The sequence below is a fragment of the Polypterus senegalus genome, chromosome 17 (genome assembly GCF_016835505.1).
Source record: "Polypterus senegalus isolate Bchr_013 chromosome 17, ASM1683550v1, whole genome shotgun sequence".
Classification (NCBI taxonomy): domain Eukaryota; kingdom Metazoa; phylum Chordata; class Cladistia; order Polypteriformes; family Polypteridae; genus Polypterus; species Polypterus senegalus.
Window position 1 is genome coordinate 29,987,997 of NC_053170.1, and position 272,756 is coordinate 30,260,752.

At 39.5% G+C, this 272,756-nt stretch overlaps 4 protein-coding genes across 10 annotated transcripts; all 4 read left to right on the top strand.

Moving 5' to 3' along the window:
* The first annotated feature begins 49,766 nt into the window (after positions 1-49,766).
* On the top strand, positions 49,767-119,448 carry cd164l2 (CD164 sialomucin-like 2). Of its 3 annotated transcripts, XR_005631077.1 has the most exons (7): positions 49,767-50,169; positions 51,019-51,111; positions 79,787-79,861; positions 83,496-83,537; positions 101,058-101,214; positions 111,759-112,145; positions 114,869-119,448. XR_005631077.1 is itself a non-coding variant. In XM_039740092.1 (6 exons), the coding sequence occupies exons 1-6, from the start codon at positions 50,094-50,096 to the stop codon at positions 114,873-114,875; spliced, it is 450 nt and encodes a 149-aa protein (XP_039596026.1). In that variant the 5' UTR covers positions 49,767-50,093; the 3' UTR covers positions 114,876-119,448. The 3 variants fall into 3 exon arrangements, 2 of the variants coding, with proteins under 2 accessions (XP_039596026.1, XP_039596025.1); XM_039740092.1 differs by lacking the exon at positions 111,759-112,145; XM_039740091.1 differs by lacking the exons at positions 111,759-112,145; positions 114,869-119,448 and adding an exon at positions 109,898-109,961.
* A 2,605-nt stretch (positions 119,449-122,053) lies between these two features.
* LOC120517280 (protein FAM76A-like) lies at positions 122,054-154,045 on the top strand. 2 transcript variants are annotated; one of them, XR_005631011.1, is made up of 11 exons: positions 122,054-122,263; positions 134,623-134,687; positions 135,340-135,394; positions 135,641-135,793; positions 136,858-137,015; positions 137,870-137,956; positions 139,372-139,507; positions 139,754-139,855; positions 140,991-141,137; positions 153,308-153,412; positions 153,685-154,045. XR_005631011.1 is itself a non-coding variant. In XM_039739487.1 (9 exons), the coding sequence occupies exons 1-9, from the start codon at positions 122,183-122,185 to the stop codon at positions 141,075-141,077; spliced, it is 924 nt and encodes a 307-aa protein (XP_039595421.1). In that variant the 5' UTR covers positions 122,054-122,182; the 3' UTR covers positions 141,078-141,659. The 2 variants fall into 2 exon arrangements, 1 of the variants encoding a protein (XP_039595421.1); XM_039739487.1 differs by lacking the exons at positions 153,308-153,412; positions 153,685-154,045 and having other exon boundaries at positions 140,991-141,659.
* Positions 154,046-197,208: 43,163 nt separating this feature from the next.
* On the top strand, positions 197,209-216,557 carry LOC120517770 (E3 ubiquitin-protein ligase TRIM63-like). 3 transcript variants are annotated; one of them, XM_039740248.1, is made up of 9 exons: positions 197,209-197,791; positions 200,071-200,249; positions 202,422-202,587; positions 207,644-207,739; positions 211,235-211,468; positions 213,091-213,113; positions 213,209-213,333; positions 214,173-214,327; positions 215,773-216,557. In XM_039740248.1, exons 1-8 carry the CDS (start codon positions 197,633-197,635, stop codon positions 214,313-214,315), a joined length of 1,125 nt encoding a protein of 374 aa, XP_039596182.1. In that variant the 5' UTR covers positions 197,209-197,632; the 3' UTR covers positions 214,316-214,327; positions 215,773-216,557. The 3 variants fall into 3 exon arrangements, with proteins under 3 accessions (XP_039596182.1, XP_039596181.1, XP_039596183.1); XM_039740247.1 differs by having other exon boundaries at positions 197,220-197,791; positions 202,419-202,587; XM_039740249.1 differs by having other exon boundaries at positions 197,244-197,791; positions 202,419-202,587; positions 214,173-214,262.
* Positions 216,558-225,579: 9,022 nt separating this feature from the next.
* Positions 225,580-255,330, top strand: LOC120517768 (zinc transporter 2-like). Of its 2 annotated transcripts, XM_039740245.1 has the most exons (9): positions 225,580-226,147; positions 226,233-226,362; positions 230,329-230,513; positions 234,301-234,447; positions 243,852-244,005; positions 246,482-246,668; positions 249,470-249,575; positions 251,300-251,434; positions 254,917-255,330. In XM_039740245.1, the coding sequence occupies exons 2-9, from the start codon at positions 226,292-226,294 to the stop codon at positions 255,060-255,062; spliced, it is 1,131 nt and encodes a 376-aa protein (XP_039596179.1). In that variant the 5' UTR covers positions 225,580-226,147; positions 226,233-226,291; the 3' UTR covers positions 255,063-255,330. The 2 variants fall into 2 exon arrangements, with proteins under 2 accessions (XP_039596179.1, XP_039596180.1); XM_039740246.1 differs by having other exon boundaries at positions 225,580-226,362.
* The last annotated feature ends 17,426 nt before the right edge of the window (positions 255,331-272,756 follow it).

A 272,756-nucleotide genomic window follows, 5' to 3' on the forward strand; every position in this document is an offset into this window, starting at 1 on the left:
GTGTTCACCCTGTGATGGATGGGCACCATGTTGAGGTGCTGGGATTGGAAAATGGATGGATGAAAGGATATTAGATTATATAACAGCCAGTTTGTAAGAACATGCTACCACATCAGGGATCTCGGCTCAGCACAAGTTGCTACAGCTTTTAATCGATTTTTATTTATTTCTCTCAGAATGAACTGTAATTTGAAAAATGTACGAGTGAATGTTGCTTGCTGCTCCATACAGTGCTAATCTCACTGGGTGTTCTGGTTAATGAGATGCACTCATTGGATTCTGCTTTTTCTCATTTAACAAGCTCATTCCATAAATTATTCACTCTGCGAATACCCAGCTGCTGTCTTCAAACACACAAAGTGTCAGAATTCCCTGGCTTTACATCAAAGCACATGCTGTAATACAATATTCTCCCTCTTTTTTTTTCTCTCCCTATCTACTTTCATTTGCCATCTTCAAGTTGTCTAAGCCCTTAAAAACATGACATGAATATTATGTAAGGTGGGAGGTAAGGTGGTGCAGTGCATAGCTTTACAATTTCCCTCGTTAATGGGCATCTCTGAAGTGCATGTTTTCCCTTTGTCTGCATGTGTGTCCCTCTGGCTAATCCAGTTTTATTCTCCAAAACATGTATGTTTGGGTTAATTGATGATTCTAAAACTGGGCACACATGGGGTGTGTGTGACTAAATCCCCCCCCCACACACACTTATATCTGGCACCACATCCTGAGTTTTTATCTGTCCTGCCCTTGATGCTGCTAGGCTGTGTGCCAGACCCTTTGCATTGTATTGGTTTAAGCTCATTTTAAAATTTTATGTTATTTTTTGATTTCTTATGCTATTTTTATTACTTTGCCAAATTATGCAAAACATTTTCATATTATGTATTGTTGTGAAGTACTTTGAAATGTCTTTATCATTTAATAACACTACATAAATCAGATCTATTATTGCAATCCATTCATCTACCTATGCATCCATCCATTTCTTCAACCCATTTATTTTAATTCTTAATTTCATCAGTATTATATTATATAATTAAATTATATATTATTATATTATATATTATACAAGTCAGGAACTAAACATGAATGGGGCACTAAGCTGCTAATGTATTCTGCATTATGACAGTAGTCAATGAGAAATAAGTCTCATCAAAAAATACAATGACATACTGATAAAGGATGAGGAACAGAAACAGTTTATTCTTTGACTGGGTGCAAATGTGAATGTTACTATGAAATGTACCACATACCAAAAAATTGTTGCAGACCACATACACCCGTTCTTAGCAAAGGTATTCCTTCATAGCAGTGGCATCTTTCAACAGGAACATTTTAGGAACACAATTGAAGGTGTTGACTTGCCCTCCAAATTCCCCAGATTTCAGTCTGATTGAGTATCTGTGGGATGTGCTGGAAAAAAAAAATCTGATTCATGGAGGACTTAAAAGGATCTGCTGCCAGATACCACAGGGCACCTTCAGTGGAGTCCATGCCTTGATGGATTAGAGCTGTTTTGGTGGCACGAGGTGGACCTACACAATATTAGGTGGTTGATTATTTGATTTTAATGTTGTGTCTGATTAGTGCATATATCCATTCAGGAAAGAATATTGGTTCATATATATATATATATATATATATATATATATATACCTACTATACTATACTATATATAGAGAGAGAGTGGTGTCCAGCAGGGGTCAGTATATATAAATGATTTGAATAGGAACATCACCAACATGCTGATTAAGTTTGCAGATGATACCAAGGTAGGTGGACTAGCAGATAATCTCAGATCTTTTGAATCATTACACAGGGACTTGGATAGCATACAGGCTTGTGGCAGATGAGATTTAATGTCAGTAAGTGTCATGTATTACACATAGGAAGTAAAAATGTTAAGTTTGAATACACAGTGGGATGTCTGACAATCGAAGGTACAGCTTATGAGAAAGATCTAGGAGTTGTATTGGACTCATCACTAGCAACATACAGACAATGTGTTCAGAAAGCTAATAGAATGTCAGGTTATACAGTATATCATGATGAGTGGAGCACAAAACATGAAAGGTTATGCTTATGTTAAGACCTTACTTGGTGTACTGACATAGCAGCACTGGAGAAAGTCCAGAGAAGAGCGACTAGGCTGATTCTGTGACTGACAGCTATGAGGAGGGTTTTGACATAATTGACTCTACACTTCTAGAGAGTGTTCAGAAGCCATTATGAAGGAAACAGAATTTTAGGTTATGTAGCGCCTTGACGTGTAGAGTACAAGGAGGTTATGCTCAAGCTTTATAACATACTGGTTAGACCTCATCTGGAGTACTGTGTGCAGTTTTGATCTCAGTGCTACAGAAAAGGATATAGCAGCGCTAGAAAAGTTCCAGAGAAGAGCAACTAGGCTGAGTCCAGGGCTAAAGGGGATGAATTCTGGTGAAAGATTCAAAGAGCTGAGCCTTTTCAGTTTAAGGAAAAGAAGATGAAGATGTGACATGATTGAAGCGTTTAAAATTATGAAGGGAATTAGTAGAGTGGATCAAGACTGTCATTTTAAAATGAGGTCATCAAGAACAAGGGGACACAGTTGGAAACTTGTTAAGGGTAAATTTCAGAGAAACATTAGGAAGTTTTTTTTTACACAAAGAACGATGGACACTTGAAATAAGCTCCCAAGTAGTGTGGCAGACAGTAGGACTTTACTGACTTTCAAAACTAGACTTGATGTTTCTTTAGAGGAATTAAGTACAGGGTGGTCCAGATCTAATTATGCAGATCCAGATCGTCTGGATGACTTTGACATATGCGGGGACGATTCCAGTTTGGCGCAAAGACAATTCTTCATGTCGTCAGTTTGCACACTTCTCAATGGTCCGGGATTTTTCGGGTGATTTTCTATGTAATAAACTTAATAAGTTATAGCGTGATGAAAATTGCATAATTAGATCTGGACCACCCTATAGATAGGATTGGTGAGGTTTCCTGGATTGAATGGCAGTTCTCGTCTAGATTGTTCTGATGTTCTAATGTACTGTATGTATATATCTGTTAGATACATTGGTTTGAATACATTGGTTCTGATACATATATTGTATACATATATACAATATACAGTATATATATTGATTTGTAAAGGTTCATTCTGATATATGCACATTGGCTAAGATATACAGTATATATATTGGTTGATATACATTGGTGTAGCTCCATATATTGGTCTAAATAGATCATTTCTTATTAGATATGTTTTATGCATGATCATATTTGTTATTTGTTAATTATATTTAATTAATTTATGATTTCATTTCTACTGCATGTATGTGACTGTGTTCGGCTGTCTTTCTTGTATTTTGTTGGTGTACCCCTAAGAAACTGGACCACCCTTAACTGTCCCGTAAAGATCCACCGCTTCTCACAGCTTCAAAAGCAAGCTGAGAAAGTGACTTCCTTGCATCTCTCCAGCACTTTGAAGGAGGGCTGCGTCAGTATTTGTTTCTGTTTATTAGATTGGTCTTCTGGACTTGTTTGTTCAGGACTGGTTTTCAGGCAACTAGTTTTTGCACCTTTCTTGAGCCTTGCTTTTTCTTTTTGTTGTAAATCAATATTTTCATTGATAAAGATTTCTTTTTGGGACTTGTGTGTTCAAGTCAGACTTTTTCAGTTCTCCCTCTTGTGAAGCATATTAAATAACATTTCTGGTATTCTTGAAATTTCCTGGGGCATTGCAAATTTTTTGCCAGTTCCCCTGATCTGGGGCCTTGTAGGCTGAAGCCTCCTGGTTTCCTAAGCAGGGCCATCTTAACAGCATTATAGGCCCTCGGGCAAAGCAGTGCACTGGGGTCCCTACCTACACAACCACTCAGCAAGTCACAGCATACATAGATTAACATTTGGCCCCTATACTCGTGGAGCCTCGTTGGCAACTGCCCAGCCTGCCCATGTGTTAAGATGGCCCTGTTCCTGAGGTCAGGTTCCCCTGGGGTCAAATCTGTTTTTGGACAGGCCAGTTTGTTTTTTTATTTTTTTGCTTGTTGTGGATATTTTTTAAGGCCTCACTTGTTTTGCTCTCATGTGGTGCTAGAATAACAACAGCAAGCTCCCCATTGTCAGACCTGTATAGGCCAAAGCCTATAGGTGCCAGTTGTGGACTGGCTGGTTTAGCATGAGCCTCTTCTGGGTTGCCCAGTAAAAAATCCTGGCCAGTTCTTGTGGCTTATTTTAGAGGCACCACACCCTTGTCCACCAAGTGTGAGTCTCCTTCTCACAACACTGCCCAGAAAGAACCAGGAGACAAGTGGGAATGTATGAGAGCAGAAGTTGAAACATACTCAAAAAGCCAAGTCAAAATTCCAAACCTAAGATCTGTCCAATCATTCACCAAAGCCCAAACAGAAACCACAATTCATTGTCAACAGTCAAAGCCCAAGAGCAATGTACTAAAAGTCAAACAAAGAAACAAACTCATTAAGACTCAGGTTTTGTCTGTAATCTCAGATAGCCAGGAGGTGCTCTATACCATTACACTAGTGAGTCACAAGTCAGCAACGGGTCACTGTATTATGACAACAAAGGCACTCATTATATATAAAATGGCATGAGAAAAGACGTGAAAATCATTTAAAAACCTTAAAACTATCTCAAAACAAAATATGAATAATGAATTCAAAGTCCCTGGGCATCAAAACACCGGGAATGATGTAAGGTATATATACATATATAATGTATATATATATATATATATATATATATATATATATATATATATATATATATATATATATATATATATATATATATATATATGTATAATCCCAAGGAGACACCAGAAAAGTTAAATTATATTATTATATCCTAACAATAATTTTAACATGAAAAAGTTTGATATACTGACTATAGAAATGGCCAAAAAACTTTGTTCACAGAAAATAAATAAAGAGCCGTAACTTCAAAAGAGATGAGTTACCCTTGCTACCCACTTTAATGAATCACTTAGAAAATCAAAAACATAAAATAAATGAACTTTACACTGACCTTAATGCAAAGCAAGTGGACAAGTCTGACACTGGTCATCTCATTTCTTTCTGGCAATTGATGGACTAGTATCAACTTTCAGTTTGGTCACATTCTCCACAGGCTTTCTTTAATCATCTGAATGCAGGGTTCCTTCTGTTCTCTTCTTCTTCTCTCTCACTCTTTTCTTTCAATACAGGTCTCACATACAAATTCAATCAACCGCCAAACTAGAACCTGCCATAGCTGGACGAGGGGGTCCACTTGGTAGGCAGAGTTAAAGCTTTCTGCCAAAATTTCACTTTCCTTCATTGACAGGTGCTGTCTGTGCCAGCCAGAGGCATTATTAATCATCACAAAAGAACATGTGGCTTGACGCTGCTTTAAAGGTACAAAACGTACTCTCAGAGGCTATTAAGGGCAATGAGCTGTTTAACAGACTCCATTAAAGAGGTCAATGAGTTTGTTTAACAAGAACAGGACATTGCTTCTCAAATCCATCAGAAATATTTTGGAAGCAGCAGGAATTCGAAAGGGTGACTCTGCATTCTGCTTTAGTCTGAATCTCTCTGGAAATGTCATTGTCATTAGGTGTATGTGTCAAGTTAAGAGGAGTACAAAGTGGACAGAAACATTGTGTTTATTCCATGAGCTCCTCACACAGGGGAGGGCTGTGGCAGGGGCAGCAGAAATGACCACCTGTGGTCACACAGAAACAGTCTTAGCAAGGCATGAGTGGACTACAACAAATCGGACGCCAAGCCACAAATTTATGGTCTAGCTAGGGTTGTTGCCATGGTTCAAAATAATTTGTTGTTTATTTAGTCTTTTTTGTTATTATTTAAATATAATTTTTCATATTATGTTATTAATTCTGCTTTTGTTTTATATTTATGCCATATTATGATTTTGTTAATATGGCATTTATTCATTTTGTTATGTTAAAGTCAACTATGTACTTAATGTTTTATGTTATCTATTCCTTCTGCTTATAGCCTAAGGAGGCAGAGCCACTTAATTAGACACCTAAGATGCTGGCCCAGCAGCATTAAGCTGAGGGAGGGAGGATCACTCAAAAGCTCCACCATTGTGAGTTTGATTCTTTGCTTTGGATTTTGTGCTTGTTTTTGAATTATCTAGCTTTTGTCCCCTGCATTCGGCTTAAGGTACTCTTTCTGATTGCTGGATACGCTTGCTTTATAATGATTACTGTAGTCCCCTTTATGTAGGTGTGAGAAAGATGGCTCTGCCACAATTACAGTTGCTTCAGAAAGTGGCTGTATGGTAGCTGATTGGCACTACAAAGAGGGAGCACGTCACTCTAGTGTTAGCTTCATTGCACTGGTTTCCAAATCATTTTTGGATGCAGTTCAGTCCTATTGATGGTTTTTAAAGCTTTTAATGGCTTGATTAATAGATAGATAGATAGATAGATAGATAGATAGATAGATAGATAGATAGATAGATAGATAGATAGATAGATAGATCATATGAAGAAACAAACACACTTTGCTTGTCCCCACATGGAAATTTCGCTTTTTACAGAAACTTAATAATAAATAAATAATATTATTACTTTACATCTGCATTACATATACACCATTGTCTGTAAATAAAATAAAAAAAACATACTTGGTCATTACAGTTCCAGTGAGGCATTATTTACATTGGTATAAAGTACCCCCCAGTCATGTTTCTTGACACACTTCTGCTGAATGATTCGTTGGCTGAAAGTCCTCTGTGTTGGTGTGTCAGAGAGAAGATGTGCAGCATTGATCATAATGGCACTCAGTTTTGTTTTAATTTTATTTGCTACGACCTCCAAGGGGTAGAGAGTGCGTCCTGTAACTGAGCTTGACCTTTAAATTAGCTTGTTGATTTGGTGGGTTTTTCTTGAAGTGATGTTAAAACTGCACTGGCCAACATAGAGCTATGAAGATATAAAGGATGTCGCTTCCCACATTAAAGGAACACAGTTTCCAATGAATAAACAGCTTGCTCTGCCATTTCTTCTATAGCTCCACTGTGTTACAACTCCAGTCCAGCCTGTTATTGATGTGGACCCCCAGGTTCTTGCAGCAACGCACCTCCTCTTATCCACTGTCTAAACAGTGACCGAACATAGAGACTCTTTGATGTGGTGAAAGTCAATAAGCAGTTCCTCGATTTAGTTGATGTTAAGTTGCAGACAAGTTTTTCTCTACCAATAAACAAGCTATTCCTCCTGAATCCCATCCATTCTCCCCCGACTTATCAATAAAGCCCCATAAGTGTAGAATCATGGGACAATTTCAGCCAGTGACGCGAGCTGGTGTTATATTTATAGTCGGAGTTGTTGTAGGAGTTGTTCACCTCTATGTCACTATCAGTGGACTCCATGATATTAAGAGTTTCTTGACTATCTTCAAGGTCACTCACATTAGTCTCAACTGCAGTGTTTGCTTGCTCAAATCATCATTTTGGTTTACATTTGAAAATGTAGGATTGTCTTCAGCAAAACAGTGTCTTCAGGTTCTATATTTTTTTTTCATTTTTTCATTTTCACATCATTTCATTTTGAATAACCATCCGTGTCAACTTTTTCCTTTTTGCAGCACAGTAACACATCCAATGTCCAATCTCATAAAAGTAATCCATGAAACACCTACTCTGATCGTAACCCACCCATATCAACCAAGTCATATTTTTCTTTAAAAAGCTTTCAATGCATTTAGACTGTTGAGATGAATAGGATGGGCAAGCTTGTTTGGCTGAATGGCCTGTTTTCATCCTAATTGCTCTAATGTTCTAATGTCTGGTTTATAATCATGAGGACTGAAGTGATGTAGGGGTGTGTGTGGTGATATGGGTCCACAGCTCGTTGAGTAAAGGCCATTTTTAAATAAATAATCAATGTGCTCGCGGCTTAGCGAGGGGACGTTGGGCCATAGTGAGCCTCGGGGCGATCCATAGGGTGTGGGCGTTTCTCACCTTGTGCACAGGTGAGGAACTGCCCACATTCATGATTGTCTCGCGGCTAATGCTGCAGCTGCTGTGGCCCTCGTCATTTTAAAAAGAAGCGCGAGTCGGTTAAAGAGGAAGAAAGAAACGTTCGGAGGAAAAAAGAAATGGAGAGAGAAAGAAGGAAAGGAGAGGACGGAGGTTACCGGGAGCAGGAGAGGAAGCAGACGGTGCGTGAGTGTGGTGAGCGCGCGATCGAGCGCTCGTGGACAGCTGCATGGAAGCTGGGTGTTAGGCCGACACCCTCGTGTTGGTGTTGATGTCGCTCCCGCTGAGCGATCAGGTAGTGGGAGTGACCAGGGAAGGCGACTGGCCGCATGAAGGCCATGGAAAGGCAGCGGAAGTCGGGAGACTTGGTGGTGGGAATCCCCAACGTGAGCGACCTGGCCGTTGTGGGAAACCAAGTTCTCCGGGACTGGGATGAGTGCCATACCGAAGCCAGGGATCGGGAGGTCTCCAGTCTCGTGCGTGTGTTTCAGGAGGGCAGCTGCAGAGAGCGTCTTGCCTGCTGCGATGCCCAAACGGGATAAGCAGGTGAGACGCTAACAGAAGAGCACCAGATTTGTTGATTGGTTTTAAGACTGCTTCCTAAAAAGATTTTAACCTCTCGTTTTTAAGGATTGTTTTTCTATATATTGGTTTTACTCCCACGTTCTTTTATGGGTTATTTATTTAATGAACTATGAAGATCTGCACTATTTATGAACACTGTTTTTGTTTTGTTGACTGATTTTAAATAAAAACACTTTTGCACTTTTTACCTTCCCCTTGCTCAGATGCTTAATTTGCCTCCATTGACTAGCTCACTCGGCAACATTATCGACGGTGTTGGGTTCAAGGGTTCCCAAACATCAAAGGGAGTGTGGAGCCAGAACCCACATCGTCACAGTGTGATGGATAATTATTTGGTGGCAATGAATGAACTGATCGTAAAAACATTTTCTTGTTATTAGGCTTTCTCTCTCTCTCTCTCTCTCATATATGTGAAGGCCTCTTTGCTACCAGGGCCCCAGGGTGTGCACCAAAGTCACTGAGATTCCCGCCATGTACTTACGGATGTGTGCTCCAAAGTGCTCCTTCTACAACAACTTGAATGCTGGTGTGTAAATGAACTTAGACATGACACATGTTTAAAACAGAGGGGCAAAAAATAAATCAGAACACACAAATTGGCCAAGAAATACATGACTGCCCCAGAAAATTCCTAATCACCAATGGACAATTTATCTTCACTAGTTAACCTAACATGCTCAACCTTTGGAACACGGGAGGAAAATCAGACTCTCCTGAGATAAGACCCACAAAGACATGGAGAGAAACTCCACATAGACATGGATCAACATTTAAACCCAGGACCTTGGTTCTGTAAAGCAGCAGCTGCTACCACTGCAGTGGAACATTCGAGTTAGTTCTGACTGAAACCATAAAAGAATCTCGTATCTGACCTTCAGCTTGTCTTTCTTAAGCTGCTGTATTCTTTACACTTGAAAATGGCCTTCTCTTTGGTTTCTTTTCATGCATTGGGCCCGAATTTAAAGGCTTTTCTAGCACAAAGCTAGACATTTCTATGCAAATGAATGCAAGCTAAATTTGTATCGTAAGGTGTAGAAAAAAGCATAAAATACTGAATACATAACATAGTTGTTTTGATATGTTTGAAAGAAAATTTCTGAAAGGATAGAAGATGTTCTTATTTATTAACTTGGGAAAGACAGACTTTCATAGGGAAAAACGAAAAGAACAGTCAGTTATAAGTATGAACAAATCTGATTAACAAATCACAAAAGCCAAAATCGAACCAAAACGTATAGTCAAAAAGAAAACATTTCCTTAACTTAAGCTGTCATTTGCTTGTTATTATTTCTTTGTTCCAAACTTTGGACAAATCAACATGTAGAACACCATTTTATATAATGGCTGCATGATGACATCACACTTAAGTTGGCATCATGTCACAAGACTGGCAATGGATATCATTATACAGAACATTATGGGGGAACTTGTGAGATGATGTCATAACAATAATAAAAATAAAAATACTAACAATAACCTGTTCATAGAAAAAATTACAAAGACACCATTTGACTTCTTCAGTAAAGCCATTTAAAGCACAGATCTCAGCGATATATTAGCTATTGATAATTTCTTGTTCTTGCCCATAGGGCATATTTAAATAGAAATTCTTATTAGGATTTCAGGGTCGTTCCATGGACCTCAGCGGTTCTGAGGTGAGGAGAATATCCAGTGAGGCATCCATAATTCTTAAACATCTCCTCCAGAGTGTCACCTGTATTCTTGTGGCCACCTAATCTTATAAGATGCTGAGCAGTAGTCACTGGCTATCGTATGAAATGAGTGACAATACTGTTAAAAACCTGCACATTGAAAAGTGGTTGTGGTGACGCATTGAGAATAAAAGAGCAACCTTGAACTTTCTTATGGATGTATTCAAGTTATAACTAATAATGAATTGTTTTCTGTATACTCAATACTAAACATTAACTGTTCAGGCACATTGATAATCTACAACTCTTTCTTTCTTACAAAATGAGTTGCTTTTTTGATGATATGATTCATTTCAGTTTAAATTCATTTGAATTGCTGTTAAGTGAAACAGCAGCTCAGTCAATAATATTCCTGCCGTGCAGTTCGTGAATTTGATTTTGAGTCTTAGCCAGGTTACCATCTGTGTGGTTTCTACATGAAGACCCTGCACCCTTGTGGCTTTTCTCTGGGTATTCTGATTTCCTTTCACATCTCAAAGCCATTCAAATAAGCCTTTTCTCTAAGTATTGTATTTGCATTAAGTTGTAGTTAGTTATTGCCAAATGGCCTGTTTGGACCACATTTATGAATGACCATGACCTCTGATTGACTGATGTTATGTCTGTGGGTGCTTAGATCTTTGTGGCTGATGCTCATGGGAGAGCTACTCTCTCCTTGGGACCATGTCATGGAAGACGGGAGCTGAGAAAATGGATGAATGAATGAAATGATACTCTATTTAATATACAGGTATATATTCTATTTTATTATTTTAACCAATATATTTAATTGTAAAATTAAAATGGCAAATGTATCCATTTAAAATTAAATCTACTGCACAATAAAGTGTGCAGAAAGCGTAGGGGTCTGAATACTCTGTGGATCCATTGTACCATGCCAGTCTATTTCTGGGCACAGTCACACACCAAGGCTCATTCATTAGAGTCATCAACTGACCTTATAAATGTCTCCTTTGTCATAAGTCACTGGGATATGGTACCAAATAAAACATAACATAGGGTGCTGTGAACAGACTGGTCAGACATACAGTAGATTCAAGATTTGAGGTACCACCCTGATAACTCCATTTAAATGCCACAAAACAAAGAAAAAAGGTGTAAAGCATAAGAATCAGTCACATTATGCACTATGGCTGTGTAATGCTGGAGAGGGTCTCGTCCTATCACTTTGTTGCTTGAGGATCAAATAATAATAAATAAATATATCTGTTGTGGAGGCTCGAGTATATTGCTGAGCCTGAAAGGGGCGTGGCTTGGGATGTCTGCAGGGGCGTGGTCATGGATTGTCTGGCTGCGGCTGGAAAGACAAGGCTGTGAGCAACAGCGCCCCCTCTTGTCCCAGGGTGGTAGCGCTTACCTTATCAGAGCCTTGAAGGAGCCTCCTATAAATACATCATTTAATTCAATTCAAGGTTTCACCAGAGACAGAGCTTATCCTGAAATCATCAGATAAGATAAGACAGGAACCAGTGCTGGATGGGGTGCCAGTTCATTGCAGGGCACACACATCCACATTTATTCACACCAGGCCAATTTAGAGTCACTACTTAACTTAACACACACACACACACACTTCTTGTCCATCATTTAAGGTCCACTAGTATGTACAACCAAATGCGCAAAACTGATTAATTCTTCATAAAACATAATCAGAGATAACAATGGGATGCATTTAATTGTATTGTATCCTTAATAAATAAGAATGGTAAATGCATTTATTTTTTTTAAATTGAGAGTTGACTTGAACAAAACAGCTAGAGTGAGAAAAAGCTGAATAATGAAGTGAATATATCACCGCAGAGCCAAGCAGACTACCAAGTGACAGCCATGGCTTCATCACTGGCCCTTGTTAGTTAACATCCTCGTGAACAACTGCAGCATTTCAGTCATTTCCAAGACTCAAACCCCTGGCGCCGAGCTTTAATCACCCACACAGCGGTTTCCTCACTCTATTATGCTAATAACTGGAATATAAATATCCCAGTGAAGATGTTTATTTGAAACCTAAATTGACGCGCCTTATTAATTTACTTGCCTTTTATTTTTGGAACTTGAGAGTTTAGTCTTGAGAGTTTGTGAACCCTTAATAAAAGCATATAACAGATCATATGATTAAAATAATATAAATAGAGAGACAAACTGAGTTGTGCCAGTCAATGTGGCTTATACTGACTCAATAATGCTGGGAAAACATGGAGGAAACGTCTTGCTGTCAGACGCTGTGACTTGATGTTTGTGTGTATTAATTAATGTGTGAATTTTGCTAGACTGGATTAGTGGGTGCTATATCAAATACATTATTTGGCTTGTTCATCTCCCATCTCTGACTCCATGTTTATCCTGCAGGAAGTCATTTCATCTTCTCATGCTCATATTATTGGGGCAGCAGGGGGTGAAAATCCCACCTAGTCAGATGTAAAACATGCCAGCTCCTAGCAGATGATGATGGATTAAGGATTCACCCACAAGCTTCAAAGCAGCAGTGCTAACCACTCTCTCCTCATCTTTAACAAAGTTATTGCCTTTAAAAATGTAAAGTATGGCATTTGGGTAATATGACATCTCTAAATCATTAAGAGTGTGTCGGACTGCTGGTGAGTTTGTGATTGTGAAGATCTGGTCTTGGTTACAAAGATATTCTACAAAGTACCATGTGTCAAATTTTGCAGTAAGGGAGTCTAACTTTGTACTGGGATTGGTATTTGTAGTGTCTGACTGAGGTGAGGCGAAAAGATGATATCGAAAAAGATCAGGAGACGGAAGAGGCAGAAACTGTACTGCCAGCACTAACAGACTGAGCAGTCTGAATTATGGAAAGACAAAGAGATGAAAGGAAGTCTTTAAACAGAGTTAAAGTCAAAATCAGGAGATCGAGAACTCAGTTGCCGAAACCAACACGCTAATCCAAACTTGTAGTCTTCATTGCGATGAAGAAGAGTTTGAAACCAAGCACACAGCTATCTCTTGCACAAATTTGTTTTGCTCATGTCCACAATGTTATATGCATAAACATACACAGTGCCCGTTATTTATGACTTCCATACAAACTCCTGTGCGGTGGGCTGGTGCCCTGCCTGGGGTTTGTTTCCTGCCTTACGCCCTTTGTTGGCTGGGATTGGCTCCAGCAGACCCCCGTGACGCTGTAGTTAGGATATAGTTGAATAATGGATGGGTGGATACACACTCCTCTCACATCCCTGCGATTATTGTGAGAAATTAAAAGTTAATCAGGTGCTGTTTAACAAAGACAAGGCCGAAGTCAAATCAAAAGCAGAATCAAGCGACCAGGATCAAAAGGGTGAGACGTAATCCAAAAAACAAAAGAAAGTTAATGCAGAAATTCAAACTTGGCACTTGCTACGCAAGGAGAACTTTGAGCATGTTGAGTATCTACTGAGGGACAATTTGTGTTGTGACCATTGTGAATTAACAGTGTCACTCTCATAATGTCACTGGTATTTTAAATTTGGTCATGTAATATCACATAAAAAAAGAAAAACATGACATGAATGAAAATAAATCAAAAAACAAAATTAATCTCAGAAACACAATTCTCACATAGAAAAACACAAAAAGGCATACATTGAAAAGTTTTAACATAACACATCAGACAGACCGTAGCAAGGGTTCCACAAAGTAGTGGCTCCCATCAGAAAATTAATACATAATAATGGAAACATTTAGTAAATTCCAGAAGCTTTATAGGAACTATGTAATCATACCTAAATGATCTCTGATGAAGGAAACCTTCAAAAATAATAATGAACCTACTAGACAAAAGGCAAATTATAAAGCATTCTGAAACACAACAGTGTTATTTGAAGCTGAATATCCTGACAGTAACTTATAGGTTTGGATGTAAACACACTGAAGGCTGATGTCACATTATATAACATCTAGTAGTAGGATGTCGTCCACAGACCATGTCAGATTACATGATTAAAAATCGCCGGCCATATCACATTTAGCGACTACCTGTACATGCTGAACCTTCAGACACAGTTCTGATTGCCCCTTGCATTAAGGGCCAAAAATGCACTGCCTGACAGAGCCGGTTTGTACAAAGGGTTAACAGGTATGGTGAGTTCAGTGGCATACTCTGCCTTTTTATATTTTGTTTTTTCCATTCTGTTTTGGTATGTAGAACATGGGACATGAGACCGATGAGCTTATCTTGTGATTGTGAGGTCCAACACACCTGTGTTCCTTATTCCTCATCGCTGTATTATATACAAGCAGGCAGTGTGATATAGTGATTAAGGCTTTGGAACTCAAACCTGGAGGTGGTGGGTTCAAATCCCACCACTGCCACTTTGTGGCCCTTTGCAAGTCACTTCACCTGCCTGTGATCCAAGTGGTAAAAAAAAAGAACTGCAATTATATCTCAAACGTTGTAAGTCACTTGGGGAAAAAAGTGTCAGCCAAATAAATAAATGTACATTGTATTTCCTGATGAGTGTTCACAGATTGTCAGCTCTCGTGCTCACTCTTACAGCTAAAGATTTTGATTTTGTTGGGCGGAATCATTGTCTAATTGGAGAAAGTCACTCTGGATGACACATTACACAACCGACTTCATGGGCGCGCACCACCGACTTCAGACTCGCTAAGATTATGTAAATAAATGCTATAACAGAAAATCACTGGAAAAGTCATCAAATGTGACAAGATAAGGGTGTCACAAAGTCTGGCACATGACAAAAAAAATTGAAAATATAGTGTCTTAATTTCTCTAATCTGTATGTCCCACTCTGCTTTTTAAAATATAAACACTGGATTCACAGGTTTATTATGAATTTTGAATTGTGCCTTTTGGAGGCTCCTCTTGTATTTCAGTCAGAATATACTGTAGATTGAATTAACTGGTGACTTGCCAGTGTTATGCATTCTGTTCACTCTGATGACACTGCACACGCTTACATTAAGATGCCCCTTAAACCACGTGAATTCTTGCCAATTAAGACCTAGAAACTGTGAATGATGGGCGTGGCTAAGGCCAGAAAATGCACATGGGTGTGTTTAAAAGAGGCAGGTTGATGAGGGGCGGAGTCTAAGAGGTGGCTTCTTTTAGTGTGGAAGTTTAGTGAGCCGTGTGATGGACTTACGATTTTCCTGAGCTGCTGCTTGTGTTGTACTCATTTCTACAACATTCTTTCCTGAGCTTTACCAAAAAGAGAAGGTAATGAAAATGAAATAATGAATGGATTAAAATGCAATATAAATAAAGTAGTATATATAAACAAAGTAGTGTGGGAGAATGGATTAAACTTGCAGTGATTTGATTGACAGTAAGAATAGCTACAGTAGGTGTTTCCAACCTAGTAAATTTTATGAAAATGGTTTATTTTTTTTTTTTGTAATTTGGAATTTATTTGAAGAAAATAACATTCTATACAATCATGTCAAACTTAACAAATCAGAATTCAACCACCGTCCGAGAGAATGAGGGGAGAGCCCAGAGCACAAGCATATTTTTAAAAACAAAGGAAGGAGATTGCCCTTTTCCTCTGATATAAATGTTTATTCCAAAATTTGATTAATTAAATCTTGCCATATTTAAAAAAAAAGTTTAGGACAGATCCTTAAAGTGAGAATTGAAAGTTTTCCAGTTTCAAATAATAGTACAGAACATCAGTTACCCATTGACTTACAACACGTGGGCTGGGATTCTGCTAGTCGAGCAAAATAAACTGGTTTCAAAGAAATAAAAAAGCAGTTTTCAAATTTATGAGAAGAGTGGGGTTTACAAAAAGAAAAGACATCAGAGGTCTGTGACAGTTTACAGCACAGCTCAGAAAGGCTTATATCATATTAGGTCAAACCTCATTATTCAAGCTGATAACATTACAAAATCCAGGTTGTTACCATCATACTAATAATTACATTAATGGGGTAAAATTAGGAACATTGAGAAAATGGCTTTGAACTTAAGGTGGGCAAGCTTATTGACTTCATTTATCTGATCTGGTCTTTTTACTGAATGTAACATGTTATTTTTGGAAATGAATGTACTTAATGCAAAAACCTTGTAGCTTGTAAAATAGACTTTGGATTTATTGCATGGAGTAATTGCATACTGATTGAAGGCAGGCAACACCTGGACCCTGTCCCAATTCACAAAACTGCAGCCAATGCCAGATTGTTAATGGCAGAGACAGAATTGAAGTGTCAGGGTGACCATATAAAGCAGCCTATAAGCCAGGGGTAAAAACCGCTTTCTCTAGGTTGCAACTATCTTTATAAAAAGGGAGTATTAAGTGGAACAATAAATCAAACTGCTGGCACAGGAAAACAACAAAAATAACTAAAAACCTCCAAGCCATATTCTGAACTCACATACTGCTATGTGGAATGGGTGCCTATTCATATTGGGCACAATTGACCCCAAACAGAACATCAGTCCATCTTAGGGTTAATATCTTATTAGGGGCATGGATGAGGAATATGTTTAGAGGAACAAGCATGAACATTTGCTTTTCATACTTATTTTTTATACTTTATCTGACATCTCAGATATTGCCTTAAAAGATGGTAATTGTAAAAGGGGACGTTTGCACTTTTTTGGCAAATAAACACATTATAACATCTGCCAGGCCTATTGTTTTATTATTCTATTCTTTGGAGTATTAAAAAATTATATTTTTCCTCCAAAACAAACTTCATATGTGGAAGATGATTTACAGAAATGTCTCAACCTGTTCACCATCATGTTCAACACACAAAAACCAACGAGCAACAGTACCATTTAAAGCCACACATTTCGCAGGGAATAGATGATACCACAGCCCGTATTCTGTCCTTCAGGTCATTGATTTCATCAACTTTTCTGCTATACTCGGGCTCCTTCACCATACTCCATAACCAGAAATCACAGGCTGTCATATCAGGGGAGTGTGGAGGCCATGGCAATGGACCTGGAAAGGTGTGATCGAGATAAAAAGAATCCTTTAGTGTTAACATAATTTTGACTCACCCTGTATGTATATGTATATAAATATATATATATATATATATATATATATATATATATATATATATATATATAGTAAATATATTGTCACACACGTGAGAGTAGAAGGCAGCTAAAGGGTCTGAGTAATTGTACTAAAACATCTGACCAAGGGACGACGGAGTGCGCTGACTGTCTTTCTCAGTTCTCTACAGACCTTTACCAGGAAATCCTGAAAGGTTCCAGCGCCTCAGAAGACATCACTTCCAGAGCCGGCCCCTTTGCTGACGTCACTTCCGGCACTGGCCCCTTTGCTGACGTCACTTCCGGCACTGGCCCCTTTGCTGACATTAGTTCCGGTCCAGACTACATCACTTCTGATTCTGGCCCTTTTGGTGATATCACTTCCTATATGGGCCTTTAAAGCCTCCATCTTTGTCTATTGTGATCAGTTCTGTTTTGGATTCTGTTCATTGCACATCGTGCTACTTATTTCAACTTTTGCAGTCGGGAAAAACAATAAATGGGTGACTGCCCCAAACCTTTATGATGTCTTGGACTCTTACTTGTTACTATATATATATATATATATATATATATATATATATATATATTAATGGTGAGCAGGTTGGACGATGACTGACTGCCTGACTGACTGACTATATATATGGTAGCAAAACATTTGGAGCTCCGGTCACATGCATTTGTTCTTACATTCTGTATCTTCAACTTAATGCTCAATAGATGGCACTGCTTTTCTTTCTATTATGGTGTTCTTTGTCACATCAGCAGCCTCTGTGATTTGTTTGATGCTCAGCAGATGTTGCTGACAGTGGTTGATATGGAACCAAATTACTGATGATACTCTTTTAATGGCAATATAGTAACATTCAATCAAAGAGTTTCTTGGGGACATTCTCCTGTAAAAATACATTAAGAAAAGGTGCCAGTATGGTGAAACTTTGATTGTTTAGATACACTGACAGTTAATCAAAATGTTGGGGCCCCCAGTGACACTCTGAGCTTTGGGATAACTGTACGTCTAGATTTGATTGGAGATGCCGGTACTCAGTTTGCCAAGTTAACACTACTTCAATTTTTTTTTTAATTTCCAGAACGTATCAGGTCATAAACTTAGTAGGTCATGAGCCGTCATGTGACAGAAGGACAGACCTTAGCCATCCATCCATCCTCTTCCACTTATCCGGGGTCGGGTTGCGGGGGCAGCAGTTTAAGCAGAGAGGCCCAGACTTCCTTCTCCCCGGCCACTTCTTCCAGCTCTTCCGGGAGAATCCCAAAGCATTCCCAGGCCAGCCAGGAGACATAGTCCCTCCAGCGTGTCCTGGGTCTTCCCCAGGGCCTCCTCCCGGTTGGGCGTGCCCAGAACACCTCACCAACGAGGCGTCCAGGAGGCATCCTGATCAGATGCCCGAGCCACCTCATCTGTCTCCTCTCGATTCAGAGGAGTAGCGCCTCTACTCTGAGCTCCTCCCAGATGACTGAACTTCTCACCCTATCTTGAGACCTTAGCATTTTATATAAATAGACCAGTGAAACATGGCGATGTACAGTCCTGAAATGAAGGTGGTTCATGCAAAGCAAGCTGAATTTTGTCATGTTGGCAAGAAAATCTTTTGTTTTCACCATTAAAAAAACAGCTTCATGGTGGTCGCATTGCTGATCTAACTTCATAAGTAGTGCTCTTCAAACAAACATTGATCTAAGAATGTAAAAGCAATGTCTGCATATGGTTGGAGGTTTTGAGTATTTGACGATCAATCTCTTCTTTTGGGAACACATGCTTCTGTTTTCAGCATTAAAATTGTCAGTGTGATCAGATCACTGATATAACTTTGCTAAGTAGTGGTCTTCAAAGAGAGATTGATGGAAGGATGTAAAAACAATGTTTTCATATGGTCAGAAGTTCTGACTACTATTTGATATTGTTCTCGATTGTTGCTGTACGTATGTCAATTTAAAGCTGAGCATGTTGTTTTAAGATGGTAAAGTAAAGAGCCTTTCGTGTTAGGGGTGGGTTGTGTGACACATTAAAAGGTTTGATATAAATAGCAGTAAACTCTACCCCACTTGTGTACACACATGCGAATACATGCTTCCTTCCAGATTCAAATCATGTATGTGATGATTGCATGCACTTCTCCATCTTTGTCATTCTTGCTTTCTGAATCTCACACTTGATGTTTTGATGACTGTACACATTTCTCTGTGTTTGTCATTCCTCCTTTCTGTATCCCACACTTGATGTTCAGCAGATGGTGCTGTTCTTCTTCTTCTTCTTTTTCCTACTATGGTGCTCTTCATCATGCCATTGGCCATCCACAATCTACTTGATACTCAGCAGATGTCACTGGTGTTCTTTTTCTTTCCACAGTGTCACTTTATTTGACAATCACTTTGCTGTAATAAACCCACAAGCAGAGGTCACTTTCCAAAGTTGCCATTCCTTCAGATGTTTTGTATTTCCAGTATGTATTGGGACATAAACTTTTAATCAAGACCAAGTTCAAGGGTTTAGCCCCAATAGTAATCATATGATAGATGGACAATCCTATAAAAAATTCTGTTAACAGTGTTTCAAACGCCCACATTATATTCCAAAACTAATGTTTTTAAATGTTAGCATATCAATAAAATTACAAAGACCATCTTTTTACCTTACAAGTCTGCCATGTCTTGGTTCCCCATCCTATTTGAGGCTCCCGGGGGAAGGATAACATAGCTTCTTTGAATTTAGATCTTCATACAAGACATGAGAAGGAAACTGTTACTGTGAAACACAATGAATTGGACTATGTGAGTTTGGCCAAACTTGTCTTCAGCCACCATAAGAGTTGAAAATCATGCAGGATACTGCATCTAAAATGATACCTACTATCAAATCTACAATGGCATTGCATCATATTTAAATATTCTTGAATACCTTTGTAATTAGAGATGAGCAAAACAAATCACATGAAACTGAATTCACAACAAAATTTATTAAATTAATTATACTTCCCCTTCAAGTGAAACGTGTGCCATTCTGGAGGGATTTTCAATAGTCCTGCATGGATCTGACTGTCATTTAGTATTTAAGTAAAGATCTCTAGTGAAAAAAAAATCATCAGTGTTTTGTCTTGGTAGAGTAATATATTATTCTACTTTCCCCTTTTGTATAATTAATAAGTAGCCTTTGTCAGAATGCCTCAAATCTCCCAGACTTGCCACTGTTTATAAGGCATTGCACTACATAACTTCTCTCCATCTTCCCTTCTACATTTATAACCTCAGGCAATTAGGTGTAGTAAAAGACAAGCAGAAGTTAAGTTACACTTTAAATAATGTATTATTAATGATATTAATAAATAATAATAAGCAAAGTAAAAGTGAATATTGGCAACCATACAACCTGAAATGTTGATGTGTAGTTTCAGGCGGCACACAGACTTGTTAGTTACTTAAAATGTCTCTAGTTATGGCATCATTTTGTGTTCTTCAGAACAGGCCGCATGCCTGTCTCAATATGGCTGCCGAGCTCTGCTCTTCATTGTGTGATCTTTTTCAGTTCATGGTGTGAGATGGTCTTTCATCATTTGGTAAGAGAGAGAGTAAGGGAGTGAGCAAATGTATAGGTTTTCTGTCCAACCACCCCTACAGCCAATAGGACGTCATGGTACTTAAAGGCTTCTGATACAAGCCAGTTCCAAACAGCCATACTTCAGACCAATGGGGGAATAGAACATCTTCACACCTGCCACCAAAGCATATGTTAAGGTAAAGCTTGGCAGTTAGGCAGCCTGGCTTTGTGTGGGGGTTGAGAGACAGTCTTTAGCAGAGAAACACTTGCCAAACTGGTCTGAGGCACTTCCTCCCCAACCCTATCATAAAATTCAAAGAAACCCATTCCTAAAAGTTGGGAGGTAAACATGAATGCTTCTCACTAATGTAACACTAACATTACATTGCTTTGCCTAAGTTGCAAATAAAAGACATACACAATATTTATTAAGTTGTATGCAAAATTTCACATCACAACAATCGGACTCATTTTTTATCATATGTAGACATTTTCTAGGACTATGATCCCCAGTTTGTCAAATATGATCTCAATCATAAAGAAAAGGAACTCAATGCTTGAAGTGGGCATGTCGTCAATGTCTTCTGCAGGAGTCAAGAAACAAGGAAGGGCAGATGGTGTCTAATGAAGCGACAGGTCTGTGTTAGGGATTAGGGTGCAGCTTCCTCTGTAGTGAAATTTTCCTGTGTAGAAAATGCAGTGTTTTTCACAATGGGACATTACGGTGTGTCTTTGTGTGGAAAAAATGCATCAGGTCACATTTTAAAAACTGCACTGCGTGTTGATGTGATAGAATGTGATAGAATTAACTGTCAGGCGTTCAAGAGATTAAATGCATTGTAGAGCTGCAGAAAACACCACAGGTAAACACAGAAGGATGAATGAGGCTTTACAGAGCAATAGTCCTTGTTATCTACCACAAAAAAAAACTTTTAAAACCATCAGAAATTTTAGTAAATTTCATATTTTGCAGCTTTGACTTTGCCTGCAAAACTGTATACAAGTTGAAATTTGCCTGTCTGGCTCATCACTGTTTGTCATATTTAAGGATTGTAGAATGCCCTCTTGTCTGTCAGTGTTTTGGCCTTGTAACCACCAGATGTGACCTGCTGTGGCAACCGCTAACGGAAGAAGAAGAAGATCATCATCCATGCCAGCTGGAAATAGTTTTACTCTCGTCCCTAGTTATTGATCTTTGTTACTGTAACCTTTACAGACTTTTGTCTTTCTATTGTTATTTGTAAAGCACGCTGAAATACACATCTGTATGATAATTTGTTTTATAAATAAATGTTGCTCTTCTTTTTTGGTTGTAGATGGTGTTACACATGCATGAGTAGGTGGTATCGTCATGGTTTTTACTCTAGTTGTAATTCCACCCCGAGTTGCAGGTTGTGCTGTCATGTACGTTTTTCTGTCTTTTGCAATCAGAAATGAAGAGTGGAGGCTCGATGAACAATGGCGTCACCTCCACTTCTACAAGGAACTCCAGCGCTCCCTTTCCCAGGGTATTTATCATCCAGCCTTACTGAAAGTCACCAGTCACTCCAATACTCATGTCTAAAAAGACAACATTACCTCCAGTATGCTGGCTGAAAACCTTTTTTTTCCTACTTTTTATTTATTTTGTGGCTTTTCCATCTTGCCAGTTAAATGGGGTTCACTGGGTGGTGCCCCAACTCTTTATCTTTGATTTCTCTAATTATTACAATGGTGTAGTTGGCAGAACCTGGACTGGAAATGAGCAATCCAGTGGCAATGCTGAGTGAACAACTCCGGATCCTTCATGTTTTGTTCGCAAAACAGCAACATCTTGCAGAAGCAGAAGTGACACCATTGTTCTCAAGTCTTTATTTCTGAGGGCAAAAGAGAAAAAGGTGTAAACGACAGTGCCAGCCAGTGTCTCGGGTGGCATTAAAACTAGCATAACAGCACTGAGGATGCACCCTACTCATTTGTGTGACAATGGATAAATTATTGATGTGAAAATTATTCCCAGATAACATGGCCACACTTGTAGTTATTCATTCAGATGTTGCTTCTTCATGTGTTTCAAATTTTAAATGACTGAAGATGTAATTAACTTTTGAACTACTAAAATAATTTATTAGAAGAAATCTGCCAACACTTTACTGAAAAGAACTACTAGTGCTATGGGACGGAGAAGGGTGTTATATTGTATAGTAAGGGAGAACTTTAAGCTTATTAAAGTAAATAATTTTGTGCAAGCAACACACGTGAAAATGGTGAAGACATTCACACTGGCCCTAGCATGTTTTGTGAGCTCATAAATGTAAAAGAGGGTAACAATTAGGTCACTTAAAAGTCTGGAAATAAACTTTTGTATTTTTCATATCCTCTGCAGAGGTTTCATTTGTGGTCTACTTTGTGGCACAGAAAATGAATGGACCTCTGCTAAAGATAATGATGACGATGATTTACTTTATTAATTTCCGAGTGGAAATGTACAGTAATATTGTCATATCTGCTTAAATCAATTCAAAGGTATGGGGGTTGGATCACATTTTGGCTGGAGTTCCAGGCCATCAAGCACATAGCATGAGGTCAATGTACACACATATTTGAGATGTAAGAGGAATTGATAGCTGGAGAATAGCCAGTCAGACACAGAGAGAACATGCAAACTCCATATAGACAGCAACTGGGTGTACGATCCAAACTCAGGGTACTAAATCCACGAGACAGCAGCAATTGAAACTTTTCCACCCCTAAAACTGACTAGAAAAATTTGTTTATATGCTAAGTAACCTTTAAGCATCAGGCACTGAAGGGACTGTGAGATTTCAGAATCTCTCTCCCTGGGTGACTATTCTTAATTCTTTTTGCTTAACTTCCTCTTCCATATTGTGACATGTTGAGAAGAACATATGTGGCTTGATTTGCTGCTCCCACTTCATTTCTGCTTTTGTATTTTATGATTATAATAGATACGGACATTAATTTTTAAGCATGCCAAACATGGTCCCAAAAGAGGCAGTCCTGTCACTTGCTGGCTAGTAAGGCATTGTAAAAATAATATGGTTTATATGCGATTCTGAATTGGCCCTAGTGTGTGATTGGTGTGTGGGTGTGTTTGTGTGTGTCCTGCGGTGGGTTGGCACCCTGCCCAGGATTGGTTCCTGCCTTGTTCCCTGTGTTGGCTGGGATTGGCTCCGGCAGACCCCCGTGACCCTATTTGGATTCAGCGGGTTAGAAAATGGATAGATGGATATGGAGTGCCTTTCACATGCTCAAATAACTTTATAAATATTAAAAGTAATGCAATAGGAATAGAAGCACAGAAAAACCCCAAGGTATAACAATGGATTGAAACTATTATGAAAGTGTTAACTCCAAATAAAAGAAAATTAATGAAACATAAAATTCTTGGTTAGAACAAGGCATTGGTGAACATGAATAATAGTTTGAGTAAAGCCTCGTTTATACTTACCACGTGAAGCCCGCGTGCAGACCGCACCACCAAACAGTGAGCGACCAAAACACATTTCTACTTGCTGCGGACCGTTCGAGCGGCGCTTGCTATTCTCCTTGTCAATAAGTGACAGTGTGTCACAAAGCTAAGAATGTCACAGCAGAGAATGTGAGATTTATGCTACCAGCAGAAGATGTGTGCTTGCTGAGTTTAAGAGACAGAGAAGGAAAAGGTGGAGTGTCAAACCTATGGATGGGGTTGCCAGATGTCCCTTATATACGAGAAATGTCCCATTATTGATAATTTTGTCCCCAGTCCCGTACTGGTTTTTCAGGGACACACAATTGTCTCATTTTTAGCTCATTTTCAAATTTCGTAATAAAAATATATTTTTACTACCTTCTTACGGTACTTAGTTGTTACTTTATAAGTAATTATACTTTTTTTCTCAGATTCACTTGATGAAAACAACCCAAATGTAACAAGGAAACTAGTGTTTGCTGCCTGTTTGTAACGTGTTCAGTTGCTATGGTTGGCTGAGGACAGTGACGCTCTCACCGTTTTGTTCTCCAGCCGCGCTGCTGTGCAGTTCTGTATCAGCATCGCAATATACAGCGTCAACAAAGTGTGTTGTTACTACTTGCCACGGCCTACTTTTTATAGCTGCCTATATAAAATAATAATATTTCTCTGTTTTTACAGATTTTTTTTTTAGCTTGTATTAAATCATTCTCAAATGATTTTACTTTGGTTTTCCTCATAACCCTTTAAAATCCTTGCTTTGTGTTTTTAACTTATGTCTCTACTTTTATATAATACAGAATATTGGCCTGGGTGTGTAGAGGCTTGTATAAATGTATATACAGTGTATAGTAATATAGAAAGAGATTTTAAGAGTTTCCAGTATTTTTAATTTTCTAATCTGGCAACCCTACCTGGACCAAATGCGGTGAAGGACTGGCGAGTGAATGGGAGTCCTACATGCTGAGCAGATGCATTTCAAATGTTTTTGCATGTTGTCCTTGCATTTTGATGACCAGTTACGTCCCATTCTGCCCATTCCGGCACCCGCCTAACCAGCCCCGAAATTCACCATTTGCTATACACAGCTGCCGCGCGGAAATTAATGCGCGTGATTGGGGTGGGGGATAGAGTGTGTCTTCAGATCTTCAGATCAGCCCTCGCGCCCATCGCGGTACAATTCAATCAAAACAATTCCATCTTCAGGCATTGATGTAAAAAAAAAATTAAATAACTTAAATCACTTGCACAGTTCATTGCGTTAATAATTCGCAGTTTAAGTGACATGTTTGCACCATCGCCAGGCAAGTTCAATCCCATCCGTGATATTACGTATTACGAATTTAGACTTCGGGAGTTCGGAGGCTCGGTGCCAAATCGGAGGCACAACACGTCCTAATCCACTTTACAGAGAAGTGCACATTCCCCAATTTGGCGGCGTTTGGCGTGCTATAGCGGACGTGAACGGAAGACGTTTTGAAGGACGTCACACGAATAATGTTAAAATACATTATTATTGTAAATAATTGTCACTTTTGTACTTTGATTTCATGTCAACAATGGTCGAAATTCGAGCTCGTAAACGGTTAATCATAGCAATTCTGTTAAGTTATGGTCCCCGTTAGTCGGCAAACGCTGAATATTAGAACAATATGACGCTTTTTATACTCTCGCCAAACGACACAATGTCTGCCAGTAGCAGCGGATCCGGCAAACATTATAAGAGTGGTGCTGCTAAACGTATATGGGACGCCAGCAACAGGAACTGAAGAACGCTAAATTTACCAAGATTTCTAACCTTATCAAAACTGAGCAAGGGCCAGCGGTGGTAACTGAGAATACTAATGCTGGCGATCGGCGCAATGGCCGCAGACAGTGCAGGGAGTGAAATGGTTGCAAGTACCGAGTATGGAAGTATAGCTACAACTGCTTCAGATGTGGTGCTATCTGCTAAAACCGTTAAAAATAGAGAAACTACTGAAGACAAACAAGCAATATATATGACCAAGTAATTTCCTACCGACAAGGCAAATTTCTTGGAACAATTGACACCTCATTTTATGATGTCCATTTTCTTAGAACTTGTGTAAAACGGATTGATTGTGTAGTAGTATCCTGTCAGCTGGTGCTGTCGTTTTAAGTTGTAACAAATTGAAATTGTTTCATTTTATAGCACAGAACAGATTCTACTTTCTAGCTTACGTTACATTTTAATCATCTTCCTTCACGAAGTTGTCCACATCTTCCATATATTTATGTATTACTACTACCCACACCTCCCACATTCCATTCCCACAATTTATTTTATTTTTGCTAACTAACAGCTGCCATAATAAAAGGTTTAAAAAACAAATTTCATTTAGAGAGCCGGTTTGTTTGTCACCAGCACACCACTGCCCAGCCGGACCCTCGGGTCTAGTTGCGAATAAATTACTAAGCGTTATGCTAGACAGGAGGGGCACACCTCAGGGTGCTGCACAGGGTTCCTTCAGCAGGCTAGCTACTCCACTGCTCAGACTGTTAGAGATGGTAAAAATGTCAGCGTTAATTAAATGCCTTCTTGAGCAGTTGGATTTTAAGTTGCTTTTTAAAAGATTGGATTGGAATCAGTAGATCTAATCATTTTAGGGAGGCCATTGCAAAGTCTGGGTACAATAAAGCTGAAAGCCCAGATACCAACAAAGCCTATGTTAGAGTAGTTTGGGGTTCAGTAACATTTCCAATATAGAAGTGGATTAACAATGCAGGAAGCTACTTACTGTATGTAGTTCAGTCCATGGCCATTTTTGGGTTAGCAACAGGATCAATGGTGTAACTGTATAGCTAGGCCCAAATAAAGGCCATGTCACATGATGTGAGCTTCCTAGTGATTTTCAGTCATAGACTTCATCTACATGAGGTGGTGGCACGCTCCTGTGAAGGTTAGATAATAAATGTGAAGTGCCCAGTAACTCACTCCAAACTAATCCTCTACTCACCCTAACTAAATTACACTTATTTGATTTTGTCTTTAGTCACAGAGGAGCAGGTTCTGTTTGCATGAGAGCTCACAACCTATAAATGTTCATCTGGAAGAACGATGCATAGAATGCAGTGACGAGAAATAAGAAACTCAGGTATTTTGAACCTTACAAAAATAAGGTAAGCTTGTCTGTCTTATGTCTAGTGTTATATGTACCGTAACAGATTGTTAACTCTTTGTACAGCACTGTCTCTGCCAGGCAGCACTTTACTGGCTGACACAAAAAAGGGGCGGACACAACTGAGGTGGAAGGTCGGCATGCAGTCCCTAAATCTGACAAGCCGAGCAATTTTCAGTCGTGTAAACTCACATGGTCTGACAACAAGATCTGTAACTGCAGTGACCTACCCTAGGGCTAGATGTTGACTTATGTAACTTCAACACCCTCTGTTCCTTATAAAATGTGATGATGTGAAAGAAGTATAAATAAATATTGGGTGTTACTTGCTTCTATTGATTGATAGATAAAATTGCCCTTTTTTAAAAGTTATAGCTGAGCACATTTAATTGAATGTTTTTGTTTGCTCTCAAATGCATCATTCATCTCTCCATCCACTCTCTAGTCCATCCATTTGTCCTGTTCCTGGTTATGTAATGTTCAGTGCAATTCCCAATTAGGCGAAAGCAGAGAGCAGTCACTTGCTCGTGGTCACACAGCGCAGTCAAGGTGTCTTTCACCTGAGGACCACCCAGCACATAAGTCACTCTACCACTCTGCTGCCAGTTTATTACGCTAGCTCTCAAACACATCAGGTAATCATCATCAACCAAGCATTAATCCGTATGGCATGCTTAATGGAGCCGTGAAGAGCAATATCTAACTGGAAAGAATTTTAACTTGCATGTTTTCATCATGCCTCGAAGGTTGTGCATTACTGTCTGAAAAGCGCTACAGATTCTATAAAGCAGCAGGCTTGCATAACCCTGAGTTTCTGCCTGTTAAAACGTCCTTTGCCTTTTTTTCTGGATGAATATTGCATGCTGCTGAAGGCTATAGGATGAAAAATTGATTTTTCTTTTTCTTTTCGTTTTATCGTCTGGCTTGAAAGGACTTGGACTCTGAGTTTAGCAGAGGGATGACGTCACCTACATTTATTTTTAGCTTACTAATTTAAGTGACTTGAAAGCAGGAGCCAGATGCTGTATTCGGGATTCAGAATGCATACTTCTTGACTGTTCCTTCACATTCCAGAATTTGGCCACTGTAGAGTTTCTCTCTTTTGGTGTGTTCAATTCAGTTAATCTTTGTGTAATACTAATAATTAATTTCAGGCTCAGAGGGCTTTCTTAGATATGTAAATGTGACCATACCAGAGCAAAGTATATAGTTTCTCTATTATAAAAGAAAATCTTGAGACAAGACTATTGCCAAGATATTTTTTCAAGTCCTGCCCTCCTCTCAACCATATTCAACCATGCCCCCAGTCCTCTCACCTCTCATTCGTGTGAATGCTTTTGTCAGACACAGTTCCTGAACTCTCAGCTCTTATAAATTTTTTACATCTTTCTCACTTTAAGTTCCCAATAAAAGAACTTATGATGTCTAAATCTTAATGAAGAATTTTATCCTGAAGGGTTATCAAAAGAAGAAATGAGTACATGGGCAATCGTAGCACCGAGAAACGATGAAGTCAAACGAATTAATGCGAAAATCGTCAATCGGTTACACAGCAATGACATGTAAAAGTTTAACAGGCAACAAGAAAGGTAGTGTAGTACATCTTCCGCAGATAACATTAGACACCAAAGAAGCTCTTGATATGCCATTCATATTAAAACATTAACAGTTTCCCTTTAGAATAGCTTTTGCAAAGACAATTAACAAATTACAGAGAAAAACATTCAAAAAAGTTTATTTATTAGAGAGAAAGAAATGAAATTCACTCGCGGGCAGTTATACGTTACATTGTCACGATGTAAGTCCAAACACAGAATCAAAATTCAATGCGATATTGATGAAAATTTAATTCAAAAAATTGTTTTTACTGAAGCTTTACAGTAAAAGTGTTTAAAAAGTATTTGTGTGTTAATTTCAAAACCAAATGGAATGAAATCGTATAACACAACGAATAACTGTAACGCAACATGAAATATAATTTGCTTTCAATTATTATGTTTTACTGTTTTTTAATATTGTTAATTACTCGCTGTAATGTAAAATAGTTAGTTCTATTATGCATATGTTACAATTCCCATGAAATTGTACATCTGCATCCCCATACGTGACTGGCTGAACCGCAAAGTAGCTAGCGTGTAGCACCAGCCCCGGGGGTTGGTGAACGAAGCAAGCAGGGGGCAAAGCCCCCTAGTATTGTAAAATCACCAAAGGAGATCTTGATATGCCATTCATATTAAAACGTTTGCAGTTTCCAGTTAGAATAGCTTTTGCTATGACGATTAACAAGTCACAGGGACAAACATTCCAAAAAGTCGGTTTATTTATTAGAGAGAAAGAAACGATATTCACTCACTGGCAGTGATATTGACGAAAGCATAATTCAAAAAATTGTTTTTACTGAAGTTTTACAGTGAAAGTGTAAGTTTAAAAAGTATTTGCATGTTAATTTCAAAGCCAAACAGAACAAAAACATATAATGCAACAAATACCTGTAACGCAACATGAAACATAATTTTCTTTCAATTTATTACTATTTTTTACTATGATCAATTACTCACTGCAATGTAAAATACTTCATTCTATTATGCGTAAGTAACAATTACCATGCAAATAACTATCTGTTTAAATTGTACATCTGCTTCCCCATACTTGAGCGGCAGAGCCGCGAAGTGGCTAGCTCGTAGCACCACCCGGGGGCTGGTGAGCGAAGCGAGCAGGGGGCACAGCCCCCTAGTCATACAAAATATAAGTACATATGATAAGAACTGGACATGTTCATCCAACTTATGCAGTCCTGATTTATCTGGTCATCCATTTTCAAAATTGACTTTATCTTGTTCAATGCATCTATTCTTTGTCCTGCTTAGCTAATTTAGAACTAATGGGAGCAGGAGCCTCCACAGAACCAATATGCACCATGGGGCAAACTGCTCTGTACAGCTTAAAAGTCAAAAATCCATAAGGAGCCACTTTTTATGCTATATCCACACTACTGTGTTTTTATTTAAATGTTGTGTTTTTAAATAAAAGCAATCTCCACCCATGCTGGCATTTTCACATCATTTATGAAAGTATTTCCAAACACACTAGAATGGATGAAAATGCACTTGATGTAGATATTCACCTACAATGGGCATGCACACATTGGTGGAAAAATTATTTAAGGGATAGTAATGCTGTCAGCCATGGGATTTATCACAAAACTGTATGAACTGGTAAATGATGTGCCTTTTGCACATGTATGCAGCATTCAAATGGTACAAAACGCAATTTAGAAGCATACAGGTGAGCAACACAACAATTCCCACAGATGCAACTCTTCTATGTCCTCTATGTGGGAATATGATCTTCTTCTGCGGAGGGTGAACAGTCCAGTCCAGGCCAGGATCCAATCAGGCAAGGGCTACATAATAAGCATGGACCAATCAGAGCGCAATTAGTTTGCATTATTAAAAGTTTACACTTTCCTCTGTCCACACTGCAATGCAGAGTCAACATTTTCAGGTGTATAAAGCTCTGTGAAATGTTTTCAAAAGTCTCCATTTTCAAGGGTTAACAATGCCGGGGTAGTGTTGAGAAAAGGTGAAAATCGAGAGTAATGTCTGTGCTTTTAAATGAAAATCTAATAGTGTGGACATAGCCTTGGAACACAGTTTCTTTTTTTTTTTTACAATTAAATTTTCATTAATGAAATACAAATCATGAAGGATCATGGCAGACCACATTCTAATATGACAAAAAGATACCCACCCACCCCATGACAACTGAGAATAGAATTTTTGAATTAAACATCATTATTGTTACATTACAGTCAAGTGTGTATTTTCCTTTTTATTGTATTTGTCATGTTTTTTTAATGTCATTTTTGTTGTCTTTATTTATTATTGAGATTAATCTGCTGTGTCTTTAAGTGTTCAACACAATATTTGCATCTCTACAAAGTTGAAAATTTGCAGAGCTGTTGTTAGCCCCTCTCTCCCATATGGAAGTGGGTCTCGGGTTCTGTATCAGTGATAAATCAAATATCCGTAGTATTTACTGGCAAGACTGTATCTCCAATCTGGAAGTCTTGACTCGTGCAAAGTCCTCCATCATTGAGTCCTTGATTATCAATGTCCAAATGTGGAGAGTAGGACATGACATCAGAATGGGTGACCACTATATGCCTCGCCAGTTGATCTATGGTAAACAGGAGACTCGGAGGAGACTTTAAGGTCATCCACGTAAGTGCTATTAAAGTTGTGTTGTCTATGCTACTGTGACATCCAGACAAGGGAAACTGAAGCTGTGGCTGCTGATGGAACTCTCTGGCGAGCCTTGTGCTACAAAGATATAGATGGAAAACTGTGAGGAGCACCATAGAATAACACCCACAGCTGCTATAACAACAAATTTCTATTGCCCCTATTGTGATAGATTACTCTGAACTTCCAGACTGGGACTGCACAGTCATCATTATGTCCACAGATGAACTGCAAAAGAAAGTGTCTTCTTCAAATCCAAAGGACTACTGACTATTTCTAATGTTTTGTGGGTGAAACGAACCAAGGATGGGCCCATGTGATGTCAATGCTGAAGGATCACCCTCAGTCTATATATCGTTTGGAGGAGGAGGAGTCCCTCTGTGGTTCATTGATGTTCAAACAGTGTAGTATTGTAAGTACTGAGTTTCTGTTTTCTGGATTTTTGTTGTTCTTGTCTTAGTTTTTCGAGTATTGAATTTAATTTGTTGTCTGTTTGCTTTGGATTCTCTTTTTAGGAAAAACCTTGTTGCTTTGTTTTTGCCCTTTTTGCTTTACCAATAAATATTTCTTCATTTTTAAATATTTTTTGCACTGAACTTGTCACTCAGGCTATAGGTTGTATGGTTCCTCTACCTTGTGGGACAATTTTGGTGTTTTTGAGACATTTAAAGGTATATTTTGAAGTTTAAGAGCCAGGACCCCATTTTTAGGCCAAAGCATGCTTGTGGAGTTTAGGGACTGGATGTCTGGGGAGAGGCTGCATCTGAGCAAGTTGGTGGAGGTCCTAGCCTGCTTTGTTGGACCTTTATGAAGCCTCATAACAATTGTTGCCAGTTTTTTAAAATCATTTTACAAATCAATTACCAGCAGCAGTACTGTTACTGTTACATGTATTTGGGGAGACTTCAGCCCTGTAATGACCTTCAGCAAGTACCATATTGTAATATACCTTAGTTAACAGTGGGTTATGGAAAAGGACCATTGAGGTTTACGGATTCTCACAAAGTTATTAACAGGAGTTCTTACTTTCCTCTTCTCTTGTGCCAACTTTCCATATCCTACCTTAGCCTTCCCTTCAGTTAGTGGAATTTATTCATGTAAATGTAAGTAAAATGTCTCATACATTTGCAAATTTCTAGTCCATCTTCATAAAAGAATAAGTGTCTGTGTGTCTGTCCAGTTGCTCAGTCTCTATCATTTCAACAGATGACCCATCACAAACATTTTTAGCAATAAAATGATTGAATTTGTCATTCCAATAAATGGCACATCATAAACATTCGTGGTAATAATATGCATTGTTTTTTTTATTCCGACAGTTGACACATCTCATACTTTAACACTTCTTTTACGAATGCCATAGTAAATGGCATGTAACAGAGACACAAGCATTGCTTATGTTATTCCAACAGATGGTGCATCACAAACATTTGTGGTAATGCACATCATTTCTAAAAACATTTGTGATGAGTCATCTGTTGGAATGACAAATGCAATACATTTTATTACCAATAAGTGCATTACAAATGCTAATGCTGAGGTCTGTGTTGATTACTTACATTTCAACCCTTCCTAGATGGGTAGCACAGCTAGTACCTTTTAATATTTTTATAACTGTGAGCCTGCCTTCATTGAAATGCACTATATAACTATTAGCTAAACTGATTACCCATCAATTGTCTCATCATATTAATTAGACAAGAGTCTGACAGGAAAATAGGGTGTATGCTGACAGCTCTAGGAGCAAGGCAGGAACAACACTAGATATGATATTAGTGTATTGAATATTATTTTACTGTATATACAGCCTTTCAAGTTGCTGGATATCATGGCCGGTCTGTACACTGGACTGTGAGTGCTGTACAGATTGGAGGCTGAACCCTTGCATTTTTCCCAGTTGATTTCTGAGATTCATCAGGGGTGTATTCTGCTCCTACTCTGTTCAATGCTTGCATGGACTGGGTGTTGGCCAAGGTTTTGGGGTCCAGTGGCTGAGGGGAATCTGTTGGTGAAGAGAGATTCACTGATCTTGGCTTTGCTGACGATTCTCTAGAGACTGAGCAAGGGTTGTCTGTGCTTGTGAGTGTCCTGGACAAAAACCAAGACCCAGGCCCTTAATGACCTCTTAGGCGCAGCCATTAGCAGTGTGTCTGTCTGCAGAGAGAATGTCAACCTCGGCAAGAGGTTTACTTAACACGGCAATGACGTTCATGTCTCTGGTGGCTCTTCCTTTGAAGTCAATAGACGGATTGGGAGAGCATGGGGGAGCATGGGGGTCATGAGGCCACTGGAAAGAAGTGTGTGGCGCTTCCAATATCTATGAAAAAGGATGAAGGTCCAAGTCTTTAGAGATCTGGTGCTCCCTGTTTTGTTATCTGGTTGCAAGATCCAGTGACCTGAAATGAAGATTTGGACTCCTTTGGTACTGTGGCTGCTTGGAGAATCCTTGGGTACCGCTGGTTTGACTTTGTGTCAAATGAGAGGTTGCTCATGGAGTCCTGAATGAGGCACATTACCTGCATTGTAAGGGAGCATCAGTTATGGCACTACGGCTATGTGGTGTGATTCCCTGAGGGTGATCCTGCTTACAGGATGTTCATTTTTGAGGACCCGAGTGGCTGGACCAGGCCAAAGGGGCTCAGAGAACACAGAAAGAACAAACCTACATGAGGCTCCAGTCCATTGCTGGGCCCACTTATGTCGTGTTCATGTCCTCTCAGAGTATTCTGAGCTCCAAGTTGTAATAGTTCACTTTCCCACTTAAGTGCATTCATGCAATTTTCCAGTCAGGCTATTCAGAGGTTGCTGTTGATTTGTTACTTGGTCTGAAAAAAATGCAATTAAAGTTAAATTTGTTTTTGTTTTTCATTAAAACTAAGAGCAAACTTAATGTATTAAAAGTGCATCACTTCACTCCAAAATGCAAATTAGCATCTATCCGATAGCATGTGAAGGCAACATCACTTAATTCAGAATGACCAATTAAGCAATATGTATGTCGTTAAGATGTATAAGTAAAATTTAATCCAGAGAAAAAGTGCAAATATAGACTGTAGCGGACAGCCAGGACCCATGCCCGTCCAGGATGCCCCTTTGTCACTAGATCCAGGGGAGCAGTCATGGGAGCCACGCTACATCCCTCGGAATCTTTGTTGGCAGCCCCCCTGGGTTGCGTCTGGGCTACTTTTGTGGAACACCGGAGCTCATCTTGGTTGGGCTCCTTGGCCTCCACCAGGGGCAGCTGCATAGAGCTGCACGGCTTAACAAGCCCGTTTGGGCGTTAGTGCAGCTACACCCAGAAGTGCAGCCAGAAGTAGGTCAACGAGCACCTGCAGCACTTCCGGGTGGGCTATAAGAGGAGCCTGCAGCCACTACTCAGGGAGCCAGAGTCAGAAGGAGGAGGAGGAGGAGGCGGCGACGACGGCGGCGGCTTTGCAACGGCGGCGGCGCGATGAGAAGAGTGGAAGACAAAGAGTGTGATTTGGGGTGATTTTTCTTTCTTTGTATTTTGGGACTGTGTTGTGCCTGTGGGGTTCACAGGGAAGACGTGCCCCTCAGGTGAAGAAAAAAGAAGTCTTTTTGTTTATTTTACACGTGCCTCCATTGTGAGTCTGTGTCGGGTCGGCGCCAACCAAGCGCCTATATCACAAGACTCAATCAGACAATGCAGATTTCAGCACAGTGCAGTGGGCTGGGATAACAATCAGGCAGTGACATCTCTTATTTACAAAGAAAACTGGGCAGCACCATAAAGTGTGAGGTGGACAACACAAAAGTACAGTATACATGTGTGGAAGTTCTGCATATGCGTGACACAATTCGGCAAATATTGGTGAGTGGCTAGTGACATCGCCATCTGACATTGGCTGCTACAGCTCTGTGATGTCACATTGGCCTTGGAAAGCATCATGGGGTGCTGGGAAAAAAGTAGCCCACAAAATTTTAGGGAAAAAAAATTCACAAAGGAAGTCATAGGCTATGAAAAATGCTTTTGTGAATTTTCACCGATCAGCCCTACTCAGGAGTATAAAATTTTATGGTCCAATGTATAACTATGGTTTTAATTCAGGAAAACAGGCTGAGGTGCTCTCATTCTCATTTTGTTTTCCGTCATCCCTTGAATGCTGTTCCATATGTATTGTCTATGTTGAGTGTATGGAGTCGAATCTGTAATTGAGCTCAACAATATTTCGTATCTATCTTTGCACTGTTCTTTATCCTTCTGAAGACATGTGTGTCAATTTAAATGGCAACTCTAAACTGGCTTAGTGTTTGTGTAGGTGTACCCAGTGTCTGAAGGCCACCAGGCTGAATCACACTCTGCTTCTGGCAGTCATATTTCTTTTCATGAAACCAAATCACCTCTCACAAATCCTTTTTTTCCTGGTTATGTCTTCGTTTCAGGGTCCTTCCTGTAGTTTGCAATAATATAACAAAAATTCTTGACAATCTTTAATACTCCTGTCCCATAAGGTCCAGGAGCCAGGAATCAAATTCCCGCCTGGTCATCATTTGTGTGGAGTTTATATGTCCTCCCTATGTGTGAGGTAATCCAATTTGTCACTAACATCTCCAAAAGTACTTGTGTTAGGTTAACCACTGACACTTAACTGGCCCCATATGAGTGAAAGTTTGTACTTAACGTAAGAAAGATGAGAAAAATCTGAAAGTTTTTCATTTTTACTTTTCCTTTTTAAACAATTCACAGAGCTGAATTTTAAAACTCTCAGTGCAACAAGTGGTGTATTGGTTAGCCCAGTTGTCTCACAGCTTCAAGACTCCATCGTTAATTACTGGCACCCTCACATCTAGGGCAGGGTTTGCATGTTTTCTGTGTGTCTATGTGGACTTTTAGTTATAGTGGGCTAATATATATGTGAGTGAATAAGTGAGTGAGTGCAGGGTAAGTGAAGGAGTAAGTGAGTGCAAGAGTTTGAGTGAGTGAGTGAAGGAGTAAGTGAGTGCAAGAGTTTGAGTGAGTGAGTGTGGGCTAATGTGCCAGTGAGTGAGGACTAATGAGTCAAGGAGTGAGGGAGTGAGCTCCCCAAGGCACTGATTGAATATCTGAAAATTTGTTTTCAGAATGTGATTGACATGAACAAATGGAATGGAAGGGAAAGGGAAATTATAGTGGTAAATTGATGTGCACCATACCCAAGCTGTACCACCCAAAAAGGAAAAACAGCAAACTGTCAAACTAGAAAGAAAGAAAGTGGTGGGCATAGATAATCCACTAGTCAGGTGAAAATCTGACATTACATTTCTGCATCAGAAGCAGGAAGTTATGGCATTATTGGATTTTTTGTCAAAATCAAAGTGAATATCATTCAGTTTCTAATCTGCTTAAACCTGAATAGGGTTGCAGGGGTTGCTGGAGCTAACCCGGCTAGCATAGGGCATAAGGCAGGAACAATTCTCTGGACAGGGTGCTAGACCAACACAGGGCAAACACACAGACACACACACACTCACTCACTCACACATAAACACACCAGGTCCAAATTAGTATCACCAATGCACCTAACCTGCATGTCTTTGGACTGTGGGAGGTTGACAGGGAGAATGCAGGATGCAAACCCTGGCTTCCCTACTGCAAGATAGCAGCATTAACACTGTGCCACCATGCCACCCCAAGGCGAATGCATCCCTTAATAAACCACCCAAATCATTACTAACTCAAATGCTCTCAGACTATGGGTTTTTAAAATTCTTTATTGGAAAACTAGTTTCAGAAAATGGATGGGTGGATATATTTGAAAGAAAGAGAAAGAAAGACATCCTTGGCTTTTGTAAGCCATCTGCAGACTGAGACTGAGGAGGAGGCTTAGATATGTGCAGCCTGGAAAAGCCTCACTGACAGATGGTGGCAATTAATGCCCTCTGCCAAGTGGTGTAGTTACCACACTTATGCAGTCTCACCTTTTCAGATTGGAAGGGAGACAGTGAAACATATTGAAAGTTACAAAAATGGCTGGAGGATCTTACAAAAATAAAATGCTGATCAGAAAATGTACACTCTGAACTTACAGATCAGCCCTGTGATGGATTGGCTGCCCGTCCAGCCCTCGTCCCCACTTTGCACGTGAAGCGGCCACAATCAACTATGGCCCCCCCACGACACTAAACTGGGTTAAGCAGGTTTGAGAATGTTAAGTTCTGCTCCCATTACTGTTTACTGCCGTTGTTATTATTAGAAGCTCTAAGAATCAAATTAAGGGATGGTGTTTTCAAAAGAATATCTGAGAAATGCTAACAGATAATGGAAGTGTGCACACTGCTCAGCCGTCATGATTTAAAGTCCGTTATATGCTGTTCTTCAGGCAGTGCCAAAATGATGACAAAATTGTTAAAGGAGAGGATCCAGTAGAGACGTGCTTGACTGCCCTGCGGAGTCATATAATCATACATTACAGTAACGTGACAGCACTAATGAAGCCAATTAGAATGTTTCTGCTTTGGTGCGCCGCATTTGTTTTGCAGCCTCACACTCCATTTGCGATCGCCTCTGAACATTTTGAAAAGCAGCCTGCCACGTCACGTGTTACCTCCTGTGATGTGAATTCTGCAGTGACTTGCTTGGCTTTTTTAGTAGGCAGAGGGGTGGGGGGATGGGGGACCACGTTGGGTGAAGTGTGCACGTCCACGTGAGCTACTGCAAGAAATCCTGAGTGAAATCTTAAAGAACAACGTCGCTGGAGCAGAGCAAGTAGAGGATGACAGGTGAATAAAAAGCACGAGTTTAAGGACCCTGTAAACACTGAGACTGACCTTACTCCTCGGGCACAGTGAAGGGCACCTTCTTTTTTTCCACCAAGTGTTGTCCCCACCTCCTACCTGCTATTGGAGGTTTGAAAACATTTCAGCTACAGCAGCCCCAGATGAAACATTTCAAAGCGCACATTCATCACCACATCATGAGAGAGTCATGCTTGACCTCCATTCTAGCTAGTGAGGGGGCCTCAGATTTGACTCACAAATTACAAGAGCATGTACAGGTGACCATATAAGGGCCAGCTAAAGGTGCAACGTGAATTACTCAGGTACGTGCTAAGCACAACAAAATTACAAGACAAGCAGAGGGCTTTCATTTGAATAGAATTTCAAGAAAAGAGTCCAAGGGTTTAACCTCAGACACGGTTAGGAGGTTCAAGCCATGGATGGCTGAACAAACAGCAGCCAAAGAGCTGGACTTTCAAAAATTACACTGGGGTGCTGTTATTACCAGCAACAGTATCAAGCAATCTGCAGTGAAGTCCATCTTGAAAAGATAATGGCTGTGATCTAATGAGACCCCTTTAAAGATGTAATGGCCATGACTTACTAAGTATTTGAAAGGGTCACGGGCAGGCATTTAATGCTGCCTTTTAAGAGGGAATGACACAACGGAGGAGAGAAGATGGGAACAGCATTTTTATTTTTTTAATTTTACCATAGCATGGCACTCTGATGAGTGATTAATTACGATTGATATTACAAATCCTTTTTTCTAAAGTCATTGTCCCAAGTCTTTTCCTAAAGGGCAGGTTAGGTACAGCTGGGGATCTTGCACCAGTACAGCACGTTGCTGCGCCCACCACATGACGAAACAGCTCAGGATCCTGGTTAGCAACCCCCCAAGGCAAACACACGGTCCAGTCCCACACCCTGGAAATAACCCTCTATCTGCCGCAGGCCTGGTCCAGCCACTCTGGTCTTCAACAATAAGGATCCTGTGAGCCGGGGAACGCGTCACATGGCCGTAGTGTCATAACTGACGCTCCCTCACAATGCAGGTAATGTGTGTCATTCGGGACTCCATGAGCAACCCTAAAGGCCCAGCTATAAAGATAGTCACAAAAAATCTACAGTGCAGGTAAAATTTAGGGCTTTACAGAAATTTGGGGATTTGTTTCCAGGAGGAGACTCAACTATTCTATTTGTAATGAGTATGTTATTCAGTTATTCTATCCATGGATCCATTTTCAAATCCTGTTTTGTCAGTTGTGGGTGGCGCAGTGGTTAACACTGCCACCTCTGACACCCAAGGCCTTGGTTTCAAATTCCAAACCCAGTTGTCGTCTATGTGGAGTTGCCTTGTCATCCGCATGATTATATGGTTTTCTTCACTCATCTCCAAACACACTGTGCTAAACTGACCCTGTGTGAGTAGCTGAGTGGGCCTTGTGATGGACTGCTGTCCTTTTCAGGCTTGCTTCGTCTTGTGGCTGGGATTGTTGGGATAGGCTTTGTCCATCCACAACCCTCAACTTGATTAAGCAACTCTGAGAAATGTGACTCTAGATCAAGTGCCATACTAATAAAGCTCATGTCTACTTAACATCCAACACCCTATGCACTATTATAAGTAAACACAAAATGGCATAAAAATGAAAAGGGGTAAACATTCAGATTAGTGGCATCTCAGCAAAGGCAACATTAAGTGACCACAGAGACTAATTGTTGAGGCCCAGCTGGTTTCTCTGGAGTGTCAGATCTCTGAAGGCTAGTAAGACCAGTTAGCCAGCACATGGATTTTGAGTGTGATGTGTTTTGTTTCTGTTAGTCAGTGTGGGGAAATCAGGAAGCGTTTAGCATTTTATAGAAAAAGCAACGGCTGCTTTATGAATGCTGCCAAGAGGGAATTACAGCAGTCCAGCCGAGACTCAGCCATTGCATGGCATTCAAGCTGCTCTACGGCTCCGCTTAGGCATAAGCAAATCATCCAGATAAAGGGAAACTGCACAATGTTCATCATTAATGATAATGCGTACATTTTTCAAAATCTACAAGAGTGCAGTTATATCTATATTCATGGAGAGGCTGTAGAGCAGTTCAGGCTTTAAGGGGCAAGCTGGAGGAGATATTCAAGTTCAAATTTATTGTCATATATGCTGTAAGAGTGTATATACATATTATTAAGAACACCTGCTTATCTGTGCAATTTCCAAATCAGCCAGTTACGGGGCAGCAGCAAAATACATAAAAATCATGCAATTACAGGTCTGGAGTTTCAGTTAATGTTTACATCAAACACCAGAATAGGAGGATCTCAGTGACTTCGACCTTGACATGATTGTTGGTGCCAGATGAGCTGCTTAGAGTATTTCTGTAACTGCTGATGTCCTAACAATTTTCTCCTACATCAGTCTCTAGAATTAACACAGAATTGTGCAAAAACACATCCAATGAGCATCAGTTCTGCAGATAGAAATGCCTTGTTGATCGAGATCAGAGGGGAATGGCCAGACTGGTTCAAGCTGACAGAAAGTGTACAGTAACTCAGATAACCACTCTGTACAACTGTGGTGAGCAGAAAAGCATCTCATTGTACACATTAAACATTGAGGTGGACGAGCTACAACAGCAGGAGACCGAGAACAAAAAGCTGAGGCTGCAGTGGACACAGGCTCACCAAGCTGGACAGCAGGAGACTGGAAAAACATAGCCTGCTCTGATGGATCTCAGCTTCTGCTGAAACACTCAGATGGTAGGGTCAGAATTTGGCATCAACAGCATGAATCCATGCACCTAAACTGCCTTGTGACAACAGTCCAAGCTGGTAGTGGTCTAATAATGTGGAGAATGTCTTCTTGGCACACTTCATGCCCATTAATACCAATCACCTATCTGAGTATTGTTGCTGACCATCTACATCCCTTCATGACCACAATTTACACATCTTCTAATGGCTTTTCAGCATGAAAAAGTGATGATCATTTCAAACTGGTTTCATCAGTATGCCAATGTGTTCAGTGGTCTTCAGGGGCTACCAGGTCACCAGATCTGAATCCAAAACAACAGCTTTGGGATGTGGTAGAACAGGAGATTAACAGCATGAATTGTCTGAAAAAAACAGCATCATGCAATGATGTCAACATAGACCAGAATCTGATAGGAATGTCTCACACATCTAATGGAATTCATGCCGTGAAGAATTGAAGCTGATTTGAAAGCCAAAGGAATGACTGTCCATAGGCATATATAATACACTCACTGGCTACTTTATTAGGCACACCATGCTAGTCCTTTTGCTTCAGAACTCCCATAATTCTTTATGGCACAAATTCAACAAGGTGCTGGAAACATTCCTCAAAGTTTTTGGTCCATATTAACATGATGACATCATGCAGTCACTGCTTATTTGTCAGCTGCACTTCCATGATGTGAATCTCCTGTTCCACCACATCCCAAAGGTGCTCTAATAGATTGAGATTGGGGCCATTTGGGGGCCTTTTGAGTACCATGAACTCATTGTCATGTTCAAGAAACCAGTTTGAGATGATTTGAGCTGTGTGACATGGCACACTATGCTGCTGGAAGGAGCCATCAGAAGATGGTACACTGTGGTCATAAAGGAAAGGACATGGTCAGCAACACGACTATGGTAAGCTGTGATATTTAAATGATGCTCAGTTGGTACTAAAGGGCCCAAAGTGTGCCAAGAAAATATCCCCCACACGATTACATCACCACCAACAGCCTGAACCACTGATACATGCTTTCATGTTGTTGACACCAAATTCTGACCCTACCATCTGAAAGTTGTATCAGAAATCAAGACTCATCAAACCAGGCAATGTTTTCCAGTTTTCTATTGTCCAATTTTGGTGAGCCTGTGCAAATTGCAGCCTCAGTTACTTGTTCTTAGCTGCCATCTGCTTTACGTTTCGATATGTTGTTCTTTCAGAGATGCTCTTCTGCACACCTTGGTTGGAACGAGTGGTTATTTGAATTACTGTTGCCTTTCTATCACCTTGAGCCAGTCTGACAATTCTCCTCTGACCTCTGGCATCAATAAAGCATTTTCGCTCTGAGAACTGCTACTCATTGGATATTTTTCCTTTTTCAGACCATTCTTTGTAAACACTAGAGATAATTGTGCATGAAAATCCCAGTAGATTAGCAGTTTCAGAAATACTAAGACCCGCCTGTCTGGCATCAACAACCATGCCATATTTAGAGTCACTTAAATCACCTTTCTTCTGATACTTTGAGCTTCAGCAGGTCATCTTGACTAAAGCATTGAGCTGATTGAACTGATTGGCTGATTAGATATTTGCATTAACAAGCAGTTGAACAGGCATACCTAATAAACTGGCTAGTGAGTGTATATATGTTTTTATTTATTTTTATATATGTATATACATAAAATACAATGAAATTATTACGTTCATGTCTTCAACAAAATAGTACAATAGATTACAAGATAGTAGATACAACATCATACATTAAATTAAACATCATAAGATATATACTGTACAGTTTCATGATATACTGTATACAATGTCTCTGAATGTAATGGTGAAAGTGCTAACGGTCCTGTACCATTTGCAGGAATGGAAGAGAAAGGTCTTTAATAATGCTGTTGGTCTTCTACAGTAGTAAATGTTATACATGACCCAGACAGAAGGGGGCAGTGTGCCAGTAATACTGCTGAGTTGGATTCACCACCCTGGTGCTTAGCAGGTGTTTGTTATGCAGATGGTGTGTTGGCACTGTGCTGCGCACGTGTACAAACTGGTGGGCATAGATAGAGGATCCACCAGTCAAACAAAAATCTGAGAGGTTGCATTTCTGCATCAGGGGGAGGAATTTTGAACATATTAACAACAAGTGCATTTACTCCAAATAATAGTCCAAATAGACGAGTCCAAATCATTCTTTCCCCAAACGCTCTCAGTAGCGAACACTTTAAAAGTCTGTATTGGAAAACTAGGATCAGAAAATAGGACTTTTAACTTTTAAGTTTAATTTATCTTCACATTATAGAACAAACAGCACATCTAATAATTTTCTAAGCTGTTTTTTTCCATTGCAGAGTTTCCAGTCAGAGCTGCAAAGGGGGTGATACGCAGGTTTCCCGAATGACAGTTATAAGATGCGGACATGCACATCTACCAATCTATTCTCACCCAAGATGCACACTAGATAATTTTAAAAATCCTAAATGCAAATCTTTAATGCTTGGCAATTGGGAACCTTATTTTCTTAAACTCTTGCTAAATGTTTCAGATTAGCAGATGGCCGTGGTATTCGTCGCTTAAATGTACGTCCTTTTTTACATCAAATCCATTATTGTTTATTACCTGCTGCTAAAAAAAAATCTTTTTCTTTTTTTAACCATCAAATCTAGAAAAAGTGCGACGCCAGGCCCGCGGAGCCCAGTCTGAGCGCTGGCGGACTGAAGCAGCGCAGCTTGGTTGCCGTAGCAACAAGCAATACGCTCCGCTGGCTCGTGTCTCTCTCTCTCTCTCTCTCTCTCTCTGTCTCTCTCTCTCTCTCTCCCACTCCGCCGCTCGCTCTTTGCCAGCTTGCAATTTGTATTTTCCGAATGCTTTTCGCTTACTGCTATTACTCATTCTTTTTCCAGCAAAAGTCTTTATCTGATGCCTACTTTGATGGTCTTTTTTAGGTTTCTCCCTCTCTCTTTTTGATCTCCAAATGAGTCTGATGAAAGGATTTGTGCTTTTGAGAAAATAAAAGCATTCAGACTGGACCAATATTTCTCAGTACCCACACTGAGCATTAAGCGCTCTACGCAGACCCACACGTGAACCTTTCAGGAGCAATGTGACAATATTTCACAACAGCACATCTTACTGGAATTGTGTCATTTTCTTTTCCTTTTTGAACCTTATATATTATACGTATAATTCATCCACTAAAACACATTTAGATAATGTACAGTAGATAGATAGATAGATTTGCATCAGCTTTGTTAAACGACAGTATGAATACTATAGTCCACATCAACCCATTTCACGATTGCAGACCAATATTAAAGGAAATCATTTTAATAAGAAAACATTCGTGGGTTTATTACATGTAGGTGTTTATTATGATACGAGTATAAAATCATCGCGCTGAAAGATTTTGATTGTATATGCCGTTCGATTGCAACAAATGCTCGTTTTCCTTGCTTTTTTTAAACAAGCGGTGCTTTGGCGCCCTCATGTGGTAGCTGCCAAGATTCAAAGGAAAGTGGAAAGTATTCTCAACCTTTCCTATCCTTAAATCTTTGAGTCCAAAAATAATTCTGGAAAAAATAAAATTGACCATGTTCTTCCTTGAGTTGAATGATGAGTTAGTTGAAAATTCATGAAAATAAAGCACTAGCCTGTATGTAAATTAAAGCAACTGAGTGAAAAAGTATTCTTCCAGAATGCATAGTGATCCCTGATATTAATAAATCACCCCCATTTTCCAATAGATTCTTCAGTCTGTTAATGTGAAATTGAATATATCTGCCTCATAGAACTTATCTTGCTATTTGTATGTGCTTAAAGCCTTTCTGTGGTGTCTTAACCAATAAGCTCCAATAATATGTTGCAGAGGGTGTCCATCCTTTCATTTCCTGAGCCTCTTTTTTCAATTAGTGCATGAGATCCAAGTAAATTAAAAGGAGCCCTAATTGAATGTCATTTATTTTGTGTATACTGGTATATACAAATATGGTGGCTTGGTGATACAGTCCTTACTTCTGCTGCATCGGTGCTGTAGAAGATGTCGACAGAACTTGTTGCCTGTATCGAGTTTGTTCTTTCTCTTCATGTCTTTTGTTTGGTGTTTCTAAAGATGGCATTAGGCTCATTGGCACCCTAAACTACGCTGTGATGTGCGTGTGTGTGTGGATGCTGTCTTAGTGTTAGTCTACTCTGCCTGAAACAAAAATAAAAGGTTTTGAGCTTTGATGGGTGAATAATTTGTGTTACATAAATCTCAGAGTCACCTGTACCGAATTATCTGTGCATACGTAGCTTCTTACAAGTTTCCCGGGCAAGGCCAAATCTTCTGTCCTCCTGTCGAAGTAAAATGTTTTGTCCTTCCATTTTCTGAATCCACTTTTTCATGGGTAACAGTAATGTATTGAAACGGCAGTACAGGCAGGGTACAAACCAACTCTATGACATGGTGGACTCTCACGCAAACACACCACAGGCAGGTTAGGAGATGCAAAGAAGCGTAACTGTACATTTTAAGACATCAGGATGATAGTTAAATCTCCAGATAAAATTCATGTGAAGAACACTCCTAAAAATAAAAGTGCCAGAGAAGTTCTTCAGCTTGATTTTATCATGGAACTAAAAGGAACCATCCATATGAGGTACCAGAAAGAATCTTTATTTATTTAGAACCATAACAGGCCCCATAAATAACATGAATAGACGATAAGAGATTTGTGAGAAACCTGAAATTTAAAGGGGCTCAGCATATATAATATCACAGGCTAACTACAGGTTTTCTCAATTCTTGGTAGCCTTTTACACCTTAAAGCTTTCTCTTTTGTCCAATTTTAGGAACTTTTTCAAAGCCTAAAGACTAAAGCCTTTCCCATAATTAATTGTTTTGTTTGTTTTTTTTTTAATCAAGCAACAGTTCTATGAGGAACCACAGAAACCAGCAAAGTGCCATTTTAGAGCAATTAATTTTAAGAGCAAAGGGGTAAAATATAAAAATTCACCACAATCATTATTAATTAGAATAGGGCATTTTTATTGTACTGTATATAGCACTATCAACAGCATGCTCCATCACAACACACTATACAGAGCCAACAAAACTATAACCAACAACATGAGGAGGAAGACAGAAAAGAGATGACATCAAGAAGAGAGGACAAAGCACCACATCTGACCAGCAACAGAACCTTCTTGATCTGCTTTTTAAAGATTAAGGGAAATCTAGAACCTACCCAGGTAGCTTTTGGTTCAAAGTAACAACCCACCCTGAATGGGATGTCATTTTCTCACAACAATGTACTACATATGAATTATTCAAAACAAGAGCTAGTGTCACACAATAATATTAATGTGAGCCCAGTGAGGAAGGCCAGTTTTAAAATACAACAAAGAAGATTCAGGTCTTCATACTCAATAATCATTAACAAAAGCAGAACTAAAGAAAGTAGTTTCATGGGAATGAAACAAAAATCTAAAATATCACGACTGTTGTTTTACTAATTTCATCATCCATTTACTGAAATACAATCACTGTGTCCTATTTGACTGATTGTGTTTTATCTTTGTGTTTTGAGGTTTAATTTTGAGTTACCTTCGGAAATAACAGGCGCCAGAGTTAGTGGTAACCATGCCGACCGCACGGATTGAGGGTTTGGAAAGTGTGAGCTGCCTTCGGCTATAAACCCAGAGACACTGCACCAAGTGGCACTTTAGCTGTAATATCGAGCAGCCTGTTCTAGTGCAAGTGCTCTGCCATTACCAAAGGCCTGCAAAGAGCACACATGAGATTTTGGACTGCACTTACTAAATAAACCGCTTTGAAAAATGTGGAACCAGTGGCGGCAGTATGCTTTTATTCATCTGTTCAGTTCTAAAGCCAAACAAGCTCTGTGGATATCAATCTATGGACAATATGGACATGTGAAAAATACTGAATGCTTTATTAATCTATTGTGACATGATAAATACATGCAACATACTCGTACAATACAGATAGATAGATAGGTAGATAGATATAACACACGCTATATAAAAGATAGATACATACATAGATATGAAAGGCACTATATAATATATATAAAATGAACTGTAACATATATATGAAAGGAACTATATGATAGATACAGGGAGGTCCAGATCTAATTATGCAGGTCCAGATCGTCTGGATGACTTTGATTTATGCGGGGACGATTCCAGTTCAGCACAAAGACGATTCTTCATGTCGTCAGTTTGCACACTTCTCGATGGTCCGGGATTTTTCGGATGATTTTCTATATAATAAACTTAATAAGTTATAGCGTAATGGAAATTGCATAATTAGATCTGGACCACCCTAGATAGATATGGCACACACTATATAAGAGATAGATACACAGATATGAAAGACACTATATAATATATGAAATGAACTATAAGATAGATATGAAAGCAACTATATGATAGATAGATAGATAGATAGAAAAAAGGAAAGCTAAAAAAGAATGAAAAATGTCTGACTTGACAATCTCAACCCCGGTAAGTCATTATGCTACTGGTATAAAGGAACCTTCATAGTGTTTCTTAACACAGTTCTCCTGTGTAATTCTTTGGCTGAAAGTCCTCAGTGTTGGTGTGTTAAAGAGAGGATGTGCAGCATTGTTTATAAAGGCAGTCATTTTTCTCTCCATTCTCTCTATTGCTACAACCTCCTGAGGGTCCCGAGTGTGTCTTATAACTGAGCCTACCTACCCTTTTAATTAGCTTGCTGATTTGGTGGGCCTCTCTTGAACTTCTTTTACCCAATACATCACAGCATAGAAAATTGCACTGCCCATCAAAGAGTTGTAGAAGATATAAAGGATGTCATTACCTACATTAAAGGAATGTAGTCTCCTAAAAAAAGAGTCTGCTGTGTCCTTTCTTATATAGTTCATCTGTGTGATGAGATCAGTTGAACCTGCCATTGACGTGAATCCCCAGGTTCTTGTAGGAGCACACCACCTCTACATTCACTCCCCAAACAGTGGCCGGAAATACAGTTCAGGCTGTATGAGGTCATTCTACATAACATAAATGATCTAAATCAGTCCTCATGGTTGTCAGGCTTCATGTGGAAGAATTAGATGATGTTGGTCATGTGGACATCTGGCCTTCAATCCATCATTGTAGGGACTGCATGGTGCTTTGATCAAGTGGTGATGGCGCAGTTCACCACCACAGAAAACCAGAAAAAGAACAGCAGAGAAAGTAGGGGTTAGTACAGATTGCAGAGCCATGGTAAAATGATAATTAAATGTCTATACAGAATATCAGGGTTATACTAAAATGAAGCTATAAGAAAGCCATATTAAAATAATGGGTTTTTAGCAGTTTTGTAAAATGCTCCACCATATTAGCCTGGCAAATTTCTATTGGTAAGCTATTCCAGATTTTAGGTGCATAACAGCAGAAGGCCGCCTCACCACTTCTTTTAAGTTTAGCTCTTGGAATTCTAAACAGACACTCATTTGAAGATCTAAGGTTACGATTTGGAGTGTAAGGTGAGAGGCATTCCGAAATATAGGATATATTATATAATATAAATACATTAGTTTACAAGTCTGACTTGCTCCTCCTTATTTAACTGGGTGTTTAAAATTTCCATTCCAGTTCATATGTATGTCATTAGTATTCTATACAGTAAATGTCTATACTGTATGTATTATTACTCACATGATAACTGTGAAATGGCTTGCTAAGAGACAGCTTCTTCTCACTTGACACATCAGGCTTTTGTTCCTGCATCTTTAGGGTACTCCTGTTAAGACTGACCTGACTGAACACATTGACAGACTCAGGGATCTCTCTTACAGGCAACAGTGCTTGAACCCTCAAGTGTCCATTTGAAGTATCATGTTGTCTTTATCAGACCTGTAGCCTGACTTGTTTTGGATCTCTGGTCTTAATCTTTGAGTGAATTGTGGCCACTCCAATTAGACATTCTGCTCAATTTGAGATTGCAATAAGAAATTAAACACAAGCTTTGAAGGATCTCATTACACTTTAGATCAACAAAGAAAACGATTTCCCCCCTTTGTGGTTTAGCGGTAGAGATTTTGGGGATCATGTTTTTTGGGGGCAGTTCCCCCTTTGGGTTCTGCGCCAGGTGAAGGGGTTCGGGGGTCTTCCATGGGTTTTTGCGCCAGTCCATGAGAGGAGGGGGAGGTCACCCGTGGGGTTTATTAAAATAAAGAACAATATATTGAGGGGCCCCTTAACCTCTCATAGTCGGCACTGAGGTTTCTGCAGACGTAATGGACAATTTGAGGCGCTTGCGCTTTGTTCCTCCTACGATACATAACATTTTTAAAAATGCTGTAAAAATGGTAAGCTCAGCTCTGCTCTGTCTGATCATGTCTGGCGCGATTTATTTAGACAACACGACGCTATCATACCTTACCTATCCGATAGCTTATTAAGACGCACTGCGTGTTTTTCATAAATACACTTTTGAAGAAACATGGAAATCCATTCTTGAGAATTCCGAGTAGATGAACAGCAGCCCATTCAGCGACGTAGACAAGGTTGCAATTGCTAAGTCTCCTAAAGAATCACTTTGCGCATGTGCCAGATGAGGGTTGCAGCGTCAGGAGGAGTGGTGTGTGTGTTTGTGTGTGTGTGTGTGTGTGTGTGCGCGAGCGCGTGTGTGTGTGGCAAGGCCCCCTGTTCGCTTTCTTCACTTGATACACACAGATAGATCACGTTGGACCTCCGTTTCGGTTGACCGATCAGCTATCAATTACAGGCTGGTGTGACGGCCAGTCCCGTAGAACAGCCAATAAAGAGACAGTGCACGCCTAGACTTTTCGGTCATTTTCTTCCGCATGTCTCTCTAGTTCTATTCATTTGAAAAACTTGTAGTAAGAGCCTCTTTAAACTCTTTCACTGCTCTTGTAGCCGTCGCTTGCACTATTGCTGATAACCTGACGGCATATACTGTAATTGCTTATCCTGCGCAACTGTGTGGAAAAGATGAGTTCTTTGAGAATCGTCTTTGGAGCTGCTGTAATCGCGACGGTGATGCAGGGCAGTTATTGCCAATCGACAGGTAAGTCGTTAGTTGTGGAATAGCGTGAGCCAGTTGACATTTTCAGCAGCGCCTTCAGCTGCATGCACAGCTGCCTTCAGCTGATGTGCGCTTTTTTCATCAGGATGTACCTGATGTTATCTAAACATCGCATTTAAGAAAATGTCCATTTACTAAGGGTCAATTTAGCAACGCCAATCCAACTAACCTCAAAGTCTTTGGAATGTTTTAAGAATATCTTAATCTGATCTAGCATCTTTTCAAGTCTTGGACAGTCACTTTCTATCCTGAAGCTCAGGAGTCGGATACTTTCGCCTTTAAATTTCAAAAACGGTGAAAATGCAAAACTGATGTCAGGGTGAAATTCTTCAACTTGAAAGGGACTATTTTAAAGAGTCTGTAGTCATTATGACAGTCGGTTATATTTATTTGGACCGACATATCTAGCTTTTGGACTTTGTAAACGTTGTTGAGGTAAAAGAAAAATATAGACGTTTTAGTTTACCCAGACAACTCTTTACAATCTGTCGTATAATTTTGCATTGTAAAGTGAGGGAGGATTTACTATTCAGTGGAATCTTGTTTCATTAGTAGATTCAGCTATTAATCCCCCATATAAACCATTAAAACCAGGCTTAAACAGCTGACTAAATAGATGGTGGCAGTATGTCTGTGTTTAAATGTTAATCAAGATGGCTAATTTTACTTCCACAAATCTACTTGCCAGTGCTCAATTGCTCCTCAAAGTAATCTGATTTTTTTAAGTTATTTTGAGGAATATCAAGCATCATCTTATCAGTTGGATCCAATTCACAATGTTCGATGGTCTCATGCTAAGAGTTTGAAATCTTTATAACTTGTGTCCCACAGGGAGCTGTGTGCAGCTGAACACGTGCGACAAGTGCATTTCAGGGGATGCCTCTCTGAACATTACCAAGTGTCTGTGGCTTCAGTGTGATTCAGGTAAGACATTCTGTGGAATCATTTGAAATGAAGGGACACAAGAGGCCTTTGTGACATTTATATTTGTGTCAGCATTGTACATTAATAGCTGTGTTGTATAGTGGCAATGTGGTTAGCACTATTCTCCAGCAATTCCGGTTCAAATACAAACCAGAACGCTTCCTGTGTTCAGGTTTGGTTATCTGACAAACAGGTCACATATGAATAAGCATGTCCAGCAGCTGGCGGCTCCAACCAAGCTTGGCTCCCAGAACACGATTTGTCTCCTTCTAACTGTGAGTGGGATTAAACTAAATCAAAAACTGGAAGGGCTGATGTTCTTTTACTGGTGGGTGCTGAACCTGTCCTGGTTTAGAAATTTAGTTGATCTGAGCCCAAATTAAATTCATCATTACTTGTTCCTGTATTTAGTGTACTAGAACCTGTCAGGCTGAACGCTGTTCACTTCTTTTTTTCTACAAACATCGCTTCATATTGGTATTGTTTTTGAGATCACATGGAGTTCATTGTGCTTATTTTTCATCTGATCACTTATTTTCTAAAATAGGTTGAATTTGACAAGTGCAGACTAGTGGGAATGACAGGTGCTAATCAATAATTTATCGCCCAGTGCTTTGTGGTCAGCTCTTTAAATTATGCTTCTTTATTGGAACATATTTTATAAAAAAAAAAAAAATGGTCTGATTAAAGTGGCAGAGAGTAAACGCAAACAAGTAGCCTCATCAATAAGTATATATTAAAAATAGACAATTAACATAAATAGAAAAAAACACAGCTAACAAGGAGCCAAGTAAGAAATAGGGGCTCACCTACAACTGAAGTTTAGCATCCATCCATTCATCCATGTTTCAAAGCTACCATTCTAGAGCAGGGTTATGCGGAACCTGGAGCCTATCCCAGCAAACATGGAGCACAAGGCAGGAACTATCAGGCACCAGTCCATCACAGGGTGAACAAAAACACACACTAGAGCCAATGTAGCATCGCCAACCCAGCTAACCTGCATGTCTTTGGACTGTGGGAAGAAACCCTCATAGATGTGGGGAGAACATGCAAACTCCATACAGGCAGTATGCAGGACAAGAGGCATGGTCTCCTTCTTGTCAGGCAGCAGTGGCACCGCTGTACCACTTCAAATTTAAAAATTAATCAATGATTGTGCCAGATGGAGAATTTGCACCTAATGTCACCCATCTGAGACATATTTTTGCACTTTTTAAAATATAAAGTGAATCATATCATTAGCATTAGTATCCATTAATACTTTTATTTATGCATTTATTTATTTTTAAAGAGAGGGTCATCTCATCTTTGGCTTCAAAATTTTCAGATTTATTCTAGTTGGTTTTTTTTAGTTACTTAGTCAATACTTAAATAAGATGAATAAATTCTAAGAAAAAAAAATGCAAATTAGTTCTTCCCATAAATTCTTGAGGGAAATAGGAACCAATTCTTCAGCAACATCATTTTTTACCTGGATCAATTATTAGGAAAATCAAGTTGACTCAGTAATTCGTGAATATTCTCACTTTTAGTTTGTCAGACTCCATAAAGTGTGCTTTACAAGTGTTTGTGCTCTGCTACTTTAATCATTCATTTTGTGGTCTTGGCTGCTCTAATACTGGGTCACCATGGGCCTTCACCTGAGAACAAAGTATACAGTTTAAAAAGTAACATTTACTTCAGTAAAACAGCAGGTATGAATTATGAGGCAGGAACTCTTCCCCTTTATTGAAGACTCGTTTTCTTGTGTCCCAAATTAACGAAGCGTCCTAATTAAAATGCAGTTTTTTTCTTTGTTAATGAGGTCATGTTAAGTCATATTTCCTCATGACTTAAGTTTCAGTCCAGTAAACTGTGTTCAGAGCTGCATCACCAGCAAAACCAAAGAACTGGTTATTGACTTTCACCTTACCAAAGAGCCTCTGTGTCCTGTTAGTGTTCAAGGAGTGGATGTAGAAGTGGTCCACTTATATAAGAATTTGGGAGTCCATATCAACTACATGTTGGACTGGTCTCAGAACACAGAGGAATTATATAAGAAAGGGTAAAGCAGTTTCCTTTTTCTTAGGAGACTGCATTCCTTTAATGTGGAAAGTGACATCCTTCAAATCTTCCGCAACTCTCTGATGAACAGTGCAATCCTGGTCTGGTTACATCACTTCAAGAGAGGCTAGCAAAATCAACTAGCTAATTAAAAGGGCAAACTCTGTTTTGGGACACACTCTGGACCCCCTGGAAGTCATAGCAAAAGAGATAATTTAAACAAAACTGAGTGCCATTATGAACAATGCTGCACATCCTCTCTGTGACACACCAGCACTGAGGCCTTTCAGCTGACAAATCATTGAACAGAAATGTATCAGAAAATCCTACAGGGGCTCCTTAATGCCAACAGCAGTATGTCTGCATAATGCCTCACTGCGACCATATCTGACAAGTTAGATGTGTGTGTTCAGACCATAATGTGTCTATCTATCTATCTATCTATCTATCTATCTATCTATCTATCTATCTATCTATCTATCTATCTATCTATCTATCTATCTATCTATCTGTGTGTGTTCAGACCATAATGTGTCTATCTGTCTGTCTGTCTACATCAAAAAGATTGTAAGACTACCCAGGTTTTATTCCTGCATTGTGCCAAACAGGCAGAACCCCATAGAAGACTCTGAACTGCATAAGCAGGTTAGAAAATAAACAAACTGATGGAAGATATTTATCTTAGCAGAAAAGATGAATTTGCTGCCTCAAAGTTCTGTTCATCTTCCATTGACATTCAGTTGCAGTTTTAAATGGGGTGGTGAGTGGAAGTAATGTCCCTTTACAAGTGCAGTATTTGAGGATCCACATAGTTCCCAGATCCCTTCAGTTTATTTAAAGTTGCACATTGCTGATTTTCTTGAACAGGGTGGACATTCCTGTTTATTTTCCTCATGTCTAAATGTGACTGCATGTGACTCGGTTGCCTAATCGTATTATTTCCCATGTGACCTGCATTGGCCTGGCACATAATTTAATCTTCTATTTTTCCCCATTTTAAATGGTTTGTGATTCAGTAGCACTATTTGAACATGTGACCCTCGGGACCACCTCTGTGACTCTAAGAAAGTCACTTCATTGTCTAAAGCTCCAAATAAAAGCCATGTGTTACTATTTATTGGTATATTCTGCGGGAGAAAAGCTGCTCTTTCTGATAGGTGCTACATACAATAAAGTGAAAAAGATAATTTTGCATAAACAAACCATGTTTTCTTTGTAACTCATTTGACAAGCCTTCTCCTACTTTCAGTTCCTTTGCTCCTTCATCATCTCGATTATCCTTGAAACAAACACATTCCTGCATTTTTTTATGACTTGCCATACTACCACTTCATTCTCCCTAGTTGTCTTGCTTTTTGTGTGCTGTTTCTACTTTTGCTTCTACTGATCTCCTATCATTGTTTACCTAATGTAATTCATACTGTAGCAGCTATTATTATAAAGAGTTCATATACGCATTCATTAAATTACAACTGTCAGCGTTTGGAAAGGTCACACATGACTTTTTTAATCACTTTTGGTGCATGAATTCTTTAAGTCTGCTGGGACTTTTAGTCACCACAGATGTCCCTGACTGGACTCCATCTTGTTCACAGTGTTATCCTCCTCCTTTCATTCTGTGCAGCTTCTCGTAACAGTTAAGCCAAGACGCAGAGGTTGTCAGTCTTTCCATATCTTCTCCTTCATCTGTTATGGTCACTCAATGGCTAACTTTCACTTCTTTCTTCTTAGAACACTTTTCCTGGCTGGCTGCAGTGGGTGCTGTTTTTATTCCTCCTTATCATCTACTTATTGATTATAACTCTGTTATAATGACAACAGGATTGTTTTCATTAGGCGGACATATGTCAACTCAAATCAAGCTTATTGTCTTGTGTAGTCAGTACAATGAAATTCTTCCTTACATGTCTCTTCGGAAGGTTGGCAAAGTACAATAATTAAATAAGCAAGTAAGCAAATTTTATTTATAAGCCAATTTTAAAACCACATTATGTTGACCAAAATGCTGTACATATAAGAGATAAAAGGCAAGGAAAAGGACAGCAAAGTTACAAATCACATAATCACTAGCACAGACACTTAAAGACATAAAATAAAGGCCAGCTGTATAAACATGTATCCAGATGGACTCAAAAGCCAACAAAAATGTGTTTAGAGTCTACATTTAAAATCAATAATGAAGGGAGCAGTTCAGACATCGAGGGGTGGGCTGTTCTACAGTCTTGCAGCAGCTATTGCAAAGGTACAGTCCCCTTCGAGTTTTAATCAGGATCGAGGCACAACTAACAACAGCTGACACAATTTCCTTTCCTTGGCAATATAAGATGGGACCAAACCATTTAAAGGTTTAAAAAGAGAAAATCGTACTGTACTTCAAAATGAATCCTAAACCAAAATGGGAACCAATGATGGGAAGCTAAAACTAAACTGAATCTAAAACTAGCACCTTAGCGCTAGCTAATAATCCCACCTCAGCATTCTGTACCAATTGCAGATGTAACAAATGCAATTGATTAACTGATACCCTTATAAATCAATAAAGAAATAAAATGTATACATAGCTTGCAAAATATATACAATATTTCAGTTGTTATGATTGAGTGTCGGCAGCCATACCACATGCACTTCAGAACAGGTCATCCACCTGAAGCTAAGTATATTCAGACCCAGCCAGTACTTGGATGGGAGACCCTCTAGGAAAAGCTTGGATTGCTGCTGGCAAGGCCAGCAGGGGGCGCCTACCCTGTGCTCTGAATGTGGATCCCAATGCACCAGCTGTAAAAATAGCGCCATCCTTTGAATGAGACATAAAACTGAGGTCCTCACTCTCTGTGGGCATTAAAGATCTCTGGGCATCCTTTGTAAAAAGTGGGGTGTACACCAATGTCCTACCCACCATGGCCTGGTCATTCTGGCCCCCTGGTCATCATCTGTCTCTATTTAGCTAACTACTTCTCAACCCTAACAGTTAGCATGTGGTGAGTGTGCTGGCATAATAATGGCTGCCATTGCATCATCTAAGTGGGTGCTGCACATTAATGGTGGTTGAGGTGCTTCCCCACTCACTGTGTAAAGCATATTAAGTAGTGAGAAAAGAGCGATATAAATGTAAAGATTATTAGTATTATTATTAATCCTATGACTGAACATAATTGCATGTGACTTTGCTCTCATCAAAACCGAGTGGCATATACTGAGGCCAGAGAGCAAAGTGAGGTGCCATGCTTTTGAAAATGACACTAAGTGCAGAATAGACTAAGTCATGAGAAAGAAATTAGTTTTTCATGGATGTAAAGCCACTGTCTGTAGATAAAACAGACAAAAGGATGTGGCAGTTGTCAGACAAAACTCGACCACAGACAGTTCCAAGTTCAATTAAACTGTCGTTTTTTAACAACGGTTCCTTTTCAGGCTTTAATGCACCAAACAGCACACCAGCATCTTCCGTCCTCTTCCTGTCCTTCTCTTTGAGCATCGTCTATCTTTCTCCCAACTCTGGCTCTCCAATGCTCCCTTTCATCTTGAGCCAGGGAATGAATGCCTCTGGAATTGAGATGTTAACTTCTAGAAACATTTCTGGGTCACATGGAAGCTGCATGATATCCACAAGGTCTTTTCCATGGCAGCCTCTGGTGGCACTCAAGGACCCCTACAGGGTCACCCCTCTGGACTCCAACTCCCAGGAAACCCATCAGGTGTCCAAATTGGGAGCCAGCCAAAAGGAACATACTCATCTCTCGTGTGGGGGTTTGGTAAATTGTCCATAAAAAGCTATTTCATCCGGTCCTTCCATTACTTGTCCCTGATACTAATTGCGTCACCACTCCAGTGGTCCTTCTATTACATCAACTCGGCCAGGTAAGGAATCCTCGTCAACTACTGTCTGTATGCTACACCATCCTCTTTGGTATTTACAAGAGGTAATGTGAAAAGGTTAAGGTAGCACACATAACTGTGGTTAATAGATGTTTGTTAGGCTGAGCTGATGAAGTCAAAAGCACAAAATAGTAGGGCTAACATTGTTGCTTCCTTCCTGTGTCAGTCAGCACAGGAGGTGTGAGAAAAGACATGGTCAGAAGTGGAGTCAGTGGTCTTTGTCCAGGTCTTTTTCTTCTAATTTGTGCAATAAAGTCTAGCCACAGACATCCAGAGCTCTGCTCCATTGATAAGCCAATTAATTTCATATTTTGTTTCATATATGTTTAACTGCCTTCAAATTATATGTCAGTCATGTTACATGACACACCCAATATTTTGCATCTTTCTCAACATATCCATTTCAAGATGTACCTTTCCCATCATCCTTACTAAACATCCTTACACTATGGTTAAATTAGAGTTGTGGAAGGGTTACCTTAATGATGACTGTTGAGCAGGAGTGTCTTATTGTGAACATGTTGTGTAGCTGGAATGGTGTGTAGTGCTGTGGACCATAGTCAGACCATTCTTGTGCGAATCATGTGACATAAGCATGCACTCTCATTGGCTGTTGAGCAGAGCTTCTGAATCTCTGAGCTCTGCAGGTCTGCAGCTAGATCCTTTCCTTCCCCTGTGCACTCTTCTGATCAGTCCCTAAAGGCCAAACTGTTGCATGGGACCCTGTATAACCATTAATTTCTGCACATCTTAAACTGTGTGTCTGAAACATTGTGAAAATGGTAACTGAAGGTTCTTAAGTGTGTCACATTTAGTTCCACATTTCTTCTATCTAAGTTCTACATACCTACTCTTACCCTTGTGAAAAAACATGCCTTCAAACATTTTCATTATGTTTACTCTTAACTAGAGTCCATCTGTGCTACAGAGTATTTACAAAAGACTTTATTGTAATGTCTGACGTCAGCCGAGCTCAACCATCTATTTTTGGAACCTACGTTTTCCATTACAAGGTCACGGATAACTAGAGCCTATCCTTAGATGAAAAGGTAAAATCAACATTGGGTGGGTCACCTGTAAGTCACAAACACTCACTCATACCAGGCAAATGTGCCTCTGTCGTGTGAGAGAATAACCCCTTTGAGATGAGGAGAACATTCAAACTCCAATCATATAGTAACTGTTTTGAAGCTGAATAAATTTTGTGAAGATATCAGGCAGCAGCTTTAACCACTGAGTTCTACGCCATACTTGCTTCCTTTCAAAAGTCACAGACTTCTGTGTTATCTCCTTTTAGTGTTTACACTGCTTTAAGATAAACAGATTGACTGCCTTCCACTTCAAACTATTTAACCTGCATGTTATTTATAATGCTGCCTGCCCTTTTTATAATATGGAGACACAAACTGCATATGCAGTATTTCAAAGATGTTGTCCTTAGTGTGTTATGTAAATAAGTATTACTATTCTAAATGGTGACCATTATATACTATATCACAGCATCCTATTAGTATTTTAATTGATTCGGGACTGTCTGAAAGTGGACAATGACATATCCTCTATGACCACCAGTTCTTTTTCATGTGGTCTACTTTCCATCTTTAGACCATGTATTTTTGTCTACTCGGCCTGTCTCACTTTTAGAGCACCCTGCCTAGACCTGCTGGGTTTATTATAGCTTTAAGTAAGAGGCCAGTTCCATCCATTCATTTTATCTTAACTTTTAATATGAAGTGAGACACAAAAATAACTGGATTGGTAAAAAAAGAAATATTTATTGATGAATTACAGCAATCTAAAAATTGTCACCTTCTATATACTCCCCCTCCCGATCTCTACACCACTCCATACGTGTCTTCCATTGATTGAAACAGTGCTGGAAGTCTTCTTGCTTGAGGGTCAACAGGCTTGCCGTTTTTGTCTTCACTTCATTGAAGAAAAATCACAGGCAGCTAAATTGGGTGAATAGGGAGGATGATCAAGGATAGGAATGTTTTTGTCAGTCAAAAACTGTTTTACGGAAAAAGTGGAAATTTGTGAGAAGTTGGTTGTTGATTTGCTGTTCGATGTTTTCACCCGACATTATCACGGCAACTCATGTGCAAATACTTACTGGGCTATTGGCAGGATATACTTTGCTGTTCGGCGGTTTGAGAGGTCATGTAGGAGGAGATTCCTATGATTCTATGATTCATGTCCAGCCGACCTCCAGATGGTTACCAGGAAAGCCACAAGTCTAGTCTGGTTATTTTTGTGTCTCACCTCATACTCCACCAAAAAATGATATTTTTTCTTATATGTTACTTACCTCATGTAGTTTTTAGTGGCAGCTGAGAACATTTTTTAATCTCATGTTTTTGCTGAGAAAGGACATAACAAAGATTCAAACAGAAAAGAAGCCAGTAGCTTTTGAAATGAAGATCCACCTGTTCCTCTCACTGGTTAAGAACCCTGTCTTCAGTTCAAAAGCACAGTATGATGGGAATGTAACTTTCCTTTTTATAGTTTTCTGGATGTAAACATTAAAAATAATTTAGCAAAAAATGCATTCATTTTGCATGTTTTAAGCATGCCATTGGATAACAGACATGTGGATTATGCAACACAAGTTACATGAGAATTTATTTTTTCCTGTGGATGTTTTTCATATTTTTTGTTGTTGTCCAATGTTGGTGATTATTTGGTCCTTTTCTGTTAGAAGTTTTGTTATTTACTTTCTCCATGAAGCACAAAATTAAAAATTTTGGTAACACTTTAGTTTAGGTACTGTAGAAAAGCATGTATTGCATATTTACTCAAAAGTAGTAAGACCCAAACTAAGGATTCATTTGGTTTTAATTACCCGTATAAAACCCAAATAAACAGGGTATTAATCTTTGTGCAGTGTGGCATATTAGGAGCCTTTGATACACCAGAAAAATGACTTATGAATGTGAAGGATTAATGATCTCATGTTGAAATTTTACAATACTAGGGGGCTTTGCCCCCTGCTTGCTTCGCTCATCAACCCCCAGGCTGGTGCTACAAGCTAGCCACTTTGCGGTTCAGCCAGTCACGTATGGGGATGCAGATGTACAATTTAAACAGATTATTATTTTCATGGGAATTGTTACATATGCATAATAGAACTAACTATTTTACATTACAGCGAGTAATTAACAATATTAAAAAACAGTAAAACATAATAATTGAAAGCAAATTATACTTCATGTTGCGTTACAGTTATTCGTTGTGTTATACGATTTCATTCTATTTGGTTTTGAAATTAACACACAAATACTTTTTAAACACTTTTACTGTAAAACTTCAGTAAAAACAATTTTTTGAATAAAATTTTCATCAATATCGCATTGAATTTTGATTCTGTGTTTGGACTTACATCGTGACAATGCAACGTATAACTGCCCGTGAGTGAATTTCATTTCTTTCTCTCTAATAAATAAAATTTTTTGAATGTTTTTCTCTCTAATTTGTTAATTGTCTTTGCAAAAGCTATTCTAAAGGGAAACTGTTAATGTTTTAATATGAATGGCATATCAAGAGCTTTTTTGGTGTCTAACGTTATCCGCAGGAGATGTACTACATTACCTTTCTTGGATACATCCTTCTTTCAATTTGGGTGGTGGAAGACTGTAGGGTGTTAATGGTTGTAGATATTCTTCAAGATATTATAAGCTGATGTTTTCGTCTTCCACACGATCACCACCAACTGTTTCAGCATAGTCTATTGATACGCATTTAACCAATTTGCCATATAACTGATCATCAATTTTAGCGTTAATTCATTTGACTTCATCGTTTCTCAGTGTTAGGATTGCCCGTGTACTTATTTCTTCTGCTGATAACCCTTTGGGATGAAATTCTTCAATAAGATTTGGACATCATAAGTCTTCTTTTATTGGGAACTTAAAGTGAGGAAAACGTAAAAATTTATAAGAGCTAAGAGAGCAGGAACTGTGTCTGTCAAAAGCATTCACACGAATGAGAAGTGGTTGGACTGTGAGTGTGGCTGAATGTGGTTGAGAGGAGGGCCTGACTTGAAAAAAAATCTCATGGCCAAAGTCTTGTCTTGCAGGACTTGAAATTATCTCTTTGAAAAAGTCTCATCTCAGAATTTCCTTTTATAATAGAGAGATTTAAAAAAATATGTATTTCTTAAGCCCCTTCTGACCATTCTAAAGTGAAGTTATTTTACTCCTCCACATTGCACAGATGAAAAATCATTAACGCCAAAAGATGCCTTTTCTAAGGTCTTGTTTCTTAGCAGTAAATGAGTAAAATGCAGTACCTCAACTCCAACACAAACGACAAGGGGTAAGTAATATATAAAAAAATGTAATTTTTGGGTGGAGTATTCCTTTAATCCAGTTCAGGGTGTTGGGGACTGCAGCCTAACCTTGCAGCTGTGGGTATAAAGTTGGTGTGTCAGAGGGCACACTCTACCACAAAGTCACACATTGCACAACGGTTCAGAGATACCAGTTAACATAACACAGATATCAAATTCAAACTACATAATAAAAAGGTCATGCAGACATAAGGCGGGGTGTGGATTGAACACAGCCTACTGGAGCTGCCAGGCAGCCGAAGTAACCATTGTGGTTATAGGTCAGCATCACCTTTGAATTGAAGTCATTGTATTCCTCTAGAGTAAGACAAACGCCTCCTAACTAGATCAAAGCTGGGGTTTTGCAGTCGCTTGTGCATTTGATCGTGCGTGCGGGATGACCAGTGTGTTTGAAGAGAAGAGATCTCAGACTGGCCGCCCTGTATATCAATCAAGTGGCAAACGCCATAGGGAGGATATATAGACTAGTGTTTAAAAATTTTTTTTTGGAATCCAACGTGAACTACCTGCACTACCTTTGCGATCTACCGGTCGATCGCGATTGACGCATTGGGCACCCCTGCTTTAGAGTCACAGGTTCAAATCCCACATATTCTCGCCATATACCCCACTTATTGTCCATCTACTCCAGTTTCCTCCCACTTGCCAAAGTTATTTAAATTAAGATAATTGGTGTCTCTGAATTGGCTCTTGTTTAAGAGATTATGGACATGTGTACCCTGCAATCAAATGGCTTGTTGTCCACCACAGGATGCATGTATATACACATTTAAATATCACTTTTACCGGGTCAGTTTAGAGTTCCAAATCAACTGAATCTGCATGTGTTCATGATGTGGGAGAAAGGTGGAGACACATAGAGGACTCCTCACAGGCTGTGACCAAGCTGGAATTCAAAATTGAGGCTACAGCATACTAGTGCATTTTCATTTAAAAATGGTGTCTTTAAAAGGAAAGCAATGTCCGTCCTCAATAGCATTTTCACATTGTTTATGAAAGTATCCTTGCCTACCATAAAACCATTGAAATGCACATGATGTAGCCATTCACTGGCACTGGGCATACATGCATCAGCGAAACAGGAAGAGAAAGTGTCCTCCTTGAAGAAACAGTTATGCCATTATTGCAGAATTGTACTGACTGGTAACTTACTTGCATTTCTATATTAATAAGGCATTCAAACTGTACAAAGCATTATTATGAAGCATACAGGAAAGCAACAAAACAATCACCATGTATAGCAACTCCTCTACAGTATGTCTGTTATGGTGGAATATGGTTTTCTATAATGAAGGGTGACCAATTGGGGTATGAGACATTGTCTTTTAAAATATGTACTGGTCCCAAAGCAACGTCACCCACATGAGATTGATTCACCCAACCCACAGACAGGGCACATATAGGTATTCATAATGGTTAATATTCTATAAATGAATTGATTTGAATCCTAGATTTTTAATTGGCTTTCTCCACCATTCCAGCAATTTTAGTGCTTCCTTTGTCCCCTGAACTGATCTGGTGAATGCTGGCTATTAATATAACTGCACACATTAATAAAGACCTAGATATCACACCAGATATTGTAGTAGATTTAAACTTTATGGTGAAACCAAACTTTTATGTTTTCTTAATTCAATCCTTTACAATTTATCTTTTGTAACCCATAGGCTGGTTATGGTGGCCTTGATGCACACTTGAACGGCTGGTTGATTACCCCTTAATGTTTGAATGTGTAAGCTCTATGACTGGACTGCTGTATTCAGAGAGATTGCTACCCTTAGTCTAAAGATGTTTGGTTAGATTGATTAACCTCTCCAAAAAGACCCAGGCCTGGCATTCCATCTTGAGGGAGATCCAACCTAAGACCTGGTCACTCAGATATTAAAATGGTCCTAAACAGCAAATTGGGACTTAAATATGGATTTAGGGTTTTTTTTTTTTTGCACTGTATTATAAATTAATTTCATGTTTAAACTATGGAACACTTATACCGACTAACTGCATAGTCCATATAACATACAGTGCATCCGGAAAGTATTCACAGCGCATCACTTTTTCCACATTTTGTTATGTTACAGCCTTATTCCAAAATGGATTAAATTAATTTTTTTCCTCAGAATTCTACGCACAACACCCCATAATGACAACATGAAAAAAGTTTACATGAGGTTTTTGCAAATTTATTAAAAATAAAAAACTGAGAAAGCACTTGTACATAAGTATTCAGAGCCTTTGCCATTAAGCTCCGGTGCATCCTGTTTCTCCTGATCATCCTTGAGATGTTTCTGCAGCTTAATTGGAGTCCACCTGTGGTAAATTCAGTTGATTGGACTTGGCACACACCTGTCTATATAAGGTTGACAGTTGACAGTTCATGTCAGAGCACAAACCAAGTATGAAGTCAAAGGAATTGTCTGTAGACCTCCAAGACAGGATTGTCTCGAGGCACAAATCTGGGGAAAGTTACAAAACAATTTCTGCTGCCTTTAAGGTCCCAATGAGCACAGTGGCCTCCATCATCCGTAAGTGGAAGAAGTTAGAAACCACCAGGACTCTTCCTAGAGCTGGCCGGCCATCTAAACTGAGCGATCGGAGGAGAAGGGCCTTAGTCAGGGAAGTGACCAAGAACCCGATGTCAGAGCTCCAGAGGTCCTCTGTGGAGAGAGGAGAACCTTCCAGAAGGACACCCATCTCTGTAGCAATCCACCAATCAGGCCTGTATGGTAGAGTGGCCAGACGGAAGCCACTCCTTAGTAAAAGGCACATGGCAGCCCGCCTGGAGTTTGCCAAAAGGCACCTGAAGAACTTTCAGAGCATGAGAAACAAAATTCTCTGGTCTGATGAAACAAAGATTGAACTCTTTGGTGTGAATGCCAGGAGTCACGTTTGGAGGAAACCAGGCACCGCTCATCACCAGGCCAATACCATCCCTACAGTGAAGCATGGTGGTGGCATCATCATGCTGTGGGGATGTTTTTCAGTGGCAGGAACTGGGAGACTAGTCAGAATAAAGGGAAAGATGACTGCAACAATGTACAGAGACTTCCTGGATGAAAACCTGCTCCAACGCGCTCTTGACCACAGACTGGGGCGACGGCATCTCTGGAGAGATCTTAAAATGGCTGTGCACTGACGCTTCCCATCCAACCTGATGGAGCTTGAGAGGTGCTGCAAAGAGGAATGGGCGAAACAGGCCAAGGATAGGTGTGCCAAGCTTGTGGCATAATATTCAAAAAGACTTGAGGCTGTAATTGCTACCAAAGGTGCATCGACAAAGTATTGAGCAAAGGCTGTGAATACTTATGTACATGTGCTTTCTCAGTTTTTTTTATTTTTAATAAATTTGCAAAAACCTCAAGTAAACTTTTTTCACGTTGTCAATATGGGGCGTTGTGTGTAGAATTCTAAGGAAAAAAATGAATTTAATCCATTTTGGAATAAGGCTGTAACATAACAAAATGTAGAAAAAGTGATGCGCTGTGAATACTTTCCAGATGCACTGTATATGACAAATAAAAACCATTACCTAGCTGGTAGTTTTGGAATGAGCAGCTGATTGTTATCATGCCATACTAAATCTTGTTCTTTGCCACAGCCTCATCTGATCCCTTAGTGCTGGGAAATAGGGAATATGGGTAGATGTTTAATGGAGAATAGGATGAAATGCGTAATGATTCTCCATAGAGACTTCTTTTAGTCATGGTGCAAACTGGGAATCTTTCTCACAGACTGCATTGCAGCAACCTGATACGTTGAGGTTTCTATCTAATTTTCCCTAGAAACTTTAGAGCCACTGAATAATTCACTATGGCAGTGCGGCTTAGGAGGTGCCTTTTTGGGAGGTGAAACTTCAGTTCAGTGTTTGTGCTGGTGGCTTTTAAATTTCATTCATTCATTAATTTTCCACCACTTATCCAAAACCGTGTCGTGGGGGCAACAGTCTTAGCAGTGAGGCCCAAACGTCCTTTTCCCCAGCTACACTTGACAACTCATACTGTGGGATCCCAATGCATTCTAAGGCCATCTGGGAGATGTAATTCTTCCGGTGAGCCTTGAATCTTCCCTGGGGTCTCCTTCCAGCTGCCCGTGCCCATAAAATCTCTGCAGGGAGGCATCCGAATCAGATGTCCAAACCACCTCAATCAGCAACTCTTGATGTAGAGAGTCAGTGATTCTACTCCGAGCTTCTCACCCTATCTCTAAGGGAAAGCCCAGCCACTCTGCAGAGAAAGCTCATTTCGGCCTTTTGTACCCACAATCTCAATCTTTAGGTCATTACACAAAGCTCATGACCATAGTTGAGTGTAGGGATGTAAACTGACTGATAAATCAAGAACTTTGCTTTCTGACTCAGCTATTTCTTCCCCATTATAGACTGGTATAGCATTTGATTTCCAGCTAGGGCCACTCTCCGCTTAGAATTTGCATGTTCTTCCTGTGTTCATGTGGCCATTTTCCCTCATTCTCAAAGATGCATGGGTTGGTGTTTTATCATGAAAATGTGTTTGTGAAAGGCACTTTTACCCCTAAGATTCTTTTTTTATTGTCACACAAATGAATGCTGGAAATGCCTAAATTATTAGTCTTGATTTACATGTACACCTCAGAATACTTATCTAATTAAAATTCATACACCATTCAGTTCCCAGCTCAACATACTGCCCTTTGTGCTAAATACTCATGAATGGAGAAGCCACTCCACTCACGAGTAGCACTCCTGCCAGAATTCACAGATATGTTGGTCCACCTTTGGATCTCTACACCTGAAGGGGCTAAACTTAATAATAGCTAAACAAAGATGCTTCAAGACCCACAGTCCTGCTGGGAATCATGGATGTGACACTGTGTGCTTAGACGGCTACCTTTGACAAAGCTGCCCAAACTAACTAACTACACCTGAAAGAACTTAACCTAAACGAACAGAGCTTGTTAGAGTGTATTAACATTCACCAATGTCAAAATGCACCAACGTCTGTGAAGTAATACCAAAGCTTTATTTCAGTCATTACTTATGATTATTTGCATAAATTATAATATGAAAAACATACAATCTGAATAGTTCAAATCAGGGTTACTCGGGAACCTCATATCAGGTGGCTACAGTTTTAGTTGCTGCACTCCTTTTTCTTCTTAAGTCAGACGTAATGCAGGTGACTAACTCTGACAGAGGTGCTATTTCTTTCTGGCAGCTGCGATGTCTCTGAAAATGCTTTTAAAGTCTTTTCTTTTAATAGTGTGCCTTTGACTGCTATTTTATGTATGATTTTGCATCAGCTGAAATCAGACCACTGATAAATTCTCATGGTCTGGTTAGTTGTCAGTAAGGTTACTTTAAGCTAACTATGAGGAACATGTTCACTTGCAAAGTCCCAAACCCCTGTTTTACATCTTCATAAAAGCATATACACACTGGTTAGTTTTTCTGAGCTTAAACATATACATAGATAAAGTAAGAACAACACTCTCAATATATTTACTTTTACATTTGTCTTCCCAGAATTCTTTAAAATATTTGCCTGCATTTCAAACTCCTATCCTATCATCTGACAAACATCATATGAGTCATTCTCATGTGCCAGCCTGTTAGGTTCCTGTAAAATATCATGTTAGTTTTAGTCAGTGTATTCATTTACAAGCTACATGTAAGTTTTCCTAAAATAAAAAAAAACTAAAAAAAAACACAAATCAAATATTACGATTCATATTTAGCAAACCATATGTTTTTATCCTTGTTGCACTTGGTTGTCCTGGCCTGGTATTAGTTGGTTTATTTTCGTTGTATGGGAGATGAGTCTAGAGTTACACCCGTTAATAGCAGTATCAACTCCCACCCCATGCAGCCCTTATATGGAATCAGAAGACGAATGGATGGCAGGTTGAAAGACTTTGAGGGAAACATGCTTCATTGTACATCTCCTTTATAGAGTGACATTCACTTTTTAACCAGTGCTCAACTAACTTAATATTGAAGTTTTAATTAACAGTAGAAACCACCCCCACATATTCCCACATACTCAGACCATGGAAGTAATCATTTCCAGTTGACCGCTTGCCAAGGTGTATGTGCTTAAGCGGTTACATAGTGCCACACCATGAGGAAATCAGGCTCTTCTGATTTTGTACTTATCTATCCTTGTGCACCTCTCTAGCATCTGATGTACACCTTAAAGGAAAACATCCATCCCAGTTTAGGGTGGGGGGCACTTCCTCACTTTACCTCGCATTTGATTGATGCGTAGCTGTTCTAAATCAAGCTGCATTATCTCCCGACGATGCACTCCGCTGAACTGAGTTGGCAGGTGGCTGGCAGTGTTGCCCAGGTAACCAACCTTGTGCTCCAGTTTCCCTGCTTGAACTAGTTGCTAAGTGACATTGACGGGAGTCTGTGAGACAAAGCCTTTTGAAGACTGGCAGGGCTGCTTGGTTAATCATTCTGGATTATATATAGCTCCTTTCAACACCAGCACTATCATAAAATGCTTTGAAAATCATACAACAAATACGGAGTAAATTGTATATGTACCATGAGTAGATTTCAATAAAAGAAGGAACACGCCATACATCTGAGGCTCTTCAGAGTTTTCTTGCTGGAATTGCCCAACCTCATCTTAAATTTAGCCTCAGTGGTATTTGTGCTAATTGGATGTCTGCTTTTAAAAAATCCATTTAAATTGGTCACCGTAGCTGCAGTAGAGTCACACAATAGTTAGTCATACAAGTAGTGAGGCTACTTCATGGATCCATTAACTTTGGATTGAACCGCACACCCAGTCACTGTCTGTGTGCAGTTTCTGTAGTTTTTTTTTCCAGATGTCCCACTTTTCCCTCAACATCCCAAAGACAGGCATCTTATGTTTACTGACAATTATAAATTGACCCTTAGGAGTGGGTTCATCATTGGGCCTTACAATGAGCTGGAACTCCATACATGAGTAGCCTCAACCTTGTATCTAATGCCAGTCAGATCATTTTAGCTCCAAACCCTAAGTCCGCTTAAGTAGATTTGATAATGTTGTGTTACTGATATGTGGAAGTTGACCTCAGGCAGTAAATTAGGTCTGTGGCCTAATCAAAAGTCATCAGCTACCAAACAACGAGTGCAAACATAATACATTTAGAAGACATTACATGCTGTTGATATAATATTTAGAGTTCAAAGCAGACACCATGAATCGATTCATCAGTAATTTGAGCTCTTCTCTAATGTGAGGGGTAGGGCACTGCATTGTGTAAGGTTCATCTAAGTCAGAAGAAACATTTTATCAGGTGAGTAAACCTGTTTTTCTGTCCAGCAGGCCCCAGTTGTACAAGTTACAGCAGTACTCAATAGGTTCCTTGGTTTGTTGATTTGGAGAGAGCCAGCTTATCAGAGTGGGATGGTGTCACCAGGCTTCAGCAGGCCAGTTCTTGTAATATAAACAAAGCACAGAATTGTTTTATATTAGGTATGCTGTGCCTTCATAAACTATTTAGACCCTTTTACGTGTTCACATTTTGTTGTGTTGCAGCCTTCTGAAATCATTTCGATTAATTTCTTCTCTCATCAAGAAACACTCAATACCCCAGATTTATAAAAGAAAAACAGGATTTTGGAAATTTTTGTAAATTTATTAAGAATATAAAATTAAAATGGCTCAGTGACACAAGTATTCAGACCCTTAACTCAGTACTTTGTTGAAGCCCTTTGTCAGCGATTACAGCCTGGAGTCTTCTTGTGACTGAAGACTGTAATAAACAAGCTTTGCATGCCTAGAGCTGGGAATTTTTTCCCAGTCTTCTCTGCAGAGCCTCTGAAGCTCTGTCAGATTGGATGGTAACTGTTGGTGGACAGCTACTTTCAGGTCTCTCTTAAGATTTTTAATTGGGTTGAAGTCCTTGATTTGATTGGACCACTCAAGGACACTCCCAGAGTTGTCCCTAAGCCACTCCTCTGTTGTCTTTACTTTGTGTTTAGGGTCATTGTCCAGTTGGAAGGTGAACCTTTGGCCCAGTCTGTGGTCCAAAGTGCTCTGGAGCAGGCTTTCATTATGGATATTTCTGTAATTTGTGACTAATTTCTAAGTGCCCACCACTGAAAAGCAATCCACTGCATGATGCTGCCATAACCATTCTTCACTGTTGGAATGGTATTGTGCAGATCACGAGCAGTGCCTGGTTTCCTCCAGACATAATACTTAAAATTTATGCCAAACAGTTCAATCCTGGCTTCTTCAGATGAGAAAATTTTTTTCCTCCATAGTCTTAAAGTTCTTTATGTTCCTTTTTACAACATTCAAAGAAGCTTTAATGTATCATCTGGCCATTTTGCCATACAGCTTAGGTTAGTGGAGTATTGCAGTGATGGTTGTCCATCTGGAAGCTTTTCCCATCGTCAGACAGGTTTTCTGGAGCTCATGCAGAGTGACCTTTGTGTTCTTGTTCACCACTCTTGCCAAGGCTCTTCTCCACAGATTGCTCAGTCTGGCCAGCAGCCATCTCTAGAAAGTGTCATACCCGTTCTGAACTTCTTCTATTTAAGAATAATGGAGGCCACTGCACTCTTTAGAACTTTAAATGCTGCAGAATGTTTTGCACCGCCTTCCCCAGCACAATCCTGTCTCTAAGCCCTGCAGACAATGCGTTTGACCTCATGGCTTGGTTTTGCTCTGATACACATTGTCAGCTTTGGAACTTTCTAGTGACAGGTGTGTGCCTTTCCTAATTATGCCCAATCAATTGAATTGACCACAGGTGGACTCCTTTGGGAAAACATCTTGATGATGGGCACTAGGATGGGATCCACCTGAGCCAAAGTGTCATAGCAAATGTTCTGAATATTTGTGTCAATGTGATGTTCCAGTTTTTATTTATAATATATTTTCAGAAATTCCTAAAATCCTGTTTTCACTTAGTCGTTCTGGAGTACTGAGTGTTGCTTGATGTGGGAAAAAAATTAAATAACTGTAATATAACAGAATGTGAACAAAGTGAAGGGGTCTGAATTCTTTCCAAAGGCACTACTCCACAGATTGCAGTAAATCATTAGAAATCTAATTTATCAGAAAACCTTTTTCAACTCTCATTCAAGTTGTTCCTTTACTTCACTAACATATTTCAAACCTGAGGCCTTGGATTATCCTGATGTCCTGTGCAGTCTGAATATGAACATTTAGCTCAATAAGTTAATAGATGTTTTCAGTCACATACAGCTGTTCACAAATACTGAAGGACACTCGTATCCATTATTAAGCTAGCTTTTTTGTTTAGTCTGAGTCAGGAGGAATTGCAGCTTTTTCAGGTACAAGGCAGTAATCAACAACAACATTTATTTCTGCAGCACATTTTCATTCAAATGTTGTAGCTCAGAGTACTTTACAAGATATCAAAGAAGCAGTTACTGTACATAAAAAGAAAAGCAAATAAAAATAAGAATAATAATGCATACATACTATACTAAACAAATACACGCTTATATAAGATATATATGCCCTGTGATGGACTGGAGCCCTGTTAAGGGTTTGTTGTTGCCTTGTGCCCTGTAATAGATGGGATAGGCCCCAGCACCCTGCCACAACCCTGTTCATGACTAATCGGGTTAGAAAATGACATGACATAAGATAGATATATAATTAAGAGAAATTGAGCTCTTAAATATAGAAGTTTCTGAATGACACTCTGGTCAAGGAGGTCTATTGGGCAGGGTGGACGAGATGCCAGTCTATCACAGGTGCACATTCACAACCTTTTCCAGAATGAAAATGTCCAGGATACATAATGTACAATTCAATGCATAATGCAAATGCAATTTGACTAACATCCAAAGAATTTAATTTTAAAAAGAGGACAGTGTTTCAAAGGTTGACCGAATCACAATGTCATTGACAAGCTTAAGGGTCTTAGTTTTAGCTGATTATTCATCTTGACTGGGCCATTTATTTAAACTTACAGTATAATACAAGTTCATATAACTACAGAATACATATCAGAGTGGTTAAAATCTTAGATCTTTTTGCAACCTTAGAGAGTGAGCATACCCAATAGTCTCATAACTCCAGGAAGGACACCTGCAGTATGGGAGTGGTTGACCCAAATGACAGTAGACTAGAAGATGGCCCAGCACAGATAGACCCATCTCTAGACATAAAGAGTATCTATACTGGGCCTGAAAGTGAGAGAAACCGGAAACATTTACCATCATAATAAGACCTCTCCCTAGATAACAGCAGCAAAATGTTACCAGTGTCTTTCATGTGTAAACTGGATGAAACAACCATCATCTCTAGCCTGGTGCACCCATAAAAGAACATATATGGACTTTGTTGTATAAACTGAAATGCTGAACTGACATTAGTGGAATTACTTGACTTGGTTAAGGTTTAACAGTTTATCTTTGTTTTAGCATTGTCATTTAATTTAGTTAGGGTATGGATTGCTTTTTTATTTAACGAACGGCTTAATGAGAAATCTATTCGAATGGTGCATTTGCTTAGCTCACATGATTATTTATTGAGTGCTTTTAAGGAAATGAAGGAGGGATCGCTTCACATTCACATGATGGACATGCCAATAAAGATATAAACCAGACAATAACCTAGTTTGGGTTTTTTTACTTCTTTAAATCAGAGAATGACATAAGCTGCTGTCAGTCTGCGTCTAGAGAGGTTTTGTAACAAAGAATTGTGCCACCTGGAGTGAAAGACCATCTTAAAGCTACTGCGGCTACAAGAGCACAGGTTGCATATTTTATTGTATTTCTGCCTGTGCTTCTTATGGTATAAGGTCAGGTCGGGTCAGGTTAGGGAGCATACACTGATACAGCGTGTTGGCAACACCCAAGGCAGACACAAAGTCCAGTCCCACCCTCCGGAAATGACCATTTATCTCCTGCAGCCAGTTGTTATGTGGGCATCCCCTTAGCCTGCTCCAGCCACTTGGGCCCTCAACAATGAGGATCCTGCAAGTCGGATCACCCTCGGGAAAAGTGCCACATGGCCGTAGTGCCGTACCTGATACTCCTTCACAGTGCAGGTAATGTGCCTCATTCAGGACTCCGACACAAAGTCAAACTAGTGTTACCCAAGGATTCTCCAAAGACACACAGTACCGAAGGCGTCTAGTCTTCATCTCAGGTCACATATACTATATTGAATAAATGAACAGTTGCCTGCACTGCTAATCTGCCTGTCAGATAAAGGTGTTATGCTCCCACATAGCAAAAAAACATAAAGTTTAGGGCTGGTGTGAAAAGAAAAGGGTTTTCCACAATAATGCAAGCAGCAACTAAATCCAAGACCAATAACACATAGCAGAGTAGCTAATTGGAACATGGTTGAACTTGGAGAGCCCTGATCATAAACAGACATCTCCCTAGGTATAAGAATGGACCACATCAGTTGTCCCATAACCACAGTATAAAGTGGAAGCAGTTGAGCTGAAAGTAGGTTATGTACAAGAGGACCCATCACAGTCGGATCACCCCCCAGACACACATAGAAAGCATACTGAATTGCTTTAAAACCACAAGTATGTGTAAAAACGTCTGGCTCAATGTGGAGGAGCACTATCAAGCCAAACCCATTTCTAGGCATAACTAGCAGTGACTGAGCAGAACATGGATGGACTAGAAGTGATGCTCATGATAGACAGAATACCTTCAATGCATAAAGAGAGCCGAGGAAAAACAGAAAATGAATGGAAAGGAAGGAGTTTTCTTCACAGGCAGAAAGATCCTTAAATACAAAGCTTTTCCTCAACAGCAGAATCCCAAGAGGCAAGTCATCTTATTTGTTTCTCAATGCAATTGTGTGATTACATCTCTAGATGCTGAAACATTCATTTAAAATCTGAAGATGTTACAAAAAACTAATTTCAGCTTGCCTGACCATCATCCTAAGTTGAAATATTTAAACATTGGTGGAACCGCCTTCTGCCATCAGCATTGTGTCCCTGGTTCATCATTACAACTTAATGTCAGATTTCCAAATATTACATTCTCTGCCTTGGTATTTTTATTATAACCTGTCAAATGAATGTTTTCAAAGGCAGAACCATACAATAATACATGATATACCTTACAAAAAAACACTGAAACTGTATTGTATAACATATTCTTTAATATCTAGATTTACACACTTAGGATGCAGTAACAGAATGAGTTAACCAGTGTTTTAAAATGCTCCCAACATTACTAATATGAATCCTTCAGTTGGCTCCACTGTACCGGCTACCTGTGCATATTTCGGTAAATATTTAATTTGTAAAGGCTATGAAATACTGCTATACAGCCAAAATATAATATCATGGAGCAAGGTCCCTGTTTCAGCTCCTTACTGTACAAAACCAAAGAGAGACGTCTTAGTTATTTTTAGGGCCCCGGGAAAAATTGTGTTGACTTTTTTCTGCTTTGATAGGATATGATCAAAGTGTCATAGCTACGTAGTTAATTATACTTGCTACTGTGAATGCGTCAGGAATCTATAAAAAACTGAAATTAAAACAGTAATTAGAACAGGAAAGGAAGTGCATCATTACCTGCATTGTGTTTGATTGATTTTATTTTTATGTTATCTCACCATTTACATTTAAAATAAATAATGTAATGAGATAGTGATACAGAATGATGTGAGGCTACATTTAGTGTTGTTTCATCCATTGCTTTGCTATGCCTGTGATAAAGAATGTAGGTATCAATATCAGTTATCCTTATGAGCTTATAAGCACTATTTTTGGCTTTACAGCAATTCTCTATTACTCTCTACCAATATCCCTACAACCCATTGCTCCTTAACATTCTGAACTTCAATCAGAAGGATGGCGTTAACACTTTATGGGATGTTAGACTACATTCCCAAAGTTGGCTAGTGCCCATGAGGTAGACCAGGTTGGAACTATTAGATACAGAATGTGTTGTCTATTGGCATGGCATGTTAAAATATCATGATTCAGAGGGCAAAGAATTTGAAGCTAACCGACACTATAGTTTGACTTCTGCAATTCTTTAGAACAGTGGTTCTCAATCTTTTTAACATTTGGTTTTCACACTTGTCGCAAATCTGTTAGTGTGTTGACTGCTGACTTGTCTGGAATGTTGGCAAGATGAGCTCTTCTGCACTTGGGTCCTCTTTTTTATATTTCTCAGTTCGGTGTGCAATGAGACATTGTCCTGAATGCCCGCTGGCTTGTTATACGTACAAACACACTAAAATATTTGTTTTATCATTTTTATAGTTTTTTCATTTAAAAAGTCGGATGACATACTCCTTTTAAGCCTTATTATGATGGGATTAATGTTACATCTTGAGGTAGGGTAAAGTAATTATGACCAGTGGACCTCTGTAATTTTAGTAACATCCAAATCATTCAAATAATGTCGATTTGCACAGTAAAGGGTAATTTTGTTATGGATTTTTATAAGAGGTAAAAGGCTCTGTAACCTCTTCTGAGACATGAACATGCAGTTCAAGTTACTAACATGAGCGACTCGAATGGGCCTAAAATTACAGAGATCCTCCAGTAATAATTACTTTGCCCCACCAACTGGTGTAAAACTAATTAAGTAGCAAGCTATGTTTCCAAATGTCTTTACAGCTGAGGCTTCATGCTTTTCATTTTGTAGTACCTTACCACAGATGACACATAATGGCCGTTGCTCGGCCCGCTTCACAGTTAACGTAATGTCTAACCCTCAGAAAATCTGAGTTGTATGTTCTTTAACAACCCTGATTCATGTTTTTGGGATAAATCTTGTCAGGTTGTTATGGATTCAGAAGAGGTCAGAGTAGGTGATGCTACTGTGCATGTTAGGAACTTGTCCATGGACGAGGGTTTTCAAAATGAATCTCATAGAGTACAACAGGCTGTCATCTGCTCATAACTGGACTTATTTCAGTCATTTCAGTTCCTCAGGAGCCAAATGTCCCTTTCATTGGGTGTAGAACTGAAATCTACAATCAGAACCCCACTAAAACTAAGCAATGGGTGATTTTTTTTTTATTAACTTAAAGTGACAACCCATCTAGAGCAACATTTCAGTTAAAAAATACTACTTTAAAGGATCGTCCCTCACCACCGTAATAATTCTCAAGATTTCAAGGAAGTGAATCTCAGTTAAGGATTTAAATTTGTTGACTCTGTCAGACTGTTCGGAGAAAGGAGATTATGTCTGGAACCCAGCGGTGATGCAGTTCCTGTACTTTTTGAAAGCAGGGGAGTTGAAAAGCATGAATCAAAAGCAAGTCTAGTGAACTGAACACCATTAGTAAATAGAATTTGTATGTGCATTGTACTTTTCCAGCAATGTTTTTGTCTCTTCTTATTAAAAAGCCACATTTCCAAGAATATTGCACTGCGGATGAGCAAGATGAATGAATCTTTTCAAGTGGTCATGCACTTATAGAGTGAAGGGCACTAATAACCCTGTAATTAATGCTATTGTAGAAGCACGAAAACAACCTACTGGTAGCAAAGGCTGAACCATCATGTGTAGCTGTCTGGTTTCTAATGAAATTGCTAACTTCCACCCATATACATAGTGTAAATCTATTTAATTTGAAGAAAAATTTCCTTACTATATTTTTGGCCTTAAGGGCAGGCATAACGTTAAATTATTTTAGCAATTTAATTGTTAATGGAGTATTGGATTTATACCATTTACTTATTATATACTGTACTGTATATGTATATGCAGTACATGGAAATTAAGGTCTGTGATACAGTTTGCATATTTGTAGCTGGAAATCCACAAAGGGAGAAAATTTGCATATCTTAAAATATATTTTTTTCCTAAGCTTTTGACTTACAGTATATTAGGACTCATCATCAGAGAAAAATGATTAGATGTTTAGGAATCCAAGGCAATATATTGCAAATAAGGAGTGGAGGGGAGATGGATGTGTGTGGGGGGAATTAATGAGGTGGGGTTCAGAGGGTGTTGGTCATAAAGTCTTATTCATTATGTGTATGTTCTTCCTTTCAAGCCAGCATACGCTGGGTTCATGTCCAAATGTCTGTTAATACCTTTTCATTGGATAGCCATGTTTTAGACAGTTTTCTGGCACTTTTAGTATTAAGTCTTGAATTTTACTTGCATTTAACTGTGTGTCTGTATATATTATAAAAGAAAATCTTCAGACGAGACTATTGGCAAGAGATTTTTTCAATTCCTGCGAGGCAAGACTGTTGCCAGGAGATTTTTTCAAGTTCCGCCCTCCTCTCAATCATTTTCAACCCCACCCACAGTCCTCTCACCTCTCATTCATGTGAAAGCTTTTGTCAGACACAGTTCCTGCGCTCTCAGCTCTTATAAATTTTTACATTTTCCTCACTTTAAGTTCCCAATAAACGTAGACTTATTATATCCAAATCTTATTGAAGATTTCATCCCGAAGGGTTATCAGCAGAAGAAATGAATACACGAGCAATCCTAGCACAAAGTCAAATGAATTAATGCAAAAATTGTTGATCGGTTACACAGGAAATTGGTTAAATGTATATCAATAGACTATGCTGAAACATTTGGTGGTGGTGGTGATGTTGCAGAAGATGAAAAAAATCAACTTACAATATCCTGTAGAATATGTACAACCGTTAACACCATCCGGTCTTCCAAAGGCCGAATTACTGTTGAAAGAAGGATGTATCGTAATGTTATTGCGTAATTTATGTTTGAATCATGGGCTATGCAATAGGACAAAATTAGTTGTATTCAAAATTGGTTGAACAATTCTGACATGTAAAATTTTTAACAGGCAACAGGAAAGGTAATGTAGTACATCTTCCGCGGATAACATTAGTCACCAAAGGAAATCTTGATATGCCATTTGTATTAAAACATTTACAGTTTCCCATTAGAATAGTTTTTGCTATGATAATTAACAAATCGTACGCACAAACATTCAAGAAAGAAACGATATTCACTCACGGGCAGTTATATGTTGTCTTGTCACGATGTAAATCCAAACATGAAATCAAAATTCAATGTGATACTGATGAAAAGTTAATTTAAAAAAATTGGTTTTACTGAAGTTTTACAGTAAAAGTGTACATTTAAAAAGTATTTGCATTTTAATTTCAAAGCCAAACAGAACGAAAATGTATAATGCAATAAATACCTCTGATGCAACATGAAACATAATTTTCTTTCAATTTATTACATTTTACTATTTTTTAATATGGTTAATTACTCACTGTAATGTAAAATAGTTAGTTCTATTATGCATATGTAACAATTCCCATGAAAATAACGATCTGTTTAAATTGTACATCCGCTTTCCCATACGCGATCAACAGTGCCGCAAACAGGCTAGTGCGTAGCACCACCCGGGGGTTGGCGAGTGAAGCGAGCAGGGGGCAGAGCCCCCTAGTAGTATATATATTACTATGTCTCTTTGTTAATGTATTTTGCCTTTACATTGCACTTCATTTTTCAAGCTTTACTTGTGATTATAGTATAGTGTGTTGGTTTCATACAAGGAACAATACATTGAATGGAAAGAATTGAATGGAGTGGATAAGTTTGCTTTCAAAATTATGCCACCAAAGGGATGAGCCTGTATGCAAACTAGGTGTCATGTCTGTAAGACTAATGTTATTTCACAATGCACAGTCTTAGAGGTAACAAAAACATTTACATGGCTTTAATCAAATATTCCATCCATCCATCCATTATCCAACCCGCTATATCTTAACTACAGGGTCACAGGGATCTGCTGGAGCCAATCCCAGCCAACACAGGGCGCAAGGCAGGAAACAAACCCCGGGCAGGGCACCAGCCCACCGCAGTAATCAAATATTTATTATAAAAATTCCAAAGATTAGGGTCATAGAAAAACATTCTCAAACTGTGGGGGACCAGAGTGGGTACACCACAGGAAACAGCCCTTGACAGGGCACGAGTCCATCATAAGGCCTAACATAACACATCTATAGATAGGGGACTTGAACTGAGGACACTGGATTCATGAGACTGCAGTGCTACCATGCCATCCAAATTAGGCTAATTTTATCAGTTATTCTTACAAAAATACCTCAAATTTATCTTTTTTCATTTCTTTTTTCCAGAATGAAAACTGTCACTAGGCAATTGATTGAGTTTGTTGATCTGAATTATTAAGACCAGCAGTGTTTGTCCCCAGGGTGGCATGGTGGCGCAGTGGGTAGCGCTGCTGCCTCACAGTAAGAAGACCTGGGTTCGTTTCCTGGGTCCTCCCTGCGTGGAGTTTGCATGTTCTCCCCATGTCTGCGTGGGTTTCTTCCCACAGTCCAAAGACATGCAGGTTAGGTGCATTGGTGATTCTAAATTGTCCCTAGTGTGTGCTTGTTGTGTGTGTGTGTGTACGCCCTGCCCGGGGTTTGTTTCCTGCCTTGCGCCTTGTGTTGGCTGGGATTGGCTCCAGCAGACCCCCGTGACCATGTAGTTAGGATATAGTGGGTTGAATAATGGATGGCTGGATGACAAATTGGACTGGACTGCCAATACTGATGCTCTATGTAAGAAAGGTCAGAGCAGACTATACTTTCTGAGAAGGTTGGCATCCTTCAACATCTGCAGTAAGATGCTGCAGATGTTCTACCAGACGGTTGTGGCGAGTGCCCTCTTCTACGCGGTGGTGTGCTGGGGAGGCAGCATAAAGATGAAAGACGCCGCACGTCTGGACAAACTTGTTAAGAAGGCAGGCTCTATTGTAGGAGTAACGTTGGACAGTTTAACATCTGTGGCAGAGCGACGGGCACTAAGCAAACTCCTGTCAATCATGAAGAATCCACTGCATCCACTTAACAGTGTCATCTCCAGACAGAGGAGCAGCTTCAGTGACAGACTTTTGTCACTGTCCTGCTCCACTGACAGACTGAGGAGATCGTTCCTCCCCCACATTATGCGACTCTTCAATTCCACCCGGGGGAATAAATCTAACATTACTCAGTTATTGTCTGCTTTTTTATTTTTATTTTTTTCATTTTTTTTTTTTTTTTCATTTTTATTACTATTTAATTTAATATTGTTTCTTTGTATGAGTATACTGCTGCTGGATTATGTGAATTTCCCCTTGGGATTAATAAAGTATCTATCTATCTGAATGGATGTTTGTCCCCATGGGCTTGGATTAGATTATGTGGATCTGAGAATGTTACGCTTATGTTTGTGTTGTTTGTACAGTGTATACTGAATACTTTTAAAGTATGATTAAAATAATGTTGGACATATTTACAATTTAATTCTAAGCCCTTGTTAAATTAACAATACCTAACAAAAGCTGGTAAAAATATCTGGGTCCTTACTGCAGGCTTTGAGGCCACTGACACAGGTAAGACCCCATAATGGGGTCAAACATATGAACATATTTATGAGAATGGGCAGGGAGACTTGTGATTTTTGAAAATACTGTATGACATGCTTCATTTTTAGTTTACTTGCTCATTTCCTTGCAGGGAACTCCAGCTGTGTGGAAAAAAGCGAGGCACCTGAAGGCTGTTCTCTCTTCAACGATACAGGCAAATGCTCCGGTAAGAACAGGTGGAAAGCCTTCCCTGATATGCTAGACTCTGTGGTTTGATTACTTAGTTGATTTGACTGCACTGCAATGGAGTTGTTCAGCAAAGACATGATTAGAGTTCTATCTCTAAAGCAGCAGCCTTCTTTTAAATCTTGAGAAGAAATGGAAGTTTTGTGGTGATAGGTTTAAATGCTACAGAGCAAGTCAAGTGAACTCCTGTCAGTGATGATGCAATGAGGATCATAGTGGTTTCACTACAAACAGAAGAACATAAAACAATTGACTAACAAGGGGAGGCTATTCAGTCCATCAAGCTCATTTGTTCAGCTACTAGCTAAGCTCCCAATGTCTCATCCAGATACTTCTTAAACATTAAGTTTTTTGCTTCAGCTACTTGACTCTTTAATTTGTTTCAGATTCCCACAACGTTTTGCATAAAGAAGTTCTTCCTGCCTTCAGTCTTAAGTCCATTTACCCTTAATTATCACTTAAGTACTGGGATGCACTTGGTTGTCTTAGCTCATAGCACAACATCAAGTACTGCTGTCTTTCTTGTATCGTAGTGACCAGAACGACCCCCAGCACCCCAGATGTGGTCTCACTAATGTGTAATATAGTCTGAGCATAACATCTCTTGATTTGTATTCAACAGCTTTTACAATATAACCTTTTATTTTAACTGCTTCTTTAATTGTTTCTGAACATTGCTTAGATGATGAGAACATTGAGTCAACATAACCCCCTAAATCCTTTTCAGAGGTCTCTTCCTTTAGGACAGTGTCTCCCATCTTGTATTTACAGTACAATTTGCATTTCTGTTTCCCACGTATAGCACTTTGCACTTTTCTACATTAAGCTGCATTTTCCAAATTTTGCTTAGTTCAAGCTCCTTTTTAATTATTTTTGCTGCCCCCTCAGTGTCTGCCATTTCTTCAGTTTTAGTATTAACTGCAAATTTCACAAGCTTACTAAACAGATAGATAGATAGTGATCATTTGTGTGATTATTTTCTTTAAAATAAAATTCCTATTCCCAACTGTTTCCATTTTTTTACAGTAAGAGCATTGACCAAATAACTAACTTGCTCAGAGTGACACAGTGAGCAAATTGTAGAGGTTGAACCAGCAGCTTTGCAACTGACATCTCATTACTTTAATTACTAAACTCCATAACACACTGATTCTACTAACTGAATTTAACTTCAAGCCATAGAAGATGTTTCCTCAGTCAAATGCTGACTCCTTGCTGGGAATTAACTTGGCAGCCCTCTCAAATTATGCACTTGGCCTGAGATGGTAGAATTAACTTGTACTGTGAGCCTGATCTCAGTGTCATATTCAAGTTTTGTCCTACTGGTCCATGATAGGGTGTTCTGTGTTTTTTTATGGATTTCCTAACTCAATGATTTGTAAATACTGTACATAAGTTAGTTAGTCTATACTGTGCAAGTGTAAGGAAAATGCATCTGTTCAGTGGAGCCTAATATTTTTACTGGCATCACACATCCTTTTTAATTAAAGGACGACAAAGTGCTTGTTGTGTGGTTATTCAGTATCCACCATATAAGTAAAGAAACTGTCAGAAAAGCAGCCTTATCGAACAAGATTTTCAGGAAGGCCTCCAGTTAGCTCGTGAGTAAGATATTAATGGCTTTCTATACTGTTTATCATCCCAAGACACTTTAAAGTAAACAACTCTGGTACGATTGCTTTAAATATATTTTTTTCAATTAGAGCACAGGAACATGCAGACACTAAGAATTGCATGATTGATTACACTCAATGCAACCTGTGTACAATAAACACTAAAAGTAAATTATCTATCCATTCACTAATGAACCCACTTTCTCTACTTGTACTCATCCAGGTAGCATCAAGTGCTTGGAAATGACCAACTCTGGAGAGAACATCAGGCCATGACCAGGCACACTCATGTACTGTACACACCTGGTCTCACACATACAGGGTCAACGTTGACTCGTCATTCATCCTAACAGCCTCGTCTTGTGGAAGGAAAACCAAACCTTCTGGAAGAAACCCACTACAGACATAGGGAGACACACACATTACTCACAGTGGTGACCACATCTAGGTGTTGAACCCATTGTTGCAAATCTATGAGGCCACCCAATGAAGCAGATTACTTGTTTTCATGTCTTTGTGATCTGCTTGCCAAACTTTTGAGATTGTTTCTTTCACCCCAACATTATTATGAGAAAAACAAACATCATTTAATAGTGGCTATGGCCTGAAAGCTCTTTAATTCTATGATGTGATAGTGAAAAATGCTGACCCATGGTCCTAAAGTAAAGGGGGTTCTTATAAAGTGAGCTGAACTTCTCCATATTAATAACACAATCTTTTGTTTTCACCATTAAAAAATACAGCTTCACAGTGGTCACATTGGTGATCTAACTTTCCTACGTAGTGTTTCTCAAACAAAACATTGATCTAAATATGTAAAAGCAATTCCCCATATGGTCGGACATATCGAACATTCAGACTTTTCTATTTTGACAACACATGGTGTTGGTTTCAACATTAAAAAATGCAGCAAAGCATTGATCACATATTGATATTGCCGATGGTACTTTGTTGTGTACTGGTCATCAAAGACGTGTTGATGTAAGGATGTAAAAGCAATTCATTTGTATAGTGAGAAGCTTTAATTATTTGATGATTTTCTCAATTGCCACCCAAGTTAAAGCTGTTCTCAAGTTAAAGCTAAGCACACTGTTTTAAGACTGTAACGTAAGGGAGCAGGTTGTGTGATGCCATAAAAGGCTTGATATAAACAACGATAAACTCTCCACCAGTTGGTTACACATATAACTCACACTTCCTTCTAGGTTCTGAACACATATATGTAATGATCACATGCATTTCCCTCTGTTTTTGTCGTATATGTATGTTATAATCTGTACTTGACATACAGCAGATGACACTGCATTTCTTCTTCTTCTTTTAATGGTGTTCTTTGTCATGTCACAAGCCTCTGTGATGTGCTTGACACTTTGCCACTTACTTTGTTGGCCAATCACTTTGCTGTAATAAATCCACAAGCAGAGGTCAGCTCCTGAGGTTGTTGCAACTTCAGATATTTTTGCATTTCCAGAATGCATTGGCTCATAAGCTTTAAATCAAGGCAAAGAACAAGGTGCGAGCACCAGTAGTCTGCTAGTAATTGTGTGACAGGTGAACAGTCCTTAGCATTTTATATATAGAGATTAAATAAAGATTACTTGATAATAAAAAATATAAAACCTTTTAACTCATTCAGAAATTTTTACTATACAATACACCAAATGGCATGATGGAGAAGTGGTTAATGCTAGTGCCTCACACTTACTGATCAATGTCTTTGTGGAATCTGTCTGTGTCCATGTAAGTCTCCTCCAGTTACTTTGTGCTCCTTTCACTTTCTGTGCCTCTGTGATGTTATGACCTGTTTTGCGTATTCATTTCAACTGTTGTGGAACAAATAATTAATATTACTATGTGTATTCTAATGAGCTTGTGTTGATGTATGCAGTGTAAAAAAGTACAGTATATATTATTGATGGACTGGTGATCATTAAATGTCATTGCAACTTGGCACTTTCCATTTTTCCATCATTAACACTGTCCAATGATCTGTCTCCTTAGGTGAACCATCTCCAACTTCAGGCGGCTTGAGCCCCAGCTCAGGTAAAACCAAATTGGTCTTCAGAGTGCTGTCACCCAAAATACTGAAATAGTCTTCTCTACTAAAGTTTTTGCAAGTGATGAGAAGCATATCTGTGCAAAAGATTTTGTCCTTGCAGAAAGTAGGTAACAGTATGTATGTATAGGCTTGTGCAATCATGGATAGTCCAAATCCATGTACTACAACATACCAAGCCTTTTAAATGGTTATTAAATAAAACCTGATCATTATTTTTAAATCCGCTTTCATAATGATTGAGTGTGTCTGCATGTGTATGTATATATGGATGCATTTACTATATATATATATACAGTATTATATATACACTGACTAAAGTCATCCCTGAACTCAGAACAGACACCAATGCAGATCAGCTTAGGATCAGGAAGGACAGTTTAATACAAAACCAATAAAAACGCAACAGAGAGAATAAAAGAAAGATCAGATAATACAACACAAAGTAGCTTCATCAACAATACTTTAATAATGCTTTATTCCACTGGGCTGCCCATATTATCACAGTGAATACAGTAAACATTGCATTTGGCAGAGGTCTCTGCAGGAGTTGAATTATAAAAGCAGGTCAAAGACTGGTGGTTTGGTGGAACACAAGTCCTGTAGAGCTTGGCCCAGGTAAACAGTTCACAGTATCTACAGTATATATATATATATATATATATATATATATATATATATTGTCACGCACACGCGGGTAGGAGACTGCGGATGGATTTGAACGCACCTGGGAACACATTCGCCGGCAGGGAATGGCGGGGTACTAACTTTCTCCCTCTGCTTCCTCATAGGGAAAAAGGACCCTCCGCCACCATAAGCGGGTTTTGACGCAGTGCACGGTACTTCCGCCCTTCCTCCGCCATCTTGTCCTGACGTCATCAATCCCATCCTCCCTCACGGTCCTTCCCAGCATCCCTCCACTTCCGGCTCCTCCCTAATAAAATGGCCGCCGACGCCATGATACGGCGTTGCGCATATGAACAGTTTTTGTTTATGTCTTGACCTTCTTTTGGTTTTTTTGAACCTTCACAGCTCCCCCTGGTGGCACCAACAGAAACTGACAGGGCTGCAGTGAACTCCAACTCCCAGTGTGTCCTGTGTGAATTTGTGATGCCTAAGCAACCCCTGGGGCTGCCCTCTAACATCCTGGGAAAGATACAGTAATGCCCTGAGCATGCTTTCTCCCCTGGCCCTTCCATCTAGCTGGTTTCCCAGTCAGGCAAGTCTCCTGGGCATCCACGACAATATATATGTGTCTGTGTGTGTGTCTTCTGGTGAAGTGCGCATGCGTGGTGCACGAGAGAGAGAGAGAGAGAGACATAGAGAGAGATACAGACAGACAGACAGACAGACACACGCACACACACATGAGAGAGAGAGACACACACACACACAGGAGCCCGAGAGAGAGACACACACACAGGCGTGGAAGAGAGACACACACACACACACACACACACACAGAGAGGCACGCGAGAGACACACACACTTACACACACGCACGCACACAGGCACACGAGAGAGAGACACACACACAGGCGCACGCGTGCATTGTTGCAATGTTACTTTTCTTGGTTGTTTATTAAATTACGGATTTTTCAAATGTTCATTTTTTCCCTGTGCTTAAAACATAAAAAATGTGTTTTTAGCGAGTGGTTCGTAAGGCTATAGCGCAAACTCTTGCAGTGTTAGTTTTCTCTGTTGTTCAAGGTTTTCTCAGAGTTATTCAATGTTTTTACATTTAGTTTACTATTATGCTGTGCATTCTATGGTATAATTAACTATATTTGTGCTTAAAAACATAAAAAATATATATTTACATACAGTTCATACGGTCTGGAATGGATTAATTGTATTTACATACAATCCTATGGGGAAAATTACTTCGGTTCATGACCAAATTGGGTTTCGACCAGGGTTTTGGATCGAATTATGGTCGTGAACCGAGGTTCCACTGTATTACTGTCAGACAAAATTACAGGCATTTTACGGAAATACAAACCAGTATTACTGAGAGAGAAAATTAAAAGAACACAATACAGTGACGCATATTACAGCTACATACAAGGTCCCTTGCCATTTAATATAGACTGTTCCTACTAATGTTTATGCACTACTGTTCTAGCACCCGTTATTGTAACAGGCTTAATGTCTAGTGTGTATTGTAAAGGACCGAGAGAGACAGTAGCAAGGGTTGGGGTTTTTCCGGCCCCGTATATTGTACAGACAAAAAAAAACAGGTCAAAATCATAAACTAAACAGTTCATAATGCGCGACGCCGACTCCTGGCGTCGCGGCCATTTTATTGGGGAGGAGCGGAAGTGGAGGAATGTCGGGAAGGACCGCAAGGGAGGATGGGAAGGATGACGTCAGGGCAAGATGGCGGAGGAAGGGCGGAAGTAACGCACTGCGGTCATCCATGCCTATGGTGCAGGACGGTCTTTTTTCCTATGAGGAAGCAGAGGGAGAAAGTTAATACCCCACCACTCCCTGGCGGCGAGTGGTTTCCCAGGTGCTGTCGAATCAATCCGCGGCCTCCTACTCGCGCGTGCGTGACACGATCCCCCCCTTAGCCCAGGACCGTCAGGTCGGGCGGACCTAACCGAGAGGTCGTGAATACGAGAGAGGGCATCGGCATTGGCCTGAAGGGTGCCCGCCGATAAGTGACAGTGAACTTATACGGCTGTAAGTCCAGGAACCACCTGGTGACCCGCGGATTCGACTCTTTGTGCAGGGACATCCACTGAAGTGCAGCGTGATCAGTCACCAGAGCGAACTCGCGACCCAGCAGGTAGTACGGAGGTGGGTCACTGCCCACTTAATGGCCAAGGCCTCCCTCTCCACTGCCGCGTACCGGGTCTCCCGGTCCATCAGTTTCCGGCTAAGGTACATCACAGGGTGCTCGACACCATCGACGCTTTGGCTCAGCACGGCACCCAGGCCTGTGTCCGAAGCGTCGGTCTGGAGAATAAACGGAGCCCAAAATCGGGCGTCCGTAACACAGGTGCCGGCGTTAGGGCCTTCTTTAGGTCACTGAGCGCGTGTTCTGCTTTGTCGGTCCACACCACGTATAGGGGCGCCCTTTTGTCAGGTCAGTCAAGGGTGCTGCTCTTTCGAGAAACGGGAACAAACCGGCGGTAGTAACCGCAAGCCCCAAGAAAGCCTGCACCTGTTTCTTGGTACTCGGACGGGCCATTCTAAGATGTCTTTAACTTTGGAGCTCTGTGGCGCACCTGTCCTTGTCCCACGAGGTAGCCTAAATATTTGGCCTCCTTTAATCCAAAAACACTTCCGGGGTTTATGCGGAGGCGGCTTTAGCCAGTGTTAGGAGGACAGCTGCGACCTGCAGTAGATGCTCCTCCCAGGTGCGGAATAGATGACAACGTCATCCAGGTAAGCGGCACTATAGGACTGGTGGGCTTCAGCACTCTATCTACCAGGCGTTGGAAGGTCGCGGGCCCGTGCAGCCCAAATGGGAGGACCTTGTACTGCCAGTGCCCGCTAGGGGTGCTAAAGGCCGTTTTCTCCTTTGCGGATGCCGTTAAAGGAATTTGCCAATACCCTTTTGTCATGTCAAGGGTAGTCAGATATCGAGCCGCACTCCAGCCGCTCAAGGAGGTCGTCAATGCGGGGCATGGGGTAGGCATCGAACTTGGAGATCTGATTCAGACGTCTAAAGTCATTACAGAACCTCCAGGAGCCGCCTGGCTTGGAGGCGAGGACAATAGGGCTGGACCAGGGACTATGGCTCTCTTCAATTATGTCCATGTCCAACATACGTTTCACCTCCAGTTCGACCTCTGCGCGTTTTGCCTCCGGGAGTCGGTAGGGCCTCTCCCGGACGATTACCCCGGGCTCCGTGACTATATCGTGCTCAATCAGCGCGGTCCGGCCGGGTGACTCGCTCACTACCTCGGGATGGCTCGGAGTGTTTGGGCTAACTCCTGCCGCTGCTTGGGGTCAGCTCTTCACGAGGTTAAGGGCAGTTGTGCTTGCGAAAGGGAGAGTGACCTACGGGAGCTGGGAGCTCCTCTCTATCTCCAGGGCTTTAACAGGTTGACATGATAGATCCTCTCACTTTCGGTCGACGGTTGGGCTGTTTTACCAAATAGTCGGCAGTCCTTTCTCTCCTTAACCTCGTAAGGCCCTTGCCAGTGAGCGAGCAGCTTCGAGTGGGAGGTCGGGACGAGCACCATAACTCGGTCCCCCGGGCGGAACTCCCTGAGGACGGAGTTGCGGTTGTAACACCGGGCCTGCGCTGCTTGCGCACGAGTCACGTGCTCTTTTAGGAGGGGCCTGATCTTTGTGAGTCGGTCGCAGTTGCGCTCACGTACTCAAAATATTAGAGGAGGGAAGAGCCTCGGCCTCCCAGCCTTCTTTTAGGATGTCGAGGATTCCCGGGGTTGTCGCCCGTATAGTAATTCAAAGGGGAGAAGCCGTAGAGGCCTGGGGTACCTCCCGGTAGGCAAAAGCACGGCGGGAGGAGCTGGTCCCAGTTCCTGCCGTCGCGCTGACTACCTTGCGGAGCATCTGCTTAAGCGTCTGATTAAATCGCTCAACCAACCCGTCAGTTTGCGGGTGATAGACTGACGCTTTCAGGTGCTTTATCTGCAGTAATTTGGCCACCTCCTTGAACGTATCCGAAGTGAAGGGCGTACCCTGGTCCGTGAGGACCTCCTTGGGTATGCCCAGCGTGAAAACAAGTTAACCAGTTCCCGCGATGCTTTTAGTATTAGCGGGCGCAGGGGAACCGCCTCTGGGTACCGGGTGGCATAGTCCACCATGACTAGGATATACTTGTGGCCACGGGTTGAGGGCTCCAGGGTCCCACCAAATCGACCCCTATCCTTTCAAAGGGGATGTCCACGAGGGGAATAGGGACTAGAGGAGCACGGTCCCTCCTAGGAATCTGGCGGGTCTGGCACTCGGACAGGATTGACAGAACCGCCGGACCTCCTCATTGATCCCAGGCCAGTAAAAGCGGGCTTAATCCTCTCCAGTGTTTTTCGCCCGAGGTGGGCCTAGGAGGTGAGCATGTGCCAACTCGCATATCTCCCGCCCGGAAGGTACGCGGAATTAGCAACAACTTCCGCACCTCGCCCTCATGGGTAGCCACTTTCGGTACAACAGATCATTTCAAGGACAAAGAAGGGTTCCCGGTGTGGATCCGTCCGCTGTCGAGCTGTTAGGCAGAACAATCGCGTTCGGGCAAAGCGCAGGGAGTCATCATTCCACTGCTCCCTCTTAAAGGAGGCGGCGTGGACGAAATTGATGGTCCAGGCGCCGAGAGGGTCTTGGGGCCTGGGCCCGGGAGAGTTCCTGGCTAGTCCCTTCTCCGCGGAATCTTCGGGTCAAGGTCCGTAGCCACGGAAAGGTCCCCGAGACACCAGCGCCCATAGGGCCTGCCCTTGTGCGGCGTGGAGGCGCGGGAGGGTGCCTTTTCCCCTCATGACAAGATCCAACGAGGCCCGGGAGCGCGAATGGCTTACCGCTGATTCTTTTAGACCAGTCTTGTCCCAGGATCACTGGGAAGGGGGGGGCAGGTAACACAGCGACCGTCATTTGGATTGGTTCCCCTTCCAGGTAAGATAGCAGTGGCGGAACGATATGACCTAGTCCCCCATGTACACAGGTAACCAACAAATGTTGCTTTAACCACTGTTGCGGTAAGACAAGCGGCGAGCAACAATGGTAATGTTGCTGCGGAATCAAACAAAGCCACCACGGCGTGCCCATTTAGCAACACCACTCCCGTGTTCGGACTCGCCAAGGGATGCGGCGGGTACAATACCTCTCCGTGATGTCCAGCTGCAGTCCATAGGCTCCGGGCGATGTGATGGGGCAGTTTGGCAGCAGGTGGCGGTCTCGCCACACTTGAAACAGCGCGGCGGACCCGGCCTCTCTTTGGCTCTGGCTGGCGCTTCTGCAGCGCGTCGAGGGCTCGGGGTGGCCGCCCGTCCCTGCGGTTCCCGCGAGCAGGCTTTTCTGACCCCCAAGTCGGAGGACCGCCAACTGGCGCTCCAGGGCGTCGAGGAGGCCCGACATGTTTTGATAGGCGTGCCCCCGGACCTGCTGGGCGAGGGAACTGGGCATTGCATTGACCAGGCCTTCACAGGCCACCCGCTCGACGACTTTCCGCCCGTCGGGGCTCTCTGGCCGTAGCCAGCGGCCCATCTTGCCCCAGAACTTCGAGCGCCTGGGCGCGGCTTTTCGGGTCAAAGACCCAGTTCCGCCATTCGCCGCCTGCTGGCCGGGCTAATGCCGTAGCGGGCCAATATTTCGGGCTTGAGGAGGTCGTAATTAGCGGCCTCCTCCTCAGGGAGGTCATAATAGGCCAGCGCTGGTCCCTTTAGGTATGGCGCCAAGATGGACGCCCACTCGGACCGCTGCCACTCGTTCCGGGTGGCCGTCCTCTCAAACATGCCCAGGTAGGCATCGGCGTCCTCGAAGGGCCCATCGGTACCATAGGAGGCGGCTGCCTGGGCGGGTCTGGTCTCGCCCGTTGGGCTTCCACTAACCTGGCCTCGTGGCCTCCAGCTCCCGGTTGGTAGCGGCTTGCGCTTGCTGCAGGGCCTGGAGCTGGGCGTTCATTCCCTGCAGCACGGTGTTCAGGTCCTGTCCCTCCGTCATTCCGGGATCTCTTATCCTGCCGCTACGCCACTTGTAAAGGACCGAGAGACAGTAGCAAGGGTTGGGGTTTTTCCGGCCCCGTATATTGTACAGACAAACAAAAAACAGGTCAAAATCATAAACTAAACAGTTCATAATGCGCGACGCCGACTCCTGGCGTCGCGGCCATTTTATTGGGGAGGAGCCGGAAGTGGAGGAATGTCGGGAAGGACCGCAAGGGAGGATGGGAAGGATGGCGTCAGGGCAAGATGGCGGAGGAAGGGCGGAAGTATGCGCACTGCGGTCATCCATGCCTATGGTGCAGGGCGGTCTTTTTCCTATGAGGAAGCAGAGGGAGAAAGTTAATACCCCACCACTCCCTGGGGCGAGTGGTTTCCCAGGTGCTGTCGAATCAATCCGCGGCCTCCTACTCGCGCGTGCGTGACAGTATATATACAGTGGTGTGAAAAACTATTTGCCCCCTTCCTGATTTCTTATTCTTTTGCATGTTTGTCACACAAAATGTTTCTGATCATCAAACACATTTAACCATTAGTCAAATATAACACACGTAAACACAAAATGCAGTTTTTAAATGATGGTTTTTATTATTTAGGGAGAAAAAAAAATCCAAACCTACATGGCCCTGTGTGAAAAAGTAATTGCCCCTGAACCTAATAACTGGTTGGGCCACCCTTAGCAGCAATAACTGCAATCAAGCGTTTGCGATAACTTGCAATGAGTCTTTTACAGCGCTCTGGAGGAATTTTGGCCCACTCATCTTTGCAGAATTGTTGTAATTCAGCTTTATTTGAGGGTTTTCTAGCATGAACCGCCTTTTAAGGTCATGCCATAGCATCTCAATTGGATTCAGGTCAGGACTTTGACTAGGCCACTCCAAAGTCTTCATTTTGTTTTTCTTCAGCCATTCAAAGGTGGATTTGCTGGTGTGTTTTGGGTCATTGTCCTGTTGCAGCACCAAGATCGCTTCAGCTTGAGTTAATGAACAGATGGCGGACATTCTCCTTCAGGATTTTTGGTAGACAGTAGAATTCATGGTTCCATCTATCACAGCAAGCCTTCCAGGTCCTGAAGCAGCAAAACAACCCCAGACCATCACACTACCACCACCATATTTTACTGTTGGTATGATGTTCTTTTTCTGAAATGCTGTGTTCCTTTTACGCCAGATGTAACGGACATTTGCCTTCAAAAAGTTCAACTTTTGTCTCATCAGTCCACAAGGTATTTTCCCAAAAGTCTTGGCAATCATTGAGATGTTTCTTAGCAAAACTGAGACGAACCCTAATGTTCTTTTGCTTAACAGTGGTTTGCATCTTGGAAATCTGCCATGCAGGCCGTTTTTGCCCAGTCTCTTTCTTATGGTGGAGTCGTGAACCCTGACCTTAATTGAGGCAAGTGAGGCCTGCAGTTCTTTAGACGTTGTCCTGGGGTCTTTTGTGACCTCTCGGATGAGTCGTTTCTGCGCTTTTGGGGTAATTTTGGTTGGCCGGCCACTCCTGGGAAGGTTCACCACATTTCCATGTTTTTGCCATTTGTGGATAATGGCTCTCACTGTGGTTCGCTGGAGTCCCAAAGCTTTAGAAATGGCTTTATAACCTTTACCAGACTGATAGATCTCAATTACTTCTGTTCTCATTTGTTCCTGAATTTCTTTGGATCTTGGCATGATGTCTAGCTTTTGAGGTGCTTTTGGTCTACTTCTCTGTGTCAGGCAGCTCCCATTTAAGTGATTTCTTGATTGAAACAGGTGTGGCAGTAATCAGGCCTGGGGGTGGCTACGGAAATTGAACTCAGGTGTGATACACCACAGTTAGGTTATTTTTTAACAAGGGGGCAATTACTTTTTCACACAGGGCTTGTAGGTTTGGATTTTTTTCTCCTAAATAATAAAAACCATCATTTAAAAACTGCATTTTGTGTTTACTTGTGTTATATTTGACAAATGGTTAAATGTATTTGATGATCAGAAACATTTTGTGTGACAAACATGCAAAAGAATAAGAAATCAGGAAGGGGGCAAATAGTTTTTCACACCACTGTATATATATACTGTATATGTTCTGATGGCAAAAAGAAACACCATATTTTCTGTAATAGGTATACTGTAGATATGTATTTCCACAACTAGTGACAAGCCATATTTTACCCTTTGAGATTGAGGGTGAACAATGTCTAATGAGGTCACATTTAAAAAAGTCATTATTCAAACCTCAGGTCACAGCGAGACAAAGATCACACTCAGTCACTGTTCTGTGCATTCTGTAATGCCTTAAATATCACCAGAAGCAAGAGAGGGAGCCATTGGAAAGCTACAGGCAGGCTTGTCATGCTCCACTGATGACAAACACTAAGGATTAAGCTGCTGTGCTGCGTCAGGACTGCAGACAAGGTTTCAGCAGGCTGACAGAACAGATGACATCTGCTTACTTCACCAGAGCAAGACTGACACCTCAGACTGATCCATCTGAGAGATCAAATAAGATCTGTCACCCATACTGCTGTTGAAACTGCTGGTATGTGCAATGCCATCGTCAGTGGCAGAATAGATCCATGATGCTGGTCGTTGAGAATACCTGTCAGAGGTCCTTTGTTCCACCTTCTACTTGATCTGACCCTACAGTAGGATATTGTTAGGACACCCTCTGCTCTAATATTATTAACCTCATAGAGCACCTTTGGGATGCCCTGGATTGCAACATCCAGAGACATGACCCTGTGTCAGCCAATGACCAGCAGCTTGGTCTGGCCCTTCTGCAGGAGTGAAATGGTATCCTACAAGCCACAATTCAATGGCTCATTGACCCTATGCACCAAAGGTGTCTAGCAGTGGTGACTGAAAGAGGCAGTCACATAAGATACTGAAGGACTTCAAGTCAACTGGTGTTAATGTTCACAGCTGATATTGTCTTCCTTCTTGTTGTTGTACTCATTTGTCTATTATTCCCATTTGCTTATTGTTATTTCAGCAATGAAGGTTGAAATTCAGCAATGAAGGTTGATATACTGTAGATTTCATTTTAGAGTGATGAATTTGCTGTTTTTGCTCATCAATCTTGATTAAATAAACAAAGGATGGGCAAACTATGTCATGTGATGTCAATTTCTGTGGCCTACACACAAATTTTAAACCTTTGTGATTATGATAGCAAAAATGACAAATACATTAACAGTGCACGTTTTGGAACATGAGAGCAAATGAGCAAGCTTGTTTATAATGTTACTTGTGAACAAGCAGAAGATAGTGTTTATGGAAGTGGTCTTTGTACTGCATGTAACCATACGTGTACACTGACGTTTCAATCACACGTAGTTGGAAGACTGGTTGCTATGTTTTGGCTTCTCATAAGAGATTGGTTGGAGTGAGATTTGTTTGGAGTTTGAAATACCAATTTAGCAGGTCATCTGTTGACTCGTTTCACATCTCATTTCCGTTTGGCTTTGATTTAATGAAGAAAGGAATGAATTCAGAGGACTGAATCCTTAAAAACAAGGCTGTTAAAATGAAGGGAAAAGGGTGAGAATGAAAATCTGTAGCCACTACGGCCCTTCAGGCCTGGAGTTCAACACTCCTGACCTAAAGCATACATTTAAGGTACCACTGGAATGGCCCCGCGACAAGTCTCTGACTGTCCTTGAGTGGCCCGGCCAATGCCCAGACTTAAACCCCACAGAACATCTCCTGTGAGACCCAAATATGTCAGTTTACAGACACTTTGCATCCAATTTAATAGCACTTGAAAGGAACCTCCAGGAAGAATGGGAAAAACTGACCAAATCTAGGTGTGCAAAACTTATAGATACTTACCCAAGAGGACTCAAAGCTGGAATTTCTGCCAAAAGGGCTTCTAAAAATACTGAATTAAGGGTCTAAATACTCATATGAATGAGAGATTTCTGTTCCTTTGACTTTGTCATTATGGGTTATTGACTGAAGATTGATTTTGTGAAAATGACAAATGTATTAATTTAAAAGTATATTTATAATAGAATAAAATTTGTAGAAACTGAAGGAGACTAAATACTTTCTAAATCTCCTGCATTTATTTCTGTTGTCTCTGATAAACATACAACAACAAAACACTTATTGGGACAAAGGCATAGTGCAATAGGCACAGATAAATAAACAGAATAATAACAATACAATGACAAATATTATCAATAAACGTGTCACCAGAATTAAAAGATAAAGGTCAGCATAGATGTACAATTTATTCCAATCAGAAAAAGTAAAAAAACAGGTGGCACAAGCAAACAGTATAACATTAACTGCAAAATGGTCAATAGTTTCAAATTATGGCTTAAATTTGCTTGTACAAGCTGAACGTCACTAGTGATGTCACAGTGGGGTTGTTATTTACAGATCAGGCTCATCAGTAGAATTGTTTTCAATCTGGGTGATTCAGCAGGGAATAATTCATTATCACAAAGTTTCAGTTAATGAGAGCATAGCAACATGAATAAGTAATTCAGGTGAACTGAATTGTGTTTTTTATTAGGTAAGATGAAGTTTTGTATTTTAAATTAAAATGAAGTTGTGTATTTCCGTACTTTCTTGTTTATCATGTTGATAAGTGGCGTCAGGGTGTGCATGCTGGCTGAATATGCAAGTAAGAATTTCACTGTAATCTGTACACGTGACAACCTGCTGTTACTGCTAAAACCACTTAGAGCAGGAGGTGGGGTGTGTTGGTCTAGTGTAATGCAGGGTGCCATTCTCAGACATAGTCTGACATAAATATTCCTCTTGTGTGTGGGAGTGTGTCCTTGTTTTGTTGTATTAGGGTCCTAGGATGACCCCATTTCCCATTATACTCTTTATTACGTAGACCTTAACAGAATGCCGCAAATTGCTTACTATTACCACACTGTCAGGTACTGTGGTGCAGCACTTCACACTTCTCTTTTACATTCTATAATCTTAGGCAAGTAGATAGAATAAAAGAATGAACAGGAGAAACTTACAGATTTAGATTAGATTAGAGTTTATTAATTCCATGGTGAGAATTAGATGCAATACAATCAAACAATTGATAGATAGTTTATTAAATAAATTATATATAAATAAGTGAATGTATATTGTGCAAAACAACAACATGAACTTAAAGAATATAAACATTTAGTCTGTGACATCAGAAGAAATCACTGAATTGCCTGATATCAGGGAGCAGAAAAATTCCCCCAAGGTGCTTCTTAGCACACCATGGAGGAATGAGCCTGTAGGTAAAGTGTTCCAAGAAAGCGCCACCTGGAGGAGGTTTTTAATGATAACATCCAGTTTCGTCACCATTTTCTTTTCTGCAACAGCTTCCAGTGTGTCGATTCTTCTTCGTTTCTAGCCATCATCTTATAGGGCCAAGTCTCAGAATGCCTGCCGAGATGGTGCAGGCTTTCTTCAGGATGGAGAAATGGCAAGAGAGATATAGCTCTTCGTTAGCTCTGTGTTTATCTTCATCCAACTTCCTTGATGTACCATCAGACCAATGTTGATAAGCCATCTCCCTACTTCCTACCGATCCCAGCCAGCCACAACTCTATTCCAATGACCAGTAGAATAAGTCTACTTGTCCCTTCACCAATGAAACAGTTCAGGCACAATCCGTCTCCGTGTTGTGTTGGCCTGCTCATCTCCTAGCCACTTATATTTGCTCAGGCTAACTAGACTGGCCAGTAAAGTCCTGCTTTGAAATTTCAGCTGTGGACTCCCTGATGTTAAATGGGCTGGCTTAACAACTAGACATTGTTAGACATCAGTAAATATTCCAAAGATTGTTTTTTCATTTGTTTCTGTACATAGTTTTCCGGTGGACCATCTTGTCATTTATAGTAACAAGTTACCATTAAAATGTTCTCAGCAAATTCACAATGTGGTTTGGGTCATGTATGACAACACAGTTGTGTGGAATCAAAAATCACAGCGGTGCTCAGGGCACCCAACCTTGTGGTTTACTAGTTTTGACTTGTGTTCTCCAAGACTGATAATTGGACAGATTAACTGTCCGAAAGTCCAGGATTATGTTTCTCAGAATGCTGTTAATTCTGAAGGTCTGGAGCTTTGTGACCAGTGCCATGGAGGTGATGGTGTTGAACAACAAACTGAAGTGTGTAAAGCACACTCTTATGTAACTGTTACTTCTTGGCAAACTTATTGGAAACCAATATATTGGTATTGGCATAGAAGATGCCTGCCATTAGACCAGCACATTGTTTGAGTGCACAGTTGGGATGCCATCTCGCTCTACAGTTTTTCAGGTATTCATTCTCATTAAAGCTGGGACACCGGGAATTTTTCTCTCTGTTTCTGTATTGGTGGATCCCAAATGAATATAAAAGGTGCTAAACTAATTGAACCATGAGGCATCTCTGATAAGACTTAGGTGACCTTGCTCCTATAATCTGTGACTGCCCCATGCTTCTAACGTCTGTGCTGCTACTGGTTTTGCTCTCTGTTAGTATTTTGTAATTTTTCTTTGTAGTTTTCATTCCACTTCTGCATAGTGGGGTAGCTTACTCACTTGTCCACTCCCAAAGTAGGACCGAGCACTCTCCTTATGCCCAAAATCTTGACACATTCGCCCCTCTATCTGTTAGGCAACTTAATAGCCTCAGTTGTGGTCTGTAATCAAATGTAGATTTAAGGTCAATACCACGTTTGCTATTGGGAAACCAAGCTAGGATCACCTTGTGTGTCTGCACACTTGAGTCTTCATTTTGTCTTAAAGAGTTGGGCCTTTCAATCAACTTCTATGCTGTTTGCCTTAAAGAAGCAACTTGATTAAAATCCTTCTAGTCTGGGATGGTATTCTGCTACCAAGTCTCCTACTAGTCTTCACCTTTAAAAGGGCAACACAGTCACATGTCTCCTCAACTCAGACTGTGTGCTTCCATTTTTGTTTTTGAGTGGATGTTCCCGTCTCCGCCAACTCTTATGCAGCCTTCTTCTATCAGGGTCATTATTCTTAACACCTGTAGGACTGCCTGCCCATTTTACTTTCCCACCCAGGTCATAGCTCCCTCTTACTTTGACCGATGTGCCTGTCTATTACTGTTCCAATGATCCAACACACTTGCAGTAGCTGAAGCATTCCCACACCAAATTAGTGGACTTCTCTCTGTTCCTCATGAAAGTCTTAAGTAGGACATTGTCCTGCCTTGTGTCAACTTGTTAGTGGTCCAACATCCTCTTGTCAGATGGGCACCCTTTCACCATGGCTTCAAATTATACATGGTGTGCAGCAACTGTAGTCTGTAGGGAGGGAAAGCTGGCACATGTTTGCTGCCGCTTTTCTCTGCAAAAAATAAAAAAGTAAAAAAAGCAAGTTTCTGTTAATCCTTATTCTTTTTGGACCACTTTTCACTGAATGTTTTATTCATGATCAGAAATTTCTATTTTTCATCTTGAATTTGTATTTTTTATGGATTATAGCTCAGTCATATTCACAATTTCTGGGACAACTGAATTGAATCTTCTTGTGGTTCACTCAATGAAACTTTTTCAATTGCCCACTGCTGCTTGATTTATGGGCATTTTTCCTTTTATAAGGTGGAGACCTGATTTTAGAGTCCTTACACAAACCAGCAACATCGAGAACCACATACACCCATCCGGCTCTGCTTTCATTGTTTCATTGGAAGGCATTTAACTGACCCTGACATTCTGACCCTTCTCTCAGTTTATTTGGTCTGTCCAGGTGCTCAGGATGATATGACTTTGTGTCACAAATGGTTAATTGTTCAGCATTTTCTTGTATTGTTTTGTATTTTTGTCTTTTCATTAGAGTTTATTGTCTCTTATTCTAATTAAAGGTTTTATGTTTCCTGTATTTATATTTTATTTGGTGTTTTATGGTAATATAATTTTGTATTCATTGTATATTTGATCTTTTTCTGCTTTTTGCCTGTTGTTCATTTTGAAATCTCTGTAAATTGCTTTGAGCATAGCAAAGATATTATATAAATACAATTTATTATTATCATTATTATTACAGCATACGTCAAAATAGTTTGCTAAAGCCTAATTTAATTAATATGATGACATGATTTCTATCATTTATGCTTTGCCACAGAAGTCTCCTGTTAATGCTTTAGGATTTGTGGTCCTTCATTTAGAAGCACTAGGCTGTTAAACATCCATCGCTGAACACGGACTCCATTTACTGGAGCATGCAGTCTTCGAAAACCTTTTATTCAAGAGCTCTCTTCTTAATATGTGCTATAAGCAGCCTGTGGAGAGAGGATATAATTAATTGAGACCTGTAATTTAAGAAGCCAGTAAATGTATATTTAATTAGCTAACCTAATAGCTATGCCACTAACACAAATGTGTGCCCTCTTGTGCTCTTGGGGGCACAGTCTCCAACTGCTTAAGGTGGCACATGACTCCAACAAGCTGTGTGATGTGCAACTTATTTATAGTACTATTCTGAAAAGTCCTCTGAAAAAATACTTGCCCCTCATGTATTTTTCTGCATTACTGCATATTTCTCATGTGAAAGAAATGTAATTTGCCACCAGTACCTAATAGTAGATAAAAGGTTAACCAAATGAACAAATAAAAAAATCCTGAAACATGATATAACACCTGTGGAAAATTACTAGAAAAGTTGGAAACTCAAAGAGTACAACTTAGCACATAATCCAAGCTATGCCAAGTTTTAGGTGAGGCTGAAGGAAGTCCTTTGCCCTATAATAGTAATAGACTGTATATAAGTATGCATATCATTTCCATGCTGAAAAGAAGGTAAAAAACACAATGTTTCAGCTGTATAGCCTTCATCAGGTAGCAGGTACCATATATAGGAGGGAGGGATATATAGGGTACAAAGTCAGAACAGATAAATCGAGGAAAGGTAAGAGTAGATGAGAAAAAGCTACCATTAAAGATGATGAAGGGAGATATTAGAAAGTTAGTCAGTCATTATGACCCAGAGAAATATGTGACTGCAGTGTGGGAATGAACTTAGCTTCTTCTGTTTTTCTTTGAAAGTGTCTTTGAATCCCTGTGAAAGAACACAAATAAAGAGATCAGTGTGGCTATGAAGAAGAGATGTGAAGTGTTCTAAAATAGACTCTCTAAGATCTTTATTTTAACAGCTAAAATGTGCTTTTTGAAATGATTTGCAAGCCGTCTCCCTGTTTCACCTAGGTAGATGGCTGGACACTTTTTACAGTTAATGCTTTACATAAGATTTTTCAACTGGCAAGAGGCTCATACTTTAATGCTAAATTTACCAGAGGGTTCAGATACTATTGTTATAGGTATAGGTATAGGTATAGGTATTGTTGGTGAGAAATTTTCAAGTGACACAGCATCACCCCTGACAGCTTAAAGTGCCTAATGGGGAATGTGGCTCTCCCATGTGAAGAGAGCTGCAAACGAGAAATTTGTGTAGGTTAGGTAATGGACAGAGATCAAGAGAGGGTTAGGAAAAAAAGGCTCATGTGAAAGGATCAGTTTAAAAAATTGGGAAATTTTGTTTAATGACCCATGGGAGAAATAAAGTGTTACAGTTGAATGAGAGGACCAACAGCATGCAGGTTTCATTACTGGAGTTCCTCTTAGAGTGGATGTTATGAGGTCTACTCTTGGCTTGATTGAGGGTCCTGTTCACAATAGGGTATCATCTGTCAGTGAAGAAACTCCTTATTCTGAGTCTAAAGCTGCCAAACAAATTGAGAGCATGGTTAGGGTTCTACAACCAGTGGTCTTATAAGACTATCAAAGAAAGCCGAAATTTGAGTAGTTGCATGTAGAAACAATAGGGTGTCCAGGATTGTCCAATTTGTGGATTTTAGAGAGAAGTGAGAATGAATACAATATATCTGTGTGTTTTCTACAAGGAGGCACTTCATTGGGAGATCTCCATTAGCAAGCTGCAAGTCAGATTTTGCTAGTTTTTGACATGGCCTTCCTGGGCAGCGGCTTTCTCTATCAGCTTCATTGCACAAGCCAAAATCTAATTAATTTATACCACTTTGCAGAGATACGCTTTCACTTTGACATTAAACAGTGTTTTTTTCTATTGCTCAATGTCAAAAAAAGCCAAATTATATACATTTTTATTCAATGTTGTATAATAATAAAACGTGAAAACCTCCATGGGCATGAATAATTTTTATAGGCATTGTAAACATCAAAAGAATAATATGGTGCTGGGAGCCTCCTAGATGGCAATGTTTTGTCCCTAGCAATGTTAATTTGCATACAACCCTTCCATTGTACTCTTCCAGTTTATGCAGAATTGGATTTACAAAATCCTTTTCTACTTTGTGGGTCTTGTTAGAACAGATTGCCCTCTAGTCCCTCCTGATCATGTCTTATCTGGCACACATCAAGCTCCCTATTGACAAGTAAGCAGAATGGCCCTGAAGCATCCATATTTTTCAGACTCATTCATTCCCAGTCCTTTCTCTGGGGTTGACAAACTGTAAAAGCTTGGAGTGGATTTTGTTTACTCCTCTCTTGCTCATGTGGATTTTACCCAACAACTCATCCACTATGCTATTAGGTCTCTTGGCAAATGTAAGATTCACTGTGAGGTTTGCCCACAACCTTGAAATCAATTAAACAAGACTGCTAATGGATGGGGTTGATAAGGGGCTCTGTAATGAGCCTGGCATTGATCCTCCTGCCTTGAATCTGTTTGTGCTAAAAGAGGATCTGACATCCTCTCAACCCTGCCTTGAAAAAAGCAGCTTTTCCTAATAAATGAATGGACTGTAAAAAGTGTTTAAAAATTTTAAAGACCTCAGTTTTTTTAGTACTATGTTTTCTTTTCTCCCTGAACATTTTATGTCATAGAGCTGCCAGCATGATTAATGTTTTGCTCTTTGCTGCTCATGTGTTCTTTTGTTGTTTTCTCTTTAATGCATATCAGATGCACCTGCTCCTACAGAACCCGAGCCGGTATACTCTCAGCCGAACTTCAACCTGGCAAGCTTCATTGGGGGAATCATCCTGGTGCTTGGAATTCAGTCAGCCATCTTCTTTGTAATGAGGTTTTTCAAGTCCAGAGACAGCACCTACCAGACTCTGTAGGTTCACTCTTCTTCGTTTTGTTATAATGTTAACTTAGACTGTTTAATGAGGTAGTGCGTGAAGTGACTGGGTCTCTGCATGTGCTAAATGTAATAAAGCTGTGGGCTGTGAAGGACTCAAATGTGAAATGGGAAAGCTTCCTGTCATAGTATGGACATGAAGTTCAGTTTAGAAAATTATATAAAGTAGTTGCTTGGGTTCTGAGTTTTACCTCCTCTGCTTGGGGTGCATACGTTCTCTGTGTGATTGACTGGGGACTCAATGAGCACTGAATTACCCAAGGATTGTCTGTGTGTTCCCATGGGCTGTGCAGACTTTTTCTATCTTTTGTCAGCTTTTGCTGTGACCCTAAATAAAATAAAGCAGGGGATTTTTCTAATTCTATACTTTTGAACCCAAAGAATGCTATCCACCTTAATAAAAGGATAAGTGTCAGTGTGTCCATCTGAATGCTATGTCTCTGTCATTCCAACATATGGCACATCACAAACATTTTAAATAAAAAAAATAATAAAATGCATTGCATTTTCCATTGCAACAGATGGTGCACACAAACATTAACACTGCTTTTACGAATCCCATAGCAAATGCCATATAAAAGAGACATATGCGTTAATGCTGAGGTCTAGCATTGATTACTTAGATTTCAACCCATCTTAGATTGATAGTACAGCTAGTATGGAAATGAACTGAATTGAAAGACATCACATAATGTCATGAGATGCCATGTCATAATGGCTCTTCTCATTTGTCAGATTTTTTTGTTTTTTTGTGAGTGTATCCTCCAGAAGACAGAGTTCAAATCTTTGCCATTGTCATTTTCCCCATATGTGTATGGGTTCCTCTAGATTATCTGGTTTTCCACCCACTTACCAAAGACATGTAGTTCACAGCTACATGAAATGACATCTCAGAACTATTCATCCATGCCTTGTTCTTAACAAGCTTATTCCAGATCAGGGCCACAGGAATCCAAGGTTATTCCAGCTGATGTAACACAGCAACCCTAGATGATGTACATAAATCTATACCTCTATATCTATAATCTATATCTGTACAATATTATAATTCACATCAAAGTAGTTTAGAGTTCCCAGTTAACCCTGTGTAACACACATGACTTTATGATGAGAAAGAACATCAGAACACCAAGAAAAAAACTCCACCAACACTGGGAAAACACAGAAACTTCACATAGGCAGTGACTGAGTTGGAAAAGACATCAGCCATTTATTCTTTAGTTAAACTTCTATATTTTAATGTGGGATTATTGGGAACCAAAGACCAACGGAAACCACTCTTTAACTTTCTACATTGTATATATATATATATATATATATATATATATATGTACACACAGTCATATGAAAAAGTTTGGGAACCCCTCTGAGTACTGGGGTGTTTACCGAAGAAAGATTTTTAGTGAAGCAGTATTTAGTTGCACGAAATTAAATCAAATGTGAAAAACTGTCTGTGCAAAAATTTGGGTCCCCTTGTAATTTTGCTGATTTGAATACATGTAACTGCTCAATGCTGATTACTTGCAACACCAAATTGGTTGGATTAGCTAATTAAGCCTTGACCTTCGTAGGCAGGTGTGTACAATCATGATAAAAAGTATTTAAGGTGGTCAATTGCAAGTTGTGCTTCCCTTTGACTCTCCTCTGAAGAGTGACAGCATGGGATCCTCAAAGCAGCTCTCAAAATATCTGAAATAAAAGATTGTTCAGTATCATGGTTTAGGGGAAGGCTAAAAAAAGCTATCTCAGAAGATAAAACTGTCAGTTTCAACTGTAAGGAATGTAATCAGGAAATGGAAGGCCACAGGCACAGCTGCTGTTAAACCCAGGTCTGGCAGGCTAAGAAAAATACAGGAGCGGCAGGATTGTGAGAATGGTTACAGACAACCCACAGATCACCTCCAAAGACCTGCAAGAACATCAGATGGTGTATCTGTACATCGTTCTACAATTCAGCACAATTTGCACAAAGAACATTTGTATGGCAGGGTGATAAGAAAGAAACCCTTTCTGCACTCATCACACAACAAATACTTCATGATAATGTTCAAGCATCAGTCACAAAGTTGAAGTTACACAGGAGTTGGATATTCCAACAAGACATTGACCTAAAACACAGTTCTAAATCTAGAAAGGCATTCATGCAGTGGGAGAAGTACAATGTTCTGGAATGGCTATCACAGTCCCCTGACTTGAAATCTATGGGATGATTTGAAGCAGGCTGTCCATGCTCGGCAGCCATTAAATTTAACTAAACTGGAGAGATTTTGTATGGAAGAATGGTCAAAAATACCTCCATCCAGAATCCAGACACTCATCAAAGGCTATAGGAGGCGTCAAGAGGCTGTTATATTTGCAAAATTAGGCTCAACTAAGCATTGATGTAATATATCTGTTGGGGTGTCCAAATTTATGCACCTGTCTAATTTTGTTATGATGCATATTGCATATTTTCTGTCGATCCAATAAAGTTAATGTCACTGCTGAAATACTACTGTTTCCATATGGCATGTCATATATTAAAAGGAAGTTGCTACTTTGAAAGCTCAGCCAATGATAAACAAAAATCCAAAGAATTAAGAGGAGTTCCCAAACTTTTTCATATGACTACATATATATATATATATATATATATATATACATATATATATATATATATATATATATATATATATATATATATATACACACATAGTGGACCCTTGACTTACGAACTCAATTCGTTCGCATGGGCTGGTTGTAACTCAAGTTGGTTGTAAGTCAAGACTATTTTTCCCATAAGAAATAATAGAAATACCCATAATGCGCTCACAACCTCCCACAGCAACACTTAACTTAACATTTTCATAATAAAAAAGGGTTGTATAATGTGCATAATTTACCAAAACACCAATAATTTTTCTAATGTACTAACCAAAAAGTTATAAAAAGTCCGTAGCCTACCAGAAACAACAATTTCATACTGTACTCACCATTTAATTTGACATCTTTGGGCTGCAGGAAGGGAGGAGGAGGAGAATGAAAAGGAATGTGGTTATTGTTTAGAAGGAGCCTCCTTATGCAAATCTTTTCTTTGTAAAATTGTCGAGATGGTGGATTTCGACATGCTGTACATATTAGTGAGATCAGTCACACGAACACCACTCTCATATTTCCGCACAATTTCCTTCTTCGTTTCGATTGTGATCGCTGTTTCTCAAGTTAATAATGACAATAGTCGAGCACTCAGTTCAAAGCTGGTCATGTTGTGAACTGCTGTAATAATACACTCCAAAGCAAGCTGGTGCTGATTCAGCCTGATGACATCATCATGTGCCGCGCCAGCCCGCTAGCTAACATCCCTTAACAATCGCTTTCTTTACCTTCATAACCTTCTCTTCTTTCCTTACCAATTATGCGTCTTGCTTGTCATGGTCTTAGTGAATTATATATATAGATAAATCACTGCACTGACCGAAATTACGTCCACAAACACATGTATCTGGGCTCCGACTGACGCTTACGAACACTCTCGTCTATTTGTTTACAATCGCACAAGCAGATACACGTGACCGCATTCGGGTCATAATGCAAGATGTTGGTCGTAAATCAAAACAAAAATTTTGGTCGTAAATCAAGTTGTTCGGATGTCAGGCCGGTTGTATATCAAGGGTCGACTGTATATATATATATTAAAACTTTAACTATATGGTTAACAGTAATGTTTTCTTAGTAATTAACACAGAATATCACTTAAACAAAATATTGTTAGTAATGCCTTCCTATAGTGAACGCCAATGCAAGGATGCAGTATGCCTTAAATGTATAAAACTACAAGACAGTCGCTAGCAGACACACATTTTGCCATTAAAGTGCACACTAGTTGTCTGCCTTTATTTTATACAGTATATTTCATAATAAGTAATGCCACAAAATGCTTAGCAGTAATAGGTAAAATTCCTTTTATAAAATATGATCCCTTTCTGATTAATAGTCCTAGATGCTTTAGATGGATGGTCAAGACTGGGAGTGTAGATATTTGCCACCACTACTTGCAGTATTTAGATAATAAAACACCCTGGTGAAGAGCACAATTAGATTGGTCACTTGTGTGACCATGTCACTACTTGAACCATCGCTGCAAGGGGATATTGGAGCCCTAGAGTTAAGCACTCTGAAAGTAGTTGTATAATGGATGCACAGTGACAGATGCTAGGAAATGAAGCAGGAATGTTCAAACACAACATATGGAAACAGAGATATCCTATAGGCTATGTGTAGTTCCTTCTTCCCCAAAGCATTGGGCTGTCGAGTTGTACAACTTGGGGAGGTCTATCAGGACAGCCTTGGGAGTTGCAAGGGTCCTGAGTTTGGCATTTAACAGCCCCAGGCGAGCCTGGATTCAGGGGCTAAGTTTCTAGTAAGGGTTCAACTGATGGTAGTTAGAGAGAGCAGAATACGTAAAGGAGTGTCTTTTCCATATACAGTAGTCCCCTATATAGTAGTCAGTGTCCAGGACTAATGCAGGTAGGCCGACTATGCCCATTGGTGTGTTGTTTTACGTTTTATTTTTAGTTTTGTGTTCTCTCTATGTTAACCTCTCACTTCTGTAATGCATAAATGTTTTGCTTTTTTATTTTTGGCCTCTTGGTCTTCTTGGTGGCACAGTGATGGCTCATGAGCACCCCCTAGAGTTCAACGGGTTTAAAACTGTATTTCTATGGATTACAGATTGTTTATAGGCATACAGTACTTTGCAATTAGAGATGTTACTCTTTGTAAGTCTTTATTTTTTATAAAGTGCATTTCCATAACCCATAATACAAATATACCGGGGCAATGCTGAGTACATCAACTAGTAAAAAATTATTTAAACTAACTAAAGGTATTGGAAAGGAATACACGAACCAAGTGGCAAATCTATGTGTAAGTCACAGGATAGAAAATAGACTCAAGATGCAGTGGCATTAGAGGTTGGTTAGTTCAATAACACTACACAACAGGAAGCTCTACCATTGACATTTATCTCATCATTTATTTTTGAAATTGTATATAAAATAGGTAAGGTGTCTCAAAGGATTATATATCTTTAATAAAGAATGCCTATTCAGAGCTTGTGCACCGCCCTACATTAGCAATAGAAGCAGTTTCAGAAAGTGGATAAAAGATTTTCTGTAACAAGCTGAAAACCGACCATGGACTGCATGGTGGTGCAGTGGTGAGCAGCACCATGCATGTCTATTCTTTGACTGTGCAAGTTTTCCTCCAGTTACTCAGGTATTCCACCATGCTTTAAAGATGTACATTAGGTCAGTGGGTAATTCTGAATTGGCCCAGTATGAGTGTGTGTGTGTGTGTGTGTGTGTGCATGTGTGTATTGCTTGATCCAGAGCAGGTTCATAAATTTTGCCCAATGGTGCTGCAGGAAAACATCACAGTATCCCACAACTCAGACCTGGATAAGTGGGTTAAACAAATGGATGAATGGATGGATGGATGGATGAAATTTCAGCTCTGAAGTTGATGATAGTGACGTGTTAGCTACATTTTAAGCCATATCTGTAGCTTTCCAATCAATATTATGTCTTCATTATTGCCTATAATCATGAAATATCATTAGTGCATTAGGAAATAAAATGACTGGCTTGGTGTAAGTGGCAAAAATGAGGTTCCTCCATTAAATTATTGGGCTTACACTGTTAACGAATGAGCAGCTCAGCCATCCAAACAGTCATAACTTAGTAGAGCCTGCTGTGGTTGTTTGTCTGAATGCCTTCTGTTTGAGGTGTACTTGGAGGCGACTCTATCTGGAATCTGGTCTGGCATGTTCAGCTATCTGAGGAGGACAGAATCTAGGATCTGCAGCAATGCACATGGATTATCCAAAATGAGCATCTTCAGTATAGTGGTATTCATTTAATAGAATGTGTTTTATGTATTTGATGCTTTAAAGTATAGACCTAAGAGGATTCTGCATGGGGCTGAGTTACTGTGAGGAGACACAAAATGCAAGAGTGATGTGCCCTGCGGTGTGGATTTATTTTTACTTGAGCATCCATTTTCAAACTGGCTTAGTCCAGTTCAGGGTGGTTGAAGGCCTGAAAGGATTCTGCAAGTTGAAGGCAGCCCATTGTTGTGTGCTCGTCCACTATGAAGCACACATTTATTATCCAGGTTTGTTTAATGTAGATTTGTCACATGTGAGTAAAGTGGGCTGTGGATGACTGACCCAACCAGGCAGTATGATGCTGCAAGGATTGGCTCAGGCCCCCCCAATGAAAATGAAAGGGATTAACATGCAGTGCCTTCAGAACTTTTCACTTATTTTAACATTATGTTAAGCTGAAGCCTTATGCTAAAATCTTTTTTTTTTCCTAAATCCACAAAAACTCATTGCCCCACAACAACAAAGCAAAAACATTTCAGAAATTTTTACACATTTATTTAAATATATATAAATTTGAAATATCTTCTTGTCAGAAGTTTTCAGACCCTTTCCTCAGTACATCATTGAAGCCCCTTTGGCAGCAATTATAGCCTGAAGACTCCTTGGGTCTGATGTAACAAACTTTGCACACCTGGATTTGGGAAGTTTCTGCCTATCCTCTCTGCAGATCCTCTCAAGCTCTGTCAGACTGGATGGTTGGTGAAAAGTTACTTCCAGGTTTCTCCAGAGATATTCAATTGGGTTCAAGTCCATGATTCTGGCTGGACCGCTAAAGAACATTTACAGAGCTGTCCCTAAGCCACTCCTGGTGGGGCCTTTGCTTTGCACTTAGGATCATTGTCCTTTTGGAAGGTGAACTTTGGCCCAGTCAGAGGTCCAGAATCCTCTGCAGCAGGGTTGGTTTTCATTAAGGATATCTCTGTACTTTATTCCATTCTGAGTTCTGTTAACCCTGAGTAGTTTTCCAGTCCCTGCTGCTGAAAAACAACCCCACAGCATGATATTGCCACCACCATGCTTCACCACTGGAATGGTATTACACAGGTGATGAGTGGTGCCTGGTTTCAAGCAGGCGTGAACTGAAGTCAAGGTGTTCAGCCTTGGTTTCGTCAGACGAGAGAATCCGGTTTCTCATAGTCATTAGAGTCCTTTACCTGTTTTTTTTGCAAACTTCAAACAGCCTTCATGTTTCATCTGGCCACTCTGCCTTAAAGCTCAGATTAGTGGAGAGCTGCAGTGGCAGTTGCCCTTCTGGAAGTCTCTCTCGTCTCTACACGGGATCTGTGGAGCTTATACCAAAGTGACCATCGAGTTTTTGGTCACCTCCCTTACCAAGATCCTTGTCCCCTGATTGTTCAGTTTGACCAGGCAGCAAGTTCTAAGAAGAGTTTTTCCAAGCTTCTTCCATTTAAGAATTTTTGGAGGCTTTTCGGAAGCTTCAATGCTGCAGGTATTTTCTGTAGCCTTCCCCAAATCTGTGCCACGACACAATCCTATCCCTAAGCTCTGAAGGCAATTCATTCAACCAGATAGATAGATAGATAGATAGATAGAGTAGATGATAGAATGAACTTTATTTGACCCCAGGGGGAAATTTAGCTTTTTACCTTGGTCATTGTCACCCCACCTTCTGTAGACAATAGTGTGTCTTTCCTAATCATCTCCAATCAATTAAATTTACCAAAGGTGGACTCTACACAAGGTTGACAATGATCAATAGAATGGGATATACCTGTGCCACATTTCAAATGTCACGGCAAAGGGTCTGAATACTTGTGACAATGTGATATTTCAGTTTTTTATTTTTAATAAATTTTGCAGAAAATCTAAATATCCTGATTTTACTTTGTCATTCTGGAGTATTTAGTGTTGTATGATGAGGAAAAAATTCACAAACAGCAAAGCAAAATGTGAAGAAAGTGAAGGCTTATTTTCTGTGAGACTGTGGGGGTGCCAGTGAATATTTCAGCAGCACTTGACACATGGTAAGAAACATCCACAGACAGAGTGCCAGTCCTCACAGGGCCCAGTCATGCATACCAGTGCTCACATTCACATAACTGCCAATTTAGAATTACCATTTAACCTAAACTCAATGTCTCTTAGGATGTGGGAGGAAAATGGGAGCACCGAGAGGAAATCCCACAGAGACACAGGCAGGGCCTGAAAACTCCACAATGACAATGTTCTGTGGAGGGATTTGTGAGGTGGCAGTGCTAACCACTCTGACACCATGCCACCCTGAACTGGATTAAAGCAATTTAATAATGAATGGATAGATTTGAAATGAACAAGTTCCATATTCCTGACTCAGTCACACATTCTCTCCATTGCTATGTGTGTCATCCTCCAAGTACTCTAGCATACCAACAGCATCCCGAAGATACTGTATGCAAGCCACATGAGCTGGTTAAACTAAACTGGTCACCATTGTATGAATGCTGGGGTGCGCAAGGGATGGTTGTAAAATGAATGGATGGATTTGCTACTTAATTTTATTTTAGTTTTTATTGGGTATAATTTTATATACAAATTATATAATTTATGAGACACCTTCATATGTTTTCATTTAAGAATGTTTTTACAGTATATGCATATAAGAATTGCTAAATGAAACTGTCACTTTTTGATGCTCAAGGCATTCACTTTGACTGTTAAAACTGTTAAGTTGGGGCACTTTCTTATATATTTATGTTTTGTTCAATTTTATTTATCTTTCATGCTGACAACCAGCGAGGAGTCTCAGTAGGTCACGTGAAGTCTGTGCTCAAACTGAAAGTTTTGTTTTTACAGGCTGCTGCCTTCCTTTTTCTAGACCTTCAATTGACCTGAATTTACTTATTCTTATTTATTTATTTTATATTTTCAGCTTTTTTTTTCTGTGTGATGCTTGATTGTGCTGAACTCACTTTTCCAGCAGAATGTTTGCCTCAACTCTTCTTCCTTCTTGAAAAGATGCTGTCTTTCACTGACTGACTGACACATGGCAAATAAGCACACACGTTAAAATGCCTGGAGATGAACAGTAGGGCTACCCCAAGGGAGGCGTATTCCTTGAACCAGCTTTTTTTTATAGAGAGCTCAGTTTTTCTTTGATTGTGCTGCTGGCAGGCCTGTGTCAGTCACTGGTGCTGGACAATACTCGGGCTATCTTGGTGCATGTGTCATCTTCTTCCTCTGTTTGAGTATAACAAAGGTTTAACCTGCAGCAACTGTTTAGTTATTGAAGTTCATGGATTGAGGGGCAAATTACCTGTGTGGGTAACTAAATGATTTTATTAATTGAGCCTCATGCAGTAATGGATCCTAGTGTTTTGCATGAACCTATTCAGTGTTATACACAAATACCATTTAGAAGTAACTGCAGTTGTTCTTTCTATTTGATTAAAATAACTTAAAGGAATACTCATTTCAAAAATGATAGCTTTTTTATATGAGGTGGAGTCAAGATAAAGTTAGAAAATGGGATTTATTAGAAAATGGAACGAACCTTAACAAAACTGATAATGTAATTTCTCAATGTAGTCTCCACTCTTCTCAGTGCCAGAATTTCAAGGTTTTGTCTCGCCCTTGCAACCACCCGTGCACTGCTTTTGTCACATCGTCATCTATCTTGAATCGACAACCACCAAGATGTTTTTTAAGCAGTCCAAGAAGGTGGAAATCACACAGTGCCAAATCTGGTTAATAAGGAGGATGTGGCAAAACCTCAAACTTCAGTTTCTCCAGACAAGCCTTGGTGCTCTTAGCGGTGTGTGGGCAGGTGGGCATTGTCTTGCAGTAAAAGGACTCCTTGAGAGAGCAGTCCCCGTCGCTTGGATCGAATAGCAGGCTTCACATTGGTCTCCAGCAAGTCACAGTAACTTGCACTAGTGACAATAGTACCCCTTGGCATGTAGTGTTTAACAATAACGCCGATGCACAAGTGCTTGTGAGGACAAGGCAAAACCTTTTATTCTGCTGGAATCCAGGCACTTCCAGGCAGGTGGCGCAAGTGCAACGATAAGGGTGGAGACTACATTGAGAAATAACAGCAGTTTTGTTAAGGTTCATTCCATTTTTCTAATAAATCCCATTTTCTAACTTTAGCTTGACTCCCCCTCATATGTCACTTACTTACACTTTGCATTGAAGACTGAGAAAAATCTGTAATCCCATACTGATGCTATGGTAACTGAAATGTGGATTATGTGACACAAGTAATGTGAGATTTGTTTTTTCCACTGACGTTTTTCATATCATTTGCCATTGAACCGCATTGGTCATTCTTAGCTTGTATTATCTCATAAAAATTTTTCTCTCCATTCTGCGTGAAAATATGGAATTCAAATTTTTTGTCAGTCATTACCAAGAGATACATGAGGTAAATAACATATAAACAATATATATAATTTTTGGGTGAAGTATTCCTTTAAATTGATAACATATAAATGTGTTCATTTCCAAATGAATCTACTTTTATTGTACAGTAGATTGACAGCTATCTCACGCATCCACATAGAAGACAGCTTAAGGGCTCTGCTGATTGTAATTACCTGCAGCTTCCAGGGGTTGGCACTGTGTTCTAATGTCTTTTCTCTTCCTTCATCTGCAGACCAGATGACTGACAGCTGTAACATCTCTGTCGTCACTCCGGGGTAAACCCTCCTGGACCCATCTCATCCTGCTGACTATGCCATTGTAAGAGATCAGACAGACCACAATAAAGAGTTGGGGCATCATCCTGGTAACTCTGTATAACAGGAATGCAGCAAAAACAAGAAAATGAACAATAACTGCAAAAATGCCATTTCAGACACGACTTTGAACTGTTTTCAAAATGGGCAAACTTCTGGTCTTATGCCCTTCCAGCAGGAAGAGGTGACTCCAGGCGAACGGACACCAGAAGTGATTTCTGAGATTTTACAGCAGTCAATCAGCTGGTCTGCAGAAGGAGAAAGAGCAAAAGCATTAGAACACAGTACCAACCCTGGAGTGGCAGGTAATTACAATCGCCACAGCCTTTAAGCTATCCCCTTTGCACATACGCGTGACAGTGCATTGTATTTAGATAAGTAAAAGCTGTATTACATGTATGTGACTACATAGTGCTGCTGCAGTGGGTAGTCTGGCTGGCTGTTAGACCCAGTGGCAATGCATTGATTCCCACCCAGACATTTTCTGATTAAAATGTATAGGTCCTCCATGTATCCCTCTTTTCTGTATGGTAGGGCTCCCCAAGTTCAATACTGGAGGATCACTGTGACTTCAGTCTTTTATTTCAGCCAGTTTCACAAATGAGTGGTCACTCTTATGTCTTATCTCTCTAATTGTTTAGTTGCTTGTTTTTCATTTCTTATTCTACATAGAGAAAACTATTTTAAATGATACTTACTAGGAGAAATTCAGAATTGTTTTCTTTTTCATCTTTGTCATCATCATCTTTTTTACCATTTTTATTTCAATTCACCTAATTTCTGTGGAGTTTGTACTTTATATTGTATCTATATACTGACAATGTGTGATGAGCAATGCAGACATGGGTGCACATGACACTCAATATTAAAGCAGAGGAGCTACTTCAATGTTACAATTATTTTTGTACTACTCTACTACTTAATAAAACATTAAGGTCTCTGTATGTGTGTGTCCTTTCCCTTGGAGCAGTATGATTGGTCAGTATGGCTTTGCTGTGATTGGCGACTTTGGATTTGATGACACAATTGACAGGGCGAGTGCAAGTGTTAGACACATGAAGAGAAGAAGCAGTATAGGAGGCTCACTGACAGAGCCACCTTCAAAGATGGGATATATAAAAGCAGACAGGAGGTGAGAAAGGCACCTTAAAAATAATGACTAGAGAAGCAGAATTTACAAGAACCCACTAGAAAGGCAGAGTGCCGGTGAAGACAGGGTCAGACACACACGGACACAGAGGAAAGGTGCTGAAGTTACACATAGAGCAAGAGATAGCAAATATTTATACATTATTCTGTTACCAGGTAGTGTGGCTGATTAGTAGTAAAAGGCCTTACTATGTGGTTTTCTTGCTTTTGAAGATCTTGATCTTTTTTATGTTCTGGCTATTTAAGCATGTTTCTTATTAATTAGCTGGGAAGTGAATTTTATACTGATGTAGGTGCTTTCCTTTAGCATCCAGTGTCATTTGCATTTGTGTCTGCACTAATCATCACTATTTGGATACAATTCAGGGAGTAAACTCCACTGGAAAAGGTGAATTTAAAACAATATGGGTAAAGAAAGTTAACATTTATAGATAAGGCAAAAAATGCAAATTTATGATACATACTAGCACGTATTTCTGAATACAGTGAAACAGGTTGGAATGAAAACTTGCAGTCACAGTTCCAGGACACTTGGGAACCCCTGTTAAATTGTGTTGTTTAGAGTTAATTGGAAATGTACAGATGGAGTGCAGTTTCCTGCCAGTGATCACTCGAACTCTATACCTTTAGGAGTGTACAAGTATGTTCTTTTATTGACTGCCTTCTCATGCAGTGCAGGTTAAAGAGCTGTGGTCCGTACCTCTGGGATAAGCAATTGACCTCCGTCAGCTTATAAAAAAATAATCACAAATACAAGAAGATTATGTAAAGTTCACAGATTCAGTGAAAAGGTCTGGATTTGAACCCGAAACTATTTAGGTATGAGACAGTAGCACCGACCGCCTAAAATACAACGGCTGTTAAAACACTCATATGAAAACGACCCAGATCAGCAGCAGCAGCACGCTTACGGAAAACTGAAAACGTCACGAAGGACCGTCAACCAAAGGGAGAATTTACTACAAGCAATTTTCAATTTCAGGAGCTACCATATTACATACAAATCATCCGAATTTGACGTTATGACAATATGTACAGCAGTGCGGGTGAACAAAACATAAACTTTATAGTTATGTAAATCACGCATGACGTCACTGCGTCCTCACGTACATACGCACGCACGCTGACGTTCAGGAGCGTCATAAGAGACTCGGTAGGTCGAATTGCCAATGAGATTAGTGAGGCTTTCTGGAAACCGTTTTTAAAAAGTAACGACATACTTGTTTATGTATTCGAGCTATTGTCGCTGGATCTAGTTGTTAGTACTGTATTTCTGTCCAAGTGTCATGTATGTCTCGGAAACGTCTTTGTGATTTATTTTTAATTAAATACTGTGGAATAAATCACTCGAGAAATACAGTTTAGCAATGTGTCCTGAAGAGAATGGTAGAAAACCGTCTGAGTTTAACATACCTGCCATCCCCTTTCATCGGATGAAACTTTAATGTATGGGAACTCCGGTAACACGGGAAATTACTGCATTGTTTTGGCAGATGACACCGTATTCCTGTGTCAAAGAAGCAGTGCAGCACCGTCTCTTGATTCAGTGATCAAAGTAAATCACTCAAAAATCCTGACGTAAGACGTGGGTATTAATTAAGCTGAAAAAGTAGATACTGGCGTTCATTTGCAAACGCAGAGCATCCGCGTAGCCTCTGGCTTGATGAACAAACCGCTTCCACTTCCCACACCATGCTGCCATGGAAAACTTCACACTGCAGTGATGATGGAGTGGATCCTTCTGTGAACTAGTAATTGGCGTCACTATAAATGAAACAATGGATATGTAGCAGTGGGGGATCACCATAATGGCGTTTAAGACCATCCTTCCTTGTCTGTTACTTTCTGTCTACCTCTTCCTCCTTTCTTTCTCTTTTAGGATCTGAAGAAAGAATTCTGGTATGACAACGAATTGACTGGTTGGGTGAATTATTTTCAGAACTTTTCAGACTTTACTTTTAGTCAGATAACCTGATCATTGGAATGTGGTATGGTGGTTTTAGTCCACGCTGTCTCAAGACGACCAGTAATGTTTCCAGATCAACCCTCAAGAGAGAATGAAAGTGAACCAAAAGAAAGGATATCAAACAAGACCTGTGCCAATCCTAATTTTCTCAGCATTTTGCAAGATTACAACATTCCACAGGTGCTATCATCCTCACAGATCAAACTGTCCAGTGGCCTCTGTATGCTCATTCTTCAATATGTGGTTCACAGTTAAGGTACCCTTGATCCATTATACGAGTCAACAATTAAAAACGGAAGAAAGAAAAACAGACAATGGACACTGTGCAGATGACATGCAAAGTTTGGAGGTGGGCGTTAAAAATTCTAACGGTGTGCTTTTCAAAAACACAGTATGGCTACAGAAGGTGTTTTATAGTACATTGTTTAGAAATAATATTTTAAGCAAGCTGTAATGGACATGCTACTGAAAAAGTAAATGATTTGTTCTTTGTATTTTTCATTTTACCAAGAACAATTAGTAAACTCCTGCCTGTTTTCATATTTGCTCATATTTTAAGACAATAGACTCCCAATATATTCATGTCCTAGCCATAAAATCCCCATTTTACACCCAGTCTTCATGCTAAAGTGTTGCTGTTGTTTAAATTTAATTTCTGGGTTTAATGGATGGGCCTTGGGCAGAATGCAATATGATAAGGCATCATGGCCTGTAATTGCTATACAGAACACCTTTTAATAATACTTTCCCATAAAGATACTATATAAAGTACTTGTCTTCAATAAAAAAAATCTACTCCTTGTGCTCCCTCTTCTGGTGGCAGGGATTTTTAAAATGATTCCTATTTTTACAAAGAGTCTAGTATATGTTTAAGAATGAGCAGCATGGCAGCTAGTGTGGATCTCATACCTCCATGAAGCCAGCTCAGATTGTCAGTTCACTGTCTGTGTAAGGTTTGCAGATAATCCCTTTGTCCATGTGGATTTTTCTGAGCACTTCTGTTTTATTTTTCTTTCTCGCCATCCAAATGTGCACTCTTGGATTAATATTAGTGAATTTAAATTGGCCTGGTTTGGGTGTATGCTTTGAGTGTGGTCTTTGATGGGCTGGAATTCGATCTGATTCTGCTTTGTTCCTGACACTTTCAGGATAGTGTTTTGCGATGTCAAAGTTTTTCATAGATAAAGTGGATGGATAGATGTACTCTGTTGATATCCAAGGGGAAATTCACATACTCCAGTAATCACTCACAACATGAAATGCTCACAAACAAAAGTGCAATAGTAAAAACCAAAGTGCACACTAATGTTCAAGACCCAGAACTATAGACGTACAGTATACCCAGTGTATGTTTAATATACTGTGCAGTGACCTTTAAAAAAAGTCCCTATGATAGTAATAACTGACATATAAATGTACAGTAAATCACACAATATAGCTTATTTTTAAGGTACAAGAATGTAAATTAAAAACATGATGATTTGGTTTCCATCACTTGCTTATTCTGTGCCTCTAAGCGCTTAACTTAGCCTGCCTGCCTGTGATCATAATCCTAGAAGCATAAAAACTAGGCCTGGGAATTGATTAAAAATTAATCTGTTTAATCACATAATTATATGAAATTAGTCGCAATTAATCACATCTAACATTTAAACATAAAATCATAAAGTAATTACAAATAATCATGAAGTAAGTATATATTGAATCACAAAATTAATTTAGAATCAACACAAAATAGCCTTTTAAAATGTAAGGACATCGTTTAAACTTAAACAATGACCTGAAATCTGACCTTTTAACAAAATACTACTTAAGCAAGTACAACGTGAATTTGAATGCCTTCCTAAAAGGCAAGTTGGAAAGAATGCAATAAGAAAATTAAGCCAGTGTATTAGTTCTTAAATTGGTATGGCATATGAGACACAGACGTGTCAAAGTAAAATTAAGCAATCAATATCATCTGTAGGTTTTGAATGCACTGCTAAAGACTGACTTAATTGAAATAAGCATCTCTTAAATAGGCATACTTTAAAACTTGTGTTAAAACTCCTCAAATGCCATCCACAATTGTTCGTTACCATCAATGACTTTATAATTGTACTCTAAATAAGTGTTTTTCAATTGATATGCAAAGAAAGCTACTCAGGTGTGATGTATAGGACTGTCTGTATGAGCAGGCAAAGGGATGTAGCAGCTGGGAAAATGCATCCAAAGTGCTCACTAAGTACTGTGTCTGCGAATGCCAACCTCCAGGCTGTTTTATTTTTTTAGCTGCACCTTTACTCTCCCTTTCAGACAGTTTAGCATGTCTAGGAGACTTAATGGTTTTGTGCTTGGTAGAATCATGGCGTGTCTATGGATTCTTTGAGTTATAAACAGTGTGCCACCAAAGAAAAACAGTTGGAAAACACTACTCAGCCTACACCCATTGCTCCTAGCATGCCAGAAAAGTTCAGTGTAGCAGCTATCTCACTTAAAATTCTGACACCATGCATTATTTGGGTGGTTATGTTGTGTTCTTTACATGAATTAGTAAAGGTAATGCAAACTGGAATAATGGATAGGGATAATCATTACACTTCTGTTTCATAGAATATTGCCATTGTATTAGGGCCGTAAGCACTGTAAGCTACCTGGCAGAATGGCAAGTTAAGCACAGAGATACTAGAGACGTTTTTTGGTTTTAGTGCCACTCAAAGAAAATGTATCTTGCATGTATGTGATATGACATTGATTCAGTCTTCTTACAGAAACATGATATGAAAAAAGAAAAGAGAGAGTGTAATTTTTTACCTTTGCTACCTTTCTTTAGCATTGCTCCAAGACTACCCTAAACCCCCTTTCCTCTCACTCCTCTGCATCTTTCTCAGTATGTATAATCAAGGAAATTAATACCAGTGCCATGTACTGACATGTGGCAAGTTGTTGTTAAACGCATAAATTGAAACTTTTAAATAAAATTTTATGTTTGAAACTTTTAAAGGTACTATATGAATATGGTACTGGATATTTATGTAATTCTTAAGGTTCACATTTAACTTTTTTGTATTGTTGTTCCATAATGTAAAAAAAAAATTAAACAATTATGTGAGAATGCCACCCTGACCAAATTTAAACAATTACATGGGAATGCCACCCTGACTAAAGCACTTCTGATGCAATTGCCTCGTTACCGGCTCTGGATATGACAATATTTGTTAACACATTAAACATGCCAGATTAATCACAAAAATTAATTTGGTAACTTTCCCAGGCCTAATAAAAACAAAAGTACAGTACTCACAAGTAGCTGGTGTGTCCAAGTGCTAAAACTACAGGGGTGCAATTGCAGTCCCCAACACCTTGACTCTCAGTGAGAATCTGGATGAGTCTTAATGATGGCCACCTTAAAGAAAGATGCAAATAGCTTCATTATGCATGTCAGTTAGACGAACAACACAGCAGCACAAGAGTTAATGCTGCTGTCTGACGGCTACAGAGAGCTGGGTTTTAATTGCATCTTGGGCACTTTTGCTGTGAATTTGCACATTGTCCACATGTCCATGTGAGGTTTTACTGGGCACGCTATGGTGACTCACAATGACTGGACATTGATGTACAGTGTACTTGAGTGTGCCCTCCAAAGGGCTTGGTCCGGTGTCTTTGACCATAAATTTGGATCAAGGCATTTCAGAGAATGGATGGATATAAATTAGGTAGTGTGTACCCTTTTGGTTAAGGAAACAGACTTTGAGACACAAAGATGCCACTGACCGTCTTTGTCATCTTTATTGATGCCATGTAATCTGTGCAAAAAAACTGTATACTGATTTGTATTTGGATAAAAGCTTAAAACTACATAAATGAAAAACATTAATTGGGCATTCCAAATCAGGGAAGAAGACCATACGTAAGTGATGGGATTTTAATTATTTACTTTCATTTGCATTTTTTTCCCCCAAGATTGTTTATTATGATCATCAGGTATTAATTCATGGAAATGAACATTCAGCTTCTTGGCTGATGACTTTTTGTGATTTGGTTTATTATGAAAGGCTGTATGCAAAACTTTTGCATGGAGTAGAAAGACATTCAGTTATTTAACTTAAAGAGACACCCTTTGATAATGTTGAGTTGCTTATCTGGTTCCTTCAGTGTTTGTTTATTCACTTTTTTAGGATAAAGCCTTTCTTTCCATTCTCTTATTAATTTTCTTTCTGTTTTTGGTTGTTTGGTTTGTGATCTTTTTTTTATAACCTAATGTTTAAAGCCGTAAGTGTTTTTACAAATGAGCAGTGAACAGTCTGCAAGACTTCAGGGCTAAGTTAGTTAAGCTTTAAGTGGACAGTTTAAAAAAGCATTGTGAGTTTATTTTTGATAATATGCTTTAACTTTGTCTTAAAACCATGTGTGCCTTCAAATTGTTTTGTGACATTCTTTAATGTTCCACTTTGGAATTTCTGAGATGTAATTTGTGTGCAGTATTGAAATAAAATTCTTCTTTTTGGACTTAAGTGTAAATGTTTTATAATTTACATAATTTATAGAAGTCAGTAATGGGATGCAGTGCTATGTGCTGCTGTTTTCCTACTTCACAGCCTGGGGTCAAATTCTAGTCTGGTTGCTGTGTGTGGAGTTTGCTTGTTTTCCCAGTGTCTGTGTTGGTTTTTCTCTGGGGACACCAGCTTTTCTTCAGCAACCCATGGACTTGTTGATTAGACTGATCAGCAATCTCAAATTTGCTTCATCCAGGGTTGGCCCCTGCCTTATTTCCTATATTCTTGGGATAGGCCTTTGAGCCCTGAATTTGAATAAATGCATATAGCCAAAAAAGGGACAAAGCTGTAGTTTTAACTTTTAAAGTGCATACACAAATATATATGTAAAGCCTAATGTTGACCAAACCTGTATTTAAAATTCTAAAATGAATGCAGGAAAAGTGGAAGAATATTTTACTTCACTTGCTGTCCTCATCATGGTGAGGGTCACAATTAGAAAAACACAAGATGGTCAGAGTGGGCTATCCTATTACTAACAATCTGATGCAGGTGTATGAAGGGAGCTCTTAATGGTTCCTAGGCTAGCCAAAAGAAACAATCCCTCCAGCATGACTTGGGTCTATTCATGAGTCTTTTTCCAGTGGGCTGTGAATAGTATACTGTACATGGTATACCAAGCAGGAATCCTCTGGCACCTCTTGATCCGGAGCACTGGCTCTTTGAGTTCCTCTTAAAATATTGAACCTTCCATCCTTCCACAAACAGCAAGCTCAGTAGTCCTTTATTGGAATCTCATTTCATATACGAGGCCACTGCCCAAAGCTGGTGACCATAACATAGGAGATGGTGTATATTGATTTAAAAATTGAGACTTTCATTTAAAGATTTAGGCTGGGATTGACTCCAGCAGACCCCCCCGTGACCCTGTAGTTAGGATATAGCGGGTTGGATAATGGATGGGTGGATGGATTTTCTGCTTTACCATCTTTGTCACAGTGCTTTGAAAACTTCCACCTCTATGCCAGTTCATAGGTAAATTTTACACTTGCTTGTACTCTTTCTTGTGAACAAGACTGTGAGGTACCCCCAACTCTCATTCATTTGTGACAACAACTCCACCTCAACCTGCAGAAAAACTCCTTCCCAATAGTGGAGCTAACCCTCTTGGGCATATTGTTTGCCAGACAGCCCCTGAAGGCTGGGTAATTCGCATGTCCTGGTCAGACCAAAGGAGCCATATAAAGACAGTACAGGGGATCACCAACTGCAAAGTGAACAGTGGAATTCAAGCATAGCAGACCTTGGAAAATACCAGCTGGTTGTTGAAAGAAAACAAAAATATAACAAAATAGGTATGCTGTATTGTGTTTTCCTTGTAAAATTTTTCCCTTGATTGTGGGCACCTGGTCTTAGATATATATACAGACATTATGGGTATGTGTATATTTATATACACACTGGCTGTGATGGCCAGTGCAATTTTCTACACAGGTGTGTGCTGAGCCAATGACATTACTTCAAGAGAGGCCCACCAAACCAACAAACTAATTCAAAGAGAAGGTTTATTTATGGGATGCAGTCTGGAACACCTGGAGGTAGTAGCTAAGGAGAGAAATAAAACAAAACTGAGTGCCATTAGTGGTTAAAGCTCTGGACTTCAAACCCTGAGGCTGTGGGTTCAAATCCCACTACTGACACTGTGTGACTATGAACAAGTCACTTGATCTGCCTGTGCAAGTCACTTGATCTGCCTGTGCTCCAACTGGAAAACAAGAAGAAATATAACAAATTGTATCATAAATGTTGTAAGTCGTCTTGGATAATGGCTTCAGCCAAATAAGTAAATGTAAATGCCATTCTTAACAATGTTAACATTGGGGACTTTCAGCTAAAGATATTATTCATCGGAAGTGTGTCAAGAAACACTACTGGGGCTCCTTTATACCAACAACAATAAGCCTGCATAATGCAGCACTGAGACTGAGACTGCCAAGTCAAAAGTTTTTCTTCTTAATTTTTTATCATTCTGGTATGTGTTTAGGCCATAGTGTGTATTTATTTATGTATTATTTAAGAAGTCAAATCTCCCCCTACGGACAAATAAAGTTTTTCCTCAGATATCAAAAGAGTGACCCATTACATCATCTAAATAAAGGCAACAGTCATTAACTAACAGGAGAACACACACCCATGTCTGTCTGTGTCTTATTCCATGGAAATACTAGACAAAGTTTAGAGGACTATGCCAGGTAGGCGTCACAAAAAGGCACACGAGTATAAACAAGAATCGTGCCGGCAATATAACATGAAAGTAACAGCATACACAATTGACCCGAATTCAATTTGTCATTACTAAGTTAAGAGTATTATAATAAAGTGTTTACTTAAGAAACGAAACTTTTTTGACGGGCATTACATCAGCTAACAACTTCTGGGAACACTTGCTTAATTCTTGCATAACTGGCGGAGTGACGCACTTTATTTATCACTACGTAAAAATTTGTGTTCGCGGAGAGAATTACTGGCGTTACTGTTGGCCAATCGTATTTGCGCTTCCGCCCTTTGGGTCGCATGTCAGCCACACGCAGAGCAGCAGAGGTGGGCTTTACGGAATTTTGTCATGTGGGGTTTGGATGAGTTATTTGACAAAGCGCTGGAGTTACAGTACCGGCTTTGTGTTTGAGGGATATACCTCTTTTGATTTGTTATCGAGAAGCGGACACTTTCTTCAGCTCTTCAAAGCACAGAGATGGCCGCCTTATACGCCTGCACGAAGTGCCACCAAAGATACCCATTTGAGGCTCTTTCTCAGGGACAACAGTTATGCAAGGTAGGGAGGCCTGGGGACGACATTTAATCCAGCAACCCTCGTAAGCGGCATGCCCGCTAGAGCGCGCTGCGGTGCATGGGGTGTACGGTTCCGGCCTTCCGAGTTAAGTTTCAGGTGCCAGAAGTAAGTGGGAGAGCTGCCTGTGTAGTCGTGACGGGGGTGCAGTAAAGGATGAGGTTTACAAGACTCTGAACAGTTGTTGCTGGCTGACATTTGTCATTGTATTGTCCTCTAATGCTTATCGTTTTTGTCTTTATCAAGTCATGAAGGTTTTATGGGGCGTGATTATTTATTTAGCTGTGATTACTTATATTTATTAAATTTAAAAAATATCCTTAGTGATTTTTGATAATGAACTTAATTTTAAAACTACTTAGTCCAGCTCGGGAACCCGATGGGAGTTTGGTATTCTATTCACATATACTAACGGTAGTAGAGGTACACATTAAAAAGAAACGTAGTCGAAATATGTGTTAAAATCGACGTTCATTTATTACTGAAACTAACATTCTATATCAGAACAACTTAGAAATGAATACTATTAAACTTAATAAGATTGCGTGCTAGTTGCTTTTTCAAAATTGCTTAATTCAGATATCGTAATAATTCGGCTACATGTATAAAGAGGGGAACTTATGTATAACAATAGTGTACGTAGGCAAAGATGCTTATTATGTTAGTCATCTATTTATATGTATCGTCTATTGGGCTCTGCCTTACTAATACATAATGAAACAAAAAGCCATTATAGTAGATGAGTCACTTTATTATGGTGTAGACGTTCAGGTGTGTACCAGCCACAATGTGTTTCGTGTGGCGTCATAAGTTCTAGTTGTAGGTAGATATACTTGGTTTGTCCCCAAGGGGAAATTAATACTTTAATGAAGCTAAAATATAAGTATATATATATATATATAATAATACTTATTATTATACTTAATATAAATGTATATACAATGCACATTTATTTATACTGTATATGTAAAACAAACAATAATACAGCTCTTGGTCACAGGCTTGCAGGTGGGTGTAAGATGCAGTCAGAGCTGTCCAGCTGAATGCTAATTGAAGTTTGTTCATTCTGATGTCGCCCAGATTAAGTAAACTACATTCTAGGGTCAGAACGGTTGCTTCATTAAAATATTAGTACAGAATCTATGATTTCTGTTCCTCAGTTAAGTTTCACCACCCTGATTAATGTGTACTAGGCTGACCCGCCTTTTAAGGCGACCGATTTTTAAGTTGACCACTTCTTAAGGCAATTCAATATGTAGATCAATTTGATATTTTATACAAAGTCATTAATTTGGTTATATTGCATTTGAGCAGTATTACTTTAATACTCGTAGTTTCTGTTATTTTGTGATGAAATTTAAACTTTTTTCTATATTGAGGTCGCCTTTTGAACCCCCCTGATATTTACTACGCGGTGAGGCATTTGTACTCCATCAACATTAATTATTTCCAGAGACATAATTTTGTCTATTTTTCCAACGCATCGCGCACAAAAGCAAGGGAACGATGGGAGCACCAGAACTCTGCTCATATCATGTCGCTTTGTTCCGCAAGCTGCAAGTAGTAAGTCTGTGATAAGCGGAATACCGCTACGCTTTCCACTCGCTGGACGGGAGGACAATCCCAACTGCTTTTATATAGTAAGAAAGAAGAAGAAGATATCGCACAGTCTGGAGTAGAAAATCATCTTTTACCTGGAAAAACGAAACGAATCGTGCATTGCAAAATGGACGGGGTGTGTGTGAAACTCCGCGCCTGCGTAGCAATCACGGGATGGAAGGACAATCCCGACCGCTTTTATATAGAAGGATTATCTTCTTAGGCAGTGACATAGAGAAATTTAGTCAGTATTTCAGTGACTGGATAACACACTTAAAGCAGCACAGGTGTTTGTACAGGTAGGATGTCTGTTAGTTGTGTTGATAAGTTCCTGACCAGAAATCTGGTAGGACATTAACAACATTAAAATTTTAGGAAGAGCGTTTACCTCCAAAATTACTACTAGATTATAATTTCATAGACATACAAGCCTTGAAGAAACAAAATAAAAACAAATATATTTCAAGTAATGTGTTTATAAAGTTTTTTTTATTGTATATTATAATTTGTGTATTTAGGAGAAACCATTAAAGTGTTCAGTTCAATTTGACATTTTTTTATTGACACATAAAAAGGTATTGTGTATGCCAGTGACATCAAATCCAGTACATTATGGTACAAAAATATACACAAGGAAGGAAAGATGCATCACTACAAGTTAGACAAAAAAACTGTGTATTTTTCATTCTGTTGCTAAGAGTTTTATTATTGTTCCCTGTATTTTATGAATGGTAAGGTTTGTTTGCTTTGTTTAGAAGTGTGCAATCAATTAAACTACACTGCCTCTGTGTGTGTGTGTGTTGGGGTGATATTAAACTGAAGACAAATACCATCCTACTCAATGAAAATGTATCCAGTTTAAAATAGGTTTATATAATAAATACAATTTCTGTAAGGTGCACTTTAAATGAAATGCATAAAGTAGAAGTATTGTCTTTATGCTATTGTTAGAAAGGATGTCTATCATGACAAAATTAAATTGGGCTGTAATGTCAGTTGCTGTAGCCTTCATGAAAGACAAAATATGAAAGGAGAAGGTGAATCAAAAATAATATTCAGACATAGACGAAAGGAATATATCTAAAACACTGTGGGTTAAAGGTAGTCACGATGGAACCCATAGATTACTGATTAAAACAATATTATTTATTCAAGAAGATGAAGTATTTTAGCCTTTCCAAACATTGACTGGGAGGAACTCCTCTTTGAAATAAAGAAAGGCAAGTGAAATGATGCTTCTGGCCAATGGCTGTGACCTCACCCCTTTAATCTCAAGGCCAAAATGAGATTACACTTTGTATTTTGTAATAAACACAGAGTAAGAAAAAGAGAAATGGGTGATATTTTAAGAAATAGTGTTCATATCATGGTACTTAAACATAGTTTGATTTAAACGTCTTTGAACCTGTTTAATTCCACACCTAGAATTTCTGTAAAGCAGACAAGAAAATTAGAAATCACATTATGGGAAAATAAAAACATTTCTGGTGTAAATAATAGTGCTATGTAGAAGACATTTTGAAAACAGACCAAAATAAATACAAAAACAAGTAAAATATAAGTACAGAAGAAACGGGCTCAATGGATGGATAAAGATAAATTAAAACAATAAAAGATCACTCACCAGTTTATGCCTAGGGGAATACAAGGAATCAAAAAAAAAAAAAAAATCACCTGCACATTTAAAAGAAAAGTCTGATTATGTTCACCCTTTGTTGTTGTCATCTTGAATTTAAAGAACAAAACAAGCTCACCAAGCTAAACATATAAAATGGAGAGCAAACAATTATAAACAAAACAGTTTAAATTATCATCTATAGAACCTTAGGTAGATCAGCTAGAACCTTAAGCGGATATACAAGATCATAGCCATAAGTGTATATTTAATTTAATTGAATATGATGATGCCTTTCACAGGTACAGACAATAACCAACAATTCTAGAATTTAGTGTGATTGAAGAATAATTAAATACAAAGAAAGTAGTAAATGCAGGAAGTTAGAAATGATTGTAGATTAGGTGGTCAGGATTAGATGCAGAAGGGATTGTCTGGTACAAGGCAGTGGTGACCACTTGTACGTTGTTTGTGCTGAGCTGTATGGCAATCTCATTTTCTTCTCGTGGTCTTTTTCTTATAGTTGTAGAGAGCACAATGTGCACAAGTGAATGATCAAATGCTAGGGGTAGTCATACTTTAAAGTGAAGGATGACTGTGAAAAGGTGCCATATTGTTGCATGTTCTTGGGCAGCCAATCATGGCAGATGTGCCTCTGCCAGTATTAAAATTGGGATCTGTCAATAAAATATGTGAGGGGTAAATGGGAAAAATGCAGGAGTGCAAGGGCAGAAAGTGATGGTGGTTATCCACAAAGATTTAATCCTTAGCTCCGTTTGCAGACGCCAGCCACCCTGCCCTGATTACGGAAGAGTTTAGGCTCACAATGCTGTTCCTGTGCTGTAAAGGCCCAATTCCAAAAGGCAGATGTTAAGGAATTGGTGTCATTGTCGTGACAGGTAGCTGCCATTACCCACACTAATATTACGTTTTTTCCAAGATATTTTAACCACTAGCTTTAAAGCTGTTTTGCAATGGCAGGTCAGTTACGAAAGTCCACAGGCAGTAATACAATGTCACATATATGCTTTGGTAGCTGCCAGTGAATCTACAAGTTAACTTGGGCAGAGCTGGGCAATCATTATTTGCAGATTTAATAGTTTATATATTCATACTGAATTTTTCACTGCAGTTTACACATGCACTTAATTATATATGTTATTGTTTGAAGGGAAAAGAAACTTAACCTATGCTTTTGTTACTCTGTTTGACCCCTGTAATTAAAAAATGCGAGTTTTGACTTCCTTGGCCATGGAAAAAGTGACAGGAGAAAGTACCCTATATTTTTGTTTTACTGCTTTTACCACACTCCCTGATCCCATTACAATTTGTTTTAGGCAAGCAAGTTAAGCCATTCTCCCTTGTAGTACTCAGGAGCAGCCCATTTCCTATGTAATGTTCTTCTAAGAAGGCAGTATGTTCAGTAGTAGTGGAATACCAGATACAAATGTCACCACCAAAGATCCTGTTGCAGTCCTTTTAGTTGGTCAGTATTATTGCACGTTATAAACAAAAACCTCAAGTTTTTGGAAAATGCGATTTTGGCTAAACTCAAAACAACCATCTTATGTGTAAATGATATAAGGGGATACATGAAGGAAAACAAGAGAAGAAACAAACTTATTATGAAAAATAAAAGTTAAGTTATCAAAACAACATAATGTCCTTCCTAGACTTCTGTTTCAAAGCATCCCCATATACATTAACAAATCATTTTTGTTTTTAAATTAGATTCAAACATAACCTCCTTTATTTGGAATTAAAAACATCCACACATCCAAAAGGCGGCTCTACAACAACCTAAAGCAGAAAGTGGAATGGCTCTACCTAACTTTTAATTTTATGAATGGGTGGCAAATATACAAGCTATAAAAACCTGGACATTGACACAAATAGATGAACACACACAGGCTAGGTCCGCAATAGAAATAAAAATCCTGCTGTACTTCTTTATATTCCGTACTTTGTGCCCCAGTAAATGAAGTTATCATCAATATGCTAACAATACAATTGTGCTTCGTTCACTCAGAATGTGGAACCAATGTAGGAAGTACTTCAAGACAGAGAAGATTTTTATCTGTGGCACCTCTACACAAACACTACCTTGTTGCTCCCTCTCAAACTTACACAGTTTTTAATGTTTGGAAAATGTACGGGATTAAATCAGTTAAGAGATTTGTACATTGGTAATTATTTTTACATTCTACAAACAATTACAACAACAACATTTATTTATATAGCACATTTTCATACAAATAATGCAGCTCAAAGTGCTTTACATGATGAAGAAAGCTATTTCTAAATTAGGAACTTTGCTAAACAAAATGGCCAAATCTGTATAATGTTAGATATTGTGAAGTAATAAACTAATTTGTAAGATTTTTTAATAATAATTAGTATTTAAATACAAAAATGTGACGTTCAGCAATGTGAAGTACAATGAAAATATGAATGGAGTAATAAGGGGTACATAGCATTTTTTTTTTACAAAATGCTCAAAAAAGTCAAAAATTATGTTCTGGTGCTGCTGAGGAGTAGCAGTAGCAGTAACTTCTCTCTCAAAGTCACAGAAACATTAGCTGACACTCAAAAGCAGTAGAGAAAATGTTACTGGTTATGTGCCCCAGTTTGCTAGTCTGAGCTGTGTAGAAGTTAGATCAGAATCAAAAATACATTAGTCAAGACATTTCAGTGTGCAAGATCTCTGCAAAACAGTGTGGTAAACAAAGTTACAAAACACATTATATGAATCAAAATGAATAATACAAAATGTTTACTTGATGGCTTTGAAGCACAAATATATGCAATTGTGGTCAATTAAAAATAAGTATGGAGAAGTCAGCCATGTAAAAGTCATCTAACTTCTTTAGACACTGAGAGTGAGTGCACAGATTCTAGAGGCTTTTCTTGTTTAGACAGAAAATTGGTGTAATGTCAGTGTTTAAAGTTATGACTTTTTAATTCCAAATTCTTGTTTTTCACAGATTGAATATTTTACCCCACTGAACAATGTACAAGGACAGTACAGGAGATATTGACTCCCTTACTTTTATTGTCAGAGGAAACACAGAAAAATGTAAAAGACAGACGGCTTGTATTAAAGGGGGCCTTTTTTATTCATTACTAGCAGGTATACCAAGTGATACCCAGGGGATGGAATAACGTGCAGGTGCAGTCACTAAATACGTTTTTCACCCTGGTGAATTTTAGGCTCCAAACCAAAATTTCAATGAAATGTGGGGAGCAACTTTTCATACCCATGCCATGACCCACATATGCCTGGGGCACGTCCCCAGTAAAGTCCAAGTGCAGTCACTAAAGAATGTTCTCCAAGGGGAAAAATTTCAGAATGAAAATAGCTTGTGGTCTTACTCCTACTCAGATAGGTAAACTGTGCAAAATGTGGCAGAGATTGGTTCAACGGTATGAATTTTCACACTGGACAAACACATATTCGAGCTAATAAAGTAGAAAAGAAAACTACTGTGGGTGCACAAAATGAACACTAAAACGCTACCAAAGCTGATATGAAATCCAGTATTTATGTTGTGCCTTGGAACTTCGCTGTCTACACAAAGTTATATGATAATGTAAATGATGAGGGAATACTTCAGACTGGTGCCAGTGTTTTAATTTAAAATGTCTGAACTTATTACTGTACATATTCAGTTATGTATTTGTTCAAAGTGAGTGGAAACAGAGTGTTTTTTTTATTTTCTGTTAAATCCTCCAAAGGTATATGGAACATCCCCATCTAAATTTAGGACATTCTTATGTGCACTTTTAATTTATTTTGAATTATATCCTGACTAAAATCATCTTTAAAAAAACATCTACCTTTAATATGTTTGAGTACATGTCATATAAATTCTGCACAGTTGAATTTCCTATCTTGGTCTCAAACCCATTCATAGACATTGTTGTGTAGAGTTTGCACATTGTCCTCCTATGTGTGTGTTTATTTGTTTTTTTCCGTGGATATTTAGTTTTTCCCCCCACACCCCAAAGACATACTTCTTAGGTTGATTTGCAGATTCCAAGCTATGAGAATGGGTATGTGTGTAAACTGGGTATGTGATGGACCTCTACCCTGGCCGTGGTTTAACCCTGCCTTCTACCCAAGTATACAACTGTAAGCTGAGAAAAAATAAATGAGAAGATAGATGTAAGATAAAATATTGTGCTCTCTGGCTTTGTGAAAAGTAGAGAGAAGTTTCTAGACACTAGCCATATTAGCAATAAATGAAAACTTAGCAACCATGAATATAACATCAAATAAAACAGACGCAGCTTGTTCTGTAAATGTATCTAAAACATTAATGGTTAGCACATGTGATGCCATGGTTATCACTGCCTCACACTTTGATTCCTGTGTGTGCGGAGTACACATTCTCGCCATCTATGTATGAATCTTTTTTTCAAGTATTGCAATTTCTTATGCAGTTGCCAGTAGAAACAGCAAACAGCCTTTGAACTTGATCGTAAAAAACTTCATGATTCTAGTGGTGGAAGTGGAAGTGGTGAGCTGATGCTGGATGTTAAGCAGCCACTGAGGATGGACTCCACTGTGCAGCTGTAGACGTTGGTGAGACATGCGATAAAGGAAAGACCTTATTCAGCCATCTTGATGATATCTGAGATGCACTGAGTCTAACTATAGTCATTTTTGATTATCGCTGCAAGACATTTAAAGCCGCTGACTCTCCACGGCCATACCCTCTGATGTAGATGGAATTATGGTCTGCTTCCTGATATATGTGCTAGTTGTTTGGTGTTTCAGACATTAAGGGAGAGATTGTTGTTCTTGCACTACTCTGTCAGAAGGAAAGTCTCCTTATGGCTAGTAATCGGGCCTGTGCCGGTGGTGTCATTGGCACATTTAATGATGGAGTTAGAACTGTGTTTGGCCACATTGGCTTAGGTGAACAAGAAGTATATTAGTGAACTCAAATATATAACCCTATAACTAACACATAACTTCTAAAAATGAAATAATTGCAGTCCAGGGTGAAAAGTACTTATTCTGAAGTTTGTCAGAAAGAATCACTACATCTGATAAAGAAGTAAATGTTTTCTACCATGATATCTTCTACTCAAATGGATTAAGGTGAGTTTTTTTTTCTCACTTCTGTTGCTGCTGACACTAACAAAACGCAAGACAAAGTACGATTTATATAGTCGCTAATCATGTTACCTGTCAAAAAAAGGTAATAGAATACATTTAAAAATATTTGCTATGTTGTCCTACATGTTCCTTCAGTGTCTGAACATCTGTCGATCGTATTCCCATAAAGTCTACTTCTCAGACTCTGTCATTTCAAAGTGCCTTGCTTTTCTCCATCCATTTTTATACTTCCTGTCTTTGAAGGCGACCCGCAGTGTGTCTTCTATGCCTTTAGTTCTTCTCTTGCATTTCACATTCTCACTTTCTCTTTCAATCCAGTGACAAAGCCATACTGACTAGGGTTCACCGACAAAAGCACGATAGACATATGCGCCCGACAAAACCGAGACGGACAAATGAGCCCCGACAAATGCGCGCCGACAAAATTGCCACGACACAATCGCGAGAGAGGCCAAGAGAGTGAGACGCCCTTGCTGCAATTCTTCCTGCATTTGCAGGGCGTTATCTTAAAGACTATCTGAGTGCCGTGCTGATGGCATGCCGTGTCTCATAATATTGACTTCTAAAATAAACATTATTATATATGCTTTAAACTAGTAATTCATATTTAATTAAACTTTTGCGATTTTGTCGGGGCGATTTAATCGGCGCAATTTTGTCGGCGCGCATATGTCGGGTCACAACTGACTAATCTAATTATGCTTATGTTCTGGACACACACACACACACACACAGATCTTAGTTTTTTATTGCATAGTAGATTGGATGTACCATGCTTCCCCTTCACCACACAAGAGCTGCTCTATAAATTTAAACCAGTTTATTACACATAATATGCACCATGGTGCAAAGGATAGCATTCCTCTTCATTTCCATTGACTTGTATAATAGATCTCTTAATAAAAAAATCTAACATACATCTTACCTGTAACCTAATCTGTCACACACAGTGTTCAGCATTTACATTTACTATTAGCATAAATAAATAAATAACACAGCCTGCATCACTGTGCTTTTCAAGTTATGTTACAAAGTCAGTATGCTGTTGACTCAGATGCGCATTGATGAATTGGATCAATTGATTGATTTGCAACAACAACAACATTTATTTATATAGCACATTTTCATACAAAAAAGTAGCTCAAAGTGTTTTACATAATAAAGAAAAATAAAAGCCAAAATAAGAAATTAAAATAAGACAACATTAGTTAACATAGAAAAAGAGTAAGGTCCGATGGCCAGGGAGGACAGAAAAAACAAAACAAAAAAACTCCAGACAGCTGGAGAAAAAAATTAAAATGTGCAGGGGTTCCAGGCCACGATACTGGCCAGTCCCCTCTGGGCATTCTACTTCTACCTAACATAAATGAAATAGTCCTCTTTGTATTTAGGGTTCTCACAGACTGACTTGATGATAATGGTCATGCAGACTTCTGGCTTTTAATCCATCATTGTTGGAACATCACGGTGCTTTGAGCAGATGGTGGTGGCACAAGCCTCCACCAAAAGGACACCGGAAAAAGAAACAGAAGACAGAGTAGGGGTTAGTACAGATTTTAGAGCCACCATGAATAGTTATTATAATGAATTGTATGAGGATTTAATTACAGTGAAGTTATGAGAAGGCCATGTTAAAGTAATGTGTTTTCAGCAGTGTTTTAAAGTGCTCTGCTGTATTAGCCTGGTGAATTCCTATTGGCAGGCTATTCCAGATTTTAGGTGCATAACAGCAGAAGGCCACCTCACCACTTGTTTTAAGTTTGCTCTTGGAATTCTAAGGAGACACTCATTTGAGGATCTGAGGTTACGATTTGGAATATAAGATGTCAGACATTCCGATATATAAGATGGAGCGAGATTATTTAAGGCTTTATAAACCATAAGCAGAATTTTAAAGTCAATCCTGAATGACACAGGTAACCAGTGTAGTGACATCAAAACTGGAGAAATGTGTTCGGATTTTCTTTTCCTAGTTAGGATTCTAGCAGCTGCATTCTGCACTCGTTGCAAGTGGTTTATGTCTTTTTTGGGTAGTCCTGAGAGGAGTGCATTACAGTAATCTAGTCGACTGAAAACAAACGCTTGAACTAATTTCTCAGCATCTTTCAGTGATATAAGAGGTCTAACTTTTGCTATGTTTCTTAAGTGAAAAAATGCTGTCCTAATGATCTGATTAATATGCGATTTAAAATTCAGATTGCAGTCAACAGTTACCCCTAAGCCTTTTACCTCCGTCTTGACTTTTAATCTTAATGTATCCAGTTTATTTCTAATAGCCTCATTGTATCCGTTATTGCCAATCAGTAAGATTTCAGTTTTCTCTTTATTTAGCTTGAGAAAGTTACTATTCATCCATTCAGAAATACAAGTAAGAAATTGTGTTAGTGAATCAAGAGAATCGGGGTCATCAGGTGCTATTGATAAATACAGCTGTGTGTCATCAGCATAGCTGTGGTAACTCATGTTATGCCCCGAGATAATCTGACCTAACGGAAGCATGTAGATTGAGAATAGCAGCGGACCCAGGATAGAGCCTTGTGGAACACCATATCGGATATCATGTGTCTTCGAGTTGTAATTCCCACAACTAACAAAGAATTTTCTCCCTGCCTGGTAGGATTCAAACCAATTTAAGACATTGCCAGAGAGGCCCACCCAGTCGACTAAGGTAATTTCTAAGAATATTATGATCAATGGTGTCAAATGCAGCACTCCGATCTAAGAGGATGAGAACAGATAAATGGCCTCTGTCTGCATTTACCCGCAAGTCATTTACTACTTTGAGTGCAGTTTCTGTGCTGTGATTTGTTCTAAAACCCAACTGAAATTTATCAAGAACAGCATGTTTATTGAGGTGGTCATTTAACTGCATAATGACTGCCTTCTCTAGAATTATACTTAAGAAAGGCAGGTTAGAGATGGGTCTAAAATTTTCAAAAGCAGAGGGGTCAAGATTATTTTTCTTAAGTAGGGGTTTAACTACAGCAGTCTTAAGACAGTCTGGGAAGACTCCTGTATCTAATGACGAATTTACTATGTCAAGAATTTATCAATTAGCACACCTGATACTTCTTTGAAAAAATTGGTGGTATTGGGTCAAGGACGCAGGTGGAGGGTTTCAGTTGAGAAATTATTTTATGCAAATCAGGTAAATCTATCCTAGAGAAAGAGTTTAATTTGTTTATAACGGAGTAGTGGGGTTTAGGAGGATCCTTAGTGTTGGGGAGATATACTATGTTATTTCTAATATCAGTAATTTTTTTATTGTGAAATACAGCAATAGCCTGACAGGTTTTACTGGTACTTAGGAGGCATTCCTTTGAGTTACCTGGGTTTAGCAGATGATCAATCATCGAGAATAAGACTCTGGGATTACTAGCATTGTTGTTTATAATCTTAGAGAAATAGCAGTGCCTCTCAAGATGGACAGTGTTATTGTATTCTTTTATTTTAACTTTTAATATTTCATATTGGATAGTTAGTGGATTTGTTAAGCATCTGTTCAGTGATTGATTCACTGTTTATTTTATGTGGAAAAGGCATTTGATATACTGTACTGTAGAACTCATTATTCTAAGTATTTATTCATACACATTTATTTTTTGGACGTTGTATTCGGGGTTACTCCTTTGATAGGATTTATTGCTGCTTCTGAGTTTTATTGTTCTATTGTGAGGATAGCTATAATAATTGCATAAATGTGTTGTTTAAATACATTAATGTAACAATTTCATCATTTGATTCTTTACATGTAGATCTAAGTAAAGTAAGAAAAAGAAGATAATCACCTTTTAAAGTACGCCTGAACACTTTACCCATACTGGCTATTTTACAGACATAGATTCCCTTAAAAGACCACTTTATGCCACCCACAAAGACAGAGAAGAATAAATAATGGGGTAATGGAGGACATTTCATAGGAGAGAATGTGTGTCTCATTTAGAAACATTAAACAATTAAGTAGTTTGTCATTTTGATATAACACCTTGTGTGTTTCTTTTCTAGGATTGTCGTAATGCGCATCCTGTGGTAAAGTGCACTTATTGTAGAATGGAGTTTCAACAAGAGAGGTATTTTGTATTATATATATTTTATTATATAAATTTTAGTGTGTTTATTTACTGGTCCTCTGTTACTGATGTCATGTATAGAAAACTACTTAATTATAAATTTCTCCTGCACACTTGCTGTGGTTTACTGTTTATCAGTGATTGTTACCAGTGGTAACACCGCCTCTCCCAGTAGGACTTGAGCACTGTGAGCTGAACAAAGCATGTCTCAAGGGAGTAGCGCTTGTTGAAAAATAATTGCTATTCAATACTTTCTTTAAGCAAGAAGTGAATTGTTTTGTTTGTTGGGGTTAGAATTTAATAGCAGGTAAACATATTTTAATGACATTTTAAAAGTTTTCAGCCCATTAAAAGAAAATCTGGCTTTCATAATGTTTTCAACACTAGAAAATCTTTCAACTCTGCAAGTATAGATAAAGGAAACAATAACACATCAAGGTGTTTACATTTTTTTAATACTTAAAAGAAAATTATGTCCAAGAAACTTGCAGTAAAGCTGGCTATTAGCTTTTCCAGGTGGATTGATGGTGTCATGTAATCAGTTGTCACTGGTTGGCAGGTGCATAGCCTTATGTAACTGATAGCACTACATAAAATAACTTAATTATCTAAAGATGTTTATTTATTCATTTTCTTTCATTTTTACTTGTAGCAAAACAAACACCATCTGCCGTAAATGCACCCATAATGTCAAAACCTATGGAACGGTAAGTGACTGCTTAAAGTGGAATGAATATAAGAAAATATGCATACAGAGTAAATTTAAATTTTATGTACTTAAAGTTCTGTGTAATATTTTTTAAATAAGTTGTATTTTAAAAGCAAATCTTTTCCCATTTCTTGAATTTTATTATACAAAGTGATGTCTCACACTCTTTTAACATGGCACCTGTGCTTCATCATTATCTTTCACAGAGAGTTACAATAAATTCATCAATCTGTTTGTTTCATAGCCTAAACCTTGCCAGTACTGTAACGTAATTGCTGCTTTTATTGGAAGTAAATGTCAGCGCTGTACTAATTCTGAGAAGAAATATGGTCCACCACATACTTGTGAACAGTGTAAACAGCAGTGTGCCTTTGACAGAAAGGATGACAAAAGGAAGGTATGATAACAACCTTTACAATTATGGGTGTTCATGGGTATTTTTAGACTGAATTTCCTACTGACAAAAGCAAGAAGTGATGTCTTAAAAATCCTGGTCAAGATATTTTAGTTAGTGAATCAAAAGTGATTTTAATTAAGCAAGTTTAGCTAACCAAATGCTAGGGATATACTTTTTCAGACATTTGCTTAAAATGTATTCTGATCAAATGGAAATAAAGTTTAAATAAAAGATAATTGTCAGGTAAACAAGAAATGTGTTCAATATGCTTAATATTGTTTTTTTTTTCTTTCGGGAAGAATGCATGTATATTCGCTAACATATAAATAAAAAAAAAAAACTAAATAAAGTAAAATTAATTTCTACTTTTTTTTTTTTTGTAAAATGAATAGCCTGTCATATGTGCAGTCTTATTGGTGTATGCTGTTGTTTACACAGCAAGTTGAGGATCAACTTTTATTGACTACGTAGTATTTGAAAGTCAGTAGTGCTAAGAGTGTCTTGCTAAACAAGATTATTATTTATACTGGTTAGCTAATATTTATTATAAATAACATCTGAAGCAGCATATTTTCCCCATCACTCACCCACACGTTTAGAACTGTTGTGTTTTCTACTCATGCAGTATACCAGCTGCTGAGAGCTAATTTTAGGGATTTGGGGTTATTTCTATATTCTGATCAGAAAAACTGTTTTAGGACTATCCACTTAGAACAGTTATGTCAGCGTCTAGCATACATGCAGGAGGATATAGTGTATCAGATTAAAACAAACCTGTGCTATTTTATTGTAAGTAATAGAAGTGTAGGCATGCAGCAGGAGGATATAGTGTATCAGATTAAAACAAACCTGTGCTATTTTATTGTAAGTAATAGAAGTGTAGGCATGCAAATAATTGAAAGGGTGTTTATTCTGACAAGGTTAAACATTTAGACAGTATTACTCTTTAATAGAATTAATAAATGTTCTGTCTGTGTTGATTCTGTATGTCAAATTCTAATGGTGGAATCTCATTTATGTGAATCATGAACTTAGCATGCTAAGCTGATTTTTCTTGTTTCTAGGCAGATGATAAGCTGTTGTGCTGGCTTTGCACTCTGTCTTACAAACGTGTTCTCCAGAAGACCAAAGAACAGCGCAAGCACTTGAGTACCTCCTCTGACCCTGGTTTGCAGAAGGCTCCATATGCTAGACATGCTAGTAACAACAACCATTATAACAGGTATTTACAAATTACACGTTAATTTTGGTCCATACTGTTGAACTCTACAATTTGAACTGATTATCTTGTGGGTGTATAAATATCTATCACATCAGCTATGACTGAACTGATAAATTAATAGTTTTGATCAACTTGTGTTGTTTCAGGTTCTTTAACAACAGTTTTTGAAAAGCATTTCGTTTTACAGTTTATTTTATTGCTTTGTTTCGATGTGTGTGACTTATACATTACCTTCAGATTTTTAGTACAGTCATTTCAAGGAATTATCAGTATATTTTCAGTTTTTGGAGAAACCCTCTATAAATTGAAAACATTACATAATTCATTCTGTTGCATCACACATTTTAAGCATCATTTATTATTTCTGATCATTCCAGATAATTAAAAAATGGTGTGCATAGGTTTCCAAATTAACATTTCTGCTTCTAGTTGTTTTATTTACTCTTATCACTGTTCACTGATAAAAACTTGCTGAGTTTTAGAAACAGAGAAATCATTTAGGGCTCAGGAATCTTAACAAATGAGTGAAGCAACAAAACAAAAGCAATAAATGGAAAAAAGTAAAGCTGTACATTAAAAACAGTGGTAATAGGTATGTACTATTTATGTTTTAATTTTTACATGCAAAGACCCATACTCAAATAAATGTAATATATGAAAAGTTGGTTTCTTATTAAGAAAATGCTTGGCAGAAGAAACAGCCACATGAGTCCCCAGTACCACGTTTGAAAGTGATTTAGGAACTAGTTTGCGTTTCTTTTTATCAGAGTGTTAAGTGAAGGACACCAGTAGAACAAGGTTGTTATAGAATTCAGATATCTGTTGTTTCAATTAACATTCTTCTTTTTTTCTAGTCAAAAAACATTGTCTACATCATCTATTCAAAATGAAATTCCTAAGAAGAAAACCAAGTTTGATGACATCATAGCCAATGAAGATAGGTAATATTCAAAGTGAAAATTATTTAAATTGAAGCAGAGTTTGTAAATGTGAGGCAAAATATTTTTAAAATGATATTCTGTGTGTCTAAGGAAAACAAAATAGCCAAGTGTCCTGTATGAAAGATACTTAATATGGAAGAGCTTCCTTATGTCATTAATGGCTGTTGAACTTAAACATAGACTATTTCAGATCTTACTTACTGCATCATACTGTTTAACTAATTTCACTTTAGTATAATGAACCAGAAAATTATCTTGTTTTTTTTTTTTTATTATTATTTATTAATTTTATTACAATCAATACGTAGCAATCAAGTTTTTACAAAAAAAAAGAATTATGTTAAGAACAGATCGATCCCCACCCTTGAGAGAGAGAGCAAGCCAAACGGTGTAAAATTTAAGGCTTGTAAAAATACCTAAATCAACAAATTCTCTGTGCTTTATAAAATCATTTCAAAATATTACTGATTAGATCCTGCCATGTTTTGAAAAAAGTCTGCACAGATCCTCTAACTGAGTATTTGATTTTTTCCAATTTTAAATAATATAACACATCAGTTTCCCACTGACTTAAAAGAGGAGAGTTTGGGTTCTTGTCTTGTTATCTTGTTAATCAGCCTTCATTATACTTCAAAGAAATGTGTAATGACTTTAAAATGAATACATAAAGTGAGATAACATTTAATACTACTTTGACAATGGATCTGTTTTTTTTTTTTTACTATAGAAAATACCTTAAGTGTGAAGTGAAAGTTTACCAGTCTGTGAATTTTCCATGCAAAAGAAGCTTAGTATCTTCCTACATTGTAATTGTAAGAATGTTGTTTGCTCTTTGGAAGGAGTGGGAAGATATCATTGTCGAAAGTAGTGTCAAAGTAAAATAAACGAACAGAAAAGGTGGAGTGCCTTTCTTTTTAAAACAGACGCAACAGGAAAGGAACATAAAATAAAACACATTAACCAGTGTCTCAGATTCATGTTGCCATTGGAAGGGATATGTTTATATTTGAACTGATTTCGGCTACTTTGCATTTAACAATTCCATATTCAATACCCTAGCGTGCAGATTTTTTATTTCCAATTTTATAATTTGTAAAACAATCATTTTCATAATAATTGGATTTATTTAGATTGGCTGTTTACCTTCCAAATTTATTTTCTCCTTCAACAATCATTTTGTGCATTCTTAAAAGAAATGAAAAAATACAGAAAAAGCACAACTACCAATGCACCATCTGCATTTCTGGTGTGAAATACTGTTAAGACCACATGCTGGTAAACTCTGAAGCATTGACACATTTGTAATGTGTAAAAGCAACCTACTCTTTTCTGAGACATTCTGATTTTGCAGTGCATCCTGTAGGGCATTACATAAAAGTAGTGCAAAAATACTTTTTCTTTTCTTCATTTTCCAGTTCTTCTCCATATCTTGCCTTTGACTCCCCTGGAACAAGCCAGCTTACAGTTATAACCCAGCTGAAAGAAGAGGTGGCTGCACTCAAAAAGGTTTTGCTCCAAAAAGACCAGCTAATGCTTGAAAAGGAAAAAAAGGTTTGTAGTTAACTGTACCACTTATATTTTGTCCATGTTCATAATATTTTAGTTTTACCACACTGTATAAAATTTCTGCCTTGTTCTCAATGATCTCTAGATATTAACCTGGATTTAAAGGTTGGAAAATGTTATAGAGAAATTCAAAAAATGCATATTCTGAAGTTAGTATTGAATAAGAACTTGCAGGATAGTGGTTTTAGTTGTGCCGTCCTTCCTTTCAAATGGTTTCTTTTTTTATATTAGCTCACAGAGTTAAAAGCTGAATTTCAGTACCAAGAAAGTCAAATGAGAAGTAAGATGAATCAAATGGAGAAGGCTCACAAGCTTATAGTTGAACAGATCCAGGTATTTATTTTTTTAGTTTGTGTTATTCAGTATAGACCTAAAATATATACATGTAATGTAAGTTGTTGTTGTACAGTTATGTACATGTTTTTTTACCTAAAGATTTGCTGTGTAATTTTTCTACGTACCATACAGATCATATTTGAGTACATCCCTAGGATGTGTGTGGTTTTTAAGAGCAGTGTATGGGTTTATAATGGTCTTTTTGAATTGTTTTAAACTCTAGTCTATTCAGCCTTATTATTTAGTGCTTTAACACTTTACACATATATTGGAGAAGTTACTGCTTGTGGTTATTATATTGTAAGTGGAATCAATACAATGAGTGATTAACTAAATTTTATTTAGCAACAGAAAATCTGAAGGATTAACAGTTGACTAGCCACTTAAGGTGTACATATTTTTTAATATATTTTGAGGGTGGATTTCAGAAGTAAAAAAAAAAAAAAAACAATAGGGAGAGAAAAACTCATTTCAAAGTGGGGTTACTATTCTTTAAAATGTAATTGCAAAAACAAGATGTATTTTTTTTTAATAATATTACCTCTATATCATTAAGACTTTATTTATGATGTTATGCTCTGTCCTTCAGTTTGTCTGTCTCACCCATTGTTAGAAACATTGCAGCTTTTAAGAAAAATGGGTAAATACAGACCGAATCCTGGTAAAGTACAAACTTTGGGGAAAGTTATATCACTTAATGAGAATCTTCATATATTATATGACTAGGGTATTATATATTTTTAAATAATTAATAATGGCTTAACTAAATTATTTTTTGTTGAACTGGCGTCTTGTCTAGGATTGTTTCCTGCCTCCTCCTTGGCACTGCTAGGATAGGCTACTGGTACCTGTGACCCTATATTGGAGTTCACAGAACTGACAATTAAACAATATTTTTCCTGCACAGATCGTGGAAACTGTACTTACTGTATTTCTGTTGATAATCAACTTAAGTGACCACTTAAGTTTCATTTGTTTCAGCTGATTTAGAGTAAAAAGTGTGCTGTGGTTTGAAAAAAAACTAACCATACACAGTAGACTGTACTTAAGATACCTAATATAGTATTATTATTGGGGAAAAACCTGTGTTTCCTTGAGAATTAAATGGGATTTAATTTTTTTTCTTTTTCAGGTCAGAAACCGAGATCTTATAAAACAGGTGGCTTCACTGTCTAAAGGAAAACGAATGGAGAGGCTGGGAGCAATGACATCACCTTAGAAATGGTGTAAAGCTCAAAACTAAAAGGAGGATGTTATCTGGAAGTCAATAGTTGCCATTGTAAATAATTTCAATATTTTAATATATGCAAATCTTGTTTTAATTTTATATTAAGTGTACATGTGTGGTTTTAAGAAAAGGGAAACACAAATACAATAGAATTGAATGGGTGATTACACAATTTAAGATTCAGAATAAGAATTTTTTTTGCTGTTTGTAGTCGCCAGAAGATATTTGTAAACTGCTGAACTCCAAGAACAGTGTGTACACCAATCCAACCAAATCTGTTTTTAAAGTTCTTGTTCTGGAAGGAATTACAGTTGTATAGATTTTTAATTCAGATTGTTTATACTAATATATTCTTTCAAAACATACAGCAAATACAGTCAGGATGTATTTGGACAGTGATACAACTGTCATAATTTTGGCTCTGTATGACATCACAATGGATTTGGAGTAAAGTAATCAGGATGTGATTGAAGCATAGACTTTTAGCTTTAAGTGAAGGGGTTTAACAAAAATATTGTATAAGCTTTTTAGAAAAGACACATTTTTATACATGGTCCCCCTGTTTTCAGGGGCTCAAAAGTATTGGGACAAACTAACATAATCATAAATGTAATGATAATTTTCAATATTTGGTTGAAAATTCTTTACGGTCCATGATTGCCTGAAGTCTGGAAATCAGGGCATCTTCCAAGTGCTGGGTTTCCACCCTTTTCATACTTTACCTGGATTTTACTGCAGCTGTCTTCAAGTGCTGCTTGTTCATTGGACTTTCTTCCATCAGTTTCTTCAGCAAGTGAAATTCATGTAAAGTTGGGGCAGTGTCAGTTGATTGACTTGTCCTTTGAAAAATATTCCACTTCTCTGCATTGAAAAGCACTTGGTTTGCTTTCACAGTATGCTTTGGCTCATTGTGCATCTCTACTGTGAAGCATGGTCCTATGACTTTTCACCATTTGTCTGATTCTGAGGTGATAAAATATCCATGTACACTTCGGAATTTATCCTGCTACATCTGCCAGTGGTCATATCATCCATAAACACTAGTGACTTACTTATTTTACAGATGATGTTGTTATACATCGGATCATGAGCCATTCATTTTCTTCTCCATATGGTTCTCTTTTTATCATTCTGGTATATACTGATCTTAGTTTCCTTTTGTCCAAAGAAAATTGTTCCAGGACTGGACAAGCTTTTAAAAACGTTTTCTGGCAAACTCTAATCTGTAATTCATATGATTGAAGTTTATCAGTGGTGTGCACTTTGTGTAAGCCCTCTGTCTTTACTTTCAAGACGTTTTCTCTTGATTGTGGACTTTTGCAATGATAAGTGTACCTCCTGGAGAGTATTCTTGTTTTAGCTGAATGTTGTGATGGGGTTTTTCTTCACCAAGGACAAACTTTTGCAATCATTCAGCACATTTGTCCTCAATGATTGTCGTTCCTTTGAAGGATATACCACATGGTTGATTTGACCACTCCTGGTGTTTCTGCTATCTCTCTAAAGGGTTTCTTTTGTTTTCTCAGCCTAATGATGAACTGTTTTTACTTGCACATACAACTCTTTGGACCTCATATTGAGAGTTTACAGTGACAGCTTCTAAATGCAAATTCCACACTTGGAATGAATTCTAGACCTTCCACCTACAAAATAATGGAATAATGAGGGAACTGCTCCCACCTGACTATGGAACAGCTTGTCAGTCAAATGTCCAAATATTTTTGATACCCTGGAAATTGGGGGGTGGGGCTATTCAGAAAAATGCCTATCATTCCTAAACGGCTCAAACAATATTTATGGTAAATCCCTTGAATTAAAGCTTAAAACCTACACTTCAATCACATAATGATTGCTTTATTTCAAATACATTGTGGTGTCATACGGAGACAAAATTATGAAAATTGTGTCATTGTGTCACTGTCCCAATACTTATGGACCTGACCCTATGTGATTTTCTAAAACTATTTCTAAATAAAAATAATGTTTGCAATTTCAAGTCTGCTTTATATGAACTGTTCTCTAACCTGATTCAGATGTAAGAAGTAGTCAGTTCAACAGAGGAGGGTCCATCTGTTTTTCAGGTTAGCTACTGTGGTGAGTCTGTCCTTAAGAAAAATATTAGCTATCCATGCTTACCAGTGATTTTAATGTGTAAGACATTTCACTATCCAAACACTTTTCCTATGATAAATTGCATCATTTCTCAAGTGTGGCAGGGCTTTTGAGAAACCAGCCCTATTTCTTCTGGTTGTATAGAAAATAAAATTAAACCCCTGCTGTCAGTTTTCTGACTGCTTGTACACTTATTTTCTGTCCACATAAGCTGACCAGTGAATTATTTTAAATTCCAGAAGTAAACTATCACAAGCACTTATTAAGAAACTTCAGCTCATAGTGCCTTCTTTTGAAAATTTAGGGTGCAGTTACCAGCATCAGATCAAAGCTAGCATGTCAGATAAAAATCAGCATGATGACTTGAAAAAACTCAGGATGTTCCAACAACTTTTGACCTCAAAAGTGTCATAGAAAATCATTTTAAACCACAGATTATTTCATTATTTTTATGTATAAAAATAAATCCCACAATAAGTTTGTGGCCTGCTCTTTCTAAAGACATTGTTAACAATGGGCCTTTCTTATGGCTATGTAACATTATCCAGCATTTAAAGCGATTTTCAGTCGTAGACTTCATTTCCATAATCTAAGAGATTTCATGGTGTGTTCCCATGACCTCAAGTTGCATAGTGTGACATACCGGTGACTCGGTCAGCCGAGAATGCATTTCAACTCGCTGTGTCTGTAAACCCTTCATATAGTAATACATTATTGGCTGTCAGAAAAGGAGCGAGTACACAATTCTACCCATCTTGGAGGTGGGTAATTTGACATTACCTGCGATTTCTAATCATACAATTTTACATACACAGGCAGTGAGATCAGCAACTACAGTTGTGAAGTTTGACATCCTCACCTACTAGGAAGTCAAGTAACGTGACTTCGGCTTCAGCCTCAGCATTAGGTCATTCAATATCAAGGTTGTATTCCATCTATTCTCAGATATGTTAAAATCTCACATACACCGTCCAGATCTAAACACTAGCCTGGGGAGTCGCTCGTGTTCTGAAGAGTCTATAGCTGCAGGTGGAAGCTGCCGTCACTGTACTTTGTATATAAGAGCCAGATCGAATGTTATTCACCTATTTACCTTGGTTTATTTAGTTATCTGCCTACAGCGTAAAGTTACAAGTAGACTGCAGAGCTTTCCATATACATGTACATATACAAAGTAAAGCAATGGCAAAAGTGTGATGTGCATTCTTTCTCCAATGTAGAACCCTCGTCATCACCTGAGTTCACCTCTGTTATAGGACGTATTTATGTGAAAACAACTGTGTCAGATCGGTGGAAGCGTGATCGCAACTGAGAGAATAAAACTTAATATAAAAAAAACAAAGCTAACCTTTTACAAGTACCATAAATTTACACCAGCTGTTACAGACTCAAATCAAATGTATGTTTTTATTCTAAAATAGTAAGAATAAGAGCAGCTCACTTCTAAAAATGGAGTCGTCTGAGGTCGAACCCGTGAAGTTTTGATTACCAATCAACAGTTGTTACCGTTGCGCCACCAAAGCGGTTGTATCCAAAGTGTGTCAATGTTGTACCCTAACGCGGGTTCTTTTTCTGCAGTTATATTCTTCAATAGAAGCGCACTTGTTTTGCTATATTTGTACCTTTTGTGAAAGTTTTTACTTGATATTTGGACCTCAGGCATCACACATTATACACTTCATGTCTACATTTTGTCAGTTATTACTAAAACATGATAAATGTTTCTATTTTAACAATGTGTTTACATAGATTGTTGTAGACACGGAACACACATGAAATGCATGTGTTCCAAATAACGATATAGTATTTATAAAAGGTGTAATTTTGCTTTACTACTCACTCACTTGAGCTGAGAAAACTGTGCGGCGGTGGGGGATGTGATTGCTTGCTGCTTATCAACACATTTACAAGACAAAAGACGCTGGCGGAGAGGTGTGAAGGGATTTAAGGTGGGCCGGATTTACGAGTTTTTTCGTAGGCATTGGTAATTCTAGTGTTAAGCGTACCCAGGGGTTTCTCGTGGGCCTACCACTTCCTCTTCTAACAGCTGTTGCTACTGCTGACAGGTCAGGTAATACACATCACGGTCTGTGATGCAATATTTGCTCCATAAGATGCACAGACATTTCCACCCACTTTGGGGAAAAAAAGTGCGTCTTATGGAGCAAAAAATATGGTAGATACCTTGGTGACAGGTAACAATCAGTCTTTGTGTAGTTTATGTTTATTGTAAAGTAAACACTTGATTTGACACAATGATTTGCAACGTGTATTAGTAGCATATGCAGCTCAATCTCTAAGGGGGCCTGAAGTGCGCAGTTGCCCAGGGTTCTGCAACCCGCTGAAGACCCTCTTCCATAAGTATAATATTATGAATACTTAAATATTTGAATCAAGTGAAAACAAAACTCTTGTTTTTACTCACAGTGAAATCTACTGTCTGTTGCTAACATCCCCAAACTAGAAAGCCTATCTTATCTTGCCCATAGTGGCCACGTTTATATCTTGAGATTTCCTGATATTACTGTCATCTCTAATTCATGATATCGATCTAAAATCCAGATATTTTCCTACAAAATAAAGTAACAAAGTAGAGATAATAGTTAGAATGAAACAATATGTTCATATATTTAGTGCATTTTCCAGATGAACCACTGTGCTGGTTATGCACTTTACTGTGGTTGATAATTTCTTGCTACTTTCCTGCACTTGCATTTTTTTTTCATTTATTTGAATGTTTGTGAGATTAATTTCTGCTGTCTCTTATGTAAGTGTGAAATTGTGCAAAATAATGCAAAAGTAAACTGCTACCTATCCATCCATTTAGCTGTGGCGCTATATATTGTGAAAGAAATGTCACACTGGCCTATTTTCATTTAATAATGAAAGTAAGTTAACATACTTCCCCTTGCTCAATTTATTCTAACATTATTACTCATTACTGTTTATCTTCCTCTTCAAAATCGCTTTTAACCTTAAATTATTAATTTAAATGTTTTCATATCATAAATTGTAAGGTCCATTAAAGAGTGTGGATTCCTTCACAACGACCACAGGGTAGCAGGTCATTTTCTCAAAGGCGCTTTGCATAGCAGGGAGTGAAAGCAGAATTGTTTAATTTTATTAATCATCTTGTGACCTCTCTGCTAGAAAACGTTAATGAAAGAACTGTTTTTGTAATTCTTTTTTAATATTCTCCAGTGATATTCACAGGTTTAAATATACCTTTTTGTAACTGTTTCTTGTGATGTTTGATAATTATATATGTATATGGTTTTATTTTATCACTGAGGTTGTATGCTGTACACCAAACATTATCAATGCATTAATAGCTCACCTGGGTTATTTATATGGTGTATAAACCTTACAAAGTTGCAACTTTTTTTATGTGTTGAACCTTGCATGGTGCTTATTTATTACAAACGTGTTTTTTGTGACTTTTTTATGTACTCCTTATATGTGATTTTTTTATATTAATGCAAGCAAAACTTTTAAACACTTTGTTTTTTATGCACTGTTTATATTCTGTGATGTGTAATCAGTCTACTCTACATTGTAGACAAAGGGTGCTATAATATATCTACCACCACTTTCTGTACAATAAAGAAATTGTGTCCGCTTCAGATCTATATTTGTCCTTTTTCCCCCCTCTCATTTGTTTCTCTGATTTGACTTAGTTAGTATAGTGAAACTGGGGACAGTAATTAGTGATTTTGTGTCACAGGTCTGAGGAACAGGGTTCAGTTCACAGTTTGTTCACTGTCTGGTGTAAAGTAAATAATCTGTATGTAGGTATTCTGCTAAAGCATCTTTATTAGGTTATGTTAGGTTAGGTTAGCAAATCCCTTTATTTAAAGCTGCATTTTCACAAGTTTCATTTTAGGAATCGGTGCCAGATGTTACTTATGATGTCCTGTACTGGGCACTCTCATATAAACATGAAAACTACGTCAATTTAGAATCGTCAATTACCCTAATGTGTGTATACAGCACAGAGAAAAAGCAAGTGGAAACTGGGAGAATATACAGTCTCCTTACAGACGATGTGAGTCCCAAAGTTATTCAATTTATAAAAAATGAGCAGATACCTTGATATTTTAATATTGAAGTATGACTTAATCCAAGGATTCTTCATAAAGTTTCTACACTTTTATACATTTTACAGACATTTAAAATTCTTGACTTCTTGATATTGTCTCCTTTGTTCTCAGTACAGTTAAATCAGAACTCTACCAGTTTCTGAATAGCTTCAGAAAAAAGTGCTTTGGTTCATTGTGAAGAAAGCTGAGCAGCACTTCCACATTGTCCTTACCTGTAGATTAATGTCCTGTTCTAGTGGTAATATGATTCCCTCTATCGTTACTCAGTCAGTCATTGTGAACAATAATCCTAACTTCTCTTCAGAGGTTAAAGTGGACTGTTGTCTCAAGAATTGTTCAAGCCATCACAGTTGTACAACTGGTTTTGAGCTTCTCTAGCCACTCATGCACATTGATAAGGAATGTCTTCATACGGAGAGCTCCTTTGACGTGTTCTGCCAACAGATGTTGCTCATGCGAGTTTATAAATGTGTGCCATATTTAAATGTGGATAAAAACTCTTGACACTAACAGCAAGGTCAACAACAGCAGAGTACCAAAGCACCTGACTAACAGTTGTAGAGTCACAAAATCTTTGCGAACAACCCCACAATCCTAATACCGAGGCTGAATCAGGCAGTAACTAATTAAACAAACAAAACAGCCCTTATTTTATACATTTATATTATGTAAGGTATTTCTATGTTTAAAAAATACAGTGTGTACATACAGTGTGTATGTGTATATATATACATACAGTATATATATATATATATATATACATATATACAGTAATCCCTCCTCGATCGCTGGGGTTATGCGTTCCAGAACCCCCCGCGATAGATGAAAATCTGCGAAGTACAAACCATATGTTTGTATAGTTATTTTTATATATTTTAAGCCCTTATAAACTCTCCCACACTGTTAACATTATTAGAGCCCTCTAGACATGAAATAACACCCTTTAGTCAAAAGTTTAAACTGTGCTCCATGACAAGCCAGAGATGACAGTTCTTTCTCACAATTAAAAGAATGCAAACATATCTTCTCTTCAAAGGAATGGGTGTCAGGAGCAGAGAATGTCAGAGAGAAAGAGAGAGAGCGAGAGAAAAGCAAACAATCAAAAAATCAATACGTGCTTTTGGACTTTTAAATATGCCGAAACACCGCGATAAAGCGGCATTGTTTAGAGGAGCGTCCGTATCCTCTAGGCAAACAGCCCCTCTGCTCACACCCCCTCCGTCAGGCGCAGAGAATGTCAGAGAGTGAGAGATACAGAGACAAGCAAACAATCGAGCACCGCGCGGGAAGCATATCGTATATCATTGAGGAGTTTTAGTTAATATATAATACATGCTCTGATTGGGTAGCTTCTAAGCCATCTGCCAATATCGTCCCTTGTATGAAATCAACTGGGCAAACAAACTGAGGAAGCATGTACCATAAATTAAAAGACCCAGTGTCCGCAGAAATCCGCAAACCAGTGAAAAATCCGTGATATATATTTAGATATGCTTACATTTAAAATCCATGATGGAGTGAAGCCGCGAAAGTCAAACCGCGATATAGTGAGGGATTGCTGTATTTATTTATTTAGGAGAAATCCTCAAACAGGTCCTTTTTAAATCCACTGTATTAGACATTCAGCCACACAACCCCATTTATTTTTATATGAGGTGGAAAATTGAATATCATATGAAATGTACAGGTCATTGCAGTAGTGGTTTGCTAGATGAACTAAATGCAAGTGTTAGTCTGTTGAAGTGGAAGTGCTGTATTTCTGGGGAGTGCATGCTTTACATTCTGACAACTTTTTGTTTAAAGGTTTATTTATTCTAAGAAGTGTTTATTGCAGCATAGTCAGGATGCAGGAGTGTTTAGAAGTGTTGAAGTGTTGCTCAGAATTTTGTACACTGCATTATTGCATTCAGTTGAATGTCGTGGTCCAATAAGTGTATTTATAGACGGTTAGTTTGCTAACCTTAATTTTCTATTTGTTTTTAATCTGTTTTAATATCCCCATTTATTTGGATTTTTTTCAGTCCCAAAGATAAAAATGCTTCCTTTACTTTATTATAAAGCTGTTCTAATTATTTCCATCAAAAGGCCTGTTGTACAAACATCATGGGGCTTTCTCTGATTAATACACCAATCGATCACTAAGAGTAAAAGGGGAAGGTCTACAAGTAACACCTGCTATGTTATATGGGTTGGAGACGGTGGCACTGACCAAAAAACAGGAGAAAGAGCTGGACATGGCAGAGTTAAGGATGTTAAGATTTGCATTGGGCATGACGAAGGATGGACAGGATTAGAAACAAGTACATTAGAGGGTCAGCTCAGGTGGGACACAAAGTCAGAGAGGTGAGATTGTGTTGGTTTGGACATATGCAGAGGAGAGATGCTGGGTATATTGGGAGAAGCATGGTAGGGATGGAGCTGCCAGGCAAGAGGAAAAGAGGAAGGCCTAAGAGAAGGTTTATGGCTGTGACGAGAGAGGACATGCAGGTGATGGGTGTGACTGAGCAAGACAGAGGATAGGAAGATACAGAAAAAGATGATCCACTGAGGAAACCCCTAATGGGAGCAGCCAAAAGAAGTAGAGTAGAAGATGATCTTAGCCTGCCACTAAGCAATGAGGTCCCCTGACACCTCATAGAACATTGCTAATGCTTATATGAACATATTTTCTAAACCGGTGTGTCAATTTGTTTCTTGTGATTTGGATTTTTGCTTTTTTTAGAAGTATTTCCAGATCAGTGCCTCTGATTCCAGTTATTATTATAAAACGTGTTTGAGTATCTGTTGCCTTCCAAACAGTTTTGGCATACCGAGATCAAGAAAGCTTTTTTTGCAGTGTTAGAAAATTAAATTATTTCATGTAAATACGTATTACATTCTAAATCCTGTTTATTTTGTTTTATCTTTTTTGTTGATTTTTTTTTTTTTTGTTTACACCACCCATCTTGTACTTCTTTCTTTACAAGCCTTCCAATCTGAAACCCTTGGATTCTAAACAAATAAAAAAAACAGTTCCGTAATCTCATCAATCTGTAATCAGCCATTTTCTGAGGGGTGGCTTTATTCTAGTATGGTGCCTTGGAACCAAATCGTATTGGCACAAGAGAGGGTCCCTGTTCTTTTATATGGCACACTCATAGATACACTCCCTCTTAATCATGTTCTGATAGAAAATGCTGGGCTACCAAGGTCTACATTAATAGTAATGTGCACAAGACAGAAAGCATCCTGGGAGGGAACAACAATACCACAAGGGTCACTCGTCCCAAGTGGTGCTTACACCAGGTCAGCTTAGACCAGACTGTTAAACAACTTGTCCACACAGACACTGGAGAATGTGCAAACTCCACACAGACTGTGAGTAAGTTTGCAGTCCCTCCCGGGTCCTGGTTATTTAGAGAGTAACAAGCATTCATAGGACTCATTGACATGTAGATCTGCTGCAAAGAACTGTGATAATAAATGCCTTTCATTGTGTTTTGTTCATTGTGCTGCAATAACTTTGGTCCATAGCTTAGTGGTACCGACTTTAGGGGTCCCAGTGCAAATGCTTACCTGGTCACTGTCTGTGCAGGCTGCATGCTCTCTCCTCGCCAGCGTGTGTTTTGTCTGTATGGTCCTGTTTTATCTCACATTCAGATGAAATACAGCTTATGTTGTTATTAATGACTTCAAAATGTACAGCTATGAGTGACTCTTGAGACTCATTTGTTTAAACGCACACCCACACATTTGTCAAGTGGTCTCAGGGCTCCCATTCCAAATCTGCTATCTGGGTCTGCCTGAAAATTGTTTTTTTTTTTTTTTAGGGGCAAAATAAATGAAATTCGTGTGGTCAGTAATATTTCTTTTTTGACACAGTAGGCGAAGACTCATTTTCATCTTCTGGGAGAAGATGTGTATTTTTTGTGGTAATTGTTAATATGTATTACCATAACTACTTTAGCATCTTGGATCGTTGTCAGTCTACTTTTACTTTTTGTATTGCATTTTCAAAACTGGCAGGCACAGGGGTGCTGGGGTGAGAAGCCAGTGTTTGAATACCATGACACCACAAGGACATCCTCCCCGTGTCCATGTCCTACCACATCACAAGACCTCTCTGTTAGATTAGTGGACTATTCTGAACTGGTCATACGTGTGAGTGCCACTTTGATGGTTTAATTCAGGTCTTGGTGGCTCTGATGCTAGGGATCTGCACTACCAATAGGAAGGTTGCCGGTTCGAATCCTGTAAATGCCAAAAGGAACTCTGCTCTGTTGGGCCCTTGAGCAAGGCCCTTAACTTGCATTTGCTGAGCAAATGCGCTATATAAATGCAAAGAATTATTATTATTGTCTTCTCCCTTACGCTGTCAGGTTAGGCTCCTGAAAGCCTGAATGAGACTGAATACATTCAAGTTTTATGTTATATTATTTATGACAACCAGATGTCTTCCAACTTGCATATAAACAGTCCAGGGGTTTTGTGGCTGTCACCGTATTTCTGTAATTCAGCTTTGTAACTGTATGTCACTTATTGCAGGATCTCCCAGTGCTGAGATACTCATGGCACACTTTATTGTTTGCATTTGACCTGAACTAATGATTCTTATTGAGTACCTCTGTAGTTTTTAAAAAGAGAAGATTGACCGAGATTTGGTGAATTGAGCCTGAATTGGGTGATCCATCAATGGAGACAGCATTCAGACTAATGATCTCATGGGTTTAAAAATGCTAGCCTTGTGCACTGAAAGGTCAATGTTTCATTAATAAATTACAATAGTTAGGTAATAGCTAATTTTGCAAACTTGGAAGTTTTCAGTTTTGTTTTTATGATATGTAAAAGTTCTGTAGGCTTCCTAAGTACAGACAAAGAAGCAATATTTTGTGCATCATTTTATTTCAATATTTAAAAGAAAAAAAAAAAAATATATATATATATATATATATATGCTACTGGACAAAAGTTTTGGAACACTGCGGTATTTCTAGTTTTTATTCAAATTTAATCAGCTGAAATGCAATTAATGACCTAAACTGGCTTTAAAGGCAAGTAGTAAACTGCCAGAGGTTTAAATTTAAAGTTTAAGTTATCAAAACCTGAAAACAGGGAAATTTCAGAATATTGCAAATGGGCCTGCTTCAGACATCAACTAATAGGTTACAACCTGCAGATGTTCTGCAGCAATTAAAGAAAATGAAGCCTTGATGGTTGAAGCAAACAATTTGCCCGGGTGTCCCAACTTCTGTTGATTACTTAATAACCCTCAGTCTGTCATAAAGCAGAGTTAAAACAGACTGTCTTACCACACCCTCTGAAGTACTGACTGGATGATATTTCACTGTAGAAAGTTGTAAAATCCAGTGATAATGGCAAGAAAACAGCAATTTATAAATGAAGTGACACAGAGTGTTATTACCCTTAGAAGTGAAGGCCTTTCATTTATAGAAATGTATCAGTGAGTACAGTGGTGTTCTACACATTCTAAAGGCAACTGGTAACCAGGAGAAAAACTCTGACTGGAAGAGAACTGGCAGACCCAAAGTCACAACCCAATCACAAGACAAGTTTCTGAAGGTCACCAGCTTGCTCGATAGGCGCCTCACAACACAACAACTTCAAGCTCAGCTTAACAGTGCGGGTCAGAAAAAGCAAGTGTCAGTTTTTCCTGTGCAGAGGAGACTTTGTGCAGTCTGCAGTTGTCCATAGCTGGTATTTCAAGACCCTCTTTGTCTTTTAAAGAATGAATTTCTCACACCTGCAGCACAAAATCTCCTTCGCCTTGTAGAATGTCTCTTAATCCTTCCTTACAGAAAACTAAAGAGGGATGCACAAGGTGACATTTGGATATTTTTCAGGATGTGTCCCTTCACTTATGTTGGCCCGTGTAATTATTATTAACATTCTTATGTAAGTGCTTTGGATAAGGACATCTAAAGTTTATCTGCTGAAATTTGTTTTTTGTATGCCAAAATACAGACAGAAAGTACAGTATAATCTGACCTTAAATCTTCTTTTGTCTCATAGAATTACGTCATCTGGGAGGTTCACTTGATTAAATGTGAAGGTAGCAAAGCCCTGGTCATCCAGAAACTCACAAAAAGCGCGCAGTGATAACACAGCTCATCCAAGGTCTGTTGCCACATGAATTTTAAAGTTAAGTATGTACTGTAACATGACTTTGATTTAAAGACAGAAAAGAAAAATGTGACCCATTTCCAAAAAAGTTGGGACAGTATAGGAAATACTAATAAAAACAAAAAGGAGTAATTGTTAAATTTACTTTAACTTCTGTTCAAACAAAAACTGTACGAAGAGCTAATCGACTGCATTGTCTTTGAATACATATGTTTCTTCTGAAATTGAGGCTGCTGATCTCATCTCTATATTGTGTCAATTTGCAGTTTTGAAAAGCGCAGGGCAAGTTAAGCAACTGTGTGCCGACATCGCAGCAGAGCCGTGCTCGACCCTTTTTCTGACAACCACTTGCATGCTGCCCAAAGGAGCCAGTGCTGTACAAAGGGTTACCAGGTAAAAGGAATTCAGATGTAATCTCAGGCCTTTTTTTTCTCTTTTTTCCATTCATTTGTGGTTCATAAAAAAAACACAAGACATCAGACAGTCGAGTTTCTCTTTTACTTATGAGTTTCTCTTTTACTTATGAGTTCCGAAACACCCACATTCCTTATTCCTTGTCGTTGCATTTAGAGTGATGCAATTCTAGATGAACATTCATTAGTTGTCATCCACAGATAGCCCAGCCATTCAACTAAGGACAGACTCAGACCGGTTTGATTTTGTCAGGGTGAGTCACTGGGCATGTCACATTACACAGCTGACCTCCACAGGAGCGCAGAACCACTGAAAAAGTTGTCAAGTGTGCCATGGCCTTTACTTTCCTTGTTTCCTGTTCTTCGAACAAAAGCACAAGACAAATTTCTGTTAATCTTGAAAAGCTGTTCTGGAATAAGGAACCTGGGGAAAATGAATTAATTCATACATTTACAAGGCTGTAGCTACTACATTAGAATGTGTCGATGTAGCAACTAAATGAATGAAGGAACACAGTAGAGTATTTAGATTGGGCCATGCAGAAGAGGGCTTTCTTACATTCTCCAAAAGGGCTGCAGACCCTGCACACTCAGCCACTGACGTCAGATGCACGCTCAGCCACAACAGGAACTGCAACCGGGGAGTCGTTTACTGATTGCTAAGTTGGTACATTTGCTAGTTATAGTCTTACCATTTATGAACGATATGGAATATTCTTAATCATGTTAACATGTGCATATTTACATTGTTTGGCTGGCCTGTGTTGGTTTATTAACATGTTTACCATTTTCACAGATCAAGTTAACCAACATAAATGCTTGCCTGTTATACTAATTACTAGCATAATGGCCGTGGTTACGTAGCGAGAGCGCTGATGTTTACAGCGTGCTAGTTTAGTGTTCCCGCTGTTATCCCAAGGAAAAAACAATTATGCAACCATCATAACTTGCTAACATTATTTAAATTTAATGTATACAGTATTTACGTGTGAATAAAGAGTAAAATGAAAATAAAACAAATAGAACAATTCTGTGTCGTTAATAATCTTATATATCAGAACTGTAATACGTACTATACTTTACTGTGAGGATGCATCAATACCGCCAGAAGTACATTTTTTATCAGTTTTTTATATATCAATAATAATTGCATAAAATACATTTACATAAATACTTCCATCCATCCATTTTCCAACCCGCTGAATCCGAACACAGGGTCACTTGGGTCTGCTGGAGCCAATCCCAGCCAACACAGGGCACAAGGCAGGAACCAATCCCGGGCAGGGTGCCAACCCACCGCAGGACACACACAAACACACCCACACACCAAGCACACACTAGGGCCAATTTAGAATCGCCAGTCCACCTAACCTGCATGTCTTTGGACTGTGGGAGTAAAACCGGAGCACCCGGAGGAAACCCACGCAGACACGGGGAGAACATGCGAACCCAGGTCTCCTAACTGCGAGGCAGCAGCGCTACCACTGCGCCACCGTGCCGCCTACATAAATACACCAATTTTTTTATTCCTGTCTAAGGTATCTCTCCTTGCACACGCAAAAACAGCCAGTCAGTGGTGCAGTGACAGCCAACACCAATTCATTGGTCTGGTCCAGTTGCCCCAGATACTGACTATGAAAGAGGAAGATGCTGGGAAGGCTCTGCAGGAGTACGAAGCAATGAATGCAGAGGAAGATTCACTAGTTAATAGAGATGGATGGTATTTTCCATACGTCACTTAAATCATCCGAGATCAGATGCCTCATCTTGGATGAGTTAATGCCGGTGAAGTTCATCTGGGATAAGTCAGTTTTTCAAACGTAGCCGTGTAGTAGATTAGTCTAGCAGAATCTGATCATCCGAGATGAATGCGCGCGCCCGCGCTGATTGAAAAGCCCATATATATTGAGTCTAGAAAACATGATCAGCAAGTCTTTGATAGGCTGCAACAAAATGACGAAAGAACGGGTGCATTTTTTTTTTTACACAAGCAGAGCAGGACCTTTTATTCGAAGGATATGAAGAATTTCAAGATTTAATATGCACAAGGTGTAACATTGCAAAAGCAACCCAAACCAGAAAAGACAGCTGGCAAAAAGTGGCTGACAAATTAAACGCCAAGTAGTGTGCATTGTACTTACTGAATGCAGCGCTTCATTTCCTATGTGTCAGATTAATTATTATTTAATGTGTCATAATTCCAGATTAGACGTGAGCACAAGGAGAACATGGGAACAGGTTAAAAGTGAAGTACAAGAATATAGTTCAAACTGGCAAATATTGGTATATAACTATTTAAAGAATTGTTGACATAAAGAATCATATATAAAAAACATTCATTTTAAAGCTAATAAGAAGGCAGACAAGCAAAAAACAGATGGAAGTCCACGCGGTCCAGACCTAACCCCTGCAGAAGAGTTGGCTCTCCAGCAAAATGCCCATCGCCCTGTTTCTGAGGGCATTTTTTTTTGTTGGGTCAGTTGCAGGTAATGTCATATCCCTAGAACTTGTGTCTGACCAACGAGATATTGACAAAGGTCAGATGGTAATGAGAATGTTAGGCTGATTGTGAGATTCTTTATGGAGCTGTGGGTATTTTTGCCTGTGTACCTGCAATGGCATGAAACGCATCTTTTATTGTCTGCACACGCAGGTGTCCAGGAAACACTATGAAACCCCGAAGGAAATATTTCAGAGCCAAACAGACTTTACGAATTGCCTGGAAAACTGAGAAATTGAGTTTCCCCCTCGGCTAAAGCGGTATCTTTCAAAAAGAATTTCCTCCAGAAGCAATAAAGGATCTTGCCGATCGCGCAAAACCCTCTCTATATGAAATTCTCTTCTTATAATTTGCGCACCGATATCAATTAGTAGCTCATTCATGAACGGCAAAGCCATGACTGAATGAATTCCATGCACGGAAACTGATGAAGTGTGTGAGCTAATCCTTGTTTACATAGAACAAACCTGCTCCGAGAAGGTTTGAGGATTTGGATCTGCTGCTATGACAACACATCCAGCAAGAGTTTCGAAAAACCGACATATCCAGGATCAGGCCAAATCGTCAACTATTACATCCGGCTAAACGAGTAATCCACGTACGAAAAATACCCCATGATGTTCTGGCTTCATTTTTTTTGGTTTAGCCATGTGCAAGACATGCACAGATTTTTAGAAGAAATGGTGGATTGCAGGAAGTTAACTATGTACTGCTGCCTCCTTAACTAAATTAATGTTTTTTATTGGTTTGTGTTTTGTTCTTGTTTTTTGAGGGGGTTCTTATGTATAAATAAATATATAAACATTTGATTACTGATGTGTCCAATGTCTTTTTCCCTCCACCATTTATTAATCACAGTTTGGTACCTCATGACATGTAAAGTATAGTACTTATTACAGTTCTGATATATAAGATTATTAACGACATAGAATTGTTCTATTTGTTTTAGTTTCATTTTACTCTTTATTCACACGTAAATACTGTATACATTAAATTTAAATAATGTTAGCAAGTTGTGATGGTTGCATAATTGTTTTTTCCTTGGGATAACAGCGGGAACACTAAACTAGTACGCTGTAAACATCAGCGCTCTCGCTACGCTACCACGGCCATGATGCTAGTAATTACAATAACAGGCAAGCATTTACAGTACCTTGGTTAACTCAAATGGTAAACATGTTAATAAACCAACACAGGCCAGCCAAACAACGTGAATATGCACATGTTATCATGATTAAGAATATTCCATATCGTTCATAAATGGTAAGACTACAACTAGCAAACGTACCAACTTAGCAATCAGGAAACGACTCCCCGGTTGCACTTCCTGTTGTGGCTGAGCGTGCATGTGGATGCTGTTTGATGCTCTCTGTCTATGCAGAATAATGAACTTCGAGTTTTATAGTTTTCCACATGTACTCTTGTTTATTTATTGTTATGTAATCAAGTGAAATTTATTTACATTTTAAGGTTTTTAGAGCAATTATTTAATCTAAAGACTATTTCAGAAACACGTTTGCAGGATTTTTACAAGGTCGGCTACAAATGATCTCATAGCTATTCATTGTTTAACTCTAAAATTTGATTAACCTTGCAGTAAAATTTTTATTTATTTACTGCATAGTTTTGCTTTTTGCCTTCATATTTACTGAAAAATGTAGAATCAATTCAATGCTATAGTTAAATAAGGATTTTCAATCTATGTATATGTATAGGATAGAATGTCTGCATGTCTATCTGTCTGTATGTTACTTATACAATCCCTTTTTCCGATCTGGACCAAATATGCACTTACTCTCTAGGGACATATGCACAAGATAGATTCGTAAATATTAGAAAAGCCAAGTCACCCCAGTCAGCCCCCTATAAGGGAGTTCATGCAGGGTCCATACAATGCTTTGCAGTTCTACCGCTGTTCTTGTCTCCTTTATCATCTGCCTCCTGTAGGTTTAGGATGTGTCTTGCTCTAAACAGCCACCATATTAGATTAGAGGCCTTGTTTCAGAAAATTTGTTTTATTATGTGATCATAATAAATTGTATATTTTGGTTATTTGGATCCAAATATCTATCTCATACCACAAGACTGTAAGATGTCTCATTGGGCTCCTAAATTGCTGTTGCATTTTAAATTGGATGTAATGGTAGAGGTCACCATGACACCTGGATGCCCCATCCTCACCCGCTAATTTTATCTCTTTGATACATGAAAATAAAAATAATATATTTTATTTATATAGCGCCTTTCCCATGCTCAGGGCATGTAAACAGCAGGGTATAGGTCATATTGGATACAAATATTTTCTGTATAGAACACTAAACAGATAATTTAGGCACTCTTTTGTTATTAACTGATTTTCACCGTATTGGTACCTGGGAGTTTTCTGGGTTACAGAGTATAAATTTAAATTTTTAAAAATTTTTTTTTTAATTTAAGTTGCCAGATCCATTTTCACATTTCCATAAGTGCTGATTTTCTAGATATAAGAAGCCCAATCAATGCTGGTTAGTTTAAGCTAGTAGTTTATAAATGGGAAAGATGCTTTTGTGTTCATCTTTTTGAGAATGCTAAAGATGGTCGGTCTTTCCCAATGGATTTTTACTTATTTCGATAGCTACACGGTGTGAGTACACTGACTAGCTGTGTCCCAGTCTGCTATGACAACTGCACATCATAAGGCCTTGCAACAGACAGAGAAACTGACCTTCATTATCACTGGAAACACTCACACATCCTCACGGGACTGATGGAATGCCAGGTAATAATTCACTGTCCATCAACTCAGACCTCACAAACTCCAGCAACAAGCTGCTTGCCCACCCTGCCATCTAGCAAGTGACTTACAAGCAGCTTTATCAGCCAGTTCACTAAACTGTTAAGTAATGCAGTCATCTGTATGAGCTGTGATTAGGAATCAATAATGTAAGCCCTTCAGGTACTAGTTTGCACAAGAGTTTCGTGTTACTCACTGCCCGTAGGTTAGTTACTTTATTGTTACTTTTTCTGTATTATACATTTTGGTTTTTTTGTGCGTATTTTTAAGTTTGTGCAATTGCTGTTTAAAGCTTTTATATTTTTATGCCATTTTTCAGTAGTGAGTATATGCTGTGTCCTTCTATAATCTTCTATATATATATAATTCACTAAGGCAAGACAACCATGGAAAGCACGGCGGAAGGGGCGTGGACTCACTGAGCCGCTGACAAGTAAGACACCTATGGCGCACGCAGAAGGAGCCACGCCCACCAACTCCCTGCACCTCCGAGCCACGTTGACTGTCCATAAAGGCATGTTTCTCGCGGAGGTGAATCACCATATGCAGCGTGTAAAACGGTTTGCGAGGGGTATCCCATGGGATCCTTAAAACAATCCTTCACAACTGAGGTTAAAACACAATGAAGTAAGCAGTCTTTAAAAACCGAGTTTTCGGTTACGACGAACGACCGCGTGCACCATAGCAAAATGTTTTACTGTGTTGGTTCGTTCCGTGCATTATTATAATGTTGCTTTTCTTGGTGATTTATTACATTACCAATTTTTCAAATGTTAATTTTCTCCCTGTGCTTAAAAATCATTAAAAAACTGGCCTGATTATGCGGCGTATGGTACACCGCGGGTTGGCTAGTATACTATAATTATCTCTGTGTATTTAATGTTTCTGCACCAGAGGAACTATCAACAAATATTCTCATTTTACTGTACGGTAGTTAGAATAAATTGAATTATGTATGTGGCACGGTGGTGCAGTGGGTAGCGTTGCTGCCTTACAGTTAGGAGACCCGGGTTCGCTTCCCGGGTCCTCCCTGCGTGGAGTTTGCATGTTCTCCCCGTGTCTGCGTGGGTTTCCTCTGTGTGCTCCGGTTTCCTTCCACAGACATGCAGGTTAGGTGGATTGGCAATCCTACATTGTCCCTAGTGTGTGCTTGGTGTGTGTGTCTGTGCCCTGCGGTGGGCTGGGATTGGCTCCAACAGACCCCCGTGACCCTGTAGTTAGGATATAGCGGGTTGGATAATGGATGGATGGATAGTTAGAATAAATTGAATTATGTATGTGGCACGGTGGAGACCCGGGTTCACTTCCTGGGTCCTCCCTGCGTGGAGTTTGCATGTTCTCCCCGCGTCTGCATGGGTTTCCTCCCACAGTCCAAAGACATACACGTTAGGTGCATTGATGATTCTAAATGGTCCCTAGTGTGTGCTTGGTGTGTGTGTGCCTTGCACCCTGTGTTGGCTGGGATTGGCTCCAGCAGACCCCCGTGACCCTGTATTAGGATATAGTGGGTTGGATAATGGATGAATGGATTATGTATTTAATGTATTTATTGTTAGCGATGCTTAAGGTTGAGAAATCCAAAGCAGGTTTAGGACCTTCACAATGTTCATTCTGACACTGAAGTTCTGAAGTTGTCATTTAGTTTTGTCTGCAATCTTTAGTATCCCTAGTCTGCAATTTCCTTTTATTTATTTTTATTTCTTTAGCCTTTAAAATACATTTACTCATGACATGTAAATTAATAATATCATTTTACTTAACTTGGTCATCTAATAATTGCACATGAAATGATGCAACTTAGACTTTTAGGAAAGATCTGAAGTATATCATTAAAAATACCTCCAGTCCATCTCATGGGTGGAGTTTAAGAGGTGGCCGGGATGTCTGAACGCCTAATGGATGACTGTTACTAAAATAAACCTTCAATAAAGGGTACTTTTTTCCTTCAAAAGGTTTTTTTTATGATCATTAAATCCATCCGATCCTAAGCGGCTGTGTTTTGTACGTTGCTTATCCTTAAAACAAACAGAACCACAAATTCAACTGAAGTTCAATTGCAGATTAGTTTACTGTTTCATATTTAGCCTGAGAGAGGTCACCTCATCTTGAATATTTTGTAAACAGTATTTTCTTCTTTTACATGTCAGTCAGCATCCTTAACAGTCAGTCAGTCCCATTGACCTGGCCACAGAGTTGCACGTGTCTGTCTACATGTGTACCCACCCACAGCTTTAGCCTGATTGTGCCACCTTTACAAGCAGCAGCGTGGTCATCTGATCAGACCTTTATCACATCACATGCAGTACTGTGACAAAATATTTAATAAACCAAAAATTCTGTTTTGTTGGAGTAAATAAAAAATGAAGACTGACCCAATTTTCAAAACAGTTAACCCAGTCCCATGTTACACCATGTATACATTTTTTAACTTGTTTAAAAAAAAATAAGTACTTATTTTGCCACAACTACAATAAGTACAGTACACAAGCAAAAAAAAAAAATTTTTGTTATTTAAATATCATTTGTGTACTTTTTTGTAATTTCAAAGTTGTAAACGCGCCAAAGTAAGTGAGATTTTAGTTTATATACAAACAGTTCATGTTGTTTGATTTAGAATTATAAGCAAAATATACAAGAATGATTATGGCTGTAGAACAAATGAAAGCATTTTTTATGATTTGCCTGGCACCACCAGCCTAAATGTCAAACTCTGCACCTCGCCTGCCTCCTCACCCTGGAATGTTTCATTTAAAACATCTTTGAATCAAGTTTTATCTTATATATGTTTCCACATTTGTGGCCACATGAGGGCAGTCTAGATTTGGCTAAGAAATGTATACTACACAAGTACAAAAGATGTCTACTTTTCCAACATTAATTACGTAATTGTGTGTAAAAATAGGGGATTATTCAAATGTGCCTAATGTCTACAATAGAAGTGAACAGTGTGGAGCCGACCCGGACACAGACAGGCGGACATGCTGTTACTCACCACCACACGTTTATTATGTACAATATTTACAATTAAATGGTCACTCAGACTCAGTTCAAATAAGTGCACAAACCCCAAACACAGTCCTGGCCACACAATGCCTTCTCTTCGGGCCGCCTCCACACTCTCTTCTGCCTCGTCCTGCTTCCACCCGACTCCAGCCCTGAATGAAGGGAGACGGCCCCTTTTATAGTCTCCCGGATGAGCTCCAGGTGATTCCTGGCATTCCCCTCTTGGCCACGCCCCAGCGTGGTGGAAGTGCCCGCTGTTCTCCCTGCAGCTCTCCTGGTGTCCTTATAAATCTTCCCCCCAGCACTGCTGAGGTCACAAGTCCCCAAGGCATTGGGGCGCCTCCTGGCGGTGACCACGGGCCCCTACAGGGTGGGGCTTCCATGCTCTGAACCTGTGGCCCCCAAAGCAACCAGGAAGGCGGCCCCCATGTGATCCCAGATGGACGCACACCCATTTCCGGTCCTTCAAGGCGTCCCGGCCGGGTCATGGCCCCGGCCATCCTCGACACTGCCCCACAGCCAGCGAAGACCACTCGGGAGGAGCGGCCCGTCCCGTGAGGGCAGCATATCCCCGAAGCGGGTCCTACTCCTGGGTCGTCGAGGTCCGGCCCTGTTCTCCCAACAGGGATCGGGGCGGAGACGCCACCTGGACACCACTAGTTGGTGTCCCCCTGTGCCACGCACAGGTTGCGCTCCCCCCTCTTACCGGCACCCACTCGTTCGGCAGCCCCTCTGAGGTTTCCGTGCCCCTTTGGTAGGAGCTACTCGCTCCTCCATGGCCTCCGGCAGCCGTGGTGGCACCCCCTCGCCAGCGGAGAGTCCTTCCCGCAGACGGCCTGTCTCCTGAGGGCAGGTTCCCAACGGAGTGGGTCCTACTGCCAGTCTGGGGTCCGGTCCTGCAACAGACAGAAAGAAAAGGGGCAGAACCGCTGCCTAGACACCCTTCCTCGGCGTCTCTGTGCCACTCCATCCGACACCCCGGCACTTGCCTGTTCGGCACCTTCTCCGCGGGTCCCGTGTCCCTCCTCTTGCTGGAATAGACGGAACCGCCTGCACTCCTTTCCTCCCCGCAGGCCTCAGGGGTTCCCTCTGCCCCCGCAGAGGGCGGCCAGCACCCGGACACGTGCACCCAGCAGCACGTCCCATCTTATCGGAGGAAGCGGCACTCAGCCTCCCATTCCTCCTCTCACTCTGGGACTCCCTGAGACTCCTTATTAAAAAGAAAGAGCCTCTTTCCCGTCTGCGTCCCTACAGTGCGGCGCAAGACCGCGGCCGACTTGGGGCGGAGGGCGCTAGGACCCGGGGCACTCAGCAGCCCGTGTTCAGGCAGCGTCCTCACGGACTCCCCCCTCGCACAGCCCGTTGCGCCACACCTACTGTCGGAGGGCTGCTTACTTGAAGCTGATCTTTGGCATCACAGCCATGTTCAGCAAACCCTCCCTTCGTGCTGTACAGGGTCGGCAAAACCTACCTTCCCCGCCGTGCCACTCCAGCTGGAGAATCCAGCGCCGCGCCGTCGGATCGCTAATCGTAGCTCCTCTATGGATGCGACTGCCTTCCTCTCCAGTACCTGCATCTCTGCCCGGAGGGCACGTAGCACCTGGAATAAACGCTGCTCTCGGGGCTGAAGGCACACCTCCAGCTTCGACAGAGCAGCCGGCAAAGACAGGTGGTTAACCGACGCAGAGCCTACCTGTCTGTCAGCCTCCGACGCCGGCAACTTCCTGTGGGCCTCCTCCTCTGGCCCAATCGGGTCTCCCCCTGCACGTGATGGACATTCCTTGGTCCCGCCTCTCTGCAGTCATTGGCGGGCACACAAGACACACCATCCAATCGCGTGCCTGTCAGGGGGAGGGACTTCTGGTCCGCGGCCAACTTGACACCCCTCCGGCGGCGGCGACGTGCTTGCCAGCAGCCTTGCTTTTGCTGCAGCGGCTCCTTCTCACCAGCTCCCGCAGGCGCCACCGTGCCGTCAAAGCCCCACCGACCAGCACAGACGCGGATCCGGGTTGTCCCTGCCTATAAAATAAAGCACACGCCCGGCCCCCCAGGGCCGGCTGCCTATCGGCAGGGAACTCACCTCCCGGGTCCCATCCGACCGAGGAGACGTCCTTGGCGTGGCCTCCGTAGACACAATGCCGTCCCGGGCGCTTCTAGCACCGGTGCACCCACAGGAGCCTGCTGCAGTCCGGCTCCACACACCGCCGATCCGTCCAGAGGTAAAACGGCACTCCTGCGGACCCCTGGCGGTCCGCGGGGTTCCTTTACTCCACAGGGCTGTGTGCACGCAGCTCCCGCGGCACGTGGGTGGGGTCCCCTGCTGCGCCGGGCCGTCCACAACAATATTTGTTTTTCCAGGTCCCCGCCTTGAAACAGGTGGAGCATCCTGTCGGCTACGCCAAATGTGGAGCCGACCCGGACACAGACAGGCGGACATGTTGTTACTCACCACCACACGTTTATTATGTACAATATTTACAATTAAATGGTCACTCAGACCCAGTTCAAATAAGTGCACAAACCCCAAACACAGTCCACAGGGAGGACCCGGGCCACCCCTATATATTATTTAGAGTTATATATATACTGGTGACATTACATTTAAAAATATTTGATGTTTGATATCTCTTGCCTTACATGTACCCTCAACATTCAGTATCCTATCTCATGTGTCACAACCTGGCTCAGACGGCGCTAACGTTCTTGGTTGCTTTTCCATAAAACCTGCCTTTCAGACTTTTTCATTTCAAATTCAGTTCAGTTTGCTCACATCCTGTCCGCTTTTTGACTACCATCAATGGTAAGCGGTCCCCCATCTCTATTCTTGTGAATACTTCTTGTGTTTGAAGGTGACTATCAATGTTCCTTCTTCACCTTTCCCTGTTATCCTCATGTGTGTCAACCTCTCTTGCTCGGCACTTCCTGCTTTGATTGTATTTGACTGAGCAACCAAAACGAAACTCACCAGTCAGACCAAAGCCAAACTGACTAATCAATTTACTTGGTGGGATCAGAACCACATACACACACATACAGGCCGTAGCATTTTATTACGTGGTTTAAGATATGTAATGCATATATAATGCAGTGTAGCATCTGCTACAAACAGGGATTAATGCTGCTGTTCACAAAAAAAAGAAATACAATCAAAAAGTTGTTTTTTTTTTCAGTTGACTTTAATTTCAACCGTTGCACCACTTCATGTAAATTTGAATTCCAACTGTGGTACCACCTCATGTCTGCTAAACTCTTGTGATAAGTAGTTGCTGCCTTTAGCAGTCAAGGCGGATTGTTGGCCCTGTGGCTGTGGATCTGCACTGGTATCCTGAATGCTGCCAGTTCAAATCCTGTTAGTTTGGCCCTTGTGCAAGACCCATGGAAGCTGGACAATGGCTGACCCTGCACTCTTACCTCCAAAAGTCATGCGAAAAGACAATTTCCCCTTGGGGATTAACAAAGTGAAGTGGCGTGATAAAAGCTTCCAGATATGACAAGTACTGCAGCAGATGGCTCCTATCTAATGCTTTATGGTAGCGTTCACCTATCTAATTCACATCACCCACCCACTTGTTAACATTACTTGAACATCCAAACCAACAGAAGTAGACAGCAAGCCACATTCCCTAGGATTGGCAGATGTGTTTATTTATGCCAAGAGTAAGCACTGGTGACTTTAAAAACAGAGTGCATGTGACAGAGAGTTTACACTTCAGTCATGACAAGCTGCCTTTGGAATTCACCTGATGTCCAGCAGGAGAGACTGTCACATGTGTATGTTGATCACATTGAATACAAGCTGTGGAACATAACGTTAAGAACTTATGGGGCCCACGATTGACCAAATGATATCAAATGTAGTATGCGGTAGGCTGTAAACAGTCCTCCATTTTACCTCCCATTTGTGTGTGACATTAATCACACTTCAGTCCCCAGTTTATGGGGAGAATCCCTGTTTTCTTTACAGACATATTTTTATCAATATGACAAATATACAAGTTGCTGAAAGAGGAAAATAATCTGGTAACACTTTCATTAATGTATTAAATAAAAACCTAATATTAAAGGTTATGGTGGGGGGTCAGAAACCATTAGGGTGCCTTAGAGTGCAAGACAGGAAGTCTGTTATGGAGTATTGTAGCACTCATTCAGATTGGGCCAATTAGCACCATGAATCAACCCAGTCTGTATGTCTTTGGGATGTGGGAGGAAACCACAGAAAAACACATTCTGACAGAACATTCAGACTCCACACAGAAAGTGACAACTGGCCACTCACTCCTATTAAGTCCACAATAACTTTTAAGAGTACGTCTTTGGGGGTATGGGAGAAACATCTACCCGGACTGTGTAGTAATGTGCAAACTTCACACTGAAAGTGAACTGACAGGGATTTGAGTTGAGGCTTTCTGAAGCAGCAGCACTAATCACTGAGCCCTTTACAAATATAGTTGAATTAATTCCATATTTTTAAAATTAGAGTTTTGCCCAGTGATTTAACACACATTGAGTTATTTTGCTGACCAGGGGCGGTCCTAGCCTATTTGGTACCCTGGGCGAACACCCAACCCCGAGCATTCTAATAAACACTGAACATAATCAGAGCAATAAAATAAAACTTTTTGAAATGTAATATCTAACAGAGACAAAATCAAATTTTACATTTATACAGAACCAAAATATTTCGTTATAGTGTAAAGAATTTTCACTTTAGTCCCATCTCCAGTCATCAGTTCACCAGGTCACTAACAACTACATAAACCTTTTTTCTCAGAGCTGCAGTCAGTTTATTATTTCGGGTTATTTACCACTCTCCACTACGCGAGTCATTTTCATTAGTAAGTTAGCACGCAAACATATATATCCATACAAAAAAACTCAAATCATTTTATGAACATGTTCAAAATCTCACTGACGATATTTTACCGTTTTAAAGCCTGTAATGTGCACTCCAATTATGGTGAATTTACTAACCTGTGATAAAGAATAGAGAGAGCACAGGCATTGAGCTGGAGTCAGCTTCACACAGGAGGATTTATTCTTCCTGTTTGCTGTACTCTGATCTATGCTGCTCATCTAACGATTTCTGGGATTTCGCACAACCCAGGAAAAATGAATTGTGACATAATGGGCTTGGATTGACAATATGATGAATGAAATGTGCTTTATTTGGAAGCACCCCACCCCTCTCCCCTTTCGACAGGTTGTGTGTGAGACTTCAGCACAGCAGCAGCAGCAAGCAGGCGCACCGAGGGCCCTCGCGCTCACTTCCCGCATATATGGGTGTGACAGAATTTAGAAAACATATACAGTAGGTGCAAATTATGAGTCTATATCATAATGTCTGGTGCTTTTGTGTTTGTTTGTTTGTTTTTATTTTGTTTTATTTTGCGTGCTGGTTATTAGATGCTGTGCCAGCCAGCCAGAGAATCCCCTGCCGCCTGCCCCTCTCCTCCCTGTACGGCAAGCAGCAATCAGCAGGCGCACCTCGCAAATGGAGGGCGCCCTTACTCCCCACAAATGGGCAATAGAAAACTGATTGGTGCCCATGTAATCCCAAAAATGCGCTGGCATGATATCGGGGTAGCATGGGCACGCGGAAAAAAAAAAAACATTTTTTTTTGCAGATGCCACCCCCACCACGATGCCACCCTGGGCAATAGCCCATGTCGCCCATATCAAAAACCACCACTGGTGCTGACAGCCTTTTGTTTTAAAGTCCAGTCCCCTACCAGTAAGACCACACTATCTGTGTAAGCGCACAATCAAAAACATCAATGCAGATTGAACACATCTTACAACCTCTGAAAAGTTTAGACAACAAAATTATGAGCACTTTTCTTTTTCTTATGATATTTTGTAAAGAACCAGATTAATAAAGAAGGCAAGGGAAAGAAAATTAGTGAAAATATGTATCCAAAATTATATTTCAGTTAAGCAGATTGCTAAATTAATGTTTCATTGCATGGCACTGTGTGATGTTATTGAGCTGTAGTGCTTTTTATCAACTGGCTTGTAAATGAGTACAGCTTTTTGTACTTTTAAAAGGGACCAATGTTGTATGAATAAAATTGTGCAGAATTATTTTATTCAGCACATTTCTATAGTGGGGTGGTGCAGTGGTAGCGCTGCTGCCTCGCAGTTAGGAGACCCGGGTTCGCTTCCTGTGTGGAGTCTGCATGTTCTCCCCGTGTCTGCGTGGGTTTCCTCCCACAGTCCAAAGACATGCAGGTTAGGTGGATTGGCAATTCTAAATTGGGCTTGGTGTGTGGGTGTGTTATTGTGTGACCTGCGGTGGGTTAGCACCCTGCCCGGGATTGGTTCCTGCCTTGTGGCCTGTGTTGGCTGGGATTGGCTCCAGCAGACCCCCGTGACCCTGTGTTCGGATTCAGTGGGTTGGAAAATGGATGGATGGATTTCTATAGCACACACTTTTTGAAAGAACTTGCAGAGCTTCAGTAAAAGTATTGATACATTTATACAATGAGTTCATGGGCAGATAAAGTGACTCACCCAGGAATACTCGGGTGACATCAGTGGTGGTCACCTTAATAGCTCAGATTACTTACAAATGTAACACCTAACCATCTCTCCTTTATGTAAAATATTACTCATAATGTTCTTTAACTTCTGCATCCAAGTGTGCCCTGTCACGGACTTGTGGCCCATCCATGGTTAGACTGCACCTTGTACATTATAGTTAACTCCAAGTAATTATGAACCCATAATGAAAACCTTGGTTCAGATATGTGGATGGGGAATACTTGAACACAAACTTGATGCAGAAATAGTTAGCCCAGAAGAGATTGCTCATCTTTTGCAGGGCCCAGTCACACAAGAACCAGTTTAAAATTACAAATTAGCGTTTCTCCGACACCTTTGAGGATGTGGGAAAGGAACACAAAGTGCTTGTATAAAACCCGATTCAGACATGATGCGAACTCCACATGGACACCGGGCATAGCATTTACAATCAAGGTGCTAGAGCCATGGAGTAGCTGCACTATTCTAAGTGTCTTAGAAAATTGTAATATGTGCAAATAGGTAGTTTTGAAGTAGAAGTTGACTACCAAATATCAAGAATAAACACACAAGCTTAACTGAAGGTGCTATAAAGGCTTACTGCCAGTGTGGCCTGGCTAATTGGACACAGCTGAGGAGCCCCACTGAAGTGTATGCTCACTTGTGATACAATACAGTTTATTTTTGTATAGTCCAAAATCACCCAGGAAGTGCCGCAATGGGCTTTAATAGGCCCTGCCTCTTGACAGCCCCCCAGCCTTGACTCTCTGAGAAGACAAGGAAAAACTCCCAAAAAAAAACCTTGTAGGAAAAAATGGAAAAAACTTTGGGAAAGGCAGTTCAAAGAGAGACCCCTTACCAGGTAGGTTGGGCGTGCAGTGGGTGTCAAAAGAAGGGGGTCAATACAATACAATACACATAACAGAACAAATCCTTAATAAAGCATAATAATAAAACATTTAGAAGTACGGAGCAGAATTTAACAGTAGATGATATCAGATAATAAGATTTGGATATTTTTAGAGTCCTGGAGACCTCATCCATCAAGCTGCCTCCCCCATTTGGCCATTCCATGGCTGAAACAGTGCTGGGCCAGCCAATCCGATGAAAGGACCCCTCTTTCCCATGATTCCTGCAATCCTCCATCACGGATGACTTTACCATAGGCAGGCAAACAACTTGACAGGTGGGCCGTGGCACCAAGTGCCACATTTGAGTACCGAGAACAGAAACAGAATAGGTGAGGGTTAGTATTCAATTATAACTATCATGTTTCTTATGTTTTAGTGCTAATGACTAACAACAAAGATGCAGTATGTTTGAAACAGACCTTCATACTTAATTACCTTAATTACTTAATTAACAGCAAATCTATTGTATTTAACAGACATTTGAATTGACACCAATCATGGGCTAATATTCTTTCTGCAATCTTACACTGTATTTCCTTATCGAGTGCCATCAAAATGTGAAATATTTATGTGAGCTGAATTCTTTCTGACCTTCAATAGCAGCCTTCAGCTTTAGGAAACAATGTTGTTAGAATCCTGCCATTCTTTATAGGTACACCACTCACTGTACTAAAATCTCTTTTTAGAATCCTCGGCAACCCCATGGTCAACATCTGTGAAGACCTTCGGTACCCATTACAGGCTTGGCTCTGCTTTTAAAGAACAAAAACCATTTGGCACTTGCGAAGGTTCTTGAAGTGTCACATGCCAGATAACATACAAACATGCCCCATGCAAGTGGCCTCTAGGCATTCTCAAAACAGATTGCGTAAAAACACAGTGTGACTTCTTGATAAAGAACAAACTCTGGCATGAACAGTGCATCCCTTCATGAAGTAAGCAAGTCATACGTTGTTTCATTCTGAACAAAACTACACTCGGAATTCTCTGTCTGTTCTCCTGATCCACCTAAATCAATTGAGGCTTTCAGGGCTCACTTGCTCATATTGATCACATTAAAGATGTGAATCAGCTTAACCTGCAGGTCTCTCAAATGTGAGAAGAAACCAGAGGACTAAAGAAAAGCTCATACTTATAAGCGAGAACATGCAGACTTCATACAGATGGTAACTGTTACTCACACCAGTCACAGCACTAACCACTGTGCCACCATGTCAATCAGAATTACATACACTTTAATCATGCTCTGATGTCCTTCTCTTCATTTGTACATTTTCTAAACCTAGTGTCACATGAAGCCAATGTATATACAAGTGGCATCAGGCTCAAGACAGGAACCAATCCTGTGTATGGGACAACAGGAATTACAGTTCTGGCAGGCATGTGAGTATTTGGCAGAAAGGTAAAAGCCATGGCAGACTGTGAAAACATTTAGGATGTGGGGAAAAAATCTAATATAGGGATAGCTTTTGATAGTTTTTCTCAGTGTACTAGTGGCTGCCATACATGGGACAGAAAATGTGCCAGTTGCCTCATCAAACACCACTGGTGCTGTCACCCGGCACATGATAATTGAACCCCTTTAAGAAATAACAGATTTTCAAGTCCCAAAATAAAATTTTGTAAAGGAAACACTACTACAGTGACATAAGCTTCTGGAAGGATATTATTAATGCCTTAAGTAAGCAGTGTTTAGTATGGGAATGTGACACGTGATGGCTTGGGGTCCCATCCAGGATTGGTTCCCATGTTGCACCCACTGGCAGCAGCTCTTCATAACGCCTAAATGGATAAACAAGTTAGAAAATGGATGGATGTACAATTGAAGCACAGTAATTCCAAGATACTGAGAAGATTCAACCACCACCTTACATTTCATCCTGCATCTGCTGATCTGTCACTTCACCAGTGTAATCCTTACTGAATCATTTTATTTTATCCGTCAGCAGTGTGTCTGTCTGTGGAGAGAGTGTCAACGTTGTAGAGAGGTTTACTTACCTCAGCAGTGACATTCATGTCTCTGGTGACACTTCCTATGAAGTCAGTAGATGGAGTGGGAGAGCATGGGGGGTCATGAGGTTGCTGGAAAGGGGTGTGTGGTGCTCCCGTTATCTGTGCAAAAGGACGAAGGTCCAAGTCTTTAGAGTCCTAGTGCTTCCTGTCTTGCTATATGGCTGCGAAACATGGACGCTATCCAGTGACCTGAGATGAAGGCTGGACTCTTTCGGTACTGTGTCTTTTTTGGAGAATCCTTGGGTACCGCTGGTTTGACTTTGTGTCGAATGAGCTGTTGCTCATGGAGTCCCAAATGAGGCGCATTACCTGCAATGTGAGGGAGCGTCAGTTACGGCACTACGGCCATGTGGCGTGATTCCCTGATAGTGATCTGGCTTGTAGGATCCTTATTGTTGAGGACCCGAGTGGCTGAACCAGGCCAAGGGGACGCCCACATAACACCTGGTTGCGGCAGATAGATGATCATTTCCGGAGGGTGGGACTGGACCGCGTGTCTGTCTGGGGTGTCGCCAACCAGGATCCTAAGCTGTTAGTCGTGTGGTGGGTACAGCAACGCACTGTAGCAGTGCACACTCCACAACCTGACCTCATGATAAACAGGTGCAATAAATGGATAGATGACCATTTCATGCTCTCTGCTGACTACCACCTGCTTATATTACAGTGATCTTAGTAGCATTCATTTCATGGAGAGAGACCCTTGTTTTAAAGGAAACCTCTAATCTTCTGGATATCACAGTAAAACTACTGTAACTGCCTAAACGCTCCAGGGATCTGGCTTGAATCTTGGTCCAGTCAATACCCATATAGAATATGCATGTTTTCACTTTCTCTTTGTAGGCTTTTTATGTACTCAGATATCCTTCCATATCCCAAAACAAGTATGTCTGGTTAACTGCTGATTGCTCCTGGGCCAGTATATCCAGGAATGAACTGAGGCTCCTTTCAGGGTTGAATCTTATACTCAATACTTCCATGGTAAGTTCTAGTTGCCTGCGACCCAGAATTGTGATTAATAAAAATAAGCAGTAAATAATTCCTATCCATCCCTTCTGTGTGCCCACTTTTCATTTTTAAGCTGGGATCTATCTAAAGGTCAGATAGCAACCAGAACTGGATGGGACACATTTATTCATACCAGGAATATTTTTATGATTATGTAGTTTTCAGAGGTTCTCAGATTGGAAGCCACGTCCTCTTGTTTTCACTCGGAGTACTTTAACATTTGATTTCGATTGCCTAGTCTCTTTGGCCCAATGGGTGTTAAATTCAGATTGTTAGTGGAATGTCCATTTGTATTACTGTTCAGGAGAAACTCTTATCCTGTGAATATGGAATATTTAGCAATTGCGTTGTATGCCATCGGTTCATCCTGGAAACCCCCTGGAGCTGACAAGCAGATCAAATTACAGCTTTGGCAATGAGAGATCCTATTTAAAGATCAGAATCACACAACCCGACCATGTTCAGACACTTAGCATGTGCCTCCGGGATTTGTAATGAACAGTGGTAACTAGCTGTCTGGGTGGCATTGACACGTTCATTTGTTGGCTGAGAATGAGTCAGTAAAGACAATGATTACCAATCGCTTCAAGACCATTCATTGTACTTCATAACCATAAAGGTTAGTTTTATTTAAGAGTTTTGCACAATTTCTTCTTGTTGGATTTTTACATAAGCACATTCAGGGCACGTTCTTCCAAAGCCCATTCCAGTTCTACCCCTCACAACTCAAAGACAAGCAAGCAAAGTTAAGTGAAATTCCATGTATAAGTGAGATAGATAGATAGATAGATAGATAGATAGATAGATAGATAGATAGATAGATAGATAGATAGATACTTTATTAATCACAAGGGGAAATTCACATAATCCAGCAGCAATATACTGATACAAATAAACAATACTAAATTAAAGAGTAATAAAAATGCATGTAAAACAATAGACAGACAATAACTTTGAATAATGTTAGCGTTTAACCCGGGTGGAATTGCAGAGTCGCATAGTGTGGGGGAGGAACGCTCTCCTCAGTCTGTCAGTGGAGCAGGACAGTGACAGCAGTCTGTCGCTGAAGCTGTTCCTCTGCCTGGAGATGACACTGTTCAGTGGATGCAGTAGATTCTTCATGATTGACAGGAGTTTGCTTAGTGCCCGTCACTCTGCCACAGATGTTAAACTGTCCAACTTTACTCCTACAATCTCTGCAGTAGCCCCATATCGGTAGGTTAAAAAATAGATGTATGTATATAGACCTGTAAAGAATTTTCAAAATTAAGGAATTTGTGAGCAGTGTAAACAAGCCACTTTGAAATGTTGGGGCACCAGCCAGATAACCTCATTTAATAAACCAAGGAAAAACAAAAAGCATGCACAATGGCATAAAAAAAAGGTTTCCTGAGTTAGGGAAGCTTCGGTAACTTGATCAAGCTTATCCCAGGTCAAGTTCCAGGATCTTCAGGTTTTATAGAGCTCTGACTGAAAGGGACGGTGCCAGCTCTGGCCGCTGAGGCCTGGTTAGTTGCCCACACTCAGTGGCTTCTTGGAGTTAGTGTGAGTGCCTCCTCTCCTTCCAGAGTTGTACCACTTACCCTAGCAGAGACTGGAAGGTGATCTCCAGGCGCACATGCATGACAACTTGCTCAAAGTAGCAGTTCCTTTGGAGCAGAAGGTTTAGATAGAGATCATGGTTTATGGAACCTGAGGAAACATGCCGTCATACTGAAAGGGATCATTCAGTAGGCACAATTGTACAATAAAATTATTTGTGTGGTAGGTTATAAATAGAAGGCTTTGGTGGCAGTTGGAAGGAGTGAGTGCACATGCCCCACACTATCCTGACATGGACAGTGTAGCACAAAAGCATTGTCCATGTCCATAGATTCAGTCAGTCAGTCATTGTCCAACCCACGATATCCTAACACAGGTTCACGGGGGTCTGCAGGAGCAAATCCCAACCAGCACAGGGTGCAAGGCAGAAACAAATCCCGGGCAGGGCACCAGCTCACCGCAGGGCACCCACACACACCATGTACAATTTAGGATCGTCAATGCACCTAACCTGCATGTCTTTGGACTGTGGAAGGAAACTGGAGCACCCCACACAGACACGGGGAGAACATGCAAACTCCACGCAGCGAGGACCCGGGAAGTGAGCCCAGGTCTCCTTGCTGGGAGGCAGCAGCACTACCACTGCAGCATAGATTCATGAAAAATGAAATATTCAGTCATTAATTTTCAGAATTGTCATATTTTTGGGTCATAGGGTGCTAGAAGCTATCTTGACAATACCAGACACTGGGCAGGAAACAGCCCTTGACTGAATGCCACTGTCAGTCCTTCATAGGGCACACTTCCAGATGCAATCATAGGACAATTTACAGTTGGCAATCTCACCTTGATTGATCTTTGTGATCATAAAGTAGGCAAAACATTTTCAGTGAATAGATGCCTGCCTTTAGGATGTGGGATGAAATGATAATACATGGCGGAAAGCCACACACTCCACTGGAATGTGTAAAGCCCACTCATTAATCAGACTGGGATACTGAAACGAGAAACAATAGTGCTAATGACCGTGCCACCCTAAAATAAAAGTTCACATTAAAAGATCACTTCATAAAATAAGCTGCATTTCCTCCTAAAAACAACTGGCTTAATAATGTTATTCAGATACCTAATAAAAAGTTGTTTGTCCTACTCAGCCAGTGCATTGTTTCTCTGATTAACATCAGAAACTCTAGACTTGGAAATGACAAATGGAAAATTCAAAGGTAAAAGCGTACTTATTCCAAGAATAGAGTGACAGCCATCTGACCCTGCAAGGGCGTTTAGTAAAAGGTGACACGGGGTTCCAATCTGAGATATTTGGGTGGAAGCCTTAGCCATTAAAGAGTGCAACAGAAAATTAAAAATTGGTAAAGCACTAAACTGACATGTACTCAGTAAAAACCTTAAAGTTCCAAGGGTATCATTTTTGTACAGATTAAGTGAAACCCATTCAATGTATGCTTTGCTGGAAAATAATTTCAGTTCTATGCATATTGTTTAGCTACACTGTAATATTGATATTAGTTAACAGGCCTATTCAGGACCAGTGCATTATATAGGGTGCAGTGTAGAACAGTAGGGGCCCCCACAGACTTGATCATATTTGAAATGCGCAGGCCTACATGTGCACACAGAATACTTAATCGGTTACCACTCTGGTTACACGTTCAACTTCTGTTACTCCTCGGGAACAACTGTGTGTGTCGTTTACAGCACATGCACAGTCAACACAGACACAAGAAATGGAGAGCACAGCCAGCTCTCTTTTTTAAAATTAATAGTTAACATTTGTAAGATTCAGATATATCATTGGAAACTAACCACCTTGTTAGTATATTATTCATATATACCACGGGTATTAATTTCAGAATAAATCAAATTCTTTAAATTACAGTATAATTAGTATGTTTAAACTGCCATCTTGTTTTGGAGTAATTAGATACTGGAGATGTGATGTTCTACTTTACTGCTAAACAATACACATTTGGGGCTTGACTCTGCCCATTTCATGTTGTGAATATGGTATTCCCCCAAAGTTATAATTAATTAAATAATAATTTTCAATATCTTTTAGATGTCATCATTATCATTCAAGTAAACAACACAATTCAGTGAAACTTTAGGTTTACATTGTGCTTTGTTTCCGCAGTAGCTGTGTAGCAAACTGTAAAATGTTATCTATAATTTTATTTATTTTTTTTTTTGTTTTTTTTGTTATGAATTTCCTCAAAAGTGTTGATCCCTGTAAATAGTTAATAGTATACCAACAATATAATCTGTCGTAGCACAAGCATTAATTAGCGTCACACCTCACAACCTGCATGCACCACATTTTTGGCTCTAACGCCAGAAGCGCGGTGGACGCTGTAGGCGTAGGTTGTGGTTTCAGTTTTATTCGGATATATATTTTTTTTTTTTCATTTACTTTGTGTTAATTTATAATCGATTTAATTCATTATTATTTAATAGGCAGAGGGAAGAAGACGTGTATGTGACGCTCTGTCTATTTCTTTCCTTTTGTTTTGCAAAGGTATGCTATACAAATATATATATATATATATATTCTTTTCATTTGTTAAGAATATATAATTATAAAATTAGGATTTTTTTTGTATAAAGATATGTGTATTGTAAATAGTTTTCTTTGGAAAATTGGAGTAATTTTTTTTGTAAATAGTTTTATATGTAATGTGTTTGTATAAATAATAACGTGAGAAGCGTGGTGGACGCTGTAGGGGCAGAGGGAAGAAGACGTGTATGTGACGCTCTGTCTATTTCTTTCCTTTTTTGTTTTGCAAAGGGGTTTACTGAAAGAGGAAAATAAAAGCGTGTGTTCTAACCCAGCGTGCCTACGTGATAATTATTTACACAATGCAGGAAAAAGCAGAGTCGAGTCGGTTACAGCTGCACTTATGAATATGCTTGTATGCGTCACTCACCTCATATTCTTTTGCTACCTTCTCAATTGTGTAATGCGTTTTTTGAACAGGTTTGACTCATCGAAGTGATCACTCGTACTGCGTTCATAGTCAGTTCACGTGAGCCGCTCTCTTGTATGATCTTGCGATGTCCACGGCTTTATTTAATGTTAGCTAAGACCCGGCACTTAAAAGTTTCTCGCTACAGCAATTTTAACTCTGTTACAAAGTGATCCAAAGTCTCGTTTCTACCTTGTATCTTCTCATTAAACTTGTATCTCGCGAATATCGTATTCGTCTTAGGCATGACAAACGACAGCGGGAGCGTGTCTATAAACTTAATTTAAACTTACGGTTTACACCGTGCTTTGTTTCCACAGTAGCTGTACTTATGAATATGCTTGTATGCGTCACTCACTTCATATTCTTTTGCTGCCTTCTCAATTGTGTAATGCGCTCTTTGGAGCTCTTCTTTGTTCTTCACGTGATTACGTGGGAGGCGTGATAATGGGGGACGCAACTCCGCCTCACACAGTGACCGACCTGCAGGCTATGGCTGGTATATATGCACATAAGTAGGTTCCAGTTATGACTGTTACGCTTAGAATTTCAAAATGAAACTACCCAACTTTTATAAGTAAGCTGTAAGGAACAAGCCTGCCAAATTTCAGCCTTCTACCTACACGGGAGGTTGGAGAATTAGTGATGAGTGAGTCAGTGAGGGCTTTGCCTTTTATTAGTATAGATAATAACCATATAGTATTTTAAAACTTTGAAACAATTTTTCCCTTCCTGATTTCCTCTAGGGTGACGCAGTGGGTAGCGTTGCTGCCTCGCAGTTAGGAGATCCGAGTTTCCTTCCCGGGTCCTCCCTGCGTGGAGTTTGCATGTTCTCCCCGTGTCTGAGTGGGTTTCCTCCCACAGTCCAAAGACATGCAGGTTAGGTGCATTGGCAATCCTAAATTGTCCCAAGTGTGCTTGGTGTGTGTGTGCCTTGCGGTGGGCTGGCGCCCTGCCCACGGTTTGTTTCCTGCCTTGTGCCCTGGGATTGGCTCCAGCAGATCACCAAGACCCTGTAGTTAGCATATAGCATGTTGGATAATCGATGGATGGATGACTTTTTTTTATTTTTGCTTATTCATTACACTTAACTGTTTCTGCTGTCCAAACAAATTTTGTATCATATCAAAAACAACCTGAGTAAACACAACAAATGATCAGTAGATTTATTAAAGGAAAAATATTGACACCTAAATCGATGACCTTCCAAAAGTATGATGATAATGTGTGGACACCATTAATGACAATAAACCTGAGGTGCATCATCCATACACACCGGCCCCCAACACCCCAGTTGTCAGACTAATTATATAGAGTGGGTGACATTACCCAGTGGACACTGTTTGTGAAAGTAAAAGTGTGCTTGATCCTTAAAGTCTGCAGTATATACATTGTGAGACTTGCCCAGACACCACCAGTCGGAAACCACATCATTATAAAAGTCACACATTTATTTGCCATAAACAAACACAGGTTTCAGTCCCCAACACCACACAAAGCACACAACAATAATCTCCCACAATGAACTCTTCCTTCTCACAGTCCTTAGCCGCCTGTATTCTCCTCCTGGGAGCTTTGTCCTACTCCCACTCCCGACTCTGGTTCCCAGACTGTTAGGAGGCGGCGCCTTTTATTCCCGCCCGGATGTGCGCCAGGTGGCTGGTGACGATCTTCTAGCAGCACTTCCTTGTGTGGTGGAAGTGCTGCCCTTTGTACCGGAAACACTCCGGGCATCCCTGGCAGGTTCATCCGCCATCTTGCCTGGTGTTGCGGAAGTGACAGTTCCCTGGGTCCACCCCCTGGCGGTGGCCACGGTTCCCAACAGGCCAGAACCTCTTTGTCCCTTTCCCATGGTCCTCTTTTTGTCCAGGGCGGTTGCCCCCTCGTGACCTGGAAGCTATTATTGTCCCTTTCTGGTCCTTCCAGGCATCCCGGCCAGGTAATGACTCTGGCAATCTGCCACAACATATATGGCATTTATGCTACTGAAGGGGTGCACACCCCAGCCACTGAGGGGAATCCCATTCCCTACAGATCGTTGAAATTTACTTATTCATCCAACCATCCATTATCCAACCCGCTATATCCTAACTACAGGGTCACAGGGGTCTGCTGGAGCCAATCCCAGCCAACACAGGGCACAAGGCAGGAACCAATCCTGGGCAGGGTGCCAACCCACCGCAGGACACACACAAACACACTCACACACCAAGCACACACTATTCAGCTACCCTATATATGTACAATGTAGGGCAACATCTATCAACACCCTCTAGGGCTCAAAATGGGCTTTGGCCCGCACTGGTATTGTTACATCTTTTATCTAAAAAAGGTAATTCCCAACAGATTGGCAGTCTATAAAAATATCTGTGCTATCATTTTGTTAGCATCTTTATTTTTTCCATAATATTAATACCACAATAGGAATCCATTAGGAAGCCATATACAATTGCATATTCTTCACTGGCAATAGAAAACTTGATTTTTTTTAATACATTCTAACTGACTTACAAATTATTTTTCAACAAATCCATTACTGATAAGAGGTTATTCTTAGAACATATTCTAATAAATAATGCTTGATTTTTGCACTTAATATCAAATATTGGTGTAAAGAGAAATTATGTTTATACTTTAGTTTCTATGTCTGTCTTTGAAAAATAGATAACTTGATGTCCTTTGTTTAATATTAAAGTTGCATCTTCATAAGAATTCAAGGTTAAGAAAAATATTCTACATAGCATATTTATTTTTTTAAATATTTTTCACCAATTTATTTTATACATTGTGTTATAAGTATTAATCTCTGTTTTAATTTGTTGCCTATTTATTTTCAATTCAAGAAGCGTGTTTTCCTTCTTCTTATAAAACTGTATGAATTAGCACCTAATTATTTAACTGTCTTCTCCGATATGCCCAATGTATTAAATATATACATAACATCCAGTTTAGATACAAATATCTGCCTAATCTGTTTCTGTTTTTTTGGGCGCTGCTTCACACACTGGTCTTCCCCACTGGGCACCTGGCACACAAACTCGAGACCACAACCCCACGTGGAGATCAGTAATCAGCTGTCTTAGTCACTTAAACCAAGGAGATCTCCCTTGGCTCAAGTGACTAACAGAGTGTCTGACTGTGAAGATGTGTCTTCTTTGCAATGGGGTTGTTCAATTTGTGCCCCTCTACAGTACATAATCCCAAGTCTTTTATGAATTCTTCTACATAACTGGAAGGCAATTCTTTGCTATACTATTTGGCCTTTACAAATTTCTACTCCTAAGTACTTCATGTTTATCTTTATTGAAATTAATAAATTTATTAACAGTATGCAAGCCCTTGAAATCAAACATTTCAAATAAAACCAGAGATTTTCACTTTTGTCTGTCATCGCCTAGGCTGAGATTGTTATTCCTACTTAGGTATCTTTCTTAGTAAATTTAGCTAATGCCTTGAATAATCAGCAAAATGAAAACATAATGATAGCAAATATCAGCAGAGACCAAATATTACAAAAATAACCATAAAAAGAGAATCCCTGATACTGTACTCTAAAAACAATAATTAATATACCACACAACACAGAAAGACAGAACTTTATTTGTTTCTAGGGGGAAATTTGGCTTTTTAGACGCTCATTAGATAGATAGATAGATAGATAGATAGATAGATAGATAGATCTGAAAGGCACTATATTACAATGTTACAGATAGATAGATAGATAGATAGATAGATAGATAGATAGATAGATAGATAGATAGATTGATTGATTGATTTGGTGGGCCTCTCTTGAAGTGATGTTACTGGCCCAGCATACCACACTGTAGAAAATCACACTGGCCATTACAGAGTTGTATATGAAGCAGAAACAAATCTTGACTTCCGCATCATAACATTTGGTGCTTATACAAGTCTTCTGCCTGCAGCAGTTACTGGTCACTTGAGTTGCCATGTAATCTTTACTCTACTACAATTGATTTTTATTTTGGATCAGACTGGAAAAAGCTGCTCAGAATTGAGGTCATGTGGGAAGAATTGGAAACTTACTTAGGTAAAAACTTTATTCTAAAAATCAGGCAAAATTAGATGTCTAAAAGATAAAAGGGCCTAGTTCCATTAAATTAGACTGAATTTATAGAAATGCTGAGAATGAGAGAAGTTGAGGGCTCAGTAATTGTCTTGTGTTTAATCTCAAACTCACTTAAGTATCAGTCCACATCAAGAATTCAGAGTTGATATGAGAATGAGTTGTTACCAAGCAGTAGAGAACAATGAAGAGTCACAATATGACAAGAAGGAACCCATGTGACAGTGCACACTGTTTAAAGCACACAAGCAGGATGTGGAATGAAATGTTGCTTCATCTAGACTTGATTCCATCCTTGTGTGCCATATTATTAGGATAGGCTCTGGCTCTACACAACTCTACTGTACAACTGGACTACACACCTGCAGTGAGTTTGTAAGTCCCGCCAGTGATTGTGTGGATTTTTCTGTGATAGTCTGCTTTTTCTTATACATCTGAAATACATGTTGGGTTAATTGGTAACCTTTAGTTTGCTTGATTTTATTTCATGCTTGTGTGTGCCATGAGAGGCTGACACTCCATCCTGAGCTGAGTCATGATTTCTGCTGATGATGCTGGGATATGCCCCCGATCTATACAACCTTAGAATAAAATTAAGAAAGCCTGAAAATAGATTAACAGTTGAGTTAGTGGACAGATGGCATAGACACCTTCCTTTGCATGCCTGTCTGTGCCTTATACAGAAAGGATGACTTGTTGCCACAGATATTGCCTCTGGCAGAGAGAAAGAGTAGTCAGCAGGGCAGATGGAGACCTCGAATTAGATATGCTGTGTGGGAGAAGCTATGGATTAAAAGCTCTATGTGTGTGTGCTGGAAGTCTCCTTATCTCTGTTACACTTACCTCACTTAAATTCACCGTCTAGCGAAGGTCGGTGCAAGCATTCAGTGGAGACAGTGTTTATGTCCTGTCCTTTACTGCTGTCTTAATGCGCTATCAAGGTCAAGGGTACCCACCAGCAGTATAACCTCACAGGTATTCCCAGTCACACGCACATACGCTCTATCTAGCTTCTAACTGCAGGTCTCAATATACTGTATATATTTACTGTGATATTGCCTATTAGCTGTCAAGAATCATCCTACAAACATACAGTATACTGTCCCTATATGGAGTATTATAAATCTGCAGCAGAGGATGCTTGGAAACTTGTTGATTGTGTTGTGGAGCAACTTCACAAGACACAGATAGTTGAAGGTTTTAGTGATAAAGCTATTCTTTGAACTTTAAGTGTTGTATGAGTGACATGACAGGACCTTTTGGGAAGGAAAGTTGTCACTTTGAAGCTGTCCAGGTGCTTTCACCAGAAGTGTAAGCCACATTCTGACTACAAATAATGTTCAGGGCATGTGATGCAGCAGCTTTGTCCGATTTTAACATTGGTTTATTAACTGTAAGATCATTTATGTTTATTTAAAATTGGCTACTTTGTTAACACTGTTATCTTTTACCATTCCATAGCATTCGCAAAGCTGTTTAATCCAATTAATGGTTAAGGTAGACCAGAGCCTATACAACCAACACTCGATTAAGGACAGGAAACCGCTCTGGACAGGGCGCCAGTCCATCGCTAGTCACACCCATGCACACACCCACACTGGTGATAGTTCACCCAACTTGCCCATCTTTGATGATGCAATATGAAAACTGACACAGACAAAGAGAAAATGTGCAAATGCTACATAGACAATGATCAGGCGTAAGAGTCAAACCCAGGACACTGGACTAACTACAATTCCTTCATTTATTTCAGGTTTTGGGCATTTTCTCCTTTAAGACATAAACATGTAAAGGATTTAATCCCACTCTTAAACTCAGGTATTATAATATTGACTACAGTTTTCTGCTACGTTGTGTACAGAATTGATGGAGAAATGGATGAATAGGCTTTGAATGTTGTAATGCTAAAATCTTCTCACTGTATTATTATGTTATTATCTTGTGTTGCTTTCTATAGTAATGTTTGTTCTATGAAATACCCTATAATGTCGTTTAAGACACTGTATAAAATAAAGGACCAGGTGAAGCATAAACACACTTAGTCCCACACTTAGGCCTTGTTCACACGGGCGTTAAAATCGAGCGTTTTTTTTGCGTTCGTAGCGTCCGGTGAGCGCGGATCAAGCGCCGAGTGTTTTCTACACGTAGGAGTCAATGAGAGTGTTCACACGGGCTTTGGTGACGTGCGTTTGTCCGGCTGCGCGTTTATACGGCATCAAAAAAACGTTGCATGCAGCTTTTCTTGGCCTTCAAAACCCAACGAACGCAAGGAAACCGCTTCTAGTTCGTTTTCTGCGCGTTTATTTTACGCTTCGGAGGACCGGATATATATAAGTTTACATGTTGTATATGAAAAAATATTAATATTTTTATGTTTTCATATACAACATATATATTTTCATATTGCTTATTTTATTTTATTGTCTCGTGTAATTTGTAAACCATGAACCTATTAATTTATGTTCTAATATAATATTTGATAACGATTATGTAGGGGGGGCAATCCAGTGCATAACACCGGTGTAAGCGCACACTCGACTGTTGTTTCCTTACCTCAAAGTGACAAGTAGTCTCTTCGGGGCTAACACCAAGTCGCATATTGGTTGATCGGCGTGCAATGTGGCATTGCACCAGCTGCAGCAGACAATCAAAAGTGGAAACCGACATCCGACAGTAGTTAAAAAACTTGCGCGGAAATTTTCGCATTTCTTCATAAAGCACAAAAAAACTTCCTTTAACCTAGTGTTTCTCAAATAGTGGGGCGCACCCTCCCTGGGGCTCCGTCAAGGGGGGGCGCGTTTGACCTCGGGGAACATGCTTTTTTATTTTTCTTTTAATTTTTTTTTGAATTTAGAATGCACTTTAAATCTTTTCTGTTACATTTAATAAAGCTATTCTTTGTTGTAAATTGGTCCATATTTCTTTCTTTTTTATTCTCTTATACGTTAATAAGGATACAGTGTTATGCAGAGGTGTACTTATAACAATTTTATAGACAAATGATACTATTTATAGTCGTGCGGGGGGCGCGAGATGTTTTCTTCTTCCTAGGGGGGGCATGACAGAAAATAATTGAGAAGCACTGCCTTAACCCGACGTTGTGCAGTCAGAGGATGAACCCAGTAGCGGCGGTGTTTTTTTCTCTCCCTACGTCGCCGTATTACGAGTATTTTTAAAAAAGAAGATTAATATCTAACATAGCAAAATGGTCCATATTGAAAGGAGGCACCTCAAATAAAACGACAAGGGCTTTCATATCCAGTTCCCGACACTGCCTCCACAGGTTAACACACAAACTACAATTTGGGCTGCAGGCTGGCGTTAGACAGAGACAAACGAACGCCGGTGTAGAAGTCAATCGATCGCCACCACAAAATGCAACATAAACGTCTAGGACGTTCAGAGCAAGTTCGTTTATCCAAAAACTTAACGCCCGTGTGAACAAGGCCTAAAGGTAACGTCAAGAGGTAGCAAAACACATGTAACCATGTTTCAACTAAATACATCACTAGGTCTCAAAATGACAGTGTAGTGTGACACGTTCCTAGACCATACATTCTGTTTGCAAGGTCATTCACCTCCTAATAAAACACAGCACTTATCAAACATTCCCTTTATGGTAAACGCTGATGTCTGCCAATCTCACTGTGTACTTTTCTTACTTTTTTTTTCTCTTCTTCTCCTGCACACTAAGTAGTTGGATTTCTTCTCTCATTCAAAAGGCATGTAGATTAGCTGGGCTTGTGATTCAGATGTGGCCAATTAAGAATGAGGGTGGTCTGTGATAATCTGTCAACATGGTGAGCTTAGATCCTTGTCTTGCCCCCATTTCCGATTGGATAATTTCCAGCTTCTCATGACACTGAAATTCAAAAAAATGAAAAAATGGTTGATTTCGTGATTAAACAGTCCTTATTTTATATGACACCATTCGTAGAGTACACCTTACAGAGTCATTTATAAAATAAACTGTCTGTCAGCCTGGCAAGGGTTGGATCTTATCGTGGTCTAATTGATATCTGGGAAATCCTGACTTCTTGTAATAATAAATAGAAGTAAGTATGTTCATTAAACAAAAGAATGATCATTATTTATGATCAAACAGTCTTAATTTAACATATAGCATCCTTCACAGATTGTACTTCACAGACTTTACAAAACAAGCAAGAAAGTGATGCATTGTACAAAATAAAATATTTTAAACACACACATACAGTGCATGCCCAAAATCACCTGTTCTAGTTCTGGCACAAGGCAGGATGCCTCCCTAGACATCACACCAGTCCATTGCAGGGCATTCACACACACAACCAAAGTACACAGAAGAGTTCAGTGTTGTTTTCTAAAACCTAGCTAATGACACAGTTTTTTTTTTGTAGTCTGTTTTATGGAAGATACAATATGTATTCACACCATCACTCTAAATTGGATTTGTTGGTTATGGACATGATTTATATTAAACATATATAATTTTTTATTTGTTTTGGCTTTGCAATAATATTCTACATTTCTTTGAGAGATATTCATTGTGAGATTTACAGTAGAAAAAACATACAGTTTCCCATGCCTAACCAGCCATCGATTAATTTTCAAGCCCATCTATTGGTTCATTGTCTGAACCTGATTATTCCAGTTCAGTGTATCAGGGAACTTGAGAATATCTTACAGCACTGGGGCAATGCAGGAATCGACCCTGAATGGCATGCCAGTCTATCACAGGGCACACTTACTCACACCCACAAAGGCCCCATTTTGCAGTCGTCAACTAATCTACATGTTTTGGGATGTGAAAGAATACCTGAGAATCTACAGAAACTGAGAAAAACATGCAGACCCCAAACAGAAAGTGTCACACACGTACACATTTACAGTTTACAGGCTCAAATAGTGTTATTCATCAGCCAGACCGGGCTTGGCGCTGTCACCTGATCCTCTCTCCTCTTGTTCCACTGCAGTTCAGTCGAAGACCCTGTCTCTCAATGACATGACCATCGGTCTTCCCACTGTTAACATCACTTCCGGCAAACCATGATGACATCATTTCCAATACCCAGAATTCACCTTTCTGCCACATCAGTTCCTCTTCCGGCTGCCCTGATTCCACTTCTTCCTCCTGTCCACCATATTTACAGCACAAAGTCAACATGTTAATCAGTTCAGTTGTGAACTCTGCTTCTTTCTATAAAGACGTCTTTCTTTTCTTTTGCTGATTTTTCAGTGTACAAGGTCTTTTTTTTTGTCTGCTGCCTAATGTTTTACCACAAAAGTAACCACACAAAAGCTGGACCTATTAGGCAGTAGCACTAAACACTATCTCACCATATTGCCCTGATTTCAAAAGTGTAAAATGCAATGTTGTAGCCAATGTGTGTATTGGTTAAGGCTTTGGACCTCAAATCCTGAGGTTGTGGGTTCAAATCCCACTACTGACACTGTGTGATCCTGAGCAAGTCACTTGACCTGTTTGTACTCCAATTGGAAAACCAAAAGAAATAAATGTTGAAATTCACCACGGATAAAGGTGTCAGCCAGATAAGGAAATGTAAAATAAAGTCTTATAAACTATAAGCACGATGTGTTTTAGGTCAATATTTATAATCATGTGCAAATTACAGCAGAATTTCAGATGAGATATTTCAAGAATATCCTGACTTAGTAATCATATTCAAAAGAATTGGGCAGTGCCTTCTAAGGCAGCCATCTTTTTAAGATTATTTTGAAGACAACTGCAATCATAGTAAAATAAACTGGCAAAGTTCAAACAAACATGGTGGCAGTCACATTCAGAGATATGCAGAATTACAGTACGAGGGTAGATTACTTGATGAGGTATTCAAAAGACGAGGAAATCTAAGATGCAAGTTCAAGAAGGTAGAGACCACTAACTGGAGCTTTAGGCTGGATCTGAAGCATCTAACAGGTTTATACTGATTTAACATTATTAGCACTGATTGTAAAGAGACTGCAGAGTCTTAAAGATGATTTAATAATAAATTAGAATCTACATGTGGATGAGCCAACAGATTAGGTTCATCATAAATTAGAAAGACTATGTAATATGCTATAAACTCATCCATTGTCAGCCAAATCTATCTGCCCGTCTGGAGCACTCAGGCACACACAGCCCTGGTTTTCAGCGCAGTGTTCAGGTCTGCTTCACAGCCTGCAATTTTTTCCTTCCCAAAATAGTTTGTTAGATACTGTAGCCAGTTGATTGAGGAATTTCAACAGTGGAATAGAAGAGTGCTGTAAATAGCTTCTGTGGTCTTGGTTTGTGCCTAGTAGAGTGAAGCCCACCCCACCCCCTATCAACACCCCCACCCCTACCCCTGTTCTGCGAATGCTCCCTTTGCTGCTTTTATTAACACTTCTTCCCTGGAAACTGTTTCTTGGCATTAGAGACAAGCCTGATGCAATACAGTGCAGAACAGATGAGCTGAAGAGACCGAAAGCCATCTGCTCTTTGGACAGACAGCTTCTGGTAATGTTGAAACTCAAGAGAACATACAAACAGCTATTAGATAATGTTATAGAGCTTTCTGCTAAATAAACAAAGATCAGTTTACAGTTCACTTTGCTCCATAGCGTTGTGTTAACAGAAGGCAGCATTGCCATATTTATGATGAAGTTAGGAACACTTAGTTATCGTTTATGCACTTGAAATCATTTGAGAAGTGTGACTGTGCCCATGTGATGGGTATTCATCAACTGAAATAGTAAAAGCTTGGACATCCCGTTTCCACTGCTCTTATGTGTTTTTTTTTTACTGCTGGAATTGTATTGGTCACCTTAATGATGTTTTTCATGAGTTTGTGTAAAATGTGAAAAGCACATGTTGTCATAATACCTGTCTGTCTTTCCTCATGAAACCCCCTTGGCTCTAAATATACCAGTTTCATTGAAATTTGGTACACTTGTTCTTCAGTGCATAAATGTTTACAATTTGAAAGGTTCAATTTAAAAAGCATTGGTAAAATTCATCTATCTGAAAACACTGAAACATTACACAGGTCTGCAAAATTATAAAAATAAAAAGTTATTATTTATTTAATTGTGCATAGCCATTTTTGTTTGCATTTACTAACACAATAGTAATATAAATAGAATGTTTACATCGTGCCACGTTTAAGTACAAACTTTAATTACAATTTTGCAAATGACACAGTCTTAATCAAATCAGTTTAACATAAATGTATTTAGTCAGTCTAATATTTTTAAATGTATGTAAAGAATACCACAACACCTGTTAGTCCCTTTTCATTGACTTACATAAAACTTGTTTAGTTTTTAGCACTTTTTAGTTTTTTTTTTCATTTGGTGGCTGGCCATTTGTCCTCTTTTTCTAGTGTGTCCTTATGAATCATCCAGCAGTAATCTGCCATCACGCTGACATTCCAACATCCCTGTTATCTCTTTCCTAGTTATTGATACCCTGATGAAATCTTTCACCCTGCTCATCACTCACTGCTCTGAGATTTTCAGGAAATAATTCTAAATGTGAATCCAAACAGGGAATTTTGAGAAACTCATGTTGCAACCCAATTCCTTAAACTTAACTAATACTTTTTTTTATATATATATTTTGGACCTTTATTGTTACCTAAAAACTTGGGAATTACTTCTTTAAATGATACCCAAGCCTCTTGTTACATGTCATTAATCACGCCGTTAAACTCTACATAAGAAATCAGTTTTCTAATTGGCTAATTCTATCTGACAAAAATGCCCTCTTTTTGAATTTAGCCTCAGACAAACCCAGGAACTTGAGGCACAAGCACAGCAGACAGGCTCCATCTTTTGATAGTGCTTTGATAAACTGCTTCATCCTTCAGCCAGGCCTACTAAATATGAAGGGGTGGCAGCAGCTCTGTATCTGGACCCACCAAGCAAAGTATGATGATGTTTTTATAACCAAACCATCACTTTGTTCAAGTTGGCCATTCCATCTGAACCCAAAGGAAATTCTTGGCTCTGTTGGCCCACTTTCAGGGAAAACCTGGGAATTTTGTGTGGACTGTTGCTGACCCAGTAAGATACCCACAGAACTTTCAGGTCCCTACATATGAACCAAAGGTACTCATTGTAGGTAATTTTCTCAGCAAGATTTTCAAAGGTCTTTATTAGAAATTAAAAATGCTCCAATTTTCAAAACAGTTAGGTATGTCTATAAACACACCTAATTGTTACGCTATGCCTAGTACATATTTATGTATCATTTATCCATTAATAAATGCTGGTATTTAGATATACAAATGTAGTATAGCTAAATAAAATGCAGTATGTACATAAACTATAAAAATGTTCACATATACTATGCATAGACCTTATTTCATTTATTTAGTTCTCAGTATGCCTATTAAAACAAAAAGTGAACAGCAACAGAAAAGAGAAATGAAAACACCAATTAATATATTAATTCACAGTTGCTTGATTAAGTTGTCATGCTACTTCTACCAGGGCACTGAAACAATGCAAAACTGCTCAAGCGATCATTGGTGATGATGGTAAAATGCTAAAATGTTATGATGTCGGCTCCAACACTGAGGACCACACTTCCAGATAAGGCTGAGAAGATAAATAACATGATCAAAACGATAGTGACTGCAAGAGCCACCATGGAGAAGGGGAATAGGAAGGACTCTGTAACAAATAATCGCAAATATCACAATCACTACAAAGCATTATGAACAACATTAACTTCTCTGACAAGATCATTTAACTGTATGTTTAAATAATGAGTCTTTTAAAAACACTTTCATATCTTTCCTTGTTCTTAGTTGACTATTGTAGGTTTTGAGAAAGTGTGCAAGCAGCACACAGGCACATCCTAATCTAAAGAGAGTGTGCCATGTTAAAATAACGTTTTTATGCCAGTTTATTCTGCCACTTTTCTTGTCCTTACATGAATGCTGCTTTTCTTGAATACATCTGTCATGACAATGTCAAAAGCATTGTGTGTTATTGATTTCTTTTCATCTTTAAGATTCTTTATATTCATTAGTAAGAAAGATGTAATATACTGTAGATGAACACTTAACTATTTCTAACAAGGTAATGCTACATTAAAATCTCCATTTTTATAGTGATAGCCACAGAGAGATTATTCCAACAGAGTATCACTAAAAGGTTTGCCTTTTACACTTATTTAATTTATTCTTCAAATTCTGAGCAGCTCTGTAACTTGACAGTGTATATTCCGTATGATCTGTAACTTGTGAAAGGTGATGTCTAAGTCATTTAGAGATTGACAGCTATAAATGTGAAAAAGTGATTTTAATATTGGCTCTAAACGTAACTTGAAGAAATTGAGTAATACAGTGGGATTTCTTAGTCTGAGGCTTGGTCTTTGTTGCTATCTTTTAAAATTAGCATTATTTGTCTTATTATTAAGAAAATGACTTGAACCTCCAGAATAAAGTATTAGTGTAATCAAATTTACTTGAGATGTGTGAAAGGTCTAGCTTCTTTGTAATGAAATAAAGCAATTCATTTAAACCACTATGGGCATAGTTCTATGCTGGAGGAATCGGTTTATTGTTAGGAAAGAAATTTAACAAATAAAGTTATATCTGTGTCAAAGATTATATGCAAATTGTGATGTTTGTGATTTGCAGAAAATACACATTTTTGTGAATGTTTTATTGATTCACTGTTTCTCCTAGCAAAAATAATGGTGCTTAGATATGTATTTATCCCTAATATAAAACCTGTTCGCCTGAAGCTACCAACAGGTCACACACAGTAGCTCAGGGCGGCAAGTGCACTGTTTCCAGACTCTGTCACTCACCAACTCCAGCATTAATTCACTATTGATGCACCTCTGTTGTCTTTGCTGTGGTTCTCCAAACATTCAGTATATGGAAGAATTTTTTTGTTGTCTGATATACAGTAGCAGTCTTAGAATTCCATGACAATTCAACCTCCACTTCAGGTCTCATCAATCAAATGTTAATTGACTAAGCTTCAGGGCAGGAAGGGGATGCAAGAGTGGTACTGGAGCTAAATGTTCAAATTTCAAAGGTGACACAGTTTGAATCAACTTGGACTTTAATTCTGAGGGATAGCTTGACTCGTGCGATTTGCTTATTTATTTATTTTGGCTAATAATGATTTAACATCTTTTGCTTCCTGACTGTTTGAACAGAAATCTCATGTCCTTCATTCAAGGCATCCATTTTCTTTGTCCTTTTGTGTTGTATTGCATTCATCATAGCCGATATTAGGGCATCTCATAATAATTCTAAAAGTAATGTACTGTATATCTTAAATACAATGGATATTTGTTGCTGCTCTTTCTTTCTGAATGACTTGTTGTTGAGTGTCCTGTTGATACTTGCACAGGTGGCTGGTGTTTTTGACTTTCAGCAGGCCTCTCTGTAAACAGAATACGAGGATGAGTTCACAACTGGGTTAATCCTTCAACGGCCACAGCTCTTCGTCCACTGAGCATGTGAAAAATCCACTGTCAGATTCAGTGGGTTGGTTGGCTAGGAGACCCCAAATCAATATTGTGGTGAGTTGGATTCAGGAAATTCCAGAAGGCACAAACAGCTGCAGGCTTTGAAATGATTCCAGAAGACCTCGGCGTTTCAATCAGACCATGTGAGTGATTGCGTTTCTGTGCAAACTCCTGGCATCTTTCTGTAGCAGAGGTGACAAACAGGGTGCATGTGTTGCTTCATCAGATATGTCACTTGTTGAATTGTAATGTTGGAAGACCTATTTTCGATGATAGCTTATTAAAACATGCATTCTTTATGAGTGGGGGTCTGGCTTAGCGGCACTGAGTTTAACACTGCTTACTAGATTTAGAATTTCTTAGTGGATCACTGGATTTTTGGAGTCTGGAGTTTGGAGTCTTTCCTTGTCTCCATAAGCTTTTCTCTTAATACTTTGGATTTCTTCTACATCCCAAAGACATTCAGTTTAAATTCATTGGTGATTCTGAACTGGCGCTGTGTGAGTCTATGTGTCAGGGGTCCCTACAAGAGACTGGCTCCCTGTCCAGTTCTTGCCTTGCTCTCAATGTTGCTGGGACAAGCTCTTACCCCCCATGACCCTGATTTAGATTCAGCAGATTTTCAAACATTATGTTATGTGATGTTAAGTCTTTTTTGGATTTGAATTCCTTACTGGCATTTAAATTTTGTGGCATGAATCAGTGGCATAACTATTGGCAGCACAGGTAGGGCAGATGCACCAAAGCCCATTGCAGTTGTTTAGAACGGCAGAAAATGAAAAGCTCAATGGTGTTATCATTCCCACAACGCGTTTAAATCTAATTATGACTATTGACCTTTCATGTAGGTTATATGCTTGATGTATTGACTTCATGGTGGTAATTTATTTTACCTGAGGGGCACCAAATGTATCTTTATGAAGCAGGGTCCATTAACATCTGATTATGCCACTGGCATGAATGTAGTACTTGGAATGAAGTCAATCAGGCACAGGTATTTTTTATACTTGCATTTGAACAAAGTTGAAATCATCATAGTTCATACATACAAGTTATCTTCATAACAGGAAAAAATGATAAATATAATCTTCTTTGTGTCCCAATGTAATTATCCATGTAGTATACAGTAAAGTGTTTTGAGTCTGTACTCAGCGGAATGAACAGTAAATTGAACTAAATTAATATTATCTGTTCAACATGTTTGTCGTTCTAGACAAAATCTCTATAGTGATATAGAATCAATAATCTAAGGAAGCGATTAAAGCTATTATGCATATTGCTTTGAATTTATAACATGTTATTATGCAACAGAGGTGGTACCGTGGCACAGTGGTTAGCATCAAACATAGTTTGCCATTTGTCTGCTCATTAATTGCTCCTAGAATTGAATGATTACATTGTTTTCAAGAAAACAGAACAAGTTTTAATAAATATGGCAAATAACCAACCAAACCAGGTTTGTATTGTACTTAGTGCTGCTACCTCTTACTTACCCCAGAGTCCTGGGCTCAAATTCGGGCCAAAGGACCATCTGTGTGTACTTTGCTATTATTGGCTTGTGTGCACAGTATATGAAAGTCTTACTTGTATGTGTTAATCAGTGTGCAACAAACACATTGCCCTAAGTGAGAGTGAATATGGGAAGCTAATCTCCTGGTATGCGAACTGCAGAGGGTCTAGGGCGTGACGGACCTGTGGCCTCAGGTGGTGAAGCAGCAGCCGCTCCATGGTCTTCATCAGATGTGACGTCAGAGCAACAGGCCGGAAGTCATTCAGCTCACTAGGACGTGATACCTTTTGGACAGGAGTGATACAAGATGTTTTCCAAAGCCTCGGGACTCTCCCCTGTTCCAGGCTTAGGTTGAAGATGCGCTGTAGAGGACTCCCCAGTTCCAACGCACAGGTCTTCAGCAATCGTGGCGATACACCATCTGGACCCGCTGCTTTGCTGGCACAAAGTCTTTTCAGCTCTCTGCTCACCTGGGCTGCTGTAATTGTGGGTGGGGATGTCTCACCTATGCTGGTATCAGCAGAAGGATGGTTGGAGGATGCAGTACTCCGAGGTGAGAGTGGGTTACTGTGATCAAACCTATGCAAACATTAATTTTATTTTAATTCTTTTCATTTTTATTACTATTTAATTTAATATTGTTTCTTTGTATCAGTATACTGCTGCTGGATTATGTGAATTTCCCCTTGGGATTAATAAAGTATCTATCTATCTATCTATCTATCTATCTATCTATCTATCTATCTATCTAATTCATTTTTTATAGTAAAGCCTTATGAATGGGTTACTTAGTTGGTTGAATCTGAACGTGCTGCACTTTATTTATAATTGACTGTAGAAGCCCACACAATTTAGCTTTAAAATGATTCAACATTATGCTAACTCCAACAAAGCTGAATTTTACTTCAGTTTAATATACCGGGAATTTAGGTATTAGTCTTGAGACTCATTTAAATTTTGTTTGACATTATTTTCACACTTCCAATTCTCCGCTTTCTCCAGCTTAGGACAAATACAAAAATAAAATAGTTTCTTAAATTTCAGGATTTTGGAAAAGTAGTTGGTTTATATTGTATGTTTCAAGCAGAAATGACAACTCTTATTATTCTTTATGGTAAGATATTTTGCTTTGCCTACTTTCAGCTTTACATGTACTTAAACATGCCAGGAGGTATCATAAATTTAAGAAGTAAGAACTAATTGTAGTTCTTATATCATTATAGTAGCTTCCAGGATAACTTAAGAGTTAATTTTAAAATCTTCCATTTAACATATAAAATTGCAAATGGCGTATCCCACCATTACTTTATAGAATTTACTATTGCCTGTCCTCCAGGTGATATGTTATGATCACAAGGTGCAGGTCGACTTAAAATTTTAACTTTTTCAGTTTCAAGTTTATAGGGTGCATGCCTATTTCTGTTGTTTTCTGACCACATTGTGTTCACCATTAGCGTATGCCATATTAGGCTTTAAGTGAAGTTGTGCTTTATTGGAATAAATTGATTTAAATTGAATTTAATAAAAAAAATGGATTGAGTCTGTCATAGATGAAGATGATTCTGAGATGAACATCAAGTACCAAATATAAGAAAAATGTTTCATCAAATTCTGAACATGCATTTGACAACAGAGAAGAACCAAATATGAGCCCCACACTTCTGGCTACTCTAGAAGCCTGAACAATAAACTCTCAAGCAATGTGAAACACATTAATTCTCAAGTGTACAAAGAGCAAAATCTTTTATTTTTATGCCTGTGTCAGCAGACACAAATTAGAGAGGAACATGTAACTGTGTAATAATCAAGTTATCATCGGGCATTGACCGTACAGTATATACAGTAGGTAAACAGACTGTTATACCTGAACTACTTCAGCACTTGTATCTCAAATGTGGTAGGTCATCTTGGAAAACAGTGTCAACCAAATAAGTACATAATGATAATAATAATGATAATAGTAATGACTCTGCCTAGTCCTTAACAGGGACATATCCATGGTCACCACTTGTCACCTCTAACATCTCTGTCTCTCTTTATATCTTCCTCTTCATTTTCCAAGGTCCAATATGCAGTATTTCTCTTCTAATGTCTCTTGTGTAACCCAATTATTTTTGTTCTACTGCCTCACCTCCTCATTTACACTGATTCCCTGTGCATTTTAAGTGTACTACTATATCAGCAGTAATAGTTTTACAACAGGTCTTTATTGGCATTGTTATCAAATCAATATAAATAGGTCAATGTATGGATATGGCCTTTTGAAAAGATTATATGTAACAGTTGAAAGGCACGATGGTGCAGTAGTTATCTCTATTGCAAATCCCCAGATCTAGTATTCTGACCTTAAATTCCATTCCTGATTGACACATTTGAGGATTTGCATTGGGTGTGACGAGGATGGATAGGATTAGAAATGAGTACATTACAGGGTCAGCTAAAGTTGGACAGTTGGGAGATGAAGTCAGAGAGGCGAGATTGTGTTGGTTTGGACATGTGCAGAGGAGAGATGCTAGGTGTATTGGGAGAAGGATGCTAAGGATAGAGCTGCCAGGGAAGAGAAAAAGAGGGAGGTCCAAGCGAAGGTTAATGGATGTGGTGAGAGAGGACATGTAGGTGATGGGTGTAACAGAACAAGATGCAGAGGACAGAAAGATATGGAAGAAGATGATCCGCTGTGGCAACCCCTAACGGTAGCAGCCGAAAGAAGAAGAAGACCACATTCTTTTTGTGTCACTGTGAGTTTTGCTCTGGATAGAGTGGGTTCCCCTCCCACATTTACAGGTTTTAGTTATTGATCACTTCAAGCTTTGAAATCATCTGCCTGTCATGGAATGATCTGCATATTAATATAAGGGACAACCTATTAACGTCGGCATTTAAATTTAGGCTGAAGACCGATTACTTCAGCATAGCCTACTTTTATTAGAGCTGCTGATTTGTCTGTTCCTACTGTAAAAGCATCTGTTAGTTATCACGTGCCTACACCTGAATTATGGCATTTGTCATGCTCAGTTGTTACTAATCATTCATTAATTTCTGTTTCTATTTTCTGCTGTGTCACTGCATTCTGATGTTACATTAACCCAGCTGTTCTTCTCGGCCATAAAATGAGATGTTAGAGGTGCTGAGAACATTTGGCATCAGTATTGTAAAACAAAACATCAGGCCTTCATATGATTATGCCAAATAATGGACTCTAGCATGTGCCATAGTTTATTGTAAGATAAACTGGAAGGCAATTAGTTGGCCAAGGGCAGGAAGACTTTCAATATATTTAATTCCAAAAGTTAAAAAACATGTTAGTAGAAGTTTTTGCTTTTCACTCCTCTATTGCCACTGTCTTATTTTATGTCAGATACATGTCTTTATCTGTATTTTACTGAACTTTCCTCATATGTGATGAACTGATGTTTGCTGAAAATTCCAGCTTTGGGAGCAGTCAATCCAAAACAAATGTGTATATTAGTTTATTGTTGTTTATTAAAATAGATCTGTGTGCTGATATTTATTTACATGTTACATCATTTTGTGTTTTTCTATTACTGTTTTCAATTCATTCATTCATTCATTCATTTTTGATTCAGTAAACCAGTTCAGTTTATAATTCTGTATTTTTATGAACAGTGTTTTATAAGAATAAAGATAGATAGATAGATAGATAGATAGATAGATAGATAGATAGATAGATAGATAGATAGATAGATAGATAGATAGATAGATAGATAGAATATTGAGTGAAGCATACATTGTAAATCCTCAGGTACTGAAGGATAAGTAAATTGGTGCACTAAAGTGGGCTAACATACAAACACATGTCAATTAATTTTTGGCCCTGAACGTATTTGAAGGTGTTAAGACCTCATAATCTTTGTGTGCATCATAGAGTTTGGAAGTGGAGCAGGTGGGCACTTGGCAGTATTTGTTAATGCTATTTTTACATTAACACACCCATTTTAAAATGTATTTGGAACTTACACTTTAATAAACCCTCAAAGCTGTTTATCGTGTTCCTGGAAGAACCAAGAAACCTGAGTTTGATAGCCATGCTGTCTCAAAGGGCCTGACTTTGGTTCAGTTGCCTATAACCTTTTTCTTATGGGGTGAATGACCTGTCAAAGGGAGGAAATAAAATTGAGACACAAAAGCTAGGAGGAGTGGAGAGACACAACATCTCACTTGCATGTGACTGTGCCATTTAAGTGGGAGGAGGAGCAGGAGAAGGACAGAGCTCACAAACAAGCCAGTGGAATGTTCAACAGGAGGATTGTGTGACACCACCTCTGCACAGAATGATATAAATAGAGGCAGAACACTAAACTGAAAGTCAGATTTATCATCAACATACTCATTCGGCAACACGTCAAGCCAGTCTGAGTCTACCAAGGAAAAAAAGACAACTTTCTTAAAGGCTTAAACATACTAGAAGTATCGGATATAAAACTTGATTTCTTTTCCCTTTTTTTCTTCAAGAAAAGAGCTGATCTGAGCAGCTGGCATGGATTACCAGTCAAATATTATTAGAGAGTCCAATCCAATGGAGAATCTTGAAAAACAACTCATCTGTCCAATATGCCTGGAGATGTTTACTAAGCCTGTGGTAATCTTACCTTGTCAGCACAACCTTTGCAGAAAGTGTGCAAATGATGTCTTTCAGGTAAAAGTGGGGAGGGTTTATACAATTACGAATTTCTTGTTTTTTTATTTATAAAATGATTATTTTTATTTATGTACTTTTAAAAAATAATTTGTGGTAGACACTATATCGAGAATCATGTTAAGGACAGAGAAGGATAGAAATAAAATTTGAAAAGTTAATAAATATAGTTGGGAGCATTAAAGGTACTGTAATTTTTTTATTTGGAGATGATCTTATTATTGGACCTGTGATGAGCTGACATCCTGTCCAGAGCTGATTCATGTGTTGTTGCTAATCTTGCTAGGATAAGCGCTCACTCACTGGGAATCTGAATTGGATTAAGTTGTTTTCAACATTATTATTATTAATAATAATAATATTCATGAATATAGCAGACACCATTAACCAATCTTTGAGATTATGTTTCTTTACACAAGTCAAAGGCAGATAGGCTTTTCAAAGGCTTTAACTTGGCCATATACAAATGAATGTGATAGACTGTTCAGAGTTTGCTCTTGCCTTGTCACTAATAGTTCAAAAGAAAAACAAAGTTACTTTAAACTAAGATATATTAGTCTATTAATCTAAATACTGAATCTGCTAGTCAGATTTTAGGGTCACAGAGAGTCAGAACCCCTCCCAGCACTGAGCAAGAGGCAGGAGTCAACCATAAAAAGAGCACCAGTCCAATTGGAATTAGAACATACAAATGACATATATATATATATATATATATATATACAGTGTGAAGCTGCATGTTCCAGTTCTACTGTGCATTTCTATATCAAAGCTGGAGTTACTGATTCAGTTACACTGTATTCTTATATTCTTGTATAGAGCATTAATTAAAAACAACACAGCAGCATACAATTATTGAATTAGTTTCAGTTTTCAAACATTGTAGATGCACTTAGAAAACTTATTTGAAATTGACTTACTTAAGTTGGATTACTGGATTAACTCTAATTATCAAACATTTTTGGCTAAAATGTAGTGAATTAAATTTTTGGGATTCTGATTTATTTATTTGTAAAATGTGCATAAGGAGCCCATCTATAAAGTTATTATGACCTAACTACATTCTGATTGCAGGTATTCTGGCTTGGAACACTATGTATGTCTCAGAGTCAGCTTATGCTATGAAGGGTGGCTTCCATAATTAGTCTCAGATCTATTTACCAATCATGCTTTACAGTTTTCTGAGGTTGCATTGAGAGTAGAAGGAATTATATGGAAATTTGTTTCCTATTTTTAAATGCCAACAACCGCAAAATAATTATTCAAAACTCAACATGGAAAATTAAAGTCTTGCCACTTGACAGTATGTTGTACCCAAGCGCTTTTTAGACATACAGTAGTTCACTTTATCAGTGTAAAACACACGTAATTAAAATGGTGGCCGAAACATATGACACACTTTATGGACTGTGAGGCCCATACCATAAGGATGTTCACTCACAGCCCAACACAGTTCATATGGTGGCTTTAAACTTAAAGTGTTACTGTTATGTTATGTTATGGAACTCCCAGAACATTAGTGCAGATTAAAAGTTCTCTGTGAATTTTAAAAAAATTTAAATGATTAAGAAGATTAACAGATGGCATGTTTGCCACCAAAGAAAAAAAAAATCAGAGCTAAACTAAAATGTTTTAGTCATTGTGTGCATTCAGCTGTCCATCCATTTTTATACCAACTTTGCGCAGTATATGATCTTGGAGAGTCCATCTCTTGGGTCAATATGCATATATAAAAAGAACACATTTGACCAGAGTGAAATATAACTAAAGCATAGCCAGTGTTTTGATTCTCCTTTTTGAGATATCTGAAGTATCTATGCACAAGTCGAGAGCACTTAAGGGCAGAAATTAAAAAGTTATAGAGATGAACTTGGCCAAAATTACTACTAATCCAAATTTATAATGAAATGCACTTAGCTTTGTGGATTTGTCTTAATGTCAGTCTGTGAATGCAAGCTGGCATATGTTACAAAATCCCTTATTAGCTTATAGTATATATTTTATTGCTATTTGTCTTGCCTTATGTATGCATTATTTGAAGTCATAAATGCACTTGTATCAATTTATTTATTCTGATAACACAAGGCCATAAATAAAGAAAACATCTTTGAAAATGCAAATATGATGTAAGCTTAGTTTTACTGAATTACTATTTAGGTTATAGAGATAGAATTGTATAATGAAAAAATGGTAAGGTATTATATAAAACTAGTTATGTGTTACAATGGAGATTTAATGATGAGATTTAAAATGCTTTGTTTTGTGTCTCAAATTGTCAGGCAGCCAATCCATACTGGACCTCCCGTGGCACCAACATCTCTGGAGGTCGCTTTCGCTGCCCTTCCTGCCGTCATGAAGTCATCCTGGACCGACATGGAGTTTATGGGCTGCAGAGAAACCTGCTAGTGGAGAACATTATTGACATTTACAAGCAGGAGAGTACTAGGGTAGATCAGAGGTATGTAGGCTATTTTTGAGTAAAAACAATCTATTTATGCTTTTATATTTATGACATGCAAAAACAGCTGCAAAGGGTGCCAGATCAAGCATACACAATTTAATAAGTAAACGTTACATTCCTTTTTTGTAATCTGACAGCTATTCAAATCAATGTACTGTATACTTTCAATTGCACCTAAAGTAAGAGAAACCTAATATTATTTTTAGGTCATTTTGGAGATTTAGCTTTTTTTGTCAGATTAGACCATTTTGCTCTGTGAGTCACCCTGAAGTGAACTTGGGCAGATGGATAAACAATTTCTCTGTGATGTGTATTCAGTTTTATTGTATTCAATTAATTGTTATATAAAGTGATGTGTGTCAAAGATGCTTCTCCATCTTTAACTAGCCTATGTAAGTGATTGTGGGGTCAGTGTTTGAGTGTGCCCTCACAGTGAGGCATACAGTTGAGACATTGTATACCATAGCATCTAAGAAAAGGGCTAATATTTTTTTTTGTATTATTAATTGTATTAATTTTAATTAAAAGCAAATAATATTCCACACAATCAAATCAGACAAAACCAAACCAAAATTCAACCCCCAACCAAAAGAAAGAGAGGAGAGCCAGCCATCAAAGCAAATCTTCAAAGCAGCAAGGAAGGAAGAGCATGCTTTTCCCTGATATAGAAGATTATTCCAAAATGTTATTGATTAGATCCTGCCAGGTTTTTAAAAAGTTTTGATCTGATCCTCTGAATGAGAATTTGATTTTCCCAATTTCAGATAGCATAACACATCAGTTACCTACTGACTTAAAGGTGATGGGTTGAGATTCTTCCTGTTGAGCAAGATAAGTCTACATGCTAGTAGTAAGTTAAAGGCAATTATGATTTAAACAGATAATATATCAGAAAGATAAAACTAATTTCAGGGTTAAAATTTGGCTTTCTTTATGGGAGAAGCACAAACAATAATAACAAAAACAAGAGCACATTCAGGAAGTCACTAGGTTATCATCATCTTCATTGTCATCACCTCATGCTTCACATGACTCTAAACCTAATTTAAGAGGGCTTTGAAAAAGGATGGATAAAAATAAATAAATAAATAAATAATAATAATAATAATAATAATATTTGCTCTGTGATGAACTGATATCCTACTTATCTGGTTGATTTTTGCTTTTCCCTCAAAAAATATATTAGGTAGGCTTAGACTCTCTGTGATCCTGAACTGGATAAGTGAGAATGGAAAATGTATTATTATTATTATTATTATTTAATAATTACTGACTTACCTCTTGCAGTTCGCAAATGGATTATCAAGCCAAGGAAAATAGTTGAATGGATAGATAATAATAATAATACTAATAATAGGTACCATTCTCAAATCATCTTACTCCAATTCAGAGTCATGGAAGGCCAGAGTCCTTTCTCATATGAAGACACTCTTTCACACAGGACCAAGTTGGAACTGACATTTAACCTAACATGTACAAATCTGGGGATGTGGGATGAAAACTCACACAGACATGAGGGGAACATCCAAACTCAGCACAGGCAACAAAAGGCACAGGATTCAGATCTAGGAAGATTCCAATCTCCCCGTAGTATGATAATACTATTTTAAAATAGAGGAGTGACAGTATGGCAGTTGCTTAAATCTTTCCCTACCACATTTCACCATTCAGCTGTCCCAGCTTTAAAGTCATGTCTTCTTTGAAATATTCACCACATACAGCAACAAGCCCTCTTCTAATGCCTTGTTTGTAGCTCTTAATAATTAGATCTATAGTCTGTTTTCTAGGTATTAATTGACAGTGAGGTCAGAACCTCATTATGTTCTCCTCCATGATGCACTGCATATGTGAGTCATGTAAATGCAGTAAATGCAACAAAAGTTCTTTAACTGGAAGAAACATGTTCTAATATGTGTGTTGACTAAAGGGTTTTGATTTTTATCAACTAATAAATACCTATCATTTAATGCCACACACTGTTTTTGATTGTTTTTTTTGCTTGCACTGCATTTGGTCAGATTTAGCCCACTTCTGTGTGGCTGAGGTACAAGATCATGTCAGTTGTCCCATCTCTTTGTGGACTCACTAGCTATTCCAATCTGGTGTGCAAGCTGTCATTTTGTATAGTCACTTTTTATCTAATGGAATCTTTGTGCACATATTCAGCAGGCCTCTGAAGAAGTGTGATCAGCCCATGTGTGAGGAGCATGTGGACGAGAGGATTAACATTTATTGCGTGACCTGCCAAGTGCCGACCTGCTCCATGTGCAAAGTGTTTGGAGCACATAAAGACTGTGAGGTCTCACCCCTTGAGAATGTGTACCAGAATCAAAAGGTAAGTGACATGTTTATATGCTTACCCTCCTTGATGACCTTTTATTTGTGCTTTCCTTTAATTGCCAAACATTTCACTGATCTATCAGTCCTTTAGTATTTTCACTCATGCCTTATTCAATGATCTATCTATCTATCTATCTATCTATCTATCTATCTATCTATCTATCTATCTATCTATCTATCTGTCTGTCTGTCTGTCTGTCTGTCTGTCTGTCTGTCTGTTTGTCTGTCTATCTATCTATCTATCTATCTGTCTGTCTGTCTGTCTGTTTGTCTGTCTATCTATCTATCTATCTATCTATCTATCTATCTGGTGCTTGGAGAATAGAAAATACAAGATTACTTGAGTGATTGTGTGAATATGTGCTGTTATTATTGTTGATGGAATACACTTACAGTACTTTGTGAAATATAATCACAAGGATTAAGTTCAATCAATAGAGTGTTTGGGGGTTAATTTCCACATCAATGCACCCTCTGCTCTGGGTGTAAAAGTATTTTATTCCTAAGGAATAAGAAACAAAATGATGAAGAGCAGTGCTGAAGTCTAACTATATTGTACCAATAGATTTATTTCTGAAATTGAATTTTGACAGTACGATTAAAGTTAAAATGTCTAACTAAATGATTATATGTATTTTCTAAACCCACTTATTTCAGTTCAAGATCATGGGGAGCTGGAACACATCCCAGTAGCATCCAATGCAAGGCAGACCCAAGTCCTGGAGAGAGTGCTAGACCAACCACATACACACATACGTTCACACCAATCAATTTGCAGTCACCCGTTAATCTGATCTCCATGTATTGGAATCATGGAACAAGTCCAAAGTACACAAAGGAAAGCAAGACATACACTAGAATAACATGCTAACTCCACACAGACAGTGCCTGAATGGAAATTACAATACTGTAAACACAAGCAGCAATTGTGAGCAGTGAGCCACCACAGATAGTTCCAAATGTACACAATAAACAGTTTCTACAAATGTTCATTTTTTTTTTTTTTCATATCTACCATTTTGTCCCAAAGCTAAATTGTTATTGTAAATGATGATGCTATGTCATGGAAAGGATGACTATATTGAATGAAACTGATTTTCCCTCATTCTAAATGAATGTAAAATCAGATTTTGCAGTGAACCCCTCACACTTTGTGATAATGTTCTGTACTACTGACGTCAAAGAAATCAGTTTTATTGGTCTAAAGCAATGTAGCATTGGTAAGCTGGTGACATTTGTCACACTTCTGCAAGCTCTCAGGAATGCCTGAGGCACTCAGAGAATATCTCATCTGTCTTGATAAAGGCAGCAGACACTAGGGCTTAAATTTAGCTCTTGCACACTGCAGTGCGACAGAAAGGATCCTCTTCCCAGGGATAAATAGAGGCCCATATAAAGGGTTGTAGGTAAACTGTGCCCTGAATTCACCGTACAGCTTTCATTCCAGAATTGACAAAGTAATAACAGATCCATTCAGATGGCTGATGTTCAGTTTAGTTTGATATTCAATTTGTTCATGTACATGTGGGTTCAGTATACTTGTTTATCTGGATGACATTGAATACATTTACTACTTGTGCAGATTAAAGAGTGAAAGTCCATGGTGCACACTGAATATTTGAAAACTCAGGTTGTACTATATACCTTTAAACAGGTCATATCATTTTGTGTGTGTGTGTATGTGAAGTGTCCATTGTTGGTGCCTGCCTTGCATTTTATGCTTGTTGGACAGGCACAAGCTCTTTAAGAACCGTTTACTAAATGAGTGTGGATAGATGGGAGTTCTTTCCGCATTAGTCATCTGCTTTAATACCATAGGTATTTTGAAAGTAACACTCCTGTATTTTTTTGTGATCAAATTTTTATTGATAATCAGGACTTGTGAAATAGCACAAACTGGTAGTCCCGATAAGAAGAGAAAAATGAAAAAAAAAAAACATAATAAAACTCTCAAAATGAAAAATAATAACAGCTAACTGGAACAGAAAAACAACTTCACCCCTCCCAGCCTGTGGAAAAAAATTAATCATATGGGAAATTGAGGCTGCCCCCAGCAGCCAACCACCCATAACTAGAGATGTGTGTTTATTTGAAGGCTTGTACATTTATAAATAAAGCAAAGGCTTAGTCAAGTTTGCTTAGTTTTTCCCACAATCTCCACTTCTGTGTCTGATCATGTTTCAAGGAGTCCTGCCATTTTCTAAGGAATATACTCAACAGTGGGCTTTTAGTCCCATCCACTGAAAATACATTCAAATGAACATTGTGAAAATTTTGCAATCCAATTTAGGACCATAAGGATCCAAAACCTGCCTATCAGCACTCATCACAGAGCCCACTCATACACACACCCACAGTATCCAGTTTGGAACTGCAAGTTAACGTAACCTGCATGTCTGGGAAATGTGGAAGGAAAAATCAAAAGAACCAGAGAATGGCAAGAATGTGTAAATTACACACAGACAACAAACTGGCCCAAGATTTGAAGCCGGGATGCTGAATCCACGAGGTAGTCGCCCCGTTTACTGTGCTGCCCCGACTGAAGGATAAGACATTCAACACTATGTCAGTTCAGACAAGTAAGAATGAGCAGATCTGTTTCCACACTTTTCAAAATATGTTCTTGCGCTTCCTTAAACAAAAACAATACTTGTATTTATTATTGAAAATTGTACATACAAAGTATTCATCCATCTTTTTTGTATTTGGCTTTATTACATTACTAATTTAGCTTGATAACACAGACCATCTCTTTAATATATTTCTGACATTTTCCTCTCTAAGTTCTGTAAGCCCCTTTTTGATGTGTAGTATAGCAGAGTGCCTTTTAGTATGATTCAAGGTGTATTGTCACATTTCATCTAATTATTTGATTTTAGCTAAGACTTTTTGCACCAGGCCTGTGAAAATACGATAGTGAGGTATCCCTCAGAGCACCAAACTATAGCACTCATCCTTGCTATGTCTCTGTTTTTTTTCAATTTCTTACTTACTGTTGCTGCCTGCCACTACCATCAATAGAAAATTTCACTGCATTGCTGGCTGCCAAACAATTTTTTTCTAAAGGAATTATTTAAAATGCATTCTATATTTCCATTTATTTAAGGAAAATCTTGTGATGGTGCTTTCTCAATAAGGTACTATATGATGAAACTATTGGTTGATTAGTGACACTATGCTGCAGTTTTCCCCACTCCCTGGACCCATTTTTGGTTCTGTTCAGAGTCTGCATGTTCTCTTTGTATCCTTGTGTGCTTTCTGCCATATCCTGTGAACTCTAGATTGGCTCAGTGAGGGTAAGAGTTGGCACAAAGCAAGTGTATCCTGGTGTTTCATCCAGGGCTCGACTGAGATATTGCCCCTACTGTTGTACTCCAAAACAGAAACATAGAAATGTTTTAAAGAAACTGAACTGTGGGCACCAACAGAAGTAATTCTCCTCCCTCCTCCATCATTTTCCTGATGCCAGCTATTTTATCTGTTTTTTTATTATTTATTTTCTGGAACAGCATCCATTAGAGCTTTGGCCCTGGCTTCATTTCAAAGACTGGGAACATCTGTGTGCGATTTCTTTAGTACTTCAGTTTCTACCCACATCCCAAAGATGTTTTGAATTGTGCTCTCTTATTTGTTGTATAAAGTGCCTTGTGATGGTGTATTCCTGAAGGGTGCTATATACAATAAATATAAACTGATTGGCCTGATGTTGGTCAGTGTTTATGGACTGGTTACCCATCTTGGGTTGGTAATACCTGTGCCGATGCTGCCCAAAGAGACATTGGCCCTGTGCTCCTCCTCTAGATAAAGTAGGTTCAGTAATGGATGGGTGAATGGATGTTTAATGTTAGGTAAACTAAAGAGTCAATCTGAACATGTGACTGAGTGTGTACAGTGGCAGACTGATATTTCATCCTCTCTTGGTTTCTGCCTTGTGCTCAATGCCCCACACTTTGATTCGGCAGCTTTTGTAAATGATAAATGAATCAAAATGGGCCTTGTGAGAAACAAGGTATAGGTGGATATTGAGATGGCCAACTGCCATCCCATCCATTGCTGGTTCCTACTATGTGCCCGGGGCTCATGGGATGAACTGATGCTCATCTTGACTCTGTATTGGAATATGTTGGTTATGAAAATGGATGGCAGAAATGTTTTTAATGGTGTGTGTAGGTATTTTTTCATTGCATTTCTGGACTCTTACCCAGAACTTTGCCAATTCACTCCCAAGCACTGTTATTATTATTATTATTATTATTCTATGCAACCAACTTCCTTAGCAGTTACTAAAATTGACCAAAAAACATATCTTGACCATTAGGTTAATGTTATAAAAATATCTACAGCTCCCAGAGCTTTAATGACTTGAAACCATGTGTGGCCTGTCAGCTGGACGGCATGAGCGGCAAAGTCCTAACTCAGCAGGGTTTAAAATGTCCTCAGAAGGACTGTCACCTCACAATCACCCACACTCCCCTCCCTTGTGCTGCTATTCTCAGAGGGGCTAATTTCTGCTACAGATGCAGAGCAACTGTACTGTAACGTCTCCCTTAAACGGCAGGCAGTAATTTGTCCCTTCAAGGTGAAATGTCTATGGCGAGAAGATAAATACATTTTATATCTTCTTTGTATTGTTTATGTCATTTTGTACTCCTTTGTGAATCGTTTCATTCAGTAGGAAGGAAATATGATGTGTTAAGCTGTGTGTCATGTTCAATATTTTATTTATTAGGATGCCTCTCCATCAAGCAGGGGGATTCAGACTTAAAAAGCGTACCTTAAGATTAAACTGTTGCTGCTTGTAACAGATGTACTTTGGCTGACATTTATTATATACTACGGAATCTTTCCAATCTTGTTTGTAAGTTTGACCTGATTTCTTCTTCGAAAGGCGACACTCTGCATTGCTCTGACCTTCAAAGCTGTTGTGGGATTCTCTTCAGAGAGTGTGGCCAGAATAGCCGGCCATAAGTTGTTTTTGAAAAACTACTAGCCTCGAGGACAGAAAATTAACTCAATCTACATCGTTTCCTCTTTCTCTCCTACTTTTGCAGACTGAACTCAGGGAGAGCATTGGCACCCTAGTAAGCAGCAATGATCGTGTCCAGGCCATCATAAGCCAACTGGAAGAGACATGCAGATTTATCACAGTGAGTACTGTCTGCAGTTTAAATACTTTGTGGTACAGGATCCGTGGCTTCTTAAGAACGTTGCTTTGACAATTATTTTTGTCAACTTCAGATTACCTCTGTATTCAGAATTAGTAACAGCTCTTCACTGCATAAGCACCTTTGTGACACTTTACAGTAGCAATCTGCTGGAGGCGGCCCAATGTGAGAAATTACACAAGAAGCAATCTCAGCCATTTTTATACAATTTCAGTGGAAAGGTTGAAGCAAGTCCAGCTATATGATGGTTAAAGCAATATTTCTCCACTAGACGGTGCCTTAATACACAACTTACACTAGGCCTGAATTAACACCAGTTCTGTTTTGACAATCTGTACATACAGTAGTTAGTATTGTTTCTCATTCGGTCGCAAGGTACTGACATGATTTCATAGTGCCTGGATATATAGAGTACATGTTGTTAATTTTTCGTCCAATGCTGCAGGAATAAGTCCTGTCTCCAGAAGCCAACAAAATTGGATTAAGCAGTTTTAGAAGATGGGTGCCATAACAATCTTTCCATTCATGATATATAGTTTGTAGTAATTGAGGACTTGTGGTTTTGTTTTATCATGGCAAACTCATTGTTTTCACCAATTTTATATGACATGAACGGTGAAGATGCCACATTGTGCCAGTTATAATGTATTTATGTGATTTGTTTGTATTATATTTTGTTTTATTTTACATATTCTCAAAAGTGCATAGTCCAATATAGATTTTCAGAGGATGGTGGTGGAAGTTCCGGGTAGAGGGAGAGTCAGAGCTGATCATGACAACATTGATCATTAAGGCAGGAATTGAAATTGGACGGCGTGCCACTACATCGCAGTGCACAGATCAAGTCAGAGTCAACATTCTGTCAGTCCTGCATCACATGATAAAAACCAGCAAGCAAACAAGAAGAGAATGTGCGCATTCTACACACGCCATGTGGCCGAGTCATAATTTCATCCCAATTCTGCTGTTGTGGGGCAAGTGCATTAACCAAGTAGTTAGTCTGTTTAATTTTGTTCGTACAGTAATTTTACAAAACGTTTTATACAATGTGAACGTTACCTGGGCACAGATAGGCAGACATGTTGTTTTTCCACCACCACAGGTTTATTTACAATAAATACAAGTTATTAAAGTGCACACAAACCCCACAAAGTCCTGGCCACAAAATGCCTTCTTCTTCTGCTTCGTCCTGCTTCCACGCGAGTCAAGCCTCGAATGAAGGGAGGTGGCCCCTTTTATCCACACCCGGAGGTGCTCCAGGTGCTTCCTGGCAATCTCCCGCCGACACGCCCCAGTGTGGCGGAAGTGCCGGCTGTACTCCCGGGAGCACTCCGGGTGTCCCTGCTTCTCTTCCCCCCAGCACTTTCTGGTGTGGCGGAAGTGCTGAGGTCCAGGGCTCTCAAGGGCTTCGGGGCGCCCCCTGGCAGTGACCATGGGCCCCTACAGGGTTGGGCTTCCAAGCCTTTAACCCGTGGCCCCCAAAGCAACCAGGGTGGTGGCCTCCACGTGATCCCAGGTGGGCACATGCCCTCTTCCGGTCCTTCATGGCATCCCAGCCGGGTCGTCGCCCTGGGCATCCCTGACAACAAATACAGGTCCATGGTCAGCATGGGGTAAAAAGTAGAAATAAAGTTTGGATGGAGTGCTGGTCCATGACCGAGCACAGTCATATGCACAACCACACTCGCTATCAAAGGGTTCGTTTAGAGTTTCTGATTTAGCTAAGACTCAAGTCTTAAGGAAAGAATCTGACCTCAGTCGACATTATTGTCTCTGTCTCCCCAACTTGTGCAGACTGAATAAACAGAAAGTCCACAAAGAGTCGGGGAGAACATGTAAATTCCATACTGTGTTTTTACCAACACTAAAGACTAAAGATTTGGGCTCGAACCCCAAAAGTGCCAGAAATGACTCTACTCCATTGGGCCCTTGAGCAAGGCCCTTAACCTGCATTTGCTTTGTCCTGGGTGTGACGTTAACCTGCATCCAGCCCTACAAGCAGGTACTCCAACTTCTGCCACTGTAACAAAAATCTCACAGTGTGGTGTGGTGCTGAAGTGCCACCCGCTGCACATGGGCCCCAGTCCAGATTGTTTGTTGTGTGGTGGGTGCAGCAAAGCGCTGTCAGCTCATGCTCCCAACCTCTCTGAAGGCAGAAGCACAGACTACCATCCACATTTTAATTTCACTGTATTATATTGGTAAATGTGTATAGGATTGTAAGCTTAAATGTGTTCTGTATTAGAAGAAATTAAAACTGAGCCCAGTGAAAGAGAAGTGTATTGCAGGTGCATGGGGAATTTGAGAGTGCTCAATGATGGCATGAAGATTGGTGTAGTGCACTGATTAACTGAATAAGCCAAGAAAATCCCGAACAGGTGGCAGTATCAATGAAAACAATTTGTTAACATACTCAGCTAGGTTACTAAAAGAAAACTGTCCAGTTAAAAGCGAGACAGCTGGAAGTCCTGAAGACAGGCAAGCTGAGCCATCTACACTGGAGGGCATTAATGCAGCAGTCAGCAGATATACTGTATAACAGACAGTTGAACCAGATAAAATACACAAGTGGCAGCACATGCCACGTGGGTGCAGAGGACATGCCGGGCACTAGTTATGTTTTCCCTTCCTTCCTTCTCCAGAAATGTGCTTTCCATCTATAAGCAAAATTATACAGGAAAATACCTTCATGATGGGTATATGATAAACCACCAGCAGCTAATAAAAGCCTGTCATGGCAGGTGGGTGGGTGAGAGACAAAATAAAACTGTCAGTGTATTCTGTAGACTATGGTGGGTGGTATACCTATTGGCATGATAACACAAAGGCTGGAACAGAAATGCTAGTCCACCTGTAGTCTGCATGTGTAGGTGGACGGTGGTTGTGCTGCCTCACTACATGGCATCCTCAAAGTGGCTGTTCCTAAGTGCCAATCCATTATATGCTATTGTGACAGGGACTTTTACAATGTGAATGGCATCACTCCCTGGTGTTGCACCACCTGGAATCAGCAGCACATTAAATCTCTTAAAGGGAACCATCACATATCTATGGCTTTATGTAAGGCTGTTATATTTTTAAATACTGAAGAACGTAAGAAATATTTACAGATTCTTACAAATTGCCCTGGCATTGCATCACATCATCTGAGCTGTTTAATGAAGTTGAGCTATCTATAGCCATGAATGGCATGGTTGTAAATAAATTATTTTTATGTGTTTTTACTATTTGTGAAGTTTTTCTTTTTTCTTTTTTTAATATAGAGAGAGGTGAGGATTAGGGTTAGGGTTAGGGTTAAAGGAATTGTGTGTATGTGCCCAGGCTACCTCTTCCACTTGTAATATCATCATGGATATGTTTAATAATATAGCAGAAAAAGAAAATGACACTTCCTTACCACATGCTGCAGCTCCATTTATAAGCAGATGTCTTGTGGGACGTTTCCATGTCTAAATTGTCACTTATTGCCTATTTCAGGAAAACAGTCAGCTTCAGAAGCAAAGACTTACTGAGAAGTTTGATCTCCTCTATGCCATCCTCGAGGAGAAGAAGAATGAACTCCTGCAAAAGATTAGCGAGGAGCAGGAGGAGAAAACCAACTACGTGCGAGGCCTGATCCAGCAGTACAAAGAGCAGCTTGAAGGAAGCGCCAAGCTTGTGGAAAAAGCCATTAACTCTATGGATGAGCCAGGAGTGGCAAGCTTCCTGCTGGTGAGGAGAAAGGTTAACTGTTACTTTTAATACCTTTAGCTAATCAACCATGTAAGGTTATACAGTATCTTTAAAGTTTTCCTTTATTCATAAAAATTAATTTGTAAATTAGAAGTTAAGTTATCCTTAAATGACAGAAGCATATCCTTCTGAAGATGTGCTTGTCAGAGGAGTAATGCTCTGTGCCACAGGGCTAGTAAAGTTTTGATAGTGCTGTGGCTGCCACAGTCACCAGGTCCCCAACCCAGTTACACTTAAGTGAGATGATGTGAACTGATTTGTTCGGAGTACAGCTCATTTACAACACCTCTCGGGCTCTTTGGACCCAACAGGGCCAGCAGTTTTGTGCTGCATTTTCAAAACTTTCCTGAGTCCACCAGCTGAAAAATTGAAACAGTTCTAATGACAAAAGAGAGGGCAACAGGCTATTAGCAGATGCCATGAGTAAGGTGGTTAGATGCCTTTCTCATATCTTTTAACGTATCAAGCTAATCAGAAAGAGTGGCAGATAAAGTTTTAGCATATTGTCTTAAACAAACAGAAAAACTGAAAGCATATCCTACTGGCACTTTGCAACTTCCTTTCTGTGACTGTTTTTTCTTTAACAGTTTAAAAGTTGGTCCTATAAATGTAATCCTTTACAAAGCTACATAATAATAATAATAATACATTTTATTTATATAGCGCCTTTCCCATGCTCAAGGCACTTAAATGAAAAAGACAAAAATAGGGATTTGAACATTTCAGTGTCCAGGAACAGCTTGGCATAATCATGCACCAAAGCAGCCAGGCCACATATATTGTAATATTTATCACTATTCTTCATCTTTGAAATCTCTTTGAGTGATTTTCCTATACATTCATACATACATACATACATATATTCCTACATACATATGCTTCACATGCCCTCCTCCTAGTGTAAATTGATGAATGTCACAAAGGAGTACTAGAAGTGGCCACCTCATTGTGATCCAACAGCTGATGTCCTGTCTCTCATATGCGTTCCTTTAATGGGAGAAGTGACAACCTTCACATCTTCTATAACTCTGTGATGCCCAGTGCTGGGCTGGTAACATCACTTCAAGAGAGGCCCACCGAATCAATAAGCTAAGTTAAAAGGTGGGCTCAATTATAGAACACACTCTGGACCCCCTGGAGGTCATAGCAAAGGAGAGAATTAATACATGAATTCATTATGAAACAATGTTGTACAATATTCCTTTCTTTGGGACACTAACAATGAGGACTATCATTCAATAAATTATTCAGCAGAAGAGTGTCAAGTAACACAACCAGGGGTCCTTTATACCAACAGCAGTACTCCTGCATAACACCTCAGTGAGACGGACTGCCAAGTCAAAAATTTTTTTTTCTTCCTCAGTGTGTGTTCAGACCAAAGTATGTGTGCGTGTTTATTTATTTATTTATTTTTCTATCTACTTATGTGTTTATTTAGTTAAAGAGCTTCTGTTAAAAGCCACATTTCCCCTTGGGGACAAATAAAGTTATATCTATCTATCTATCTATTTATCTATCTATCTGTCTGTCTCCAAACCACATACTGTCACTTACTATTCCTTCCTTTTTTTCCTTCTTCCTTCTGTGTTGCTTTTCTTCAGAATGCCAAGGATCTCCTTAAGAAGTAAGTTTCTCTCCATCACTCTCTCCTTCTCTATCTCTTGCCTTCTCTTTTCGCTAATGTCACCAACTCTTTGTCTAATTCTGTTATCCTTGCAGCATAACAGATGCTTGTAAGCAGGCACAGGTACAACAGATTGAACCAGGATTTGAAAGTATGGATCACTTCGCCCTGAGCACTGAGCATGCAGAAGCCATTTTACGGAACATGGACTTTGGGGAAGGTAATGTTTTGTTTATACAGAACATGTACAAAGATGCTAGCTATTGAAAAAACCCAACATAACAAATGTAAAGAATAATAAATATATTGACTTACATTTATTGCATATAAACAAATTAATTCCTGATTGCGTGGTAAACCTTCACTGTTGTCACATCTACAGTATACATCTATACATTCTGATTTGCTGCCCTCTAGTGGCATTGAGTGAACCAGTGTGACTGACAAAATTCTCTCTGTCTTCCAGGATTTTACAAAATAATAATTTTCTGCTTTTGCTGGTGTTTCATTTGTTCCTATTAGATTGCTCACATAATCTTTACTTTGGACTTCTGAGATAATAGGTCAATTCCTTGCTTGTATTAATTTCAATTTTCCATACTGCATATCCAGGTTAAGAAAAAAAGAAAGAATTATAAGGAAGGTTAAGGCACACTTTGCTAGCCTCCCTTTGTCCCATTAATAGTACTGTATACCTTTCATTCTGTGCCAGGAGACACCTAACCCACAGTTCCTTTTAAAGTCTGTTTGCAAAAGGATTACAGAATTGCTTCCACATAAAGGAATAAAAAGGTATTCCTTTGACATCCATCTTTCAGCTTTCCTGTTGTAACCTCTATGAAAATCCTTTCATTTTCACCTTTTTGAATGTTACACCTGCTGTTCCAAATATTTAAAAAAACTAAGGTAGTGTAACACACAAATTAAAAAAAGCATATTCTGTATGTTGGTGTAACACCAAACAGAGCCTCGTTTGACGTCTTTATATTTGCACATAGCACTTGTAGCTGCACTTGAGTAGACCCTATTCTAAAGTGTTACCCAATGTTCTCTCTACAGATGAAGATGAAGAATATGAGGAAGAGGAGGAGAGACAAGAGGATGTGGAAGACAATGAAGGGGAAATGGCAGAGGATGGCCAAGCTGATGGTACAGTAAATAATCAGGCTGGTCTGTTCACTGCTCAGATCCCAGCTGAATAATAGGACCTTCAGGTTAGGAAGCACTGAGAAGGGGCTTTAACCTGTGGCATGCATTTAAACCATTCAACATAAAGCAGCACTTTACCAATTAGATATCTGAGAAACAACCTTGAACTCATCTTCTAGTTTAGGGCAGTGTGTCCCAACACTATTTCCTGCTCCTAAAACTGTACAAAGACTCGCCAAGACATTAAGGTCTGGACCAGACAGACCCTAACCCAATCTGTCACGTCAGATCTGTCTAGTAATTTTGAAGTAATTAGGAAAGTAAACGTTTGCTGGAGACTCAAAAATCAGAAACACTGCCAAAAAAAGAAAAGATTTAGATTCAGCCAAGCACAGTGTAGACTCACAAGTGAACACTCGTAACAAGACAATCTATCCCTACAAATCAATCTAACCTGCACATGTATGTGTGGAAAGTGGAGTAGTCACGCCAAGACTCACATGAATACAAGGATTGTGCGCTTAATCCTAAGAGCTAATGATCTGACCTGCATTCAAACCAAGAACTGTGGAGTTATTCGGCTAAAATGCCAATCTTTGCACCATCATGCATTCAAAGAGAGACAGTTGTTTAGAAAACTTCAAATCCCATATAGCTTTAATTTTCTGAATCCATGTTTTTCCTCATACAGGACTGCAAGATAAAATTTGGTAAAATCATAGTACCAAGATTATAATGAGCAATACTGTGGCAGAGTATCCCAGTACAATGGGGCCCAAAGACTACACTGGTAGTATTGGGCATTACCAGGGTGCCAGTGCATTGCCGATGATGGCCTGATGGCCTCACCAGCGCCTCTTCCAGGAGGAACCCAAGCTTTTCCTAGATGATCCCCCATCCAGGTTCTGGCAGGGTCCAAACATATTAAACAGGTTTAGAGTAGGAGACGTTCTTAAGTCCTGGGATGCACTCGGTCACCGTCCTCTGCACTGCTTCAAGTGCTGCTATGTCTTTCTTGTAGCGTGGTGACCAGAACTGCACACAGGACTGTGATGTGGTCTTACTAATGCATTATATAGTCTGAGCATTATGTCCCTAAAGTTATACTTTATAAGAATTAGGCTTAGTTTTTAATCATGGGTACAATGGCTTCTGTGTCCCTGAAGTGATAAAAACAATGTGTGTGTGTGGGAGTGTGGCAACTGGCAATTCTAAGCTAGACCGCTGTGGGTGTGCGTGTGAACACTGGGACTGGTGCCCTTTGCTGCTCTAATAAGCCCCTGATACCATCTACTGTGTTAAACAGGTCTGACTAAGGAGCTGTAGATGTTTAGTGATCTACTAATCACTGATGTAATGTGTGATGGTTACCACTGTGATCCTAAAGCAGCCATCATGCAGTTTTAGAATGCACTTCCTTAACTAAAGCTGGTGGATTTATTGCAGGGATTTAATACTTGTTTCCTCTTTTCCTGACTTGACTCCAATTTGTTTCTGTTTATTTCAATAGAGACATCTTGAAGCCATACTCAAAGTATCCTAGGCCTACTGCCAACTCAACTACAAGAAAAGGGTGCATGATTAGGTGGATTCACCACGACTTGTGAAGCCCAGTGGCGCTTGATGAAGAAACAAAAATGGAGGTCATCAAATAAGTTGGTGTTTTACTGTCACTGATCAGTGCAGCAAAGCTGGCTGATCAGACGTGAAAGTGAAGAGAAGCAAAGTGACCACGTACGACTGATGCTGGTCATCTTCTTAACAAGAGACTGTAAAGCTACGATTTATTTGTTTTCCTCTCAGAGTGGAAAATTCACTGCAATTTCCAGACAATGGACTCTTTTTATACCAGGTGCAAAATGAACTGTTTTGTACATTTTATATATTATTTTTGTACTGGATATCTTTGGAACAACATGTTTTGTATTGAAATGAAATAAATGAATCATTTGCAGGTTGTATCTGAGCCAAAATGGACTTACGTGATAGAGCCTGTTTAGTTACTGTATTGCTACGGCTTTTGTCATTGCACTTTGGCAAGTAGATTTAGGGACACAATTTCCCTGCAGTGTTCCCACAGAGAATGCATGCTGATTTTTTATTATTATGATGATGATGATGATGATGATGATGATGATGATTCTTATTATTTTTCCAGATTGTTCAGATTTGTAAAATAATCAGGGATAAATGTAATGACTTGAATTAAAAATGTATTCAGGTTTCACTTTATTTTTTCTGTAATACTGAAATTGTATTTATTGTGTAGAGAGGTAAATAAACAATGGCATACAATTTTGCTGTCTTCTCTGTCATTTTACATGGCATGGAATGAAAGTGCCACATGTGGACTTTGTGTGTTCTCCCCTTATGTTTGGAGGATCTCTCCAGTTTTCTGCCATGGTCCGGAGACGTGTGATTTGGTCAAATGGCCACTTCAGAGTAGCCTAGAGTGAGAATGAGCTGCGGCCAAGCCCCTCTGAGCCCTCTGGCATACACTACAGCTGTTCGCAGTCCTGAGCTGAACTCATGTATGAAGGGATGGATTGATCAGTGAGCAAAGAAATGGATCGATGAATTCAAAAAGAAGTAAATTCAATAACAATTTAACCTTTCACAAAATGTTTTTAGGCAGCGGCTGCTGCAGAGTCCCTGAGTGTTGCCTGCTGTCGTTTGCATGTTCTCCTTTTGTCCGTGTGGGCCTTTTTCTTGGTCCTCCTGTTCTCCTCCCACATACTAGACACGTACACTGGTGCTTGAAAGTTAGTGAACCCACCAGAATGTTCCATATCCCTGTATAAATATGACTTAAAGCATCGTCAGATTTTCATACAAGTCCCAGAAGTAGACATGGAGAACCCTGCTAAACAAATGGGACAAAATTATTATACTTGGTCATTTATGTATTATGGAAAATCACCCACTATTACATATCTGAAGAAGGACAAACAAACTGTCATTGCCTTTACTTCATTATTGGCACGTAGACTTATCATGCTCAGCTGGAAGAATCCTAACTCTCCTCTGTTAAGTTAGCAGGTAACTAATGTTCTGTTGCATTTGAAACTGGAAAAAATCAAATTCTCACTTAGATGATCTGTTCAAAACTTTTTTTAAACCTGTCAGGATCTGATAAATAATTTTAGAATAAGCTTTTATACTGGGGAGAAGGATTCTCTCCCCCCTACTTTTTTTTCTTCTCTTAAAGTTTTACTTTGGCTGTTGGCCTTCCCCTCATTCTCATGGATGGCGGCTGAATTGAATTTAGTTTCGTCAAGTTTGACTGACTTTATTTTAGGGAATGTTACTTGCTTTTAGTGTGTGCTTGGTGTGTGGCTGTGTGTGTGCGTGCCCTGTGATGGGCTGGCGCCCTGCCCGGGGTTTGTTTCCTGCCTTGCACCTGATGTGGGCTTGGATTGTCTCCAGCAGACCCTCGTGACCCTTTAGTTGGAATATATTGGGTTGGATAATGGATGGAAAAAAAGGAAAATTAGTGAACACTTCAGAATGTTCCATATTTCTGCATACCTATGAGTTAAAACATCAACAGATTTTCATGCAATCCTAAAAGTAGACATAAAAAACCTAGCTAAACAAATGAGACAAAAATATTATACTTGGTCATTTATTTATTAAGGAAAATCACCCACTATTACATATCTGTGAGTGGCAAAACTATGTGAACCTAGCAGGTAATTTGAAGGGGAGATTACAGTCGGGTGTTGTCAGTCAGATAGGAATGGGCGCCCAGTTTATATTAAAAGAACAGGGTTCTAGCATGGGCTTCGTTTGTGCAGTATCCACGTATCATGCCACGGCCAAAGGACATTTCAGAGAAAGCATGAACACCCACCACACGCCAAACCGCCTGCATTGGGACCTGAGTGCAGTGGGTGACACCTCAATGCCACGCTGGAGCAGTGTGATGTTTTTTTACAGAGGCTGGAGTGCCAATCCTGCCACCAACCCCCAAGTTTTCCCTGTAGGTTGAAGGACCTGATTGCAGATTAACGTCATACCCAGGACGGAGTAAGTGCTGGTTAAGGACCTTGCTCAAGGGCCCACCAGAGTAGAGTCTCGTCTGCCGTTTATGGGATTTGAACTGGCAACCTTCTGGTTGCCGGCACAGATCCCTAACCTCAGAGCCACCACTCTGCTCGCTCTGACATTTCAAAGGATCTCAAAAAAAAAATTCTTGATGCTCATCATGCTAGGAAAGTCTACAAAAGCATCTCTAAAGAGTCTGGGCTGCCTTGAGAAAAAAGATGTAGAAAAGAATTCCAGTGACCTTTATTTTAAAATGAGACACTTTGCTTAATATAACATACAGTAAAGTCTAGGCGGTGAAAACAAAGAAAACGGAATTTTTAAATCTGCCCATAACTAGAAATGACTAATGGGCTGAGCTTTAGGATGCAAATTCCCCACAGGGGCCATCAGGGTTCCACTTTGAACCAAAAACACCTGGAGCTCTGCGTCAGCAACGTGAGTGACTGTGCCAGTGTGATGCTCAGCACGCATTCAGCACTGACGAATGTCACAGCCAGTGGCACTAGCAGAGGGGCAGCACGGTGGTCCAGCGGGTAACACTGCTCCCTCTCACATCCAGCCTCCTGCCCTTTGTCTTTGCGGAGGTCCCTTGTTCGCCCTCTGTCTGTTCGGGCTTCTCCCACATCCTCAGAGCCTTTTGTTTTACGTTAACTGCTGTTTCCACACTGAGCCTGTGTCGATGCAAGTGAGTGGGCCCTGTGAGGGACGTGTGCTTTGTCCTGGGCTGTTTGCTACCTAGTGCTCCCTGGGATAGGCTCAAGCCCCCCTATGAGCCTGAATTGGATTACGGTAGGACTGAGAATGAATGTGTGTGTTCGTACATTAACAGTGGGTCACTTCAAGCACATTCAATGCTAGCAGACACGCCACAGCACTGCCTTACATCAAAAGGATAACTCAAATGGCCCTAACATTTTTAATTCCACGTACTGTATATGGGGGGTCCAAAGCAGGCATGTTTCATTTTATTCATTTATACATGTTTTTGTTTCCCCCTAATCCATAATCCACTGTTTTGACAATCCTGATCATGAGAAGAGACAAGGCCTCTGTTTTTGTTTTGTTTTGTTTTTTTCCTGCATTTAAATGATTAATTAATTATTATTTTTTTGTTCTTGTATTCATTTAGTTATGAATATACTGAATTTTATGTTTTTTTAATTTAGAACTTTATTTAATTTGTTTTATTTTTCAGGATCTCTTAATTTAGTTGTTCCTGTTAACGAACTGCAGGAATAAACATGAGCAGCTCATTCTTGTGTAGGAAAGGTAGCTGCTTTAAAATAAACTCTGGAAAGAAAGAAAGAAAGAAAGAAAGAAAGAAAGAAAGAAAGAAAGAAAGAAAAATTCCTTAATGTTACTCAAACTAAATAGATACAATATATAGATAGTGATAAAAGGCACTATGTGTAAGTCATACAGATAAGCAGTTATGAAAGGGAATGTTCAAGATAAGTATAAATGGATAGATGGACAGGCACTCTATGAAATACAAGCCAATATAAAAGGCACTTTATTAAATAAAGAAAGGTAGATGGACAGGTAGATGAGAAAGGAACTTAAAATAAGCAAAATACGTACAGACAGATGGATATAAAAGGCACTACATAAACAAAAGGCATGCAGACGCGGGATGAAAAGCATCTTATGAAGTAACAGATGTGAAAGGTGCTATATAAAATAAAGGTAAATTGTTTAGTACAAAAGGCACCATATTCAATTAATATAACATATTAATTTATTTCATATAATTCCTTTCATATATTAGATATTAGATTGCCCTCCTTGAACCGTCACCTTATCGTGGTGGAGGGGTTTGCGTGTCCCAATGATCCTAGGAGCTATGTTGTCCGGGGCTTTATGCCCCTGGTAGGGCCACCCAAGGCAAACTGGTCCTAGGTGAGGGATGAGACAAAGAGCGGTTCAACAAACCTCTGATGAAGAATAAAAACCTTGGACGACGTTTTCCCTTGCCCGACGCTGGTCACCGGGCCCCTCTGGAGCCAGGCCTGGAGGTGGGGCTCGATGGGCGCCTGGTGGCCGGGCCTGCACCCATGGGCTCGCCGGGCACAGCCCAAGAGGTAACGTGGGTCCTCCTCCCCATGGACTCACCACCTATGGGAGGGGCCAAGGAGGTTGGGTGCAGTGTGAGTTGGGTGGTGGCCGAAGGCGGGGACCTTGGCGGTCTCATCCTCGGCTACAGAAACTGGCTCTTGGGACGTGGAATGTCACCTCTCTGAAGGGGAAGGAGCCTGAGCTAGTGCGAGGTCGAGAGGTTCCGCTAGATATAGTCGGACTCACCTCGACGCACAGCTTGGACTCTGGAACCAATCTCCTTGAGAGGGGCTGGACTCTCTACCACTCTGGAGTTGCCCCGGTGAGAGGCGCCGAGCAGGTGTGGGCATACTTATTGCCCCCCGACTGGAGCCTGTGCATTGGGGTTTACCCCGGTGGACGAGAGGGTGGCCTCCCTCCGCCTTCGGGTGGGGGGAAGGGTCCTGACTGTTGTTTGTGCGTATGCACCAAACAGCAGTTTGGAGTATCCACCCTTTTTGGAGTCTCTGGAGGGGGTGCTAGAGGGCATACCTTCTGGGGTTCCCTCGTTTTGCTGGGAGACTTCAATGCTCACGGGCAATGACAGTGAGACCTGGAAGGGCGTGATTGGGAGGAATGGCCCCCCCGATCTGAACCCGAGCGGTGTTTTGTTATTGGACTTCTGTGCTCATCACGGATTGTCCATAACGAACACCATGTTCAAGCATAAGGGTGTTCATATGTGCACTTGGCACCAGGACACCCTAGGCCTCAGGTCGATGATCGACTTTGTGGTCGTGTCGTCGGACTTGCGCCATATGTCTTGGACACTCGGGTGAAGAGAGGGGCGAGCTGTCAACTGATCACCACCTGGTGGTGAGTTGGCTTGATGGTGGGGAAGATGCCGGTCAGACCTGGTAGGCCCAAACGTGTTGTGAGGGTCTGCTGGGAACGGCTGGCAGAGTCCCCTGTCAGAAGTAGCTTCAACTCCCACCTCCGCAGAACTTCAACCACGCCCCGAGGGAGGTGGGGGACATTGAGTCCGAATGGGCCATGTTCCGTGCCTCTATTGTTGAGGCGGCTGACCGGAGCTGTGGCCGCAAGGTGGTCGGTGCCTGTCGTGGCGGCAATCCCGAACCCGCTGGTGGACACCGCGTGAGGGATGCCGTCAAGCTGAAGAAGGAGTCCTATAGGACTTTTTGTCCTGTGGGTCTCTGGAGGCAGCTGATAGGTACCGCAGGCCAAGCGAACGCTGCTTCGGTTGTTGCTGAGGCAAAACTCGGGCATGGGAGGAGTTTGGAGAGGCCATGGAGAACGACTTTGGACGGCTTGAGGAGATTCTGGTCCACCGTCCGCGCCTCAGGAGGGGAAGCAGTGCAGTGTCAACACCGTATATGGTGGGGATGGTGCGCTGCTGACCTCACTCGGACGCTAGGGTCGGTGGGAGGAGTACTTCAAGACCTCCTCAATCCCACTAACATGCCTTCCACGAGGAAGCAGAGCCTGGGGACTCTGAGGTGGGCTCTCCCATCTCTGGGACTGAAGTCACCGAGGTGGTCAAAAACTCCTTGGTGGCAGGGCCCCGGGGTGGATGAGATACCGAGTTCCTTAAGGCTCTGGATGTTGTAGGACTGTCTTGGTTGACACGTCTCTGCAACATCGCATGGACATCGGGACAGTGCCTCTGGATTGGCAGACGGGGTGGTGGTCCCCTCTTTAAAAGGGGACCGGAGGGTGTGTTCCAACTATAGAGGGATCACACTCCTCAGCCTCCCTGGAAAAGTCTATTCGGGGGTTCTGGAGAGGAGGGTCCGCCGGATAGTGAACCTCGGATTCAGGAGGAACAGTGTGGTTTTCGTCCTGGTCGCGGAACAGTGGACCAGCTCTTCACCCTTAGCAGAGTCCTGGAGGGTGCATGGGAGTTTGCCCGACCGGTCTACATGTGTTTTGTGGACTTGGAAAAGGCGTTCGACCGTGTCCCTCGGGGAATCCTGTGGGGGGTGCTCCGGGAGTATGGGGTACCGGACCCCCTGATAAGAGCTGTTCGGTCTCTGTACAACCGTGTCAGAGCTTGGTCCGCATTGCCGCAGTAAGTCGAGCCCGCTTCCAGTGAGAGTTGGACTCCGCCAGGGCTGCCCTTTGTCACCGATTCTGTTCATAACTTTTATGGATAGAATTTCTAGGAGCAGCCAAGATGTTGAAGGGGTCCGGTTTGGTGGACTCAGGATTGGGTCACTGCTTTTTGCAGATGATGTTGTCCTGTTTGCTTCATCAGGCCGTGATCTTCAGCTCTCTCTGGATCGGTTCGCAACTGAGTGTGAGTTGAGGGTGGAGTGCCCTCTCAGGGTTTTGGGAGAGATCCTGCCCCAAGTGGAGGAGTTCAAGTATCTCGGGGTATTGTTCACGAGTGAGGGAAGAATAGAACGTGAGATCAACAGGTGGATCGGTGCTGCATCCGCAGTGATGCGGGCTCTCCATCGGCCTGTCGTGGTGAAAAAGGAGCTGAGCCATAAGGCAAAGCTCTCAATTTACCAGTCGATCTACACTCCTACCCTCACCTATGGTCATGAGCTATGGGTAGTGACCGAAAGAACGAGATCACGAATACAAGCGGCTGAAATGAGTTTCCTCCACAGGGTGTCTGGGCTTTCCCTTAAAGATAGGGTGAGAAGCTCAGTCATCCGGGAGGGGCTCAGAGTAGAGCCGCTGCTCCTCCGCATCGAGAGGAGTCAGATGAGGTGGCTCGGCATCTGATCAGGATGCCTCCTGGACGCCTCCCTGGTGAAGTGTTCCGGCACGCCAACTGGGAGGAGGCCCCGGGGAAGACCCAGGACACGCTGGAGGGACTATGTCTCCCGGCTGGCCTGGGAACGCCTTGGGATTCTCCGGAAGAGCTGGAAGAAGTGGCCGGGAGAGGGAAGTCTGGGCCTCTCTGCTTAAGCTGCTGCCCCCGCGACCCGACCTCGGATAAGCGGAAGAGGATGGATGGATGGATGGATATATTAGATTGAATAAACTTTGTTAATCTCAAGGGGATATGTCTTTATTTTTTTTAAATATAGCACCTTTTCTATCTATCTGTCTGTCCTTCTTCTATCAAGTGCCTTTCATTTCTGTCTTTATTTAGTAAAGGCAGAGCCAGCTCTACCATTTAGATGGAAAAATTTGCTGGGGGATTAGTTTAACCATTACAGAGCCTGACCCCCACCCCAAACACTCTGACTCAATACAACATTAAGACCCCCTTCTATTTACAGTAATTTAATATATAAATATCTGCATGCTCAAAATGCCAAGGGGAGCCCCCAACCCCCTCATCAGTGGATGTTACAACTATGTAACAATGCCGTGAAAACTCTATATCTTAACTTGTGGGTACAGTGGACACTGGCCAGAGGCAGCCGTAGGGGTTTGCGGGGCCTTCGGCTGACCAACCCCACGCAGGAGCCGGTTACGTCAAACGCTGTTTCCGGTATGTGTGGACTGTATAAATTTGCGCGGGAATTTAATAAAAAATAATGTTAACATACACTGGATTTTCTCATTACAGTATTCAGTTAAATTTTTGCAAGATAACACGCAGACTTTATCAAAATATAAACTTAGAATATAACTTGACAAATCCGCTCGAACGGGACACGCGGACCTTAGGTGCAGTAACCCCACTTGCCACTCTTGTCAGGGCCCCACAGTGTTTCTGATGCCTATGTATGTTTCTGTTTTGCTATCCAACAGGGGCCCCAGTGCATTACTTTGCCTGGGGGCTTATGATGCTGGTAAGATGGCCATGCGATATGTATAAGGATATACTGTATAAGGTTTGGGAGTGATACTTAACAGCTTTGCCTAGAGCCAGCCCTAAATAAAGAGATATATGAAAGAATCTATATGAAAGAAGTTTCAGATAGATATGAAAAGCACTATATTTAGTAAGTAAAGCCATATACATATCAATGGAACTATATGAAAAAGGGACTCAATAAATATAAAACGAACCGTGGAAAGAAGAGCAGGCAGATTGCTGCATATCAAGGCTGCAGTTACCCTTTCCCAGTCTCTTAATGGATAAACATACCTACCTTCATACATTCATACATACATGGTATTTAAACGTGCACCCTTCATAGATTCGAGTGAAGACGTCTGCTGATTTTCTAAGTAATAAGCCGCATTTTAAATCAATTGCCCCGCCCACATCCCGGCGCCCCGTCTATTCGGTGTGCGCGTGTGCAGTTGTGCGACTTTACTGTACCAGCTTTCCGGTCAGGGTTGACTCCTGCTTTGTCTCGATGATGCATGGATAGACCCCGGCTACCCTGTGACCTTCACCTGGACAAAGTGGCTCTGAAAATGCCTTGATGGATGACAAAATTGGTTAACACTGAACACCGCGGACGGCTTGTGCCCTAGTTTATAACTTAGGTCCGAAATTAAATTTTCTCAACCGCTAGTCACGACGGTATTCCCCTGTTCCTTCATCTTCATTCAGAAATATTACATTAAGTAGTGTACTACCTTTCCGTATATACGTTGTGTGGGGCGAGTAGTCGTTTTCTCTGAACTATTATAATCAAACGGTAATCGCAAGCACTAAGAAAAAAGCCTGAATCGGCCTCTTCAACGCAAAATACATCTGAACTGACTTTTGTGCCTGCTCATTACAATTACAAGGCAAAATCTTATGAAACGGTTAAATGTATTTGAAAAACTGATCGGTACAAAATACTCTTGTGAAATAAAACCCATGACATGAATGACCAAACACGTGTTTCGGGAAGTTCGGGATTGCGCAAACGAGATTACTTTAACTTAATGTCAAAATAAAGAAAATATAATTAGTGCTAACGATTAACTCTGATGAGAAAATCTTTTATCATATTATATTTCACACGCTTTACTTTTGTAGGTTAATATGGGGGAGCGAACGTAATTTTATGAGAGGGCACATTCAAGCCCACTTTCGTACTTGGGTCATCCTGGACCGAAGTGGGGAGTAAACCAGATAACCACACTGAGACAGATCGGGCCAGGAGTAGAGCAATGCAGCTGTGTGACAGCATTACTGACCAACACCCAGTGTGGCACTTAATGCGGCCCTCGTAATCCAATTGAATTGCTAATTAAGTAACTGACATTTTGCTTGTTTTAAATACCCCCAAAATAAGACGCATGGGCGACGATCTGCTGGATGAGTGAATGGGCAATAATAACTACTGCACGCCGATTCAAACTGATTATCGCCGGGAAGACCCTCCTAGTTATTGCCTAATCATAACGATGACTGTTAAATGACTCGCCATGTGGCTGGATGCAGTTCTGCTTACCTTTTCTTAAAAAGTGTGACAAATACAGAAACAACGACGCCTTCGCCATGTTCTTAAATAATCAACGATTAGCCTGCGATTTGCAGTTTCCAAGAAGTTTGCACAGACACTCACACAATTTATTAATCTTCCATTTTTGCAGTGCCATTTATCGAAATTATATTTTTAACGTTTAATGACAAAGTATTTTGATACCAAAAAAACCAAAACAAAACTTCCAACTCAAGCAGCAGCCACAGGGTGTCATTTCGGTCGATAGTAAGTGAGTCGATTAGCCCGGAGTGACAGCCAGACAAAGTAGGGTACGAAGTCGGAGAAAGTGGGCGGCCCTCACCATGGGGTAAGGGGGGATGGGGGTTTGCGCACGACCCGACTGAGAACCTGTTCACACCGGGAGGAAATGTTCACACGGTCCCAAAGTCAATTTCCAGATAAAAGAAAGCCTCCTGCCTCGCGGGACTCCTTTAGATCCGGCTGGTATTCTCGCATTATACTACTACATTGTTGTGTTGTTTTTGTACGTTTCTTTTTATATATATCATTTATTTTATTTTATTTGAAGCGCGCCTTCTTCTGTCGATTGGTAGCAACTTCAGCACCACTTTTTTCCAGTTGTCGAAAATGGACAGCGCAAATGAAAACACACGCCTTCAAACAAAAGATGCCCAACCAAGCTACACATTTACCGACAGGTGAGTTCGATTATATTTTACATTGTATACCGGTTCGCCGTCCGAGTTATCCGAATCTGCACTTGTAGATTGTGATGAGGAGATCCGGAACATGTTGTAAATCGGAGTGCGGCGTTCTCATTACTATTGCAGATTTTTTTTTTAATTTTCCTCAACTTTGGATTCACGTGACACGTCATGCCTGTAGAGGACATTTTCGCAGATTTAATGGGACAAGCGTCAATCCGACTTAAAGGGGTATAACTATTAAACGTAAAGTTGCATAGTCGTGAAAGTTAGTTCACTTTTGCTCCTCCTAGATTTTTATTCAAACAGATCACACACTTTCTTTTAAACCAACAGTGTTTCATTTGTTAAACGCAAATGTAAAATGTCAAGAGTTACAGGAATCCCATTCATTATCAACGGTAAAGGACGTTATGCAGGAAGGCGTCCGTCCGGGGGCAATGCGCACGCCAGAGTCGTTCATTCAGTGGAAAGAAACCCACGCGACACAGAAAGCTAAATGCGCTATTAACAGATAAGGGTATCGATGTATTGTGAAAAATGTAAAGCTATCACTAAATCGTGCAAAGGCGGCTCTCCGAATGCGATTTCTACAAATCGGATTAAGTTTATGCTCTGAAGTAATGAGTCCATGCATCCATAGTCTGAACAAATTAATAGGACTGCAAGGGAAAAACCATTCAAGTATATTAAGATCGTTAGTAGATGTTTGTAGATGTCTTTTAATTGAACGCACACGATACGCTGGCCTGTGCCGGTGGGAGTTCTTGTGTGTGTTTAATGTTTCTGCTTCATTTTTATTTAGATCTTACCTGATGCGTGACTGGTCTCAAAAAACATCTGCAGCGATTGCAGCAGTGGGAGGGCGGCTAGGCGGAATGTTCCGTAACGTTCCCAGATCCAGCGTCTTGCCTTCGAGTCCTGCATGAGGATGTTGGCCTGTATAGTTGGCATGTTCTTCCAGGTGTTTGCTTGGTTTAACTCCCACGGACCAAAGACATGCATGTTAGGCGGTCTGGCGATGCTAAACTGGCCCGTGTGTGTTAAATCGGGGATGGGCCGCTTCCTCTTGTCTTTGCTGCATCTCTGTTTTGGAGATAAGTAGGTTTAGAAAATGTTTGGATGAAAATCTTTTTTTAATAGCCTTTTATGAAATATTAATCAGCATTCAATTTCACGACCTTATTCTGTTTATTATTCCATAAACATGGACTTGCTTGCAATAATCTGTACATTCAGATCCTGTCACTTTGTTCATTTTTGAAGAACTAAGCAGTGAACTTCCATGTACATTTAATACAGTAAAATATGAACAGCATATACATTATGGATACCTACAGTGCGTTCACACATAACAGTCCTCCTCTCAAAGTGGTTAAAGCAACAGATGAGATGGAAGCAGACTCTAGCTAATACTTTTATAGTCTTTAAGAAGGATCAAAGTGCAGACAAGCCTAAATGAAAATAACCCAAGTGGTGTGTCGAGTGGCATTGCTACCTCACAACAGCAGCAGCACGTTGGGACTCCATGTTTGCTTGTCCACTATGGTGGATTTGAATTTTTAACCCACGTGTTGGTAAGTTTTATCTTGGGCACACGTTTCTTTTTGCAGTCCAAAGACAAGTTTATTAGTGTTGCAAAAAAGGAGATGTGTGGATGCTTGTGTTTACAATCTGCACTGACTTTTGTGAAACGTTGCTGTCTTGCACCTTTTGCTGCTGACTGTTCTGCTAAGGGCGAGTTTAAAATGTGCTTCAGAATTAAACTCCAGTTCTGTAAATCTTGACAGATTTATGAGTATTTAATGTGCTTTGATAGGCTTATTTACATCCATGCATGACATGGGACAGACCCTTCGAGCGTCTAACCCCGTACCTTTGTCTCTCACTAAACTGTACATGTTCAGGACTTCTGTGATGTGATGGAGTCCGGTGGTATGCTGATGCACCTCTTAACGTTCTCCAATATTTTGTAATGTTTTCTTCCTTTATGTCAGATTGTGTCCAGTTTGCAGATATTTTTTTCTCAATGCACCAAGCAAACTTTAGGAGTTTAGCTTTTATTTACATATTTGACCTTGTTCTGTTGAAATGTCTAGTGTGGCCTTCACATTTGAAAGGGGCTAATCGTATTTTTACCAAAATTATTTTTTTGGAATAATACTTGGGTTTGGAAATGATTTCCTGATTTTTCTATGAAAGTGAACCAAAAGAAAATGATTTTGGTGGGATTAATCCATGTATTCCCTTATGTGTAACATATGCATGTTTGATTAATTTAACGTCGGTAAGTGTAAAGTATAACACATAGGAAATAAAAATGTTAGGTTCGAATACACAATTGGAGGATTGAAAATCAAGAGCACACCTTATGAGAAGGATTTAAGAGTCGTAGTGGACTCAACACTATCAACTTCCCAACAGTGTTCAGAAGACATTAAGAAGGCTAAGAGAATGTCAGGTTATATAGCGCCATGATGTATGGAGTACAAGTCCAAAGAGGTTCTGCTCAACCTTTATAATGCACTGGTGAGGCCTGATCTGGAGTACTGTGTGTGCTTTGGCTTCCAGGCTATAAAACAAACATAGCAGCACTAGAAAAGGTCCAGAGAAGAGCATCTTGGCTGATTGCACGGCATGAGTTATGAGGAAACATTAAAAGAGCTAAACCTTTTCAGTTTAAGCAAAAGAAGATTAAGAGGAGACCTGACTGAAGTGTTTAAAATTATGAAGAGAATTAGTAGAGTGGATCGAGACTGTTAGTTTAAAATGAGTTCATCAACAACACAGGGACACAGGTGGAAACTTATTAAGGGTAAATTTCACACAAACATTAGGACGTTTTTCTTTACACCGAAAACCAGAGACACTTGGAATATTAAGAATTAAGTGGATAGGACTGGTGAGCTTGTTTGGGTTGACTTGCCTGTTCTCATCCAAATTACTCTAATGTTCTAATTAATGACTCTATTCGCCTGGTATATGAACATCATCCATAACCCCCCATTATTATCCACACCTCATTTCACCCACTGCGCCCATCTAATGGATTAAGTGGATTCAGAAAACAGATGCAAAATGATTTTCAGAATTCTCATTGCATTAGCGTGTGTAATTTTAAATTAGGCCTTTATTGAATATCCCTTCACACATTGGGCCAGTTTTTAGTTTGAAATTAATCTTATTGCACACATTTGGACCAAGTGGTGAAACCAGTCCTCAGAGAAAATGTATCCATAGCCTAACCGCTATGAGGCACCACCCTCAATAATAAAAATGAAAAAGCTAACAGTCGCTGAACAGTAAAGGTATCCATAGATAACTAGAAACGTCAGCCCACACCCCAGGGTTGGGTGCTTTTCTTTATTAGCCATTAATAGTAATGGTAAGAGGGTCTCAAGACATGCTGTACTTATGAAATCAATTTCACGGTCTGTGTGTGCCCACCTCTTATCAGGCATTGATGCTTGCGTTTTTCTTGACGAGGATAATCTATGAAGCAAAATATGGAGTTGCATTCAAATATGAGCCAACCCCACCCAGAAATCTCTGCAAAGCTTTTTTTAACATATAATACTACTGCCTCATGGTCACAATAGGCCAGTATTATTTTTTTGTTATGTTTTTATTTTTGATGTCTCAGAATCACTTATTTAGTACAAGATCATGAATTTGATAAAATGGCTGAAAGACCCAATGAAACAAAGGCACACTTTCTCTTGAAGCAGTTTTGAAATCTCCTCCAGAGTTTTACCTTGACTTGTGCCCAGTGGTGAAGGGAATAGATTCTTAGATTAATAATTAATAATATGTTGGGTATGGTTTTGAGATATCTTAACATGTATTGCGTTACTTCACTAAAGTTTAGTATGGCTCACCATAGAAATGATACATTTGAGAATTTTTTGCTCTGTTGCTTTTAAGATACTATGAAATGTTTAATAATTTATCTGTGTTTAGAGATTTAAGGGTGCAAGACTCCCCCAGATTCATGTGCGCCTTGGACATGGACAGGTTCCAGCAGCAGCACTGCCACTCAAAGCTGGGAGAGACCAGTAAGGGTGAGCTGGAGAAGCAAAAGGCCCGTAGAAAGCTGTATGTTGCAGCGTTGGTGTGCCTTTTCTTCATGATCGGCGAAGTAATAGGTAAGAATGGATGAAGGGTTTATTTTCCATGAAGACTGAGTAAAAGGATAGACAGAATGGCAATAAAATATACTGCTCAAAAAAAATTAAAGGAACACTTTTTAATCAGTATAGTATCAAATCAATGAAACTTCTGAGTTATTAATCTGGTCAGTTAAGTAGCAGAGGGGGTTGTTAATCAGTTTCAGTTGCTTTGGTGTTAATGAAATTAACAACAGATGCACTAGAGGGGCAACAATGAGATGACCCCCAAAACAGGAATGGTCTAACAGGTGGAGGCCACTGACATTTTCCCCTCCTCATCTTTTCTGACTGTTTTGTCACTCGTTTTACATTTGGCTACAGTCAGTGTCACTACTGGCAGCATGAGGTGATACCTGGACCCTACAGAGGTTGCACAGGTAGTCCAACTTCTCCAGGATGGCACATCAATACGTGTCATTGCCAGAAGGTTTGCTGTGTCTCCCAGCACAGTCTCAAGGGCAGATTCCAGGAGACAGGCAGTTACTCTAGGAGAGCTGGATAGGGCTGTAGAACAGGGGGTTCTCAAACTCAGTCCTGGGGGACCCCTGCGGCTACAGGTTTTGTTCCAACCAGATTCCTAATCAGTGACAACACCTGATAGCACTGATCTCATTTAATTAGCTGGTATTATTCATCTTTTATTCTACATTCAGAAAAGCACAGCAGCATGGTTTTTACATTTATAAGAAACTTAAGAAATATTTCTGTTTTTGCTATGGATTTAAATGCTCTCTTTTTATTATATTTCACCCATTCTCTGTGCAGTTTGCTTTCTTCATTGAATCTTAATAATGACAATTAAAAACAAGCAGGACAGAAACCCAAGCAAACAACACTCACTCGTGAAAGGCTGCAACTACTTTAGCATCAGCCCCACAAAGTAGTAAATAACGGATTAATTAAACAATTAGAACACCTAGAAAAGTAGAATGACAAGATTAAAATACTGTTAAAAAGAAAAAAAAAATACATATAACGGCTTATTAAATTTTTATACTTTTTTTTTTTAACAAACTTAGTTTTCTAATTTGTATATTGTTCCCGAATCTGGGAAACAACAGTTCACTTAATTAGCCCAGGAGTAAAAATTAAAAACAGAGGCTGGTTGGAACAAAAACCTGCAGCCACAGGGGTCCCCAAGGACCGAGTTTGGGAACCTCTGCTGTAGAAGGTCCTTAACCCATCAGCAGGACCAGTATCTGCTCCTTTGGGCAAGGAGGAACATGATGAGAACTATCAGAGCCTTACAAAATGACCTCCAGCAGGCCACTGGTGTGAATGTCTCTGACCAAACAATCAGAAACAGATTTCATGACGGTGGCCTGAGGGCCTGGTGTCCTCTAGTGAGCCCTGTGCTCACTGCCTGGCACCGTGGAGCTCGATTGGCATTTGCCATAGAATACCAGAATTGGCAGGTCTACCACTGGCACCTTGTGCTTTTTTACAGATGAGAGCAGGTTCACCCTGAGCAGATGTGACAGATGTGAAAGGGCCTGGAGAAGCTGTGGCGAACGTTATGCTGCCTGTAACATCATTCAGCATGACCAATTTGGTGGTGGGTCAGTGATGGTCTGGGGAGGCATATCCATGGAGGGACGCACAGACCTGCACAGGCTAGACAATGGCACCTTGACTGCCATTCGGTATCGGGATGAAATCCTTGGACCCATTGTCAGACCCTATGCTGGTGCACAACAATGACCGGCCTCATGTAGCAAGAGTATGCTGGCAGTTCCTGAAGGATGAAGGAATTGATACCACTGACTGGCCCCCACACTCGCCAGACTTAAATCCAATAGAACACCTCTGGGACATTATGTTTCAGACTGTCCAGAAGCTCAGTGATGCCCTGGTCCAGATCTGGGAGGAGATCCCCCAGGACACCATCTGTCGTCTCATTAGGACATTGTCAGGCATGCATACAAGCACGTGGGGGCCATACAAATTTCTGAGTACGATTTTAAGTTGCTGCAATGAAATTTTGGCAAAATGGACTAGCCTGACACATCATTTTTTCACTTTGATTTTCGGGGTGTCTTTAAATTCAGCCATCTGTAGGTTGATAATTTTCATTTCCATCAAACAATTTGGCATCCTTTCGTTCATAATACATTACCCAGTCCATATCAGTATAGATATCCGGAAGGATTTCTTTTTCCCAATTGATATGTGATGCTTTTTCAAAGTGTTCCTTTAATTTTTTTTGAGCAGTTTTACGAATGTCTGCATAGAGATGTAGTGGCAGTCTGAAGTCTTGTTGAATTTGAATGTAGGAATAAAAATACTTGGATGTTAAACACAAATGTGTGTTTCCTCCTCTACCAATTAGAATTAATATTATTTTTAGAAAGTTTTACTTTGGGCCCACAAAAGCCCTTCACACCAAGGATGCTTGTGATGTCCATTTCACCTTGGGGATTAATAAAGTCAGTTCTATCAATCTATCGATTGATCGATCGTAATGTCAACAACTAAGTGAGGTGTGACTCCACTCTGGATATGTTAATATTGTGGCCTATAGCAGATACTCCCAATACAGTAACTTCTGGTATTTCATGTCTTCTCCAAAATGGAGGCAAATGAGGAGGGAAGCAACAACCTAAAGTGAAGTGGGCTAAGAAAAATCTTTTGAGAGTAAGCCAAACCATATGTGGCAAGAGAAACATAAGTAGAGCTGCAGAAATCAGGGGTGCGAGGTGATTGGCATGGGAGTGGGTGTATTGGCACCATCAGTCTAATATTAAGATGAACCAGCAATTCTTTCACCTCATAAATAGTATTCCAAACCTACACTATTAAGAAGCCCATTGAAATCATACCATTGAATCCTGAAGTGTGTATGGCCCCCACGTGCCTTATCCACTCCTGACAATGTCTGGGCATGCTTCGGATGAGACAGTGATGGTGTCCTAGGGGATGCCCTCCCGGACCTGAATTGGGGCATCAGTGAGCTACTTGGCAGCATTGGATGCACTGATACATGATGTTCCAGAGGTTCTCAATTGGATTCAGGTCTGGGGTGCGTGTTGCCAGTCAGTGGCATTAATGGCTTCGTCATCCTGAACTGCCTACACAGTCTGGCAACTTGCGACTGGGCATTTTCCTACACCAGGAGGATCCCATGGCCCACTGTACCAGCATACGTTCTAAAGATTTCCTTCCGGTACCTAACAGCAGTCAGGGTACCATTGCCTAGCATGTGGAGGTCTGTGTGACCTTCTAAGATATGCCTCCCTGACCATCACTGACCTACCAGCAAACCGATCTATCTGAATGAAGTTGCAGACACCATGGTGTCTCCAGGCTCTTTCACATCTGTCTCATGTGCTCAGTATGAACCTGCTCTCATCTGTAAAGAGAATGGGATACCAGTAGCAGAGCTGCCAATTGTGTATTCTCTGGTGAATGCCCATTGAGCTGCATAGTATTGGGTTGTGAGCACAGGTCAAAGTTCAGAAAAAAAATTGGGGTCAGGAAGGCAAAATAAGTGCCATAGCCAAGCCACGATGAGACAGAATGCCCACCTCCTCTAGAACATTTGTGCTGTTTTCTCGGATTTTACTAAGTCATCAATGCTTTATTGAAATAAGAATCATATGTTGTCTTTGCTATTGATAGTTTTATGGCGCCTCTTTTTAAATAAACCTTAGATTCTTGAATTTTCTTAGTGTCCATTTTTTTTTACTGACTACAAAGTAGGTCTCATTTGATGATGTATTGGTTCTGTACCTGATAAGCCATCAATTCTTGTATCATCCTTTAGGTGGCTACCTGGCCCACAGTTTGGCCATCATGACAGACGCTGCTCATTTGCTGACCGATTTTGCCAGCCTGCTGATCAGTCTGTTTTCTCTGTGGATGGCATCAAGGCCTGCTACAAAGACCATGAACTTCGGCTGGCATCGAGCAGGTAAGAACTTTTGAGCTAAGGAGGGAGAGTGAGTGATTCATTACTGGTTTCCCAGCATTTCTTTGTAATATCCGGATATTAATTGTGCATGTTGCTAAACCTTGTTGATGTGAGTATTCGTGCAGTGCAGCTATTCTCTAAATGGCATATTGTATCATTCTCATTTTCAATGCTACAATACCAGGGACATAATATAACTCACAAGCTATGTTAAGTTCAGGGTACCACAACATTTCAAAAGAGAATGATACTCTTATGATGTTTATATTCAGTATGGTAGCTAACTGGGGACACTAGAGACCTTACTTCTTTATTGGATTACCTCAGTAGTGCAGACTACATTATGCAACATTTTATAATAATGACAACATCAGAGAATATATTAGCAAAACTCATGCGTTTGTCTGTGTGAGTGAATGTTAAGCAGATTTATGACTTAAAACAGTTTTCTTAAGCTTAAGTCTAGTGGTGAGTGTGCTAATGGTCCCAAAGAAAAGAAAGAAGAATTATAGCTGTGTCGGATGGCTGGGATCTCTAGTAATACTGATAGCCTTTGAAAAGCAGCATGTTGATGCTTCCGCACACACATGCGTTCATATACTGTAGCATATGTGTATATGTATGTGAGATACATAATCTTGTAATGCTGAGCACATCGTCAGGTTAAAAACTTGAACATGACCCAGTATTAGGATCAACTCCGACCTGACTTGCATCCCAGTCCTCACTATTGCTTTAATTTGCATACACTGCCATCCTGGAATGCAGAACGTCCTCTCTCCATAATTCAAAAAGGAAGCTGTCATGATCCTCTGCAGATCAAACGTCACGGGAGCAGACCGCACCACATCTGTACTGCCTTATGAGGATGAACACTGTGTTCATGTCCAGATCATGAGCATTGACTGTAATATCCTGTCCAAATCAAGTGATACTATTGGAGTGTGTTCACTAGAGCTGACCTTCTAGTGTAAACACATGTAATGTCCTTTCATGATGAGTGCCAGTGAGGACTTTGGCATTTGAAGCACTGCTGCAGCCATTGATTTGTGACTTGCAGTCAAAGTTACAGTGAAATGCTCTTCACGTGATTTGTGCAGTTTTTTGTTTCATATTTTTCACTGGTGATGCCTTGTTTGTTTATTTCTATAGAGTTTTCTTTTTCCGTGAAGTGTTTTTTTTTTATTCACAAATAGTTTTTCCTGGAAGATTCTTACATCACGGTCATGGATAAAATGGTAGGCATTCTGAAGGGTGTGTAAAAGATCCAGGACTGCAAATGTCACAGTTATACTTCTTCTTAAGAAAGTTGACATCTTTGCAGCAATTGTCAATGGCTTTATTAGTTTTATTGCTTTTTGACGTAGAGCTATTCTGTTTCTAAAGCTGCATTTGTGATATACTGTACATACACAAACAAGCATATCAGATACTTTGCTTTAGCAGAGCAAAGTGTGAATAAGCAAACACTCAGAGTTGCATGCTACTCCCATTTTACTGTTCCTGTATGTTTCATAAAGCAGCTTTTTCACCAGACCAGTCTCAGGCACAAGTCTTGTGATTCTGGTGAAACGGGAAAGCAGCACAAATGGGTACCCATTAATAACAGAGCTCAAGAGTGTCATTTTTAGCAGGGATGCACAGTAGTTCCATTATTTTAAGATCTTTCAAATCTCCACAGACTTTTAAAATTAAACATTTTTGAAAAAGGGTTCTGAAAATGATCAAGCGAACTACAGGTAGTCCCCAGGTTATGGATATCCGACCTGCGACTTATGCGCCTCAGTAACTGCCGCTCCGTCATCTTTGGCCTGGGGATGCTGCAAGCGGTGGCTGGAGGGGGGTGATTTTGCTGCTCGCGCAGTGTAGTGTCCATCGGGTGGCAATCGGTGACCCGTGGTCCATAGTCACTGGGGCCACTACACACCTGCAGCTACTGCTCCCGACTGGATGCAGGTTGGATGGATGGAACGGAGGGGGGCGTTTCATTGCCCGCCTAGCACACACGGCTGGTAATGCTGCAAGTGCTGACCCGGTTGTGGGTGAACGGGGCAGCAGGGGTAGGAATGTAGTGTGCCTCGGATGGCTGCCTCTCACTACCGCACCCTGTTCGTTCTCAGTGGGCGGATGTTGCAGGCAGCATACTGTAGTGGAGGTGACTGTCTGGTGAGTGAGTGATGATTCCCCCCCTCGACGCCCGCATTCATTATCAATGGCAAGCCTGCTTGTACTGTTATGCACATAGCAGAAAGTTGTCTCTCGTTCAGTATGCCAGACGTGTTGACGACTGGTGCCTTCCTGCTATGATAGCATGTACAGTGCTGTGCAGAAGAGCTCATCTTAATCTTTTGTCTTCACCCTTCAACAATGTCTCTGAAACACAAATCTGATGCAAGTGCTGGTGATACAGTAAAGAAGAGAAAAACCATCACCATTGAAAATAAAGTAGAAATAATAAAAAGGTAAGAGTGAGGTGAAACTCCATCATTCATTGGCAGAGCACTTAGTTACAGTCAGTCAACAGTAGCATTTATTAAAATAATGTACCGGCACTGACTTACATACAAATTCAACCCAAGTACAAACCTACAGTCCCTATCTCGTACGTAGCCTGGGGACTGCCTGAATAGGCATTTATTGATTTTATTTTTTATAAGTCTCTAATACCTGGCTCACTCATATCAATGTCAGCACATCTTTGCAGGGATTGTGACATTTTATCTCGGTTCACATTGCAGGTTATCCCGGAAGTGAGCAAACCCTCCAAACTCTGTGGTTTTATTACATCTTGACTTGTAAATGTTTGTGTTTTCTACATTACTTAACTCTGGTTTTACTCGCAGTGCCCTTGACATGATCAATTGCTTTTAAGTTCCAGGGATGATAGCCTGCATATAAGCAATGTGCACCTGTTTGCTCTTCAAAGATTCTAATCTCTAAATCTAACACCTTTAAACCTCTGCTCCAAGGGAAGATCACTTTTGTTTTTTGGGTATTGGAGCACAGTGCATTTTTGTGTTTGTGTAAGAGGTAAATCTACAAAAAATTGGCAGAGAATGAGTGAATTGGCAACAAACATTCAAAGACTAATTGATAACCTAGAGGTTGTTAATCCTGTCTAACCATTCTTGAATTGCTTGAGGGCAGCATGTCTGTCACTTTGACAAATTTTTCCTTTTTTTTTTTTGGCTGCTGGTTCAGTATGTCGTAATATTGAGCTAAAGGTTAAACAGGGCAGCAGTGACATTGCATTTTTAGTTTTGGGTGGTGTTTTTGATTTACTAAGCAAGTAGGACAGATACTTAAATCAGTATTTCTAATTACATACCATGTCTATGCTGAACCTTTGTCAGTTCTCGGAACTGGATGCATCCTCACATGTGACAGACCTCTTCAATCCAAATGAAGTTGTCGCCATTAGCTTTTCCAGAATGATGTTGACACAGGATAGTTAGAATTTTGCTCTCTCAAACACCCTGTTTATTCTTTCATTGGCCACTTTATTAGGTTCACCTGCTTGTTGTCATACTGGGAGTAACCTGCTCTTCCAAATACTCAGGCATGTGGCAGGAGCCTAGCGTATCAGTTGATCAATCTGTCCATCAATGCAGACATGGTGACAAGTTGAGTTAGTGTTGATTACAATGGGAAGACTTTTGATCTAAGTGACTTTGATGTATTGTTCACTGCAAATGTGGAGATTCTAGCTGCTCAGAAGTGGCTGCACTCCTGGGATTTTCTTTCACTGCAGTCTCAAGGGTTTACAGAAAATGGTGCTGTAATAAAACCATATATATATATATATATATATATATATATATATACACACACGCACTAGGGGGTTCCTCCCGCTTGCTTTGCTCACCAGCCACTTCGCGTCTCTGCTGCTGACGTTCTGAAGAGAGGGGCTGAACGCACACCAAGGAGATGCGATCGCTCCTCAGAAACCCCCTCTTAAACGATGATATAATGGGAAACAAATAGGGTTTTTTTACCTCCTCTTTGCTCAATCAGCTGCTGGCTTGCTGCTGCTGCCGTGCCATATGATCTGCATCTCGTGTGGCGCTTCGAACATTTAGTAGCCTGTACAGCAGCTGTCCTACTCTTTGTCTTTTATTTCCGGCCCCTGGCGTGGTTAAATCTTTTGGCACAAAGGCCCATCTTGTGAGATGTAAGTTCTTGATGTTTTTTAGTTTATAATTTAAAAATGGAATAAGAATCTGAAAATCTAAAAACATGACAGTAAAGTTCGATAAATTCTAAAAAGAATGATAGCAAACATATATATATTTAGGTTTTAAAATAACCCCAATTTCAAGTGTGACAAAAAAGTAACATAAAAAAGTCACCATTGCGCTTTTAGGCTTAGCATTTTATATATAGTGTGTGTGTGTGTGTGTGCATATGTATAAATATAAATAATTTGGAGCAGCTATTACTAACAAAGGCATCTTGTTAGTAATAAAGTCAGAGGAGAATTGCAAGGTTTGCCAGTGAACAGCTCTTTATAACCGTGGTGTACAGAAGAATGTTTTTAAATCCGCAAAGTGTCAGATACTGAAGTAGATGGGCTGCAGCAGTAGAAGACCACCCTGGGGTTTACTCCTGTCGGCTGTGAACAGGAAAGTGAGGCTACAGTCTTGCAAATCTTAATTTCTGCTGTAACATGCAGGTGGTAGGTTAAGGGTTTGGTGTAAACCATATAAATCTGTGTATTCATCCATGCTGCCTTGTGGTTTTTCGACAAACTTGACTGTGACTTCATTAGGGAGCTTTCTTTATTTTTGGCATGATGACACCACAGACGTTAATAGAAAAGCGAACAGCAGACCCTCGATATCTGTGGTTTAAATAAGACTGGGCCCACATGTATGCCACCTTAAGGAGGTCCTAGTCATTGGCACCTAATCTGGAAAACTTGATTCCATTTTTACAGATCTGTATGGGTGATAAATGTAGCGGGGTGTACTTACTTTTCAAATCTGCATTCTTCTTAATTTATGAGACTGAATACACCATGTCAGTTTTATATGTAATTTTTTCAAGTACGTCACCTTTATCTGTAGGTGTTTGTTGGTGTGAAGATCTAATGTTTGTCCATTCAAATGTTTTGAAAAAGTTAACAGTTTCCACAGGGTATACTAATGTTTTCACTTGACACTATGCAGTGGAACCTCGGTTCACGAACGTCTCGGTACACGTACAACTCGGTTTACGACCAAGAAGTTTGCCAAACTTTTTCCTCGGTTCACAACCACACACTCGGTATACGAACAAGCCAGTTTCCCTTTCGGTTTGTGCGTGCCGATGATTTCTGCACGTGTTAGATTGTTCTCAGTCAGACGTGCGTGTGTGCTTTTGCTGTGAACTCTTTGTGCTCTATTTCATTTCCTTTCCGGTTCGTATTCACCAATTACTGTATTTAAGCACGTGTTCAGCCTCTCTCTGTTCATTGTTCTCAGACGTGCGTGCTTTACCTGTGAACCCTTTGTGCTCTACAGTATTTCATGTGCATTTGCAGTTAATCATGGCTTCTAAGCACTGTAACTTCCTCTCCACCCAGTTCCTCCTCACTTCATGCCAGAACTTGGCTCATGCAAGGTTAGTTTTCTTGGTGGTTTATGATTAGTTTTTGTATTACGGATTTTTCAAATGTTCATTTTTCGGTTCGTAGCATCAATTGTTGCAATGTTACTTTTCTTGGTTGTTTATTAAGTTACAGATTTTTCAAATGTTCATTTTTTTTCCCTGTGCTTAAAACTCATTTAAAAAAAAAAAAATGTTTAGAGTGATCGGGTCGTAAGGCTATAGCGCGAACTCTTGCAATGTTAGTTTTCTCTGTTGTTCAAGGTTTTCTCAGTGTTATTCAATGTTTTTACATTTAGTTTACTATTATGATGTGCATTCTGTGGTGTAATTAACTATATTTGTGCTTAAAAATGTTTAAAAAATATATTTACATACAGTTTGTATGGTCTGGAACGGATTAATTGTATTTACATTCAATCCTATGGGTGAAATTGCTTCGGTTCATGACCAAATCAGTTTACGACCAGAGTTTTGGAACGAATTATGGTCGTGAACCGAGGTTCCACTGTATATGTGCAAATACTGAGTATGCATTAAAAGAAACTAGAAGATTATTATAATCAAAAGTGGGCAAACATTTGGAAAATCCAGTTTAATTCAGGTAAGAGCAAAGTTCTACATTTAGGTGAAATAATAAATACCTTAGTTGGCTTTTGTTGATGTACTCGGAAAAGAATATAGTGATTTAGGTTGAGGACAGCACGGTAAGGAGACCCAGGTTCGCTTCCCGGGTTCACCCTGTGTGGAGTTTGCATGTTCTCTCCATGTCTGTGTGGGTTTCCTCCCACAGTCCAAAGACATGCAGGTTAGGTGCACTGGCGATCCTAAATTGTCCCTAGTGTGTGTGCTTGGTGTGTGTGTGTGCCCTGCGGTGGGCTGGCGCCCAGCCCAAGGATTTGTTCCTGCCTTGCGTCCTGTGCTGGCTGGGACTGGCTCCAGCAGACCCCCGTGACCCTGTGTTAGGAGATAGCAGGTTGGAAAATGACTGACTGACTGATTTAGGTTGACACAATATTCTCATCCTTGCATTGCAATAATAAAATTGATCAAATGTTACTGTAAATCTTCATAACTATTGGGAAAAAAAAACTGGTAGATTCTACACTGCAGCTCTTTAAGGTGCTGAAGGGGTTGTACCTGAAATACTGTGTTAATATGCTACAAAAAAGGGCAGCACTTAAAGGGTGAAATGATTAGCTACCAAGTGCCCCACTGGGTTAACGTGCAGTCTCCTCTGACAAGCTATCAACACTGACCTTTTGAGGTCTTGAGCAGAGAAGGTGATTTCAGAACTTCATTCAGATCTGTGGAGTTCTCTAAAAACATCAGTAAAGGTTAGGGTTGTGGAGAAATCTCAGAAAAAACAAGCAGAGCCTTCAGAAAGGCAGTCAGAATTTAAGACTTTATTGCACAGCATAAAAAACAATTGCAGAGCACATAAAGCCTGTCTCAATTCATGAAGTGAGCCCCGAGTGTCCAGAGAGCCCTGAATACATTACAGTTCTTATCTCAAAATGCCCCCCTTCCAGACTAGTTTTCCAACATTTACTGTATAGAGGTTCCCAACTTAGCACCTTTACTCATAACAATCCCCTGGTGTTCCAGACCTTCTCATAACAATATTCCTGCCCCTGAAGACATCCCCATAACGGTCTTCTTTCCATAACAATATTTTTGCTGGCAGGACATATTTGCCATCCGGCGATAAGCTGATCCTGATTACCCCTCCCTTCATTCTTACGGCCTAATCCTGAGTTGTTAAGATCGATGGCCTTTCAGTTGTTAATCAACTCTCAACTTAACAATTGAGTTGAGAAAAGATTAAATTGAGATCAAAAGGACCCATAGATGAAAACTGGTCTGCCTAATTAATAAGTCAATAAATGATTACTTGTTGCACTAGCATCCTGTAAGGCTAAGGCTAACATAATAGGTGTGATACCCGGCCGGGCGACGCCCAGGAGGACTGGAGGAGGGCTTGTGCCTCCTCCAGACCGCTAGGGGGCATCCGTCCTGGTTATGTTGGGGGCATCGGGTAAAGAGCTTGGAAGCCCAGCCCTGTAGGGACCCGTGGCCACCGCCAGGCGGCGCCCCAGTGCCTGAATATCCCGGGGGAAGACGACAGGGGACACCTGGACGGCTTCCGGGTGCGCAGCCGGCACTTCCGCCACACTGGGGCATGGCTACGGAGGAATGCCGGGAAGCAGCTGGAGCCCATCTGGGTTCCCATTTAAGGGGCCGCCTCCCTCCAGTCATCGGCCGAAGTCGGGTGGAAGAGGACGGAGCTGGAGGGAGGACTAGAGGCGGCCAGGAGAAAGTGTGGCCTGGACATTGGGGGAATCTGTGCTGGAGGCACTGGGGTTTGTGAGTGCACGAACATTGTAAATATTGTAAATAAATGGGTGTGTTGGGTGAGAAACCGTTGTCCGTCTGTCTGTGTCTGGGCCAGCGTCCACATAGGCAACTGTGCCAGTGAGTGGAAACGCACAGCTTCACTGATAAGGGCCAGGCTGCAAACAACCTTGACACAGAGCTTCACGCTTGAGAGAAAAGACAAGCCTTTAACAATTGCTTCTTTAAGCTCACTCATATATGCTACTGTATCTTATTATTACTATCACTAAGCTGTATAAAGAGACATTGCCATTTAAACCTAAGTGCTACTGTAAAACATATACATGTGTGAATATAAAAGCCCATGAATGCAGACAGCAGCACTGTTAGGTCATGGCACACAGCTGCCCAGTGGTCTGATAGAGGCCAAGCTACTGCTTATGTCATGGCACATGTTCAGGAAAAAGTCCCCTAACTTTCAATAATTAACTCTTAAGCCTCTATTGTGTTCAAACTAACTAGTATCGTAATACATTGTGTTTTAATTTTATTTCCTAAGGTATTGATGAGCTCTGATGCTGCTAAATGCCATTTAATTGCTTGTATGTTTTATACGCTAGCTTAAGAGCTTGCCCTTTACTCACACAGGCAAAAAGCCTTGCATGCAGTTTCTTTGGTCTTCTATCAGTAAAAAGAAAAGCTCTGCTCCTGTATTTTTCAAAACAAAGTTTGCCTGCTTGCTTCCTCAGAGAGCATGATGACCTTGTCTCACAGCTCGACTCACAGAAACTCGAAACAAGGCCAGTAAGAAGGACAGGCAGGCAAGAGGCCTCTCTAACAACATAAATGGTGTCCTTTTAAAGTTGTTTCAGGCCTAGACTTTTCATAGTTAATGGCACAAAAACTAATAATGCAACGCATTGATCCTTGATCAAAATTCTCAACAGTAGCTCAGGAGAATTTCTTGCAAATACGTAGTCACTTGTGCACTCAAGGGAACCTCGTGGCAATCGCTGCAAGGGGAAATGCTTTCAAGACTGAAACTGGCAAGCTGACAGCTTTTGTGAACCAAATGCATGAGATACTGAGATGTTAAAAATGTCATTGCAGTAACAATGAGAAATTAAAGCAAATATTTAAAATAAAATCAGCTATTGCTGCATAAATATCTGAGATACTCAGTTTCATTGTATTAATAAAATTTTGATCAAAAAATGTGCTTTAATTGGAGTGGGAATGCAGTCATAAAATGTTTGGCTCTTAACCTTAATAAAGTATTATTCTTCCTTAATGCAGTAAACTGCTTCATAAAGCACTTTGTGACAATGACATGGTTTGGTAAGTGTTTTTGTGCATCCAATTCTTTTTTCTAAACAAATCTATCACAAGTCGGCAGGGAGTTATTTGAACACACATGCACGTGTGTACCACGTGTGTAAATATTTTCATGACAGACACAGATTTCGTTTTTGTCTTCTTAGAGATCCTGGGAGCTTTGGTATCTGTGTTGTCAATCTGGGTGGTGACTGGCGTCTTGGTGTACCTGGCCATACAAAGGATTATCTCAAACAATTACGAAATCGAAGGTGGGACCATGCTGATTACATCTGGCTGTGCAGTGGCTGTTAACATTATGTAAGTGTTTTCTTTTTAAATCGTAAACTCTCACCTGCTGTCTATAGTTCATGTTTTTCATTTACTGCATAGTTTAGTGTTTCGCATGATTTTCAAAGTCAAATGCCATTTATATTAGGTACGTCATACTGAAAGACAAAGCTGCTGGACAGGTATTCATTTACATCCTACTGTATGGTCTTGTCTTTGAGGCATTACCTCATAGGAAAGCTGAACGGTCACACCTATAGTATAGTATTATAGTATTACTGGTGATTATAGTATTATGAACTGTTCTTCCAAAGGCCCTTTAAATTGTAATAAAACGTGCAAAATATTATGATACAATGGACTTCTAGGTTAAAAAAAAGTTGCACATCTGAATTTTACATTATTTTCTATAAATGTGTGTGTGTATATATGTATGTATATATAATATATAATATATATATATTGTGATAGGGGGCAGTATCGCTCCCTTGAACCCTTGTCCACGACTCTAGACACCAGATAAAAGTCCACAAGTTGACTTTATTTTTATGCCACAGTGCACAAAGCACCCTCTCCTCCACTATACTCATATAACAATCACAATAATAAATCAGTAATACTTGCCACCCTTCCACCCAGCTCAGCTCACTGTCTGGGAGCTCCCACAGTCCTTTTATACACCCTGACCCGGAAGTGTTCCCAAGCCCCAGGCCATGTGATTCTTTACAAGGTACAAGTCCTTTTCTTTCACCCCGGAAGAACATCACTTCTGTTGTTGCTCTTCTTATGACGCACTTCCAGGTTATAGGGCACAAATGATTCTTCGGTCCTCCCTGCAGCTCCCTCTTGTGGCCCCAATGGTATCCAGCAGGGTTGTGTATAAAAACTACATAGTCCATGATTCCCTGCTGGTCTTCAGGGCACCTCCATACTGCAGGGAGGGCTCCATCTAATATGGCAAAATGTTTGTGGGCACCTTACCATTACATCTATATGAGCTTCTTGGAATTTTTTTTTTTTTTGTAAAATAAAAAGTCATGCAGAGAGTATTCCAGATTCCAGTTTATTTATTTATTTTATTATCAACTCCCTTGAACCCAAAATAACTTTTTTTTTTGTACTGTAAGTCTGAATACTATGACCCTTCTTAATCACTTTGTAATCTCAAAACGCAATGAAAGATTTGCTGTCATTTTAATTGTGATAATGAAAGGCAAAGGAAACGCATGCGGTGCATATTGTACTGTTTCATATGAAACACGATTTTAAAATACTATTCTGGGTACAATTTTTGACAATGAAAACTTTGTGAGCCTTTGCCATAGAACAAAGTATTTTTATTTGCTTTATTAGAATGTTTGTGTGCATTTTTTTTTAGAAAAATGAGGTGAGAGGTCAGGGTAAGTTTGCAAGTAGGTAAAATTTATAAATAATAACGTCCTAAGACCCACTTAATCCAAGCAAGGTGGGAAGAATGCAGCTGCAATATCCAGAATGGTTCCAGTTTGTTGTACATTATTGTTTTGATGAGCTTGCTCAATGTACAGGTGCTGGCCATAAATCAACTTTGTCATGATATTCTAATTTTATTTCAGTAATTCCATTCAGTTATAATGATCAAAATTAAAAGAAATAAACATTTGAAATACATCAGTCGGTGTGTAATGAATGAATCTAATACACAAGTTTCACTTTTTGAATGGAATTACTGAAATAAATCAACTCTGTCATGATATTCTAATTTTATGACCAGCACTTGTATGTCTAGATGCAGGGATTCAACACTTAATGTGATGAAGTGTTAAAGCTTGCAGCGTGGGCTTGTTTCACTTTTAAAAACAATTGTTGAGTCCATAATGCTTTAAAACTGAGGTACTTTACTCTGATTCTGGAATGCTATGGCACGATTTCCTGTGCATCTGTATCAATGCTCAGTCATAGCTGCCCTTATTCAAAACCAGCATTTTAAAAGCTCCTTTAGTTTAAAAAAAAAAAAAAAATAAGTATAATATAAGTATAGCTGAGTATTAGCAGACGCAGAGTTCATTTCAATAAAGGAATTAACAAAAACTAAAAGACTGGTTGCTGTGAATGTCTGCAGTCACTACTGCTCATCTGGATTGAGACTGAGCACCCCTGCTTTAAAAAGTTTAGGACATCTCTCTTTTGTCCTGTTCTTTACCATTATCTTATCTTTTAACTCAATGTACTATTCTCTGACTATCATTAGGTTACATTAATTAAATTGATTTTATGGAATCCACAATGAACAGAATTCAGGAAAATAAAAGCATAGTTTAGTTTGCTGATGTGTTCAGCCAAGAAGGAAACTTCTGGCTATAAAGGACCACAAAATCAAACCAAAATATCACCACATTAAATACAACAGTAGTACTGAGCAGAAATTCATCTGCGTGTGTGTGATATATATATTTTTTTTTTACGGTGATGGATATGTAAAATGCAGGCAAATAATTCCTTAATTGTTTCCAATTTGCTTCTACAGAATGGGAATCACATTGCAACAATCCAGCCATCTGCACAGCCATGGCTCTTCGAATTCAAGCCACTCTCATGGTTCCCAGTCTAATCACCAACAGAGCCCTAGCGTTCGTGCGGCATTCATTCACGTGGTTGGAGATCTTCTGCAGAGCGTTGGGGTGCTCATTGCTGCCTACGTCATTTATTTTATGGTAATGTTTGTCACTTGCCCATTCAATTCACCTATGGAGGGAGGTCCATTACTTTTTCCCCTCAGACTTTCCAGTGAGAAATAATTTTGCTGTTGAATAGTGAATAGTAGAGGCATACAATTAGGTAGGCTTTGGCATGGGATAGATGGGACAGATTTGTGTGTGGTGAGTAACTGTATAAACGGGTAAACCAAAGTGAGAAATAAGCAAGATGCTGGGATCTGGTATAGGATGAAAGAAGCTAGCATTAGAGTCTGCACGATTGTGTTAACACAACTCTCACCCCATTGATGGATACTGTACACTTTTAATACAACTTTATATAATTCTTTCCACTATGGATTCATTAGTATAGAATATCATTCATTCATTAGTATCTCAATGTGTAAGTTGGAATTCATATCTTTTTTTCCAGTTATATACATACAGCATGTGTGTGTATGTTTGTGCGTGTACCCCTCCCAAGCATTTTAACCTTACTCCGAGTTTAATTTAGATAATGTACTTGATTTCTCTTCTCCCTTCCCTCCCAGTAGCTCAAGAAAACTGTATGTTCACTCACCAGCCACTTTATTAAGCACACCTGTTCAACTGCTTGTTATTGCAAATTTCTAATCAGCCAATCACATGGCAGTAACTCGGTGCATTCAGGCCTGTTGATAAAACAACTTGAAGTTTAAACCAAGCATTGGAATGGGGAAGAAAGGTGATTTAAGTGATTCTGAATATGACATGGTTGTTGGTGCCAGACAGGCTGGTCTAAGTATTTCAGAAACTTCTGATCTACTGGGATTATCATGCACAGCCATCTGAAGGGTTTACAGAGAATGATCCAAAAAGGGAAAATATCCAGTGAGTGTTAATTCTCTGGGTAAAGATGCCTTGTTGATGCCAGAGGTCAGAGGAGAATGGCAGGACTGGTTTGAGCTGACAGAAAGGCAACAATAACTCAAATGACCACTCATTACAACTGAGGTATGGAGAAGGGAATCACTGAACACACAACACCCCGAACTTTGAAGCAGATGGGCTACAGCAGCAGGAGACCACACTGGATGTCACGCCAGTCAGCTGTGAATAAGTAACCGAGTGTACATTTCACACAGGCTCACCAAAATTGGACCACAGAAGATTGGAAAAATGTTGCCTGGTCTGATGAGTCTCAATTTCTGCTGCAACATTTGGATGGTTTGGTCAGAATATGGCGTCATCAACATGCCTTGTATCGGTGGTTCAGGCTGTTGGTGGTGGTGTAATGGTGTGGGTGAGATTTTCCTGGCACACATTGGGCCCCTTAGTACCAATTGAACATCTTTAAATATCACAGCCTACCTGAGTATTGTGGCTGACCATGTCCATCCCTTTATAACATCAGTGTTCCCATCTTCTGATGGCTACTTCCAGAAGGATAACATGCCATGTCACACAGCTCAAATCATCTCAAACGGGTTTCTTCAACATGACAATGAGTTCACTGTACTCGGATGGCCTCCACAGTCACCAGATCTCAGTTCAATTGAGCACCTTTTGGAAGTGGTGGGATGGGAGATTCGCATCATGGATGTGCAGCCGGCAAATCTGCAGCAAGTGCGTGACGCTGTCTTGTCAATATGGACCAAAAACCCTGAGGAATGTTTGTTGAATCTGTGTCACGAAGAATTACAGCAGTACTGATGGCAAAAGGGGGTCCAATCTGGTAATAGCAAGGTGTACCTAATAAAGTAGCCAGCGAGTTTATAAGTAGCATTGCATTAACCAAGGCAGACACAATAACTGAAGTGAAGGCCATTTTGGAAATGCCTTAGAAACCTAAAAGCAAATTGAATGAATTTAATGTTAATGTTCCCTTTCTTACAAGTGCATGCCTTGTATTGTTTTATAGTGACAATTTTTCCTTGTCATTAAATTAATTAAAGAAATTAACAACTGTTCTATGATTTATGTATGGTAGTGCAGTTGGCTATCTTGGTAGTGTCAATTGTGGGAAACTGATAAATCATCCTTCATTGCATCCTTAGCCTCCATAATACCAAATTACAACAGTGGTGTGAAATATAGCGAGATTAAAATGTGGACTTCACTTTGGACAGAGGCAGGCAGTGTGGCCTCATGTTTAAGGCGTTAGACTGGAGTTACTACTGTATGTGTCCCAGAGCACCAGTTGTCAAATTAGAAAAAGGATTGTTTTAGTGATTTATACAGCATTAATACATTGAAAGATAAGTCATCTAGTTTTTTTTAAACATTTTTTTTTACCAGTTTGGATAAGTGCCTACCCTAAATAACTGAGCTTCTACTTTGCTTTAGACAGTTAACGTGCAGCCTGCTCTTCTAGTCATTTCAGATCTTTTCATCGTCACACATTTGATGTTTTTTTAATTTCAATGAAAATATAAGAATGACTTGTGGGCAGCACGGTGGAGCAGTTGTAGCGCTGCTGCCTCGCAGTTAGAAGACCCGGGTTCGCTTCCCAGGTCCTCCCTGCGTGGAGTTTGCATGTTCTCCCCATGTCTTCGTGGGTTTCCTCCCACAGTCCAAAGACATGCAGGTTAGGTGGATTGGCGATTCTAAATTGGCCCTAGTGTGTGCTTGGTGTGTGGGTGTGTTTGTGTGTGTCCTGTGGTGGGTTGGCACCCTGCCCAGGATTGGTTCCTGCCTTGTGCCCTGTGTTGGCTGGGATTGCTCCAGCAGACCCCTGTGACCCTGTGTTCGGATTCAACGGGTTAGAAAATGGATGGATGGACTTGTCCATTTTGGGCTAGTTTCATTCTAATCAGTTTATCTTCACCTCTGTTTTGCAGCCTGAGTACAAGATCATCGATCCAATCTGCACTTTCATGTTTTCTGTGCTGGTTCTCATTACAACGATTGCAATCCTGCGAGATGTGCTGATGGTGTTGATGGAAGGTTAGTCTTTCTCTGAGCTTTGCTTTGCTGTATTCTGTTAAAAATTAAATCATATTGACTTGTGGAGTTTATATGAGGGGGTATTTGCTCAGCTTATGTAATGTGTAGAATCAAGCACTGGTCAATGTGTACATTGGTTCTTTGTTTTTTACATTTATTTTACAAATCAAAAAAATAACTTTTGGTGTGTGTTTAAGGATTTAATCAAAGAACTGATTTGCATTCCCTGCGTTTGCTCTTGCTGTCTAATGCATTTTGAAATGTATGTTATTAAAGAAGCCATTTCATGATTAGCACAGGGTCATGAATGAACCTGAATTAATATCTGCAGTCCAAGGACACATTCTCATTTAAGTCCATACTTGTTTTATTGTTGTTTACCAAAGGAAATGAAAGTCAATTAAGAAAACAAGCTGTTTATCACAGTGAGCTTGACCGCCTAATACCTCTTTGGGGTTACAGAATTCAGGGGACTATTCTCCTGATATTGGGTGGAAGGAAAGGGCCAGCTATAATTAGAGGTATGCTAGTCCACTGCAGAAGACACTGCCATTCACACAGGACCAGTTTAGAGTGGTCCGTCAACCTGCGCTGCTGGTCATCAAATCACATGGAAAAAAGTCATGCAGGCTTGGAGAGAGTTTTTAAACTCTACAGGCAGTGACTAAAACAGCAGATAAATCCAGAACTTGGGAGCTGAGAAGTGGCAGCATTAACCTCTGTGCCACAGTGGCACTCATGTGGAAAGGACTTTGTGTAGAAAGTTTTGACACTCAGTTCCATTTTTAGTGAATAATATACATTCAAGTAGAAATGTCACTGTACTCTGTAAATGTCATAATATTTGACCCTATAAATTAAAATCTAGAACTAACATCTGTCAATAAAAAAAAAAAACAGAAGGCAAATCAACAGGCACAGCAGGCTACTAGAAGGACTGAATCTGAAGACTCTTGATATTATTTGCATACGTTCTGCAGCCTCCATGTTAATCATTATAAGTTACTTGTAATGTTTTTGTGTGTTCTCTAGCACAGAGCGGGATGTCCAGCTGATGAGGAGATCAGGTTTTGTAAAGATTGTAGAGCTAAAACAGATCAGCTGCAGGAAGGCTCTCAGAATTTGTACAGTTAAGCTCTTATTAGACTACAGAAGTTTATTGTGTTTAATTTAACCACCTCTTTCCAGTAACTTTTTTTTTTCATTTTTTTATTAATAAATGTTCTCCAATTCAGAGTATTTGGGCATCAGAGTAGTGTTGTCCAAATTTTATTAAATGAAATGGTTGCCTTGGTTGTGCAACAGGACAACCTTCTGTTTCTTTTCACAGCTTTAATACTGAAGACATTATGTAGTTCTACTTCCCATTTCCAATTTTAAGGAAGTAATAACTGTGCAATATAATTGATGTACCATTTTAAGTAATAAAACATTTTCTTCCCTTTTCAAAACTGACTTTTCCAGTTTTTCAAAGTCCTTACCAGTGGCCCTTACCTCATATCTGCTTAGCTACGAATACTGCTTCTGATTTACATTAAGTGGGGAGATACAGGGCATCACTAGCCTCCATCCTCTAAGGACAGCTCCTGTGCTGGGGCTGACTGGCATACAGAGTTGGATTATACTCTAACTGGTGTCAAATGATAAGAAAAGTGATAAATTAGTGTAGGTATTTAATTAACAATACTAATTATTAATCAGCGTCTTGATCTTTGCTTCTACAGGCACCCCAAAGGGAATGGACTTTAACCAAGTGAAGCACACTCTTTTGTCCATCCCAGGAGTTAAGGCACTTCACAGCTTACACATCTGGGCCTTGACAGTCAACCAAGCTGTGCTTTCTGTACATATTGCCATCAGTAAGTGAGAACTGACTAACTGCAGCACTATAGAAAAGCTCCTTAAATGCATAGGAATACATTCAGACTAGTCCATTAAGTGGAAAACTGTGTGAAATTCCATGTTTAACAAAATCAATAATAAGTTCTCTGTGGACTGGGACTCTGTCCAGACTTGATTGCTGCTTTGTGTCCGGTGTTGCATAGTTAAGTATCACCTTCTTGCAACCTGGAGCTGGAGAAGTGAGTTAGAACATGAATGAATGATTAACTTATGGTTAATTTAGAATTTCCATTTTAAATAGCTTATAGAGTTTCAAAGTTGATGATCACCCTTGGTGAAGGTTTTTTTAGTGTGCTTATTTTTTTCACCACAAGGTGTCAGTAAATCATCACCTCTTTGTCCCTTATGGGTCAGGGTCTAACTGAGAATTTGTTGGTGTGCTGTTGGTTTATTAACTTATCAAATATTTACATGAATGTGATGCATTTCAGAATTTAAAGGCCCTGTTATGCCCTTTACATCTGTGTCCCCTTTTCTCTGTGTGATATGTGGCCTCGACACCATGTCTGCATCTGTTTGGTTAACCCTAATTCACTGTCCTCATCGATCTACTATAGAATAAAACACTAAGGTCTGTGTGTGTGTGTGTGTGTGTGTGTGTGTGTGTGTGTGTGTCTGGTCTCTGTGAGCAATCTGATTGGTCAGTTTGGACTTGGTAATGTGATCAAAAAGGAAAATATTTCTTCTTGTGTGTCTCACACTCTTATAAACACAAAAATTGGAAGTATAAAAGCGGACAGGAGACAAGCAGTGTGGCTCAAAATGACAGGGTCTGACAAACGGGCTTTATGGGAATTCGTCAAGAGATTGAGCACTGGGCAAGAGAGGTTGAGACAAAAGAGAATACAGAGGAAAGACACTGAAATTACACATAGGCCCAGAAATATTAAATATTTTTAAATTTATTCTATTACCTGTCTTTGACAGGTAACAGACTAATATTTAATAAAACATTGAGGAATGTACTGTAACGAAAAAAAAGATTGATTAGACAATGCAATTTGTCTTAACTTTTGTATAGCTTTAGTCAAGAATACTATCAGCCAGTACTTATTCCAGATCAGTTTATGTGAGTCAATTGCACAGCAGCATTATATTGCTGCAACTGTGTAAGGTTTACACTCGGGCCTATAATACAGTATACATATCAATAAATATATATATCAAATATGTACCTTTCACATCTAGAATATGTAAATGAATATACAGTGTAGTGTTTGCAAACAACAGTATTGTAAATACTTAAACTGACTAGTGCACAAAACAAGCCACTATATCTCATACTAAAATCAAAAGTACTCATGCATTCCTTGTTTAGCCTATTTCAAGAGCACAGGATGCACAGCCTACCTCACTAACCACAGGTACAAGGCCAGAAACCAGTGGCAGATGAAAAACTCTTTAGTTACACATTCATATGGAGCCGGTTTAGAGTTGCACATTTACTAATCTGTATAACATTAGGACTTGTTGGAGGTTTGTGGCAGAACAAAGTGTTACTGAATAAAAAAAAAAGAACAAATAAAACCATGCAGACATTGGGAGGACTGTTCAGACTCTCCATTGTAACCAGGTAAGGGTTTAAATCCAGCACTCTGGAGCTGCAATGCAGAAGATCCAGTCACAGATCCAGGTTGTATGTGTGCTGAGGTGGAACTGGGCCTTACCGAGCTTGAATCCTGGGTCCAAATTCTTCATTCGGCTGTGCTCTGTGTACAGCTCCCTCATTTTTTCTTCCTATGCTTTTGGAGTTTTCTTTCTGCATTTTAAACACTTGTTTAGGTTGATATTGGCCCTAGATTACTGGACAAAGTACAAAGAACAAAGACTTCAGCCTCATGCTGCTAGTGTAGCCTGGGACCCTGTAGACCCTGACTTGGATTAATCAAGTTTCTGTATTTTGTGTAGTACTCTTCATGTCCATGTCTATGTTTTGTATAGTGCCCTTTGTTTGTCTCCATCCATTCTATTTCCCCAGAACTGACACTGCTCAGTTTTGTAGCATTTTGTCTACTCTTGCTGTGTGACATTTTCCTCCACTATGTGTAATTACACTATTGATTTATTTCCCAAGTAACCTTTATTGACCAAACAATTTTTTTTTTTGTTTCCATGAGGAAAACTTTAGCTGCATAATTTGCATGGTATAAATTGTGCACATCCAGTCTACAGGAATCTTGATGCCTCCTGATCTTTACTGCAATAGTTTTTTAATGAAGTATTCTTGCATGTTACGCATAATACTTTATTATTCTTTTTTTCTTTTACAACATAGTCTCAACACTATGATTCTGATCAAGCACATCTTTCCCAAAGATTAAGCATTGTAGCAATTATACTGTGAAAGGTTCATTCTCTGTTTTGATTTTTCACTCGAATCCATTATATACACCAGGGGTGAGATTGCTGTGTCCTGCAAGGCTGCAGTTGGCTGGTGGCTTTTATACAATCCTTTCTTTTTTTAGTTCAGGTCAGTTTCTACTGTTAATGTTTTCACAGAAATGGGTAGTTTCTTAGGTTTGGTTCCCTCTGAATAACACACAACCTCATTGCCATTCTAACCTTTATGGTTCTGCTTATTTTGTAATGGGTTCACTTGAATATTAAAATTATGAGTCTTTTATTCTCTTTTCTCCTAAGTCAATGGTTTATGGTGCTGGCCAGTTAAATGCAGCACAAATTTTCCAAACCCACTTAATCCAGTTCAGAGTTATTAGGGCTAGGACTTAATCCTGACAGCACTGTATGCAAGGCAGAAAACCGCTTTGGATAAGGCACCAGTCCATTACAGGGCATACTCGCTCGCACACAGACACAAACACAAAGTTTAGAATTCGAATTGCCAATTAATCTAACATGCACATCTTTGGGAATGTATAAGGAAAACCCATGCGGACATGAGACTGCGCAAACTCTACATGGATCGCGACAAAGTGGGAGATTCAAGCCCAGAATGCTGGATTTGTGCGGCAGCAATGCTAACCTCTGCTCTCCTGCCCCACTCCAGTTATACAGATTTGAACATCATTTGCACCTCTTAAAACAGCTGCTTGAAATGCGCAGAGAGAAAGAAGTAAAGGAACGTGGTTATCAGAGGTGAATCGTGAAGGACTAACTGGTTACTGTCCAGTCTGACACTTATGACCCTTTAAATCAATTTTCTCTAAAAAGTAAGCAAAGTAGGATTTTCTGACTGAACAGGTCAAAGTTGGAGCAAGCAGTCCAGTTAAGTGACACAAACAATTAACTGCAAGAATAGACTTTGATTAAAAAGTGTATATAAAAGGGAAGACCAGTGAGTTTAGTAAGAGCTAAACATCCATGTTGGTTTTAATATGCCTGTGACTGTTTGCTTAGACTAAATTTTTTTGTAGTTTACAAATGAAGCCATTCAAAATCTTTGCTTGTTCTGCTGACAGTTCTTACCCTTTCATTTCAGTGGAAAATGCTGATGGACAGATGGTCTTGAAGGAAGCAAATCGACTGCTGCAAAACAAGTTTGACTTTCACACCACTACCATCCAGGTAGAGAACTACTCGGATGACATGCAGGACTGCAGCCAGTGTCAAGATCCCAAAGATTAAATATGCATCCATACATTGGCATTTTGGGAGTACAGTATCACTTGGCTGTTACGCAATGTTCCAAAATGTTCATCCGTTTTTAGGAGTGAATTTGGGTGCACCCAGTCTGAGTCAATTTTGTGCTTTTAGTCCCATAATTGTCTGGTCTCTCCTGTAGGTGTATTCATCATCCATATGAAGTGCAGTTCTGGGTCTGCAACTATGAGATTTGGGAACTAGGGATGCTTCTCTTTTCTACGGGGTTCACTGTCCGGGAAAGCTATTTAAATAGGGGTTGCTTATTTAAAATTAGAACTCTTTCTTTCTTTTTCTGTTTTTTAATATATATATATATATATATATATATATATATATATATATATATATATATATATATATATATATATATATATATATATATATATATATATTATATATGTTTCAAGAGTGCTTTTTCCTACCAATTTATTTTTTATTTATTTGTTTTTTGTCTTTCAATCAATATATATATATTTACTACTAAGTTATGCAATAAAAAAAACCTAATAATTTAATAATTAGATGTAGTGACTTGCCATGCAGCATTGCTGTATAATCCATTGTTGATGTGTCATTGTGAGCGGTTGGAGGGAATGCAGCAGGGTGTGGACTATTTTACAGAAAAAGATTTAATGGACAGTTTTCGATTGCCTCATCAGTGGATCAGATAAGTTTTGTAACTTTCTTGTATTAGCTGTGTATTTGAATTTTTCATATTTATATTTATATGCAGTAGTAGTAGTATGGATTTTCAATGATTAATTCATATTTACTTCAAGACCATTAGTCATTTTTAACAGTTTTCTTGGATGTTATAGGTAAAACATTCATGTTTTAATGAATTGGTCTACCACAGAAGTCCATTTTTTTTTGACTGAGGAATTACCACACATTTACATATTTCAACCCATGTCTGTATTTGCTGTGTATGTATATTATATATGAATATAATATAGGGTTTTGTGCAAAGTCCATACACCTTAGAATCTCTCCTGCTCTTCATCTCGCAGAGAATCTTTTAACTACCTCATTGATTCAGGCTTTCATTTTTCTTCCTTTAATGTTCTCCCTAATTCATTGTACAATATGTTTTATTTTATAGTGTTTTTGCTCATGCAATGGTATTTATAAAGAAATAATTAAACCATTATATACAGACTTAATAATTTCTTGGCATGTGTTTTATTTTTTTAATAAAGGGGTCACAATCTTAGCCATGTATAACTTCTGTATCAGCCAGAGCATTTGAACCTCCCTCCATAGTCTGCTGCAGCTGTACTTTTTATTTAGTTTCTCTGCATTCAATGATATTTGTGTTTAATGTAAGATGAATTTTCATTATGCTTTCCAAGGGTGTCATTATGTGTTCTAAGTAGGTACCCCCCAACTATTGTTTTTAACAAAACTCATAGAATTTTTGTTACATTTTTAGCTGAAATTTTTAGAAAAATTATTGAAGTGTATAGATGTTGCAGGGCATTTGGCCTACAGTTGAAATCTAAAGACTATCAGATAAAAGCAGAATGGACTGACTCGCTTAGATAATTTGTGCAACACCGATTTCCCCTGTCTTGGCCAGGTCCGACTTGAAATGTTTACCAACCTAAACCTGCTATGTCAAGTTGCCCTAGTTTGATATGGTGGGTGAACATGTCTTTCTACAGTATAATACAAAGTTAGGCCCTCAGCACCTATGGCACTAATTTAGACACAGAACTGCCATTCAGACCTATGCCGATTATCTGTTGGTGCTTAAAATACTATAAAATGTTCATTATTGATAATTTTACAGGTAAAATATTCAAATTCTCAGGAATGTAAAAAAAAATAAAATAAAGATGTATCTGGGGAAATGCCTGCCCTGAAGTGGAAAATTCACCTTTGAGGCCAAATCAGGCAGTGCTGCTACACTAGACATGTCACTGTGATTAGTATTTCTGTAAAAGTGGTAGCTATTAAAGGAAAGCTTTAACTAACCAAGTCTACCTTATTCAGTTTTATATAGAGAGGATGTTGTATAATCTATAGTAGGTCAGATTTCCTTTTCTGGAAATTAGCAACCTGGCACATATCTAAAAGCATATCATTTATAAATAACTGGATTTTTTTAGACCATCTAGATTTCTAAGGGTGATCTACATCATCTTAGTGTTGTCTCAAAGTATGGCAGCAAAGTTGCTTGGTAGCTTGTCTCAGCATTTCACAGCTCTGTTGTTTAAAATACATTTTAAGGTATCTCATTGCATCTCGTGGCAGCTGAAAATGTATATTTCAGGATGTGTACCTGTTATTCAGAAATGTACCACTGTGCTGTCTGTACAACAGGTACTCAAAAACATGCAATAATTATTACATATAATGAAACTTTATCTTTATTATGACTCCTTAACATTGTGAAAAATATACAGTACATATATTTTTTTTTTTTACTTAATAAACTAGACAGCATGTAGTGGCCAAGTTTATTTAAAGTAAAAGTCACTGCAGTAATTCCAATGGACATCCTTTATTACAAAAAATGTAAGGGAGCCTTGCCATATGATCAGCCTGTGTTCAGTATGACAAACACTAACAAATGTATGGAAGTGCTTGACATTATAAAAGCTGAGATAATTTGCATAACATAGCTGTAAAACGTATCTTTCTACACCAATCAAAATTAAGAGAATAGTCTAATCTATCTCTCACCCTGTATCTTGCATGAGAATGAACAATACCAATGTATATGGATAGTTTAAAAGGCTTTGACAAAACAACTTATCATTGAATAGGCACACTTAAGGCCATGTTACATCACACGTCTATTCCATCAGGTGTTTAGGGCCTTGCAAACAGAAGAGAAAATCATCTGTCAGATGCCATTTTTTACATACCACAACAGAATGCAAAAAAGATAAGAAGGTCAAGCTTGTGGCTTGTTGTACCTCTTAATCCTTTGTACAGCACTGGCTCCATCACATGCTGGAACACTGGCAGGCAATCTCTAAACTTGACATGCCCAGTGATTTTCTTTCTTCAGTCGTGAAATTGACATGGTCCAGCAATGAGATCAGCAACTACAGTTTGTAAGTCTGACATACTCAATGAGTAGAAGATAGATAGATACTTTATTAATCCCAAGGGGAAATTCACATACTCCAACAGCAGCATAATGATAAAGAACATTATTAAATTAAACAGTGATAATAATGAAGATATAACAGACAGACAATAACTTTGTATAATGTTAACGTTTACCCCCCGGGTGGAATTGAAGAGTCGCATAGTGTGGGGGAGGAATGATCTCCTCAGTCTGGCAGTGGAGCAGGACAGTGACAGTAGTCTGTCGCTGAAGCTGCTCCTCTGTCTGGAGATGATCCTGTTCAGTGGATGCAGTGGATTCTCTATGTTTGACATAAGCCTGCTCAGCGCCCGTCACTCTGCCACAGATGTCAAACTGTCCAGCTCCATGCCTACAATACAGTCTGCCTTCCTCACCAGTTTGTCCAGGCATGAGGCATCCTTCTTTATGCTGCCTCCCCAGCACACCACCGCGTAGAAGAGGGCGCTCACCACAACCGTCTGATAGATCTGCAGCATCTTATTGCAGATGTTGAAGGACACCAGCCTTCTAAGGAAGTATAGTCAGCTCTGTCCTCTCTTGCATAGAGCATCAGTATTGGCAGTCCAGCCCAATTTATTATCCAGCTGCACTCCCAGGTATTTATAGGTCTGTACCCTCTGCACACAGTCACCTCTGATGATCACGGGGTCCATGAAGGGCCTGGGTCTCCTAAAATCCACCACCAGCTCCTTGGTTTTGCTGGTGTTCAGGTGTAAGTGCTTTGAGTCGCACCATTTTACAAAGTCCTTGATTAAGTTCCTGTACTCCTCCTCCTGCACAATCCTGATGCAGCCCACGATAGCAGTGTCGTCAGCAAACTTTTACCCGTGGTAGAACTCCAAGTTGTATTGGAAGTCTGATGTATATAGGCTGAACTGGACCGGAGAAAGTACAGTCCCCTGCAGAGCTACTGTGTTGCTGACTACAATGCTAAATCTGCAGTTCCTGAGACACACATACTGAGGTCTGTCTGTAAGATGGTTCATGATCCATGCCACCAGATATGAATCTACTCCCATCTCTGTCAGCTTGTCCCTAAGGAGCAGAGGTTGGATGGTGTTAAAGGTGCCAGAGAAGTCCAGAAGCATAATTCTTACAGCACCACTGCCTCTGTCCAAGTGGGAGAGGGATCAGTGCAGCATATAGATGATGGCATCCTCTGCTCTCACCTTCTCCTTGTATGCAAACTGCAGAGGGTCGAGGGCGTGGTGGAACTGTGGCCTCAGGAGATGAAGCAGCAGCCGCTCCGTGGTCTTCATCACATGTGATGTCAGAGCGACAGGTCGGAAGTCATTCAGCTCACCAGGATGTGATACCTTAAGGATTGGAGTGATGCAAGATGTTTTCCAAAGCCTCGGGACTCTCTCCTGTTCCAGGCTCAGGTTGAAGATGCGCTGTAGAGGACTCCCCAGTTCCAGTGAACAGGCCTTCAGCAGTCGTGGCGATACTCCATCTGGATCCACTGCTTTGCTGGCACAAAGTCTCCTTATCTCTCTGCTTACCTGGGCTGCTGTAATTGTGGGTGGGGATGTCTCTCCTATGCTGGTATCAGCAGAAGGATGGGTAGAAGTTGTAAAATATGACATCAGCTGACACCACATTTAATAAAAAGAGTTAAATATCATAAGTTCTCATCTCTATGGTAGAAAGTGTTGGCTACATATAAAAGTGTGTAGACTAATACATAAGGAGAGAATAATGAAAATTTCCCTTATGGCTGTCTGCAAGTTTTCTTTTTTGGTTTTGTTTGTGAAAGTGAAATGTTAACATTTTGTTGCAAAGCTTCCATTTTTCTTTTTAATATGTGGGGAAAAAAGTTGGAGTGAAATCTTACATATTTAGAGAAGAAATCAACTATTGTGTCCACAATACAAAACTGTTTAGTTGTTGCTACATATTGCAAAAGAATTTTATTAAACAGTGTCAGGTTTTTACAATGAATCTATTGATGCCTCTGTGGTTTGTTAATACTAGAAGGTAATAAAAGATACACAATATTCTATATTTTTTACATTGACTAAAGAACTTGGCTTTAAATCACAGGTCTACTAGTTCAGATTTGCACAACTGACTTGGTCTTATCACTTTGAGTAGGTTATTTATCCTATAAGGGCTGCAGTTATGTACAAAAAAAAAATTACACCTCCTGAAATGCTTTTTTTTTTTTTTTAACATATGTGGATGCATCAATAGTTGATCATTACTTGGAACAATATCTTCAAATAAAGGTGATATACATAACAAGCCCAACCTTGTCTCTAATTGTAGGCATTCCCCTCTTTGGCAGAAACAATTTCAAATAGGTGTTTCCCATAACTGTCTAGGAATCTCCAACATTGACTGGGAGTAAGGTGGGTTTTTTTGCCTCAGACCCCAAACTATCCCCCTATCCCCGCTCCCCCATACACAGCTCTTTCAGGTATGTGATGTTTGAAGGGTATCTTTTGCATACAGCCAGTCTGAAATCCCCGCACACCATCTCAATGGGATTCAGATCTAGTCTTTGAATTGGCCATTCCAGAACCCTCCGTTTCTTTCTTTTTATCCAGTCCTTGATGGATTTATTGGTATGTTTAGGGTCATTATTATAATGCAAAGTCCACTTTCAGCTGAGATTCAATCTTCTGACAGATAGTCTCACGTTACCCTTGAGCAGACTCTGGTTCAATCAAGAATTCATAATGGATTCTGTGATAGTGACCTGCTGAGGACCTCATGCAGCAAAGCAGTCCCAAACCATAACATTTCCACCTATATCCTTTACAGTTGGTATCAGGTTCTTCTAATCAAATGCAATATTTAGTTTTAGCCAAACATGTCTTATGGTACTTGGCGAATTAACACTATTTTTGCCTGCTCTGGCCAGAGCACCTTGTTCTGCAAGGCCTGGTCTTTGCCTAGATATTTATATGAAAACATTAACCTTGCCCTAATGTTCTCTCTGGACAGCAAAGTTTTCCTCCTGGCACACCTTCTATGAGGATCTAATTTATGCAGCCTCATTCTAATTGTAGACTCATATACTTTGACATCAACAGTTGAAAGAGCTAATTGCAGGCCCCGTGATGAAATTCTGAGGTTCTTAAAAATTTCAGCATCTTCCATTCTCCTCTCTGGCTGAACTTGCTGGGGTGTTATGGCCTTGTTTGAGATCTTTTTTAAAAATCCTTTACCAGGCTCACCTGCATCTTATAACTTTTCTGAAGGCTCTTTCGATGTAGGTATGGTTATAACACACGCAGTTAAACAAAGAGCAAACCAAATGAAATGGCAGAGGTTTAAATAAGATGGGTTCATAAAAAATCCTCTCAAATGATGTTGTAATCATTTACGCCTGATCTGGTGCCCCTGATTCTAATTTTAGGTATTTGAGTTAGTCACAAACGTAGGGGTGTACTTGCCTCTCCCAACGTGAAATCTGTATGTGTATTTAAATTGAATTCCTTTATTTTCATTGTACACAGTACAATGCGATTCAATGTGCAACTCCTCCACAAAACAATAATCTCTCCATAAATTATAAATTTCTACAATGTATACATAAATTCTACAATTGACTACAAAAAATAAATGATGCATGATGTTTGATATATTAACGTAATATAAAGAGACTGTTTAAATGATGATCAAATCTTGAACTTTCCATATATGCTAAAAAGAAAAAAACATTTCATGGTATACCAGGTATAATTGTACTTGTTGTACTGTAGAAAAGTGGTAAAGAAAATAAAGTGTGCTTATTTGTTTCTGCACACATAAGAAATTTATTTATTTATTTTTTATGCCCTGTTTTGAACAATATTTAAGATATGGTCTCCCTGTCCTGCTATAGTTTTTAATGGCAAAGTAAAAAAAAAAACATGGAAATTAAATAAAGACACATTTTCCAATGATTTTTACTGAGCTAACATTCTGTGTTAAAAACGCTTTAAGTAACAAACACTTCACAGTTCTTAGGCCTCTGGATTATAAAGCTTTTTCATTGTTCTTTCCTGTCTCTTTAATTTAACCAAGTCATTTCTTTAAAGTAGCTTGCCTTGTTTAGATGAATTGTTAGAAAGGTATGTGTCTGTAATTACATCAACTTAAAAAAGAAAAAAGTATGTGAAATGCCAGGGTGTGTGTACATGCGAAGGAAGGTTCTGGTCTGTTGTGAAAGATACAAGACTGCCTAGTCGTCAGCTGTAAAATATTGTATTTTATATAAATACTTAGATGCATGCAAATATATTTATAATTTGATTTAAAGCCCAATTCTACATGTCTTTTCTGTTAATGCTTTGGACCCCTTACATACTGCTAGATGCGATATATGAGAATGTCACCATGGGTGCAATGATACCACACCACACACTCCTTTCCAGTGATTTCATGACACCCCATGCTCTCCCAATCCATCTATTGACTTCATAGGAAGAGTAACCAGAGACTTAAATGTCGCTGCTGAGGTAAGTAAACCTTTCGTGGTGGTCGACACTCTCTCTGCAGACAGACACATTGCTGATGGCTTTGCCCAACAGGTCATTAAAGATCTGCATCTTGGTTTTTATCCAGGACACTTGCAAGCCCAAACACTCAGACTCCTCACTCAGTCTCTCGAGAGCCAGATCACAGCCTCCATTGACTCTGTGAAGGTTACACTATCTTCAGCAAAGTCAACATCGGTGAATCTTTTTTCACCAACAGATGCCCCACAGCTGCTGGAGCGCAGGACTCTGCCCAACACACAGTCTGTTGCACTGAACAAAATAGGAGCAGAACACACCCCTGACGAACCCTAGAATCAACTGGGAAAAACATAAGAGGTTCTGCCTCCACTCTGCACGGTACTCACAATACCAGTGTACAGACCAGCCATGATATCCAGCAACTTCGGGGGATCCTGCAAAGTCTTAGGATGTCCCACAGGGCAACTTGATCAACTACGTCGAAAATTTTATGAAAATCGACAAAGGCTGCAAAGAAAGTCTGCCGATATTCGTGTTTACGCTTCATGAGAACCCTCAATGCCAGGATGTGGTTGATGGCAGACTTCTTAGGTGTAAAACCTGACTGATCCAGTCGGTGGTAGGTGAGCAAGTGATCACGGATCTTAGAGAGGACGGCCCTAGCAAGGACCTTACCCAGCACTGAGAACAGTGTTATCCCAGTGTAGTTGCTGCAATCCTGGCAACCTTATAGGCACACTTGGTAAATCCCCAAAAGGAAATGGATATATATATATATATATATATATATATATATATATATATATATATATAAATATTTTTTATTTTACAACTGACTTTTTTTACAATTATAAAGCAATTCTAAAAGGCCACTTATCTAGTTCAGGGTAATAGGGAGATACTGTAATGCCAGGCCTGGCAGCACAAGGTGCAAGGTAGAAAGCAAACCTATGTTGAAAGTCAGTCCATTACAGGGCACACTAACTTATACACTGGCACTCACACATGTGGTATCAGTTTACAGTTGCCAATTAACTGAAACACATGCCTTTGGGATGTTGTCTGTTTTATTCTGTGTCCCATTTATAAACACAGATTTCTGCTTCTTACCTTTCATTACCAACACCTCACAACATTGAACAGAATACAGCAGGTTTAGGAAATAGATGGGTAAAACATGGTAAGTAATTAATATAAGACACATGAAAAAAGTTAAAAGACAACACTCTAATCACAGAGATTTCAGGCAATTCAAATGAAAGAGCAGAGAGGTGAAGAAAGGGCTAAATGGAGCATAGCAAGTAAAGTATCTGGAAAAACTTGTTTGTAGTGACTGACAATTGAGTAACAGAACCAAAAGAACCATAAAGGTTAATAGCTGTCTGTCAAAGATTAGTCTCAAAGGTCAAGGAGGGACAGCACCTGGAAAATGAGTGTGTTTGTAGCAGAATTAAAAATGGACAAATTGAAAAAGATTTTATGGATTGATCTTGAGTAGGTATTTCTGTAGATTAATGCAGTTTCATTTCTGTACTTTTTTGTGTCCCTAGCCCTATACAGTGCTATTTTGAGGTTGATGTTCTGGTGCATTGTCTGAGCTGTTTGGGAGTCACAACTAACCTCAGAGTGTCAATGCAGTCACTTAGCTTGTTTATGTAAGGAAACAGCACTGGCTATATGTCTTGCACAGGTGAGTTATCCACCACCATGTTGTGTAGAATGTCCTAATTGACTGCAGCCATTATAATTCTTAGATTTTTTTTGTGATCACTTATAGTAATTAAAAGCTTCCCTCATGTAGCATTCATTTTTTTGTGTCATTCCTGTCTTGAAGAACATCCTGTCTGTAGAGTAAGGACACTAAAATACTGATTGAGTATTTCTGATGACTAATTTGCAATTTACATGTTTGTCCATAAAAAAAAACATATGAAGTGTGTCTGTCATCTTGAGTGATATTCCCATGAGGACACCCTATGCCTGTTATGATTTTATATGGCATTTATGCCACTTGGCAGTATTCTATCTGTACTACTTCACCAAGGTGACACTCTCCAGGTGACCATATAAATTACCTATACTATAAATCACTTTAGAAGCAAACCTTAGGCAAACACTTATAGTACCTATGCAATGGGCCAGTAGTAATATTTCCTAAACAATAGATAAAACTAATGAAAAGAAGCAATGCATGAACTCAGCAAATTATGATTAGTCTATTTATCACTGAAAAACTGATATGTGATGTTATAAATCACATCATTATCATAATGGCTTGCTTGGGAAATATAGTGATGATTGGAAAACTAGTTCACATTTATCATAACCATTTCGTATAGAATTGTAGGCTTTGTTTTGCAAAATAGCCTAAACTGGACAAACTGTCCAGTATTACTGACGTTACATTGAGTTAGGTGGACATTCACTTCATTAGCTGATGAGTTGTTTGATGAGCCTGCCTAGCAACCATGTTAGGTCCATAGAGGAACAGGCTGATTGTTTCTACATTGACCTCAGTTTGCTCTGATCTGCCAGCACATATTACGAGCCAGCTCCAGGAGAAGAATAAAAGATGTGTAACTCATTGCTGTTCATTGCAGAATGAATTATGTCCTCAGAAAAGGGCCTGCACCTGACTGAGCAGTGGATTAATGTAGATGTAAACAGCCATACACCAAAAATGCTGCAAAAGTGAAAAGAGCACTGGGCTTTCATGCTCCCTCCCTGACTCTCAGTACCCAGGAAATCTGTATCACTTTTGCTTCTCTTAGATCTGTTTATGGCCAAACATCGAGTTTCTTTCAGAGATGGCCCTTCTGACTCGTTTCATTAGCTAGCAAGTCACATTTGTCAAGGAATTTTACTCATTTATTTCATTAACAACAGCAACAGCATGTCTGCTTCTGCACAATGATAGATTATTTCAGATTTTCACTTCACGTGCTCAGGTGTTTTTGCTGCACTTGCAAGAAGCTATCCATCCATCCATTATCCAACCCGCTATATCCTAACTACAGGGTCACGGGGGTCTGCTGGAGACCCAACACAGGGCACAAGGCAGGAAACAAACCCCGGGCAGGGCGCCAGCCCACCGCAGTGCAAGAAGCTAGTCCATGCTAAATTAAATTTTCATATATCAATGGCTTACCAGATAATTACAATTAAAACACACAGTATGCCAATTCAAGTAACGTGTTGATAACAGAAGGTGTCTACTAAGTCTAGATTATCTGAAAATTTCCATGAAGGTAAAAGTAACTTTTTGAGCTTGACACATTTAATTAATGTATTTTGCAGTTCCGGGAAATCATTTCCATGATTTGTAAGGCAAAACAGAGATACTGCGAGTGTTTCTGTCACTTCATCTGAAGCACTGGATATTTTCAAGACATGACGTGCTAGGCACGCAGGACATAAAATATTGGTGGTAAGTTTCTACTCATAAAATGAAAGGTGTAAAAATACAGATGCACACAGTAGATCTCTGGTGTGGTTGCTGATGAAGTGCTTTTTGATATTTTGCTTGCATAATGTATAACTGACTGTTGTCCCAATGAATGAGGTACTAAAATAAACTGTATTCAATGGCAACCTAGCTGATGGCCAGCCAAATTCACCAGACGTCATTGAAATTCAAGGCAATATGAACTAAACCTCGCAACATATATTTAGGTAGTCAACTTTTTGAATTCTCAGTGGTGCTTAAATGATCTAACAAGTGTTCAAAAACACTGAATTTCCAGCTTTTGAAATGATGTAGAAAACAATTTCTACATTCCAGTTCCTCGGTGTCACAACACAAGAATTTGGGAAGTTGATCCAAGAAAAATTTTAGTTCCATTAAAATAGTAATGAGCTGACATGGTAGTCTATCACAAAAGTCCATCATCCTAGATGCAAATTCTGCACCTAAGCATTATTCATTTGTAGTTTGCATATTCCACCCACGTCTGAATGGATTTTCCTCCCTCATCCCCAAAAACATGTGGTGAAGGCTGACTGTAAAATCTAACTTTAACTCATGTAGGTATTTGTGTGAGTGGAGCCTGCAATGAACTGTCTTCCTGTCCAGGGATGGTTACTACCTTTCGCCTAATGCTGTCAGGATAGGCTGTGGTCTCCTGTGACCCTTAATTGTATGAGAATGTTATATGTTATGTTATGTTATGTTATGTTATGTTATGTTATGTTATGTTATGTTATGTTATGCTACAATAGCAATGCTACAGGCAATACACAAATATAAATAATACAATATTTAGAAACTATTACTAACCCGCCTATATTCTGTTTCTCTTCTAGGTATCTTGATGTGGCATTTGGTGCCACTGCTGAAATGTGAAGCTGCTCTCCTGCATATGGAACAGTCATCATAGATAAAGGACGATTGGAGTCATCTGATGGAAAGATTCTGTCATCAGATTGGATTCCAAGGACAGACTCCACTTTAGAATGCCCAGGAGGGGATGGGTGACCAGTTGGCCAAGGTCTCCAGGACTGACTGTGTCTGCCTTTGTCTTTGACCTTCCCTTTTGCAATTGTAGCCACTTTCTCTTCAGCTGACATAGTCCATCAATTAATTAATGGACAGAAACTGTTGGTTTCCATCTGTGTTAATCAGTTTCAACTTTGTTTTCTGTGTGTTTTAAAAAGAAATCAGCATTTTTATATGTACTAGTTTTATATTTAGTAATATGATGTATCTATATGTGCATTTTACCCAAGAATTTTATGCAGCGCTCTACAGTTGTACTCAGTGAAGACTGCTAAGCAAAAATTAAATTAAAAAAATCATTTCAAATATTATCACATAATTGCTTCAGAATTGGTGCCTTTTCACTGTGTACTTTATACTAAACTGTTGTAAATGTTATTCATTTAAACACATTTTACATATTTTAAAGGCCTAACACTTCTTAATAATTCATTCACTAAGCACAAAGCAAATAACAGTGATTCGTACTTGTCAAACATTATTGTTCAGTATAAAGTCAGAACAGTACAGCTGCAGATTCAGAATCATTAACATCAACCTGAGCTTACTGGAATAAGGTTTTATAAGCTAATAATACTTTCTGCAGTTAGCTCTAATACCAAATTATTTTTCAAGCTGAAAGTTATGATTGTATGATTTGAATATACTTTGTTACTTTGTTTTAAAGCAGACCCATGGTAGATTAAATAACCTGCTCAGAAGCAAATGAAAAGTCAGTGAAGAGAAATTAATTGGCAATCCTGAAGTTTACATGCCAACTCTTTAATGGCTAGCCTATGCTGCCTGTATTATAAAGAAGCACATCAGGCTAGCAAAAGAAAATTTAATAATTAAACTGCAACAAATCTGAAATATACTTCCCTTGACTTTTACTATGCATTCTTAAATTGATTAAGCAGTTTTGAGGATGAGATCAAATGAGATTGGATCATTACCTTAGGGTAGCACAGTGGCTAGCTGCCTCTGCCTCACAGATCGAGACCTGCATTCAGATCTTTGTGTGGTCATTGTCTGTGTGGAGTTTACATATTTTTTCCTGTGTTTTTTGTTCCTTTAGGTGCCCCAGTTTTTCTCCTTCATCACTAAAATGTGCCACTAGGTTTGCTTGATGAGTCAAACTAGCATTGACCAGGTATGGACATGGTGTGCCCTGTGTTTGGTTGGTTGTTGCTTTGACATTAGCAGACTGTGGCTCTTCATGATCCTGAATTAGATGAAGCAGGTATGTGGTGTGTAAGACTCTGTAACATGACAAATACAATTCCAAACATACAAATCAATTACTGAAGTAGACTTAAGGGAAAATAAAGAAATAAAAAACAAAGGAGAATGTTTGTGAAAACTAATTAAAGATGAGGGCCAAGAAGCCATGGTAAATTGTTATCATATTGTTTCAAGTTAAGGCATTTCAAATACTAATTACAAAGCAAGAAATTAGGCAAATGAGAAGTCATTCTGTTCATAAAGTTTGCTTTGTTAATTATTATGAAAATTAATTCAGGTGAAGAAGACTAAACAGCTCAGCAGAAGGAGTTGATCAGTGATTTTAGAAGCAGTGCACATCATCCTCTATAGCTGCTGCTTGTTTTCAGCAGAGAGATTACAATTCAAAGCTAAAATTCAGAAACACTTTCAAGTAATGGATATGCAGTATACAGTAGACAGTGATCATTGTTTTCTTTTCTAACTTTCTCAAAACGGACATTCTCTGGTGAGTTTTCTTGATCATTATTAATATATAAAATGGTGCTAGAAATACGGGTACTTAGTTAGGAACTTGAAATTTTCTACTACCTCTGCAGTATGGCAGAGGTTTATGACAAATACATAGCAGTTTGTGAAAGATAAACAAAAATATGGATGCACAGCTATTAGAAATTAGAGAGACAAATAATATCAAATAGTGCTATCAAAGGTATATGAGCATTACAATCATTCATACAATACTGTATATATTATAGAAACAATATAATATATAACAGTATACAATAATGTGCAGTATGCAGTGATAAAATGTGTATGCATTGTGAATAGCAGTCAGACAATCAGGGTACATTTAGCTATTCAACAGAAATACTATTTCAGGGTAAAAACTATTTCTTTACTTGGACATCTAACTTTTGATGATGCATACTATCAACAACCAAACCTTCGTTGGTTTAAATCAATTCATGTAGAAGCTTGCCTCATAACCTCCAAATAGCCGCTATGGCTATGCTCCCACTTCAAACTTTGACATTACAAGTTTGGACATTTGTATAGTGTGATGCCTTTATATTTTTTAAGTTTATATTTGTTCATCCAGGATTTCTTTAAAAAGTAGAGAATTTCTTGTTATATTTATGAGTGAGGTGAGCAAACCAGATCACCAAATCCTTTATAATCAACTATAATCAACAGTAGCTCCTGAAGTTCACAATGAGTTATTGCAAAGTTAGAACCAGGTTGTTGTTACAACATGATTATGGGAGATGTGAAACCCCATTACTGCAAATTCATGAGCACCCATTGCCCACCAAAAATGTTTCTTCAGAAGACTGAGGCTAATATTGACAGTCATTTATAGCTGCCTATTTGCTTTAGCTCCTCAGCTACACAACACAGTGGTGACTGCAGGACATCACAATACTGTAAATACTTTACACAAATGAATGTATTTAAAACTGCTATGTAATGTGAAATAAAACACTTTAGATTTCTGAGGAATTTTAGAAGCCACAAAACTAATTAGCTGGGAAAAGTTGAACACACTTACATCTGAAGCATACCATGCAATTAGCCAAAATATTGAATTTATATTCTATAGGATTAAACATACATATATATATATTGTGGACACCCAGGAGGACGAGAGGAGGGCTTGTGCCTCCTCCTGACCGCGAGGGGGCGTCCGTCCTGGTTATGTTGGGGGCCTCGGGTAGAGGGCTTGGAAGCCCAGCCCTGCAGGGACCTGTGGCCACCGCCAGGCGGCGCCCTAGTGCCTGATTATCCCGGGAGCCCGGCACTTCCGTCACACCAGGAAGTGCCGGGGGAAGACTTTGAAGGACACCCGGAGAGCTGCCGGAAGGACAGCTGGCACTTCCGCCACGCTGGGACGTGGCCAAGGGAAGAATGCCGGGAACACCTGGTGCTCGTCCGGGAAGCATATATAAGGGGCCGCCTCCGTTCAGTGAGCAGTGGATGTCGGGTGGAAGTAGACAGAGCTGGAGAGAGGACTGGAGGCGGTCAGGAAAGAAAGGCACAGGAACTGTGAGCCCTGGACTTTGGGGAATCGGTGCAAGAGGCACTGGGGTTTTGGGTTGCACGTAATTTGTAAATAGTGTAAATAAATAGTGTGTGGTGGAACTATGTTGTCCGTCTGTGTGTGTCCGGGTCAAAGTTCACAATAAATATATATATATATATATATGTATATGTATATTTATATATATATATATATATATATATACACAGTATATATATATATATATATATAATTTATATTCTATAAGATTAAATTATACTGACACACTTTTCTTTAAACAGATTTTCAAAAATCAGTACTCCAATGTTAATCTGTTGGTGAAATTAGTCAAATCCAACATAGACAGATTGGATCCTGAAAATTATTGACAGATAGCATCTTGTAGAGCAAAACACATTTTACAATTGGATATACAGTATAAAAACACAGTCTTTGTCTCAAGCCTGTAAAGAAAGTCTTTTTAACATATGGTGCTAGTACACACAAAAGGAATTAAACTGTCTTTTCTTTCTACAGTTTGATGATTTTTAGAATGTTAACACTTTGCAATTTAACCCATCACGTGTTTCTGCCGGCAGCAGAGTATTATCCACCTTTCTGCTTTTCTGTTGGGGTACTCTAGTATGCTAGCACAACCCAAAAGCATGGCTGTTAGATCAATTGGCATCTGTAAATTTGCCTTCTATGAGTGAGTCTGTGCGAGTGTTCCCTGTGATCCATTCAGGTTTAATTCCTGTCTTGGACAGAATATTCTTGGTACAGGAGAAAGTAGGTGAAATGACACCTTCTATTGACTAACTAAATAGATTACAAATGCAAGCTTTCGAGGCAGCTAAGGCCCCTTCATCAGGCAAGGTGTAATATCTCTACATTTTATTAGTTCATTGTTCTCTTCTTTCAGGGTTAATTCATCTCAGGTGTATTCATTTTGCTAACATTTGAACAAAAAGGTTGTTAAGATGAAAGGAAAAAATCACTTTGCTGTCCCAATATAAGTTAGAGTATTTTTCAGTTTCTTTATTACACCTTGCCTGATGAAGGGGCCTTAGCTGCCTCGAAAGCTTGCATTTGTAATCTATTTAGTCAGCCAATAAAAGGTGTCATTTCACCCTACTTTCTCCTGTATCAATCTGTGGCTAACATGGTACAACACTCTACTGCTAAGAATATTCTTGGGGCAGACTCTAACTCCCCACACCTCAGAAAAGGAATGACTAATTGAAAAAAAAGAGTGCATCAGTGCATTTTTACTGCTCAATTTAAAAAGAGAAAATTATGCATATTACTCAGATAAAGCTTTCTTTATATTCTGCCAGCCATTCATTCACAGTTCTTATGTCTTTAAAGTCCTTTGAAAATAATTAAATTAAGCATAATTAAAAAATGCTAGCTGAGAGCAAAGGAACTTGTAAACAGTCAATGTAAAGGAAAAAAGATCTCAATTTTTCTAAACATAATGCAGAAAAAAACAAATCATTATAATAGTGAATAAGTCTTACCTTTGTAATGTCATTGTAGAGGCCAAACTTTAAGTCATTATTCTGACTTGATACTTAGCTTAACAGTGCTTTATATAAGAATCAGGCAATTACTTCTCTGGTCATTTGCTACTTTCTAATGGTGTTAAAAACTTCCATCTGATATGTGGAAGAAACACATTCAATTTGTCCAGTGTTAAATGTTACAGCTATTGGTTTATACTATTAAATACAACAAATCTCAAAATATCATATTAGTTAAAGTTTACCAACATTTCATTAAAGACAAATTCTGTCAATCACAAAAATAAGAATAATGTAAGTCTGACTACTTTCACATGTACCTCCCAAATTATTTCCCTCTGTCATCTCCACAGGATCATACAGATAGCATCTTCCTCTGTTTAGCAAAGCTAAGATATTCAAATCTCAATGCTAAAACTAAAGATCTGAGATAGAAGACAAAGAGAATAGAATGTAACTGACAAACGTATTATCTTTGTAGTATTATCCATATGTATTTCACTAATCTGCTGCAATTAGTTTAGACCCAATTATGTAGCTATGGCATGCTGAGAATGCCTAGTAGACACCTCTGTTTGTGAAGCAGCTTTCACTTCCAAGAGAGATTCCTTCCACATCTACTTGCAGGTCAGAAACATTAACACTTAGCAGACTAGGTTCAATACCTCACTAACGGAGAGGACTGGAAGGAGCAATAAAATTGTTTACAACATGCCATTTATACTTGAACCTATTGATGGTGATCAATGAAGAGGTAAGCTGTTAGCTTAAAAGGTTGGAAGGGATGTTGATCAAATCATTAAAAATTAACTAATTAATTTTGGAAGACCTCAAAGAAGTTCTAGATAATTATTTGCCTTGGGAAAGGTAGGTATATACATATC

Excerpts from the sequence above, each read along its gene's own strand:
- LOC120517280 (XM_039739487.1), top strand. The coding sequence starts at position 122,183 with ATGGCCGCCTTATACGCCTGCACGAAGTGCCACCAAAGATACCCATTT. Across the intron at positions 134,688-135,339 it reads ATGGAGTTTCAACAAGAGAG|CAAAACAAACACCATCTGCC; the intron begins GTATTTTGTATT and ends TTTTACTTGTAG. Across the intron at positions 135,794-136,857 it reads GAAAGGATGACAAAAGGAAG|GCAGATGATAAGCTGTTGTG; the intron begins GTATGATAACAA and ends TCTTGTTTCTAG.
- LOC120517768 (XM_039740246.1), top strand. The coding sequence starts at position 226,292 with ATGGACAGCGCAAATGAAAACACACGCCTTCAAACAAAAGATGCCCAA. Across the intron at positions 226,363-230,328 it reads AGCTACACATTTACCGACAG|AGATTTAAGGGTGCAAGACT; the intron begins GTGAGTTCGATT and ends ATCTGTGTTTAG. Across the intron at positions 249,576-251,299 it reads GCTGATGGTGTTGATGGAAG|GCACCCCAAAGGGAATGGAC; the intron begins GTTAGTCTTTCT and ends TTGCTTCTACAG.
- cd164l2 (XM_039740091.1), top strand. The coding sequence starts at position 50,094 with ATGAGTTCTTTGAGAATCGTCTTTGGAGCTGCTGTAATCGCGACGGTG. Across the intron at positions 50,170-51,018 it reads CAGTTATTGCCAATCGACAG|GGAGCTGTGTGCAGCTGAAC; the intron begins GTAAGTCGTTAG and ends TGTGTCCCACAG. Across the intron at positions 83,538-101,057 it reads CGGCTTGAGCCCCAGCTCAG|ATGCACCTGCTCCTACAGAA; the intron begins GTAAAACCAAAT and ends AATGCATATCAG.
- LOC120517770 (XM_039740247.1), top strand. The coding sequence starts at position 197,633 with ATGGATTACCAGTCAAATATTATTAGAGAGTCCAATCCAATGGAGAAT. Across the intron at positions 200,250-202,418 it reads AGTACTAGGGTAGATCAGAG|CAGGCCTCTGAAGAAGTGTG; the intron begins GTATGTAGGCTA and ends GCACATATTCAG. Across the intron at positions 207,740-211,234 it reads AGACATGCAGATTTATCACA|GAAAACAGTCAGCTTCAGAA; the intron begins GTGAGTACTGTC and ends TGCCTATTTCAG.